Genomic DNA, 288,358 nt, shown 5'->3' with positions numbered 1-288,358 from the left:
TGTGGGATATTTTGTTCAGTCTCACAAAAGAGAACTGTAGCTGAGGTGGAGTAAATGAGCTCTTAAGGTCACATGTGATGCCTGCAATAGGAACAGGAGCTGCACTGAGTTTCTCTGGTAGATCATTAGATGTGAGATTGTCCTTGCCAGAACAGGCCAGCATCCAATGAGGACAGACTATGAGGCTGCTTGTGGTTTAGCATGTGCATGTATTTGAAGACTAGTTTAAAACATAATAATTCAATTCACTTATGGAAACCATTAGTGATTTTCAGAGGACCATAAGAGCATTGGAGAAGACTTAAGTTCTGTGTCCTGTCTTCTGGTCTCAAAATCAGAGGCAATTCTGCAACAAACAGGACTTGGTTTCCACATGATATCTCATTTGAATCTCAAAGATCTTAAAGCAACACATTACATACTCATAGAAGAATAAGTTTTTAACTGAGATATATGCTTAACCTCAATTACAGGTTGAGATGCTGATTTTCTCTTGTCTTTATTTTATAAAATGTCTTCTGTTTCTTGTGACATATGTAAAACATAAACCAGAACACAAATATAATTTAGCATAATGTATTAGAAACCTATACAAACTAGGTAGGTCAGTTGTCACTTCTAAAAGGCCTGGAATTGATTTGTTTGTCAGAATGGTGTAAATATTCCTAGAGTATTCTAAGGATGATTTTAAATGATGAATTCATAAACTAACAGACCTCGTAATGTATGTGCAAAAAAATATACTCCGTATGTAGTGTATTTCTTACTAATTTGCAGAGGCTGTTCTATTTCCTTCTCAGGAAACACAGTTTTGAACTTAGTTGTTAGCTAAAATTTTAGTGCAAATTTAATTGATCTATTCTAATGTCTACTAAATTCTATTTTGTTTATTACTTTTTCTAAATAATTAGTGATCTGATAGTACTCGTGGTCCATTTTAGTCCTGAGACTAATGACATCTTCTGTTATTGGTATCTTAAATGTGCCTCAGGCTATATCAAAGGACAGTACATTTTTCATTTAATGTGAAAATGCAATAGTAACAATCCCAAGGTTTTCGCAGGACTGATCATTATGTTGGTTAAAAAGAAGTATCTTTTTCTTGCATGTTATTTAGTTTCAAGAGATGATAACACAAGAAAATGAAGATTTTTTTTTTCTTACATAGAAGTAAATATCAACCATTTGATGGATCATTGCCACAGGTGTAGCAATTAAATTTCACTCCTCAGTCAGTTTGTTTTGAATAAAAATCTTGCACAGTTCCTTACCAGTGTTTCCTGTATAGCTTTGGCTTTTGTCAGGAATACTGGAGAGCTGGAAATGCAGGTCTGTTTGTTCTCCTGATCCATGAAAGAGGAATTGTACTGTGAGGGAGTTTGGAAAAGAAAGGTAACAGTGCAAGAAAGCCAAATTTGAATCCATGCCCAACTCTATAAACTTCACCTTTATTCTTCATTATCCACCACAAAAGGTGAAGTGTCTTTGTGTTTGTTAAATCATTGGCCTCGGTCTCACAATTACCATTCAGGATCTGCAGCCGTGACATTGCAGCTCTCTGTGAAGCTGAATTCAAAACACCCTCACTCTGGCTTAGAGAGCAAATGAAAGGCTAGGGTCAACTAGTGGCAACATTTGGAACAAGAATTTAACTGGTTGCCTGATGATAAAGGGATTTATATTTGCTTATTGATCCCCTGAGACTCCCAAGCTGGGCCACATCTCATGGTGATGGCTAAACTTTGCTATGGATCTGAAATAATGTAGCTAATGTAGCTGGACCTCGTACCTCTGACCTTTCCTGATCCTCCTTGTCAGACTGGACTGGGTATTCTCTAAACTGCATTTGGGGCTGCCTTTGCCAAAACCCATGAGCCAGTGCTTATTTCGTCAATCCTTTTTAAGTGCCCCTGCTTTAGACTCCTCTGCTTATATTTACAGCCCTGACATTACAAGTGTGAATTCTCAAATAACAAACAGTTTTCTTTCCTTGTAGACTTAGTATGCTGTGGCATCTGTAAATATCTGCTCTCCCCTGTGAGTCTAGGATAACACTGTAACATGTACAGGTTAGCTGAGGGCACAAATCACCAAAACTGCCTACATTAGGAGTTCTCTCCTGTTTTTGTTTTTGTTTTAGTGGAACCTGTATTTTTTTCTAAAGGAATGCCTGCTCCTCACAACTCCTCTAAAAATCTCCCTGAGGTTTTCTGTGTGATAAGTTGTCTCTAAAATAATTTCATGAGTAAAGTTGGTAGAGTGTATCAGATATGTTCCTGCAGAGAGAGTAGGACCATTCCAGGAAGGGGGTTGCCTCGATCTGCTGTCTAATAACGCTTTATCTATGATAGAACTTAGCATAGCTGTGAAAGGATGAATAAATTGTTCTCAGTCACCTACCAGTGGAAATTTTTCTTCACAGCATCACTTTAAAAAGGAAGCAGTTCCCCTAAAATGTTAAATTGATGTTCCAGCTGAGAAAAATAACAGTAACTTTCAGAAGAGAATTTGATTTTTAAACTCTTCTGCTTTACTAGCTGGCAGCCTTAGGTATCTGCAAGTATATCCTGACTACATAATCAGCCTAAGCTGAAACCAGCACAAGTTTTACATCTCTCTTATAAATACAATTCCTACAAAGGGTGCTTGCACTAGAGCAATACACAGAATCACTGCACAAACTTACAAAGTGCTCTTAAACCCTTTAAAGCAAAGTGCTTTTGAGTAAATGACACTCTCCAGTTTTGTAATGTCATGTGGATAAATGCCTCATTTACTGACTGCGAGGGGACCACAAAGATCTGTTGTTGTAAAAGTTTGATTTTCCATTTCTTGGGACTGGAAAGTAGAATAGAGATTTGTCCTAGCCTTGTTGCAGAATTGACAAATCATTAATTCCATTGATTCTCACTGTAGTGCAATTTATCGAACCTAAGTCCATTTGTATTAGCAAAAATTACATGTCATGGTGAGGAAATCCCTCTTCTCAAGCTCTTGCTTTTATACTTTCACCTTCATTTATTTATTCTTTTTAAAGCACTGTTACATACTGTTGTGTTCTTAGAAGCTTCAGACAAAGATTATCAGGGAGACCCTTCTGTTGAGTCATGAGGTGCAGAAAGGACCCCCCTTGCTTTCTGAACTCCTTCTCAGGGAGGAGGCTAGGTGCAGCTGGATCTAATCCTAGTCCTCGTGGTTAACGGTTTATGTCTAATGGATTATATAGGTGTAATTGAGCCTTTGTATGACTTTGTCTTGCAGGATTAAGGATGGCAAACCAATAAAGTATTTAAATTGATGATAATAATGATTAGACTAAAAGACTTTAATCTGAATCAGTTACTACACAATATAGATATTTACAATTACAAGTACAATTACTTCATGATTTTAACAGTGAACTATTTATTAAATCAATAATTTCAAAGCTAGCAAAATAATTAGTAAGTAGAGATTGATGTTACTCTGTTCTAAGGACTGTGACCAAATATCTTTCACTCAGCCTCCAGGTGTAACCTTGAGGTGTGTCCTTACAGGGATGCTAGAAATCCCTGCCATTAAAAAGTGGGACTGTGCTTTTTGTAGTATAAAGTGATCGACTGTCATTCATATGTTTCTAGCCTAGCTGTGTCAGCTCAGCAGCCTTCAGCTCAGCAGCTTTAGATAAGTTATCTGTACTATCTCTTGTTGGTTTCTTTATCAGGAACTTTTTCTGCCACATCCTCACCAGTGACAGTTTCTGTCAGGAAATGTTTTTTCACATTCTCAGTGTTTAACTTGGGGATTGTTGAGTTAGGCTGATCTCAGCACTCTTCAACAACAAAAGCAGTATGACCTCCCTTCTCCATCCATTGATGCAAATAGGGTAAAGTTTGAGCTGTTTCACTCCTACTTAGGCAGAGCAGCCTGCTACACATACCTTGTAAAGAATCTGGAGTACTAGATTATGGAGCCTTCTGCTTGTTCTTGTCCATTGAACTCAATGCACTTTATGTCAAAATTGCAAATACATCAAGTGTTGAATGGACACTTGCCAGTGTTCGTTTGGATTTGGGAGGAGCAAAGGACTGCATGCAGCAGGCAGACTCACTTCACTTCCACCCCCCACCTCCCCCAGCCTGCAAACTGCAGTGATGAAAAGGGCTTTTGAAGGGTGTCTGACAAGGAACAAATTTCCTTTTTTCTTCATTTAAAGAAGAAAACACCCCACCAGGTTTTTGGCCCTGGCTGGTGCATGTCAACACAGCTGCAGCTGGAGTGGTGGTGATGTACACCACTGGTGATGCTGGCAGGGAGATGCTGCTGTGGGGATGTGCTGTGCTTCCACTGGAGCTCAGCCTCTGGATGCCATGGAAGCACATAAAAAGAGGAGGGTTAAGGGAGATCCTGATTAAAGTTCCATTTACTGATGCTCCTCACCAATTTATATCCAAGTGCTACTTTGCTAATTAATGACTGCTCATGAAGTGCCATGTGTCAGCAATGAATCACTTATTTTTGTTGCACTGCAGTAGTATACTGCTAATGAGCAAGGACAACTCATATAATTAAAGTCTAAAATAGCCCTGTCAGTAGGACACAATCAAGTGTTTATATCTTGCTGCAGTGGGTGGACCAGAGTATATCACTTTTCTGCCTTTGCTAGTTTTACAAGAAAAAAAAATGGAGAGTTGAAAAAATTTGGGGTAGTAAATATTTTTTCAACTGTAGTAGTACAAGGAATTGACTTTAATTTTAAAAGAACTAAAATTCTGCCAGTTACCTGTATCTGGCATAATCTTAAAATAAGACTGTCTTAATTATTGCCTCTAATGGGCCTCATCAAGCTCAAAACTAATTAAAAAAAAATAAAAAGGAGAAACAGCCTGGATGAAATGGGGAAGATTAGTGCAAAGTTACAGCAAAATCTGTAGTTTGTTTCTTCACAGCTGCATGTAGGTAGGAAAACTGAGAAATGAGGACAAGCCAGCTGTGAATGTATGTAGGCAGCTGTTCATACTTTAAGCAATACCTTGAAAAACCAGTAAACCAGCAAATAACATTTCTCCTGTTTGACCTGGTCAGTGCTAGCACAGCAGAGGTCTTCTGTTTTCATTCATGAGAGGTAAGATCAAGTCTCTGGAGAACATTTGGTCCATCTATGCACACTGCATCCCTTTCCCCATGGTGTTATACATCACAGTCTGAACCACTGATGTAGTCCACTAGTTTTCCTCACAGGAGGGAAAAAAAATTGTATGTCCAAGATAACAAGTAGAATCTATTAGCCAAAGCCCCCCATGTTAGTAGTGACATGCACAAATGACATAAGGCCATCTAGGTTTCCTAGATGCAGCAGTAGGAAAACTGTATCCCATCTCCTCTGTCAAGGAATAAATCCGTCTCTTGTGGACCCAGTTATTCTGATTAGGAGAGAAGGGGAGGGATATATGTAGCCTATATTGAAAAGATAAGACAAAACAGAGACTTTATGGAAGGCATGGGAAGAAGAATGGACCTTTTATTTTAGTGCTTTGGATACAAAATATTTCAATGTTTAGGATTTTAAGTTTGTAATGAAAAACAATTCTATGAAAAATTGAAACATTCCTTCCCACGACAGCCCCTACGATCTCTCCACCACTCCCTTTTACACACACCTATGTGCGAACTCGAGTTTCTGTGAAGGAACAAAAAGCCTAATCAACAGTTGTGACCACTACTGCTGAAAAAGAGCAATAAAAGTGAACATCCATTTTCCTTGGAACAGGTTCTGAATACTTTCTCAGTATGAGCAGACCTGATCTTGCTGCTCAGCAGTAAGAACAGCTACAGCTCTCCCATTACTGCTAGCATGACAGATCAACATTTGTCCTTGGTGTTGTCTGTAGCAAGCACTGGGTAGACCCTTTGTATTGGCCCCATACAGCTATTTAAAAAAAAAATCCCATGAAACGAGAATCTTTTCTGAAATGACTTCTACAAATTCTCAGAAAGCTTTGTGAGTGCCTGACAAAAGCCCTCACTCTGGGGTATAAAGTACAGTGGGATTGCCAGCTCTGTGTTTTCACAGGCTTGTTTAGGAAAAATACTCAACTTGGGTTGAGTAGGGAAGACCTTAATCTCCTTATTCTTGAGAACACTGCAGCCCTCCCCACCTAAACTTTCTTGAATGTTAAGCTATGAAGGCAGATGTGCTACCTGTATTTTATCCCCTTCACAGTCTCGCTGTGATCTCCAATGACATCCTGACACTGGACAGTTCCCCAGTGATAAATGGGGAACAATTCCTCTTTTCAACATCTGCTCTTCCACTTTTGTTTAGCTCTTCAAAAGCTGTTTGTTTGCATTGACAAGACTGTGGTGAGATCGTGAGAGAAAACTTTGGATAGAATTAATTTAGATATTTCTGATCTCTTGAGTTTGCTTTTGGGTAAGTCAAGGTTCTGTATAACTGCAGAGTGGAGGCAGGGATAAAAGTATGAGACTGTCAGAGCATCTGCAAAATGGGCACTTCATGATTTTAAAAAACATGCATTGTTGTGGAACAGAAGTGTAATATATGCCATTAACATTAGTGTCATTGGACAGCCTCTAAATTGCAGATTGGTGGGAAAATATTGGTATGAAAACAAGAGAAAATGAAAACCGTAATAAGCTCTCTGCATAAGAAGGGTGATCTACAGTTAAATATAAAGGCTAAACTGAAAAAATGTGAAGGATGAGACATATTTCCTATTTTAAGGCTAAGACTGATGCTCTGCCTCTCACCCCCAAAGCTGTGGCAGAAACTTAGTGGTGTGAAGCAGAGACACCACATCAGATTTCACTCTGCATTCCTGGCTCTGGATGATTTATCACTTGCAGCCATTCTGTTTGCTATTAATTAAGTACAAAATTTATTTTGCTTTTGTAAAGTTATTATATACAAAAGTTAGCTTGACTGTCCTCCATCTCCTATTGAGCTTAGTTGAAAGTGAAAACAAAAGGTCTTTATTTCAGCTGCTGTAAATTCAGGTTCCAAATGTATTTCTTTGCATTTGTACACTCATAAAATGAAAACAGGCAGCCTGAATTCTCTGCTGTAGGTGCTCCAACACTTCTTGTAAATGTGGTTATAAAAACTGATTACTTCTTAACAAATAACCTGCATGTATTATGACATAGCCAGGAGAATGGATATGATCTGGATGGTATTATGACAGAATCCCGTCATTTTTTTCCCCCCTGACAGCAGATATATGGGCTTCACTTTACTCTTTGGAGAATGATGAACTATTGACCACCAAATAATGGGAGAGCAATGTTTGATGTTGAGAAAACCATGCTAGAAATGCCCTCTGGGCGACAGTACTCAGCACAAAGGTGGTTCTTGGAGCTGACTGTCAGCCAGGCTCTGTCTGTAGCTCTGATTGCTTTGGAAATGTCAGTAATGTCAGCCAAAATGGGAGGCTTGTGCGAGAGGAAGACAGAACATCTTGCTGAGCTATGGCAATAACAAGTTTGTTGCTAAATGTGAGCTATTACTACCCACAAGCACAGATTTCAGAGAATGCACCCCTAGACACAACTTTCTTGGTGACATGTCTCTGCTTTACTGGGAACTCAGATAGACACATACCGATGGCAAGGAGCCTTTTTTTTTCTCTATCACCTTCTGTTTTATTCCTCTTTTCCTTCTACCCAGAGAATAATAGAGTATTTCCCCATTTTCTTAAAGGCAGGTAGAAAGAACGAAAGATAAACCCCAATAAAGCAGCCCCAGAGTCTCTGGGCAAGTGGATGTCTTTCAGTTCAAAATACAATGAAACACAAAATACAACTGTGATGACTGATGTGGCTTTTTATTCTCCAGTCATGATTAAAAAGGTAAATGCTTCCCTCTTTCAGTGATGTACTTCAGTACAGTGATGGTAAATTGAAGACAAGATCTGTTTGGGTGATGCAGGGGACCAGACACTATTCAAACATAGGATGGAGAGGATTTTGTCCCTCCAGGAGTCTGAAAGTCCCACTTGTTAGAGAGTTCCTGTGTGAGTGGAGATGTGCAGTGTGGGTGAGCTGAGAAGGGATGTCAGTGGCATAAGAGATGGCGGGAGTTAGAAACCACAAGTGGCTGCCAGTCCTTTTGTCTGCGCTGCGAATATGCATCTTGTATCTATTCTTTCCTATGAGAATCTCAAGGGTTCTGCTGCAACACTGCTCCAGCATAGTGATGCTGCACAAAGGAGAAATCTAGTTTTTATTCAGGATAGAGATTTAAGCATTCCTGTCTAATTCCATTCTGAATGGCTGTTTGACAGTTTCTTGTGCTGAACTTCTGCAGAACCAGTCCATACAAGGTGCTTTGACTAACCACTCTGCTCCTGAAGCCATCCCCAAAATTTAAATAACCTGGACCATCCTTCAGCTCCCAGTTCAGCTCATTAAGAAGTGTGGGTCCCTGGGACCAGCAAACACAGCACAGGATACCTTGTATGCAGTGCTATCTTTTGTACGCTGATTTTAACAGCTCTCTGAAAAAGAGGTTCAATTACAGTTTGCCTTGGAAGAGGCTTTCTTATGAGCTGCTGAACCCTCCCAAGCACCATTTACAGGCCTGCCAGATTTTGATGTTTGCTGGAGAAAGTCCAGCCCATGGACAAGTCACCAGCTCCAACTCCTACTGGAGGGGCCAAGCAGCAGACGTGCCATGAGTGCAAAGAAGCACCTGGGGGCTTCAGAAAGATGGCACGCCACCCAGAGAGGTAATCTTAATGCCTAAGAGAGTTTCCCATGGCCAGATTTGCTTGCTTTAATAAAGTAAGGATTTTAGCTGGTTGAAATGAGGATACGTGATGGGAGAAATTTAGTCTTGCTGGAATATTCTTATAAACATTTTATTATTACTTTTTGCACTGAAGTGTTCATTGTGTCTCATGAGAACCATCGTTAGACATTTTGACATACTTTTTATTCAATTCAGAAATTAACAGTGTAGTTTTAATGAAGTTCAAATAAACCCAGTATGAATACTGGAATACAAAACAATTTTTTTGTTCAAAAATCAAGAAGAAAATGAAGCAAAAGCATATCTGAAGATTACAAAGATAATTTAAAAGAAAATAAAAAGATAATGAATGAGCACAGCTATCATTCCCTTGAATATAATGAAATGTGTTTTATGACATTTGGCTGTAATCACAATTAGCAATACTCAGGGCTATTTGCTTGGCTGTGTGTGCAAATCTGAATGTGTGTGTATGAGAAAGTAATAGTGGCTGTACAAATTAATTTCTTGTGAAGGGCTGATTGCTCCACCTGTTATAGTCTGTCTACATCCTATATTCCCATCAAATGTTGCTGATTAGTTCACAGAATGTAATTGAAGAATGAGAATAGAGAGCAAAATGTCTGATTTATAGACTGAAATGGTTATACTCAGTGATTTTTTTTTAATGCTGGTTTAAATATTCTGTTATTAAATTGATTAAATAATTAAATACTGCTATAAACATGTCAGATGGTACTGACATCAATTTTCTACTGCTGAGTGGGACTCTCATTTACTTGCTAATATAGTGAATATTACTAAAGTTGGTGCTAGTGTTGAACGAGATTGCTAAAGAACATTAAGGAAAGAAGGAAGGGATGAAAATACCCTCTGTAAACACTTGTCAGTGAAAAACATAGCATGAACAGATCATGCTATTTGTATATGCTTTATTTGTGTTAAATAAAAGAGTTTTCTTTTTTAGATTGAGCAGAGCTGAAAGGATAACTGGTTCTAAAGGTAAAAGACGATTTCAATGATTCCTTGTTTTCTTTAAAAATACAATCACCAGACCACAAGCTGCATTATTTGTATGTTTATTCAGTTATAGAACTGAATCTATATTTGAGAAAGCATGAAAAGTTAAGACAAGAAATCCCCAGATCGAAACAAAGCCACTTGCTGCAAATCACAATGTTAGTAAAGCAGATAAAGTAAAAACTGTTTTTGGGGAAAATATATAAGCTGCTAAAATCCATGTGGACCTGCTGGAAATTAACATAGCAAACTATTATAAATATTGTCAGCTACAGCAAGAGAAGAGGAGATCCAGCTATCTCACTCCCCAGTCAGAGCTGAGACACTGCAGGTTTGGAGCATCAGAGCTGACTCCCTTTCTTCATATCTGATAGCAGCTGAACTGTATCTGTATTCAACCCTTTATTCATTGTTTGCCCTGAACTTGTTTGAAGTCTATTTAAGCTGTGCTAATGACTGTAGTCTAATTTAATGAATAATCTCCTGGAGATTCACAGTTGTTGTCTGGGTTTACAAATTTTTTAAGGAAGAGAAAAACCTGTACCTGCCTTTTTGATGGTGTTCTGACTTCAACATGTTATTTGGCCCACTCACTATTCTTCACCAATATGCAGAGAAGAAGGGGTATCAATTTGTATATCATGCTGTGCTGTTTTTGTCTGGGGCAGTGTTAGTTTTCTTCAGAGTGGCTAGTATGGGGCTGTGTTTTGGATTTGTGCTGAACACCGTGATGATAGTACAGAGACGTTTGTTATTGCTGAGCAGTGCTTGCACAGAGCCAAGGCCTTTTCTGCTTTCTGTACTGCCACGCTGGCAAGGAAGTTGGGGGTGCGTGGGAAGCTGGGAGGAGACACAGCCAAGACACGTGACCTCAACTGATTCAAGGGATGTTCTATACCATATGACATCATAATTCAGTATATGAAATCGGGGAAAGAAGGAGGAAGGAAGGGACATTTGAAGTGATGGCATTTGTCTTGCCAAGTAACCACTGTGTGTAACGGGGCCCTGCTCTCCTGGAGATGGCTGAATACCTACCTGCTTGCCCGTGGGAAGCAGTGAATTAATTCCTTGTTTTATTTTGCTTGCATGTGTGGTTTTTGCTTTTCCAATGCCTAAGTATTAGTCTATGTATAAAACACGTTAAAAGAAGGTTGAAGTTAAGTTCATTGATACACTGTTGTCAAGAATATAACTATCTTGTCAAAAGAAGTTCCTTTGCTGACATAAGCCCCCTCTCAAGAGGATGTATTTCTTGGAAAGAGATACCATGGTCAACAAATTTTTCAAAGTGAGTTGAGAATTTTTGTTGCTGTCCTTTGCTATGATTCTGGATTTTGTATATCTCAGTTTTTAAGGGCATTCTGGATGCAGCATGTGTATTTTGTCCCTAAGACTTCTTTTTCTCAATATATTCCATTAATTTAAAAGAAAATCTTATAAAAGTAACAGGTCAAATACTGAAAAATAAAATTATTTTTCAGCAGTAAAGAAACTGTAGAAAGCCATTAGATCTCAATGACAAGTCAGTGACGATCACTACGGAAGATATACTTAGAATGGACATTCTCACAATTTAAGTGACTGTCTTTACTCCAAGTTTTAAAAATGATAAGTGTCTATATAGCTGCAATGGTTTGGGAGCTTTTTTTTTGGTAGAAATTGCTGTAACTAAAAGCAGATATGACTGGAATTTGGAAGGCAACATTTGTCATTACTAAACATGTTTGCTTATATTTACAGTTCTAGAAGAAGTAGCCAGCAAGGAAGGTTTCATCTTGAAACAAATCTGCCGTGTTGTTAGAAGACATCATAGTAGGTCCTCTAAGATGCTCTTTTTTTGTCTTATAAATACACTTTGGCAATTTTATGTAGTACACGCAGAGCTAGACGTAAGTGCCTGTACATCTCAGTTCATTCAGCACTATTCGATCTGAGAAGTGTACTTTGGTGTACATTTTATTAAATTCAAAAATGGAAAACAGAGAAAGCTTCTAAGCCCCGTATCAGTGAACCACACGGTAAAAGCGCAATTATAAAACTATAATAAATATTTATGTGCTTAGTACATATGAGATATTCTAAGATTCTATATTGTAAACTGCACATGCATTGAATAACAAAAGACTGAATAGCGAGGCATTTTCTGCTTTGTAAATTACTTTAGGCTACCACAACTCATCTGCTTTGGAAGCAAGATTATTTTCTTTTGCTAAAAGTGAATGTTTTAAGATTCTCGTGTGTATGAAGAATTAAACATTTACTTCTGTCTGACCAGGATATGTATATGACATGGTGTATCCAGGGTCAATTTATTCATGTGGTATATAATTGTCACTTTTTAGCAAATGGAATTTCCAGTCCTTCTATGAACAAAAAATATGTCTCTTTTGTACTGTTTACTAGGCTCACCCTGATTCTTATTCTGTCAAAATAAACTCTGAGATATAAACTCTATTTCTCTGCAGAAAATAAAAAACGTACAACTTTTTTTGTTTGTTTGTTTGTTTTCTTTTTGTTGTGAATGAAAATAAAGAAGGTTGAGAGATAAGTCTGGGAGCTATAATCATAGAAATGTATTAATGAAACTCAAATAATTCCTTTGAAGACACTTTTTAGCATATATTTCAGAAAAGGAGCAATTTGTGTGATGCCAACCAACATTAATTGAAATTTCTGTGCCTCTGCTTTAATAAATTCGCTTCACTTACTTGATCCTTTAAGTGGCTCTCCCATTAAGTGGCTGCACTTGTTAAGGGAATGGTGTGAAGCTTGTGATCTCTGCTGAGTTCTGTTTATGTGCTGGGTCCATTGATAAAAAGAGAAGAGCTGCCCATCCACTTATGGTGCAACTATGCGGCCTCCTTTCTGTGAAAAGTGGGTAGAGAAAGAAGGCTGGAAAGGGTGGCTTGGACATATATTTCTGTAGAGCTTGGTCATGCCATTCTCCTAGTAACCTGATCTCGTTCACGCAAGGACCTGAGCATGTGCATGACTCCCATATGGCTAAACAAGGATTTTAGGGTAAAAATGAGCATTTTAAGTGCAGAATCAAGTCAACAAAGATACACTAACTACGTGGTAAGCAGTGGCTTGGAAGCAGCTGACAACAGCATAAAAATACATCAGGATATGCATCACTGGCAGGAATCTTTCAACTGGATAAGGTTGGATAGGATATTCTGAGGGGATAATCTAGCCCCTTGTCATCACAAACCAGGATGTGTTTCTATCATGTGGGCAGATTGGTGGCCATTCCCCACGTGACAGGGAGATCCCTGAACCTCAGCCGTGTATTCTCCTTACATAAGCTGTGTGTCCAGCTGGATAAGAGGACACCATATAGACCTGGCCATACAGTGCAGCACAGAGCTGGCACCTGCCAGCCAGCCTTGGTGTTTCGGTTATGTGGTGAAGGTGCTTCCTTCTGGCTATGTGAAGACATAGCATGGGGCTATAGGGAAAGAGGGCATCGGGGCTGGTGAAAAAACTCAATATCCCAAGAGAAGGGATGGGATGAGGTCTGACACCCAGGCCCATTGGAGAGGCAGCACTCTGCCGCGTGGCAGCTTCGCTCACCTTTTAGATGTCAGCGTAGTTCCCTAGGCATGCTGTGCCTGCAGAAACACCCAGCCTATGTCCATCATCACAGCTTCTTTCTGTAGGTATCAGTTGAGTGAGGTCTTGGGGCATAATTGCTACAAAGAAAAAAAAAAAAGCAAAGAAAAATGGTAGCAGGGCTGTGGTCTACGCCAACTGTCAAAACAGTGGGGCCTTAGGAGTTACCTCAGCCATAAATTGAAGCTATCTCTATGGATAACTTGAGGGAGTCAGTTCACACTGGGTAGCAGGGCTTTTGATGTGACTCATAGTTGAATGCCTACAGAAAATGATCTCTTTTCCAAATATGTAATACATGTAGAATTTTACACTATATATAAATCCTATAATTGGATGTCACCTTTTTGAATGCAGCAACAGTTAAAACTGTTCCTGAGCATCGTTTTTAATGCTTTCTCTGAAAATCACAACTCCTGTTGCAGTTCTGAGCCCAGTTATGAAACGAGTGCCTACCATTCACAGTAATATATGTCAGAGGGAGGCAAGAAAAGGATTAGTGTTTCATGCCAACCTGATTCAGTAAGTGAACTCAAGTTACCTAAATCACATGAAATCCTAGGGTAGCTCATATGCTTTAAGCCAGGACATCCAAATACCTTGCTGGGCTGATAGGCTTAGGCTTAGAGAATTCCTAAAGGAATCTGAAATAATTTCTGTTTCATATAGTGACTGCTGACATTAATTATTTATATCTTTATCTTATACTGAGAAATAGAAGAGTTTCATTTTTGGATTTGTGATCTGTGTGTTAGAAAAGAACATGACTTAAATAGCAACAGGGAATCTCCCTGAGATAGGGACATATCTCAAGAACAACCACTGGTTGATGAGGCTTCTGTTGTGCAGAAGAAGTGCCAAATTGGCTCCATTAAGAGAAAAAAAATCTACAAAACCTACCAGCATCTTGTCAAAATTAGATAGATTAAGAATTTATTTACTTCAGCTGGATTTTCACATTTAAACTCATTCTGTTTGATTATCTATTAACTGATAAGCAAATGCTTTCCCCCCACAAGTACCTTTCCTTTCCACAGTCTTCCTTCCTGGCTTCTCAGAAAAAAAAAATAAATCACAGCATTTGAACTCCCCAGTGCCAAATTTTAGGTACAGAATTCACTAGGAACATATAAATTATTTGCCAGTAGTGGACATGACTGGTAAAGAGTCAGGTGCCAAGCTGCAAACTTTTTGAGTATCTGGTTACCAGCTCCTGAAGCAAAATACTTAACTCTCCCATACACTGTGCCTCAGAGTGGTAAAGGAAGAGCGCTACACTGAAGTGGAAAAAGAAGCAGAGTTAGTCACAAGAATCAGTTCAGAATTACTCAAGAGGAACCCATGCAAAGCTGCTTTTTCAACATCAGTTTGGAGCTCTGGCGCTGAATTCAAGGTGATAGAAAGGCACCACCATCCTCAGCCAAAATTTTTCTCTCTTGGATAGTCCCTGGAACCCATTTGATTAAAGAAGGGGACTGACAGCTCTTTCCTTGAAATTCGGAATTAAGAAGACACATTTATGTAAAAGAGAAACTCCCAGGGTCAGGAACTAAATTAATGGTGTTGTCTCCCTTCTGAAGGTCCCAAGCACAGAGCTACAGTCCAGGCAGAGCTGCACCATCATAGAGATCCTTGTGACTGCCACGCCCTGCTGTTCTTCCCGTTGGCTCAGAGACACACCTGTGTGGGAAGTGCAGCAGAACACCCACTGATAGCAGCACTTATTCTCCTCTTATTTGAGTGAAAGTGTCTCAGTTTCACTACTTTTTTGTCAACATTCTTGAAAAACTGTTGGTTTGAACTCTTGCAGCAGATGTGGACTCAAGTCCCTTCTGGGTGAGGAGGTCCTAAGTTGATAAGGATTTTGAAGAGGAGGATAATAAGTGGCTTTTTATCTTTCTGTTAGAAATTAATGGCAGGAGAAGCCTTGTTTGACGTTTTATTAACTAGGCGCTGGAGGGTGCCCTCTGTACTTGCGTCCTTCCCTGTGCAGAAATAACTTCATTGGGAATTTTGCAGTCTTAGTTTTCAGGGATAGAGTCTTATTCACCTACTCTTGTACACCTCTGCACTTTTTTCTTCCTTTTTTCTTCTTTTAGACATATAGAGAACATAATTTCAGAGGTTTATTTCTGTCTGTATTTATGTACTGTCCCTTTTGCATAATTTGCATCATTTGAGGCTGTTTAAAAAAAAAGTGCTTGCATTACTTTTGGGAATTGAAGCATGGAAGGAAAGAAAATTACATGTTTATCTTTATTTGATTTCTTAATTTGAGATGCAGGGATAAGTTAATTAATTGACAAAGAGGTTTTAGATTTATCCCATTAGAACTTAGGGCTGGGACGGCTGAGCAGTTAACTGTTTTTGACATGTCAAGAACCTGAGAAGATTGCTTTTTGTTACATATTGGTTTTTTCTCACTTCGGGCTAAGATGCTTTTTTGTTTTAATATTTTGCTAAGTAGTAGGAATGCTAATGGTAGCTAACAGGAAAGGATCTCTGCTTCCAATAGCTTACACTGACTGATTATTTTGCTGAGAAAATACAGCTATGGTTTTATACATAGGTTTATTACATAGCTCTGTTTCCATGCCTTCTCGATGGTGTGGAGATTCAGAGTTCTTGCTAGATTCTGGTACAAGACAGGTAAAGATCAGCTGATAAGAACTAGTAGTAGTATCATAGAATGCTAATATTGCCAATAACTAATAATTAAATTTTTGTCTGGAGATAATTATTCAGAAACTCAATCAACAAGCAATGACTCTGTTGTGCTAAGTTCTGTATCTGAAAATTTCAGTCTAAATATCCAAGTCAGACAGATCAGACATTCGTGCTTAATTCAATGTTCTCTCTGCTCTATATGTTTGGCAGAGACATTTAGTCATAGACAGATCACTAAGTTAAAGCATTTATGAGATGCTCTGAGGTTCCACCATAGCCAAACTCTTGCTCTGGCACAATTCTCCTTGTGTCATTCAATTTCTAATCCCTTTCCAGGCCAGTAGTGCATTAGCTATGTGGTAGAAAAAAATCAAAAGTATTTTCATATTTCATTCAGGTATCAAGTTATTTAATCAAAACCCTAAAGAGTGAAGCCCAGGCTTGGTTTGGCTCTTTATACTTAACATAACCTAATACTAGGGCTTTATTTCCTCCTCAACAATCTGATTGAATGCAGCTGCAAATTATTCTGGTTTTAGCAAAGCATTGTTTCATCTTGGGCTCATGCTTCATATCTTTCAGAATGAAAAAAAAAAGGAAGAATTTTTTCAGCTTATTTTAAAGACTTGCTTAGGTAAGCTTTATGACATACCTGCAAGAGTTGAAACAATACATGTCTTGAGGAGTAAAAAGACATCAGTGACATTTCATATTGACCTAATCACAAAGGGAATATATTGCATAGTCTAATTCCTCTCCAACACATAGAGGATTACAGGGTAATTTGGGCTGGAAGAGGCCTCAGGAGGCTTCTAGCCCAGCCTCATGCTCAAAAGTTCAGAACAGATTGCTCTGGGCTGTACCTGGAGCATGTGCTTCAAAACCTCCAGGGACAGAGGCTGCACATCTCCTCTGGGCAGCCTGGGTCCTCTGCTTGGTTGTCCTCGTGGGAAACATTTCTTCTGTCCAGTTTGAACCTCTAGAGTTTCACTTAATGTTCTTTGTCTCTCAGCCTCCAGACACACACTGCTGGGAGAAGCCTGTCTCCATTTCCTTGACAAGCTCCCTGTAGGTGCTGGGGGCTTCTCTATGGTCCCCTCAGAGACATTTCCTCTCCAGGTGAACAAGGCCTGGTCCCTCACAGCCTGACATCATAGGGCATATGCTCTGTTCTTGATCATCGTGGAATCCCTCCACTGGACTCGCTCCAGTTTATCAATGCCTTTCCCATACTGTGGAGCCCCAAATTAAATGCAGTGCTCTAGATGTGGTCTAACAGCTGCTGAGTACAGGGAATAATCGCTTTCCTTTGTCTGGTGGCTGTGCTCTTGCCAACACAACCCAGGGCACTGTTGGTCTTCATTGCTGCCAAGGCTTACCGTGGGCCTGGGCTGACCCACTGGCACACCTCCTCTGCAGAACTGCTCACCAGACTGCCTTGTTGAAAGGGTTTATTCCTCCCAGGAGAACCACATTGCATTTGTCCTTGCTGAATTTCACAACATTCCTGTTGGGCCATTATTTGAACTTGACTTCAGGCAGGGCTGGAAATATACTGGGAAACAATTGAAAGGATATGATTGAATTCAGAGGTTGCTCTTGAATCATTCAGGACAGAAATTTAAATACATTAAAGGGAGAAAGGATGTGCAAAGGGATTTCAATGAAATTTTGAAATACCTTGAAATACAGTGACTGAGTCTTTTATCAAGCTGTGTAGGGCGTTAGTGTAGTGCAAAACCTGCTGCTGTATAAGCAGAGCCCACAATCCTTTGACCAGGAAAAAATTCATTAGTTGCCACAGCATGGAGTCCTGTATCTAGCAGCAGAGAGATACATGAAGTGTACATCAGGCATTTGAGGCAGTAGGAAATGCTGTGTATGTACTCACAGATATGTACATACACATAGCGTGTTAAGAGTAGGACTGACAAACTGCTGATGGCACAGCCCTGCACATGAGTGGGAGCATATGCCTAGAAAATCCCCTACTTGTCATAGCATTTCATTAAAATGCAAATGGGGGCCTGAATATAATATATTTTAGGTCCTGAATATAAACCAAGTTACACAGGCATAACCTGTGTAACCTCACTGTTCTACTCAATCCCTAAATTAGGCCTTTTTGAGGGTTATTTAGGCTTAAGGAAGGACATGAATTTAAAATGAAATAGCTGTTCTAATTTTTCATGTAAACAAGTTCTTATTTGATTTTTTCTGTAATTATTCAGTAGAATGAAAATTAAAGACTATATTCCCTTTCAAAAACCTGTATTAAATATTTCACCCAAATGACTTGATTATATCATTTTAATGAATATAGAAAAAATTCATCAGCACAAAAAGTCATTAATTATAACATGGCAGAAAACCACTGAAATAGACAACAATGGTTTTTTAACATGTTAAAGAACTCTTTACTCAGACTATCACACAGTCATCTTGTGGGCAATGTATTTACCAGTAATTTATAAAGGCCTCTCAGTGCTTTACATATCCCCCTATGTATTTCAGTAGAAATCAACCCTGCTAAGGCTGATTTGTTCCACAGTAGCCTGTGTATACAAAAGATAGAGGAATTTACTTCAAAAAGTGGTTCTTGGTTTCAGGAGTCATCTCTCTTTTCATAAATGCAACTTGATCAAGACTGAAGACTTTGCGAAAGGAGATATTGCACGCAGAAGAAAGTCAAAGAGATTCTGAAAATGGCTACTGTTTAAAGCCACATTGGTACTACCAGATACTGCAGTCCTTACAACTGAGTTATATGTCTGTGTGGATGATGCATTTTTAGCTCTGCAAAACTTTGGACATGGAGTTTTTTCCTTGAATGCCATCCCTTTCTTGGTCCATTTGTCCAATAAATGGACAGCAATCAACTTCCAAAAGAGAATCTCAAACAATAGGTAATATCAAGTGCCTGAAACCTGAAATGCTCCCAAATACTCAGAGAAGAGAAATCCTGAAGAAAAAAACTGTGACACTGTCTGGAAAAACATCCTGAAGAATGAAGAGTGCATGCTGATTTCTTGCAGAAAATGTGAAAGCAGCATGATTTTTTTGTCTTAATGTCTTAACCAATTGAAACATAGTAGCAAGACTGTGTCATGTCCAAAGAATAAGTAGGTGTGGTTTAGAAGTTAGGAGATGATATCTGTAGTTAAAAATTCCCAAATAGCAGTATCATTTTATTCACCTTTTGATTTCTGGGGGTGTTTGTTGGGGTTTTTTGATTGTTTGGTTTGGGTTTTGAATTTTTATTTGTTTTGGTTTTGGGTTTTGGGTTTTTGAGGTTTTTTTTAGTTTGGTTTCGTTGTGGTTTTTTTTTAAGATTTCTGATACCAATCTTCTTCAAGCAGTTAGGCTATAAACAGAATATTGTTTTTTTCCACATGGATGCTGAGGTTTCCTATCAGTGGTGGCACTGCCTGGAAAGCATCAGATGAAGAGTAAGTCTGAGAGCGGCTGGAATGCTGAGAGTACAGTGGACACCTCTGCACTCGTGTGTGACAGGAAGACCTACTGGAGATTTCCATGAGCTATGTTTTTGGTCTAAAGTAGTTTAATTCTGCAGAAGTCAGTGGAATGGTGTTGATTCACACCATATGGGTATTTGGCTAAATCATTATCTGGCAGAATTACAGAGCTATAGAGGTGGCAGTGCTCTTCCACTGTCACTCTTTGTGGGTTGATTTGATATTTACTGAAAGGAAACAATAATTGAGGCACTGATATTTGCTTGACAGATAATACTCATGGCAACCCTCTCTCAGGCATTTATTGTGTGCACAGCTATTGAGAACACTGATAGTTTTCCTTCACTTGATGACATAATAAAATACTACAATTAGTACAAAACACACTCAACATTCAAAATGTCATCCTTCAGTGATATTTATTGTTCTTGTGACCGACAGATTTTAGTGGAAAAGAATGAATTTAAGTGATATTTGCATATGTTTTTAAATTGTTGCTGATTGATTTTAATTACATAAAGCATTGTGATTTCCAGATTTTTGTTTTCTCACCAGGACCATTTACTTCTTTTTGAAGTTTTCCATTAATCTCTATAATTTATTGAGTAAATTGATATTTATTTCATCATGGATAGGTGCATTTCCTATGACATTTCCTATGATAAGCAAATGCTTGGTGTTTTGTTTCAGCAGTATGTCATTGAAAGGAAACAATTACTTGTCTCTGCATGCTTTGCTGGCCCTAGGGTCATAATAGGAAGTAAGGTCATCCTTCTTGTAGGAGGCTGCACTAGCATGATGACATTCAGGGGAACAAGGTTGCTTTTCTAATTTTGTTATAGTCAAGTGCTGTGATGGTGCAATGGTATCTAACAGAATCAATATTAAGAAGAGGACAGTGGTTTTGCTATGGAGACAGAAATGATAAAAAGAACCCCCAAAGGATTAGTGAGGGAAATAATGACACACAAGACCCTGGTAACTCTGCCCTGTTACTACCTAGCAGAATATTTGGTGAGTTTTGATTGCCTCATTTACTATCAGACACTTGCCATAAAGCATTAAATTATCACATAAGTCTTTTGACAGATAGCTAGCTATAGAACAAATGCATGCAAACCTTTATCAGCATGAACTTGGGATGCTTGCTGAGGCACATCCTCATCAGACATTAAACCCAAGTGAGAACTCAGCTCTAAGCCTTGAAATTTGTATAAATCATTAAAGCTACACAGCATATGCATCACCACCCCTTACCTCAGTGCCCACTGAGGTTGGAGTGCAATAAGTGGTTACATTTACTTCTATATTGAAATAAGATAAAGTCAGTAAGAAACTCCTGTTTGCTGCAGCTAAATCACATCTAATTCTGGAACTGAAGAGTGCGGAGTGAGGAAGGGACTTCTAGAGGTCATCTGGTCCAAGCTCTGGCTTGAAGCAAGTCCACTGAAATCACACTCCTCAGGATCTTGTCCAGTCAAATTTGGAGTATCTCTGTTGATGAAGATGCTACATTATCTCTGATCAGACTAATTGAATGTTTGACTGCCCTGAGGGGCAATTTTTGTCTCCTAATTTCTAATTGAAGTTTCCTACATTGTAACTTGTGTCCCTGTCTCTCATCCTGTCTTTTGGGAGAAGTCTGTTTCTGCCCTGTCTGTACACTTCTATTAGCTGTCTGAAAACAGGAAGAAGATTAATCTATTCTTAAGATTCCATAAACCCAGCTGTCAGCCACCCCTTGTACACCCTGTGCTCCCGACCCCTGCTAAGGTCCAGGAAAAAAAGGGGAAGCACAAGGACTCTTTCTTTCCTTCTCTTCTTTCATTCTTCTGTTCCTAGATGCTCAAAGCAGATATTGGTGCTGATGCTGGAGGTCAGCGGGAACCAGGGAAAGAGGGATTACTCATGCAGGTGTGATCTAAGCAGGCTGCTGGGACTCATGACTGTGAATGCAAGAAATTGAATTGCAAGCCCAGGCTAAATGGGAAGCAACCAGTCAGGGAGAATTACATGCAAGCGTTGTCCTGATATGGGCTTAAGTCTCAGCTCAGAGTCCACAAACTTTTTGAGGAAAGAGCTAGTTCCTTTGGTGTAAGACTTCTCTTCAGCACAGCAGATACTAATAAAAATTTTGACCACATGACACATCATGTGCAGGTGCTGTTTATCTTCAGCACAGGTATTTTTATAATTTAAAGAGAATTTTAAAAGGTGATATCATGGGAGAATACGTGCTTGTATTCTTCTACCTGAATGTCAATACTGAGTGGTACAAAGTATGCACCAAGCAAAGAGGAGTGATGTGCATTGATGGTCCACAGACTCATTCAGTTCACCTCTGACAAGGTTGGATTCAGTGAGGCTGGCTATTTTCGTAGATAAATTAGCTGTGCATGCTCATCTGGCACAGCAAACCTTTCTTCCAGTCACCCCATGACTGCATTGTTAAATACAGAATATCTGATGGTGTAAAATGAGCTTAGCTTCCGAGGGCAGGTTTGATTCTAACAGACTCATTCCCATTCCTTTAACTACCACAAGCTTGAATGGGGCAATGGGGTGGAGAGGAAATGATGCAGTGGCTCAGTTCTTCCCTGCCTCTTCCACCATCCTGCACAGCTGGGTTTGCAGGATGGGAACTGCACACTCTCTTCCTTGAGATTTGTTGGAGATGCTCCATTCCCTTGGAGATCCCACAGCTGAGTATATGCAGATTGCTGGTTGACACTTTTTTGTTGTACTCACAGTAACTGCTCCTGTGCAGTAGTACCCAGCAGCTCTCTGGGGCTCATCTACTTGTAAAAATCCAATGAAATCTGAGGGAACATGGCAATTTCTTGCACCGGTCAAAATCTTATTCTGTTGCCAATGCACAGCATGTCACAGAAGCATTTTCAGTAGTGGGAAATAAAGTCTGGTTAATCTGTATAAAGCCCAGAAATAGTGATTCTTACGCAAGGATAGCAATGTCTACAAATTTAAGGTAGCTGTAGATTCAACAGAATACTGACTGAGATACAGGGGCTTTCATGACACAGTCTAGTGAATCATAAAGATGTGCATGTACAAGCAGTTTTTAAATTTCAGTTTAAAGTTTAAACATCAAATTGCCATGCAACATCCACATAACTTTGTCACAATGTTTAGTGGGAAGCACTTAGAGCAAAATATAACCCTCTCAGCCAAATACTTGTCAAAGAGAAATATTCATGTCTTTCGGTATGGCTATAGAGGCAAACTGCAGTTAAGAAAAATGACAACATTTTTAATAGAAGTCTTTATTTTAGGTTGATTTTTCATGAAATATTTGACAGCCCTGGAGTGCATATATAATTATTTACTGCAGGATTTAATTAAAACACAAAAATTAAAAAAAATACAAATATTTTTGGGGAAGAAAAAATCTGTCCTGAAATACCAGTGCTACAGTATGCAGGCAAAATAAATAGGGCTACACAATTTTGAAGTTCACATTTATTGCATGAATGCTTTGAAGTCCTATTTATGGACCAAATTCAAAAACCAGTAGAGGAGATCCCTGTGGGTGAGGAATTTGTTCTGTAGGGTGGGAGAAGCAAGTAGGATCCACATGTGACTCCTGTATCTCTTAATGCCACCTTCTTCTCTCCCATGAGGGATGGCTGGTTGCTCCACATAGTCATAGAATTTTATCTAAAAACCAGCAATTTTTTTTTAAATTTAAAAACCAGCAACAAAACCTCTCCTGCCTTACCTTATAACTGATTTCACTGCTGCCTAGTTAGTCATCTATATGAAGAGATTGGCAGGGTTTGGCCCAAAACAGTTGTTGCAAAAACCTGCCGATACGTAAGTAGGTAACTTGCACTCCGTTGTGGACAGCTGACTTATTATGGTTCATCGAGCTTTGGGTTGGGATATGAGGTTACTGTGGGTGTATAGAAGATTCCATTTGTGGGAACTGGACCTATTGGTGGATTTGTGTTGTGAGGGAAGGCAGAAGAAGGGAAAGCTGTACACATACTCCCAACACTGGATCTCCTAAACGATAAAACACATATTTCACTGATAAGATAGTGAAATTGGCTGGCATTCGTGGGACATGTGGCTCTCTCAGAGAGCAAACCTGTTCAGCAATAATCTGGCGAAGTTCTCCACTTACATCTTTAAAGGGAACTGCTGAACAGAAATGTTTGTTATGCAGAAAAACCAGGCATGGTAGAAAAGAATATATGCAACTCACAACTTCAAATAAATTTAATGTATCATGTGTGATGTACATCTTCCCTTGAAAATAATCATAGCATCATTTAGACTGGAAAAGGCCTTTAAGATCCTCAAGTCCAACCATCAACTGCCAAATCCTCAAGTGCCACATCTACACGTCTTTTAAATACCTCCAGGGCTGGTGACTCAACCACTCCCCTCGGGAGCCTGTTCCAGTGCTTGATGACCCTTTCTGTCATGAAATTTTTCCTAATATCCAGTCTAACCTCACCTGGTGCAACTTGAGGCTATTTCCACTTGTCCTGTCACCTGTTATCTGGGAGCAGAAACTGATGCCCACCTCACTACAACCTTCTGTCAGACAGTTAAAGAGAGCAATAAGGTCTTCCCTGAGCATCCTTTTCTCCAGGCTAAACAACCCCAGCTCCCTCAGCCACCTCTCATATAACTTGTGCTCCAGACCCTTCACCAGCTCTATTACCCTTTTCTGGACACATTTCTGTAAGTCAATGTCCTTCTTTTAGTGAGGGGCCCAAAACTGGACACAGGACTTGAGGTGTGGCCTCACCAGTGCTGAGTACAAGGGGGCACTGTCACTGCCCTGGTCTTGCTGGCCACACTATTGCTGATACAATCCAGGATGCCATTGGCTTTCTTGGCCGCCTGGGCACCCTGATGGCTCATGTTCAGCTGCCCAGGTTCTTTTCTGCTGGGCTGCTTTCCAGCCATTCTGCCCCAGCCTGTAGTATTGCAAATGCCATGCTGCAGGTGTGCAAAAAGCCAGTGTTTTCAAACTTTCCTGATCAAAGGGCATAGTTGCAGAGGTAGGCTGTATGCATGCATGTGGAAAATGTGCAACGCTCCCATCAGCTACAGGAGAGTCAGGGCTTCCCAGAACTCCTCTCTAAGTGATCTTAATGGATGAATACAACAGATTTTATCCTCTGGTTCTTCCAGGTGCTTTTTTAATAGCACTGCTGGAGACAATAGCTTTCGTTTGCCCAAGTGGCCTCAGTTTCCAGTAAAATCATCCATGCTGACGCCCTGAAGGGGAATCTGAAAGAAGAATTGATTTGTACTCAAGCCCAAGGTATTCTGTCTGTCCTTGGCTTGCACATGTGTTGCTGTCTGATTCAGGTTAAGAGAGTATAAAAATGCTACTGACAACTACCCTTAGGGATTCTTACCATGTGGAATAATTATCAGGGCTCTGGGGAAGCTGGGAGAGAGCTTCCTTTCCCCTTCAGGGACTCTGTTGTTTAAGTCAAGCTCCCTTGGTATTTGCACAGATCTCTCTGTATGATGGACCAGAATTTAAAGCAAACAAACAGGTAGCTATGAACAGACAAAATCAAACAAAAAACCATTTATCCAACAGAGAATCCTGCAGCCAGACCTAGACAAGAAAATGTTGTTAAGGGCACGTGTTCCCAGAGCAGCTGCTGGCATGTTTAGTGGGAATCACTACCTCCTCTGTGTGATGAAAACCAGGTCATTTACTGAGTACCTGAACATGAATTTAATAGCCTCACTGGGGTGGATGTGGTTTTTCTCTGAGGAACTCTTGTCCTTATGTTACATCTTTGGAAAAGGACACACTTCTCCCTGCCGCATCCCTAAAAAGAAAAATAAAAAAAAAACCCAACTGCTGTAAATCAAGGAAAATTCATAACTTGCTTGAGGTATAACAGCTGTTGATTTAAGACTCAACATCTTTGGGACCACATTGCTTCTAGGAAGATAAAAATCTTTCTGACAAAGTTGGGACCATAAAAATCATAAGGCTTTAGTCAACAGTTAGAGAGGATTTGCATCTGCCTTATAATAAATAACAATAATAATAGCTCACATTTACATGGTGCTCCCCAGATTCAAAATGTTTTATATACATCAGGTAATTAATCATATTGAAATACTTTTTCTTGCAATACAGTGATATACAGTCCAAAATGTATCTCATAAAGGGGGCTGATGACTCATAAAATGCAGCATTTTCCTCACTGTGTCACTATCACCGATTTTTAAAATGGCAAATATAAAAATCACACACTTTTATATTTATGCAGCCCATTCTTCAATTATTACATCTGTGCATTGGCCGCTATGGTTAATTTGGGCTGGGAACATGACTGGAATTTGGATCTCCAGTCTGATTCTCTGGTCTCCTCATTCCATTCCCTGGAATTTTTTCACCTTATGGGGGAATTGTGTCAGTTATCATCAGCCTGCTAAAGCCAATGGTCCTGAGCTCCTGCTTAAGGTCTGTGGGCAAAATGGGCTCCATCAGGGGGCAGGTCAGAACAGGCACCAGTCTTTGGGGCAGAATGGGGGTTACTCCCCTCTCTGCAAGGTCTGCAGAGACCATGGAGGGAGAACAGCATTGGCAGCTCTTGTAAATACACCCTGAAGTCCTTTTTACTGTGTTTTGGGAATGTAAAGGAGACCTGAAAGGGATATGTCCCAAATTTTCTCTCCTCTTGTATCCCTCTCCTTGTACATCCCATCTCATGCAATGTCCCTGAAGGAACGAATCAAACCTAGAGTGCAAAGGGGTTTTTTACAGCACAGTTTCTAGCACATATTTCTTGACTGACAGTGTATTTGGTTTGCATGGCAAGATTTTGATTGTGGGGGGTCTGCAGGGTTGGCTTCTGTGAGAAGCTGCCAGAAGCTACCCCCATGTACGACAGAGCCAAATCCAGCTGACTCCAAGACCGACCCGCTGCTGGCCAAGGCTGAGCCCATCAGTGATGGTGGTAATGCCTTTGGGATAACAGATTTCAGAGGGGTGATACAAAGCCCGTGCAACAGCAGTCAGAGAGCAGAGTGAGAAAATATGAGAGCAACAACCGTGAAGACATCATGGTCAGTGGAGAAGGAAGGGGAGAAGGTGCTCCAAGTGCTGGAGCAGAGGTTCCCCTGCAGCCCAGGGTGAAGACCATGATGAGGCAGGCTCTCCCTCTGCAGCCCATGGAGGTCCCCACACTCGAACAGACTGAAGCCTGAAGGAGGCTGGAACACTGGGATAAGCCCATGCTGGAGCAGGGGCGTGGCAGGACCCATGGCCCTGTGGAGAAAGGTGCCCACTGGAGTAGGTTTGCTGGCAGAAGTTGTGACCCTGCGAGGGACTCAGGCTGGAGCAGTTTGTTACTGAGGGACTTCACCCTGTGAGAGAGATCCACACTGGAGCAATTTGTCAAGAGCTGCAGCCTGTGGAGAGGACTCTGGTTGAAGTCTGTGCAGGACTGTCTTTCCATTGAGGGACTCCACACCAGAGCAAGGGAAGAGTGTGAGGGGACCTCCTCCCCCTGAGGAGGAAGGAGCAGTTGAGACTCCACCACTGGAGTGGAGAAGGTAGAGAAGATTGGAAATAAAATTAAGCCTATGAAGAAGGGAGGGGTTGGAGGAAGGTGCTTTAAGATTTGTTTCTATTGTCTCATTATCCTGCTCTGATTTGATTGGTAATAAATTTAATTAATTTCCCCAAGTCAAGACTGTTTTGCCCATGATGGTAACTGGTGAGTGATCTCTCCCTGTCCCTATGTCGACTTGTGAGCCTTTGTTTGTATTTTCTCTCTCTTGTCCAGCTGAGTAGGGGAGGGATAGAGCAGCTTTAGTGGGCACCTGTTGTCCAGCCAGAGTCAGTCTGCCACAGACAGTCAATGTTTTGTGAGACTCCTATGAGTCAAAAAATACTGTTGACTTATTGACGATAATGAGACTTTTCCTGCAGTTTCCTAGCAAAAAAAAAATCCCTGTGTCCCCAGTGCAGAGGACATGGCCTCAAAAGTTGGAAGCACAAAATAGGGTTGTAACTAGGGATTTCTCCTATCATATGCAGTACTTTTATTCAAAAAGATTGGGTAAGTTTATAGCTTTCACCATTGTTTACTGCTTCTTACTTGCAGATGAATGTAGGCAAAAATCCAATAATCTTTAAACTGACTAAAGATGAAGCCAAACTCAAGCTAACCTTTGCACCAGGTGCATATACTAGTGACTTTTCATGCTAATGTATTTTCCTTCTTCTTTGACTTGCTAATTACTGCCACAACTGTGGTGGCATTTTTTCATAGTAAACGGTAAGGTAATTGCATAGCTGTGGAATTATCTTCTTGGATGAGATTGTTGTTAAGTACTTTTCTTTCTCTCTGTAGAAATTTTGAAAGACTGCATTTTAGGTCTTGACTCTTATTTATATGAATGTTACTTTATATCTTATAAGTAATATCAGAATCATTACAGGGAATGAAGAAATAGTTTACTAAGTCTACAAGGCCCTATTAAGCTGACAGAGTGGTACAAAGTGTCATTAAACATTTACGAGAATCAGACTATTGGGGCTTTTGTTTAGCTCAGATCCACGCTCGGTTTAAATCAGTTTGTTGACTGAAAAGGTGTGACAGCAAAGGAACCCAGAACCTGTGGAGTTTTCTCTCCTCTTAGAAGTAGGCCTTTTTGCACAACAAATGAGATGATAGCATCCTAAAAAATTTTCAGCAGCTACCAGTATGTGTCTTTCAGGGCACTCAATTCTGCCAGGGCCAACACATCACAGATCCTGAGGCAGGTCTGGATTCAAAATGTCAGCAGCCCTAAGTGACTTGCTGAGACCTCAGGAGAGGAGCATCCACCTGCAGCCAGGAAAGCCTCTGTAAGTCAGCACTGGGGGAGGAAGGACCTGGATGCATCCAGCCATGGCTGTCAGCTGCTGGCTGGCCTGTAGCCCTAGCCTGCCCCTTTCCTCCATCCCTATTCTCCAGAGTCCTGCCTCCCGTGGTGTAGCTCTGGGCTTTCTAGCTTACTTGAATAAGCATGCTTAGAGGTATTTGAATGCTCTAGTGAGTCTTGAAATGCTTTGCCTCAACTATGAAAGGCCACTTTGAACAAAGGGGATAATTAACCTCCCCTTATGATGGGGATCATGATGACTCCTGACTACTATATCTGCTTGCTGCTTTTTCCTTTTGTTACCACTGATGAGCCACCATTACCATGGAAGCATGAGCCATATAAATCTCTGTTTTGTGCTTTGTCAGAAGGGAAACTGCTTGAGTTCAGGCTGCAGCATCCTTGTCGCTGATGATACATGACTCAGACACATGGAGCCAGTTTTCTGCTTCAAGATCCACTTTGCAGGATTGCCCAATAGCACAACATAACTTTTCTTTGGAACTTCATCAGATTTGAGCTGACAATTGTCAATATGTGAGATGTGAAGGTGCAGCCTTTATGGTAGAAGTTATAAATAGTTTCTTTTTAGGCTAGAAACTGTACTTTCACCTTCAGTGAAAGGTATACCTTGCTTCCACGAAAGTATTTTTTGCATATTATCGTATCACATGAACAATGTTTATATCGTCACTGAAAGAGTACTGTCAAGACCTCATACTTACAGAGTAAACCCTGTGCTTTTTTTGCACATTTGAAAATGATTGTGTTTAGCTATAATTTACATTTAAGACTGAAAATAAATGTTTGAGATATCTGAGCATGAGTTTTTTGCCCTCTTCACATTTTTAAACTCAGCAACATTGTTGGCTGGGTGAGAGGAAGACTAATGAAAGCTTTGCTGGTAAACAGGGATTAGCACTGTTCACCAGTTTTTAATTCATGTAATTCCTAAGGAATTGAAAATAATATATATGTAACCACTTAGTGATAAGTAGAAAACAGGTAAGGATAAAGGTATCATATGTCTTGAAATTGCCATGAAACTAATACATAAAAGTACTCCCACTTTGCAAATGTCTATGTATACAAATGCTCTGGATAGATGCTCAGGCTACTATAAAAAGGATAAATTCTCAGAATCTACAGAAGACCTCATAAGAAACAGGTCAGAATGTGGAGCTAGCTAGTGAGGAACTGTGCAGGAGAGGGAAGTCCAAATGGCACGTCTTACGTCTCACAGTTCTTTCAATGCTTGTTTTTCTTAAAACCAGAAGGACAAAAGTGGATAGAGCCTCCAGCCAAGGTGTGTGAAACAGAGGGCCAACCCTCCTCTCTTTGGAGGTATTGAAAGCCACATGTTCATATGCAGGGAGAGAATATTACCTTATGATTTATTTTGGGAGATATGGATCTGAATCCTTTTTGGGAAAACACATGCGCCAGAGAAGTGTTTAGTATCAAAGTTTTGAGTATAAGCATATAGGCTGCACTTAAATTAGCTCTTTGGTACCCAGGCCAGAGTCCCATGAGCACAGAGATAACAACATTGCTAAGCTGACTGTAGCAGTACTGCAGCAAATCTATGGTTTTGACTGTAGTATAGTTGTCTTACTTCCTCTGACACCTCTTCTGGAAGATCTGTTGAAGAGAAGTAATTTTTGGTATTGTCATATGAGAATAAAACACTCTGTGCAGGAAGAGTTTTGACAGGAAATTGTAATGTCCATCCTCAGCCTTCTCACAACCTCTTCTGTTAATCCATATATTATTAATAGAGTTGTTTTAATACATTTTATACATTTTTCCTTTCAAGACTTTTATATCATTTTGATTGACATTAAGGCAATTACAGAAAAAATTCTAAACCATTTCTTAAACATAAAAGAAAGTTCAGCTCTTTTTAATCATGCCTACATATTTGAAGATAGATGAGCAACCTCTCCATAATCCTGGAAGCCCTGTAAAACATCCCTTTCACTGCATTCTTACAGATCTGTAAGGAATAGTTAGGATAACCCTGTGTAGATTTAAGCCTTTGGAAAGAGATTATTCTCCCCAGACATTACTGTTACTTATTTTTATATTTTTAAATTTCAAAAGCAAAGGACTTGTTATAGTCAAGTATAGTTCTTCCAAGCTAAACCTGACTAACATTTTACATTATACCACAGTGTGGAAAGAACAGAAATAAATAAATCAGCTGGTAAACCATTATCATTCATTTTACATAGTACAAAACAAATACAGCTGCCATTTCCTAACTTTCACTAAAAATAAATTGAAAAAGTGTATCATTCTTTAACCTAGCAAAGAAACAGAGAATTGCCTAATATTCCACAATGCACATTACTTGTGTAATATATATTACAAAGGGGGAAAAAAAGAACAAAAGTGTGAGACAAAGTTGTAAAAGTGGATTATCATATCCCAGAATGATAAAAGACTCATTTGAAAGAGAGAGAGAATAAAGAAGAAGGAAGAAATCAACTAAGAGTATTCAAAATAAATAGCAGTTGTTTCTATCTTCCTACACTACTTTGCAGCTACTGTATCAAGCTGATAACAGGGTAGGTGGGTGTGGGTGTTGCAAAAGTCCAATATGGGAATTGGCTCAAAATCGCAGATTTCTGAAATACTTTATAAAACTGAGGCATTATTTTTCAAGGATGCCGACATAATTATGTAGACTTTTCATCTGGAAAGTAAAAGAAATGTACTATCAATTTTCTTCTAGCTCGGTGGATTGAAGTTACAAAAGTAAAGCAAAGAGTAAGCCCCATGCTCTTTGTCAGTGTGTTCAGGTGCATATGAAGCTTTGGTAGTCCAGGTGAATGAGCAGGGTTGTGCTACATAGAACATCATCCTTTTTCCAAACACCTGACCTGGAAGTCAGTCATGCTGAGGACAGTTTCGATCTTCACTCCTCATTGATCAGACTAAGCACTAAGCCTGGCAGTTTGATGAGTACAACTACATGATTCATGCTTGCCCTCCTACAATCTGATCATGCCAACAAAACTAATTCCAAAAGCAAAGAGACAATGATCAGTTTACAATGTCTCCTCTGACCCACGGAGGTTTGGACCAAGCAGCTATGCAGAAAGACATCTTAATTATTTTCACTTGACCCTTCTACCACTCTGGTTCATCCCAGATTCTCTCACTTTGTGACTCGTTACTACTGAATCTCTAAGAATTGCATAATCACTATTTTGGATTTCAAAACTAGCGCAGTTGAGAAGTTGTCCATCTTAAGGGCTTCAGACAGCCTGTGCCAAAGGATGGTCGATGGCCAGCTGACATGTCCAGGGTGCTGACAGCTAGTGAAACATGCACTAGTGAGAAACCGGATCACAAAGATAAAGGGTATTTTATGCAATTTGCTTATACATTAAAACCACTGTCCAGTTTGCCTTGGAGCAGCTAACGATCACACATTAATTGCCCTTTAGAAAAGACCATTACCAAAGGCTAATAAGGTTTAATGCTGCTGAGGAGAAAACACTTCCTGTAAAATATTTTTTGATAATCAAGATACAATAACTTCCTTTGGAAAAAAAAAATGGCAGATTCTGTATTTAAGGGAAAGTAAAGAGTTGCATAGTGTTCAGGTTCTTCAGAGGACCTCAGGAGACTCAGGACACAGATTATATTCTACTTTGTAGTATCCTAATTGTGTCAGATTACATGGAGAAATAAACAAACATTTTTTCATATTATATACCTGACAAGCATCTATTATAGCATCCTCCAGAAGCAATTTCCAGTGATCTGTGTGTTTGTGCATAGTCATACTAAAAAGTAAAAGAAATTGCAGAGTATATTTGACAGATAAAATTAGAAAATTAATGGACGTGAATAATCCCCTCAGATATTCAGAAAAGGTTTATGAAGAACCAAATACAAAGGCGCAGGAGAGGAAATAATTCAATTTATGAAGAGAAAAGTGAATGGTACTACTGGTTTGCTTTTGTATTCCTTAGCATTATTAACTTACACACATGCATATAGTAGCTCCAAGAAGTCCTAACCAAGACTGGAACAATTTTATCTCAAACCCTTTGTATATACTAAATCTGACACAGTTTGATTCTCCTTTCTTCTCCCTCCTCCCCTAAAATATCTGTTTATACATTGTACTCAGAATTAAAAGCACACAAATTTTAATTGAATGCTAAATACAATTACCATTACAATAATACTGCTTTGTCCATAGATAGCTTTATGGTCACATAATGTGAATATTTTCCTGGTTTGTGAACAAAGGCATAGAATAATTTTGTTTTCACTTTAAACTGTCTGCTATTCCTTGTAGCAGTCTTGGGAAAGTGTATGATATAGTTCATACTTTTCCTCAATTCTTTTTAAATACAAGATTTAAAGCGTGTGTGAGTTGGGTGTATCTGTGCACACTTTAAATATCATTATATGAAGTTATGTGCATGACTGTTCATTTTGGAGCCACTGGCAAAGCTCAAATTGATTTTAAACTTTACATCTGCCATAGGAATGCATTTTAACAGATGATGGAGAAATCTGCAATTTAATTTAGTGGCTACTTTGTAAGTGACAGGTCTTATATCTGCTGGAAATGGTGGTGTTCAGGATTATTGTCAACAGAATCTGTCCAAAAGGATGCATTGTTTTCTTTGTATTTAGCATACTCTACCCAAGAGTATATTTTTTACATAATTTCCTTAATTAATCTTTATCGAACAAGAAGTCATTTGCAAGAAATTATTTTCAATATTTGGCACTGGGTAAAATACTCTTTTAGATGATGATTATTATACTTATCTTCAGTTTGGGGAGGCAGTACAAGAAGACAGCAATAAAATAAACTGCAGTCTGTGATATGCCTTAGATATGGCATTGATTATGCAGCTGTGACTTTTCGATTGTGCCCCTGTTCCTACCACCCAGTCAAGCTCCTGACAATAATGATTCAGGTTCTCATTCTTATTGAGCATCCCTTTCTATTTCCGCAAAAAGCCTTTTGGCTCATCTGGCTTCTAAACAGGTGTAACCCTTTTTTCTGTACCACATTAGGCACCTTGCCAAGGAGAGAAAGGCTGATTCAACTTTCCTGTCAAACCATCTCTTTTAAAGTGGCACCTTTGAAAGTGAGATCCAATATTTTGCTCATGTGGTTGGTCTCAAGTTTGGGAGGCAACAGAGCATTCCTGGTTATCCCAGGAATAAAATTCTTAAGCTTTAGTGCTGACATGGAAACATGGAATTTTTTTTCCTGAATATCTCACTGAAAAATACGTATCGTGTTTCAGATATTTCCAGTAAATTTGACCACAGATGAATAGACCTGTCATGGTTTTCTTAAGGTGGAATTATTTATATGACAGAAGCTCTTCAGAAGATCAATTCTGAGGTTTTTATTTGGGAAACATTTGCTTTGAAGTAAAAGGGACTTCAGCCCATGCAGAAACTGAAAAACCCAGATTCTTCCTGTTGATATGTGTTTATCTTCTGTGTATTTGGGCTGAAGCCCTCCCCAAAACCTGCTGGGAAGTTTCTGCTCTGGGGAGCTACCTCAGTGTCAGTGCCTTTCTGTGCACGCCCCAGTAATGACATCCTGCAGTGCCATTGTCCACAGCCAACAGAGCCCCGTTTTTTTGAGGAACGATGCCTTGTATGTCCTCTATTTTGGTTCTGTCAAGGTGGCTTCCCAGGATGTTTTGGATTCCTTCTGATTCAATCACTTACTGATGGACAAAAGGCCATCTCATTCTATTTTCATTCTTTCCATAATATTTTTGATAGCAGAGGGCCTAGGGACAAATGTTTTGCATTGGAGGTCTGGCCTCTGAACTTGTTGCAAGTTGGTGTGTGTGGATTTTTACACCTGCATAGACCACAGCTAAATATGATGAATGTTAAGACTGGGGCTTGTGGAGCCAGCTACAAGGCTTAGCTGGACCACTTCATGTGGAATGGATAGTGGTTACATGGATCATTCTCTGGTTTTAATCTAACTGATTTTAATTACACAATGTGGGTGCAAGTATGGATGTGCTGAATGGATAGATAATAATAATTAAAAAAAATCACCAGTTTATTCTTGCTTCTTTTTAGTTTGTTAAATCTCTACTGTAGCTGTCATGAGCCAAGACTGCGTGTTCAGTACACCACATAGGATTTCAATAATCACTTCTTAAGCTAAATCTAGGCCTATTTTGCACGTTTGATCATAGTCTCAGCCTACATTTGTGTTCTTGCTTGCCTGTTTTCCACTCAGCCAGCACCTTCACTTTGCTCCTCTCACCCTGGACTCAATCTTCAGTGCTTATGCCGTGAAACTTGCACACCATATGAACGGTGATCAGCTGCCTCCAGCTAAGGCATGGGGGCCTGACTTGCTACCCTATGCTCCAACCATTTGGTGATCAACCCCATGGTTGTAACCAACTGCCCAAGGGTGTCACATCAGGAAGCATCCCGCGGGCTGGCGGGGGTCTTAGCTAGAGGCAGGGGACTGGCGGTGGTCATTCCCTGGCAATGGGGTGAAGATTACCTGGACTCAGCTGTGGGGCCTCCCTGTGTCCAAATCTTAGCTCAGCATCATGATCCAGCTTCCTCAGCTCCCAGCCTCAGCCTGACCAAACAGGCTGTATGGGTACATCCCACTCATCCGAGAGCACATGTGGTTGTGACACCGTAACACCTGTGCCACTACAGCCTCCTCTAGGCTTCTACCATACAAGCTTAAAAATTAATAATTTAAAGAAAACAAAGGGCAAAAAATAATTTAAGGAGCTCTTGATGAGGCCAACTAATGTGTTCAGCTATCCAGAAAGAGAAGATTATATATGCAAGCTACAGAGAATGTTTGCAAACATTGTCGTTAATGTGCACACCTTATCAACATACATTGATTTTATATGCATCCTTTAATTTAAATAGCTTTGATTTTCTGTCTGGAAGACAAAAGAGAACATTAATAGCCATCGTTTACTGAATTTACAGAGCTGTGCATTAGTTCCTCTAAAATGATCTTCTGTTTGTTATGTTTTAACTATTAATATTTAAAAGAATATTACAAATGCTGGAAACCTGAGTCATGTAGACATCATAGAAATAAATTGCGTATTTGATATTAATTTACCCCATTACTTCCTATCATCCTCCATAAAATTGTATACTTCTTGCAAAGCTACCAATAGCAATCTCTGGGTGCCAGTTTATTACCTGTATAGATATCATTATTCCCCTGTGACAGCAAAGTCAAATTCAAGGCATTTTTCATAAACTAGGAAAAATTACCTTTCCAGTGACATGTGACACAACCTTCAACTACTAAATGGATTCAAGAAAAATTCTCCTTTGGAAAAAGACCTTGCACATGATTTGTGAGCCTTAAAAATATTTCTTGAGAAAGTTAATTCTGAGAGACAACTGAGCAGTGTTTTCTGTTTATATTTAAACTGTACTCTGGTATGATGCATTTCAGAATCAAAACTACAGAAAAAAATTCACTTTGCTATATTTTTGCTGCACAAAGACGGTTAGGCCCTTGTGCTGAGATCTGAGATGTCATTGGAAATCTCACATAAAAATTTTATTTGTAAATGTCACGTTACGATTTTCAGCACTGAGGTGTTCCAGGAGATTGATGCTGTGATGAGTCGTCTGAGGAACGGAGACTAAAATTGAGGTGAGATATCTGGACACTGACAGGGGAGTTAAAGTAGGATGAAGTGGTTGAAGCAAAAAGTATCAGATTTGGGGAGGAGAGGAAGACAAAAGGATATTCGTAAAAAGAAGACACTCCTTCCAAAATCTCACCCGGATTTAACCTTCCTTCTGCTGTTGGTAAAGATCTGTCTGTAAAGCCCATTGGCACCTGGATTCCTTCGTACTGGCCCATATGTGGGATGATAACCTACAGATGCTCCTAAACCTCTCAGTTACTGAGATGCAATAAGTACACCATGGCTGCCTGTAGCTTAAGAAAGAGTTAATGAAGGGCTTTATTACCTCCACTAGATGAGATCAAGCTGTGGATCTAAACCAGCTGCTGTAAGAGACAGCTGCTCGGGCATCATGGAGCAGCAAACGGTGAGGCTGCAGTCTGCCCTGGAGAGGCTTCAGAGATACAGGCTGACAGGACTGGTGGGAAAAGCTATGTGGAGAGGAAGACTGCCAAGCAGGGAGCTAGGAAGTTGCAACAGAAGAAGGGATGATCTGCTATTGCTTGCTCTAAAGCTAGCAGGAAAGAACAGTTATGGAAATCCCTGGTCCCACTTGAATGGGCTAGGCTAGTGTCTGAAGTTAGAGTAGGGGCTCATAACTGAGTTTGCAACCCCTTGCATGTAATAGGTGTGGCTTTGAGCTGTTTGTTATCTGTGAGGGATGGTACCGCTATGGTAGGATAAGGTGGCATGGGTTGGGGATGCCTGTCTTCACTGCACGCATGTACAGCAGGCTTCTGCTGCTTAGAGTAGGCTTACGTTGTCTTAGTGACACTGAGCTGTGCAGTACAGCTTGGTGCTCTGCGGAGACCCTGAGGCTACCTCTGATGACAGCACTGTGTGACAACTGTGTGGTGCTTGCTCTTGCACCAGTGATCTTGCTGAAAAACATGTTGGAACAGTCTGAACAGCATGGTGTTTGAAGCAGCTAAACCTGCTTACTCCAGCTGGATCACAGCTCTTCCAGGTGATGCTGTGCTATATAGACATATTAAAAATACTGCAAAGGCAAGGCTCTGGTGTTTGCTGAAGCAGGGTGACACTGCTAGTCTTCTCTATCCTGCAGTCTAGGAAAATTAAGTTTGCCATCTGCATAGCCATATAATGTTACAATTGGAATTTCCTGGGGTCTGGAGAACTTGCATTTCAAATAAAACTGTACAAAATTGTTTATGTACATATCTTCTCAAAAGCAAATTGAGCAGCTTCTTCAGGAAGGGAGGTATATGAGAAAACATCTGTCTGAGGAGTGGGGCAGGCAAGATGGACACATCCCTGAAAACTGGGGTCTGGATTCTGTCACTGTTTGACTCATGGGACCTGGCTAGTTGTGAGCGTAGATGCTGGTGAGATGGTCGGACTGCACCCAACTGGGGCTGAGGGGCATCACACTTGGCGTGTCTCGTAGGAGACTGACCTCGTAGAAGCATAGCTAGTGGTGCATGTATGTTGTTTCTGATGCAGCAGAGGCTAAAAACCCCTCATAGAAAATGGACTGCGGTTCTATTAAGTATTTCCCCAAAATAGTACAAGGACCTTCTGTGTGAACAATGGTTGCAGTCCTGGGTATCCCATTACTTTCTTCTTTAGAGTATTTGTTTTATGCCATAACACTCACTTTCACCATTTAAACTTCACCGATGCTTTTGCAGAATTTCAAGATTCCATGTGTATAAACCCCCCCCCCAAACATATATTCAAATCCCATTTTTAAGCATGTGGCTATTTCTCAGTCCAGCAAGCGCAACTTTCAGAGAGGCAGGTTACCAGTGTATGTTTTCTGGTGCTGGTAACTATGTAGAAGCATCTGGTAACAGATCATAGTCTGGTCTATGTGAAGGTTTGGGAGGGAAAAGAGTGATAAGAGTAACTGATGCATTGTAGAGTCATGCAGAGACAGCTGTCTCTACAGCTGTATCCTCAGCAATTGCTGAGATGTGAGCACAGGGTGCAACCTCTCACTTGTTGTGTGTCATTCTTCACTCAACCTGATTGCAACTCCTTTCCTCCCTTCGTCTTCTCAGTAGAGAAGCATTTGCCCATCAGTGTTGTGCAGTGGGTGGCTTTTCAGCTCACAGCAAATTTTGGAACATGATAGGCTGTCCAAGACATTGCTATCTCAGTGTTTTCATGAGATGTAGCATCCAGACACCATACAGTCATTAACAGCTCTTTTCCTCAAAGGCTTTTGCACTGTCTGGAGGGATGATGTTAGCAAAGGGTACAGGAATACAGGGGTTATGGAAGAAGGCTGTGACTGTACTGGGAAGTCAGTTGCTGAGTTTTCTTCAATCTGGGCTGCCTGTTGGACCATCCTTCCTACTGCTTGAACTGAATTTACTGTGTTTGAACTTATTTAAGACTCAGAGAAATTGCTGGACACCTACCTACTTGTTGGTAGGAGAGTTTATGGGGCTTTTCACCCTTGGAAAATGTCACTGAACCTCAATGCCCTACTGGGCATATGCTCCTGTGCAACTCCTTAGTCTCTTTCCATCTAAGTAATGGCTATATATGATCATGGGAAACTGCATTTTCCACTGTGTTATATTTTCTATCACTTGTTCTGATCCTATATCTTAAGGATGAAATCTGATTTCAGTACAACTCAAGAGCTACTGTAGGAATAGATACATTTCTGGAAGAATTTGTAATGGGAAGTTAGAACTCATTTTGCTGGGAAGGTTTTCTGCCTAAAGTGGTGGCTCTTTCTCAAAGGCAGTTTCAATGCTTTCCCCCTGCCCAGCATTGCAAGAGAAGTTGTCAGCCTTGCTCTCTGGTACGCAGAGGGATAACATGTTTGCAGACATGTACAAAGCCCCCTTGGGCCAGAGACAGTGGGGGAGGAGAGAGAGAAGATACAAAAAAGCCTTGGAGGAGGAGGGGCTTTGCCTTTTACCAGGGCCCGATGCATGCATTATTGTAAAAAAGTGGTCCTTGCATCTGAAAAAACCCTTTTTTTTAATTCTTCAACAGCCTTGGCATTCTTGGGAAGAATACCTGCATATGTTTACCTTACAGCTACTATTTAAAATCACCCCCCTCCTTACCAGCAAGATTATCTGATATATGACTACTTGATCAAATTTAAGAGATTTTCAGGGATGACGTATTTTCCTTTATGAATCTGTGTTTAGTAAGAGAGAATGCAAAGGAGCTGGCTAGCTAAAAACCAGAATTTGTAAGCTTAAAGTGCTTTTAATGTGTATGCAGAATATAATGAAGATGTTTTATTTGGGGGCTTATAACATAGAAAAACTTCTTTCTTGTAGCTTTCAAAGTTGCCAGCATTAAGAAAACCAACAAAATGATTAATAAAAGTAACAAAAAGGGCTCTTTAAAAATTAGATATCACAAACATTCTCTCTGCTCCTTTCAAGAAGACAAACTGACCATAATTCCACTGTCCATAATTCCTTCAAGTAATGAATGAGGATGTGTTTGTGCCATTCTGTAAGGTGAGGGGACAGCTGAGTTATTAGTGCGGTATTAGAAAAAACTTATTGTCACCACAGTGCAGCCAAGTCTTGATCTGAATGTCCTTTGCACTACACATGTCCCCTGACACTTTTAATTTTTAGATATGTTTTTGAATTTCTGTGCTTTATCAGGAGAATCTGAAGCTGGTGTGTGCAAATGCCCCTTGAATTTCACAAGCACATATGGTATGATGCTGTATCTGATCATTTATCTTTTCTGAAAGTAGGATTAGTGGGAGTTTACAATTATCTAGCTTTACTTCTCTTGAAAAGCTGTTGCAAAAATAATGGCAGTAAGATACAGAAGCATTTTTCTTGTGGCAAAATCACACAAGTCAGAGGTTGCCACTTACATTTTCCAAGGTAAGTTTGATGATTATCCTGTAAATGAACATTGATTTTTTTTTTTTGTAGATCCCATTACTTTCAATCCCAGAGAGATTGTCCTGTCTTCTTGCATACCTATTATAAATGAATAGAAACCATTTTCTTCATACATTATTGTTTTTTTTCTTAAAAAAGAGAAACTCTAACTCCTAAACCACAACCACCCCCTTTCCCCATGATGTTCTGAATGCCAGATCCAATTATTTTTAGTGCAGGAGAGATTTTTGTGCTTTCATAACTGGCTGACCCACAAGGTGGCACTAAAGAGAAAAGTGACAACTTGGCTAATAAAAACTGAAAACCAAAGGCAAAATACCATATGCTGAATCAATATTATTTTAATTAGGAGCACGCTTCCTTTATTGTCAGTTAAATTTTATTTTGCGAAAAGCCTTAAAGCAGCAAAGATGGTTCATTGCCCCTGTCCCACATCAAAAGTTAAGTTTTTAAGAGAATGAATGAGATGTAGATCGTCTACTTATCACAGCTCCAGAATCTTAAGGAGGATAATTGTGATCAAAATGTAGTTAATTTTCTTCTCTAAGGAATAAAGGAATTCAAATGAACTAAAAATTGAAAAATTTCTTTTCAGTCATTAGTCATGTTGGTAAGAGATATGAGACAAGGAATTATTTATTGTCTACAATGTGAATGAATTTTCTACTGGAATGTTTTGATTGTTTAATTTTTCTGCCTTTGCTGTTCAGTGCTCTGGTCTTATTTCATAAACAAATTATTTGAAACATAGGGTTCTGTGATAACGAATTTTATACCAACAGGGGTTAAATCTTCCCACTTTGATGATGGGTATGAATTCTCACCAAAAACATCTTAATTGTGAAACTCCTTTTGAGATCCCACTTATACGTGAGTGGTCAGATTAACACTTTTCTAACAAGAAAGTAGCAGCCATGACTGTTCTTGAGACTGATGACCTGAACATAATGAAAAACATTCCATCTGAGTAATCTCTTTATAGCCAAAATAGCTATAATATTTTTAATCCCTCTGAGATGTGTGCCTATAGCATCAGCACCATTAAGGGCGATAGGGGGCAGGAGTTTACTTGCAGAGACAAACTCAGAATAGTACCAATGCATTAAGAACAAAAAACCCTTATAACTATAATGAAATATTTTCTATAAGTTGAGTGGTGTTACAAAATACCTGGTAGTGTGCTCTGAGGCCCATCAAATGATCAGATATATTGGTAATGTATTTTGATGCTTAATGAAATTGCAAATTTACAATGTGGAAATCAAGAGTGACCCACAGGTAGCTTGAAAGAATGGAATCTAGAATTATTACTAAGTAGGATATTTTCATGTATTTCAAACATAGGTTAAAGTTTAAGTGCTGCTGATGCATTTAGATTAGTTTTATCACTGTGAACAGTTACTTGTCTTGTTTTTGGTTTTGTTTTTTAATCAATAACTGGTATTCTACATTCAAAGACCTTGTTCAATTGGTTCACATTATTCATTGTGTAAGGAAATGGAAGTATCCAATCCTTTGGATCTCAGTAAAATCAAACCCGGACGAATTTTGGCCAAGAATTGCACTGAGGCAAATGATCTTCCCCAGTCAGCTGAACTCCTCTTCCCCTCCATAATTTGTCCCCCCCTGTTTATGACTCCCCTTTGGCACTTGTTCCATTTTAAAGGCTAGCCCAAAGAAAGCCATATTTCAGCATGTACCAAAGTGCTTTGTTGTAATCAATTATAAAATCACAGCAACCTTAAACACATGCTGACCTTTTCCTTACAGTCTTTATTCAGAGAAAATTTGGGATCAGTCAGCATTTGGACTAAGGAATCTCACAGTGATTCTGTTTGTAGATGCTTGTGATTGTTTCTACAGATCATTCTTCTTGAAGGATTGTTGTGGACTGTATTTCCCACAGCTGTTAAATTTTGGCCACATTTCTGCAAAAATTGGCTATTTGATGCTTATCCAAGACATTTGGCAAATCACAAATCCCTATGGTATTTTGATTGTGAAGATCAGTGTAGGTGATCAGTGAAGAGTGAAGGTGAAGATCAGTTCTTATCCTTACAATTACTCAGGGAGTCTGTAGCAGGATGCAAATGGTTACGGTGGAGCTGACAAAATACATTCACATATTCATATAATGTCTACTGGACACAAATATGGGCCTGAGGAGGCAATTGTAAAGCACAGGTATGCCTGCATAAGTTGGAGTGCTCTAGCTTAGCTGAATTAGGAGACTTGTGAGGAAACATCCGTATTTTTGCCCTGGGAATGGGATACTGACAGAAACAAAAGAGCACGGGATATTTATAATGCTTTACAAAATGCAATAAACTGTACTGAAATCCTCTATTGAAATCCAGTACCAGAGGTCTGTATTTTAAGGTTAAATGAATGAAGAGATTATCTACAGATGTTTTAAAAAATGTAGTTTAATCTAAATTTTAATGGAAGTAAACACTTGCCTTGCTCACTACCATGGTCCTTGTATTTTTTAATGAAAAAGTGCAGCAGATAAGACACAATCTAGGTATGGAAATGTTGGTTCCTTACATAATCTGGAGTTTCCATAAATAATTCTTCTTCTCCCCCTGAGACTAACTTCTTACTACTAATTGATTCCAATTAGCCAGTTTTAAGTGTAATTATTCAGTGAAAGAAACAAACAGTATTATATCTATGCTATGCATTCCACTACTAACAACATGGCATTATTGAACTTGTGGAATTGAAATGGTTCATGCATGGAAAAAAAATGTCTTCAAAAAGCTGTGTTTAAAAACGCTGAAAAAAATCCTCACGTTGTAAAGATATTGAAATATACTTTAACTAAAACTTGCTAGTGGACAGTGAGGATACTTGCTTTCCTTCTTAAACTACTGCTGAAATGAAGAAAAAGAAATGAAACAAAGAAAAGAAAAATCAGTTGCTGAGGAGATGTGGATAAACATGAAAACAGAACATCTGGGGAAAAGAATATATCTCAGCCACCTAAATTGAAAATTTAAAATGTTTATTTCTCATATGAAAGTAGATATTTTTATCCTAAAACTTGAGAAAGAAAATGCTGAGTTTTGGAGGAAAAAGAGAGTATTATGACTTTGTAGGACAGTACTGAGTAGTTTAAAAGGATTGAAATATAAAGGAAGAAAATTTCACAACAAAGGGTGGTGATGGTATGATATCAAAGCACAAGGTGAATGGGAAGCAGCAGGGGGTCACTGGGGGCCTGGTGGTGCACAAGCAATGCTCTATTGATGCCTCCTCTGATGTTCCTTCCAACTTGAGAGTTGACAGAAAACAAAGAGGTGATGATAAGACAGAAAGGAAGAAGGTGAAGAGAAGGATCCAGATTACTAGGGAGCCTCTCTATCCTGTTGCAGACTTCCAGCTTCTCATTAGATAGGACTTTACTCACAGCACAGACCAGCACCAAGCCCCTTCCTCATATATCTGTTCCTTTAGAAAAAGAAAAACAAAACCTGTCCAAGATAAAGCCTTACCTAGTCATCTGGACATCTCTAATTATAAACTAAACATAAATAGCACTTAATGCCAATGAACTCAAGTAAGAAAGAAGGTCATTTATACAGGTGACATGCGGGTGAAGGAGCAGAAAACAACGGAAGGAATGTTGCTTTTCTTTGTATGTTTAAGCCAGCACAAATCACTGTGTGTCAGCTTGTTTTACAATCCAGTGTTTTCACTTTTAATTAGAAAGTCTTTCCCATAGAATTTTTCTTAGCAGCAATTTTTAAACTAAACAGAAGGTGTATTCCCCAGTGCCATATGTTAAACCTGATATGTTACCAAAAATGTCTTCTGGAAAAAAACCCAAACCAAACGAAAACCAACCCCAAAACCACTAAAAGTCGGACCACTGTCCCAATCCACTTCCTTTGGCCTATTTGTAAGCCTCAAGAAGACTCATCTGTCCTCTGTATGGCAGCGTCACTTCTTTGGGGAATTAGTCATAACTGAAAAGCCAATGATGATGGACTGATAATTTCCTCTTTGCTTTGCTGGTAACCTGTGTGGCTTGGAAGCAGTCAGCCCACACTTGGTCTTTAAGTAATAGCCACATGGATCTGTGTCTGTGAGAAGTGAATAGTTCATAATACTTTCAGAGGTCACCTTATTGATGTTTTTTGACCAATATGTTTGCAGGCTATGAATTGTAATCCACTTTAGGACTTAAACAAGATGGGTTAAGACCTATGGGTAACCTTGACTTTGAAGTATGCAAGGAGAATCCAACTATGACCAGAGAAATTCCTGAATGAGGCTGAAAGGCTCAGTGGAGCACTGACTGATGTGGGCTGATGCAGTATTTTTCCCCTGTAATTCTTCCCAATATAAATTCTTATTGATTTTTGTCTTTGCATAGAGGGACATTTTTTGAGCCCCTTACCATATCTGGGATTTTTTGTTTGTTTGTTTTTGTTTTATGTTTGTTTGTTTGGTTCAGCTTTTTTTGTGAATGGAGTCAGTATGATAAAGTCTGTCTGTAAACCTCTGCTATACCCAGATGAATGAAGGATGGATCACTCGGGTCAAAAAGCAGCAATAGTTGGGTTAACTCAGAAAACTGTAATGTCCTGATCCCCAGTTTGGCTGAGCTGTACCCAGCTGCATGATATATAGTGAGGTTGCTCATTTACAGAGTTTTTCTCCCAAGATTGTAAAGCACCAGTGTGAATACTGAGAGGTGTTGTGTGCAATCTTAACTTAACATAAACTACAGCTTTATGGGGGTCCCTCATCAGCTCTTTACTAGCCATGCTACAAGCTGGTATAGAATTGGAAACTGTGCTGTATGAAGTATATACATGTTTCTTCTGATACTTGTCTAGGGAGTGCCATCTTCACAGCAATTCTGTTAAGGTGAGACATACTCATATTTTGTATGTGAAACCCTAAGCTATAAGCTCATAAAATGAGATTGCATACAACATGTTGATAGCCTACGGGAAATTTTGAACAACAGGGAGTCATCATCAGGATTTTACTGAAAAAATGATCAATGATTCGATGTATTTTCCAACAGTCTTTGCAGAAAGACCAAAGGAGTTGCATTCCACATCTATGTTTGCAACTGTGGACAAATGAAAAAACAAGAATTTTCCCCAGATGTACACATGTTGTTTTTTGGGAGCCCCATGCCTTTGTATTTTCTCAGCAAAAGGCTATATATCAGTCTGTACACAGAACTACATGCAGAGAGTAGCATTTGAGAACAAATTACTAAGTTAATACCTCCCTTGACCTGTATCTGGTCAAGCTATGTTTTAGAAACCTGTCATTACTAATATGAAAAAGAGGTTAATCTAGTAATGTGAAGTTTTAGAATGATGGATGAGTTGAGGGACATGAGCTATTTATTTAACACAGTACCTAGCTGAACCTTCTTATTGTAAGTCTCCAGACTGACAAGAAGCCCAAAGAGAGATGGAGAGGGGTTGGAAACCTCTCACTGCTCCGTTTGAGCAATGACGAAAGTTGGAGGTGAATATAAACAGCCTTAACTCCCATCACTCATGCCTTACGCCAGTATTTTGAGTGCTATTTCAACTTGGCTTAAAAGGAGTCAGCCTCATGGCTTCTTACTAGCATGCACCTTAAACCTTTTACGTACCCTCTCCCAGTACTGGCCCTTCAATTTATAGACCAATATTCTCAAAGCTAAGTTGTGTGACTGACTCCCTTGGCTGAGGTTGTTATTTGTACATCAAGAAGGCCAGAATGATGTTCCCGTGCTGTCACACACACAGTGGTACATCCCCCTTTAAGTGGCAGGGCTGGTTAGCCCAACTGCCTGCCACTCACTGCTTTTCTGAGAAGGCTTCACAAAAACCTTAACTCTGAAAGCTGTAACTATTCAATTGTATTTAATTAAAAATGTGATTAAAAATTAAAAATATTTATAAATGACACATACTGTTCCACTGTATTCTAGGCTACTTCTACTCTTGAATCCCATCTTTGCCTGAATGTCTCCATGCACTGCTGATGGGAACAACATAACTTAAAAATCAAATGCAGAGAGCGATAGAGGGAAACACTGCCTATCTTACTAATGCCTGATACTGACAGCTTGCATACAAAATCTTAAAAGCACTCAGACACTTCCTTTTGTGCCCACTTTTAAAGGGTTTAATGAAACATATAGAAACTGACATTTTAAACCCCTAGGTTTAGATGTTAGTTTGCTGTGTCAGTTTGTTTCTTTTTTTTTTTTTTCCCAAATCACATAGCAATAGTTTTCTACCTTTCTGCCTCAAACTTTAGTCAGTAAGTAATGAAGGCTATTGTCGGATAATAAAACATTTTTGTTCTTTGCCCTGTTGTAATAGGTGGGCAGTCAAATATCACCAGAGGAAATATGTGGGAATGCCAGTTATGGAGCAAAATCTTAGTCCTCCTAGGATGTACAAACACAATTAGCAAGTGTATCACCATACTTAAAATTAAGAATAGTTAAGATCACAAACGTTTTTTAGACTGTGCTCATTTCCTTCCAGGGACAGTGGAGCTAAATACAATCCTTCTATAGGAACATATAAGGAAATATAAGGAGTATATACGGAAGATAGTAAATTCCTTATATTTAAACTAACAATCGTTAGACAAAATTGGTTTGAGTGACGTAACATTTCTAGATGTCATAGATTCAGGGAAAACAGATCAGGCATTTCTTCTTGAAGTGAAATGGCTAATACATGCCATTTCATGAAACTCTGCAGAATTGCTTAGCTTATGAAAGAAGTGTAGGACTTGATTTTTATTTTTTTTCTTTTTTCTTCACTATGGAAAATAAGGCCTTTATCCTGCAAATTGTTATGTATGCATTTAACTTGACGTACAGCATATATTCCTGTAGATTCCACAGGACTGAATGCCGTGGATAGAGACATCTGTAACTACTTACAAGACTGGAGCTAAAGAGCTTCAAAAAAGAAAATGAACAGAGGCAGGTTTTGACGTATGCAAGCAAAATAAGGGGAACAGAGGTGCTTTCAGACATTGATCTACATCCTCGCTGTATATATTAATTCTGTGTTTCTGCAGTCCCTACACGCAAAAGTTTGGGGACAGGTGGAAAAAGTGGGCTGATTCAGTTTTCCAGACCGGGGCTCGCTCCAAGGGCTACTCAAGCGAAGCACTGCTGTATTACCCCAGGCAGCATTTAACATATCCTTAAAATCCCTCCAGCTGAGGAGCGGGGTTCAGCACTGGCAGTCCTGAAGGGTCCGTGGAGGAACGGCAAAGGGATTTCTGAGAGTTCCAGCCAGAGCTTACGGAACGATTTTTTTCTCGGCATATTAATCCTATCGATATAAGTAGGAGTATTTATCCTTTTCTGAGCTCCATCCCCACGTTAGTATGACAGCACTATTGTCGTCCAAACACGTAGTCGGCGGCTTTTTATTAAGTCTCTATAAATACGACACAGTAAGGGCGTTCAATATTTATGTGGCGAGCACACGCATTTGCGTGTAATCCCGAGCAGTCCTGCGGCTCGGAGGCTTTGCAGCCGCCCCGTCCCCGGCGGCTGCCCGGCCCTCGCTCTCCGCCCGCCCCGGCCGGGGCTCCCGCCGCCGCCTCAGCGACCTCCCCCGGAGCCGCCGCGTGTGACACACCGGAGAAAAGCCTCCCTCATCCCCGCGTCGCCCCCGCCTCCCGCCCCCGCCCGCTCCCCCGGGGCGCCGCCGTCACCGCCGGCAGCCGGAGCAGCCGCTGAAGCCGAGGGGCGGCGGGGCTTGCCCGCCTCTCCCCCCTTCCCATCCCTTTCCTTCCTTCGCCTCTCCCCAGTGCCTATATATAGCCGCCTCTGCTCGAGCCAGCCGGGAGACTGCTTTGTACCTGCAGGAGACAGGAAAGAGAAAATAAGGAGCTGCGAGGAGCGACTCTCTGGAGCCCGACCCGCTCGCAGGAAGAGGAGGACGGGCCCGGCTCACGCCGCTGTCCGGTGCCACCGCTCCGGTGCCGGGCGAGCCCCGCGGGGACGGCCCGACCTGCGCGGCGGCGCCCCCGGGGCGCGCATGGCTCGGGTGCTGCTGGGGCCGGGCGAGGAGCCCGACCCCGGCCCCGGCGACTCGGGACGCGGGGAAAAGAGAGCTCCCTGCGGTCGGCGGTGCTAGCGGGGTGGCCGGGGCGGCAGAGCCCTCCCCCTTGGCGCCGAGGTGTGCTCAGCGGCATGTGCTGAAGTGCCCCGCAGAAGCCGCACAAGTTGCCTGCGCGGCGCGGCCCCGGCGGCCGGACGGCGGAGAGCGCCCGCCGCCTCCTGCCCGACCTGACCCGACCTCGTCCCGTCCCCCCGACCGGGAGCCGCTCCCCAGCGGGGCTCCCGGCGGCCAGGGTGATGCGGCTTGTTGGGAAGTGAGGGGCGGTGCGTCCCACCTGGGCTGAGGGCCCCCCTGCCTCGGAGCCTTCCATGCTTTCGGGCCCCCCTCGGGTGGCGGCGGCCTCGTGGGAGGCGGGAGCGGCGCTGCCGTGATGGCCCTAGAGGAGAAGCGGGAGAAGCGCCCGCCCGTCACCCCCATGATGATCGAGGAGGAGGCCGCCCTGCGGAACGGCAGCCGGGGACTGACGCCGGGACCCTGGGCCGAGGCGGCGGGGCCAAGACCCCGCACCACGGAGCGGCATATCGCCGTGCACAAGCGGCTGGTCCTGGGCTTCGCCGTCTCCATCCTAGCGCTGCTGGCGGTGACCATGATCGCCGTGCTGCTCAGCGTCCGCTTCGAGGAGTGCGGCGCCGCCGCCGACGGCCCGCCGCGGGCCAGCGGCAACGGGAGCCTTTCGGGGGCGGCCCGGCAGCCACCCGGTGCGGGGCAGCCCCCCGGCCAGCCAGAGGAGGAGGCGCGGGGCGTGGAAGCGGCGGAGGAAGAGGAGGAGGAGGAGGAGTGGCAGCGGCGGCAGGAGTTGCCGCCTTGGGCCCGGCCGCGGCTGCCGCGGCACCTGCGGCCGCTGCACTACAACCTGATGCTGAGCGCCTTCATGGAGAACTTCACCTTCAGCGGGGAGGTGAACGTGCAGCTAGAGGTGCGCAACGCCAGCCGGTACATCGTGCTGCATGCCCACCGCATGCACATCGAGGCAGTCCGCGTGGCCGAGGACAAGCTGGCCGGCGGCGTGCGGGTGGCCCGCACCTTCTTTTACCCCCAGACACAGGTGTTCGTCGTGGTCCTCAACCGCAGCCTAGAGGTGCAAAGAAGTTACAACCTCAAGATAATCTACAACGCCCTCATCGAGAACGAACTGCTGGGCTTCTTCCGCAGCTCCTACGTTCTCCACGGCGAGCGAAGGTAGCGGAGCGGCCGCGTCGCCAACTCGGTCCGAAGTTGGCAGCCCCAGCGCCGAACTTCGGGCGGGGCGGCGCTAGGACCCGGCGGCCGCGGAGCTGCCAGGCGGGTGATGCCGCGGGCTCCGCGCCGCCCGGCCCCGGCGGTGCCGCCGAGGGGCGCAGGGCTGTGCCGGCCGCTCGGGCAAGGGCTGCGGCGGGGAGGAGCGCCCGCCAAGTCCGATCGGTCGGTCGGTGAGCACAGGCCGGGCCTCGCCTGCCGCTGCCGCCGCTCGCTGGGCATCCCCTTAAGGCTGGCGCTGGCAGGGCGGAGCTGCGGAGGCTCTGGGGGACTGCGAGTCCTTGCCCGCTCCGCGCCACCGGCTGGTATCGGGAGAGCGTCTGGAGGGCGCTGAGGCTCAGGGGCTGCGTGGGAGCGAGGGGGGCGGGCGGAGCTGCCGCGGTCTGCGGGGCGGACCGGGCTGGGCCGTGCGGGAGGCCCGGCCGGGGTTAGCCGGGGCTGCTGGCAGGTGAGCGGAGCGCTCCGCCTGCGCGCCCGCCGGGGCGGGGAAGGCTGCGAGTCAGGAGATACCCCAGCGCAGCTTGGGGACGGGACGGGGATAACGAGCCAACTTCCAGGATGGCAAGAGTGAAGCAGACCATCCGCTCGGTCCCTGTCGGGGCAGGCCCGGAGAGGAGACTCCGGGTCTGTTTAATAAACACTCCGTGTTTGGCTGCCGTGTGCCCTTGTGTGACAGAGCTTTACCAGCAGCGAGACTTCTGTGCTGGTTTGATTTTACGACGTGGTGGGATGTGATTTCACGTAACGTGAATGCGTTTACACCTCTGCAGCTGAGTCGCTGCAGGTTTACACCCTGTGACCGGGCAAACCTGATTAGTTTTCATGCAGAACAAGATTCAGTATTTACTCATGTTGTTATAGCCCCTTGGGTTCCTGTCGAGGCCCTTGTTATGGTGGGCAGGGTCACTGTGGAGGCCCCCGTTTAGGCAGTTACAGAGGCTTTCTTTTTTAAAGTAGTTTTCTAACCACAGTCAGGCTTTGTAATAGAAAAGAAAGACGGGATGGGCTTCATGGTTCTGGCATGGCTTATCATTTTAGAATTAGTTTATTTTTAAGCCATCCTTTCTTGAAACATCTGTATGAAACACCTGCAGTGACAGGTTTTCTCTTCCTAAATCTTACTGTTTTATACTGCAAAGTTAAACAAAGAGTTTATAGTTGGAAGAACTGGGCAAAAATACTTAGTCAAACATGAAAAGCATCCTCACCAACTGAATTAAGTCAAAAGTCCTTTTATTAAAACATATTTTCATTACTATGATTACTGAGAGTTTAAACAGTCTGATGTTAGAACTGCAAGCAGAATTGAAATTAAGTTTTTGCAATTTGTCATCAAAATGAAATAAAATGGAAATTTGAAAAAACATAGTTGTAGGAAAAGATGCGGAAAAAATGCCTGTTATCACGGATGATTGAATGACTAGGACAGTTGGGAGTTCTTACAGACCTGTATGGAAATAGGCAAATCAGAAAACAAAATACTGTTAACAGCAGAAGGTATAATTCACTTTACAAATCCAATAAGTTATTTAAGCAGATATTATTCTTGTGTATTTAGACTTTGTATAGGAGTAATTGAAATGTCGAATAGGTGCGGCAGTGACATTTTTCCAGAGTTACTTGTACTATGCTTCAATGCGGATTCCCTACTTAAGATTTAAAAACCACCACCAACAAAAAAAGGTCCTTTCACTTTTTCAGTCATCAGAGTAATTTAAGACACAGGGTGGAAGGCAATATAAAATGCGTTTCCCAGTATTCTGTGTGTAACTTTTCAGATATGAATTGCTTTGTTTTTAATACACTAAGTATAGTCATACAAGATCTAAGGATAGATACCTTACCTTATGTGAGGTAGCACTGCTATATTGAAATCAATAGCATGTGTTTTCTTTACATCAGTTCATTTATATTTCTTTCTGTAAAATGTTTTTAAAACTGTAATCATTGTGTGGTTATAGTTTCAGGTGTTAAATAGAAGTAGTGTTTTTCAACTGGCACAGGCTTAATGACTCGCTGTAGTATAAAGTGAATAATACGCATTCTAAAGCAGGGAACTTCTTTGATCAGAGCGTGCTTTTACAATGTAACAATTTGCATTTTTATTAATAACCCATTTTTTAATGTAATACATATAACCATTTGTGGTCCTTAAATGTGGACAATTTCTATTATGATAGACAGACAGGCTTCTTGCATGCTCTGGGAGAGTTTGATGTTCCAGCAGGGCTTTAGCTTTTGACATCTGTGTATCTGATTAAAATACAGTAGCTGCATTGCTATAAAAGGGTCCAAACCATCGTTTTTTTCCCTTTTCTTGTACATGTTTTATTTTTCCCTAAACTTAGTTTCTGTGGTCTTCACAGGTGAAAGTCATAAATCAGTCTGAAATGTTGACAGTTGCATAAAAGCAGGTTCTGACTTAAGTCTTTTCTACTGTATTTGAGATGTAAAATGCAAGTGATATGCTACAAATTTGCTTAGTGTTATGTGCCAGAATTTACTGGCACATAATACAGACATATAATACAGAGGTACTGTAGAGTACTGTAAAAATATGCAGACATATTTAAGTGAACATCAAACTGTGGCATAAATGAAAAGGAAAAAAAAATTCTTACGTCACAGAAACAAAACAGACATATTTTTTTGTCTTGTAACAACTCAGATGTCAAAATAGATAGGTTGTTGAGGAAATGTCTTCCTTTAATAGATGAGATGGGATTAAAACAGCTGTGAAGTACAGCTGTGGGTATGCTGAGAAAACAGGCTGCAAGCCTGTTATTCCCTAAAGTAAAACTTTTTATGGTCATATTTTTGGGAATTGGAGATAAAAATGTTGGTGCCCAGAGTAGTGTGTAAAGAGATGGATGAAATACTCGGCTTGCTCTTCAGTTTTATTATGGTATAGAAGTTTGCTTGTTTTACTTGAACGCAGAGAGGAGTAAATAAACAGAGACAATGTTTTGGGTTTAGTTTCTTTGGGTTTTTTAAGTATAAATGTTTAGTTTTTGGGAAGCAGTTTTAACTTTTTGTTTGTTTTGCTTTATGGCACAACAAGCAAATTGATGTTTGATACTAATGCTTGTGTTATAAATATCACCGTTATTGGTAGTTGATGTATTTTTAGTATGAAATATTGACCACCCAGTGTTTGCCCAGTTACATCTATGTGGATATATATCTACCTGTCTGAGAGAATACAGATGATGAAGCATTTACGAGGGTTATCAAGTTACCAGGATTTATTACCTGGTGAAGAGATTGTTTCAATGGCCTAATGAGTATTAAATATAAAAGTATTAAAGAGGGAGGCTGGGGAGGGGGGACAAGGGAAAGATTCCTTATTTGGAGAGTGTCACAGTATAAATGGTGTTCCCTGAGTATACATTTACATGTACGTTGGAGCTCATTAAAATTGTTAATTTCAGAGGAAAGTTCATCATTCTTGCTTTATTAATAACAGGCCAGTACAGTTTTCCATGCTCACTTGAGGCTTCTGTTGATGTCTGTAGCTACTGAGAGTGTGCCTAGAATGCAGAATCAGGTCCACTTGAAATACTTTGTATATAAATTAAGTTGCTTTGCTTCATTTAATTGGCTGATTTGGCTTTGTTGCACTAGTACAAGTCCACTGATGATACGGAATTTTTCTGGATTAACACTAGAATACCTGGCACCAAATTTTAACCTTAGATTTAGCAGCCTTGTGCAGAGTTATGGTTTTAGTAATCCATGTTTTGTAACGAGACAAGAAAAATGTGGTACGATGAATTCCTTCAATAAGTACTAGCCAAAAAAGGTTTTTATTTTAGACTGATCGTAAATGCTTCAGGGGTGGAAAAACTTTTCAAATTTTAAAAAATTATCCTTATTTGAAAGAGATGATAATTCACTGGAAAACATACATCTAGTTCTACCAGGTGCAGATGCACTATAGCAAGAAAAAAGTGTAATGTTTCAATAAATTTATTTCTTCATTTTCTCCAAAATATGTGTAAAACCCAAGAAGTTTTAGAAAAAGTTAATTAGATACTTCACTTTCTGTATGGGCTACCTATTTTCTTCTTCAGTGTTAGAGGGTATCACATTGCAAAGTAATGGTTATAGACTGATTAATAATAGGTGCCACCGTTTTCATTATATCAAAACTGTCCACCCATCCTCTTCCCTCAGAGGAATAACAGATGATTAGTCAGCCTCTAAAATTTTGATAAATGTTTGCCTAGTATCTAAAATTGCGTGGTTATTTCCACTGAGGGAACCTTGGAACGTAAGACATGAATCAATACTACTTAAAAAGCCTATGTGTGTGCTACCTTTACAGTTACATAGTTGGCTTATGGTAATTTTTTCATTCTGCATGCCTCTAGAAAATACTTTTATCAAACCCCATAATTCAACCTTTGAAGCGTAACTTCTTGTTTCTGCAAAAAGATCGTTGCACATGGGTTTTCTCTTTATGTATAAGTTTCTACCCAGAAACTCTCCTTTTCTATATCTGGGTTAAAATCTCTTTAGTTCCAAAGTACACAGTTACAGATTTTATTGTCAAGCTAAAGTCTTCCCATTCTCTACAATGGCATAATAAATACCTTTTCCTCCTTTAGAGATCTTTTAATAATTTGACTCTTTAACTGAAAATATTTATTTCTTCTCTATAAAATACTCCAGAAAAGAAAACCACATGTAGAAGAGCAGTGAAATAGTCTGTGCTTGTTTAATCATTTACTTACATTTGTAATTCGGCAAAGCTCACAGAATTGTTTTTGGACATGCACAGACACAGCAGTGCTGTATAGCACTGTGTCCCAGGCCTATGTGCAGCCGATACAGAAGTAATCAGCAGTGGAAAACAATGACCCTCCTGCGTGCACTGTGTGACCGTAAGTTCTCATGCCCAAAGAAAGGCAAAGTGCCCTGTCAGTCTCTCAGGGCAGAGTGAACTCCCCAAAGGCTGTTAAATCCTGGTTTGAACTGAGGACTGTGCTTGTTTTATATTGTATAACCACTAGTGGCTCACTTTTTTCCCCACATATTGATGAAAAATACTGCTAGAATCTGAAGTTTGATAAAAGACAAGGAGTTATTTATTTAACGTCATTGTGGTGTCTGCAAATTTGTATGACATTTGTAGACTGTTACTTTATATCAATTGCATTACAGTAGAGGTAGCAAGAAAGTGATAAAGCAGTGTTCAAACAGTTGTTTGAACTGTTTTCACCAGTTATACAGTTGTACTTTTTCCCCCCTCTAAACCACAATAGTGAAGCAATGTCTTATTTGGTATGTTTATGAATCGAGTGCTGGGCACAGTTAATAATTACTTTTTGTTTTTGTTTGCTGCTTTTCTAGGTTTCTTGCTGTTACGCAGTTCTCTCCTACTCACGCCAGAAAAGCCTTTCCTTGCTTTGATGAGCCCATCTACAAGGCCACTTTCAAAATCAGTATCAGACATCAAGCAACCTTCTTGTCTTTGTCCAACATGCCAGTTGAAACTTCTGTTTTTGAAGAAGATGGATGGGTTACAGATCACTTTTCACAGACCCCTCTTATGTCCACGTATTACCTAGCTTGGGCAGTGTGCAATTTTACATACCGGGAAACTGTCACCAAGAGTGGAGTAGTTGTAAGTATTTCTCATATATCAAACACATTTCACTACTTTGAAAACCCTCACTTTTTATGGGGGATCATACCATCAAGTACTTAAAGTATTTTCTTGATTAGCATTTCTAAAATTTGCTAGTCTATTTAATGATGGTGTGTATTGTTTGTGACCTTTTCTGGAGGTTTGTCTAAAGTTTTTGGTTTGTCTTGGGCTTTTTGTAACTGCTTAACTTAGTAGGTGTGGTTGTCTGAGGAAATTTTAAGCTTTTAAATATGCCATTTCACTTCACTTTGGTTTTCTTGGGAAGTTTTGTCTTGTTTTTCCTGTAGCCTTTTCAATACCAGTGTTCATGAGACTATTTATTAAAAGAAAGCAGTAGTACTGAGTTAAGAAAGTAGTAGGGTTTCCAGTCTCCTTCCTTCAGTACTGACATGTTCTATGGTTTACTCTGTGCTAGCTCAGGAGGCTGATAGAGTAATCTCTATCTTAGATCTCTTGCTCAGAAGCAGGACTTTGCAACCTACCTGCTTCCTGAGGTTGATGGAAGCACTAATTTTCTGAAGCCATTGTTTCCTAATATGGCATGGTTCCGGGAGTTATACTATGACCTTTATTTATGTCAGTTTTGGTTTTGTGCACAAATATCAAGCTCAAAACTGTATAACAAGCCAAAACATACCTGAGAAATGCTGTCAGCTTAATAGAATATTTCACAGAGCTGTCATCTTGATTTTTCAGGTGAACATACAGAGAAATTCCTCCTTCTTAGTTACTGTGAATAACAAAACAGAGCTAGTTCTGGAAGCAGAGGACTAGACAGCAGTTTGATCTGTGCACCTGAGCAAAGGGATGTTCACCTTATACTTTTGCAAATGCTGTATGACTTTGTCCTGTAGCGTGGGGGCATGAGGAAGGCCTGCAGGCTGATCATATTGGGAAACAAATCCTTAAACACTTTGAGCCAGCCTAAGCATTGTGCTGCTGTGGAGGGAGCTGATCCCATCTCTGAACCAAAGGTATTCTTTACCTTCCTTGTACCAGCCTTCGCCTCTGTACAGCCATATGATCTGGCTGAAAACTGACCTGAAAAATAAATGAAAATGTGGTCAGTTTTCAACCAAAACACATCTCTAATCCAGTTTTTTTTATGCAAATGCCAGAGCCCTGGCATGGATTTAAGGTTGTGCTGGTGGAAGGTGGACCCAGGAAACCCCTCTGCATTGGCATCTCTCGTTTAGGCCATACTGAAGGGGTCAGCAAATAAGTCTTGTTTTTGTCACTGAAACAGCTGGATAGGACACTGGGGGTCTTTCACTCCTGTTCAGCCTTTTCATACCATGACTGGCAGACTATGACACTACTCTCTGGCCCCACAAAAGGAGGAAGTATGACTAGGAAGTGGTTCTTTGAGGTGCTTTAACCTATGAATACAAGGATATGGGAACTGCCAAGGCCATGCTTGCAGTCCTCATGTTACCTTTGATGGCTGAAAGGCCTAGAGTTTGTGGTTTGGATTTTTGGTGGGGTTTTGGGGTTATTTATTGTGTTAACCCATGACATGTATTTATTTATTTATTTTTCTGGGTTGTTTCTCTTGTCAGTACAGTGGGTTAATTTAGAAAAGGAACTCAAAAGTGCCAAGGTAAAGAAATAAGGAAGGAGAAGTGGATGCCTGGTTCTTAGTCTTGCTTCCGGCAGATTAAATATTTGTACAATTTCTATTGCTCTTGGGATGAGAAACTGGTTGCCTCTGACTTTGTAATACTCATAGAATCATAGAATGGTTTGGGTTGGAAGGGACCACAAAGACCATCTAGTTCCAGCCCCCACTACCATGGGCAGCGACAATTTCCACTAGATCAGGTTGCTCAAAAGCCCCATCCAACTTGTCCTTGAGCACATCCACAGATGGGGTATTCACAGCTTTTGTGGGCAACCCATTCAAGTGTCTCACCACCCTTACAGTAAAGAATTTCTTCGTAATATCTAATCATACCCTCTTTCAGTTTGAAACTGTTACTCCTCGTCCTATCACTACACTCACTGATAAGGAGGAGTGTTCACTGGCCTGGCAGAACAGGGTAGAGGTATCAGGCTGTTTCTCACTTGTTTTCAACTGGTATGGGAACAGGCTTCAATTCAGGTAGGATTTGATAATTTTCATTGTAATGTACTTCACCTGGTGAAGGATTTAGCCTGAAGCTAAGAATGCCTGCTAGTTTTCAACTTTAGAAAACACTGAGGGCTCTAATACGGAAGTTGTTTGATGTATATACTCTGGTAGGTAGGTCTCGTGTTCCTTCGGCTCTAATATAGAGCAATGCTTACAAGTTTTTGCTACATAATGCTACCTTGTTATCTCACTCTCAAGTGTCCTGGGCCTATCAGAGAACCAGCTGCAAGCACTTTGGCTTTCAACATTAGTGTCAGCAACTGTATGAAACGTGGGGGATGAACCTTAGGACCATCATCAGTTTGAAACATAAAACCTACTTTCTCTTTAACTAATTTTCTTATAGTGTTGTTCAGAGCTCATATCCTGCAGACTTTTGCTGCTTGAATATGTTTGGTAACCTGAAGACAAAGGCACATCCGTGCCTTATAGATACCAGTTGATAACTTTCTGCCGCTCTTGTGTTTGGCAAAACTAGTCTCATGACTTCAGGTTTAACACAGATCTGAAGAGAAAATCCAAGTATTTATTTGTTAGGAATTTGTGGCTGCTAGAGCTTGATGGTTATGCTTGACTCTCTTGATTCAGCGCATGTAGGACATACGTATACTCCACCAACTTGATAGTATCACTTTACAGAATTATGTCAACAATTATGCAAATTAGTACGTTAATCTTTGCAAGGACTTGAAGACCAAAAGCCTACGTAGATTGAGATAGTTTGAGGTTGTTTGGTTAGTCTAGAGTTTTAGCTCTTGTTTTTCATAATATACCTCTGTGACAGGGACATTACTGCCCAGGAATACCAGAATAGTTCACGCTGGGTTATCGGTTAAATATATCCTGCTATTTTTCAGTCCATTTGGGATCTGATCATCTTTAATCATGGTTCAGTTTTGTTGGAAGAGTATTTTTTAAGGTATGAACTCACAACGAGCACTTTAGTTCAGAACTGTGTCCTTTCAGATGAATTGCTGAGGTAATCCATCTCTTTGAGTCTCTTATGTTGCAGTACCAGGAGTTCATGGACACTACTGGCTGAATTTGAAAATAGCTGAATCCTTGCACATGCAATTTTCAACTTCTTGGTTTCGTTCAAAGCTGCTTTTTCATTAAAATACAGTTACTCCCATGGCAGTTAATATAAATGTATAATAAAAGTAAGTTTGCTTCTGAAAATGAATGGATTTTCAGGAAAATTAAAAAACCTTCAATTGAAGCATCATGATAAGCAATTTCTTGCATTGGTGAATCTTTCTTCAATTCAATTAAGGCAATATATATTTATTTTCTAGACATATTGTAGACATCTAAAAGGCTTCTCACTGCATATACTTTTGCTTTTCTTTTGGCACGTCCCTAAACCTGGTTTTGATTCACAAAACATTTTGGGGGCAGGGGGCTGTCCTTTCAAATTTTGACAGCTTGCTAATGATTAAAATCTCACCTCTTTTCCAGCTGACCAGTATTAATAAAATGCTGTGGTTAAGAGTGTATAAACTCTGAGAGGAACAGAATTAACTGTGAGATTAAAAGCAGATTTGTTCCTCAAAACTGCTTAACTGTTAGCTGTTCAGTTTTTCAAAGACCTCAAAATTAGTTTAAACCTGAGTGTGACATTCAGTACAAGTCAAGTTATAAATAGAAACTGACTTTTGGAAAGCTTAGGTAGCCAATCAAAACAGTAGTTTTTCCATATCCTGTATAATTCTTGGAGACATGAAGACGTTCTATATTTCATACACTAAAATTAATTTAGAATTAAGACAAACAGTTATTTTCTAGGAGCACAGCTCAGTGGATGTAAATCATTAGCATAACTCTTTAGTCCATATGGATCTGATCAGAATCCCATCCAGAGTAGGTAATTTAAAAGCAGAACTGCCTTTTCTGTATGCATTACAGATATATAATATGTTTTTTAGATTACTCTGGGATTACAGGAAATCACTGCAACTGCTTTTGTCTTTGGGCAGGGGCTTTGTTTATGTGGAAAGGGTTGTGGTGCAGTCATCTATGTTGCTGTGGTCGAGGGAGCAGTATAGTTCTACCAGGGTAGTGCCTGAGGTACTGTGGTATTGAGGGAGGAGGGATGCCCTTACAAGCAAGCTTAGCTGATATTGTATGGCTCTAGCAGGTGTGAGCTGTAGTTGGTGAAAATCATGGGATCTGTGTCATCTTTGCACAGTATGATAATCCAGAAAACTCCACTTACCTCCATATATTTGCTTGGTTCTACTCTTACGTTGCATTTCCTAATCATACCTCTTATATATATTCTTTCTCAATAATTCTTGAAAGAAAAACATTGCTGGCTGAATTGTATTGTATGTTACATCATCTCTGTGTCTCTTTCTTTCATCGTTGTCTTTATCTGTGGTTTCAATTCACCAGGCCTTTTCCTACTACTGTTGCTTTATTTTTTCCCCTGTTTGGATTAATTTTTACGGTACTTCATGTTTAGCTGTGCTTCTGTTCTTCAAAGCCTCTGTTTCTCATTCCTTTGTCAGGTGAACATGGAAACTCACTATATCCTGCATGGCTTTTCACTGTCTCGTAAGTTATTTTAATTCCTTTTTTTCCCTGCTAATTCTTTCTCTTTTCAGTTAGTGGAAGGAGTGGGCACTCAGGGACAAAGAACAGTGTATCAATTGAGATGAACATAGTGCTGGAAAGAGATGTTTTGGGGTGATTCCCATTCTACCATTCTTTTTTGCTGTGGATGGGATGTGGAGATAGGTATGGAAATAAAATGCCAACTGGCAGCTCTAAAGTGTTTCTCTTGTCAGGGGGAGTATCTGCTAAAAAAAAAGTGCGTGGAAAGGAGTGGAATCAGGAGGAATTCTGGGTGCAGGGGTTTAAAGAGACAAGTGCAGACAGTGCCAGAGCAGATGGGAATGAGCAGCTGTGAAAGAAAGTGGCTATCTGACTGGGTGGTGGTGAGTGGGAGGAGGAATGTGGATGGAACACAGTGCCTTAAGAAGAATTCTGTGTGATTTCACGTTTCCCACTCCTGCTTCTATTCCAAAATGGTTGCAGCATGTGCTGCAGGGCTGCCTGACAGCAGCTGGGTCAGCTGCTCAGGGCAGGACCTCCACTGTCTGACTGAGCCCCTGTGCATTCCGTTTTGAAGAGACCACTACAAGCTGGTATGTCTTGCTTTCAGCTGTATTAAACATTACTGTAGAGTCATCACTGCTGAGTAATTTGCCATAATACAGAAAAAGACCTTGAGGCTAAGGAAGTTCTTATGATAAGAATCATACCACAATAAGGCCAACCTTTATTGCACTGCTTTTATTTTGTTATTACTTTATCTAAGATGTAATTAGAGATCACAAGCTCCTGATTAAAGATCTTACTTCAATACTTTGCAGTACATTTAAGTCTTATGCTGGCCAATCAGGAGGAGCTCTTATAATTTGGCTAAAGGAAAATAAGATAATTACTGTTTCCATAGTGCTCTCTGGCTTAAAGAGAGCCTGCGTAAATGTCCTGGCACTGAATTACCTCAAGCATGTGCTTGGGGGCTCACTCACTTTGGCTCAGTATCACACAAAAAGGTATAGTGGTCTCAAAAATGGGATCCGTGCAGTAATAGTTGCTTGATTCTGCACAAGTGAAAAATAATTTTTATCCAGGAAGGGCTAGTGAACAGAGTCAAATAAGCAGACTTAGATCAGAATTGGTGCATGTCCAACAGCTCATGTTGGTTTAGTTTCAGCAGCATGGGAGACCATGGTTTTATCCATGTCCATAAGACAGGATGACTGGAAGTGGTATAGTGTTTCTAGCAATCCATGAGAGGCTGGGCAGCTGTGCTGGGCATTCCCTCATCTGCAGTGTGGGGGTCAGTCTGAGGAGACTAACAAGCTGACTTTTATAAATAGTCTAAAAAAAAGAAAAAAACCCAGGTTGAACACCAAAATACCTTTTTTCCCAGCGAGTTTTGTCCTTTGTTAGTTCCTAGAAACTGATATTTTCATTTTTTTCTGTCTAAAATAATAACCATGTTTTGTGCAGTTCAGCCTGTAGGTTTTAGAAAATTATTTGAAAAATGTATTAATATTTTTATTTAATAGGAATGACCTCAAAACCAGGCAATTTCTCTCAGCTAATGACAACCTGGATTAAAGGCCTAAGGCTCTTCCTTAGGCCCTCTGTTCAGCTGCTGGTTAGTGACTGCCAGCAAAGTCTCTTCATCAGTTATTATTTATTAATCAGTATTGAAGCAATTATACATGAGATAATTCTTTGTGGGTGAGCATATTGGTTACAGCAGAATGATTTAGCTATCAAAAGTAGGATTAGTCCTCAATTAAAATTAAGTTTTCTTCCTCCGCAACCTGAATTTAGTACAGCTCCAGAGTTGTGCTCTACTTTCAAAGCCCAGCAAAGTAACTTTTGTTAGCCCATCACTTACCACTGGGAGGCCACACATGTATCTGATAGACAGGTAACAGCTAACACAAGAAACACCACGTGTATTTCTGAAACCTAGTCCGATGCAGACTTGAAATGTTTAATCTTTATGTGTTCTCAAATGTCACAGTGATATGATGATGCCCATTCATTTTTGGTCTTTATTACAAATGTCCCAGTCTTGCCTTCCCCAGAATAGTTTTCATCAAACAGTTAAAAAAAAAAATGCATGTTACAAAGAATGTGTTGGGAAGTACGTGATTATGTTGAGCTAGAAAAGCACACACACACATATGAATGTGGATAGGTGTGTTTGTGCTTTCTTTTACTTGTATGAAATTTTCTTTGTAGTAACAACAAAGGCTGGTTCTACAAGTATCTTTTACTCAGTTCAGTACTTACTATTGTGAATTATTTTAGTTATGTGGGAAACTGTAATACAATAATAATCCAAAGAAATCGTAGCCTTTTCAGATTGACCACATCAGTATTTGTTTATCCATTCTGCTTCAGGTTTATATATTGAAAATGACTTCTAGTTTATTAATTTTTAAATACTATAGCTACAAAATGTGCTACAAACAACCAAAACCCTATGTGATCAGCATCCATGCTAAACTGAATATGCCGGGGAATCTGTTAAAAACATAAATTGCAAACTTGCAATCCATTGTTATTGATTTCTGGTTGAATTTGCAAGTCGAATACGCTAGGAAAACACTGAACATGCATTGTGCTTACTACTTTAAAAAAATTCTCTCCGTCAGCACTTGTAGTACATGCTGTATTTAAATGTGATATTTGTTTTATTAACATAAGTGCCCAGCTCCAGTCTGCAAATAATTGAATTGAAAGACTTGAGTTTGGGAACATTGTTTTGTTTTGGTTTTGGCTAGGAAGATCACCTGTAAGTATCTGGGGGCAGTGGTGTACTTCGTATGTAGTAGCAAGAAGACTGTCAAAAAGCAAAATCAGTTTCTTAATTTGTGGCTATTTTGTAGGTTTATAGCTTGCCTGCAGTAACAGTGAGGAGAATGAGAGAGGCAGCACATGTGATTCTTGGCCTGATGGTTGTCAGAACAGCATCCTAATCGTAATTCTGTACATTCAGGAGCAGTTCAGCCTGTAGTTGCTTCATCTGAGGTCTCTGCTGGCTCATGAAAAGAAAGAAAGGTCTGAGAGTCTTAGTACTTTCCACTCCTTCCCAGCTATTTTCCCAGAGTAAAGTAGTGTGAAGTGTCTGCAGTTCCTCCCGTTTTCAACATTACAAGTAGGGGAAGGAGTGAGATGTAAAGGAGAGACTATCTTTCCTTTTCCTTTCGTGTGCTAATGAGCATATGCTTAGTAGTATGTACTGTGACAATACAACTCACAGTAAAGACTGAACACCCGAGCTGTGCTCTGCTGTTTGTACTATGTTGTTTCATGTCTCCTTATGCCTCTTATATTCTGCTGTCATATTTGACTTCATTAACTTATTTGTTATGGTCTCTGTCCTTGTCATCAACATGAATTCTGCTTTCTGGCTATTAACACGTTTCCATAAGAGTCATGCTCTTGCTATAAAAGCAAAAACAAGTGCCACATAATCTGTAGGAGGTATCTTACTCCAGAACAGTGTAAAGGTTAACACTTTCCTGCACCAGCCTGAACATCTGTCAGTCAAAGCAGTGTTATCCTGTATACCTACTGTAGTAACTGCACTATGTGCAGTGAAAATGGATTACTGAGGCAGGTGACTTAGTTGACATCCAGTTGAGTGACAGATAACACTATTCTTGAGGGAGGAGAATGATGTGTACTTTTATTTGTTTATAGACTTTTGTCTCCTCCAGGGTTTAGCTAAGTTTTAATCATATTTTTCATACAGGAACAAGAAACTTAGCCTGTTTTTATAGCCGGTGGTAGGAAAGTTACCACTATTTTCAGAGATTCATACCTGTTGGGAGCCCAATCCCTCCTTTTCCGACAGTCAGGTGTCTGTAATGTTCACCCTTTAGACTTGCCTTTACTTTTTAGTTTTATTGTTGGAAAACCTGCACAAATGCCATCTTATTTTTGCCTTTGTCCCAGTACTTTTTGCTGCCTGGAGGTTTATGGTGTTTACCCCTGTTTTTACAAGTAGAGAACCTAGTCAATTTGATTTTCTACTAAGGTGTCTGTAGGGTTGACAAAGCTCTTTTGTTCTTCCGATGGGGTTCTTTCACATTTCAGGTACCTCTTCTGAAGATTTTTCTAATCATGTGGCAGAATGGAATGAGAGGCTGGAAAGCAGTGCCTTGGAAAGGGAGCTGGAGGTCCTGGTCAACAGGAAGTTGAATATGATTCAGCAATGCCCTGGCAGCCAGGAGGGCCAACCATGTCCTGGGGGCATCAGGCAAAGCATCGCCAGCTGGTCAAGGCAGGTGATTGTCCCACTCTGCTCTGCTGTTGGGTGCCACAATATAAAACAGACATTAAGCTCTTAGAAAATGTCCAAAGGAGGGCCATGAGGATGGTGAAGGGTTTGGAGGGGAAGCCTTATGAAGAGTAGCTGAGGTTGCTTGGTTTGTTCAGTCTGGAGAAGAGGAGACTGAGGGGAAACCTCATTGCAGTCTTCAGCATCCTCACTGGGGGGAAGCAGAGGGGCAGGCACTGATCTCTTCACTCTTGTGACCAGTGACAGGACTTGAGGAAATGGCATGAAGCTGAGTCAGGAGAGGTTTAGGTTACATATCAGGAGAAAGTTTTTCACCCTGAGTGTGCTTGAGCACTGGGACAGGCTTCTCGGGAAAGTGGTCACAGCACCAAGTCTGTCTGAGTTCAAGAAGCATTTGGACGCTCTCAGACACATCCTATGATTCTTGGAGTGTCTTGCCTAAGACCAGGAATTGGACTCTTTGATCCTAATGGGTCCCTTTCAATTCAGCATGTTCTATGATTCTATAAATGTGCTTTCCAGGGTCTAGCCTGGCTTCACACATCTTTCCCTGCTACTCTGCAAGGGTGTTGTTTGCACAGGGCAATAGCCAGGGTGACTGACCGCCTTGCAGGCAATGCTCTCATTCTTTAAGTTTATTCCATCTCGTAGCGGTTGCTGTGGCTGTCCAACTGCTCAAGCTCAGCTCGTGACCCCATCCCCTGGCACTCCTCTCATGCAATGAGGTGAGGGAAGGTGGCAGAGAACCAACTTTGTTGGCCTGCTTCCACTGAATGGTACCCCTAGGAGATCCTTTGCTGCTCCTGCCTGGGAGCTTTCTGGCTGCTGCATGCTGTTGAGACATAGCAAGAGCAGTCAGAAATGAGAACTGAGCCTGTTATCTTTGTATTTGGAACAGCATAATTTGAAAGCAGATTATGTTTTTCTTTGAAGAGTAAATGACCTAAAGTATGTTAAAAAAAGTTATCCCACAGTGGATTATCATGAAAAATATTTAGCCATGCATTTTTTTTCACAGCATGCAGTGGTACTGTGGGGCAATGTGGGACAAAATGAGAAGATTAATATTTTATTTATTTGAAATTGCTGGGGGGGGATGGGATAAGAAGCAAAGGGTGTTTATTAGCATTTACCTCTGGGAGTATCCCCACTTTCTTCCCTCCTGAGAGCAGTGATAGTTTGGTAGTCACAGCAGCTTGGAACCTCAATTAAGAGTTTGTATCCTCAGGACAGCAAGTGGTACCTTAGTTAATAAAGATAAAAGAAGAGGAGAATAAAAGGTGGAAGAAATAAAAAGTGGAGAAGGAAAAAGAGAAGTGAATTCCTATGGAAGAATTTTGAAGAAAGAAGTATACCTACTGAATCATTTGCATACCACGTTTTCTAATCCCCTGGCTAAATAAATTGCACTCCATGATTGAACAACAGTACATCATGCTGTGTTTTGTTTTACTGAAAAGCGTTCCTATATGTTTAAAATTTGATAATGTTGTTGTAAGTTTATTGTTGCCCTTGAAGTACCAGGGGAAAAAAGGGAAACTGATTTATACCTGGTGTAAAAGTTTGATAGTTTTTTGTCTGATAGATATATGTCTGTTTTTTAGATAGGAGCCCAAATGGGAATGCCAATGAGTGATAACATGTACTGCTTCATTTAAAGTCACATGTATGAATGCATATGCGTTCATAAAATAAATACGTGGAATATATGTATTATATAAATATATATATTTATTTATACATATAAATAAATACTTATAAAATAATATATTTTTTGCCACTGCTGCATCAGAGAAGACGTGTTTTTGGTTTTTTTTTCCCCCCAGACTAAAGGAATAATTCTCTACGTGTTACTGAACTTCTGCTAACTGGGTTTGGAGGATGGAAAGGGATTGAATCCCAAACTTGGTTTTCTTCTCATCATTAACTTTTGGTTTTGATTCCTTAGCAATCCATATATTTTAAATGTTAAATATGCAGTTCTAGGGTAAGAGAACATAGTGGTCACAGGGAATATATAATTTATTTCAGTCCACAGTACTTTCACTATATCACCTTTCTGTGATAAGCACCACCAAAGGTAGTGGTAACATTCTGCCCTTCTTTGGAAGCCTGTTATCATCCTGTGCTCTGGTTGTATTTGATCTTTATTGTGAGTTGCTGTTTTACCTGTGAAATGTGGAGTGGTGGTTTGTACTTGTTTTCTATTTAACTGTCTTTAGAGCTTTTTAACGTTTATTCTTGAGCCAAAACCATTAGGTTTGAACTGGAAATTTAGACAGTTAATATGAGCAGTTCTAAGACTGTATTAAGGTTTCTACTAAAAAATATTACATCTGTTGTTAAGTTAATAGGCTCCAAGAGAGCAGAAAGATGAATTCATAGAATCATAGAATCGATTGGGTTGGAAAAGACCTCCGAGATCATTGAGTCCAACCCTTGGTCCAAATCCAGTCCATTTACTAGATCATGGCACTCAGTGCCACGTCCAATCTGCGTTTAAAAATCTCCAGGGATGGTGAATCTACCACCTCTCTGGGCAACCCATTCCTTGGGAATATGATATCTTGATGTAGAAAAAAGAAGTTTGAAACTTTTCCTTGTGTTTTCCTCTGTATTGCTTGGCTTGTGATGATCCACAAAGGACCTGTCATTCAGAGTTGCTGTGTGAAGTGTCATAAGGTTTGTCTGCCGAGTAACAGTACATACAAGTAACTTACATTAACTTCTGGCCACAGGAAACACGTGAGGCATACAGAGGAGATAGGGTGGTAGCTTAGAGTTAACCAAGTGTGAACCTTTTCAAAACAGTGATGTGTAAAGCATGAAGAGGCTTGACAAAGTGAAACGGGATGAAGAAAACTTGGGATTCCTTGCTATGAAACAACTTTGAAATGCCTAACTAGCTTGGTATGTGAGAGCTGCTTGAGCAGCAGAAAAAGTTCAGTGAAAGCATAATTTAGGTATGGAAATGAAGATATGTGATTTGCATGGTTACAATAGGGCATATTATAACGTTTGTCTTTACTACAAAATACTTTGATGAATCACACATGACTAGGAATGATTATACTATCATGAAGTACTGTGAGGATAAAAAGGATCCATGAATCATAGTGCAGCTGGTAGTGTAGACTTGCATGGTTTCACAGTTCTGTTATTCAGGGGTTGATGGCTAAGAAGAAATATTCTGAGTACTGTTTTTATGTACATTTTTGCTTTAGCAGCATTTGAAGTGTTTAAATATGTATAATTATACAGTCTGTTCCCTAACTGAACTCACCAGTACAATGATACCTTGCAATACCTACATGAGTAAGTCCAGAAACGAACAAAACTGATTTCCCTTGCAGAAGCTATCTGTTCTGAAAGATGCTTCCTCTCAACTGCAGATGGGATTTACTGATGCTGGGATGTTTTCATTAAGCTGAACCATTGTAGTAATTACAATTAACATTTACAAGTTGAAGTGGTTTTCCATATTTATTGAGCTCTGTCACCTGAACTTGGACAAGCTCCCCTCTATCTGACAACCTTTAACCACAGATTTTCATGTCCTTTCTTCTTTGTTGTCTGCTTTGTGACATCTAGTTACTTCAGACTCACTGCCTTTTAGGTCTAAGGACTTGTATGTTTTTTATTCAGCAGACCAAGTTCAAATAGGACTACTGTACCATAGGTTGCATTTTAACATTGTGGGTAAAGCAGTGTAGCTGAAAGCTGCTACTGAACAGATTTGTGTCATCCTTCCCCCTCCCTTGCCTGCACACTTTTGCTGTATTGTTTCTGTCAAATCTAGTGATCTATGGCTGGACAGTAAGCCTGTTCACTGCAATAATCCAAATGGAAACTAACAAAAAAATTTAATAACCTTTTGACTGAACCATCTCATCCAGTGTGTGGATAGTCCATGGATCTAATTTGAGAGGAGGAGGGAATGTGTGACTGTCCTTTTTAGTGATATGCCATCATAACTGTAGAGTAAGAACAATATAAAATTCTCTATGAGTTTTTTACCACTCTTGATGACTTGTGGAGGTGTCACTCTTTCACATCCAAGCTGCTGTCGTTATTACTCAGGTGAAGAAGTTAATGCCAGTGCTTGGTATGTGTGAATTACAAATGAGATCCTTCAGGGGAGTGAGGTGATGTTACCGTTTCTCTATATCAACCTCACCTTCCTGATTATTAAGAATCCATTATCAGTTATTTCCCGGAATCTGGCTGTGTTGGTCACTATAGTTGGAGGAAAAAGTCATCTGTTATCCACAAGGAAGAGGCACTGTTCAAGGGACCCAGAGCCAGAGCTGGCCTTCAAATCATGTTAATTTACTGACAACATACCTAATATAAGAACAGCCACAGAGGAAAATATTTTACTGTATCCTGTATGGAGAGCAGTTTAGAGATGACAACCAGTGGATTATTACTCCTAGACTCCTGTTGTCAGTGACCCTGACCTGGAGTTATACATGGATCAATAGTTTAGTATCTACCAAAGGACCTGTGAATGTACGTTATCCATGTTGGAAGCTGTTGCATTTTGTGCTCTCTGACAATTGGTGGCAACAAGATCTGTATTTTACTTACATGTTTTGTTTGCTTAAATGCATTTATTCCACATTTTCATTGGCTGCTTTCTTCTTTTTCTGTAATGATCAGTGACTGGTAGTTCTTCATTTGCTTTTGTGTACCAGTCCTGATTCTATAGATGGTTTAGCTGTCCTTTTTCAGAACTCAAAAGTACTTAATCTCTCCTTGTATGGGATTCACTTCCCATCTCTTCTTATTTTTATCACCTTTCTCTGTGCCTTTTAAGTTCTCCAATGCTTGTTTGAAACACTGAGCAAAAGAGAGGGGTGGTGCCACAACTGCCTAGAGTGCTCAAAGTTTATATGCTTGAGCTTGTTCTGTGGCATAATAATGTTTTGGGTTTTATTCTTTCCTTAAACAGTTGTAACTTTGTGTTTGCCTATTGAATATCTGCTGAACACTGAGTTGACATTTTCAGAGAACTGTCCACAGTGACTCCAAGAGTTCTTCCCTGACCTATAGATAATTTAGACTATTACTGTGTCTGCATAGTTAAGGTTATTTTTTCCTGTTTACCTTTCTTTGCACTTACTGATGTTGAATTTCTTCTGCTGTTTTACCAACCAGCTACTTGGTGATGTGAGATTCACCAGCAGCATTTTGTACATGTGACTATTCTGAATAATTCTGTGCAGACTGCACAGTTTTCTGCTTATTTGTCCTTGTCAGTTCTGGACGCATTCCTTACTGCTTGTCCCTGCTGGTGTGGCAGAAGTGTTCATGACTAACAAGAAAATGGCAGTTGCATGTTCTGTTTTGTGGCAGGGAACTTTGATGGAACTCTACCAAAAAGTTTTACTGAAAAAGATTCTTATAGTGTGACCATATATATGCCTAAACAGGTGAACAGAGAATATGAAGGCTATTGCTGGAAGTCATGGGTGTAATTATGGTTCAGGTCACTGCTGTGAGAGAAATCTAGTAACATTAGCAATTGCTGTGGTGAGATTGACCATCATCTTTAGCTCTTCTGAGTGCATTTTAGTCAGTCTATCTGTTTTGGAATATTACGAATCCCTCTTGAGGTTCTATTAACACTGTTGAACAGACTACCATTCCCTCACAGTGGAGGTACAGATACTCTTTGGTATACAATCATGCACAACGTAGAGACCCGTAGAACCTGAAATGCAACTAAAGTGTCTGCTTTATGAAGCATCACTCTAACCATAAGCTATAATGTTTGGACTGTAATTCTGTTACATTTGTTTTCTGAATAAATCTTTGGAAATTTAATATTCCACTTTATTTCAAGAGGAATGTATTGTCCCTGATGACATTAAGTACTTCGGTTTTGTTTTGGTCAGAAACAGGATTAAGGCAACCTTGATTCAATACTAGCAAACTAAGAATGGCAAGTTCAGCTGGTGAATTGATAAAAAAGTCAGTTATATGCACATCCCTGGTGAGATGCTAACACATTTAAAGGCTAAATACCATAACACTGGGAAGATTTGTTTCTTCTTTATGTTTCTATTTTTCCTTATTTTTATGGAATGCTAGTAATCTACAAATAAAACAAGGTGAATGCAAAAAAAAATGTAAAAATTATAGATCTGATATGTGGAAAACTGCTTTTCCATTGTTTGCTCTATTTTTTATCTAAACATCCAAGGCTGCAGTGACAGGAAGATAATTTCTCAATGGGAAGCATATTAGAACAATGAATGAAACATCATATCATTGTTTGAAAGCCTGTCTACTCTAGAGGAGGACAGCTAGTGATGTATTTAACTGATCTTTATATAGCTGGACAATGCCAAATATACAACTTCTTTGGGAACTCCAAAATGGAAAATGTTGGACTTTCCATACCTGAACTTTTAATTTGAAAGAGACTGTCTGTGGTATTGTACCATTTTCTGCTCATCAGCATTCAGCTACACTGCAGGATAGAGTAAAAATACAGAAGCATAAGAAAAAGATAAAAGGAGACTGTGAGCAGAAAAGATAAATGACTTTGCTGTCAGTGCCATATAATGAAAATCAAATCAGTGCTTGGCAACGCACAATTGCCCAGTATGGTTAACCCCAGACAGTGTTTTAAATAAAACACATTGTTTTTTTATTTTATTCTTTTATTTATATAAAGATAAATTACTTTGTTATTAGTTGGTTGGAGGGGAAGTAGATGTCCTGGTTCTGTGAAATCATGAGTATGATTTACATGGTTAGTGCCCTCTCAGTCATTGGCTTTTCCAATAATGGAATTTTGTTGTTGCCAAAGTAAGGACTGTAAAAACCCCTGTTAGATCGTTTGGGCTGGGTATCAAAACGATTCTGCACATAGGGTATGTTCACCTTAGTGTGAAGCAATTATTTGTTTGATAATGCACACAAAAGATACCTAGGAGTTAATGAGCTGCTGGGCTCAGTGTTAGTGTGCTCACCATTGCTCACAGTCTTTGCTAGCCTGGCAGGCATTGGCTGGGGAGGATTGTCCTGTGTGGCTCCTTTCAGTAGATGCTGTGTTGCTGAGCTGCCATCTTCCACCAGCTCTGACAATACTGTCGATGGTGATGACTGGAGGTGGCGATTCCCAGTGGGGCCTGCTAACCACTCTCTGTGGTTTTATACCTTTGTGTTGGTGTTTGCTTCTTGAACTCCTGAGCTAGTTATGATGTTTTGACAATCTTAAGCTCTGTCATTTTCTTGGTTTTATCTGCCTCCAGACTTTCTTGTAGCTCTTTTTCAGTAGTTATACAGCTAGGCAGTACCAGAGCTGGACCTTGACATGCAGGCCACTGAACCTCAGGGTAGTGAAAAAAGAGTTACCACTGACAGTTATAGACTATAGTGGGGGTATCTACATGATCAGGTTTCATGGTAATTGAAAGTAGTAGCGGTAAAAAAAATAGTTTTGGCAAACTTATAATTTTCATTTTATCAAAAGAAATAATAAAAGTATCATTTCTGTTTTATTTTCAAACAATATTAATGTTTCAAGAATTTTCTGAAATGGAATTCATTTTAGAATATGCCTATACTGGAATCAAAACGCAAAAAGGAATCCACAACAACTTTGAAAGACTTTTGCAAACTTGCATTTTGTTCCCGATTGGATGTGACAATGTATTTTTAATGAAATCTTGAACATCTGCAAACTGTTTGCAAGCCGGAATTTTCTTTTTGAATAGCTGACTGTGGAATCACAGACTGTATAATCATGGATGCTGTGTATTTATATTACTATATTGCATGTATTTGCAATAGAGTAATATAATAATCACAATAATAGCAATTATGAAATCCCTTCTCTCTGAGTTAAAATTCAACATTCTGGATAGCATTTCATACTAGTATAGTGTCCTATTCGCTGTTTTTCATGACTGAAAATGACTGCAAATGACCTGCAGACATCTCGTAGAGCTAAAAATACACTTGCTTTCTGAGTTGTTTCTCTCCAGCTTCTTCATTTCAGTAAATGAATCTTGGAATCCACAAGTGTACAGGAAACTTCTGAACCAGAGCTCTTTTTTCTTTACAGATTAGGTTACAATATACAAACCTATTGGGAGCTCTGCTTTTGTGTGCACAGCAGAAATGACAGTAAAAATTAACATTCAAATATGAGTAATTTCTTAGGATCTTGAATGTGCTTTGAAGAGTGTGCAAATGCATCAGTGAAACTTGGGTCAGAGAAGCTCATTGGAGCAGCCTTTGCTGCTGCTTCAGGGTCTGTGTTTTGGTGTCCAGATACAGAAAATAATGGGGAAGAATGTGGAGAACAATAGCTGTTCAGCTGACTTACAGCTATTACACAGCTCATATTTGACCCCATTCCTTTGTTAGTGTAAAACGAATGAAGCACATCTGTTCTTTTTAGGGAGAGGTGAGTAATTCTCAGTGGAGTACAGTGCAAGTACAGCATGAGGATCCCTTAATGGGATCTGGAATGGAGAGTGGGATAGCAATATCAGCAGAGCATCGTGTCCCAGGTCATTTGCTGTGTTGTAAGTCAAGGTTTATTAGGTCAGACACAACTCTGCCTCTGCCATACACATGTCTCTGAGCAATGCTGGACTGTAAAGCCCAGCAATGCTGGTGTGCCTGCTAGCTCTTCTATGTTACGCTCTGCTACCAAGAGGAGCTCTCCTCACAAGCATGATCCAGACTGCTGATGAAGTTGCTCACATCTCCGTGTGTCTTCTTCAAAAGCTTACTGTTTTCTGAGCTCACCACCTACAGGCCTGCAATGATCTTCTTGTTAGTTCGGGTTTCTTTTTTGCGAGTAATGAGGCCCTTTCATTTTGTTAGGAAAAACCCCAGAGGTGAAATTCTGTCATGATTGTTTAACATCATCTCTGTCTTTTGAACTTCCTTATTTTTTTTCATGAGCAAGCTGGGCAATGGTCAAATGCAGCTGTAAAAGTCAGAAAACCTGTTTGGGTGTGTAAGTGCAATGCATGGAGGTGCTTGAGAACAGCATCTGGCTGGGTAGTGTTTGGGAGTCCCTGAAGTACAGCAGCTGAAGGCTGGCTGTCTTGTAGCCTTAATCCCTTGGGGTGCTGTCAATGAGATTGATTGGTCCTTGAGCGAGGGAACATTTTAAGCTTTGGCCTTCCATTTAAGGAGTCAATCAGCACTGTGAGCATGCAATCTGGCAACAGTGCTTCTCCCTGGGATTTCTTTCTTCTTTCCTCATCTTTTTTTTTTTTCCTCCCTTTGCTCTACCTAATAGAAAATAACATTTTTGAAGATCCTCATGGGAAAAGTGTAGTAGATATTTTAGAGGCAGTAGCCTCTACTTGAGAGCTTTAGGTGAAACTGGCAGCAGAATATTAGTCATTGATATTTAAACAAATGTTTTTCTGAGAAACTTCAGGTAGTGTTTTCCTTCACAGGCTGATCTGAAGACCATCTACTTTTATTTATTTTCATTTTCTTAGCCTAGCTCCTTCAGTCCCCTTCCAGATCCTCTTGACATTAGTGACAGTTTGCCTTTTAGGGAAATAAGTTTTCAAGCTCAGGGATTCTATTGTCCTGCCAACAACACCCAAGCACCAGAAACTTTGGAAAAAAGGATATTCAAGGTCCTGTTCTGATACGCTAAACCTAGAGAAACCTTCCTTGCAAAGTTCTTTTTTATCCGTTATGGTGTTTATATCCTGTGGAAGCTTCCAAAAGATTTGCATTTTCTTGTGTTAGTACATGCTAAAGTGCACAAATGCTCTTGCTGCCCATGCACTGTTGATATTGCCATAGTAATTGTTCTTAATGCTTGTTAATATGAAGAACCTTCAGTTGTAGACACAGTTTATGCTGTGGGTAGAGATATGGTGAGAGCAAATAAAGGCTTCCATTTTAAAAGTTTACCTTGCTGTGCAGTCAGGGCATGTCTCATGAGAGGGAATGCTATCTTAGACTCTAAGAAGTGCTAAAAAGAGAGAGACTAATGAAGCTGTTATATTGATGTGAATGTCAGCTGGAAGTTAAGCGGGGGAATAGCTTTCTTCATCAGCTAGGAAAAGGGAAGGAAGGACTGTTCAAAAAACGGTGATCTGCTCCCCTGTCAGCAAAGGACCATACCTGTGCAGTCTGTTTTATTATGCTAGGAACTGAAGTAATGATTGTGGTAAAAATGTTTCTGTCTTCGTATTTCCGTAATTAACATGCTATTTAGGACTTAAACCTTTAATGGGAGTTCTGTTTTGCCTGCATTATTACCACTGTGCTTGATACCCACGTTTCAGAAAATTTTCTCTTCTTTCCATCTTTCCATAATCCATTGGACCCTGTTATTGCTTTGTCCTAGTGAGCTTCCTGGGGAAGGAATTGCCTTGACTTTTTTTTGTAAGCAGGGGTTTTAACTCTCTTTATTCTTGGAAATGATCCTGTCCTAAACATGCTCTTTTAATCTAATGCTAACCAGCGCATTGATATGAATGAAGAAATCAGCTTTCACCAAATTGTTTTGCTTTAGGAAACTTGTGTGATATTCATCTAGATCTAGTTTAATCTCAGCTGTTTAGCTGACTGGCTGGCTGTTAAGATGTAAACCAGATGCTGTGTTTGAACTGTGACTGATGAGAAAGCGTTGTTAGCAAATTGACCTTTTCCATAGGCAGCCAGAGGATATCACAGATTAACTCGCATGTTCCTGATAGGAACTATGTCCTGAGTAGTGGAAGTTTTAAGATGAGGAAAGTAATTTGAGTGACAAAATGTGCAAAGATATTTTTTCATAATCATAAACATCTAAGCATTGCATATATTGGAAGGGATTTGATTAATAACCCTGCAGTTAAAAATTTCATAGTATTTTATTTAATTGAAACAATTCACATATTAATGTGTGTTCTGTGGATTAAAACCAGCATGCTTCAGAGTCTTCTTATCCCATTTGTATATGTCAGAGTACTTGAATTTTGCAGCTTCTTCTGTCTTAAGGTGCAAAACCCTCTGTTTGGCAGTTCAGATTTTTTGTGTATATATAATCTACCGCTTCTCATCTGTATCTCTGCTGGCTAATGCTTAGGTGGTTAATCACAGTGATTCCTTGTTGCGGCCTTGATCTTTCTCAGATGGGAGTCTTGAAATAGGATTAATATTCTGATTAATTCAGCCCTTCTATTTTGCGTTCTCTATAATTGTAGTTTGCCTTTGAATTTTTTTTTCTCTTTTATTTCTCATGTTTTACACTGAGACTGGTGTTCTCAGAAGGGGGCTGGAATCCTTCCAGTTGAAGATATTAATGATAGATGGCAGCCTCTTTCCTAATATGTCTTCTTTGGCTGAAGTGCTCATTCTGTCCATGGTTTTGTCAGGGGCTAGTTGAGCAAAAGCGTTTGAATATTATTAGCACATTTAGCTTTTTTTTCCTTTTTTCTATTGTTCTGTCAGTTTGGAGGTTTTTAAAAACATTTGAAATATTAGTTGAGAGTCAGACTCAGAGCTTTTAATGAAGCTTTTTAGTGGATTTTAGTGTGTCCATACAAAAAATTTGATTTCTTGTTTACTTATTTCATGGTTTATGGTTTTTGTTTTCACTGGCCTAATTGTTTGTCTCTTTCCTCAGACAAGGTTTTAGCCTGAAGGAGCTCTCACTGTTAATATGGTTGTTACTCTTATTGCTGTAACCTGTTTTTGGTTGTGATATGAATTTTATGCCAGTCAGAGCACAAAATTTCCCGCGGGCATATTTTTCTCCCTCCTGAGGGCTAAGTACTAAGTTTTTCACAAAGTATTGTGGGCTCAATCCAGCACAATGCAGACTTGTCTACAAAGTGCTCAGTTTCCTCAATGCCAACAAGGTTTAAAGGGTACTTTAAAACTCAGAACCTTACAGCACTAATCTGTTTGCCTTGTGAACAGTTTTGCTATTAAGTTTACATGTAGCTCACAAGATACTTTTTTGTGTTCCTCCTGCTGATTGCTGCTATTGTAAGCTGTGCTTTGAGTGAATGTGTTTGAGCTCACAGGTGAGCTGTGCTTCTGCTTTGCTCTTTTTGGTTCTCTTTATTTACCACAGATTTATTTTTTTTCTTAATACTGTAAACATGATAAGTATGATGAAATGTATACCTACCAGACTATGGTTTCCACTATGGTTGTGCTGAATTTATGTGAAACTTGAAAGTACTGACATGCCCTTGCAGTCATCCTTGAATTGTCATGTGCAGTCTGTCTCTACTATCTCCCCACAACTTTGTTATGGTCTAGACAAGTACATCACTTTACTTATTAGCTATTTTTTAGGGGACCACTTTGTTGACATGCCTTAAAATAATTACTTTTAAGTGAATAATAAAAAAAAACAATGCCTTTAAGCAAAGCTAAATAGTCTCAGCATGGTTGCTACTTTACAAAAGGTGTTATTATGGGAGTGTGATGGTTACTCTTACACGAGTCAATGTGGGGAACCTCAGTTTTCAGAATGTCTTCTAAGTTAAGGAATTTCAGGGGTACAAGTCTATAGTGTGGAATAAAGTTTGGGTCTGGTTTTTGAAAAACATGTGACTGAGGAACCTGAAAACAGGATTTTTCTTTTCCTTTTTTTTTTTTTTTTCTATTTGTAATGGAAAAGGTGCTGTTTTCCAGAAAATGTGTTTTAGGAATAGTAATTTGATGATTTATTATGAAAAGATGACTTATCAGTTTGGCACAGTGAGGATATTCAAGTTCTATTTCTGGCTCTTTTTCAGATTTCCTTCCTGATATTAAGCCCATCTTTCTGCATCTTTCATTTATAAAATGAAGATGATAACAGTTCATTTTCCTCATGTTTTACCTTTTACTCTTTAGACAGGAAGATTGAGAATAACAAACATCTCTTGCGCCTATTTGTGTAGTCAGCTAAGCACAGAGGAACTTTGTTGTCATATTGAGTCTCTAGACGCTGCCAAAATATAAATCAGCAGTTACAATGTTTTCATATTATCATTTCAAATGGAATCACTGGAAGGTAACATCTGTGCGCTTGTGACAGAGCAGTCTCTAGCTAGGTAAAATCAGGCATGCTGTAAAGCTGCTGAACATTGTAGGTCACTTGTTAGCACTTTCTTTAAACTTGTGTACTTCTATAACTTTTTTAAAGTCCAAAAGTAGGGAAATATCATTTATGAATGATGTGTGGTGTGAATGCTTTGCCTATAAAATAGCCAGTAAATAGTACTTGGAATAAGAGAACTCAATCCAATCCCAATCCAATCAAAGGAAGTCAAAATTGGTGTTAACCCTGGGAATACATCTGCTGCAGATTTTTTTTCTGGAGGAAAAAAACATTCTCACATCATCTTACCTCTGGGGTTGCGATACAGAGTTTGTATGTGTAATAGGTAAATAATGTAAATCTTTGTGCTTTGTTTCTTAAAGCTATGCTGATTTTTCACCTTCTACAAAGAACTGGCAGGAGCTTTAACCACTGGGAATTTCAACAGTTTAGGCACTGAATTACCTACAATAGCACTTCAGAAGAACTTGAACCTTCCTCCTAGGCTGAATTTCTGTAATAACTGAAATTTATCTGTAACCAGTCTGTCATGGTCCTCTCTTCTCTCCACAAATGTTTTTTCTTACTATCTGGCACTGAACTGATGGGTGTCCAGATGAGGAAGCTGGGTTGCCTAGACACTACCCATCTGGTTGGCATAGTTAGCTGACTCATCTGGCTGACAGGTTGCTGTGAGAAGAGATGAACTCTAGTGCTGGTGTAATAGGAGAGTCAAGGCTGAATGACTGAGTATATGGCGGTGAGATCGTGGCAGTCTTGGCTGGCTGAACTGGCTATGAAATGGTGTCTGTAATTACATTTGCTCTACATTAGTTGTTAACATGTTCACTTTTTGTCTCTGAGCCATTTCAACAAGATGATACAGATTCTAAGTGCTCTAAATTAATCTTAATGGCACTGTGGTCAGTGACATAGTCAGTATTTTATTGTATGCTAGTTGAGCACTGGTTGGATTTATATGTAAGTGCAGCTCATTAACTTTCCAAAGTATTTTATGATCTCAAGTTAAAAATTGTAGCATGTCTGCATGACAGTTTTTCCTCCTGGTAGAATACATTGTTGCACCTTTGACTGGAGCAGTCACATTTGTTTTGGTTCAGATGAGAAATTGATGAGGCAACTAGATGCTTGTCCCATGTGGTCACGTTTATTTAGAAAGGGGCTGCACAAAGCTCTTCCCCCGTTCTCACAAGTCTGAAAATACCTGACAAATCTTTTTGCTTTATATCCTGCATTTGTCCACTGTCACCCTCTAAGTTTCTCTCACTTCTTTCTCCTTGAGGGTCATGCTGCAAGGTTTTATCTAGGAACATCTGGACATCTGGGAGGAGACAGTTAGCGACCTGCAGAGCCACTTGGATTCTCACAAGTCTGTGGGACCATATGAGATCCATCCAAGGGTGATGGGGGAGCTGGCAGAAGAGCTCGCCAAGCCACTCTCCATCATTTACCGACAGTCCTGGCGCACTGGGGAGGTTGGAAGTTGGTGAATGTCACACTGATCCACAAAAAGGGCTGCAAGGAGAACCCGGGAAACTACAGGCCTGTCAGCCTGACCTCAGTGCCTGGCAGGGTTATGGAGCAGATCATCCTCAGTGCAATCACACAGCACCTACAGGATGGACAAGAGATCAGACCCAGCCAGCACGGGTTTAGGAGGGGCAGGTCCTGTGTGACCAACCCGGTCTCCTTTTATGATCAGGTGACCTGCCTGCTGGATGAGGGGAAGGGTGTGGATGTGGTCTGCCTGGACTTCAGCAAAGCCTTTGACACCGTCTCCCACAGCATACTCCTGAAAAAGCTGGCAGCCCACAGCTTGGACAGGGGCACTCTGTGCTGGGTTAGGAACTGGCTGGAGGGCCGGGCCCAGAGAGTGGTGGGGAACGGTGCTGCATCCAGTTGGCGGCCGGTCACTGGTGGTGTCCCCCAGGGATCAGTATTGGGCCCAGTTCTACTTAATATTTTTATTGATGATCTGGAAGTGGGGGAATTGAGTGTACCATTGGCAAATTTGCAGATGACACCAAGTTGAGGGGGAGTGTTGATCTGCTGGAAGGCAGGAGGGCTCTGCAGAGGAACCTTTAGAGGGACAAGCAGGAGAGACAGTCTGATTCCAACGGGATGAGGTTCAACAAGGCCAAGTGCCGGGTCCTGCACTTTGGCCTCAACAACCCCATGCAGCACTACAGGCTGGGCACAGAGTGGCTGGAGAGCAGCCAGGCGGAAAGGGACCTGGGAGTTTGGATTGACAAGAAGCTGAACATGAGCCAGCAGTGTGCCCAGGTGGCCAAGAAGGCCAATGGCATCCTGGCCTGGATCAGGAACAGTGTGGCCAGCAGGACCAGGGAAGTGATTCTGCCCCTGTACTCAGTGCTGGTGAGGCCACACCTCGAGTACTGTGTCCAACTCTGGGCCCCTCAGTTCAGGAAGGATAATGAGGAGCAGGTCCAGAGAAGAGCAACGAGGCTGGTGAAGGGACTCGAGCACAAGTCCTCTGAGGAGAGGCTGAGGGAGCTGGGCTTGTTTAGTCTGGAGAAGAGGAGGCTCAGGGGAGACCTCATCACTCTCTACAACTGCCTGAAAGGAGGTTGTAGCCAGGTGGGGGTTGGTCTCTTCCTCCAGGCAACCAGCAATAGGACAAGAGGGCATGGTCTTAAGCTGTGCCAGGAGAGGTTTAGGTTGGATATTAGGAAGAAATATTTTACAGAGAGAGTAATCAGACACTGGGCTGCCCAGGCAGGTGGTGGATTCTCTGTCCCTGGAGGTTTTTAAGCTGAGACTGGATGTGGCAATTAGTGCCATGGTCTAGTAACCATGGCAGTATTGGATCAAGGATTGGACTTGATGATCTCGGAGGTCTTTTCCAACCCAGTTGATTCTATGATTCTATGATCTACTATATCTGTTCAAAGCCTCTTTCCCCTTGCTCTGCAACAGTGTTCAGGTACCGCAATGCTTGTGTTTAGTTTCCTGAGACATCTCTCTATTCCCTCAGTGACCATTTCTATCATATAAACTTTTTTTTATTGACGGCTTTTCTTATTTTAACTAGTTTGTTAAAACAGTCTTGAATGAGTATTCAAAGACAGTGTTTGTTTACTTTAAAAAAATTCCATCCAATCTCTAGCAAAGCTGTTTCCTTAGTAAGTATCAGGTCATTGAATGCTCATTGGTTTCAGCTACCTTTAAAAAAAATTCCCAAATTTATTAAAATATTTAGGGCTCGGTGCAGTGCTGTATGTGACTGCTCAGTTTAGAGTAATCTCTTTATAAAAATGAGCTGTCCCTTCGGTATTCAGTAAGCACATTTCAGTACCATGCAGTCTTTTTTGAGTATTGTCCATGATGAATAATGAATAGGAGATTGAAACAAGACATTCTTCTGTAATTTCTTCCTATTATCACATTTAACTATGTTCACTACAGCAGAATTGATATTTCACTACAACTACCTCTCTCTTTCTCTCCTTCACTCGTCACTGTTGTAAAATTTATTGCATTTGAGCACACACAAAATGTGTGGAGTTATGCGCACATGTGAAACAATCCATGCACGTTCTTAGTGGAATCTGGCCTGTAGCTTGTTTGCGTATGTAGTGAAGCGTTATTTATTTTGAATTTATCACATTTAAAAACCCATTTGAGATGCAGTGCCTTGTTTGCAGAAGTGATGCAGGGAGTTTTCAGCCAAGACTGTTGGATCCAGGCATCTGTCTGCTATATTGAATGCGTAATGTGACCCTATCTTTATCTCTGTAACAATAATAAAAGCAATACCTGTGCCTAAAATAGTGAGCAAAATAATGATAAAAGAGATCTCAGATTATCAAGTAAATTGAAGCTTTTAGGAACAGAGGCAATGCATGTGTTTTTTATCTGAGGGTGTCACTTGCTGCTGAAGTATTACAGATCTTGAAATAAAGAGCAGAAGACTGTTTTGTCCCCCTTTAAAAAGTTTGTAAGTGGCTGCTCTGTTGAAATGTTAGGGTCTTCTGTAACTATAACATGTAAAGGCATGTTTGAGGTTAAACACGTATTTAAAATTGAATTTATGCATAAGCCCTTTCTGAACTGAGATTTTTAAATCATTGTGGGATCCCAGATGCACCAGCACTGGGCTGAGCCCATGGGTATAGTCACATAGAGGACTGGAGCTAGTTTGGAGGGGCATCCCAAGAACAGTGCTTACTGCTGGCTTTGAGAAAGGGATTAAAGGACAGACGTTATTCCCAGAATGGCTTTGCTGACACCAGTTGATGTGCAGAAACATCTGTTTCATAATGGGAAAGCACTCTAAGCTGCTTTATAACACCTGACAGTAATTCTCTGTGAAGTAGGTGGGAAGGGTAACTATCATTAATTGTGAAGTGAATTCCTGTGTTGATTCCCATACTTGCCTGAGAAAACAAGATCTAAGGTTATTGGCAGACTTTTGCTCCATTTCCATACCCCCATTTGCTCCCAGTCTGTTCAGACTTAAGTACATGCAGCAAAATGGAACAAAGACAGAAGAAAAGTCGAGGGGACATTGAGACATTAGGAAAATAGATATATGCCATGCTTGGAACATTAGCCATGTTTGCTTGGAGAGATACTGCAATAGTGACGAGGTAAATGAGAGAGAGGTTCAGATCTCTTTTGGTTCCACAGGCATATGTGATGTGACAGCATTCAGGGCTGGGGAAAGGCTCTCCATGGATGTGGGTGCCTTTAGGAGTGGTTTTGTGTAGTGATGTGGGTGGCAACGTCTGGGGTATTAGATGATGTGAAGCAAGGGTTAGGATTATATATGCATCATCTCCCCTTGTCCTGACCTTGCACCTGATGTACCTTTTACTTTAGAACTATATATGCACTTAAACATTTGAAGCCTACTCTTGAAGACATTATTCTCTATGCTGTACAAAGCTGGCCTTGTACCTGATGCAGCAAATGGTTACTGCTGTGTATATTCTGCATCCGGCTGTTTTCAAGATTCAGAGAGCTATTCTCCTTATACTACATGAGATAGAAACATACAGTCCAGTCTTACCTCTCGTGATTTGAACTATTAGTGGCCATGACCAAAGTACAACCATTTAAAGGACTGGGTTTTTTTTGCTTTTTTTTCCCCTGTGCAACTGCATAACAAGGACTGTTCAAGCAGTGATCTAAAAACATGGACTGTAGACATGGTGGATGCTGTTGGTGAAGGTTGCCTTGGCAGAAGTGTCCCTAGCCCAGCGGCAGGACCAGTTGTGTCTCTTGCCCCCGTAGTTAACAAGAGTCATTCACTTGAAATCAATGGGTATTGTTTTAGGCCGTGTGAGCCCAATGAACCATCTGCTTTCACAAGTCTTTTCTTGCTAAAACAGAGGTGCACTTCATTTCCTTGGAGGAGTATTTCGCATCCAGTGAGCTGTGATTCCCCTGGGGCATAGAGGATGGCAGTTGGAGTGGTCTTAAAACATGGAAAAGATGGCTAAACATTTAAAGGAAAGTTGCCTTGCAGAATGAATGCAGACTATTATATGGGATTATTGTGATCAGCAAACTGTACCGTAACAATAAATAAAAGAATAAAAATGTCTTTAGGTGACACTAAAAAGATAACACCATTCTAAGAACGTTTCAAAGAGAATGCACACATGAACTAGAAGGTGGCATAGAGAATAATGTCTTAAAGAGTAGACTTCAAATGTATAAGTGCATAAAAATTCTAAAGTAGGTGGTGGGCTCTGGTTCTGCAGGCCTGCAAACTTCTTGCTGTAACATCTTGATTTCTGCCAGATTATCAACTTCCTTGATTCCCTGGGAAAGTAGGTTGGCAGGCTTATGGCACTTCTCACAAAGGTTTTTAGTGCTCCCTTCTAGTGCCAGAGGGAGAGCATACTATGGTTCTCTCTGGTCTTCCTTTATCTTTAGTGAATTCCTCTAGGGTAGATGGTGGGGACAACAGTCTCTTTGCAATTAGGCATGTCTAAGTAATGAGTTTTTATTTCCATGATCAAAATGTTGAATGTATTCCATGTTCCTCCTACCTGCATTGCAGAACCCTTTGGTTTGACCTGAAGTATTTCGCATAATGTGAAAAAATGACTGCACGTTTTTCCTTACCATTTGTATTGGATCTGGCTGGGATGGAGTTAATTTCCCAGCAGTCCTCACAGTGCTGTGCTTTGCACTGGTAGCTAGAAAGGTGTTGATAATGCACCAGTGTTTTGGCTGTTGCTGAGCACAGCATCAGTGCTGTAACATTCTTCCCACCCAAATCGAGGGCAAGATCCTGGGAGGGGACACAAGTAGGCCAGCTGACCCAAACTGAGCAAAGGGATATTCAATACCATATGACATCAGCTCAGGTATAAAAGCTACGGAAAGGAGGAGGAAGGGGGGGGACATTCATTGTTTACAATGTTTCCTGCTGAGAAACCACTACATATGCTGAAGCCCTGCTCCCTGGGAAGTGGCCAGACATCATTTGCTAATGGGAAGTAGAGAATAAACCTGGTTATTTTCCTCTTTGCTTGTGCATGCACAAAACTTTCACTTTTACTTTAGTAAACTGCCTTATCTCAACCTATGAGTCATTTTCCATCTTGTTCTCTCTCCCCTGTCCGACTGGGAAGAAGAGTGATACGGTGGGTTGGTGGCCCTGGCATCCAGGCAAGGTCAACCCACTACACCATTCTTCATCCCTTTCATTCTATACTCTTTTTCACACACTTAAATTTTAATGCCAAAAAAAAGGTAAAGAAAAAAGTAGTGATTTTAACATGTCAAAACAGAAGAGTTTTACTTCTTTTGAACCCATTCCTCTGTTTATTATGTGCTGAAATTATCACTAGTCTTTGGTACAGTAGAAACATTTTTAGTGAATATACTATTCTCCGGAAATAAAGATGTTTGTTGCTATCTACAATTGTACTTGTCAGAATTTTACCCATTATATCTTGTATATAGTTACTAATTCATATTTTTTTTGAAGCATTCTGAAGTAATAAGACAAGGAAAGCACTTTTCTTTTTAAGTGCTAACTTTCTTTTTGATGGATAATTTTTACCTGCTGTAGACGGGAAGGTTTTTCTCATGCACTGTAGTTATTAACCTGACTTCAGTTAGGTTTTACATATGTTGCACATTTCTTAGCATATATCGCTACTGTCCCTCACTTCGGGAAACAGTTTTCATTTTACAATCACGTTCATCTCTTCTGGCAACCTAGTGTTACAAATATTTTTAAAATTTCTTTGACTTATGTAACAAATGCTGAAATATTAAAGAAGACTACAGAAAATGTGGTAAAATGTACAAATTGTTTGTAAAAGTACACTGTTTTATACAGCAAATACTTTTGACTAACTATAGAGAAGTAGGCTATTGATCACTTATAAAATACGTGGAATTTAGCATACAAATTTCAGGAATGTTTTAGTATTTTTTCTGATAATGGTGCCAAAATAATTCCAAGAACTTGAATTAGGTTGCTAATATTTTTTAAGTAATCTTTCAGGATGATTTTTTTTGAGATATTATCTGAGTGTGGTTGAGTATTGTCTTTATTTAAAGTTCTTGTGAAACTGCTTGAGGGCTTCTGGAAGGCAAACAAGAGGAAACAACTCATATTTTTGCCCACTTCAGGAAAGAATGAGAAAATATACATTGCAGTGATTTCATTTGGGATCTCTAGTAACTTCTAGAGTTATTAACAGCTGTGTCTTGTAACAGGGAGATCTGAGTTGTAGGGCTGAAGGTACAAACCTACTTGCTCAAATTTGTGGTCGGAAGGAGATGGTCAGCCTGGTTCCATTTGACAGAGAAACAAAAGAACCTGTATTTCTTTTTCTTAGTAATCAGAACTTCTGTTGAGAAATTGGTAGTGGTTGCAAATGTAGGTATAAAGGAGCTAAGAAAAACCTCCAGAATTTAGGTTAATTGTGTGAACTTAGTTATATTCTTAGGTTTTGTGACAGTGTCATTATGAAAATGATTCCTCATAATATTTTTCTGATATTTTTGTCATTGAGGCACACAGGGAATTATGCTGCATCAGAATACCACCAGTATGCTGTGAATATGCGTGTTGTCTGAAGAGTCCCTACCTTATTAATTCCCAAATACGGAGGGTGCATGGTGCAGGTTGTAAGGTGGCAGTGAGGCTGAATGCCTGCTTTGAATTCCCTCTCTGCCACTGCCAACTGAGTTGCTATGGAATGCCAAGTAAATCACGTAAACTGACACAGTCTCATTTAGTCATTAATCATGTGTTACTTATTTTCTTAATGCCCAAACTATGGCACTTGTGGCCAGACTCAAAGCTGTATAAAGTGTTCACCACTGCAGTAAGATATAATTGGAACAGTGCTTTAAGTATGTGGAACAAAACTGTTAAGTATACTTGACACTGAGAGGTGTCCAGAATGGCACCCAGAATTAGTATTAGTCTCTCTTTGTTTACTTTCTTATGTGAAAATTATAGTCTAACCTAATCTTGCAAAGATTATGAAAAAGAGCATCACTGATATTTGCAGGGTACTAGGTGCCATTGCAGTGAGTGATGAATTGTGCACCTAAGCAAGAAAGCTATTTATCTTTTGTAGGAGAACATGCAGTGCTTTTATTTATTATATTTAGGCCTGACCCTGCAGAAGATTTTGTTTTTTCTCTTATTTAAATTATTGTAAAATAGAATTCTTAGTATAGTGATCAATCAGCCTGTGGGAAAGTATATAATAATTAGGCATTATTGTTCAGTCCAACACAGTTTTAAAGCAACACAACCTACCTGCCTTTTGAAATGAAAATACTAAACCAGCAAGCAATTTATTCTAAACAAATCTCATATCTTAATCTTCATTCTGTTTTATTTACTTAAGCTCCTCTTTGGAGCAGTATATGAAGACTTTACAGTCTTTATTACTTTACACTCAGAATCTTATAAGCTAAGGAAATAATATAGTCCCTATTTGATGGATTTGGCAGTAAGATATCTTATGGTCAAAGTAAGCCCATACACATTAAAAGACATCAGTGTGTGAAAGTTAGTGGACTTCAATTTCGAGCTTATAGGTGCCAGACTTTAGACTCTGGACCGAGCTCCTTGTGTTGTGAATGATACCTCAGAAAGTGTCATCCAGAACAGCTAACTGGGCAGGCAGAGTGTCCAGATTGTCCCCTGTGGTAGCCCTCTGTCCCTGCCCTCTGCTAACCAACAGGGAATTTTCTGAGGCCAGGGATAGGCCTGTGATGGTGTGTCTAAGGTTCCTCCATATGTTTCATGTTCAGTGGTTGTTGGGTGAAAAGCAGAAGCAGACCCAACATTTGAAGATATCTGGCTGCTTTGGCAATACCTGTTGCCTCAAAATCCCTGAGAGACCTGGACAAAGGCACAGGTAATTTCTGAAGTGTATTCCAGCTTGGGGGTGACCTTGGTGTGAACCATGGGGCCCTGGCAGTCCAGAGCTGTTCTGGGCAGGCAGAGAGACAGAGGGAAACTTTATGGGCAAAATAAAACTGTATTTAGTGTTAGGCAGGAGACAAATGAAAGTTTGCAGCATTGTGGTTTTTGAGCTTTGGTACCTTGGCTCTATCTCAGACACTATTAAATACCTTTTCTGCATTTGCCAAAAGACACACATTGTAATGCAATAAATTGAACCTTGATTTTTCTTGTATCTACCTATTATTTTCTTCTCTTCAGTTGTCATATTTATTATTATGGATGCATTTGGCCACTGTCAAATTGAATGATTTTTTGCATACTTGGTTGGCTGACTTTTTTTTCCTAGTTTGCTGGTACAGTCAGCTGTGCCAGTAAAGCAATTATGCAAAATTGTGTATAAAGGTTTAATGATACAAAACAGTGTTCATCACAAATCTAATTGTGATTCTTAACATCCTTCAACAAACTAAAGGTTTTGAGACATTTGGATTAGCATCTCTGTGGTTAATATCTGTTTTGTTAAAAAATATATTTAATTTAGCAGATAAGGGAACATTTAATGTACATGCTACTGTTAACTTTGAAAGGAAGCAATGAACAAAAATAGTGACTTGGAGGGATTCAGATAATGGTTTATATTCTTTCAGGTGGCGATTATAGGAAGTCTGCTTTATTACATATCTCATTAGGTTACATCGTTACCTGTTTTACATTACAAGTGATAACTATGTATGGTTGATGGTGCACTGAGTCTAATACAACACAAAGATTAAAGATGGGCACTGTAATGAAGCAAATAATGTGTCTGCATACTGAAAACAAAGAGATAGCGGGTTACAACAGAATTGATAGGTACAATATTTGATATCTGGTTTCCACTTGGATAACTGAACTGGTTACTTTCAGTAGTAAAGCAATACTTGGTAATGCTTTCACTGAAGCAAAAAATTGCATTGGCTTTTCTTGGTCCATAATAGTGTTTAGAAACATTCCAAAGCTGACATTTCTCCCTCATGTTTGCATTGCTATTTTCTGATTTCTGCCCTACTGCTTTCCTCAGAACCCTGGCTGGGATTTAATCCTACCACAGAAAGTGTTAGGACTGACATTTAGTAGAGTCTCATTTGTGTCAAGTCGTTATGTACTGCAGGGAGAGACCTTCTGCCAGTTATTAGAGACAAAGCACACACTACTTTCATCAGGTGAATGAGGAGGGAGAGTGAAAAGTGACTCTCCTTTCTGTCCCTTTCTTGGTTAACAGTTCTTGGCTGTATGTTGTGTTTGCACTAAGGAAGCATTAAGGTCTGTAAGGACAGGGAAGAGGGAAAAAACAAGAAGTGCTTTCTGCTACCTTCTTAATCAGGGTCAGACTTGAATGCAGAATTATGAAGGTGAGTTCTTTTCAGTTAGTTCACTCCAGGTAGTCAAATATGTGAGCTGTTTTATACTGAACAGAGCAGTCTGTAGCGTGTATAAACAGCTTTGATTTACTGCTTTCTGAAAACAGAGACCTGAAGCAGTCAAGGAGGTTTCAGGAATGTTAATTATTTGTGTACATGAATGAGCTTATAAATGGTTGTTTTTGCAATCTTCCCAAAGCTCATCGAGGGTAACTGTGTCATTGCCAGAGAAAAGAGAATGATTATTTTCTTTTCTTCACAGTCTACTAATATTTTCAGGGCTTGATATAATGTGCCTTTAACAAACCATGAACTTTTCTCCTACTGAGTCACTGCATTCTGCCTACATTCAGTGTAGGCAGAGAACCATTATACTAATCCACTCTCCCATCATATCTCTAGCAAACACATGTTTTCTTCAAATATTTATTTTGATGCAAGGAGTGTTAAGTTTTTTATTTGGCAACACAAGCAATTAGGAGGAGGTTGTGACTTCTAAACTTTGTAACTTTAATTGTGGTAGTCCTGGTTTTCAGCTATGACATGTTTTGAGAAATGTATGACAGTCATATTTGGCTTTAAGGTAATAATCCTGCCACGTCACAGCAACCTTAGGATAATTCATTTCTGCAGATATGATAGATTTAAAAGGCAGATGCTGAAATGATTGGTCTTTTGCTTTGTTTTTTAACAGGTACGGTTATATGCCAGGCCTGATGCAATCAGAAGAGGATCGGGGGACTATGCTCTAAATATTACAAGGAGTCTCATTGAGTTTTATGAAGATTATTTTAAAGTGCCCTATTCCCTGCCAAAATTAGGTAAGATTTTCTTCAGAATGTGAAGTTTGTCCAGAAATGAGAGATTAAGTCAGCTATTTTAAAGCAATTTTAAGACTGTAATGTATTACATTTCAAGGTAAGAAATATTTGGGTTAATTTAGAAGAATCAATAAGGAATTTTTCCTTGCAGAGGAATGGAAGCCAAATTTTTCCTTCTCCATCCTGGAACTGAAAAGATCACGAAACAGACAATACTTGAGACCTTTCACTGTTATGTGGGTTGGTGGGGATTTTTGTTTGTTTTTTTTTTTGATAGTGTCTATTTTGGTCCTTACTTCCATTAGATAGCCACTGGGAGATATTTGTTCTGCAATATATGTATCTTGGTGCCTCAGCCTTAGATGGGGAACAGAAGAGAAAATATTTGTGGAGACTGGGAACGTGTAACAGTGCAAGACTGGGGTTTTTTGTTGGTTTTTTTATGGCTTTTGTGGTTTATTAATGATGATTAGTAGACAAGCTTAATTGTCTTGTTGATTATTGAAAGAATTGCTGTGAACTTGTTTTGCTGTGACCCCAGAAATTTCTATTACATTTTAAAAATAATTTCTTCTCATCTTCCCTTTTCCCACAATCAGTTTTTCTCCTACACACTTAAATACCTTACACCATATTATTACACCCTCCCTCCTTTGGAGTATGTTTGATCAAGATCCAGAAAAATCTATTGCTCAGCAGCAGAAAGAGAGCTTCTATTTGATCAGAAGTGTTAGAGTTGGAACCACAGGTTCCTCCCAGGAACTTGGGGTTTATTTCATTAAATCTCTTGCCTGCTGAGTAGCTTTTATTAGACTTTCAGCTAATGGTGTAGGAGATGGATAAAGTAACTGATGTTGTTAGATGAGGGTATTGCATGCACAAACTTTCTGTGTATGCTTTCATACATGACTTCAGGTATGTAATGATGATTTGTAAAGGAAGTTATAGGCTTACAGGGGCCAAAAGTTTAGCAGGGAAAAATAATCAGGAACTTGATTATAATATAAAAGATGAATATAAAAGATGAAACAGAAAGGGTTGGAAGGGACCTTAAATATCATCTAGTTCCATCAAAACATCATTACTTCAGGTAGTTTATTGAGGATGCCAGCTAGCAGCAGACAGTAGTGACTATATCTGCTTCAGAGTATCTTTCAAAATTGCAACATATGGTCTTTAAACTCAGCATGCTGTATTCATTGTCATTATGCTGTGACATTATCTTTTAAAAATATTTGATTGAAAATGAGTGTGTTCCAGTTTAGATCTTTTTGGAAAAAAACAGAAGGCACAGTCACAAGTAAAATTGTGTTTTTTCATGAAGTATTTGTAGTGAAATTGTTAATAGGAAATACTGCTTGAAAACTTTAGCTATTCTGTAGTGATACTATAGAGAATCATTTCAAAAGTTTTGTGTACGACAATAAGGTTAAATTTATTTATTGTAAATATAGGAAGAAAGGTTTCAAAACTCTCTCAGTGATGTAAATATTTTTGAAATTTTTTTTTGCATATGAATACAGGTATATTTGTTCCCAGTTTGTCCAATCACTGATTGTTATATTTAAGCATGTGCTGTTGTCTTTAACCTGAAAGAGTACTGAATTTTTATTTTTTTTAAATGGGAAAATGGAAGGGTAGAAAAAATAGTCTGATGGGTGAATAGAAGGACTAAAAATGGCGACACTGTAGTCTATTATGATAGGGATTTTGCAGCAGTATTAAAGAATTTTCTAAATGAAAAGTCAAAACAACATTAGCGACAGCAGTGGAAAAACCATGTGCATAGGAAGATATGTTGATACTGAAAATGCACCTGGGCTCGTCAGGCTTAAGACACTCACCTGATTCACTGCTGTCACTTCTGCAAAGGATTGAATAGTTTATTGAGGTTTTAAGAAAAATGATAATGTTTTTGTGGGACATTTTAGGAGTTTTTCATTTCACTTCCAAATGTGAAAGTGGGAGTGAAAAATGAAGAAAGTACTTCAGAAAGCTTTTTAATGTCAGCATCAGTTTTGTAGAAAATATTCCATTTCAAACATAGATGTTTTAAAAAAAATTGTTTCATATATTGTTCAGCTCTAGCAAAACTGAACTTAAGCAAATATAATAATTTTGTTTGAAAGCACAATTTATGTTTACAAAATAATTCTGTTGTTGAAATACTGGCCAGTTCACTATGCAGGTGCTGTACTAACTACTGAGCGTCACACTGTTAGTGTCAGTGGTGTAATGCTGCGGGATGTGAGTGTTAGAGTTGCAACCACAGGTGATCCTCCCTGGAAAAGGGACCTACAAGCCTTGGCAAAGCACTTGGTCATCTATGTGGTACATTTGAACTCTGCGGTAGGAGTATCTGAGGACATTTAGGCTCCTCAGATGTATTGCTATATCAGAGAGGTCTATGTTAATTTGTTCCCTTCTTATTCATTGAGGTCCATTTCCAAGGATCCTTGGCACTTGAAACTAGTGCTCCTCATCTGATTTTGTAATAAATTGGCTAGTGTTCTCTACAAGAACCACTTTCTCCTGACACTCTTGACTCCTGACTGTTTTTGACTAGACTTTCGTACTGTGCTTACATGCAGTCAGATGGCTGTGGCCAAGATTTTTTAGATCTTATATGGCCTGTACTGGCTTCTGAATGTCCTGGAACAATAGATGTGCTTACCAATTGATGTGAAGTCTGCTAATGAATGTGAATTGGGAATTGAATCACCGATTTCCACAGTTAAAAGTTCTGCTTAGCTTGTAGGTCTGTGCTTTTTTTCCCCCACATCATACTCTGAACTGGAAGGTGCTTGTGTAGGGTTTCAAACTGATAATTTTTATATGAATTTAATGTCTAAAAAATGTGTCAGATCTTATAAAAAACCTAGATTTTTCCCAAGACTATAATATCATTATAAACACTAGTTAAAATGATGGGTAGATAAAGTATTGGGTTTTATTTAATCTAAAAAGATATGCAGAAGGGTTTTTAATTGTGTTCCTATGGCTGGTGAATATAAAATATTTCTGTATTTATATCACATAATTATTTTTAATCCAGTTTGCAATACACAAAAAATGGTTTGTATGCATAGAGCTTTTTCTTATGAGGATCTTCAAGGCTGGAGTTTTTCCCTCTGGAGTCCTGACCAGTTGCTCTTTTGAAGTGCACACAGCTTAAAAATTTAAAAGGAAAAAAGAAAACCAGGCCAAAAACCCACATCAAAATGGAGTCTTCAAAGGTCAGAGTAAAACTCACATGAGGGGGAATGATAAGGTAATCAAGCACTCTTTACATGTGGACAGTTGTGACTCTTCAGTTGTGAATGATTTGAAGTGTGAGGGCTGACTGCCTTTTCCAATCAAGACTGGAGGGTAACCCAGTGTCGTTAGCAGGTGGCAGGTACAAAGAACACAAAAAGATCACTGTTAGTGGAGCAGGTGGTAGATTTGTGCAACTCCTTATCAAAAGAGATGGTAGGTGCAAAAAGATTATAAAAGTCCAGAGAGACATGGACAAGTACTTGGAAAGGTGCTCCATGGGAGAAAAATCCCATGGCTTGAAAACAGAAGCTAGGAAATACTCAAGTGAGTGCTATTTGTACTTCCCTGGTCTTATTCTTTCCTGAACATCTGTTTTTGGCTGCTGTTGGAGAGAATACTGAGCAAAGCAGTCTTTTTGTCTGAGCTGGCAAGGGTATCCAATACGTTCATAATCTTCCCGTTTCCCTTCCAGAGTTTTTATTAAAGGGCCACAAAATCTCTTTTCCAGAATGCTTTATGTACTGGAACTGGGGAACTTTATAAGGCTCTAATTATGAAAGGCTACAAAAGCTTCATGTACGGTACATAAATGAGCCATTTGTATGAAGATTTTTGGGTTTCTGGGCCTCGGTTTGCCTCCTCTTAACAGCATTGCAATATCATTGTGTTAGTGGGATGTGTTTGCTATTTCTCTGAAAACTGGTTTTACAACTCATTTTATTCTGAGTACTGTATTTAAATATCCATGCAATTAGCATAACCAGTGTGGACAATGTGAAGGAACTCAGATGTCTCAAGGGTTGGACATAAAGTACCTGACCCAAAGATGCTTTGCTTGGATTCATTTAAGTTTAGGTACTCAACTGGCATGTCTAACTTAGCAAGCTGATTGCCCTAGCTTCCTTATTCATCAATAGAGGAGATATTCCTTTGGATGGTTTGAATCTTATATGGGCAAAGTCTCCTTTTTGAGCTGCCTAAGTAAGAGGAAAAATGTTTTATTAACCCCTGAGCTTAGTTTGTCATCTACGCCCTTAAACCTTCACGATGCGCAGACTTGAGAAGGAGACATTTAGTGGTGGAGAGCTGTGAATAGGATTGGTAAGAACTTGGATTTCTCAGACAGCTTTTCATTCCCCGTAGAGAATGAACAACTGAAGAATCTACCTTAGGGCATGACTGCATATGTTACAGAAAGACTGGATGAAAATCCCCTAGCTGTTTTGTCTTGAGGTCAGTGAATATGAATCAATACGTAATTTATAATTACTGTAATTTGTGAGAGGACTATTAAAAGCACTGTTAAAATATCATAGAATGGCCTGGATTGGAAGGGACCCTTAAGATCATATAGTTCGAAGACATCTGCCATAGGCAGGGACACGTTCCACTAGACCAGGTTGCTCAAAGCTCCATCCAGCCTGACCTTAAACACTTTCAGGCATGGGGCACCCACAACTTTTCTGGGCAACCTATTCCAGTGCCTCACCACCCTCATAGTAAAGAATTTTTTCCTCATATCTGATTGAAACCCACTCTCCTTCAGTTTAAGCCATTCCCTGTTGTTCTGTCACTACATGCCTTTGTAAACTCTCCGTCTTCCATGTAGGCTCCCTTCAGATGTTGGAAGGCCACAATAAGGTCACCCCAAAGCCTTCTCTTTTCCAGGCTGAACAATCCCAATTAGGCCTTCTTTCATAGGAGAGGTGCTCTGTCCCACTAATCGTTTTGATGGGCCTCCTTGCTCCAACAGGTTGATGTTCTTGTGTTGGGGGCCCCAGAACTGGATGGAGCACTCCAGGTGGGGTCACATGAGAGCAGAGTAGAGGAGCAGAATCACCTCCCTTGACCTGCTGGCCACACTGCTTTTGATGCAGCTCAGGATACAATTGGCTTTCTGGGCTGTGAGTGCACATTGCTGGCTCATGTCCAGCCTCTCATCCACCAGCACCCCAAAGAGAAATACATTCCCAGACTTCTTAAACTCTTTTTCTGTAGATTTGCTGTACAGTAAACTTTGGAATTTAATCTGATATATTTTATGTGGATTTTTTTTTGTCTGGTTTGGTTTTTTTCCCTTATAGGTATGTTTCAGGTACTAATTACCTGGTTCATGCAAAAATTATATGGTCTTGTTTTCATTATGCTGCTTAAAATGCTTTGAGGTTGTGAATGCAAAGTCTCAGAAAACAATTTTCCAAGGGGTTTAGTGAACATGCTGCACAGTGGAAGACAAGATTGCATCATTAACATTTGCTCTTGGAGTACTTTGGGAGAACAGGATTTGGTTTTTAAAGTGTGTCACTGAAGAATTTAAACTCTCGCTTATGATGTAAAATATAGCTCAGCCATTAGAAAGAAGAAGTTTAACAAGGGACTGTTCTGATTTCTAAATGAAAATCATGGACCTGTGCTCCATTCCCTGATTGTTGACAGTTAATATTTTGGTGAGAGAGACTGCTGCTGCCAGTGCCATGTGAGTCATTGCAGGCCCAGAATAAGTGTTAGGATGCTGTTGTATGTTGGCCAGGTGACTTGCCGTGTGTGAGGACTAGTGTTAATTTTGATTTAAGTGCTGTTAAGTGCCATGGGGTATCCTGAGAACTCTAAGCTGGTGCTTCTGCTGGCTTCCAGATGAGATTCTGTTGGGCCCTGGCTGGCTCATACTTGACAGTTTCACATGCCTTTTTTTTTTCTTTAAATAACTTTGAGCATCTCAATTTGGGTTGTCACCCATGTTTAGGCAGGAGAATTGAAGCCTACTATTTTCTTTGACCAACTACTTGAAAGAAGCATAATGCTTCTGCACATAGAGGACTATTTGTTGATACAGGTCATTCCTATGCAGAGTGAACTATGTCACTTCTACCTGGGCCTTTATAAAGATTCCGTTTTGAGATTTGGGTTGTGGTGTATTTTTTCTTTTCTTTTTTTTTTTTTTTTTTAATTTCTAAGCTATGAGTACACCGAAACAGCAACTGATCAGGACACCGGGGAGAGGGGGGAAATTCCAGCTCTAGCCATAGGGAAAAGCAATGTATTCTCTCATAACAATGCTTTGAAATATGAGAAGGAACTGTGAGTTACTAGACTGAAACAAACCGCATAGAAAATCAATCTACAGTAAGATATTAAGAAAGAAGGGAAAAAATAGCCATCACTTAGGACTTACTGTATTGCTCTAAACTAATTTTAGTGGTAAACCAATTATTTCCATTAATGAGTTTAATACAGCTCACAGTAGGCATTGTATCAGGTTTTGGAAGTTTGTTAAGGGACTTGATCTCTCTCTGTTGCCTTGGCATGGCAAGTCTGATATTGTTTGCAGGAGATGGGATATGTGTGGGAATAAAGCAGCTTTGTATAGAATAAAGATGAATGGGCCCTGATGGAAATAATCCTCTTCTGAATGAAACGTTTTCCTTTCATTATTTAGTTATTCTCCTCTCCTCTTAATTGTGGCATGTATAGAAGCCGTACCTCTCAAACAAGGAAAGTGTTCAGATGGGAGCACTATTGCCAGTAGCAGTTCAGTCAGGCCATAGTAAAAAGAGGATGACCGAATCTGACACTGTCCCCACTGGCTACTCAGTTAAATCAGCTTTGCTTTTAAATGAGTAATTAAAAAAAAAGCAAAAAAAAAGCGGGTGATGCTGTTATGAGAGGGTAACAGGATGTCGAAGATTCCCTGGAAATGTCAGGGCTTTTTTTGAGCCAAGAGAATCCTTCATCTGAATGTAAATAGATTTTTCCTAAGCTGCTCTTCAGTATGTCATTTGAGCAGTTAGTACCAATGTAGAAGTGGGTGCGCTGAATTTCTGCAGTATCTATTCTTAGTTCTCTACCTTGTGAGAAACTAGATGCCTTCAGAAAAGGCATTTATCATGAGTTGGGAGGAAAAGATCTTCAATGCAGAGGTACCAGTAAAGGTATCTCTGTTGACTACAGAGAGAGGAAACTAATCTGGCTAGTTTAAATTTGATCTCTGATTCATAAATAGCTAAAAGATGAGGTGAATCCTTCTGTAGGATTTATAAAATGAAGTTAAGATCTCTGGCAGACAGAAACTCCACAGAAGTTATGGGAATCACCAGAAAACTGTGTGAACTTCTATTGGTATGAGACAGTTAAATGCCTAAAAGCACATGAATCCAAAATAGTTTCTAGATAGCTGTGGGTGAAGTAGTTTTCATTATAGCTCCTTTCACTCTGCTTGAGCAGAGCTCTCATCCCTGATTGTCTTCTTCAGGGCTGCTAGTGATTGTCTTTTTGTTAGCTTAATCATACTGTTCTTGACCAGAAACATTCACTTATGAATAAGGGTAGTACTGATTTCTCCTGCAAAATAGTATTGTGGGGATCAGGATCCTCTTGTCCATGTTCAGCTTTTGAACTCCCTTTATTTTTAAGAGAGTTTGAAGAACATTTTTGATCACTTGTTAGATATGACAGTCGACAGGGTTCATCAGAGACTTTGACCAGCAGCTGAAACCTTTTACACCAGCAGCTCTAGCTTTGTCTTAAAGGAGTGTATGTAGAAAAAAGCTTAGGCCTTGTGTCCACAATGAACTTCATGTTTGTATAGGCAATGGGAACAGTGGTCTTTATTATAGGATAGGATCTGTATGTCAGGATACTGGGAGAGTTGCTTTCTGTGCATGGTATGGCACTATGAAAGTTAACATGCAGACAGAGCTCAGAGCTGCATGGTGGAAAAACAAACATAGAAGGGTTTGGAAAAAAGATGAATTATATCATTGAGGATACTGTGTTAGATTTAGATGATGCTTAAGAAGAGGGGTGTGTGAATCCTGACACAGTGTGTAGGAAGATTGGATTGTAGAAGAATGGGCTAAACCAGGATTTTTTTTTTCATTTGAAAATTGTACTATAGCATTTAGTTTGAACGAAGTAGGTAATGTGGTTGGTCTATATCAATTAGAGTAGTGAGGAGAAAGTAGTGGCCTTTTCTCTCAGAACTGAGGTAGAAACCCAATACCCTCCACATCTGAAACAGTACAGAAAGGTTACACGATCTGCTCAGGTTTATTGTCTTTTGGTGGAAAAGACTGTTATTGACCTAATGAAACATATAATCATATACAGTGAGTGTTGTTTAAACAGCACCTTCAAGAGAACTGCACATTCCCAAACAAAGTTGATGAAATAATAGTGACGTCTTCATAAAGACACCATTTGAGTAAATATAAAAGTTTACTGAGGACTTACTGAACTTTCTGTAATTTTGGTTCATAGTCATATGACAAACTGTAAATAAAGATAATTTCAGTTTAGTTCATGAAGGTTCCAGTTTTCATTTAACTCTGCAGTTTCAAGTGGAAGGCAGGGAGGAACAGGGATACTATGGTGACTTGTGTTTTTTCTGTCTTACATGTGAAGTAGAGGCTTTCCTGAAGAGTGAAGCTCGGTAATATCAAGGTGTTGTGCTGGTGAGGAAAAAAAAAGTGGCAGATTAGGGTACTGTCCACATCAAACACAAACATAGTTCACTCAAACTTTTTTTTAACATGTGTGGTTTGAGTACAGGACAATTCTCTTATTCTTTAAGAATTTTTGGTGTGAATTGAGACAGGTAGTTTTACATACTTCAACAGCAGCAATTTCCTTCAGTAGTATTTTCTCATTCAGCATTGTGGTTTTTGGCCTCCCCCATTTGATTTTAAGAATGAAGAAGGCTCAGTTTCAGGCCGGACTCAGAAACAAGTTCAAATGAGTCTAATGGGAACTATAAATCAATACAATGGAATCTGTTTTCCAGTTCTGTCTAAAAACATGTCTTCTGTACCAGTTTTCACCCTGCCTAGTGTTATGCTTGTTGGACCCTATAGTTGCTGTGTTGGCTTGCCAGAGCCATGGAGGAGCTAATGTCATGACAAAGTCTGTTCAGACTCATCTTTCAGAAGCACAATTTTAGTTAGCCTGAAAGTCACAGGGCAACACCAGTATAGCCTATTTCCTTGGTCAAGGCAGGCAAGAAAGCCTTAAAAGACATTTCTCCTGCATCTTTCCCTCATTCAAGGCACTTAGAGCTGTTAGGGTTTGCCTAGCTCCTTGCCCTCCGTATTCAAAGCCTCTGAATGGCTGGAATGACAGCTTCCATGAAAAAAAGACCAAAAGGAGATTTCAACAATAGTTGCATTGTGTTGCTCCTTTTGCAGAGATAGCTATTGTTTTCACAGCGATTTCAAAAACACTGCCATCAGTTTAATGCTGATTATTTGGACTTCAAAGAATATGTGATTTTATTAATTTTTTCATATCAGTATCATATGCTGATATTTTCATGAGAATGAAAACAAGTGGGTTCTGGTTTTTGTTTGTTTGTTTGTATTGTTTTTTTTCCCTGCAGCACTGGAGAAACATTCCTGTTAATTCTCCATGTTTTCAGTTTTAGAAGGATTGTGCTCCTTTGGGGTAGTTTGTTATGCTCTCCAGATGGTATTGTGACAAAGTTTGTTTTCCATTAGATACTGATTTGAGGGCAGCAAATATATTACTTTGAGAAACAGAAGTTTTGCTAGGCCCAACTCATGAGAAAGCACTTTGCCCACTACCTCACTTAAACTGATTTGCATTTGCTTTTGTTTATTTTTGTATGTTTGTCTTGAGGTATGCATATATGTATTTTTTTAAAATGTTACTTTATTCCCACCCAGTGTAACACCAAGATCATGACACCTCCATAATTGTCCCTACTAAGGACTTTCTCCTTCACTATGGACCTCATGCCATGAAGAAAACAGATAAGGGAAGTATACACACACACAGACACACATAATCTATACAGCTCATATTCTTCCTAGTAAATGTAAGAGGTATGCATTGCTGCTGCAGTGAGAGTTACAAAAAAGTTACTGCCTACTGAAAATGTCCTGAATATTAGAAATAGTTAAAAGTCTCTATGTAGATGTGTAAAAATGAGCTTTCACATCTTTCTTCTGTACTGTAAAAAACCCCTATAGATACAGACGTAAAGAAGATACATTTTCATATATCAGTGAAGAGCATGGGGAGTTTCTTTCAAGAGATTATGACAAGGTCTTGAAAAAGATCATAACGCATTAAAGTGGGACTTAAGTAGGCCAGAGATTTCTGTTCATACAAAAGATGTGAAAAAATGTATGACTACAGAGCTGAATAAACCTATTTCTTCTGCCTAAATTCTGCTGGGTTAGTTATAAACCTTCCACCTGTAGTAGTTAGTTTCTGTAAGCTACTGAAATTCAAAAGAATGTATGTGCTCACCTTTTACTGCTTTTGCTTTTTTGTAACTGAAAAGATATCCTAACACAATGAATTATGCTACGTTTGCAGCTCCATGCCTGAAGCAACTTCATTTTTGCATTAAGGAAACCAATGATTTTCATTGTAAAGATGAAAATTTTAAGATGGCTGAACAACTTTCATTTGAACAAGGGAATTATCACTGTACTTTTTCCACCCCCTCCTCCCTGCCCTCCCCCCTGCTCCCCTTCCCCCCCCAGTCTCTGCTTCCTGCTTGCTGGCAAGCATCTTAAAATGGTAAATGGACATTGAAAGAATGACTTAATAAAAATGCTGTGGAGATCTCTGCAGGTACTGCGAAACTTGCTTTCTGTGTTCTCTCTTGCTGTGTATGAATTCTCCTTTTCTTCTAATTTATTTAAATGCCATCTGCTTGTGTATTTAAACCATAACATTTCCTGATTCAGGATCAGGTCTGTGAAGACTGCTATTTCCTTCACTCTCTCTGATTCTCTTCGGTAACACTTCTAACAGAGCTGTCCTCGTGAAGATGTGTATTTGTCATCGTGATAGCACACTTCAGAAAGTGTATTAAGCTCAAACAACTCCCACTGTTCAACTAAAAAATATGTTCTTTGTCATATGCTACTCTTCACTGAAATTAAACTCGGGCAGTGTTTTAGTCTAGAAAAATCAAGTCTTTCTTGTTTTTCTCCTGGTGTGTTCAGCTTTGGCGAAGCTGAGCATAGTTCTGCTGTTGTATGTTATTGGGCAATTGAACCTTGGAGTGGGTGGGAGTGGGAGGCAAGGGGCCAGATGCACAAAAGAACTTAGAAATATATTCTGGAGACCCTTGTCATCAGTTTCTGCAGCTGTTGCTGTGTCTCTGGGGGCCTCAGATAAGTCCTTAGAAATTGTTTCCAAATAGTCCTGGAGTTTGTGTCCTTGTAACTGATCCCTGAGCTCTGCAACAATAGAGGAGCAGTGGAGTGGAGTGGATCATGCGAAAAGAATTCCTTATGTATTTTATTCAGTAGGGGGTTTGCTGTATCATGAACGCTATGACACTAGATTTCCTTTGAAAGTCATGATGTAAAAGCACAGGTAATTTGACAGAACTTTAATTACACATGGCTGTGTTTATGATGTGACTCCCAAGCAGTAGCAGAAGTCAGTGGTTGAATTCCTCATGTGAAAACACGTGAGATGTTTCCATTGTGGTTGTAGCACCTAAGCATATTGTAATCACTACTGTGTCTTCACACATAATGCATTTTGGAAATGGAGAAGCAGCATAGTTCTGTTGTCCTATATAGAGGCACAGCCAAAAGCCAAAGAGTGTTGAGAGGTGAAGGCAGGGACATGTTTTGCTGATCAGACCTGTATAAAATACAGGCTTGTCAGATAGAATTTGGGTATGCATTGAAACAGAAGGCAGCTGGAACTTGCATCCTTTTATAATTAAAGTATTGAAGATTAAGATTGATGTGAGGGACATACAAGTGGATGCAATATTTCTTGCTTTAAAACTAGTCTGAGTTGTTCTCCCTATGGTGCTAATTCTCAGGTGTGGAAATATATAAAGCTTCAGAAAACTGTCAGCCTTAGATAACTATGTAACTTAGATACATAGAAAAGTGTATTATATGTCTTTTCACTGCTAATGTAAAAATGATTTCCTAAGCATCTCTTCTCCATATTCTTGAAATGTTTTAAGCTTTACTTCTGTCGTATGGTAATGACAGACAGTTGAATTTTATGAAGAAGCAGGCTGTTACTCAGTAACAAACGCGTTAGAAATGCAGTTTTACGCTTCATGCCATCTCTCCAAGTTTTTCTGTAGAAACTGTACAACAGTTTCCAAGTGATTAAAAGGATGTGAGCTGTACAAGTTATGATTGATAACAAAATGATCTAATGTAGCTCTTAATAAAACCTTCCAAAGCCAAGAATGTTGTCAGGTGATATCAAAGGATATTCAAAATTGCTCTAAGTCTGTCAGAGCAACAACGAACAGACAGCTTTCTGTAATGCTTATATTGTATTTGGGGACAGCCGAATGGAAGTCCAGCCCCAGAAGAATTCTCTGTTTTATCTTTGCCAGTCTATTTCTTAAAAAAATCCCAAAACAAAAGAGGAAAAAATTGCTTGCTCTTTGCAATCAAAATACAATTGCTGTGATAACTCTTATATGGAGTAAAAAATGGTCAAATCCAAGTACACAGCTGAAGAATAATCTAATGTAGCAATAGTGAAATGGAGAAAAATAACACTACAAGTGAATATAATGTAATTTTAAATTATAAAAGCATATCTTCCTACAAGTAGTTCTGGCCTCTCAAAATTGTACAAATACTTGTCTGTGAGTGTTTCTTTTAATATTAATCTATCTTTCCAACCATACATATGTACACATAGATGCATGCAAGCTTATGTATATATTTTCCTGACTGTATTTTATGATGGTAATCCTATAGTTAAGGTTGTAAGAACATGTATCTATAGATAAAATTCCAGTTAGCAGGTGCCAGACTTCTATGGAGGCTCTCTCAAGCTATAGTTCCCACCTTTCTGCTACCCTGAGTAAAGGGTCTAAGTCTGAACATGGAACCAAGAAGTGTGCGCCATGGGATAGGGAGTCTGGGAACAGGGAATCTTACTTACAGTCATGAGATGAGTTTGCGCATGTGGATAACTAGAAGCTTGGGTGTGCTGGGTTTTGCTGGTGTAGAGGTTATTTTCTTCATGGTGGCTAGTATGGGGCTGTGTTCATAACACAGGCATGTTTTTGTTATTGCTGAGCATGCTTACACAGAGCCAGGGCCTTTTCTGTTTTTTTTACTGACATGCTGGCAAGGAGACTGGGGGTGCATGGGAGACTGGGAGGAGACACAGCCAGGACAGGTGACTCAAACTGATCAAAGGAATATTCCAGACCATATGACATCATGCTCAGCATATAAAGTAGGGGAAAGGAGGGAGGGGGGGAATGTTCGAAGTGATGGCATTTGTCTTCCCAAGTAACTGTTGTGTGATGGAGCCCTGTTGTCCTGGACGTGAACTGGCTGAACACCTGCCTGCCCTAGGGAAGTAGTGAATTAATTCCTTGTTTTGCTTAGCTTGTGTGCATGGCTTTTGTTTTCCCTACCAAACTGTCTTTATCTCAGCTCACGGATTTCAAGCTTTTACTTTTCTAATTCTCTCCCCAGTCCCTCTGATGGGTGTGAGTGAGGGGCTGCATCGTGTTTGGCTGCTGGCTGGGGTTAAACCATGACATTGGGGCAGTGACATTGAGTGTGCTAGTTTCAGGCTTTTATCTGAGGATCCCATGGTGAAGATGGGTCCTGTTCACTGGCTGTGGGTTAGCTGTCCCGCATTTCAGAAGTCTTCTGACCTTTTTCTAGCTGCCTTCTCCACTTAGAGATCATCACTGCAGTACTTTCTCATCAGGCAAGCAGACTCTGTCCTACATGCAGTTTCATAAGACATTAACTTCAGTGGTGTAAAGTCATTTTCTTCCCTTTGATTTTTTTGGGGTTATTTTTAACCAGCTCTTTCCAGAGAGCTGTTTTTCAGGCTGGTCCCACAGTTTAGTTGCACTGCTGAGAAGCTGCTAGTGCTGGCCTATGGGTGCATGCCAGTATGCATGAAAATATAACCCTGGGAAGATTATAGTCACAGATGGTACAGCAATGTAAAGTTAAGCGTAAGTCCAAAGTAACTCCTAAAGTTTTAATGTGTGTTGTATCTGTGTTATCTAAATCAGGGACCTCAGCATCAGAAAGGCTCTGGTTGCCGTCTCTTAGCAAAATAGAGGTGGAAGAGTCAACTCACCTGGACAGAAAGAAGTGTCTTGTACTCTACCACCAGTGGCTTGTTTCCATTATTCAAGTAGTCTATAAGTAAAAGTTGACAGATATAGAAGCTGTAAAATTAGTTCTCTTTCAATATTCATATTTGGGAAGAGGACTCCTACAGAGAGGTAACAGGACTAGAGATAATATAAATGTCTCCATATCAAAACTTTTGACTTGACAAGCAAGCTGTTTTATATTTTGGAAGGTAATTCCATGCAGAACTAGTCTTTTGACAGGATGTTCTTTGATCTGTAAGACTGGTGAGCTTCACTGAAACTCATTTTAACACTCCTAGCTAGAAATTTGCCTTCACATCCAGGGCCAGGGCATTTTGACCTAAGGATTATGAACAAGTCCAGCATAGTGTTACTCTTTCTTTGTGTGAAGATGGAAAATTCCTGGTAATGTTGGTATTGGTTCATGGTATTAAAATATAGAACTGCTCATGTATATTTAAAAACTTTTTTTAATGTCTTTATCCATCTATCATCACCTATATGGGATAATGCCTTTCTTCAAGTTTCTAAAACCTCGCCTCTGATGTAGGCCTTTTCTCATGATTGACACTTTTTTAGAGGTGTGTGTGGAGTACCCTAATAAAGAAAAGGTGTCTTCGTCATCCTCTCACAAATCGGTCATGGGGGATGCATTCTCAAATGCATAGAGTATGCTGCATTCTTTCAGCGTGAATGGGTTGCATTTGTGGTATAATTTATATCACAAAGGTGCCCCTGCAAAGATTCCTTCTTTCTTGTTGTAGCAGAGTTAGTGAAAAATGAAACAGCAGATGCACACATTAGATTTTATAATAAGGAAATATTAGATCCTTGGCTTACACTTTTCTTTATGCAGATCACTGAGTTTTACTTCTAAATCTAATCATAATATTTTCTCCTTTTTGCTGTGCTGGGGAGGATTGACTTTGTAGACTGGTTGCCGAGTGTCATAATTATAGGGCTGACTGCCTCTGTCATCTTCTTCTGGTCTTTCTGGGATGGCAATGGCCTCTGAGTCAGGGTGTTTTCTCATTTGTACGTAATACTTTTCTATGGTGTACTATGGTTTTCAGACTCAGTTAACAGGAAGCTGAAGCTGAATCCTGTACCTGAGTGTTTAAAACTATCATCTGAGATTTACTTCAGATTTAAAAGTTCTATGTACTCAAAATGCAATAAAGTTTTAATGGGTTTTAGCAGCATACTGAGATACATATCCTTTAAAAAGAATTTTTCTCTAGCAGTTAAAATAGAGATGAAAAAGGATTTCCCCCCCTTCCTTTATTTATCTCACCTGGAGTCCCACTTTATGACATTTGGGATTATGGATTTATTCGGACTTTATCTTGGGTGTTTGGATTGCCAGATAGACTGAACTGTTGAATCTGGGGATACTAGCTTCTCTACACTACTATGTTAAGTTCTGCATCCCTGCCAACATGATTGTGAAGGAGGTGTAGTTGTAGCACACAACAGCATATAAATAACCTTTTGTTTGCCTTCTCTGCTCTCAACAATATTTTTATATCCACTGGAGCTGTTCTAACATTGAACCTATCTCTCCATCTTTAAACCTGAATGTGCAGCTTTTCTCTATTACAGCAATCTTTGCTTAACATCTTCCTTTCATGTTTTTATACATTGTGATGAGCATTGAAATGGGGAATCCCAAGTGCTGTTAGACTAGAAATTCAGTTCGTGGTTGGAGAGCTGCCAGGAGCTGGGATGAGTTGCAGATTTGAGAATCAATATGAACTGCCTGACTTTACATGTGAACTACCACCTGGTTGTCCTTGGTACTCAGTATGCATACTCGATTTATGTTTTAAATGGGGTTGCACCTAAACGTATACTTTAAAAAGATGATTTCAGACATGAAGATAATATTCTGTCTGCTTGATCTTAAAAAGATGTCTCATTTAAGCCTTGAAATTAGCATAAATCTGTTTTAGAATGTTTTTAGTTAAGATATTTTATTCAATTGAATCAGACTTCATTGTCTTCCTTTATGTTTCTTTTAGATCTTGATGTAATTAACAAAAGTTAATTTCTTTTCTTTTCCAGTTTGCTGTCCAAAGCAAAAATATTACACAATTTTAGAAGACGAGATTGGGACGTTTTCCTATTCTGTATTTCTGTAGACAAAAGGTTTTTTAAAACAAGAGTTCTGAATGTACAATTAAGGTATAGTGTATGATCAGTGCATATGGGTTTTTGCTTAAATTTTCCATTACTTGTGGTCAAAAACTAAGTAAAACATACTGGGATCAGATTCTAGATTTTTTTACACTCATCACTATTGATTAATGTACCATGCTACTAATAGCACATTTGTGTGTTGTGGGCTGCCTCAACTAGGCTGTAATCCCATCAGCTATCATCAATCAAACGTGTCTAGGCACAACCAGAATTTGTATGGAGGCTGTCTTGTTGGTAAAACCATCTTTTAATTCAGTTCTTGATGTTCTGCTTCTGACCAACTCAATTCTTCTTTTGCAATATGATGAAATAAACCCAAAGAAGTCCTTCACCATGTCATGCCTTTAAATAGTTGCCTGTCTGGGGAGGCATAAGTCTGAACTTATATTTGGTGAAATTTCACTAATAGTGTAAATCAATGAATCTCCAACATCTAAAACCCCACTAAGCCAAAATTGCTTCAGAATAATAAGTGATTAAGTCAACACTGAAGTGCTATAAAATCTATCATTACTCACTCTTATCCAACCTATATTCTATAGTTCAAATAAAATACTATTTGTAGTCTCATTTTTTCTTAAATGAAATGATACTGTCAGATGCCCAGAATTTCTGTATATTGTCTATTGAATATATATAGTATAGAATATGAAATGAAAGTCTTATGTTGTACCATAAATGGCAGAATAGATTACATCCCATATATATTTTCATATCGTGATGGGTAAGGCTGGAAGAATATCTTTGTGACCAGAAATATTTGACATTATGGAGGACAATGGATATGAGGTTTTAGGTTTTATAAGAGCTTGCAAATTTGATTTATAAAAAGATTATCAGTGTTGCTAAAGGGATTTTCTGGAATAGGCAACATTAGAGTGTAGAGTGATATCCAAATATGTTAAAAACATTCCCACTGAATAACAATTGGAAAAACATTCTTGTATTTTGTGATTAAAAACAATACTATTGATTTTTGTTTTTCAAATAGCAGTAGACATTTTTGGAAGAAAGGTAGTTTTAAAATGTATCCAGTGGGGTTTTTTTAGCCTGTTAACTGGCACACCCTCAATGGACATAGAAAATAGCTATTTTTTCAGAAGGAACGTAATAGAAGAGGAAGAGTTGTGCAACTCTATACATTCAAACGAATAATTTGCCAGTGGAGATTTCAATTCAGGAACAATTTCAACAAGTCATGAATTTAAGTACGTGGTTATTTTTTACTGACTCAAAACTTATATAAGTACCTTTTTGCCCTGAAGTTTTAAATACATAGCTGGGAGATGCCAACAGGTGATTTCTGTCTGCAGTGGTATTAAATGTATGGAATGTTTGGTAACTAACAGATGTCAATACCAATGTGCTTACAGAAGAAATGTTTAAAATTCATGTAATAAAATATAAATGAAGAAAAAGTTGAAATAGATGCATTTTTTTTTTTACTTGCAAGAGACTTCCCTTTTGAACAAACGTGTAAGCTGACCTTTTTTTGTATTGATTGTGCTGAGGTTTATAATTCAAAAGAATGGAAAAAACTTGGAGGGTAGTGGTTTGCAATTGACTACAGTAAGCATTCATTGCAAAAATATGAGCAGTACATATGACAAATTTCAGTCACCTCTTTCCTGATACCTGGTTGCAGAAGAAATATTTTTTTTAGATTTCCTTCAATAGGAAATAAGAATTTTGTAAAATAATTCATTTAATGTAAGGTGCTTCAGACAGAGTTTACTTTCACTTGTGTTTGATGGAATTTTTGATATGGATTTTCAGTCCTAGATTTTCAGTTGTAAGTAGTCTTTTCCTCTCAAATTGTTAGCTGAATTCCTGGTTTATGTGTTGCTGCCTGCATGACAAGTAAACTGCAAATTATATTGAAGTGCATGTGCAATTCATAAAAAGGTGATCTGCTAATTGATGTGTTATACTGTTAGAGATCTATGAGTAGTAATGTTCGTGTTGGTGAATGGTGCAACTGCTTGGGGTCACCTTCTCAACTGATACCTGCCTGAGGAATCTCTGGCTCTTTTGGAGAGCACTTCAGTGTAGTACGGCTCTGTACAACAGGATTTTCCCATCCTGGAAATACAAATATCAGTAGCAAGAATAACAGACCAGTAAGCCTTTTCATCGTCACTAGGGTTTCCTTGAAATTACTGCTCTGAGGACTAAATCTTGGGTTATTCAAACTAAAGAAAAAATAAGTTTGCTTTCCAGACTGAAAAGAACTCTTCACATGTGCTCTTGAATCCGTGGTCTCTTTTTGAGTCCACAAATCTGGGAAATCTTCCCTGTTGGGTCCTCTCAGACTTCGTTTTGGGGTGTGATTATACCACACATTGACAGCTTCAGGAAAAGTCTGGATTATGAAGCAGCTCTGCCTATTTCTGCTTATTCCCATTCTCCCCACACATGGGCCATTAAAATGGTTATTAGATACTGCTGTAAACAGCTTGTTGAAATGACGCAGGTTAAAATAAGGTGCTGGGAAAGATTCTTGTGGACCGTCGGATCTTTTTAAAAGATAGACATTAAATTTTTAAAAGATACATGAAGGGAAGAAAACACCTTTTATCAAATAAATACCCTCCCCCCCAATACCTTGCATATTAATATGAGGGAATATCTCATGAAAGAGTGTCCAGAATCATTTATTCAGAATACAAAAGCAATGGACTGAAGTCAGCATTTCTCTAAACCAGATTTAGAATCATTGTGTGGTTCTTTGTCAGATCATTTTCTAAGAGTAAGATTTTTCCTGTGATTGTGTTTTTTTGTTTGTTTTGTTTTGTTTTCTACCAATAAACTGGTATTTTATTAGCTTTCAAATGTTTTTCTGTGTGTGCTTGCCATTTCTGTGCAAAAGCATATGTAGTTTAAGTAGTTAAAAATTTGTTTGCCTTTTTAAGTAAGCCTGAAATGAGTCACCACTTTTCAATGTTAAGGTATTTGGAGATATTTTATTGTTGCTAGCAAGTTGTTAATCAGATGAGAAATGTTCTTCCTCTGTTTTTTTTCCCCCTCTTTCTCTGAGATCTTTCATCAAGCTGATGTTGACAAGACAGCAGTGAAAAAGGTTGTTGAGAAGGATATGGCTGTAGTCACTTGAAGGACTAGTATAGGAGCCTCTGTACACTGACACCCAAAGATATAAACCAAGTAAATTATGTAAAAAGAGATAGAATCATTTGCCATTGACTTTTTACTGGCTGAGAAAGTAAATTGTCTTTTCTATCACGTTGTGGAGAATTTACGTTATTTTGTTAAATGATTTCTAGGATAGAATAAAAATATCTGGAAGAAATAATCACAGAGGAAGGCCCAAGGGATAATCTTAAGATACAGCAAAATAATTGAAACTTTAGCTATATAGGTTGTTTGAAGCATGATTCCATGCCCAGAGGAGTCAATGTAAAAACCCGAAATGGTTTCCATAGACATTGATTCAAAACTTTGAGCTGGCAGAAACAGCAAGCCAATTTTTTGCAACTGTTCTCTGCATAAAGAGCTATACTCTGCTTTTATCAAGCAATTTTATAAATTCAGAATTTCTTCACAAGCTCTAATCTATTTCTTAATGCTAGGCTTAGGACCGAAGAATGTTGTCTGACCTTTGTTGCTTTCTTCTGTGGCTAGAAACAATCTTTATTGGAGGGAAACAATCCCTAGAAAGAAGTTGTCTCTTTATATATAGTAACTGATTGTTTCTTCCTGTGTCAAACTGGGGAGCGAGATTCTCCAGACAGCAGAGTCTCTGTGCAATAGCTGAATGAATTCATGTCCTTCTCTGAAAGTAGGTCCTCACTCTCGTAGGAGGCTCTGGTAGATGAGCTTCCTAAACTGGTCATGTTGTTCATGTGAAGTAGGTTTATTGTGCTTTGTGTTTTAGTTGGGGTTGTGACATTGCAAAAATGAGGTGCCTGGTGGGCTACTGGGAGAGAGACTAATATTTTGCTTCTAAATGTTGTTAAAGGCAGAATTGTGAAATTTGGTGAGACCATATGGCACATGGCAAAAACCCCTTCAAATTTCACCAAATCCCTGTTCACTTTGTAGTGATCAAAGTATCTGACTCCAGGTTTAAATTAGTGGATGGTAGCTGTGAATTTGTATTTCTTTCTGCATTGGAGAAGCAACTTAAGGATTTCTGCATAGCCTAGGAAGTAAATAAATAGAAATCTGTCTGCAGTATAGATATTTGTTGATCAGGTGCTGCTGTCAAGTTGTTGTGTGCAAACAGGCAAGAGTCTCCTCGTTGCTTCAAGGGAAGGGGGCTGAACTTCACATCTGGGTTTCTGTAGGAGGTAGTCAACAAGGCTTCTTCTGGTTTCAGGTAGATAGGTTTTGCTACTTTTTCTTTCACAGCATTACCCACATGTTTTGGCTGCTGACTGATCTGAAGAAATGAGGACAGGAATGACATTACTCTACAGCAGCATGATTGTTTGATAGCCTTTTGTGTCCCTTGAATTGGGGGGACAATTCCAGTTTCATGTATAGATCACTGCTGCAGTTGCTCAGTTATCCCACTCATTAGTGAATCAGCATTTCTAGAAGTAGATTCTTTGATCAAAAGTTGTGTCATCTGGGGAAGTGCCGAGTAAGTTCTTCCTCCCAGCTGCCACTTCACTCTGAACAGCAAGGAACATGTTCCCTTCATTGCAGTGTCCTTTTGGAAGACAATAAAGAAACAGATTGAAAAAAGACAAAAGTAGAGTTACTTCAGCTATTGATATTTCACTTCTTTAGTGCTTGCAAAGCCATCCCAAACTCTCTCTCAAGGATGGGGGACTTTTTTCCCTCCATGTTCATTGTGGGAAATGTCAAGTGATGGAAAGATGTTTTAGTTGTATTTCTGCGTGCTTTTCATGTGTGCTTCTATAGCATGCACGTGGCCTATTTGTGCTGGTTGATTTTTGAATCAGACTCTTCAGAATCAAAGCTGTTACTTTTTGTACCGTATGTTAAAGGAAACAGGCAGAACAGTTCTTTTGGTGTCAGGCTTCTGAAAGGACTAAGAATGTCTTCAGTTAACTCTACTTGGCACACATGTGGTATTGACATCCTTCAAACAAGTGACCAAGAAACAAGCACAGGCAAACAGAAATAGTATATCTCTGAATACCACTGGTTGTTTTTTTCTTTCCCCAATCTGAGATTTTTTCTAAAATGCTGTTAGACAACAGCCCCAGAATGATAATTTAGGAGAAAATGCAGGGTTTGTTAGAGCCAAGTTGAGAGAATGCATCATGTAACTGGGAACACAGCCTGGAAAGGTACAGCAGTTCTACTGCCATGTTTGACAACAAGCTATATAAGCAACTCATCAAACTCCAGTTTAAATATGTCTAGGGTCTTCTGCTTTTGATATTCCTACCAGAAAATGTTCTGGATTCAGAATTTCTTGACAGAGGCGAATCTTGTGAAGTCTGAATTCTAGTCATGGTGACCGATAGAATCATAGAATCATAGAATCGATTGGGTTGGAGAAGACCTCCGAGATCATCGAGTCCAACCCTTGGTCCAAATCCAGTCCATTTACTAGATCATGGCACTCAGTGCCACGTCCAATCTGCGTTTAAAACCTCCAGGGATGGTGAATCCACCACGTCTCTGGGCAGCCCATTCCAATGCCTGATCACTCTCTCTGTAAAGAATTTTCTCCTGATATCCAACTTAAATTTCCCGTGGCAGAGCTTAAGCCCGTGCCCCCTTGTCTTATTGCTGAGTGCCTGAGAGAGAGAGTGCCTGGCTAGAACTTCCCTTCAGGTAGTTATAGACAGTGATGAGGTCACCTCTGAGCCTCCTCTTCTCCAGGCTAAACAACCCCAGCTCCCTCAGCCTCTCCCCATAGGACTTATGCTCCAGTCCCTTCACCAGCCTTGTTGCTCTTCTCTGGACCCGCTCCAGCACCTCAATATCCTTTCTGAACTGAGGGGCCCAGAACTGAACACAATACTCAAGGTGTGGCCTCACCAACGCAGAGTACAGGGGAAGGATCACTTCCCTGCTCCTGCTGGCCACACTATTTTTGATACAGGACAAGATCCCATTGGCCTTCTTGGCCACCTGGGCACACTGTTGGCTCATGTTGAGCTTCCTGTCAATTAGTACCCCCAGGTCCCTTTCTGCCTGTCTGCTCTCCAGCCACTCTGTGCCCAGCCTGTAGCGCTGCATGGGGTTGTTGTGGCCAAAATGCAGGATTCTTCATGTCTAGCTTCTGAAAGTTCATTGTGGCCATGAGTGCTTCATTTTACACCACTTTTCAGAAGAAAATGAAAACATTAATTTTAAAGCATACCATATAGAATGTTGTATGTACAATTTTGTTGTTTTTTCCACAGTAAATGTATCCTTACTTGGTAAAAGAATGAGCTGTCTTTGAACAATAGGTGTTTACTTCTTGGACTCAATAGCTTTCATTGGTCTGTAAGGAGTGGGCAGGAAGGAAAATGTGCAAGTAGAAAAGACTGAACCTAGACTTTATGTGTAGTTCATTGCTTTGAAGGAGTACCTTTTGACTTAGTACCATACCTGAGACCTGGAGCAGAAAGGAGAAACATGTCAGAGAAAAAGGGCTCTTTGTAATCAAGGGAAAGTCTGACAATTTAGGCATGACATGGTAACTTATTTCCTCTTAGGACCACTAGCTACTTAAAAAATATGAAAGACAGAAAATACGAATGCCCTGGTTTCAGCATTTACATTAGATGTCACTACCGAGGTGCAGAAGTAACACTAATTGTATCAGTTATGTTGCATCTATTTTATGAAATACTAGCATACTGATTCAAGTGTATATTCTTTAGGTACTGTATTATTTCTCTTTTTCAGGCTGTGTCAGTTCCACATCTTTCCCAAATCCACTTGGTTTCTTTCTACTTCATGTACTGATAGGGGCCATGTCCAGCTTTACTACAAGCAGTTCTTTCCCAGAGCTGGGTCTTAGAAAATCCACGCTGTTGCTAGGGAGGCAGATTAATTTGTAAAACCGGGTGCTTTCAGTTCTCATCAAGGCCAGAACCTTGCAGGTCTTGTAAAAGGTAAGAGTCAGATGAATAAAAGCATCCATTTACAGTAGATTATTTGAGACTTTGTAAGATATGCAAACCCTCTTGCTCCAGCACATAGTATACCTGCTGATTGACAGGGATGAAAGGGCAGAAGGGAGAGAGAGGCTAACAAATGAAAAAAGGGATAAGCTTGTGCTGTAGGTTTTTTACAGCTGTTCATTCCCAGTGGTGCTGCTCACTGAAGCATTTGGGTAAAGTAAGATGCAAGAATTATATGGTCACCAGAGGGGATGAGGATTGCATTTTCTGATTCTGGGTGCAAAGTGAGCTTCAGATATTTGTTAGGGTATCAGTGTAACCTTCCAGACAGGATTAAGATCAGTTAATCTCAAACTCATTATCCTCCCAAAGAGACTTGTTACCACCATAGCTGCTCTCTGTCAAAACACTGTGTTGCCTTTTGTGTGGGTCACACATGTCCTCTATGTACCTCTCTATAAAATGAGACTAATGTGTTTCAGTCAGTGTCAGGCTATCACTATGGAATGGTTCAGGCTACAGTGGAGGAAGTCTTATGCCTTGCAGAAAATAACTTGTTAAGGGTTCACTCATTGCCAGTCCAGGCAGCTAGCACTGTTTGGGTATCCTCTGTCACATTAGTGCTACCAAAAGGAGGATATGGCAAGAAGATGGATGGATGTACTAGATTTCTTCCTGCCTGGATTGATGTATACAAATAAGAGGTTTTCTGGCAGAAGATGGGTAGGTGAGAGAGACTGAAGAGTGAAGAATTTTAATGATAGATCTGTGTTATAGGAGAAGGATCTATCTTGTTATTTGGACTCATTTCTGGTGAAGGGTTGGAAAAGGCTACACGAGGAGAGAGGGCACATATGAAAATAACAGTTCTCAGTCAGAAAAACTACTGGCTTACTAATTAAACCATACAGTGTGGGAGAAAGTTCTAAAGCTGGTTGAAGGGCAAAGTACTTCTTTCTTCTCTTCAAATCATCATTATACTTTTTTTTAACTGCAAACTGCTGTTTGGGTTTAGAAAAAGAATATGTTTGTTTCAGTTTAACTCGATTTAGGGCTGATTTAAAAATAACTAGTTAACTTCAATGTGCTCCCTGTTGCTGGTAATGCTCCTGAAAAGTGGAGTACTGGAGTACCATATCAGTTCAATACTCTAAGCCCCAAATTCAAGGGCGTTAAAAAAGCTGCTTCTCTCTTTAAGTGGCATTGAATAGTTTTTGACTAATTAATCTGGAGAAGTGTCTTCCAGTGATAACAAGAGAAAATCTTTGCTATGTGGTTGGTAATGTGTATTTTAAGTGAATATCTGCACACCAGAGCATACACAGTCATTCTTTGTGATTTCTGTGAGGTACATACAAGCATAAGTGAAATAGAGTAGAATTGTGTATGTGTAGGAGAGTGGGACAGAGAAAGATAGATCTACAGTGCTGGAACAGAAGCAGAACTCTACATTGCAGAACGCCCTAGGGACCCAATTGCATCAATTTACATTTCCTAGGCCTGTTTTGCAGAGAAAACAACTATTTTCTATTTTTTTAACTGTAAATGGAAGTCTTTTTTCTTTGGCTTATGGATTAGCATTGTTGACAAAGTACTCATGAGTTGCCTCCAGGTTGTTGCTGTAAGTTGAAAGCCACTGGCAATTTTGTTTGTTAGAGGATGAAACTGTTTAAGAGAAAAGAAAGAAAGAACGGGAGAGGGGAAAAAATGTAGGGCTTCCTAGGGGGTTGTTTTAGAGTGCTGTCTCCTTGCTTTGCACCTGCTGAGAAATGAGGATTTTAACTTGCCTCAGTTCCCTATGGCTACTTGCTGTCAGTGCCTGTTTTGGCAACCTCTGAGCAACCAGCGTGGAACAGCTTTGATTCTCTTTCTTCTTCCCTCCTTCCCATCTGTTGCTTCACTCTGGATCATGGGGTGTGCCAGCCTTCTTGTGCTGGAAGTGAGATCAAGCAGAGGCTTCTCTGTAGAGGCTGCCACTGTCTGTGGCCCCTATAATTGGCATTATCTGCAGTGTCCTGAATAGCAGCCAAGTATCAATGCAAACAGAGCACAGAGTGACATGCAAAGCCTTTGTGCTGGTGGGAGTGGGTTTCTGAGAAAAGAAGCCTGGTCTTGCAATCTCCTTGTTAGGCAGTAAGATAATTAGTGTTTTTTGAGGCTGGTACCCTCTCAGAAATCAGTTTTAGGGTTAAAGTTATGCAGCCAACGCTATATAATTTTTTCCAGCATATACCACTCTAGGATTTATGAAGACAAAAATTTATAGAAAAGGTTGGTACATGTACACTTCAAACCGAAGGTGGAGAAAATATTTTATCTTTCACTTCTTATTAACTAACCTATTTTCTTGCAAAGCTGAGGCAGAACAGGTGTGGGCCAATTCAAGGATTCTTTCTTTCCTAGGAACAGTGCCATATATGAGTGACTTGAGAGAATGAGAGATGTGACACTTCCTCATTCACTGCATACTCATGATTTTAAAGTGTACTTATGAAATTCTTCTTGTAACACTTTAATTTAAAGGTTTTATTTCATTCTGACTGTCATTTTTGCAGAAGTGAAGGATCCTGTCCTGGTTATAGGAGTTGAGAAAGCTAACTGATATGCTAACTATTAAAAGTTTATAAAACTATGTTACATAAACAGAGCTTTCCAAATTTGGCTGTACCTTTCAGTAGTGAAGACTGATTTCCCCCCCCCCCCGACTGCGTTGTAAAATTTCATCCTGAATGTTCTTTGTCAAGTGGGAAAAAACAGTAACATCCTTTCTTATATTTCCTTGTTTTCAAGAGAAAAGGAGGCTAACAACAAAGAGAAGTGTATTTCACAACATTGAAATGGTTCAGATGAGAATTATTCTGAGAGATGGAATTTAAAATTAAAAATTATTTTCTCTCTCCCTTCTTTCTAGACTCCCCTATTTTTATCCAAAAGTCTTTGACTTTGAAAGCACAAAATATATTATTAAGGGGGTTCTTCAGAGAGAGTTTGTTAAAGGGAAAGATAAAAATGTAAATGAATTCATGCAGAACTATGGTTCATCAAATCCTACAAGGGACACTACTACCTCTGATGCACATTGAAAGTGGTAGGAGATTGTTTTGAAATAGATAGAAGAAATTCCTTTTTTGCAGAGTCTCTAGTGAAGTACAGAAGAGATTTTTGATTAATTTGCTCCAATGAGAGATCAGATGGAAGTTGCCACCTTTTTATCAGTTTTTGAAGCTGATACTGTTGTTACTAAAAATTTAATTTTTAATATTTTCAGGGTACACTAGTATCTTCTAACACTGGCTTTGCTGCTTCCTGGATGTTCAAATGGCACTTTGTATGCGTTTGTTTATCTCTGACTGTAACTCTGTTGGATATACTTGTGAAATAAAAAGGAAATGAACAGCTCTTGTAGTTTCCAAAACTGTCATGCTAAAATAAATCTTGGGAAACTTGTCAGACTGTAATTAGGATTAGTTTTATTGAAGACTGTGTTGTGGTGGTTACTAAGCAAAAGATAGAACATAATTAATGACAGCCACTTCAAGTCACCTTGTATTATATGCCTTTTAACTGTTGATTTACTGATGCAAAATTACAATGAGGTGGCAACACGTGCCAGTTCAGCATAATTGGGTGAGCCATTCAATCACCTCCAACATATTTCCTCTGTGGGCTGGCAGACACAGCTCTGCATCAAGTAGCTTCTATGCCAAGGAAAGACAGATGTAGCCTGGAACTGTGCGTAAGAATGCTGCTTCAGGTATGTTTTAAGTTGGTGTTTTTCCTGAGCACGCTGCTGCTTCTTCAGCACTAGCTTAGTTCATATACCTATACAGAACCTTGACATAGTCAAGAAAAAGCATATTACAGCAGGTTTGCTCTTCTAGAGACATTCTGATGGAAGCAAGAGGAAAGATCAGTGGTCCTGCTTTAGCCAAAGTAAGAATCAAACTCCTACAAATTCAGTAGGCTGCTGAAAAAAATACTTAACAGAATACGAAGTAGCAGATTTTATGTCAATGTCAGGGTGTTACCTTCAACTTCAGTTCTGATCACAGAGATATATATGTACAGTTTTCTGTTATCCTGTGCTGGAGGAAGAAGGAGGGATAGAAAATTATCAGACCTGCAAGAAAGCAGCTGAAGAAATTAATCTGGTCACCTGCAGTTGCAGATGACTACTTAATAGTCCTTTAGAAACCACAAAATACTTGCCAAGTGCTTGCAGGATACTTAAAACCATTAGAACAAAAGGTAAAAGGCTCAAAAGTTGCAAAGAAAGCAGAGGAGACGAAGAGGTCTAAATTTTCACTGTACCTGGATATATGTTAAACAGAATTTCCCATATGAGCCAGGTAAGCTGATCACGTCATTGAATAGACTAGACCAGAAAAAATAGTCTAGACCTGTGCCACTGTGACCTAGGGGAAAGTTCTTGACATGTCAGTATGATGCATTAACAGGGTGGCAAAAAGATGCAATTGCTGATACTGCATAAGAAGGGCTGATAAGCGTTTCCTTTGGGTCTTTGATTACATGCACCCGAAGGAGTTTTGAGAATTGATGACACAACTACTTTTCTTTCTTGAGAGTCACATGAGATTGAGTTCTCTCTTCAGTTTTCTCAAAACACAGAAAATTGCAAATATACCTAAGGATGTGAAAGGCAATAGTCTGATATAGGCAAAAATGGAATAAAGAGTTTTGATATAGAGGGAGGGAGGCGTCACTAAAGGAAGTTAACAAATAACACTGAGCGGAAAGAGTTATACTGGATTGACAATGAGAGTTATGGGGAAGCCGGAATGTCTGGAGAAACTTGGATTTTCAGCAGGCCAAATCATTACAGGGATTAGTGTACCTGGAGATATGTGCTCTCTTAACTGTAATTTCAGCAGTACTATTGTGATAAGATTGCATCCTGATACAAGTCAAGATACTCCTCTGACTGTGGAAAAACATTTCAAGAATGACACTTTGCTGCTATCAAGAAGGACTGATACTCTATAAACTAAATAGCAAAATCCTGTGATAACTTTTGTTATAAGTGTTCCTTGCCTTTATTCACCAGTTGCTAGAGTATATTTCTATAATCTATGCATTTCTGTGTATTATAGATTGAATACAATTAATTCACTGTGTTTGTACATTAAATTTTCAATTGAAGCTCACCCATAAATTTATTACAAAAATAGTTAATATAAAATTATGAGAGAATGCCTGTGGAAAAAGGTGGGTATCTAGGATGTTAAATGCCAAATGGAAGAATGTGCTCTTCTAGATCTTAAAGTGGTGGTTGGGGTTTTTCATCTTTTATCTGGTGCTTCTAAAGTTTTGCACTGGTTACTTCAAGTGCTGAGGTTTTACAGGGCGGGTAATAATCTAGTACTTCATGACTTTGTCAAGCATATTACTCCATTGGCTAAAATTTGTGCCATCACTGCAACTCTGAGTCTTCACTTGTAAATGAAATAGCAGTTCCTTGTGCAGCATATAGCTGTGGCAAGAGACAAAAGTACCTTTTAATAAGTATGTGTTTCATTTTTTCTTGCTGTCAGGATAGCTGGTATTCTTGAAGCCCCTAGTAACTTGTCTCTGCAGATGACTGTCTTTGGTCATCACTGTCATACCTTCAAGCTGACATCAAGCTGAACCCCCAGGCAGCACAGACTGCTGTAGGAATGTACTGAGATCATGCAAAGTGTGGGAACATTCCTGTAATCTTTAAAACAGGATGTATTTCACTTCTTTTAAACAACTATTGAAGCTTTAAAGAAGAAGAAATTGGGATTTTAATATCCATAAAGAAGTCACAGCTGTGGATTTTTATTTCAGATAGCCGGAGGAGGTTCAGCACCTTTGAAGGTATTAAACAAAACCACCCTTGCTTGTTTTATTTCTATTTAAAATGCAGACGGGTAGAAAAAAATCAATGTTTACGAAATGAGAGAGAACAAAACTGGCTTAAAGAGTAAAATATCTTCTTGAGGAGTATGAATATAATAGCATGAAAAAAACAAACCTAATTGACCTCTTACAAAAATACCATAATGTGCCTTTCATCAAGTAAAGCCATGAGATAAGGAGAGGATTCCTCCACTGATACAATTGTCATTGTTTAGTTTAAACCAGTAGATTTTTAATGCTTGCACCAAGAAAGAATCTCCCAGTTCTCCTTGGTTTTTCTTCATCCTCTTCTACATCTCTCATTTGCATTCTCAGATGTCAATGAAGCGCTAGACTTTGATCTCCCACATACTTAATCATTTGCTGTAAGCAAGTCCTAGTCCTTTTGATTCTGATTTACATTTGAACTAGCAACCTGATTTATGTTGTTCCAGCACTGAAAAGGGAGCAGGAACCACATGAAAACTCTGTTTCATTTAGACTGTTTTATTATCTGTCTTTTAGGAGGAGATTACGTCTTCAGTGCAAAGGAGAACTTGGTTCAAAGACTTCAGTGTGAATCTTGCAGATGATTTGATGACTTGGCATCCTGGCTTACTAAGTTCACTATAGGACTGCAATGGTCCTCTGCATGGTATTATTAAGATTTTTAAGAATGTTTCCATGGTGCACATTGAATTAGCTGTATACTCTCAACTATATTGATAGGAGTCAAAACAAAAAGACTTCCTAGATTCAGGGACTATTAGATCCTGATCCCATACCAGTTGTTCTTTCGTGTCTTTCATTATACTGAAGATCTAGCAGATTATTCTTTCTTCTAAGAGACATTACAATGCTTGTTTCGTGCAAGTTATTCTTATATTTTCTGAAAATAAAAGCCTGTATACTAAGTCATAGTCTTCATCAAACATTACCAATCCAGCAAAATATTTAATTGGCTTTTTAATTTTAAGTGGAATGATCAGAAATTGTTTTTTCTGTAAATATTAGTGAAACAAGATGGTATGGAAAAATTATGATTCTAACAGAAAAGTCATAATAACAGAAACACTTTAAAATAAAACCTACATTATTTTAATATAAATTAGTCATTGGTTATGAAGTTTTGATGAGATTTGTGAACCCAACTTTGTTATAGTTCTTTAATATAACTTTAATGTTTAAACCTATGATGCATAGAATGGAATTCTACTCAGGAGAACCATTCTGATTTCTGTGTAATTGGAAAAGTTTATGTATTCAGTGGGCTAGTAGTACTGAGAACAGACATCTGTTATCTCCATGACTTTGTAATGCCACGCTGTAACATGGGACATAAACAAGATTGTACTTGGACAAATAGTGCTATTTTAGAAAAATGTGCTACGTCTGTTTTGGTATCTTTCTTTTTGCCAGGGACTGATCAGGAAAATTCTCAGCTTCTGTAGGTGGCAGATGCAATTGGTCATACTGAGTTTCTGTCTGCTTTATGTTCACTTTACTCAAATTTCTTCTTATGGCTTCTTTACCTTGTTCAGCTTAACTACTGTTTTTCCTTCAACATCTTTGATACTCAAGTGTTTTATCAGGTTTTGGTTGTGTTGTTGGAAGAATAATGTTTTATGTATGTTGATTTATTCTGTTTGGTTTAGTTCCATGACTTGTTCACCATGAGGTTGAAAAACCAGAAAACCTGATTAATCTTTCTTTTCAATTTATGTGGAAGAACTAAATTTGAGAGTTTGAGATTTAATAGTTAAGAAGTCAAAAAGGATGCACATTAGAAAATGGTCTAATCCATACCCTATAGATAGATATTCTTTTTTCTTGTTGGTATAGACAGTGTCTAGCTCTTCACTTGTTTGCTAGTGACTGTTCATCCTGGAGAACAGAAGGCTCAGGGGGAATTTTGTCAATGTGCATGAATACCTGAAGGAAGGATGCAAAGAAGATGATACCAAGCTCTTTTCAGTGGTGTGCAGGGACAGGACAAGAGGCAATGGGTATGAACTGAAACACGGGAGGCTCCCTCTGAACATCGGGTAACTTTTTTTCAGTGATGATGACTGAGCACTGTCACAGAGTTGCTCAGAGATTGTGGTGTCTCAATTCTTAGAGATATTCAAAAGCCATCTGGATATAGTCTTGCACAACTGGCTTTTGATGGCCCTGCTTGAGCAGGGGAGTTGGACAAGATGACTTTTAGAAGTCCCTTCCAGTCCCAACCATTGTGTGACACTGTTAGAGGACTGACCTGATGCCATGTTAAAGGTACTTCAAGAATTTAGTTTTATGTTTTCTGTCATACTGTTTCTGAATTGGCTGTGGGATTACAGGGAGATCTCTTCATCTTTTTCAGTTCTTGTTGCCTTTTCGTGGATTACTCTGATGTCTGTAAACAGGATTTCTCAGCAGTGGTTACAGTAGTTGTTGATTTAAAAAAACCACCCTACATTTGGCACAACTTCGATGATATAATCCATTGTTCCAAGGAATCTCAGTATAATTTCAATTGACTGGACATGATGATAACACCACCTTCATACTTTGCCTGGTCTCTGTAGTTCCATTACAGTACTTCCAATATATGTCCTTTATGCTTTTTTTTGTGTGTGTGTGTATTTCTAGCTTGGCATTTTTTAGTCTTTTCAAAGTTGTCCAAAGCCTCTTGCCACTCTCTCTTCCTGGTTTTTCCCATATGAGTTGTTACTCAGTCAAATTTGATATGCTGTCTGGGCCATCACAAGATGAATGCATAACCTTTTCAAATGGCATCTGCCTGAATTTTGCATATTCATCTAACACAGAAGTACTTGATATCAATGACTTCTCAAAATATCTCCTCTTGTAGGCAATGAAAAAAAGTTTCAGTTTTACATGAGTTCTTTTGTGTGCAAAAGCAAGACATACTTTTTTAATGTTGTATCTCTTGCAGATGAATTCTTAGACCAGAACTTCTGAATAATATTTTGATGATTGGGAAAACATGAAACATAAGATATGCACAAGGACCTGAGCTGTGATTACCCACTTGGCAGTACCAGCTCAATATGGATGTAATTATGGGTCAATGTAACGACATTAAACATACATTTTTCTATTTAGTGGTAACTTTTGTAAGCATTCAGCAGCTTTGTCAGTTTTGAAAGTTACTGATAAAATGTATGACTGAATGAAAATACCTGAATTTGGCTTAAACGTGATTTAAGGAAACTAATAAGGCATATTTTATACAAAAATATAGCAATACAAAGCCCATTTGTGTATCATAAAAGTACCCAGGAAATACTAGTAGGAGTTAGTGTTGCTGTTATCATCTCCTTTGTCAGTATGGTCCCTCCATTGGTGAAGAGATTTAGTCCATCAGCTTTTCAGTATTTCTTCTCCCGCACTGACAAGGACTGTCACTTGTCCAGGCTGTCACTGCGTGTGCAGCTCCACATGTTCTCTGAGCTCTGGATGATTGTCTATCTTGGGTTTATTTTCTGGTGGGATATTGGATTATCAATCTTGCTCACTATGTCAGAGATCTGACTGATGTCTATAAACTTTGTTCTGGACTAGATGACGCCTGTCGTTTGTCAGGCTCTGCTTTTTTTCTGAGTCTCTCAATAGTCTATTCTATTCTTGAAATACTTGTCTGAGGTCTGTCCCAACTTCTTATGTTCTCAGATCTGGTTAGCTCCTTGCCAAACTTAAGTAGCACGATTCACTTTGTATTGGTCACCAGCCTCTCTTAAATGTGTCACAAATATTTCATTCTAGAAATTTATTTTTGCATAGTTTGCAGTATTCCATTTTTGTAATAGATTTTCATGTTTGGGTTCTACTCTTTGAGTTAATTGAAACTGTTAAATACTTCAAGTATGTCTGAAACCACAATTTTCAGAAATAAGGCTATTTTCTAATTATTGTCTTTCTCTTCACTAGTATAAGTCTGTTCCAGGTGCAGAATGAAGCACCATTTCTGTCTCTTCCCATTGTTTTCCATGCTAAGAGGGATTTTCAGCTCTGGTGAAGGTTTCAGCTATTCTGCTTTTCCATCCTGGTAATTTCTTTTAATGACTTTTCTTTTTTTTTCCCCCTACTGATAACCATTTGGCGTTGAGGAGTAACTTAAAAAGGACCCTCTTTATTCAGACACATTATTACTGCCTGCCTTTGCATAACAGAATGTGGGCTGAACGGAGCCCACTGCTCAGCCCTCCTGCATTGGGGAAGTGAAGCTTCTTCGAGATTCAGGTCTTGGTGCTGTGTTTTACTGTGGAAAATATGGATTAACTATGTAGAGAGGGATGATTTTTTTGTGTTATGATCTTGCACACCTGCTTTTTAACTGTGATTTTTCATCTCTTATGAGTAGCTGCACAGCACATGGCTGGCAGCCTGTGACCGTGCTGATTCATAATAGAACGAAGTAGTAAATTCACTTACTTAAATCTCTGTAGGATATCTAGATGCACCAAGAAGTTCACCTTTGACTTTTGTATTTTGACCCATCAGGGTGTACTTTGAGCTGCTTGTGAGTATGGAGTCTGTGACAAGACTTAGTTTAAGCGGTTACATCCTTGGGCATGAGCAGGGAGGAGAGAGTTTGAACTTGCATGAGGACAAAATGAATCCTCTGTTATTTGTGTTTCTCTAGAATTCATGATGATGGGCCTTTTGTGCTATGTCACAGAAAGTTATTGTTTCTTTTATTAAAATTGTGTATTAAATAAACTAATAGATTGCTATTTTTACTATTAACATAGTAAAATTTTATCCCGATCTTATATTATCTAAAGAATTAACATAAGAATGTAAAATATGCTTTATTCTAGGGCTTAGGATAAACAGCAAGACCTAAAAACGGTATATCAGGAGCTCTCCAGGACAGACCATTTGTATTTCTTCATCTTACTCTGGAGGAGAAGATAAATAGATACAGTTCCCACAATAACATGGCCTTCAGATGTAGTGAATATGATTATCTGTATTTTGTAATTTTATCTCCAGGTGGAATATCATGATACATATTTTTAAGATGCTGGTAATGAGAAATACCTACCTGTCTTCCCAAAATTCCTGTTTCTACTTTCACTAGTAAACTGTGCCCATCACCTGTGAATGCGATCTCACTTTAAAACAAACATAAAAGAGGTAAATCTTGGTATATAGAGTATTGTACTTATGAAAACATTCATGTCTTTGTTACTGTGATGAAAATAATTTTTATATATGCCAGATGAGAAAATTTATTTTACCTCTTTACTACTCTTAAGTAGAATTTCTGGAGTTTTCCGTGTACCTGCACCTTGGTTTTGCAGCAAAGAGAAGGAATATGGCAGTGGCACTTGATCATTTTCTTTGCAGCAGCATTCATACTGAAAATGCTCAGTAATCAGTGGCATGTTGTTTTCAACCATAGAATCCTCATGCTCTATTAACTCTGGTGGTAGGAAAATGGCTGTTGGCAATTTTCCATCATGTCAGTCCTCTTAGTATTTACGTTAGATACAGTATTTATAAAGGCAACAGATGTATTTCTTGCTTTTTCCTCTCTCCCGATATTTCAGTGTTGAGAGTTGGAATGTGTTTTCTCTGTTCATCTGTTGTATACATACGGTAGGGGATGCATTTACAGTACTACCACTGTATCTTGGAGTAACAGAAACCTGAGCTGATTTCAGTTTCTGTCTCAGTTTGATCTGTACAATTCCTTGTGTGTCTGAGTTTTGAATTCCCACATTAAACTGAAGACTGGCAAAAAAAGTTTATATTTAAAAAGAAACTTAAAGAAAGATTTTTTTCCTCATTTGATGTTGTACAGGAATTCATAGTGATTTATCCAGGTATTATTTTAAAAGAAAGGCATTGTTCGTGTGGAGATCAATACAACCAAGATGACGTGGAGTTCATCCTCAATGGGCGATTGCATTCATTTTTTATTTTAATGAATCATTTGATATACTTTGAAATAACATGATCTATAGATCTATAGATTGGGGGTATCAAAATTGAAAGTTTGCATATTTAATAATATGCATATCAAATAAAATCAACAGATTTCTATTTTATTTTCTTAAACTGTAAACTAACCATCTCCCAGTGTCAAGGCTCAGTTACTTGAAAAAATAGCAAAATTTTTACTTTCTGAATTTCTGCTTGTTATCTCTCCTTACCCTCCCCAGCTTTCTCTCACAATTTTTTTTCCCGCTTGGATTGCATTAAACATCTGCTATTTGTATCAAACACTCTGTGAATCCATCCATTGTTTATGTCAGTTAATGTTAAGTAATACTTTGTACAGCAATAAGAAGCAATAAAAACCCCAGCAATAAACTGCTGTGTGTCAGTGATTTCTCCTCAGGGTCTGCCACAAGCCATCTGATTTGACTGAAATAATGGCAAACAGTTTTAGACCTTTGCATTAACTCTGCAGGCTAATGTCCATGGGGGTTGGTAAGTGTCGTGCTTACAGAAGGATATTGGTGGTGTAGTTCCAGAGATAAAAACTGATGGGTGCCAGAGTAAGCATTGGGTAAACAGAAACAGTTGAACACTTCCCATGGGGGTGCTATCCAGGTTATGTGCAACTTTTGTGTGTTTGAATACTTTGCATGTACTGAGATGAGGCAGAGGAATACTATTAAGTTTAAAGACAGCTAATTTAGGATAACTAGGTTCTAACTGCCAGAAGTGAAATACTAAATTGGTTTAGTTTTCAGGAAACATGCACTTAATATTTTCTAAAAATCAGATGTCTCAAAGTGTCTCAAGGTGAATGTTGGCTTCAGAGAGCTCTCACCAACCCTGGGATATTTGGGCTTTTTGATGTGTCATCCCGTTATGTTGCTTCCTGATCCACACCCCCCCCAATATTTTTTAAGGAGATGAAAGAATATAGAAGAATAACAACTTGGTTTTCCAGAACAAACACCTCTGCCATATACTAACAAAACGATGCAGAAAATAAAGTAGCCAATTTAGATGTTTCTTGTAAGTCCTTATATCAGTAGTTCTTTATCAGTAGAAAATTCGGATATTCCTTACAATAACTACTGTTTGACTTCATGTTTTTTAACCACAGCTGTCACTTTTTGTAGTTGGCTTGTTCCTTAAAATTTGCATAAATCATTAAGTGGTATTGTGCTATAGAAAAGCATCTTCTACTTAGTAAAAGAAATGAAACAACATTCATTTAAGAAATTGCACCAGACCTTTAGAGAGATTTAATAAACCTATTCATTACATTATGTAGCATTAGAAAAGGGCAACCCTCCTACTTATGGTATGAATAAAAGAAGGTGATATTAGCCTATGCTTCCTCTTAATTTTTTGAAATTTTTGTCAAAAAAAAGGAAATTCTGGGAGCATGATATCTGCACCTGATATCTTGAAGAAAGCCTCTCTGAAGAAATGAACGAAAAAAGTGTCGTGAGGGTCATGTAGGTAAATTCAAGTTATTTTTGTATTGTCATTTTTGTAATAAAAATGGGGATTATAAGGGAAAAACATGGAGTTCATGCAGTGAACAGTTTATCTCTGTGCCTCCTGGGTTTATTAAGGAAAATATGTGTATAAAGATGCTTGACAGAAAATTCTTGTTTGCCACTGTATGTTCTCATTTACAAATTGCAGTGTTTCAGGGGTCTCATATTTATCTGGGAGACATGTGTGCTAACTGAAGATTTGCAGAAATCGTTTGCACATCTAGTTATTTTTTTGCCTTAGTGGTTGCTTTATAACAGCTACCTTGAGTATTAGAAATTCAATACTGTCATATGTTCTGCAGTATCTAGTCCTTGGTTGCATTACAACCAACAGCTAAATCAAATAAGATTGCAGTACATGATGTTAGTAAATGTAGATGTGGATGTCTCTCTGTCCGTGTCATATTTATATGTATATTAAGGATGTGTGTCTGTTAAACCAGTATCCTTGTCCAACTTCAAGTGGAGGTGGTTAAATATAGTGGAATCACAGTGGTGGAAAAGATGCTTTGATGTTTGAAAAAGAGTAGGATAATAAAGGAGGAGAAAAGGACCCTCAAATTCAGGGTACCCTCCATGAGAGAGTTGGATCTTGTTTTACATTTAATCCTATTCAGTTCTACCTCTGCTCTCATATAAACCAAGAGTGATGTTCCTGGTTGTGTGGTTGGGGAATTTAAGCATTTTTAACTGCCTAGAAAATATCATAGGTGAGTGGAAAAAAAGAAAAAACAGTATCATCTGTGCAAATTGCACAGATACTAAGTTCAGAGATAAAAAAACTATCAAATGTGTATTCGCTTTGTGACCAACTTAGGTGTTGGTCACAAAGTCGCTAATTTCCATTTTGCACTATGATGATAACTTACTAATAATGTCAGAGGATTATATTTTGATGTCAACTCACATAGTTATGATGTCTTAATTAAATGTTTGGAAACAAAAGCAGCTGTTGAGCTATGTACAGTTTTTGTAACTTGATTTTTTTTTCCATGAGATTCACACAGAAATAGATTTTTAGAAGTCCAAAGGCTATCCTTGTATTCAAATAATTGTACCAGTATAGCATGTTAGTGTGAAGTTCCAACACATTTTTGTCTGGTGATTTTATTTTAGCCATATAGTTTTTACTTCTTAGTCATGAATTTAGTCTCTGTGAAGGCCAGGAGGTGGAAACCCTCTATTATTCCAGCACTACACAGGACTCTGCGCTACTGTATCAGGAAATCTCAAGTAACAGTTTTATGATGCATGAGGATATTGTTTTCTGCAAGCAATAACATACATTTCTATTTCTCCAGCAATATCCACATAATCAAACATTCGCAAGTGCTTTACAAAGAATTTAATTAAATAGTGTACAGAGTGACTGGATGCAGCACATACACAGTTATATATTTAGTAGTTCCCATTTTGCAGTCAGCGCAGAACACTTTTGCACAGTGATATGTGTGAGTGATATTTCCATCAAAATGTGCATCACCCCTCCTTTTCTACCTTATTCCTTTAAAATGACACCGAAACCTTAACAGATGTCACCTCCAGGAGCACAGGATACCTTCCTCAGGGCTCTAATGGTGTGATAAAGAGAGGGAAATACAAATTCTCATGTTGAGACTTGAACATCAAACATTGTTCCTCTGAAATCAAACATTTATTCCTCCCCAGAGAAAGATATAGATTATTGTGTCTTTTACCACAAAACCAAACGCGTTTGGAATTTTATTTAAAGGTAGTAGAAGTTTTTGGAGCAATCAAAGACCAACCAATGAAAAACTAACATCAAGACTTGCATACTCAGGTTAGATGTGGACAGTCAGAAGTGAAAGATTTTATGACAATGACTATGTTCAGGGTCCATTCTGTCAGTCACTGGATATTAAGTCTCTTCTTTGGCATTAAAGTGCAGTGTATCAGTCCCTGCGCTAGGAAAAGGTAGTGTGCTCATATTCATTCAACATTATTGGTATGGTCATGTCACCTGCAGGGCTTAACATTCTGGAAACTGACTGGGTTATCTGTTTTGTTTACTTTGTTCAGAAAAGCCCTTTAAGCATTAGCCAATGCGTGAGAGGAGTTTTCAGGCTTGCAGAGCAGTGAGGCTGTGTTGGATGAAAGTGATTTAGAATATCCCTCTGTGGTTGCCTACCTGCAAGGCAGTTATCTGTCCGTCAAATTGGAAGGTTTTATTGGTATGTCAGTGCTATAAAGTATCAGTCTAAACCAGCAGACCAATACCAATGACACAAATGGTGAAAGACAGTCTATAATTAGCCGTAAAGGTTTAGTGTGAGACCTCACCCTTGTTTCCCAGTTCCAGAGAGTTATTCCAGTTTATAACTGTCTGACACTGACAAAATCAGTGTCAGATACATTATGACTGGCAAGAAAGACCAAAAACTACAAATGGACCCAAAGGAGAGAAAATAAAAGGATCAGTAAAAAGTAGGAAACTGGTTTTACTTTTGTGCTAGTTTTTGTTCTGTGTCTCTTTGCTAATTTGAGGGGAATTGCTGAAAACTTAATTGGGGTAAATAAGAACAGAGTCTCTCTGTATTCATCTTCTGAAGACACCTTTTGAAGGGTGGTTTAATTGCTGTAGGAGAAATTATGGAGATATGGCTTTCTTTACAGAGTTGAGAATGGGAGAGATTCCTGTTTAATGTCAATGAAGATTTGCTGTTAACTTCAGTGATTTCACCCAGTAGCCTTTGTGTCCCTTTTTTCCCCCATCTTTATACCTTCAGACATGAGTTTTTCATTTTGCATGTCATTTATAACGAATTGCAGTTACTCTAAAAAATTAGTACAGTTCGAGCTTCAACTGAAAAAGAAGAGGAAAGCATGTCATTTTGAATTTGCTTGCATATCTAATCTTGAACAGCATGTTTTGGATTTTTGCTTTAATTTCTTTAATTATACTTTTGTTCTAGTGCCTGCTTTTCTATAAAATACTTATTCTTTAGCATTTGTAGTATGTCTCTGTGATTTGGATATTTTTACTTTGCTTGTATTTGGAAGTATCTGCTAGACTCTCTCTTTGCTTGTGCTAGGAGGCTGGTATTTTTGTGCTTCTTGCATCAGGCCCTTTTTGGGAATGCCAGAATACACCCAAATTCTCCATTCCTGATATTTTAATTGCAACTTCCTGTGAATCCTGGAGTAGAGCTCCTGCAGTCTGTTCTCCAAGCCAATTCTACCACACTTCAGCAAGCCAAAACAGACAACCTTAGGAGATATGTCAGTGCTGTGATATAATTTAGAGTATTATTTAGAATAAGTAGGTCAGAATTTTTCTTGTTCTGGTTAGGAAGTCAGCCCAGAGATCTTTCATCCCACCCAGTGAACTACCACCTACATGTATACTACATGTGATAACTGCCAATGAACTGGGTTTGGAACCAGAAGTAATAGAACCAAATGAGAGAGGAGTGTGGCAGCCAGGCTAATTAATTAAGAAGTCAGGCTAATTAGTTTGACTAGAGGGAGCACTATGCTGATGTGACACTGTAGATTCCAAAATTCTGTCTGATTTGTACATGGGTTGCACGGGTCTTCTTACAGACGTACAAGTTGTTTCTGGACTCTTTCAGATGTTTTTTGTCATGAAGCAACATTGTGTATTGGTTTATTCCCTAGAAAAATTTACTGTAATTTTGGATTTCTTTCTATACTGATAGTCAATTTATTTCCTTCTCAATCTTCTGCAGTAAGATTTTTTTAACACATGTATTTTAATTCAACTTTATGCCGCTGAGATTCCTTGTTGCTTTTTTTTTTTACCTGACGAAGGACCTTCCCATTTTCTTCCTAATATTTTGTCACTTACTGAATACAAAACTGAAGTAATGCTCCTGAAGTTGTGTATGGTCCCATTTCCAACCTGTGGGGCTGAGAAGAGGCTGCCAGCAGTCTTGTTCCCAGAGGATGTGTGTTAGCAATAGTGCACACTGAAAGATGCCTTGTTTTGTAAGAACTGATGATCCTGAACAATTTGCCATTTTTCTTGTTATGAAACAGTATTTCTTCAGTGCATTCCTTAATGTCAGGTTACATACAGTTTTGTGTGTAAGATTTTCACAAAGAAGTTGCTTTAATGAAAAGATAAAAAATACTTGCTGTAAAAGTCTATGTTACCGCATTGATATGGTATAGTAAACATGAGAAGCAGTATCAAATCCAGCAATAAATCAATAAGGTGTTGTAAATAAGCTGAATTCTGTATATAAAGCTTCAATTAGAAGTACTAATATTGTATTACATCAATAACATAGTGCTCATGTGTGAGCAGATATTGGCATAAAATAAAAAAAATGAATATTTTATTAATGTTTCCTAAGTAACGTAGCTAGAAAGCTGAAATTAAGGGGTTTTTTTAATGTGTGTTATTTATAATGCTTTTAGTGATGACTTATGGTCTTACTTATAATAGTTCTTCAGCATAGTAGCTCCCACAAGGAGTTAACATATATTTTTTCTATTTCTAGATCTGTTAGCTGTGCCTAAGCATCCATATGCTGCTATGGAGAACTGGGGACTGAGTGTTTTTGTGGAGCAAAGGATACTGCTAGATCCAAGCATTTCTTCTATATTATACCTACTGGATGTCACCATGGTCATTGTACATGAGCTATGTCATCAGGTATTAAAGGTGTTCACATATTTGATCTTAATGTCAGAAACCATGCATTCCTTTTTAAAACCGAAAATGAATTTATACTGTACGTATGGACAGTTGCAACTTCCATTGTACTGAAATCCAAATAACACAGAGGTCTGTAAGACACATCCCTACAATACAGAAACTGTGAAGACTCAAAATGGGCATAGAGGAGAAAATTAGTAGCAATGAACAACTTCCCTGTCTTCTGTATGATTATATTCTGTATGTTTGTGTCTCTGTGTTTGTTGCTGGTGTGTAGAATAAACATGTTGATAGGTGTAGAAAGTTATTCATTGTAGAACTACAGCAGGTTCATCCTGAATTTCATGTTCATGTCAAAAAAATCTTTTGGCTCAATTTGGTAATCAGCTTCTTCTTCCATCATATATACACATACTTCCATTCTTTTCTTTTTTTAACCCACTCTGTGTTCACTGTTGGTGGATAATCAAGTCTTTATGTGTACAGAAACTGTGTCAATAAGAAAACTTAAAATAATAAACCCATATTACAATTTATTTTGTGTTTTCCCCATCTTCTTATCTCAAACCGAACACATTACAAGTATTCAGTAATATTGAGTTGAATGCAGATATTATTGAAGAAATTTGCTACAGGGGCAGGCAACGCTTTCTTACACTCATAAGAGGCATAATCATAGCCTTCAGGTTAAAATGAATGAAATCCTACTGTGTAATCACCATGGCTTACATCTGTGACTTTACACAGTGTTCTTTAAAGGCAATGCAAATTCTTAACACTTTCTGCAAATAAGAAGTCCCATGTAAAAGGGAGCCATTGTAATGGAGTTCTGGCAGATGAACCTGGAAATAATATTGTTTGGTTCATGTTCATATTAATGTTTCACATTAAATCTTTCAATGAATATGAAGTCCCTAACTACAACATGAATTTTTTTTTTAATGTTATTGCTGGTTTGATCTTGATATGATCATCTGATTTTATTATAAGCTCTTTATTGTGCATTACAATAGGGTAGCACACTGTTCAGCTAGAAAAATTACAGTGCCTTAGGAATCAGGCGAGGAAAACACACATTAGATCATGAAATCCCAGCTCTTGCTAGTATTAGATTCTTCTGTGTGGTGTATTTGTAAAGCCAGGCTCAGTGCTCCTGATTACAGGGTTATGTGACTTCCCTTAAAACCTTTTGATTAAATCTGATGGTCAATACCTTTTTCTAAGTTCAGCTTTAAATCTTAGTTTTTGTGAAGTAATTTCATTACTTCCAGTTATTCTTTGCACTGCTTTGATAATTTCCTCTGCTTCCAGAGCAATTTGTACTTCAGATGTGGGCAATTATCACATCAGTAACATTCCAAGTTTGTTTATTTGATTCTCATTGAAACTGAAGCCTTTTCACATTCTTCTGGGAATGTCAGAGGACCATGAATTTATTTTAGGGTAGAAATGTGGTCATAAAGTGCTTTTAAGTGACCTTAAAATAGCAAATGAGGAGGTTTACTTGGTGTCCATGTGGATATTACTTCCAGTGCTGTTTGCTTAATTAAATGTAGCTTCCTCTATTCCTGTTGCTGCTGTTTCTGTTTCAGCATCTTGCAGATCAGCTCTTTGCTTAACTGCTTCACTGGATAACTACACAAGATAGAAAATATTCAGGTGAAAGAAACATTTCTACTTTTTAGATGCAGAATTGAGTCACAGAGAGTATGATTGTTCATCTGCAAATAAATTTTTGAGGGAAAAACCCTCAAAAAATATAAGCTGCAAAATACTGTCTAGCACCTCCATCACAGTATTGTTTTTATTTAGTAATTTTGTCTGCTTTTATCTTACTCATACTCCCTCAAGGAAACTTTAGAGCAGGAACTCTAAACAATACTATCTTAATTGAAAATGTCCTGAACTGAGACCTGGTTGGGTCGGGGGTTTCTTGCCTCTGCTGTTTAATTGTTAATTATTCACTGCATTTTTCATTGTCTTTTGCTGTGAAGCATCTCACTTGCTAACCTGTGGTGATACATGAATATTCCTCCCCTTCACTCAATTTTACACATAGAGTAACAGCGTTTAACCAACATCACTTCTGGTGCAGCCAGAAGTAGAATCCACATTTCCAGTTTTGCTTTTTTATTTATTGATTTTTTTTTAAAATTTCACTTAAGAGGAAATGGAACTCTCATAAGAAAACATTCTTTTTTCTTTTTCTTCTTTTTTTTTTTTTTTTTTAAAGAATTTTGTCATTGTCCGTTTTCCCTGACTTTAAACCCATGACTTTAAAACTTATGGAACATATCTGAGCATATAGTAAACTGATTTGTATGAGACCCCTGTTACTTCAAGTAGCACAGCAATTGCTTTGCTAATGTTGTTTCCAAGACTGAAAAAACCAGATGAATATTAAAAAATGAGAGTATTGCCTTTAGATTTGCCTGTTTAAAATTGTAATTCCCAAACCTGCTGGGTATTAATGCTTGAGTACAGTTTTCAGGACAGATAGAAGATGAGACAGCATTGCAAAAAGACAAATTCTGTGGTTGTGAAAATACAGGTGAAAAGTGTGTAAGAAAGAATTTTGTGTCCAGTTTCTTCACAGTTGACTTTGTCATGTTTGACCAGGTATTTATTTTAGGCTCATGTTTTAGGAGAGACGCATTACAGTTAAGTAGGTAGCTTTGGTTTTGTCATTACGTAGGTTGTATTTTTTGATATTTCAGCTTGAGTGTTCTTTTAGAACATTTTATTAATTAAAAAAATTAATAAGTGAAAGAATGAGTGTTTTGGCATAAAACCTTCTCTTCCAAGCCCCAAACCGTAAGAGGGATATTGGTCAAAACACACATATTTCTAGCAGCTTAATTTGATAGCTCAAAATAATTACCATAATTTATTAAAATAATTCTAATTATGGTAGTAATCAGTTTTATGGGCATATCACAGATCAGTCCCACCTACAGTCTTTGAAGGAAAATTCGTTTGAATTTATGCACCATCATTTTTGCGATAGTTTTCCCACCTGAGAACAGAACTTGATGTGACAGATTGAGTTAAAGAGGCATGAAAGCTGAAATTTAAAAGTTCTACATCAACATGTTTTTAATAATCTGTAAAGGAAGCATATAGGAAAGAGTGTCCTCTCAGTGTATCTGTAAAATAAGTACCTTCTGCATATCAGATTGAACCTAATACTTGAGGGGGATGAGAAATTTATGTAATCAATAAATTTTAAAATAAAAATGAAGTAATGATCTTCATTCCAGGCAGATAGTGTTTATAGTCAAATACACAAATAAATACTTAAAGAAATTAAATGCTTTACTTACACTTTTCCTTTCAGATATGTAACACCTGGGAAGATAATAGCACCTTTCTGCTGGAAAATCTGGCTTTCTTACTTGCGTTCTCTGGCACTGCTCTGTCTCTGACATCCATAACTCTCTCTGATACTGTTCAAGATTAGTTAAGCAAATTCCCTGCATTTTCATATGGATATGCTGGTTTAATGACTGTAAAACATTTCTTCCTTTAGGTGCATAATTAAACAAATTGTTTTAATTGTATGAGTAGTTGTATCAGTAATAAATAAACCCAGAAAACCCACAAAGGAATATAACAAATTCTCTTTTATGACGTCATAAACTAATCTTATTAATTCAAGTTACAGGTATTATGAATTTTACAACCTTTATTTTTTTTAATCTCTCTCTGAATAGTCATAGTACAAAATGACTATTACTTGTTTCATGTTTGTTCAGCAGTCCTCTTGCAATTCAAGAAATAAACTCTATGCTATTGTGTTTAGTCTGTCGTCGCAAATCATTTAATCAACCTATTCTGGTATGAATATAACTGTCATACTCCTCAATGTATGAAAGTTACATTCATTTCAACATTTTAAATTCTGAAAATGCATTAGCTACATTAATATATTTGCAATATTTCTTTGTCTTTTCAGTTGAATGTTCTTAAGAACAGGATCTATCTTTGGCAGCCCTACAGAGAGTTAATTTATTGGTAGCCTTCAACTACATTATGCTCACTGAGTGTGCATTAATTTTAGCTTCACTTAGTGTATGAATTCTTAAGTTGGTTGTTAGTGACATTTAGAGTCACATTTTGCTTCATTTTTTCATTCAAATCCTATTTATTGAACCTTGTGTGGCAATCTGGTAATCTTTCTGGTAGTGTTGTTCTTTGAAGCACTAGTGTTTACTTCGCTGTGGATCCTCATTGCAGCATTGATCCTTCCTTGGCACTATTCTCACTCCACAAAGACATGACAGAAGCAAGACCTTTCATTCAGGTCCCAGACAAAGCCTTCAAACAAGCCAGATGTCATGAAAGCGAACTGCTTATTGGCCAACTCCACTTTCATTCATTCTCCACTCTCATTACAGTTCAGCAGCAGCTCTTCTGCTCTAACCTGAGTCTCTGCCTGTGGAATACTTAATTTCTGCTCCCTTTCAGTGTATTTTCAGAGCTTGCAAACACATGAAAGCTCAAAATTATTTCTGTTGATTATTAATTATTCTCATTTTTATTCATATTATGAGAAAACTGACATAATTTTACTGAAACAAAGTTTTGGTATTTGTTGGGCATAAAAGGTGCTACAGAGAGTATGAAATAATGTATATGTTTCTACTCCTACCACTGGTGTTACGGTGATTGAGGTTGCATAGGGCCATTACAGTCATTTAAACGGGATCATCCATGAGCAGAAGAATTTATGACATCTGATTTCCTTTGAATTCTTGTCCTCGTTTGTCTTCCAGTGATCATCTTAGCTCTGTGTAAAATCCCTCCGACACCCGCATGCCCTGTGCCGTGTCTGTTGATGGCTTACTAAGCAGAGTATCTAATGGATGTGTTCTTGCCTCACCCTCAGATCCAGCTCTTCTCCTCTTTTCAGATGATGATCTTTATGTACTTTCATAGGAGTTTAATTATCCTTGAGATTTCTGTCCTTCTTGCTAAATTAGATTGAAGTCAGTAGGGCAAATTGAGGGGTGACCTGGGGGAATGGGAAAGGCAGTCAACCCTCGAGTAGGCTTCCTTTGCGTATACATTGGTGGCCTATGCCTTTTCAGATACCTCTGCTTCTGGTTGCTGTTTGGGAAGGCTGCAATTCTCCTGTAAGTCCTCTATGAAGTTTTCTAGGCCTGGGTGGGTATCTCAGATACCCTAGGATGTTCTCTAAGTGGCATCAACTACCTGCTTTTAGGCATCTGAGTCCTACTCACGGAAAGATGGCATTATTACATAGAACTGCTTTCCTTAGAAGACCTTCTGAGAGGAGCATCGCTAGTATTGTAAATCTTAGTGGGCAGACATTGTGGAGAAAGAAGTGCTAAAATTTAGGTCTGAGGTAGGGAATGTTTTCCCAATTTTTCAATTTTCATACTATGCATAGTGACGTTTCCAGGTGATGGATCAGATTATTCAAGTTAGAAGCCTTTTTCTGTCCAGTGCATATGTTAGTCCCTTAAACCTAGGTGAGCATCTACTTCAGATAACTAAAGTTGACATTGTGAGTACTGTCCTCAATGCTTCTTTTCCCCACTTCTTCTTTTCTAATGTTTTACTTCATTAACTTATGCATCCTGTAAAGGCTGAATTAATTAGTACATGAAAAAAACAGTTGAGTTTCAGTGGGCGGTGTATACTACTGTTTTTATTAAAACTTTTGGAGAATGTGTTCTTTATAAATGAAATATATGCAAACATGGTTTCCTAAAGGTCGTGCATTTGAACTTTTCTTTGCAGTGGTTTGGTGACCTTGTGACTCCAGTTTGGTGGGAGGATGTGTGGTTGAAAGAAGGTTTTGCTCACTATTTTGAATTTGTTGGGACAGACTACCTCTACCCAGGGTGGAACATGGTAAGTCAGTTCTATCTTGTTAATGTGAAAACTCCACAGAAAAGTTGCTTTGCTGTTATACTCGTGCTTCTGTTAAAGAAAAGGACTGCTGAAAAATACCAAATGATGCATGCAAGTATCAGATGTTGAATGAAACAAAATCACTAGGTGTGAAATAATTTGACAGCATTCCAAAAGTGTTCAATTTATTGCAAAGGAAATAATGTCATGTCTGTCGTAACCCAGAATTAAAATAGCTACTGTCTCTCTGCTCAGAAATATTTTGGATTAAAGCAGTTATGATTTAACTTGGACCATTTTTTAAAACATTGATATGGTTGAATTTCATCTACAAGATAAATTGGAAAGAAATGTTTCACAAAACATTTTATAAAATGGAGCATATTTTTTCTGACAGTATTCTGTTCTCTCCCTAAGTTTATTCTTTTTATCTTCCTTCTATTGTTTGGCTATCTAGCAGCATAAATTAACATGGAGTATATGAGTTGAGAATCTAGCTTTCAGTATGATTTCTGGCTGTATGTGGTTGAACATGCTTTGTCAACTGGTGTGCAAATAAAGGAGCTCTCTGAGGGCAGACTGGAAATTCTGTGCTGGTACATTATTTTGAAGTCCTTCTGTTGAATCACATTGTACCTAGTAAGGTCTAGTTTATATGAATTGCTGTAATCTGGCTGTATTATATTTATAAGAAAAACAGGAGATATGAGACCTCAGTACAAGGAAATTTTGTATGAACCCTATTGAAGGTTTCTATAGAGATTTTGTTGTCCATTGGAGACATGTTTTTGTTTGCTAACCTTTTATGTTTACGGGTATTTAATTAAGTGGCAAAATATTTATTATAAATCTCGATTGTCTGATGGAGATTTGTTGGAGCTTGGATGTTTTGCTTAGACTCTTGCAAACTAACTTCTGAAATTTTCTTTTTCTGATTTCTGGGTGATTTATTGAGTATTCTTATGCCATTAATTTTTGTATGCCATGAAATGAAGATGCTATAATTGTGAGTTAAAGCTAATTTTTGAAAATAGTTGTATACAGATACTCTTGCTTTGTGTCTGCTTCTTGTGAAGTTTGAATTTTTTGTAGTATGTTAATTTTTTCTTTAAGGTGTCAATTTTGGTCTATAATTGCATTATGAAGAGGGAAACAAATCTTTATCTGTACTGACATCTATCTTGCATATGTAGGCTTGTTGGATTTACGTGGCTTTGGGTATATTAAAACTCATTCTGTTCATCTTTATGAATAACACAACCTGAATTACAATGTAATGATTCTAATTATAACTGCAATGAAATCTGGCAAGCCTTTATGATTCTAGCATAGTGAAGTGTCATAGATGACAACATTTATACACTGAATTTTATCTTCAAATCATCAGTCAATTGTTCTTCACATTATCAGTCTAACAAATTCAGAATAACTTTGCTTTAGAAAATATTTGGAATATAGTATATTTGCTCGAAATTTTTGTGGAATTAATGTAATCTTCACTGTTATGCAAATGACATGCCCATCACATGAAATCTTGGCATCTTAGCAGAATACATGCAAAGTGAATGGCTTGAACAAGGTATGGCAGTTAAACTGGGAAATCAGAAATGTGCTGCATAAATTAGAATTAACTACAGAAATACTGCTGTGCCTGAAAAAATATTAATCTGTCAAGCTTTTCCTTAAATTAAAAAGAAGGTAGACATAAACTGTTCATAAGGCTTTGAGTAGCTGTGGCCTTTGATAGAAAAATGACCATATTGACATATTTAAATAATTAGAAAATGAGAAGATTTTCTTAATGAGTTAAACATTTAAACATGCTGCATGCTTTTGCAGACTAGAGAAGGAGTCAATACTGTTGTGTTTCAGCCTCATTACAGAGATTGTAGGAAGAGGAAGCAAAAGTTACAGTTACTGAAATTAGGCTTGCTGGTGTTTGTTATTGGTATAAAATGTATTTGCTGTTTAGATCACACTGACTGACATTTATAAACTTGAAAAAATTAAAGTGAGCATGTAGAAAAAAAAGAAAAAGGATGCGGTACAAGCTTCATGAATCAGTTGCAAAAACAAGAACTACAAGATTGATTTTCTGTAATGATGGCTAAACAGTGCAATATTCCAGCATTCCAGATAGTGTTTTCTGAGCAGTATGTCATACCCGTGAAATAAAAATAAAACAAAACATCATGGTGTATGTTACCACAGGTTTTTGCATCAGGAAAATGCTGATATTCCAAAATCCTCTTTATTTCTAAAGAATTGGGAAAGTTATATAGTTAACTTCTTTCTCTTTTAGTTCTGAAATGTTAACCTTGAAAGGTTCCTCAAGAAGCCCATGGACTAAAATGTCGAATTCAGCTTCTTTTCAGTTTACTAAAGGCTTCTTTTCACATTTTCTTCTGAATAAGTGTAGAGCAGAAGACTGGTAGTCCACTGCAGAAAAAGGACTTTTGTTTGGAAATGCAACTTGGGCAGTATGGATACATCTGAAAAAAATGAATCTATCCACAGCTTCCTACCTAAGTTGTTCAATATTTATAGGCTACAGACACATAAACTTCCATCATTAAGGCTCATAAGCCTCTAAAGTTTTGTTACTAGTTGTCTGAAGATGCTTCTCTTTTAGCACAGCTGAGTGTTTTTCAGTGTCCATCTTATTTGACATTTGTAGTCTTGGTATGGCTGAAGCTGAGAGTCTGGAGGAGAGTTATCTGTAAGGCATGTTCACACCATTATAGCACACCATTTTAACCTAAACCAACAGCACTGAGTTCTGCACAAAGCAGAGATCCATGTTTTTTTCCCTGAAACACGTTTCGTGGCTTCTCCTTCTTCTCTAGGTTCTTTAGCTTGCTTAAATATTTCTTTTCCTACTGAGGTTCTTCCTTTATATCTGTTTTTCTTCAGTTGTTTTATAGACTCTTTTGCAGCAGGAGAGACTAATGAGTAACAGGGACTGAACCTGCCATGGAGCTGTAACACTTTACTGAGCATTCCAGCAGGTCTAAAATTTCTTGTTTTGTCCAGAAGGCATTTACATACTTCATCAGGCTTGCATTATCTTAATGAGAAAGGAAATCCAGTCCTTATTAAACACTTACCATCATTATGTACTGGATCCTCCTATTAAAATTTTGGGTGAAGAACAGAATGAAGAGGCATTCTGATGGAGGTGTCTATTATCCATTGCAGTAAATGCAAGATACATCAGAACTCTTCCAAGGAAGTGAATGAAGTTTTGCAGGGTTTAAAAGAGAAAGATGAGTTTTCTGTGCTGAGAAGCTTCGTGACCACTGGTCTTAATATCCTTTTTCAAATTTAAGTTACTTCAAATGAAAGCTAAAAATTCTCATTTCCTTCCTTCAGCTGAAAAATAAGTCTCTGCATGTTACTTTTTACCAGATGAAGCTATGTTTGATTTTGCAGGAAATCTGTCTCTGCTATACAGTTGTTAGACATTTTCCATGGAAAGGATTTCACCATTCTTCCCATTTCATCCTCTTGCCCTGTCTGTCCCTCAAATTAAGAGTTTTTTTAAATTCTTATTCCAAAATGCCTCAAATTCTTAGTCTTAGATCTCATTCTTAAAGTCTTGGAAGTTTAATCAATTGTTTCTGTGTTGTCAGGATAATTTTTGAAAGAAAGCTGTCTCTGCTAAGTGTTCCTCCCAGAGATCAGAGAATTTCGCTTCATCATGTGTGCTCAGAGTAGTCATCTCCATGTGAATTCCCTGGCTGTTGCTACTTCATAACTTAGAAAGAGATGAGATTTCTGTATTAAAGTCTTAAGATGTAACTGTTTAGTTGTCTCTCTATGCCATCAAAAAGCAACCACAGCTGAATGTAACTTATGACCAATTCAAGGTAATCTCACCTCTGTGGAAGGGGCCTCTGCTAGTTTTAGGATCAGAGAAAAGAAAAAATTGCAGCAGAAAACTACATTCTGGTAATTTCTACTTCATAGCTCTATCTATCTACCCTGATCACCTTCCTTTCAGAGGCCTGTTTCCAGCTATATATTCCATCTTCCTCTTGGACTGTTTCTGTTGTTATCTTGAAATCTTTTGCATGTGGCTTTGTAAAGGAAGGAATTGAGCTGAGGCTTGCAGATACAGGAATTTATTGACTGGTCTTTTGCCTTCTTATTTTCTGGTAGAAGGAACCATCATGTTTGTCCTTGAATGTCTGTGGCATTGGGGTAGGTTTTGAGTACTGTGACAGCAGGAATTACTGGCATGTAATTTGCCCTTACATCCATCAAACGAGCATCAAATACTTTAGCAGTCAGTACCTGGCTTGATGCTGAGAAAGCATTTCACAGACTCCAGCTGCGTTCTCCCTTTTCTTTATTATATAGAAGTTTGCTTTGCTGACAACTTTATTGACAGGGTCAAGGTGTAGTACATCAGCAAAACTTTGAATCCTACGTCTTCTTGATCCATTGATGCTCTGGGATCTCCCACTTTCTGGGATCTCCCACTACTACTTTTATAGGTAAGGATGGTCATATTTGTCAGAATTTTTCTTAGTATTAAATTAAAAACTTTGTGTCTACACAGAAGGACATCTTTCCTGTTTGTTAAAGTGAATCATGTTTCCTTTACATTATTAGGTTCCACAGTATGGACAATCCTGCCATTACTACAGGCAGTTGAAAATAATAATGAGGTTGCATAACAACATTTCTGTTTCAAAATAAGTAAAAAATTGATAAATTATCTTAATTGCCTATCTTTCTCATTGACTTGGTTGAAATAATAAAAGCAAATGCAGCCATTAGACACATGTATATCTTTAATGTACTTTAACTCACATTGCCTCCTAAAGTGTTTGCCTCCATCTGTAAAGATTTCTAAGGCATTGTTTGACTTATAGAAACCCCAGAAAATAATATAAGTTTTGAGGTAGACTTAAGACATGGGCCTTTTTGATTTATTTCATTATTATTTTGGCATTTCACACCTGAGCTGTAGCCTGCTTGATCCTTCTGAATCCAACATAAATATCATGCTGGCTCAGCATTGAGTGAGATTCAGCCTCTCGTTTTTTAAAACTACTTTCGCGTTTTCTTTTTTGGTTAAAGGCTCCCCATGCTGGTGTAAAGTAAGCCTTTAATTAATACCACATGGAATGTTTTTCCTCCAGTAACTACGCAGTGAAGTCAGTCCTTATATGATTTTCTGTTTTAACTCAACGATGGGGGAAGCTTTCAATGTAAAATTAACTAGAATCTCATGTATAATTGACTTTGGCAGGAAAAAAGAGATTGTAAATGTAAGGTCCAAGATCTTCTGTTTGCTAATTACTAGCCCTTTTTATGTATACCAGTTAAGAAGTCCTTATACTAAATTTTGCTTATAACTAAGAAAATGGATTTCCATTTCCACGTGACCTTCCTGAACACAGGTGGGTTTTTTTAATGCTCTAGCAAGGTAGATTAATATATGGAATTCTTAAATTTGAGCAGTTAACTTAACAGTAAGACATAAGTGAATATCAGCATTTAGAAGAAACATTTATTCAAGAGATTAAGTACAGGTTTGGAGAATGTCACTGTCTCTTCTTTCTTTGTGTCATTTTCTGCACATCTTGAGATAGCAGTTTAAATGACATTATGATGAGAGCTTTAGGGTCATGTGAGTTCAAATCTTCTGAGTTCAGATGGTTTAGTTTCAGAAAAAAACTTAAGTCACCTGGCTGAATTTCACATAATTTTGAATTAGTAACCCCTTGTCTTCGGTAAAATGAGATAAAAGCTTTACAGCAACTTTTGCCTCAAGGCAAGGACGCACTGCAGGATTGCCCTTCTGAAACAAGAATGTGCAGTTATCGGGAAACATAGTTGATATGGGAAGTTCAGTGGCCCAGTTTAGTTGTATATTTGAGGGCATTCTTAACTGAAAGACTGTTTCCCAAATTTTCAGCAGTTCTGAGTGTGCTACCACTGTTTATTTTAAAATTGTGGCAGTATACAGTAACTTGGAGCACAAACTGATAATTGATAAGTAATTTTTGGAGTGCCTGTAAAACATCTGTGGTTTCTTCACAGCTTAGCTCACTGAATCTTGTCACTTTCAGGTTGCAACAGAGTCTAGGTGTGAAATACCTCATTGCTGGTGACCTCTGGCAATTGTTGCTGGCAGTTGACTCAGTATACCAACCACATCTTGAAGCCACTTTTCATTTCAGTATTATTTAGTATTTCTTGAATTGAGATGATTTTCCTCTACAAATTTCTTCTCTGGAGTTTGAATTAGAGGATAAGCTTCATACTTTGTAATGCATCTGGTGTACAACCAAATAAAAGCTATATCTGATAAACAAAGTAGAGAGAGGAAACAGAAGTTGAAGTAGCTGGTGAAATTGCTTAAAAACTCCAAATTGATTACCCTTCTGCTTGGCAACGTAAGCAGGTGGTCATGAGTATCTGATTTGGCACTTTATTGCAAAGAAAATACATATCCAGTTCTCCTTGCTGATACTCAGAGCTATTGGTCTTCCTTAACTATGACTTCCTAGAACATCTACCTTGTTTTATAACAACAAAAATTGTCAGTCAGTGTGAAAATTTTTCAAGTACGGGGACAGAAATTTTGCAAGGTCTTTGACTGAAAATGCAGAAAAGAGGGTTATGAAGGTAGACATGGAACTGTGACATGTTCACAGCTGATAAATATAGAATCTGTTTCAGATCTCCTTCAACAAACTGTACACATAATTAAAGCACACATGCAGAGATGTAAATTTTAAAAAAAAGCAGTCTGTAAGCTGCTCAAGGTATTTACAGAAAGTTACTGTTGTGAAGAGAGAAAGAAACATTGCTTTCCTTCGCAAGTACTTGAGAGACTGTGTTATGACAACTTAGGATTTATAAGCACATAGACAGAAAGAACTTGCTTTTGGCCCTCAGTGGATCTTATCTGGCCTTAATGTATTTTACTGAACCCTAGGTTTCCTCATAGATGATATTCCTCTGGTTTGTTCAGCTTCACCCTGAAATATATTTTATTAGAACTCAACTGCTTGTGGTGTATATATTGGTGTTCTCTGATAGCTTTCAAAATTTGCCTCTATTTCTTTTTCCTTAGGGGGCACTTTTTCTATAAACCAAGGCTTGTGTCTTGCAAATGCTTGTTTTCTCAGGCATTAAAGATCACTTAACTCCTTTGTATTCTTGATGGCTAGTAAAGCTCTAAATTTTGAAGAAGATGTTTTCAGAAAATTTGTCAGGAAAATCATTTGCACATTTGCACACTGATGTTAAGCTTTATTCATATAGATTTCTCAGTCTATAATGTGTTCAAATGGCTGTCCCAGAACAAAGGCGATGCTTTTAATATTGAGGCCTTTGATCTCTTCTGCATGCTAATTATCAGTTTTGGCTTTCATTATGGTGTTCCTTTTATTTCGCTAGTGGATGTTTTCCTTTTTTTTTTTTTCCATTTTAGTTCTTTTACCTGGTATTTCATATTAATTTTTAGAAAAGATTTTTATGTGACTTAAGTATTACATTATTGTCATGCTAACTTGTACTCTTACATTATGCCTCGATATGATATTGTAAAATCAGCAGCAATAACCCCTCTCCATTACATCATTGTTATCCTATTATGCACAATAAATTTTTAATGTCTCTTGAAGGTACAGTCTTTTCTGCCAAAAACATTATTTCACAATTGCTTTCTCTCCATTTAGAGTTGAATGGTGGGCACCTTATTGGAAATGAATACACAGAGTGACCACTGCCTTTCTGTAAACCTTTCTCCCTAGAACAAGGTGAATTGAAATGTTGGCTAAGGAGGAGAGAGCACAGAGAAAGGATAAGCCTTTCAGGAAAACCCTGTACAAAGCAGAGGAGGTCTTATTGGCAAGCATTGGAAGAAGTCATTCCTATGAAGTTATAAATACTTGAATCTAGTGACCACAGATGTTTGAAAAATAGTCAGAAAATGTAAATATTTGAAAGACATGTTCATCTGATAACAACACTTCAGTGTCTGCACCTGGAAGCATTCTACAGAGAAAGATGGAAAGCAACTGGAAATAATTGTCTTGTCTTTTCTTCTGAACACAGGTCTGGTGTCCCAGACACTGACTGTACACAGTTCAAGGAAACCTCTGAGGAGAGGTGATGAAGAGTTGGGACTGAAAGTGTGCAGTAGGAAGATAGGGAGCAGAGGTGCTTCCTCTTTGCCTTTAAATGAAGGCTCAAATTTGTGTGGAAGCAGGTCTGTCCTTATTTCAAACTTGGCTTCTGTGCTGCAATACCAACTCCTGCTCAGACCCCTTGGCCCTCTGTTAACATTGCATAACATTGCACTTACGTGCAGCTACCAACACTCTCCAAGCCTGGCTGCAAGACTCACCTGAAGCCTCTTTTCCTTATGGGTGGATCACAGTCTTTGGCTTTTCTCTTGCAGTTGAACTCCCTCAAAGGACAGTTATCTTGAACAACATTCTGTCATTATTTCATGTGTAGCTGCAGACCTGTCACCTATCATCTTGACATCTTGCTGGGCTCATTAAACACATTCCAAGATTGATTTCCTTTACAATTTCTATGCTAGGGGTTTGTTTACTCCTGTAGATATTAGTTAAAAGAGATCAATTCCACTGTACTGCATAGGGTAAGATAACTAGGGAATAGAAAGACCCTCTTCTATCAGTATAAGCAGTTTGGTCACATGTGTTAGCCTTTTCCCCTTAATATGATGCCAGGACTTCAACAGCTGAGGTAGTGTTTCTGCAATAAAATTAAGGCAGTTTTAGTTTCTTTCTACATTTCTGCCTCCTGTTGCCTCTTCAAGCTGCAGGCCCCTTGTTAACCAGCAAACTATCTCTGCGCCCCCTGGAAGTATATTTGAGTGTCATTTTCAAATTTGTTCTCAAAGGCTTTGTACTAAAGAGAAAAGGTGGGAATGTTTTGGAAATCCTTTTAGTTCAATAAATTTAACTTTAAAGGTCGAAAGACTTCTTAATTCTCACTAAACTGTAGGGTTGCATTTTTGGAGGCACACTAACTATTCTGTTTGTATCCCAGTTTGATGGTCTGCCATAAATTTCAGGAAAGACTTTTCAGCTGTTGTAACTTGAATGAACAATCACGAGTCTAAAATGCTTGTTTTCAGTTCTGCAGGACATAACCAAAGAAACAAACAGAAAATGAAAATGTAGCCTGTCCTTTCTGTATGTTTTGTATTTTATTTCTTAAATCTTCACTTTATGTTTCTCATGTGCTCATTTTGTGATTCCAGGCTCTCTATTTAGGTATTAATTTGTGATTATCCAGCGTCCTTTTAATGAGTTAATTCCGAACAGTAACAATCCATTCACGCAACTGTTTGTCAATTGTGATATCCAAACTTGAATTTGGAGACAGGTCCATACCTCTGCATGCTTACACCTGTGTGGGTAACATATAGGTATGCAGGTATTCGGTGTGCCCTGGCAGCCAGGAGGGTCAACTGTGTCCTGGGGGCATCAGGCAAAACATTGCCAGCTGGTTGAGGGAGGGGATTGTCCCGCTCTGCTCTGCACTGGGGCAGCCTCACCTTGAATATTGTGTGCAGTTTTGGGCAGCACAATATAAGAAAGATATGAAGCTATTAGAGAGTGTCCAAAGGAAGGCAGTGAAGATGGTGAAGGGCCTTGAGGGGAAGCATGTGAGGAGTGGCTGAGGTCACTTGATCTGTTCAGCCTGGACGAGACTTATGGGAGACCTCACAGCAGTCTACAAGTTCCTTGTGAGGGGAAGAGGAGGGGTGGGCACTGATCTCTTCTCTGTGGTGACAAGTGACAGGACTTGAGGGAATGGCCTGAAGTTGTGTCAGGGGAGGTTTAGGTTGGATATTAGAAAGAGATTCTTCACCCTTTGGTTGGGTACTGTAACAGGCTTCTGAGGGCAGTGGTCACAGCACCAAGGCTGACAGAGTTCAAGAAGCATTTGGATGATACTCTCAGGCACATGGTGTGACTCGTGGGGATGATGCTGTGCAGGGCTAAGAGTTGGACTCAATGATCCTTGTGGGTCCCTTCCAAATCAGCACATTCTGTGATTCTATGATATCATACATCTGATGAAACTGGGACTTTGTTATTGACTAATGGAGAATGAGAGTGAAGTGTAACCAAACTGTCTACAATCCTTTACAGCTCTGCAGTTTTCCGCTGAGTAGGACTGTCATAATAATTGTTTCCCTACATTTTTTTTTCCCATTAAAAAAGGGCAATTACTATCTGCATATGCCTGAGAAAATTTGGAAATTAACAGTAATATGAACAAGACATTGCTTTTCCCTTCACAAACCTTACCTCATGCAGCCAGCTGAGAACACTGAGAGTGTGTTAGGTAATTGGCTTTCCTGCATCCTGTGTTTTTAATTGCCTGAATATATAGTCATACAAGGTACATTTCTTGTGTTCTAATGTACATTTCTTGTGCTCTAATGAATTTTAACATAAAGGTTTATTTCCAGATGGATCAGCACTGGAAGAGCTTTTTGACTGTCTTACAAAAATAATTTAAATTAACACATTGATACCAAAACCTTACCACACAAGAAATTAAACATAGAATTTATTATGTAATTGCGTGGTTATTTTATCCTGAGGACATCAAGGTGGCTTTTGAAAAAAAATGCAGCATTCCTTAGAGTTTCTTTGTATTATGGCACTAGGTTGACGTTAATTTGGGAGCTGTTAAAATTTAGATAAGGTTTGAGATACATCATTTCAGGGTGAAAAAAATCTCATTTAAACTTTCCATAGTTTTTCATTAACTCTTTGCATTTATTTGTGACTTGAAAAAGAAAGTAAATGAAGCTCTTCTTGACACAGTGTTTTGGATTACGAACATCTACATGAATGCAATATGAGGAGTTTTTAAGCTGTGTCATTTCTCAGCTGAAAAAGCCCCATCTACTTGTGCTGTAATAATGAGTGCAACACAGTTCATAGAGTATACAGGAATGTTTCATTAATGTTGCTGCCAGAGTGAATAGGCGCAGTTTTGACATACAATCTTCAATCAGTATTTATAGAAGATATAGAAACAAATTCGTATGTTGGATGTTTTCTGGGTTTGCACCTGCCTCTGATGTGACCTTGACTATGTCATTTAACTTGTACATGCAGCTGTTTTTCCACTTGTAAAGAGAGATAATAATGGTTTCCTTCAAGTGGAAGTTACAAAGTTTGTATAGGACTCAAGCTCTTGAGGAGAAAGGATTTCTATACCAGAATTATGAAAGACAGTGCAGGCATCTGCTGTGACACTGCTGTGAGCTCTGTTCCTTGTCCTGTCCCTGCAATGTGAACTTGGCACTAAGAGCCAAGTAACTTAAACTTGGCTAAATAAAGCAGTAGTAATTGTATTTACCTACCTCTGTCAAAAATTTTCGTACCTGCCTATGCAATGAGCTCAATGACTTGTAACATCCAGCTCTTTTTGTGATTGAAGACTGTGCCATTTTGCCTCTTTCCCCACCCTTTTAAACTGTGAATGAAAAGTCATATTCAACATTGCATTCTGCACCTCCAGATATATTTTGATTTGTTTAATTTCAGTCAAGTTTCATTGCAGCAAAATATCTTGTCTGAACCTATTCTGTATACTTATTCTATTTGTAGGAGGTCATGGTGGTTTTACGTTCAAACCAGAAGGTCTGATTTTAGTCAGCTGTCTCTGATAACTGTGCGTCATTTTGGTATTGCTGTAAATGTGTATTTGTCTGTGATACTACTGCATATGCTGTATTTCAGGAAAAGCAGAGATTTCTGACAGATGTCCTACACGAAGTGATGTTGCTGGATGGGTTGGCCAGTTCACATCCAGTATCCCAGGAGGTGCAGCAAGCCACAGACATTGACAGGGTGTTTGACTGGATTGCCTATAAAAAGGTGAGACTAACTAAACTTATCTATCTTTTTATAATATAGATATGTAGCTATCAGAAGATCATATTCCATCTGTAAAACAAATACCGTTGTAAAACTACATACACTACAGTGGCTACTACTTGGAAAACCAATTTATGTGGAACATATTTGGAATATATTGTAGTGATTTTAGCCATTCAACATACCAAGTGTTATTAAATGTTATAAATAAACTTGAGAGGCTGTCAGAATCCAGCAAGAAGATTTAGTGCTTCTTATTACTATTTATTTTGTGACACTGTCTGAATTGTGCTAGATACTTTAAAAAGCATAAGGACGTCTTTATCCTATTGAAACTCTCTAGAAAACTTGTCAAGGGCTAAAGCTAAATTTTTTTTCTCGTTTTTCTATGCACAAGAATTTTTCTGTCAGCTTGTGAAAACTCAAGGCATTGCTGAACAGTGAGAATGGAGAAACTGCCTCCTGGGTTGGCAAAGGAATATGTATTAGATTCAGGCAATTTCCAATTTTATTTCAGTGAATAGAAAGTCTTTTGGCCAGTTTTTGGACTGAACAGCTTCTGTGCAGAAGTGAGAGGGCTGCACGCTTTCCCCTCCTCTATCACATGACTGGGCTTGCTGTTATCCTGTGGCCTGAAAGCTGGTGGTTTCCATTATACTACATGCTTATTCTCTGCTACTGCCTAGAGCCTTCCCATAGGGAGCTCTCCAATGACAAGAGTCATTTGACTATCACCTTTGCATCTGATAATCTTTTCTTCTGCATCATTAGCTGCCTAACAACAGACTGTAGCAAGACAGCAGCAGCAGAGCACTGACATGGTGACTGAACCTCCGGTTTGTCCAGTGCTCATTCTAGACTAAAAAAGAGGTATATCCTCTCTTATAGTCATCAGTTATTCCTAGACAGCAATAACTTCACCTTGATCCTCTGGATAAGGATCTTATGCCTTTTAGAATGGGCAAGAGTGTATGTGTGTACATGACCATGTAATAGGTCTACAATGTAATATACAAACCAAAAATACTTAGGGAAAGGTTTTAAAAGATTGGAGTCGCTCAAGAGCCCAAGTAACATTTTCAAAATCCCTTGGCTAGCTTTGAAAACATCGTTCTTGGTCAATTAAGCTATAATAGCCAGCAGCTCTTAACCTAGTGAATGTTCTCATTGTTTAAATGTTTCAATTATATGTTTGCTGGTGAACCTGGGTAGGTTCAGAGGCTTATCTCACATCAATATCTTAATATTTCAAGCTAATTATTTTTCTAATTAATATGATAATAGTAATATCACACAGTTAACAGTAATACTTAACACTTCATCTTATGAACACTTTGCAAATGTTAAGTAATTTTAATTTACATTGAAATGACAAAATAGGACAGTAGGACAGATCTGTGTACTGTTAGCTATTTCATGCAGGCTAATAAGTCTGTTTTCTGTGCAGATTACAGAACAATTTCTGTCTTGTGTCCTTGTTCCTTTTCCAGTGTAACAGGGGCCATGCCCAGTGGATAGAGCAGCATCCCCACTCAGCTTCTCTGATGGCCACCTCCCAGACCACCTTAGGTGACACTGAATGTATTCATAGAAAGGCATGATCCTGTAAATTTTGAACCCAGTTACCAGATCTGGCAAACCACCTTGGGGAATGGCAATGGAAGAATTTACTTATATACTTGCATAGGCGAAGAGGTTAAAATACCCACTCTTTCACTCATTTTCCTGTCTAATGGTTTGTCTTTCTGCTAGTTTCTGCAGCCATTCATCCTTTTGGTTTAGACACAAGCAAAATCTAATAGGAAGAAACTTTCCTGACTTGACTTTGTAGCTGCTCTTTTCACTGTTTCTGTACCTTCCTCCAAACACCTGACACTGTTTCTGTCTGAGGATAAATTAGACCAAATATAAGGTATTTTACATCTTCCATTGTTTCACTGCTATGTAACCTGGTATGCATGCATGCGTTGCTTACATTTCAACTATGGAAATTAAACTCATTTATTAGGTATCTACAATATTTGCCTATTCTTCTAGCTCTCTAGTGTCTGCCAATATAAAATCCAAACTGTAAAATTATACTGAAGGTTTTCACCTGGTCAGGTATGTGCTTAAGTATTTTCAGGTGCCTCAAAGTCCTTCTTACACAATGAGCCCTGCTGGAAGGGATGGTACTACTGGTGTTTCTGGAATGACTTTTTGGTTGTCTGTTGACTGATCTTTTAAATGACTGTAAAGTATTAAGTTCTTGGAAATTTTTTTCTGGTGACTCTAGTAAACTTTGAATCAGGACCATCAGTGAGGACTTTTCAACTGCCTTAAATCAAATGTCTTTTAGCAGTGTACCACTGTTGTGCAGTATCTTTCCCCTACATTTTTGAATTTTGTTTTTCATTCTCTTTAATTTTTTTTTAAATGTCCATCTTGTGCTCCCCAAGACTTTGGATTGTCCATATGATCTCTTTTCTCTTTTCACAGTTTTCTACATGATATTGAAATGATGAAACTTTCCCCACCTAATTTTTGTTCAGTGAAATGACAGTCATAGAGTGTCATTATCATTTCATTGTCTGTACTGTCATCAAGATGGCATAAATCAGTTAGACACCATTAAAGTGCCCATCTCTTTTAGACACTCAACTGTCATTTTAAAGATATGCCTCTTTTTCTTTCTATACACTAAAGAAATGACCATTGCAAATGTGCTAATTAAATGCTTCAGAGCTGAATATATTTTTCATTTCCACTTTCTTGTCCTCGGTGATTGCACGTGACACAAACACCTGAAGAATGGCATTCAGGTAATCCCATAAGCAGAGTGCAGCCTGGCAGCACATAATGTTTTTCTGCTAAAGCTGTTGAGGGTAATACTTGCCTCTTTTAAAAGCATCATACTAATTGTTGTTCAGATAGGAGCACGTATCCTCCATTAGGGTCACAAATATGTAGAGAAAAATGTGAAGTCGCTGTAGTTCATTAATAAACAGTACTGGTAGATGATTCAAGGCTCTCAAGTTACATCAGAGAGTGGATATGTCTTCCTAGTGCAGCTGGAAGTGAGATAGTGTCCTCCCACAATGATGGGAAAAGTGTTTATATCCCAAGAGCAGTAGAAAATATAGCCTGTTGAACATGAGTGGATCTGAGGATTGTTAAATCAAAGCAAAAAGCGTGACAGCCTTTTCACACTAGAAATAACTGACAGCAGGAATCATAGCCCTGGAGAGCTGCAGCATCAGAGGAGGGAGTGCAGCAAGAAAAACATGAGGAGCAACAATCAGTGAGGAACAACCAGCTGTAATAAAATGGAGAAACAAGGCAGCTGCATCTCAAAGGGAGCAGCCAGACCCAGAGCAGCGTGTGGGAGAGAGATCCCAGACACAACTAAAGGAGTCATAGCGCTAGATGAGCAGCCACAGCCAGATAAGGGAAGGGATGAAAGGACTTGTAGAGAGCCAGATATCTGAAGTTGTTTCTATCAGCCTGCTGGATGCTTTGAAGGGTGTTGGTTGAAGATTCTGGCAGCAATTAGAGCAGGCAGGACCAATACAATGGAGTGCAACTGTAAAAGTACCCCCAGTAGAATATGTCTTGGCAAGTGACAAACAATAATCAAAACAAGGAAGAAGATGACTGGAATAGGGAAGAATATTAATTTTTTTTCCTTCCTGTAAGCAAAGTGAATCTCAGCAGTGAGATCAGTTACTGGCTCTGACTTTATAATGCAAACAATTAATTATTTCCTAAACCTCTCTCTCTCTCTAATTTCCTTTTCCCACTTAACTCTATACCACTTCTTTAAAAATGCTTTTTCGTACTTTCTATGTCAAGTGATAGAAGGAAGATATACTTCTGATAGTAATAGAGGGAGACCATGCTCCCTGCCTCCCCTCTAAAGCAACACTCTGCATTAGAAAATCTGTTCAACTAAAAGCTACACAGAGAAAAATGCTTGACTTCCTGTATATTGCAATAACAATATAGAGTTCTGGCAAAGGAGAATTTAAGAAATTGAAAGCAGTGGCTTGCTCACCCTTTTGAGTGTAATTCTCTCTGAAAATTTACAGCATAGCATGTTCTGCAAGAATGTGGAACAACAGTAGGGCTAATGCAGTCACTAGAAGGGCTCTCCAAAAACTTCATTCTTTTTACTTCTATTCCTCAGGCACTAGGAAAGATATTGGCACTGTAATAAAAAAGTAAAACAAAAAGAACTCCCATTCCAAATATTTATTCTGTTCAGTAAAACCAGAAATATTAGTTTGTAAGAAAACCCATTCATGAGTGCAATGAAATTGTGATGATGTGCATCTATGAAGTGACTACAGAAAAGTGAGAGTAGCTCATTAACAGTGAAAAAAATACTAGATAAATGCATATAAATAGCAAAATAGGTTCTATTTTTAGCTTTTCACTTAATTAAATCAATAACATAAGATAGTATCCATTTAGTTAAAAGTCTTAAAATACAACACAGATGACTTTAGAACCCACTCTCTTACTGCAGTATAAAGGGAGAGCTTTTTGTTCTCCTTAATTTAGCTGTGATGTTGTCTGTGAATGCCATTAACTTCTGGGTGCACATTCACCTGATGCTGATTTCTCTTCCATGACTTGTGAGTGCAACAGGTCAGTGCCCAGATTGCAGAAGGTGCTTTCAGGAGCCATTTGTTCCTAATGCATTGTAACAGAGTAGGTATCTTGTAATGAAAATAATGTCTTTCTGTTTAGATAAAAGGCTGCAGGTTGTTACTGCTTCCAATATGAAAGTCATCGAAACTCAGTCAGTGAAACCTATAGGTTCAAGTTCAGAGCAGCCCCAAGAGTACCTGATTTGAAGTATACAGGCCGTCCCAGTCCAGCCAGTGGGTGCCAGTACATAAAGCTAGGCAGGTGCTTCAAGATACTTAAAATACCTCTCTTCAGCCATCTGCACACCTTCCTGACTCAAGCAGGAAAAACTGCCATTAACCCTTTACACTGTTTAGTATATGCTGAGATATTATTTTCTGAAGAAGAAACATAGAAACCACTGTGTGTGAGATATAAGCAACCACACGTGGACAAGTGCTTCAGGAGTGTTATGTTCCCCACAGCAGGGACAATTATATATGGGTTTGATTGGAAATAATAAAGATAGAGCACAAATGATAATAGAAGCATTTTATTTAAAGAAGAGCTCATTAGACTAGATCACTTAGGGTAGAGTGATCGGGAAGACATGACCTATTGTGGTACAAGTCTTCTGCCTATTCCCCATGGAAAGGCAGTGGCAGAAGGGCTGGAGAATGTGATGAGAGCAGAAATGGCAACAGTAGGTATAAACACTACCCTACCATCCTTCTTTTCCCAACAGGGAGTAGAAGGAACAAAATAGTGTACCTGTGTCTCAAATATTTCTGTGGCTCAGCATAAAGTGTACATGGAGGTACACCAGCCTATGCAACAGGGTTCCTGAAATGCAGTTGCCTTTTCTGCTTCTCTGTTTCTACTTTTTAATGGTTGTTTTACTTTAGTGCCTGGTAAAGTTCTGGAGAAGATTATTCTGGGAAGTATTGAAAAACACCTGAAAGACAATGCTGTCATAGGTCACAGCCAGCATGACTTCATGAGAGAGAAGTCCTGCTTATCAAACCCAATTTTCCTCTATGACAAGGTAGCCCACCTAGTTGATCAAGGGAAGCCAGGTGATGTAATCTTTTTGGATTTCAGTAAAGCTTTCAATACTATCTCTCACAGGATCCTTCTGGACAAAATGTCCAGCACACAGCTGGATAAACACATCATGTGTGAGTGAACAATTGCCTCATGAGTGGAGCACAGAGGGTAGTAGTGAGTGGGCTAACATCAGACTGGTGACCTGTCACTAGTGGGGTTCCACAAGGTTCCATCTTGGGCCCTGTGCTCTTCAACATCTTCATAAATGACTTGGACACAGGACTGGAAGGGATACTAAGCAAGTCTGCAGATGACACAAATCTGTGAGGAGCTGTTGACTCCCTCAAAGGCCCTGCAGAGAGACCTTGACAAATCAGAGGACTGGGCAATCACCAACCATAGGAAGTTCAACAAGTGGAAGTGCCAGATTCTGCACCTGGGATTGGGCAACCCTGGATGTTTGTCCCCCAGACTGGGGAATGAGGTGCTGGACAGCAGTGCCACGGAAAGGACCCTGGCGGTCCTGATCGATGGCAAGTTGAATATGAGTCAGCAGTGCCCTGGCAGCCAGGAGGGTCAACTGTGTCCTGGGGGCATCAGGCAAAATATTGCCAGCTGGTTGAGGGATGAGATTGTCCCGCTCTGCTCTGCACTGGGGCAGCCTCACCTTGAATATTGTGTGCAGTTTTGGGCAGCACAATATAAGAAAGATATGAAGCTATTAGAGAGTGTCCAAAGGAAGGCAGTGAAGATGGTGAAGGGCCTTGAGGGGAGGCATGTGAGGAGTGGCTGAGGTCACTTGATCTGTTCAGCCTGGACGAGACTTATGGGAGACCTCACAGCAGTCTACAAGTTCCTTGTGAGGGGAAGAGGAGGGGTGGGCACTGATCTCTTCTCTGTGGTGACAAGTGACAGGACTTGAGGGAATGGCCTGAAGTTGTGTCAGGGGAGGTTTAGGTTGGATATTAGAAAGAGATTCTTCACCCTTTGGTTGGTTACTGTAACAGGCTTCTGAGGGCAGTGGTCACAGCACCAAGGCTGACAGAGTTCAAGAAGCATTTGGATGATACTCTCAGGCACATGGTGTGACTTGTGGGGATGATGCTGTGCAGGGCTAAGAGTTGGACTCAATGATCCTTGTGGGTCCCTTCCAACTCAGCATATTCTGTGATTTTCAGGAAAGGGCAAAGCAGAAAGTTTCAGGTAGCATCTGTTTTTTTTTTTCCCCTGAAGGAGTCCAAAAAACAATGCCTGTGTAAAGGCAAGGACTGATTTTGCTGATACACATCCTAGTTTAGATCGGTAAAAGAAGAGCAACAATTACACGTGTTAAAGTAACTTGGAGGAAATTGTAAGAATTAGAAATAGAAAATGAAGTGGAGATAATGAGATAGAGTAAAAGGAACAAAAAACTTGCTGTAAGAATATGGTCAATATTTTGATCAAAATATGATCCTGCAGGACTTCTATTCAGGAGGGAACTCTCTGGCACAACCTCTGGCACACTGTTTTGTTGTTGTTGCTGCTGTTGGTTTTTAAACATATGTTTAAGTACCAGATAATTTATGAAGCTTAAAGGAGGCATTAAAAGAGAGAAAGTAGAATTACAGGTTTAGTTATAGTCAGTTGAAAATCAGTCTTAGGCAAATGGATTGAGATTCTTATGTGGGATTTAGCAAACTAAAAAAAATATTTTTTTTCTTCAAGATTTCCATATAAAAGCAGTTAATGAAAAAGTATGATGTGCCTTTGTCCTTGTCATTGGTGTCAGAACATGTAAGAGAGATTCTGGTGGTGGGAAATAAAACTCCTGTTGTAAATTGAGTCCTGATAGCATTTTGTCTGGATGACGGCTAACATTTTATTATTCAAGGAAAATGATGTGACAATATCCACCTGAAGAGCATGATTAGTTATGGTCATTTACCCCTGAATTTTATTCTTTGTGTCATGTTCCTAAAATTTGCAGCAGAATTTATGTCTAAGACAAGCATTTCACCAAAGCCATCGTACCATCTGACCATTTTGGTATTATCCAGCCTTAGAGCAGCTGTGTTTGTCAGAATAGAAAATTATTATGATTTCCAAGTGAAAAGCTCTCCTTGAATATAATGTTGCTTTTTCAGTGGTGTTTTGGCATCAGATAAATGGCCTTTTATTCTATAAAACCAACATAAAATCCCTTTATACATCTTTGAGGATTTAGCACAGTATATTGCAAGTTTGTAGGTGTATTTGCTGATTTTAAAGATTCTGGCTTACCCATGCTGTTAAAAAAGTTTTAAAAATAGTGTAAGCTTACTTTCTTTGTTAAAGTATATCTTGTTTTTATTGCTGAGTATCAGCAGCACGTTAATTTGTAAGTGTGCGCTGCTTGATAAGCAAATATCAATTGCTTTAAAAAATAAAGAAGATGAATTAAATGACTGATTTTTTTTTTCTGGTCTGTATTGTTAAAAGCAGTTAGGGATGGTTTTGTTTAGGCTCCTTTTAACAAATTATTACAAAGTGCAGGGAAACTGATCAGACCCACATTGAACTAAGTACATAGTTATTTGTTCAATTTTATGTGTGTAGGCTGTGGAATTTCAGTTTGATTGTTTGCTTGCTTAAGGTACTTCAGTGTGTCACTAAACAATGGCCTGGACTAAGACCCTCAGGATAGTCTCATATTGTGACATTTTGTACTTGTATGCTGCATAACCTGCATCTACCTATCTCCTTCCTTACTTCTTATGGCTTTTATGTGGGCTTTCCAAAGGGAAAGCCTCTAGGAATTTATTTAAACGTTTTACATTTCTCCCACAGGAAGGAAATCATAGGCATGTGTTTACTCATTTAAACAAATATGTTCTGTTATCCTAATCAAATAAAGAGCATTCACACTTATCAAATTCACATTCATTAAGCTTCATTTTTTTCTTGTAATATTTGGAGATGCCATTGGAGAATACAGAAAAGAGCTATGCTGTTGTATTACAGTGTTAGGTTTCTGAAAATGAAAGAGGAATTTAGTGTGATGACTCATGATACAATCTAATTAATTCCCCGAAAATAATTTCTTATTGAGTACTTATGCAGTTCTCAGAGATGAGATATTTTTGATAGAGACAGCTGAAGAATTCCAGAGAAGCCTTTGCAATTATCTCTGCTCTTACAACTCCATAGAAGTACTTTAGCAAAGGTCTCTCTGGAGCCTACCACAGTATCATGTTTTAACTGATGTCATGAAGAGGACACTCTTATTCCACAACCATCAGAGTAAGGCCATGTACCATGAAAGACTGTTTAGATGACAAAGGTAGGAAAATAAAATACATTTCAGTATAAACTTCTGAATGGGAGCTGAGGAATGACTGGACTTCTCCCTTTGAGGGAAAAAGAGAAAAGCAAGAATGTATGATGAATATGTTTGCTTAAGGAAATGCAGCTAAAGTGTAACACCTGAATTTGAAAGTGGTTACCCAGTTTTCAGTTGTTCATACAGGAGAACTAGGGAATGCGTGTTGGTTTGCTTAAGGTCAGACCAGCCGCTCAACGGACATTGCAGTCAGACTTCTCACATCTCTTTATCCTCTTCTTTGTCATGCTGAGGGTAACAATTCAGTTAACTCAGTGCACTGCATGTAGTGTAACACAGCAGATCAGTTGACCAAGTTTTTAAATAATTCACTTACATATATATATATACGCTATTCTGTGTCTACGCATGAGCCAATTCTGCAGATGCAACTTAGTCAAAACATATTTTTTTCTGTTAAGTATCTCCAAGATTCAACTGATTTCATTTTGGTGGGGTTTTTAATTTTATGTACAAGTTCTTTTTAAAATGTCACATTTTTGCTACATGTTTGATGTACATTATTCTCTGACTTTTATTTCATGCTGTGTTTTTGTCAATAAGCTAAATTTCGTGGAGCATCCAGCTGTGGTTGCTTAGTACCAACAAAGAATGATTATTTTGAAAAACGTGACTTGGATATTACTTGTTGGCTAGTATTCGCGTTACAAAATTGAAGTACAAATGTGCATTCTTTGTATGAATGCTTGTTTATATGATCTAATATTTGAAATGAGCTTAGACTCACAGAATTATCTGCAATTTTGAGAAATAAAGAATAATGTATGAATTCAGGAATTTTGAACTGAAATGAAGTGATACTCATTTGCTTGAGAACCTGTTTGATTGTGAATATCCTTAGGCTTCTATTTGACAGAGAACTGTAAAAATATATTTAGCATTTTAAAGAAAAAACTCAACTTATATGCTGCAAAGAGAGATTCTGTCTTAGTAATCAGGTAGAGTTCTTGAGGTGGAGTCAGTAGATACTAGTTTGAAAAGATGTCTTTGACAAGGCACCTCACCTATAGCTCAGGGTAAATAGTTTAAGCGGAGAACTGTTTAACGTGTGTGTACTGTGACTGATTCATTAAAAACCCCCTAATACTATTATATATCAGGTATATACTAGTAGCCGTGAAAAATTGTATTTCATCTCATCTTGTATTTGTATCTCATCTTAAATCAGGAGGTCTTTATGAAAGAATGATACCTTTGCGAGTGCCTGTATGTGGACTCAGTTTTGTTCTAATCAATGAGGATGAAGATGATTATAAGAACTTACTGTTGGTAATAATAGTTCTAACAATACAAATAGCATTTAGTGTAATTGAGACAGAGGATAGAGTAATTCACATTTCCTTGAGCTAGAGAGAAAGTAACCTTATCTTTAACTGCAAGTATATCAGCACACAGAAAAATAACAGTATTTGTGTCCCACTGTATTTGAAAAACAAGCGGTGCTCTTACATATTAATCAAGACTGATTTTGAACTGACTGCTGCACAATAGAAAAAAGTTAATAAATCACCTGTATTCAATGTTGGTTTTGGTTTTGTTTTTTTAATGAGAGAAGAAAAAGCAAACTGGATGTGTGAAGGTTTTGTGGAAAATTGACATATTAAATTTCTTTTTTAGAATTTCAGTTATGTAATTTTTGTTGATAGTCCAGTGCTCCTCTCCTCAGCATCTCACTCCCTTCTTACACCTTGGATGCCACGGATATTTTCATACCAGGATATTTCCTGATTTTAGTTTTTGTGTCACAAAAAGGATCATTCTGAACTAAATTAAACAGCTTTAATTCTTAAAGAAGGATGGACATTCAGTGAAGAAGAAATAAATTGATGTCTGTATAATCGGTACGATTGATATTTGATGTTATATGAGATAAATTGATAGGTAAGCCTGCAAGATGGTGTCTCAGACTTTGCAAGGAGGTGTTTTTCCACTATTTACTCTTCCATGTTTTCTAATGTTGCTTTGTAAGTTACAGGATGAAATATCTTCAGAGAGATTCATATCACCTCACTTGAGATATTCATTGTGTAGACTCCTGCAACTGAGTAGTCCTCTCACCTTCCTTTATCATCAGTGATGTGCCAAACAGGCACCTTTAGGGTGAAATTCATCAGTCCTGTTTTAGATGCATGTCTTTGGATGAGATGAATCAGGGAGAACGGAAGTGCTTGCTCCTGTCTTCATTGCCTTTAAAGGGGGTCTAGGCAGCTGGCTCAGCTGTCTGCAACTGAGTAAATATCAGTTAACTGCAATGTATGCGATTGCACTCAGATGAATCTCAATCATATGGTTAAAACAAAAACAACAAAAGCACAACCAAAAAGAAAAAGAAGTTGATGTTACAGGAAAAAAATGAAAAGTTTTGGTGGGAAGGAGGATGAAAGAGCTATGCTTTTTCTGATCTCTTTTTTATGAACTCTTTTCCTTCCCCCAGTCTAACGCATTTACAAAATAATCAGTTACTTCGCCCTTACAAGAGTGACCTGTAGTTCATGCTTTCTGTTTTGTTGCTGGTATTTTTCTCTCTTGAGAGCTTTTTAGAATACTGACATAATTTTTGGTTCTTCAAAGAATAATGATGAATGAGTTCCCACCTTATTCGTATCTCTTCACATGAGGCCCCTTGTCTGTGCCTGCTACCTTCTGCATAACCTTATGTGCTGTTTTGCTTATTTTTATCTTATTCCATTCACTGCAACTTCTTCACCAATTCTTTATTTCAAGTGCTTTTCTTTGCTGTCTGCTCGGTGTAGAGCATCCACTTTCAGCTAGCAAGCACTTTGCCCTCTCTTCAGGGCCTTTTGTTGAATACCTACCTTTGTTGGTCTTCTTATGTAAAAGTATGGCATGTAGAATAAAGCAAAATATATGTTATTTGACTGTATATATACAAAAGGATGGTGTCACACCAGTTTTGTACCTTCACAATTCAGAAATTCTCTTCCCTGCACAGAGTGGGGAACCAGTCTCTGTATGGTCTTTTTGGACAGTGCACTTTAGATGTCTGCAGTGCAGATGTGTACATATGAGGTAGTCACTTGTGCTGGTTTAAAGGTAAACCAAGCAGGGGAAATGAACTCAACTCAAAGGGGAGATTATAAGTCAGAATAACAATTTAATAAAATAATACAATGAATATGATTATACAGACAAACAATTGGTTTTAACCCACAAAACCCAAATGTATAACCCAGCACCCTGGGGCATGAACAGAGTGGTGTTCATTGGGCCCCCTGAGTCCAAGGTAAAAGGAGAGGGGAAAACCTGTTGGTGAGAGTGCTGTTGCAGTCTGGTCAAGAGTGGTGGTTGCAGTCTGGTCAAGAGTGGTGGTTGCAGTCCAGTTGAGAGTGGTGGTTGCAGTCTTCCTCTGGATCCCACAAGTGGTTAAAAAAGTCCCAAGACTCCAAGATTATATATCCTCCGGTTCAGGCAGGAGTGCCCAGTACCTCCCTCAGGGTGAGGAATTCCACAATGGGTGTGAGGACAGGAGCATCCTCCTGTCTCGCAGGCCTCTTAACACCCAGTTTATAGCCTGAGGAGTCAGGCTGCTCTGGGCAGATTGTGTAAATGGTCTATTGGTAACAATTTCTGGGAAATGACATGGAAGGCTATAGAATACACAGTTTTGGGTTACACCCATCCAGTGATGAACTGGTCCCAGCTGTTCTAACTAGGACATCACTCAAGGCTACTTTTGGTGTGAATTACAAGAGATGGGTGCTTTTTCTGATCTGAGGTCTACTTTAAGATTAGATGAAGTGCAACCCATTGACTGTAAGAGAAGTCTAAAGGACTAAAGTAACAGTAGTCACAGGTACAGTAATTGTGATCTGTAGTGATGCCAGAGGAGGAGTGGGTCTTTAAAAATTAGTTACAACTAATCTGAGGTCAAGTTTAAATCACATTATTTTATGATGGCATGGAGAAAATTAAACTGAATACCTTAACTGTGTCTGGATTGTGTAGATTTCAAAGACATGTTCAGCTTACATATAAAGCAATTTTACCCCTAATTTTTGTTATGCATTGTGTTTACCATGGTGTGAGCGTCATGTTTCTTCAGGGAAAGAAAGAGCATAAACTTCCATCCCTTCAGACACTGTTGGCTCATTGCCCAGGAGCATGCCTTTTCCAAAGAGCACTATGCAAAAAAGGGCTCTACGAGCACTTAATTTCCCTGTGGTAGCCAATATGTTCTACCTTCCTTTGCTATAGCAGTGGAGGCACAGTGCTGAGTCTGAGGAAGCTTCAGCTGTGTCATAGGTTATGCAAGGAGCATGCTGGATGATCTTTGGCAAATGATTTCACTATGGTGTGCCACAGTTTCCCTTTAATTAGCAGAATACTGAGATCTGCTAATAAACAGTGCTTCACCAGAGCCAGGTAGTGCCATTAATCACTGAATTAATAACTAGTGTATTTGCCTGAGTAGACATATTAAGATATGGTACAATGGCTTAAGGTGAGTTAGATTTTACACTGGCAGGAACAGAGGTATTTTTTTTTTGAATAGGAAAGAATTGCTTTTCACCAGACCTCTTAAACCAATATGCTTTACCTCTTGACAAGGTACTGACTCATCCACTACCTGGAGGAAAGCACTTAAATCATCAATAAATAGCCATTCTGCCCCATAGGAGAGGCAAGTTCGTTTCTCAAGACTCCATACATTGTTCCTCAGTTGGACAAATGTTGGCAGAGCAGAAGTGGCCTTGGAAGTGAAGTGGAGGACAGACTGCTTGCATGCCATGGTGTTCAGAGAGTGATGCTGCCAGGTTCCAAAGGGCATCCTCTGCAGCAGGAGAGATTTGTTGTGATTTTTCTGAAGGTATGGCAACATAGGTCCTCTGGACTCCATCTAGTTCACTGCTTGGCGGGCAGATAGGCAGTGAAAATGTGAGCACTCTGGGCAATTCAGATGACCCCAAGGTGTTGGGTTGTTATAGCCATTGTGCCTATAACTGAACTTACTGCACATACCTTCTTTACCTCCCATAACCCTCTGGTGAGGGTCATCTTCCAAACTCCTCCTTTTAGTAAGCTCCTTTATACCTTTATATTTCTTGCTTTTTATCCTTCTACCTGCAAACCTATTTCTCTTCCTCTCCAGTCAGAGTGCCAGTGTTTGCTGCCGTATCCTTCCCTTCCCAGAGCTCTGAATGTATTGATTGCTTCTGCTTTTCTTACAAATGTATCATTGTTCTCTGTTCTGCCTGCTCTCAAAAGTGCAAGAAAGGTGAAATGAGTGGTTTCCTCCCATTTCTTTTCCCTCCACACCAAGGGCTGTTGCTCCTGTTTGCTCCTGTTTCTCTTCCTTTCTCTCCCAGATGCTTTTTCCCTCTTGAGGGTCTCTGTTTTTTTGTTTTCCCATTTTTCTTTAGAATCCCTTCCCTTCCTTAAATAAGTGAAGAAAACTTTTGCTTTCGCTGAGTGGGGAAGATGGCAGAACTGGGACAAGCATATTGTTCTGGAAGCTATAAGTATGGTTTCTGGTTTCCTGAAGGTAATTAATTGGTAGAAAGTACTTCTAAAGAAGCTGTGAAAAGAGGTCTATCTTGAGAGAATAGTCCTGCCTCTGTGCATTGACTCTGCTATTCAGTCTTTGCTTGCTTTTTCATTTTGTTTTCTGTGTGAAGGCCAGCCACAGTCCTTCCAATGTGTGTCTATATGTTACCTATGAGACTAATTCTATGATTTCTTTACATGTTATAGTTCGTGGTGTCTGGATATAAAAATAGACTCAGTGGGCAAGATTAAATGGGGGTATTTACTTGCTTACTTTTCACAGAAGTCAGTAGAGTTAAGTTGCCTGTATAAATATATGTCTTTGCTACTGTGTGAAATTTAAACTGTGAGAAAGAAACAAGGGTGTCCTGGAATACTAACAAGTGAGTAGGAAAAGGGATGTGTGATGAATGGAAAAATATCTTCTTGTTAAGGATTTTGCTTGATCCCTTTTATATTTTATGGTTTGTTTTTTTTTTCATTCTGCTACAGACGTTTTGGGCTGCCCTGCCCGTTACTTACAGGATAAATAGGATTTATCTATTTATTAGATATTTTTAATCTTCTGTTTGTCTGCTTAAACAGAGTTATCTGCTGTTTATCTGCTTAAATGTCTCTGAGAACTTTACTCATTCTGTTCCTCTAGTAAAATAAGGGCAATAATGCTTCCTGACCTGTGGTCTTGTATGTTCAGATAATAATCTATTTGGACAGGAATTATTTTCTATTCTGCTATGTGTTCCAGACATGACTGGTCTTCCAGTAAGATTATATACCACCGCAAGATTATATACCACTGCACACATCTCCTCAATTTTTTTTTGCTTCCATTACTTTGCTAACTATATAGCATTCGTTGTTGTTGCCTGTATGAAGAACCTGTATTTTCTTAAAATTTACTATTAATTTACAAATATTTTTGATTTATGTCATTATTTCAAATGTTTTTTTATTACAGATGATCCCTTCAATACTTAAAAGATAGTCACTATATAAAAAATGCATGGAACATGTATAAAATGGTCTGAAAATTGGACAACTATTAAATCCCCCAAATACCCTGAACTTTAATCTAGCAGGAAAAGACATAAATTCCTGTTTTGAAAGCTGAGGCTAGATATATTCAAATTAGTGAAGCTAGATAAATTCAAATTAGTAAAAAGGTACGTATTTTCACTGTGAGAGTAAATATTAGTTGTGATACATTATGTAATACTATGAAACATTTTCCTGTTCTTGAATCTTCCTAAAATAGATGCTGTTGTGTAAAGAGAAGCCATAGGGTTTTTGCCTAAATTACTGTTTGACCTCTATTAATGCAGAAATGAGATTACATTGTTGTAATAGTCCTTTTGGCTTTAGAATCTGTGAATTTTTGAGTCTATGAAATGTTTCTCTCTTTTGTTAATTATTATTTTCTAATTGAGTGTTAAGCTAATTCCTGAACGTTCATCTCCTGCTGAGGTTGTAGAGTTCTATTGTCATGTTTTCTTACAGCCTTTGATTCACTGACTTGAAATCACAAGCGTCCTCCCTCTCACACAGTGATCAGTACTAAGTATAACATTTGATTAATGGGATTAGAGGACTGGTTGTCTTGAAATTAGATTGCAGAGTGGGATATTACAGCTAAATTGTCAAATCAGATCTGCAAAGGTATTTCTGCTTGAAAGAGAGCACTTATGCAGGGAGAAAATATACAGCAATTGTGTTTCTGAAAGAGAGTGAGAAAATACAAAAAAGACACCTTAAAAAAAGCTACTCTGGCAAGTATCTGTCTGTTTCTTGCAGTAAGTACTGAGAATTAGAATCACCTGTCTTTTAGATCCCTGTGCTTTGCCTGAAGGGGCAAAGGGATAAGAACTGGTATAAGCAGAGCAGGAGTGCTATACAAGTACTTACCTCTTTGCATGACAGTCTGGAAAATAAGCTGACTATTAATAAGTCAAATATATATATCCACATATTATAAAACTCTTATGGAAATGATTCACTTCCAGTCATCAGATCTTGAAGGCTTTACAAAGGACAGTAGTATCACTAAATCCTGATGTACAATGGTGTAATGGAGATTAAAATATTATGAATAATCACTGAAGTAGAGTTTGGCATGGACATTATTTTTTTGCTCTCATTTAAAACTGGGCATTTCTGCAGGTGCGTAGAAGGGCTGGGGTCAACCAGCTGTGGACCTGACACATCCATGCTCAAGCAGGGGAGAAAGTGTGTTTTGTCACCTGTGCTTTATTCAGTATATGGGACAGGATATTAACAATATCAGTTTGCTTCCTCACTTTTCCTTGTAACTATTTGCATTATCTTCTCTCTCTCTTTTTCATTCCAGCACAAATAAAGATTATATTAGTCACAGGTTTCCAGGATGATACTGTTGGATGGAAATGCCTAATTCAGATTGTTATTATTGTATTATATTGACATTCAAAACTGGTAACTTCTTTGTTTTTCCATTATTTCCCACAGGGTGCAGCTCTAATTAGAATGTTGGCTAACTTTATGGGTCACTCTGTGTTTCAAATGGGCTTACAAGTAAGTAAAGGCATTTCTGTCTTTTCTCTTGCTCTCTCTTTTTTCTTTTGAAGCTATACTTGTATCTGTTTGTGGAAATGTTTCTTTACTTCGGGACCATCTGAGGCACCACCATGTCCCTGAATTGAATTTGATGGAAGATGCTGAGTAGTGTAACACACGTTGCAGTGCCACCTGTTTCACCTGTGTTTCTAGATGTATGAAGTGATTGCACTCTAATTGGCACATGGCTTTGTGTCTGTTTTGTATACATAGCCATGTAGAAGCCATTTTATCCGTGTGACAACTGTGTAAAGGACTAGCTGAGGAAGTAGCTACTCTTCGCCTACATTTGACTGCTGGTCTAACAAATAATAACAACATCAAGCTAACTAGAAAATACACAGCCCTAAAACCAATAATGCTTTTCAGATAAATATTTTTGCCATCCCTTCCTCCATAGCAAAATACTTGAGCTTTATTTTTACCTTTGATGAGCATGGAGTGCTCTCTGCCTTGATGATGTTTTGAAAACTCACTCTGCCTTTTAAAAGAAATTTAAAGAGGTAACATTTCTATACAAAGAGAAAGAAATTCAACATGCTGATTACCAAGGATGAAATCTTTTCAGCAATAATTCAGCACAAATGAGCATTTCGTAAACTATTTAAAAGCAAACAAGCCAAAGCATAAAAAACAATGTGACTCCCTCTATTGCATTGAAATCTGCTTGAGTAAATCATGTTAAAGGCAGCTGTGATTGATGAATTATGTATGATGCAGCCTGCTACTTAGAAGTGTCCTTTAAAGTAAATTGATGTTCACCTGAAATACAATTATGCTAAGTTGAAAAGAGCAATCAATCTTATCTGTTCTTAGTAAGCTTTTCATTTTGAAATTTAAATAAACTACGTCTAGGATCAGGTCATTTTTTAACAGAAAAATTCTACCTCTAACCAAAATAAATTGGAAGATAAAATATAAAACAAAAATTAAATGAATGCATTGGTCATGTCAGAGAGGTGTGTTCCATGAAAAAGCAATGAAAGGAAATTTGCTGGGGAAGTACAGCTTTTTGGAGAGTTTACAGCACATCCAGGGTTTGCAGCATAACTTACTCACAGGACCCAGTTGGATCATTTTCTTAGTTGTAACACCAGGTCAGATGAGTTAGATAAGTTTCTCATCCAGATAAGAAGTCTTTAAATCAGAAGTATCCTTCCTAAAATCTTGTGTATGTTAAGGGTAAAACTCTCATCTCATTTAAGCCAGTAAGGCTTCTGTCCTTAGTCCAGCAAACTCCATATTCCAGCCAGAAACTTTTAAGTGCGCAGATCCATTCAGAGAGAAATTCAGTAGCACTTTTTCCCAATGAAGTGTGTCGCTCAAGGAAAAAAAGTTTTAGTGCGTACATCTCAAATCCTGTTTTCCTGTTTTCTTCTATGTTTACCTGAGAAATAACAGTGTGCAAGTTTTCCTGAAATAAACTGAGAAAAAAAGTTCAGATCGAAGAGTAGCTATGCAGAGATTAATCATAATTACCATAAAGTTGTAATGGAGCTCTGTTTTTTGATTTGAATGGTTTCCTATTATTTCTATTTTCACTGGTTCTGCTCTAGTTAGAAACTCTTCTGTTTGCTAATAAAAGTCTGTGAAAAATCTAACTCTTAAAATCTGACTAGTGAAAGTCTTGGCATCAGTTCAGTAGGAAGATGAGGATTTTAGCTAAAAATGGTTTGAAATCCAAATAGAGATTTTCCATGTGCATGTCTGCAAGTTGAACAAAATAAAACATAAAGTTCATAAGCTTTTTCATAAGCTAAAAATTGTACAATTGGAAATATCTGTCAATCATTTAATTATTTATATTTTGTCAACCTAACAAAATAGTGTTCCTGCACTGTACAGTTGGGAGGCTATAGCTTTACCAATGATAAGGGAAACTGGAGGACTAGTTTACCCTTTCTGTCATGCTCTGGTTTAGGCATTTTAGCTCTTTAGCTTGATACCATCACTTGGGATCTAGCATTATGCTACCTTGAATCCTGTTTTAGCATGGAATTCTAGTGTTCAACTAAATGACCGTTCTTGAGGATAGCTGCAAAATCAAGTATTACTACTATTTATAAATCTCTTCAAATAACAAATACTGTGAAAGTGCACTTGGTGGTTCCTTTTTCCTATATTATTTTAATGGCTTGTTGAGTAACTGAGTTCTGAAAGACCTCTGCAGCCAGTTTTCCCAGAGAGAATGCTGTGGGAAATGGTATCAAAGACTTTACTAAAGTCCAGGTAGAAAAAATGTACAGCCTTTCCCTCCACAAAGTATGTCACCTTGTCATAGAAGATCAGGTTGGTCAAACAGGACCTGCCTTTCATACACACGTGCTGGGGAGGCCTGATCCTATGATTGTCCTGCACATGCTGTGTGATAGCCCTCAAGATGAGCTGCCCCATGACCTTCTCTATCACTGAGGTCAGACTGACAGGCCTGTAATTCCCCGAATTCTTCTTCCACTCCTTCTCGTAGATGGGTGTCACATTTGCTAACTTCCAGTTGCCTGGGACCTCCCTGATTAGCCAGAACTACTGGTAAGTGATAGAAAGTGGCTTGGTAAGCACTTCTGCCAGCTCCCTCAGTACCTTTGGGTGTATCTAAGTGGTGTAGCAGATAACTGACCATTTTCCCTTAGATAACTGATGCTTCAGTTCTGCTCTCTCTCCCCATCTTCTAGCCTGGGGGGCTAGGTACCCAAAGAACAATTGGTCTTACTATGAAAGACCGAGGAAAAGAAGGCATTAAGTACCTCAGCCTTTTCCTTATTCTTCGTCTCTATGTTTTTCCCCATATCCAGCAAAGCATGGAGATTGTCTTTAGCTCTCCTTTTGTTCTATATTTATATAAACATTTTTTATTGTATTTTACAGAAGTGGCTAGGTTAAGTTCTACTTGGGCTTTGGTCCTTCTGATTTTCTGCCTGCATAACTTCACAACATCCTTGTAGCCCTCCTGAGTTGCTTGCCCCTTTTTCCAAAGGTCATAAACTCTCTTTTTTCATCCAAGCTCCAGACAAAGCTCTCTGTGCATCCAGGCTGGTGGTGTTCCCTGCTGACTCATCTTTCACACATGGGGGTGGACTACTCTGACACCTTGAAGATTTCTTTCTTTCCTGGACTCTTTTACATTTCAGGACTGCCTGCCAAGGGGGTCTCTTAACCAGTGTCGTAAATAGGCCAAGGTGAAAGTTTTAGTGACCCATCTCCTTACTTCTCCAAGAATTGAAAACTCTATCATTTCATAATCACTGTGCCCAAGATGTTCTCCAGTTATCGTATCACCTGCCAGTCTTTCTCTGTTCACAAACAAGAGATCCATCAGGGGACCTTTTCCAGTTGGCTTGCTCACAAGTTCTATCAGGAAGTTATCTTCCACACGCTCTAGGAACCTCCTATACTGTTAGCTCTCCACTGTAATATATTTCCAGTCACTATTAATATTGTTTCAGTTCTTTTTAGTGTATTAGCTATGTCCTTAAGTGTTTAACAGGTGATAAAAAACAATAATCTTGTAGTTTTATTAAACTAGCATAAACCAAAATGAGTAGCCCTTTATTTGTCTTTGCATTGTTTGTGGTTTCATCAAAATCAAGGTATGATTCAGCATCTTATTAAGACCTACAGAATTAGGGCTTTTATATAAGGGAAACTTCAACAGATGTGGTAATCTTTGGGTTAAGGAGAGGAAAAGATAAGGTTTAGAGCAAAAAGTAAATAGGATTGCTACCGTTTTTGTCTGCTTCCTCTTTTATTCTTAATCTAGTCACATGCCGTCACCTGGTAGGTGGACTTTTTGAAGAGCAGATCGAGATAGCTTGGGGGTGAAAAATCCCTTATAGCACAAAAAACAATCGTGTTAAAAAGAAAAGCTGACAAAGGAGAATGGGGCTCTTTGGTGAATATTCTTTAACATATGATCTGAAGCAAAAGTATGAATGTGCACATGATTTGTAACAGTTCAGCAAACTGTTCTGTTGAGAAGTCTGCAAGAAAGTAAAATTGTGGTAGAGGTGCTCAGTTTTACAGATAGATGTCTTTAGAGACATTTATATCTGTCAAGAATAACTTGCCTGTTCCTATAATGGTAAATATACTGTGGAAAGCCTTTTGATTATAATTTTGGAATTTCCACAGTAAAGCTGCAGCCAAGAGACTCTAGTGAAGGTTGATTTTCAGGAAGCCCTTCAAAGACATGGTGTCTTGAATCATATGACATTTTGAAACAGAAGATTTAGTAAGAAGCAGACGGAACATTCTCACTGTTTTTCTAATAGCACTCCATAGACAGAACCAAAGGAGAACATTAGCTGTAATGAATAATTGAATAATGACAGTAATAGCCATAGCTGATAACACCTGCACACAAGAAAGTCACAGCTATTATTTTTGTAGAAAATATCTAATAAATTTCCTTTTCACAGTAGGTGTTTTCTGTATTTTTAAAAGTTCTAGCATCTTTCATGATGTGCAGTTTCTTATGCTCCAGAAAAATTCAAGAAGTGCACATCACAATGCTGGTACTCTTCTTACAAAATAGCGTTGCTTTTCAGTCAAAAAGCCGTTTATCAGGTGAGACAGTGCTTAGAGTATGAAGAGGCTTGGTCAGCACCACTTGCTTTGATTATGTTTCTGAGCTGCACAGATTGATAGAGGAAGAAGCCATAGATTGGCCTTATCATTCAATCATGACTCAGGGTGGTAATGTGCAATATGATACTAGATTTGTGTGAGATTTTCTTCTGTATTCTGTTATTACAATTCTATGTGCTTGAAATAGATGGTTGCTTACATGACTGGTGTCACTGTATCACACTTTTGGGAAGGTTTTACTGCTTTGTTTTATGCACTTCTTCAAATGGTTTTTTTCATATTAAATCTAGAGAAAAGAACCAGTGATTTGAAGGTCTGGTGGTTAGATGTGTTTAAAGAGGCACCTCTGGTTCTGTAATGAGACATTTCTGCACTAGTTTATTCAAATGTTCTTATATTTGATTTGATTATTTTGGAGACTCACCTCTATTACTATGTTTGTCAACACTGCATTTCATTTGCTATGTGGCAGCTCATTGATCACATAGATCTGTATCCTTTTGAACTTCACTTGCTGCTATGTATGTGTTCATCACTCACTCTGATTTAGTGCATCATCAGCAGTTTGAATTAGTTACTGTAGGAATCTCTGCTTCTGTGATAAATTAACTGCTTTTTTACTTCAGGCTCCACATTGTACATTTGGAAGAAGAATTTCCGTATGGTGCTTTGGATATATGCTGTCTTTTTTGGTGCTGTAGAGGGGCCACTGTATTGAAACAAATTGGTCAGCCTTTCGCAGGAGCTGTCTGGGGAAGTGTGACATGCAGGCTGTTAAATACAGGAAGGTTCAGATTCCGATCACTTTTCGTTATCATGTTGTTGGCTATTTAGACTTTCTTTCATCCACACTGCTTAGTATTTCCTGTGTTTTAGACACCTACAATGTGCATATCTGTTTTCTGTTTGAATTGTGAATTTGAATAGTCCATATGAAACCCTATCAGAAACTTTTGAGGTGTAAAAGAAAGCTCTAATATGCTATTTTTCATATTGTTTGCTGCTTCTGTCCAAGAATCTAGTGGTACATAAATTATATTCATCTATTTCCACAGTATTATTTAAGAATCTATTTTTTACATATTATATTAAACAGTGTACGCATTTTATCATACCTGTTTATTATATCTTTATTGCCAATTCACAATAGTTAGCTGTGTGCTGTTTCTAAGAGACATCATTAGAGATGTCTTTCATGAGTTTTCTGTAAAAACATAAAAGATCTGTAAAAACTAACGAACAAAAAATCAGGCACCTTAGGATCACAGTCAGTGAAGCAATGAGCTGTGATGCTGTCCTCAGATCAACAGCACACATGGAACTACCTGAAGTCTTCCTTTTCTCAGTGGGAGGATGTAACTTTTCCCACCAGGCAGGAGTATCTTTACAGCTAGAGTACCTCTGGTGTCGCAGCTGGTGCATTTACTAGATGTTGAATAAAGTACTTTTCAGTTGATTCTGCACCCATCTCCTCTTGTTTAGAAGAGCACAGAGTGCTCAGTGAACATCAGAGTATCACCATGATGGACGTTCTGGTTATTAACTGTCCTTAAGTTAGTTGCTACTAATCCCTTTATATTTTAAACTGTCTCACTTCTACGAACAGTTGTTGAGAACTTGAGCACGTTAAAAGCAGGACATAACAAGTCATAGGAAATCTCATAGGAGCCAACATCACTGTTTTCTAAACTGCATGCCATAGAAGATTGTTAACATCTTTTGCCTTTTCTGGCCCCTCAGCATTTCTTATGTTTCTAATTTACATCACTCTTGATTTTAGTTAACATTTGTTAAAGGAATTCACTGTTATGGACTGAATTCCTGTAGCTTTTTCCACCTTGACTTACATAGGTCACTAAAAGACAGTAGGTCAGTCTCTTGTGTAAGAAATTTTTATGAGTTGCAGTGTGACAATATTTTTTTCTTTTAAAAGTATTAAAGATGTCTAGCATACTAAGGGCCAGACTTGGATATCACTCCAAAAATGGAAATTCTTCCTCTAGCTCTGAGAGTATTTGAGTATACTGTGTGTATAGCAAAATACTACTGCTTAAACGAAAAATATGATTGAAGGTGCATAATTTAAATGTACAGTTATTGAGAAATGCTAAAGTTAATTTTATCTTTCCATTCTTTTCTTTTCTGTGTGCACCTTAGCCAGGATTTTTAGTTATGCAAGTGCCTAGTGTTTTCTACACAGGAGAGTGTCTAATTCAGTTCACAAGGTAGATCATCCTAACTGAATTGTCCTTCTGTTCAATAGTTTTGTAACCCCAGTTCTTAACTGCTACATACAATTTTCTTAAATGTCATCCAGTGTGGTATCAGAGTGCATCACCAATAGTTAATGAACAGAAGACATAAACCTCATAGGGAGGGAAGGCGTGGTCCAAGCCTCATTTTATAAATGGAGATCTACGCACACAGAAATGTAAGTTAAAATTTATACATTTGTGGAGTATGCAATACTCCCACGTGTCTTAGTACTTCTAGATCATAAGAGTTTATGTGTTCAAAGCACAGCTTCCACTGGCTTCATTGTCAACTGTGAGCACACAGCGTGGCTGCAGCTCAGCCTGCAGAGGCACCAAGGTGGGCCTCCAGAAAATGTTGATAATTCAATTAATGTTGCTTTAAACAAATCAATGACAATAGAGTGCCTGTACATTTGAGGGGAAATGAGACAAATGTGAGTAAAAGAAAAAGATCCATGAAATTTGGATATCTATTTCGAAACACAAGAAGATGTTCTGTTAAAGTATTTAGCATTATAAACCATTTCAGGTATTCAGAACAGACCTCACATCAGGTTCAGTCACAGAGTCCAGCTCTGCTAGAAATCAGACCACAGTGTTTTCCTGAAATGTATTTTTTTACCTGGTGTGCAAGAAGCCAATCCACAGACAAGAGTTGAGGTATTTGATTTATCTACAGTTCTACAGTTTATCTGTTATCTAACTGGAAGTCTGACAGGGCTGAATCTAACAGGGCTGAATGTAATGCACTCACAATTAGAGCAGCCATCATGAGTGGTGGTGGTTTTTGCCCTATATAACATAGCTGCTGTGCAAAGGCAGCTTTTCTCTAAAATGGTGCATTAGCAGAATATTCCTGTTTGGTTACATTAACTCCTTTCCATTCTTTCTGCTCTGCTTTGTGTTTGGAGCAGGCAATTTTCTTCCCCAACTGTCAGGGATTGCCAAAAGAAGGGAGACATGGGCTCTTTGCTTTCTGCTTCAGGGCCAGGATCTCTCTCTGAGTTTAAGCATGTTTGAGCTGTTGATGCAGAGAGAGAAGGACTGTGTAGCTGCTGAATTACCTAAAATTGATCAGTGCTATGAAAAATCATGTTCCTGAAGCAAGATCACTTTCCTTCTGACCTTTAGAGCTGTGCTCCAGTGAATGGGGACAGCAGGGCTTTTCAAAGGAAACAGTGACAAAAAAGGGTAAAATGTAATATTTTTCAGTCCTGCCTGGTATTGGCTGAAATTTTGGAGAAGAATTCAATCTGAGGTGGACTATTTGAAAGTAGGATTTCAGGTCAAATTGCACTTAAGCCATATTGGAGGTCCCAACAGGGAGAGTTATAAAGAGTGGTAATGGTAGGTGCTGCTGAACCTCAAAGCTAGTGGTGTCCCCAGTGCCCACGTTCAGAGTGAGGTTACAGATGGCGTTGCCTTCATTAGGAGGAAGTCATGATGTTCTTCAGCTAGGATAAAATTATTGTGTTGCTAGAGCTTCTTACAGAAAGAAAAACAATTAGTATACACGCTACATATAAACAAAGTTTGTTTTCTCAGAACAGGATTGCCCTTTATGGCAATGTTAGAATCAGTCATATTACAGATACTATATAGGTATTCACTTGGTGTGCCTCCAGTGAGCTTCTATTTTGTTGCATGTGAAATTCATTTACGACTATTTTCTCCTTCATTTTTATTATAGGAATTATTAAGTATAAGAATGATAGGTATGAATCTTCAGATGTCAGCAGGCTGAGCAGGTATTAAAGAAAATGTTTTCTTTTGGAATAAAATTATACTGTTTTCTTGATAGGAGCTCAGTGCCAACCTTGCCACTGTTGCTATGAGCTCAGTGGACTTCATAGGTCACTGGAAGTAACACATTTTGTGTGCAATACTGCCACTCTTATGCAATCAAAATTTCCATTAGCTCTTCAGAAGTCAGTGGGTATTTTCAGCACAAGTATTGCAGGATTGAACTCCCAGTTAACACATAATACACATCTAAAATGAAATAAACCTACTTCAGTTTAGCCTAGTGGAGGACATTCAGAAAAAAAGCTGAATCCCTGCTGGACAAAACATGTTGTTGTGAAAACTTCCTCCTCCTCCTTTTTCTTCTCTTTCCCTTCCTCCTCCCTTCTCCTCTTCCCCTTCCCCTTCCTCTTCCTTTTCCTTTCTCTATATACATTTAAAGCTCTGTTAATGTAGCTAGGTAGACACAGTAGCATATAGCAAGATGTAAGGGCTAATGATTTTTAAGGTGTCTTCATTTTGCAAAATGGAAAAAAAAAAGTGCAGCTCTAGGGACTGTATTGTATGAAGGTGTTTGCACCATGAGAAACATTCGCTCACTTGATACCAACAACAAATAACTTATAAGCAAAATCAGAGCTTTTCCACTTCTCTATTTGTTATTCACTGTTACTGTACAATGTTGCAAGTCAACACAGTGACATGCAAATCATATTACAAAAAGTTTTCTCAGTGGATTTATGGTGACCTTCTAATAGTAAGTAGCATTAATTTCTTTCCAAGACTGGGGCTTCTATAGAGAAAAATATTACAGAAGAGTGCAACAGAGATTTTTTGCCTGGTTAGCAATACCTGGGCATAGTTCAAGTTAATGCAGAGAAATGAGCAGCCAAACTATCACAATTAGCAGGTGCCATCCAAATGTCTCTGGAAAACATTCCATCATTTTTTGGTGTGCACTAAGACTATATTTATTGAGCAATGTATGGTTTTAGGTTGAAGTGTATTATACAACCAAACAAGGCAGAACTAAAATGAATTTACAAATTCAGTCAAATATATGCAGTTTAATTTCAGAGAGTGCTTTATTTCTGTAAGATTTGTCCTTAGCTCAGTAGTTTAGTACTATTACCAAATAATACAACAAATACATTTTTCTTTAAAGCCAAGCTTAACATACTAGCAGGTGTCTCACTGCACAGCAGATACCATCAGACTCTGCTATGCACTGACTCTTCAGTCCTTCTAATTGTTCTCTTTAGACTTCACTTGCGAACTGCTTTGCCACCAGACTTCAACTGCTGTTACTATGTTTCAAAATCCTCCCTCTTCATGTTAGTAGCTGTAAGGTGAAGCTGAATTATACAAGGGAAATAAACCTCTCAATTTAATATGTCTGATATTTTAATAAGGATTCTCAACAAAGCAGGATATATTTTAGAGTAGCTGGAAATTTGCCTGAATGCAAATTTTGAATCTGTTTTAGATATCCTATTCAGATTGGTTTCACTGATTTGCTCTGCAGAAGATTATTAATTGCAAAATTGAGTTCCTTACAGTCATTTGAAGTTTTCTTTTCTTGGAATTAAAATGACAGAGCCATGTTGATTTAGTTGGCTTACTTCTGATTTACAGTACTGGTCTCTTATCAACAAGAAGTGGGTAGAGCAAAGAAAACAATCCCGTTGATTTAACGATGGCTCTTGCCTCCTTTCTCTTACTAGTTTCTCACTGTGGATGGAACAGATCTTCTCTGGATCCTCTAAATGAATACTATACTTCCAATACCATGGATGAGATACTCTCAACATTTCCCTATTTCTTCTCCCAATGAAATCAATGTTAAAAATCTCATTCACCCATATAATGCCAGAAATTTTAGTTCTACTGATCTTATTATTTTTATAGCAAATGAAAGTATCATGAATTACAAAGGAAAAAGGACAAAGTAAAATACTATAATTATGTGGCCCATTCAGCATCATTGGCTCCAGAGAAAATGAAGATTTATTTCCATGTGCGGTTCCAGGTTCACTCTTCCTGATTAGTAGTTTTAGACTGCTGTTTGGATATAATGATTTAATTGCAGATATGACATGTTGACAGTGGATATTTTCCAATTGCTGCTGATTGTGAGCATTATATCACTGTTGTGTGTGAAAAAAGTCTAAATATACTTTTTGAAAATGAAGGGCTGGAATTTCAGCTGGTGCGCAGTGATGGGATTCCACTGAATTCCTTCCCTAGGATTTTGAGTGTTGACTGAGATAGTAGCCCCAAGAGAAGGCAAAACACAGATGAAGTGAACTCTTGCATGACAACTCTGAAGTATGTTTTACGCCTCTCAGGCTTTTTTTAAGTTCTTTTTACCTATTTGTGCGTTTGAACTAGAAGTTAGCTAAGAAGTTCCTGATAGGGGACATTTTAAACAGGGTTACACAAAAGTTCATTCAAAGCAGAAGAAGGTAGGAATTGTAATTGGATTAGTTAAACATCATTGTAGCCCCATGTGGGTACTTTCAAAACAGAAGTTAAATGTAATTTCTCTGTCTTTGATTCATGATAGTGTTTCATTGTGACTTGAAGTTTCTGAGTTTAGTATACTTCAATTCTGAATGCAGAATCCACACGAGTTTTAATGAAAGTTAACGAATTCATTGTGAAAATTAGCTTATTGATGAGAAACAACACCATTAACCATTACTTAAACATTTGAAAAGAACATTTGTGCATCACTTTTAGAAAAATGCACTTCGAAATAAAATTTTTGTTTCCCTTAAATGTGATACATTGACATCTTTCTCTTAGCTGTCTTCTGAAATCACCACTGTGTATGTTTCTGTCTAGTCTCTCCATAATACTTGGCCCATACTTGGACTGGACACTGGCTTAGGAAAACACCATTCTGTTTTCCTCAGTGCTGCTTCCAGCTGCTTGTTCTCATCCATGCATGGCCACCCAGCACCGCTTCATTTATACCAGTGGAAGAGTTTGTACTCCTCCTTGGTAAAGGAAGGAAAAGTGTCCTGAGTGCAGAATGTTAACTTTACTTCCTATACAGGCCATTTCAGAGATCTAGTTTGCAAAGTAGCATCGCAAACAGGGGGATAGGGCCAAGGAGCATCAGAGGTTGTGGAAAGTACTTTGTCTGGCTGTACCACTGAAATATCATCGAACTGTAGCTCTAGGAAGATACAGGAGTGTATTTGATGCTGTGTCTGTATAGAAAACAGATGTGATAATTTTAGTACTAGGTAAGGACTATCTGCATAATCGTGCTTACTATCTGCAGGTGTGACTTCATACTCCTTGTGTACTTGCTGTTTCAATATCATTTTGATGCTGTTTTTTGTTATTGTAGGTTGAAATGCTTTTCTAGTTAGTTAAATTCTTAGCTTCTGAATAACAATTTTTTGTAGTAGGAACACATTTCAATGCAATAGTAGAAGTATAGGAAGAATATTAACATTTTTGATACTCTGGTAGAACTCTGGCAGAAGTATATTCTATGACTCTAGTGTATTCTGTAGGTGGGCAGTTTTTACAAGACTGCCTGGAAGCAGTTTTGAGCACTTTTACTAAAACTATGTAGAAAGTGAAGCACTTGTTTGCTTACTTGACCTGGAAAAATCTGTTTCCAAGGTTTTTCTTAGCTGGCATTGCAGCAGTGCTTTGATAAGTGGTCTGATCACAAGTGTTTTTTTCAGTTTGGAGGTAGCTCCGCAGCTTGACTCACTGGTACAAATTAATTCTTGACACAAATAGAGTTAACCCCCATCTAATTTGCCTTACACAATGTTTGCCATGACCAATAAGGTGAATTTACCTACTCTTTATTTATATTACCTACTCTGCTGCTTGCCTGACTGCCCAGCCAGGAAGGTGATCACTTCTCTTCCTTAAGGCAGTTTCTCAAGGGTTAGTCTGTTGTACAGCTGAAAAATACTGTTAAACCTAGTTGACTATTTTAGCTTTTCTATTCAGTAGTCTTCCTCTCTTATGGGAATATTCACTGCTTTGTAGCTTGCTGGTAGCTCTTTACCATTGATTCTCACTCTTCCTTGTTTGTCACTCACCTTTGCAAACATATGCAGTATCTTCCTCCCTCTGACCCTTGCCCAAACTTTTTTATTTGAATGTTAGGCAATGTCAAGGTAGTATGCAATAGCAGCTTTGATGTTAGTAGTGTGAAGGAAGGGAGGAAAAAGGTGGCATGTTATAGTCAGTGAGTCAGCATCTGTCAGTGTGTGGTGGCTTAGGTATACAAATTTCTAGAAAAACAAACATAGTGGATTTGATACCAGGAGCCTTAGAGCCTGGTTTCCAGCTGAACTAAATGTTTTTATTTGTAGCTTTAAATCTTCGGTGATATACAGCAGTCATGTATAAAACCATTCAACAAGAACATATTGTAGGCTGAAGGGAGGAAGATGTGTACCGAGGAGTAGAAATGAAACATACAAAAGGGAGGTAGAGGCAAGTCTGCTGTTTCCTGAGTCCTGAGAAAGGATGAACACAGCCACAAGAATTTGAGGCCAAAATAGTTTGCTACTTTTTCCTCACTTATATAGATAGTGGAATTTCCCAGTTACCTTTAGGAGAAAAATTAAGTTATTCAATGCCCATCTGTTGCAGATCTCAGCACCACTCATGAAAGTCAGGACAGGAGCTGTTCCTTTGGCCAACCAATCAACTTTATGCAGATTATCTGAGAAAGGAGTTTGGTCCTAGAGTTGATATTTCAGTTCCTGGTTATAGACCTAAATTCTCCTCTGAAAGTAAGATGCATGTTTGGAGACTTGTTCCCCCTTTACAGCTGTTTAACCTCTTGGCATTTATCAGTCACTACCTTTTATTAGTTGTGAGCATTATCATATTTGGATGGTGGGGAGGTTCAGTTTTTTGAAACGAAGAGGCTCAGTTCCTAGCTAATATTGCAAATTAATATTGCAAACATATGAAAGACTTTTTAATCTCCTTTTCTTAAAAAAACTAATACAATAAAAGGCCTGCAAGCTTAATCAATACAGCATTACTTAAAACATCTTTCAAAATTCTTTAGCACTTTTGACTATATTTGTATGACTGTTCAAGCTATCTGCTTCAGATTTCAAGTAATAATTTCAAAAGCATTAAGCCTTTTAAATTTTTTGTGGGGGTATTAAGATTATTCTTTGACGACATATTATACTACAATCTAAATCTTTTCAGATTTCTTAAAAGAACTTATATTTTGGTTGTGTAGTAAATGGACTTTGTTTTCATGGTGTGACAGATTCAGGATATTTATTTATTTGCTTGTTTGTTTGATGCTAGAAATTGCTAAAACACGTCAGAAAACCGCATTGTCTGATTAAATTTTTTTATTGATAGAGGTGAATGGATCATATTCCAGTACTTGTTTTGGCAAAGAGTGGCTTCATATTTTAATGCCAGGAAGTTAGGAAGAATATTACAAGTGGATGCTTACTGAAAATGTAAACCCAAATGATCATTTTCGTGTGTGTGTTTGATTAATTTTCATGTTGAGTGGTGCTGCACTAGGGTCTTTCTACTTTCCCCATGACAAAAAAGAAATTTAGGGGCAGCATTACAGTGAAGGAGAAAGGAAGAGTTGTAGAAGAGCACTCTTGAATCTTGAATTGTTAAGATTTTCATGCCATCTTTTGTGCTTACACATACTGTAGGGTTATAGCTGAAAGGAAGGTGGCTAATGTGTATCTTCATGCTCCAGCATACTCCAGTTGATGGAATAGCTTTTGTAGGTGATAGACTTACATGTTTATGATGGGAAGCAGCCTTGCAGCCAGATGGTTTTGGGCATATGTGTTTATAAATAAGTAGCTTTAAGTCACTTTGCCTCCTTTGGAGCTGTGCTGAGCACAGCTGAGATTCAGACAGCTGTGTTTTCAATGTCATCCCCCTTTTCTGTTCTGTGGCTTGCATCTCTCTTCTGTTTGCTTTGGTTTTTCTATTGAATGTACGGGCAAAGGGGTGGTTAATACTCCTGCCCTGGAGAATTACTGTGAATGAGAGTGTATATTCTGCCTCTTTGCAAGCTACTTAAGACTTAGATACGGGTCTCCAGGAGGAAAAATGCATTATATTCCTGCTTGTTCTATCCGTAGAACAGTCAAGCTGGGTGTGTACACATCTTTGGCTCCTTTTTTTTACTGCTTCCTGACATGTATTGGATGCTGATACATGTAAGCCTTTTATCTTCTTTTTTAAGTTGAGTGCTGTCCATGGAAGATACTTCAAGAGAGGTTGATAATCTGGTAATGAAAATTCAGGCTGGATCATAGAGACCCTAGCTATCTTTGGAGTCAGCAGCTGGGGAGGTGGTAACAAAGTGGAACTTTGCAGCAGAGCTGGAGGTGGTTGGATCTGGCAGCGTTCGGTATAAAACCAAGCTCTCTGAGGGAGATACATTCAGTACAGATCTGTAAAAGCATGGATGGCTTATGTTGAGTGAAGTAGGGAACAGTAGTGCACTATGTCTTTTAGTGCCAGAACTAGGAAGCAGCAGATAAAACCAGCAGACGGGCAGGTGTTTGAAAGAGGAACCTTGACACAACAGATCACCAAAGTGGGAAATGCTTTTTCATAAGATGTTGCAAATGCTAAACACTTATATAGGTTCAGAAGGCAACCAGCCAAATTCACAGACGATAACTATTAAATACAAGGATACTAATCTGCTCAGGACTTCTTGTGTCATGAAGTGCTGGATGATGGAAGAGCATTCCGCTGTATGCTTTTCCAGTTTTATACCCTTTCCAGGTGCCTGCTACGGTTATTGTTGAAAACAGGATATATGAGGATATTTCATGGGCCCTGCTTCAGAAACCTTTTGCTCTTGTGCCTGTAGAAAGTGCACTAAGATTTGAGATTGCATTGTAGATTTACTACTGAAAGCCTGTGTCACTTAGGACTGGTTTTTCTGTAGTATGCTTTTGATAGCAGTCCTAGTTTGATGCTATATTTAAGGTCTTGATGAAATTTTCATAAAATAATGAAAAAATTGGTGATTACCTGTATGGTACCAGGACTGTACTTGGATGTTGTGTTTCTCATTGTATTTTCTTATTTCATTGTAAAGGTTAGGATTCCTTTTGTTTTCCTTTGTGAGATAAACTTGTTAGATTGGAGGATAATAAATTTTTAACTGACTGACAAGCCACATTTAAACCTCCCAGTCTGTGTATTGGGAGGAAAAAACCCCATCTAAACAAAACCCAAAAGAAAAGGACGGAAGTATTTAGTTTCTTTGCAGTCTTCCTGAAAGCAAAATGCAAAAATCAAATAAAATGTCCAATGGTAGATCGGTAAACATGGAGTCCTCAAGTGTTCCACCCATTTTATTTTGCTCTGCAACAATTCTGAAAGCATCTCTCAGATGGAACAATATATGCAGCATTTTCTTGTACTGCTTAGAATGAGGATTGTATATTTGTTGTTATTTATTTACCTTGTCCCACTTTTGTTTATTCCTATTTTAGCTTTCTAATTTGCAATTCAACTTCTTTAGCTTTGGAAGTTATTAAATATTTCACTGTGCCTTAAGTGATTCTGTATTTTTAGACAAAATGGAAGCACCGAGAGCTATAGATGCAGACTATATAATACTGTCTTTTTTCCGAGTTAGTCTCATGACATTGTTAAGGCTCAGTGCTGCATTTACAGAGCCAGTGTTCTCATTTAGCCTTCCTAGTTTGTGATTAAATGGGAGTTGCTGCTTGTCTTACTATGAGTTGGCTGACAAAAGCTAAATCTGTCACAGGTGCTACAATTTGTGTATCAGAAAATTTGTTTTCCAAATACTAATTATTCCCAAAATATCTTACTTCACACAAAGCACAGATAACACAGTCAGCAGATTTGTCCCAGTTTTATCATTGTGCTTTAAATTAGGGTTTGTCTTCTAGGGCTTGTAAAGCGAAGATGGTAGAAATTCAAATGCAGGAGAACCAATTGATTTACAACCTCTGATGTGTTTCTGCACTTAATTCTTCCAATCAAAATGCTTGAAATGTATGTTATTCAAATAATCACTGCTAAATTTCACTACTGTAACTAAATGAACTGTTGTCTAGGGACATAGGATAGTGGGAAAAAACAGTGTTGTCTCTTGAGAAGTCATTTAATATAGGAAGTGTTTTATGTCTGAAAGACCTAGACCTAAGCTGGTCATATGCTTAAACTATTAATTTGGGAAGTTACTTTAATATGATGGAAGCTTATCAGGAATTATCTTTCTGGTTGTTATGGGAGAAGAATGGACCCTCAGTTATTGAAACTGAGTGGAAGCGTTCAGTTTATACCCTCCTCAGATTCTGTCATGTATGGAGTGAAAACACACATGTAGGTACCTGTGCTCAACACTGAGTTGGGTTCCTGTCACCTGTCCTTCACTGCTCCTTGTCATGGTGAGTCTTTGTGATAACCCGTTACAGCCCCAGTTGCCAGTATGGTGTATTTTGACATTGAAGGGCCAGGATCTCCCTAGATAGGAGTTTGTAGTTCAGATAGATAGGCTGTTTTCAGTTAAATCTTTTGTAATGAATCCAACAGTTATCTGGGTGAGTAAATTTTTGACACTAGATGCAGAATGACCTGCTAAAATGGCAATTGGAACTGGGTTTCAGCAGCTTTTCCTTTCATTGCTGAGAATTACCTAGGAATCCCTTCTAAGATTAGACATCTATCTTAAATATATATTCAAAATATTTAGTTTATAGATTGACCTACACAGAAAAGAACATTGAATATTGTAAATGAAATTTTTAGCAACAATTTTTGCATTGCAAACTAGCTTAAGAAACTGTTTATTTATTCCCTTAGGATGAACATATTGTATATTTCTAGATTTCTAACAAATGCAAACATTGATGGGATTTAACTTCTAATAGCAGTGATTCACAGCTCTAGCTGTTTGGCTTGTGTATAGTAATACTGCTTTGTATTTTATTTTATTTCTGTAGGACTATTTAACCATTCACAAGTATGGCAATGCAGCCAGAAATGATCTCTGGAACACATTGTCAAAGGTAAAATGCTTTAATCTATTGCACTAAGGGATAAGCAGGAATTTACTGTGCTACTGTTCTTGGTGAGATTAGAAGTGAATAGTGCATGTTGAGATCTTCAAACCCCAGAATAAATACAAAAATTGATGCCAAGAAATTCCATTTGAGTTAGCCTAGTAGCAATGTCAAAATATGGGTTTTTTTCAGCATTTCTATTCTTTGTTATGTTAGAATATATTTTTTGCATGTGCTATGTCGCTGATGTGTAGCGAAAGATACTTTATAGAATCTGCTGTCATTGACTTCAGTGGCAGCATGCTAAGGCCCATACGCTGTAAAAGACTTGGCTTGTGTTTCTAGAACCTGGTCTGGGGATTTATAAGGAGAGAGTATAAGTTTCATAAAGTGAGCCAAGCATGCCTGAATTTCTTCCCTACATGGCTAATCTGAGCTGGTACAGTCAGAGAGTTTTGGCGTAGGTACCAGCCCAAGCCATACAGAACATGGCAATCTAATTGTAACTATTGACATCAAAGTTAGATTTCAGCTGGAGGTCAAGACATCTGCATTTATCTAGACAAGCAGGTATGTACATGTCAGCTAGGTGTCCAAGCTCCAGTTGTTCTGAGTGAGTCTTAAGTTGCCCATTCATAGACTTCTAATAGTGTTTACCTTAGTTTATCCTGCCTGACTTCCAGCTGCCACATGATATAAGCATGTCCATTATAGGTTACACCAGTTCTGAAAGAATGTGTTGAGTATTTTAGGACATGTCGTTTGATACTTGGTGAATAGGAACAACTGGAGTCCCAGAAATCTAGTCAATATAGTCAGCACAGCATAGAGAGCAATTCAGTTGGCTAGCCATTATATGATTATTTTATAAAGAGCCTGAACTTCTGACTGTTGACTAGGGACTTGAGATAGTTGCTCAAATATAGGCAGCTAGGGCCAGAATAGGCGCAGTAGGATGTTCAAGACGTTAAGGTGTGTCTAATAGATTTAACATAATTGTTAAATTATGTTATATGATATATGGAGAAATCTGTGCTCTTCTGAAGTGGCAGGTAAAGGTCAAATGACATTAACGACATACATGTGGGCAACTGAACCAAGTCCTATGTCTGTACTGAGTGCTAATGAATTGAGGCATGTAATATACAGTCAGGCTTTTAAATCTGTGTCTTAATCTGAAGCTGAATGCCACTGCAAAAGTCTTTCTTGCTTCTCACCTGGTCCTTTTCTCTGTTAAAGCCTTTGGGGCAGTTCTGGGTGATGGAAGGTCAGAGGGACGAATGTAGTCTTGAGAGAACCGCAGAACACACAGCTAATAAAGTAGAACAAAAATGAGACCGTATTTTGGTCCGTAACCACTATGGCTATACTGCATGCTCATATCTATTGTTACAGCTAATTCTGTTTGCCTCAGCTGTAAATCCATTTGTTGTCAACCACTTTGTTCCAATTGCAGCTTCAGTTCTGAAGACATCTTTTGCTTGTATTCATCAGAGGTTGCTCGGTCTGTGATCTCGGACTGTGTTTGACAGCTAGGAACATTTCCGTCACTGAAGAACAAATGATGCCTGTCATTCTCCTCATGCCAAGTCTCATCTCCCATGAGACTTGACAGTATCTCTTTCTATTTCAGCTGAAACAACATTTTTATTGACATATGGAATCAAATATGAACACATTAATCCTCCATGTGTTTATGACAGGTGCAGTTTATGAAGCAGCAGGGGTTATCTTGGAATACATAGCCTCACTTTGGACATAAGGGACAATATTTTCAAATAACTAGTCATTTGATTTTCAGAGCAGAGGAGCTCTGTTAATTTAGAGCCCTTCAAATGTGCCTTGTTGGAGGTGCCCTAGATCAACTAACACTTTTTTAACCTTAGCTGGTCAAGAATATATTTTGGAGACAGCCACCCAGTATTTCTGTGACTGTTGTTAAAATCCTGTAAAGCAGGTGCCTGAGTGATGTGGGAAACATGATTTTCTGACTGTCACTCTCCTCTCTGTTAAGATTACTCAACATTTATCTTTAAGAAGTACAGAGGCTTTTGGTTCAGTTATGTAGCATGTGTATTGGGTGTAAACGTGCATGTGTGTCTTGCACACACATGTGATGGTTATTTCAACCTCCCAAACTAGTTATGATCTCCAGGACCAAAAAAAAAAATAAAAATTTTATGTGTTGGGTGATGATACTGCTTCAATGTATTGAAACTTTTCTTTTTCCTTCAAGGCTTTAAAAAGGGTTGGAAAATCGGTAAATATCCAAGAAGTAATGGATCAATGGACACTACAGATGGGTTATCCTGTTATCACTATCTTGGGAAATGAAACTACAGACAACATCATAGTCATCTCCCAAGAGCGTTTTGTTTATGATAGTGATGCTAAACCCAAGGATCCTTCTCGTGGAGACAACAGGTACTTATATTTCTCAATATCTTTCAAGAAGCTGTACTAGTTTAAGTAAGTGCTTTATGTGAAGATGGCCCTTTAGAAATCTGAGCTTTGCTTGGTGTCAATAGCATGTGGTGACCCTTCTGTTTGAACTGTAAAGTTGAGGCTAGTTAAAAGAATTGAAAAAAATTTCCCGTTTGCACCCTGACAGTTCTCTGTGACAGCGTCTTTCATGACACATCTGTTTCCTCTCCTTTTCTTTTGATTTTGTCACACTCCATGAAGTAATTTGGAATGTGGTTGTAAGGTCTGATACTTCTTTTTAAGAAATTGTTTGGAGTGGACCTCTCCATGCTAGTACATTGATTAGGCAGATGTAAATGGATGTCAGATACATACTCTGCTTGACTTGGGAAACAGTCAGGAGCTGAACTGGACCTCTGTGCAAGGCAGGGGGTTCTAGTGGTTTCATTTTTGAAACCAGCTGAACTGGTCCTATGGGAACTGTAACATTGGCTGAAATTGGCATCTCTGCCTCTACCCTTTTTCCACTTATATTGGTTTTTTCCTGCTCCCAGCTGACTCCACACACTTCCTTCATTCCAGAGACAAGCTGACATTCCTGGCTCTTCCTGGAGAATCCTCATTGTTTAAAGCAGTTTTGGCATCGTATTTTAAGGCCAAGAATATAGAGCTTATGATAGAGAATTGCAAGATAGCCTTTGAAGTTTCTGTGTTGACCTGTTCATGTTGGTGGGAAAGAGGACACACTGTCGACCTGAAATACTCTGTTTGTCCAGTAGATTTAAATTATTAAAATTTAATATGAAATTTTGTTTGACGTGTCTGGACGTGTCTTGTAGAATATTCCTGTTGAGGAAGGCCTAAAAGTATAGTTACATTTATTGGAAAGTGTTTAGAAGTTAATTATCCTTTTCTAGAACATGAATATTATGGAACTCAAACATGACACAGAATAAACGGTTGTTTTTCTGGCTGTATTGGAGCAAACTAAGAGGGTATTAAACATCTGTTTAAGTTCTGGGCTGAAATGATTTCCTTTTTGAAAAAGAGATAAAACAACTGAAGGTAGAGTGTTGGAAGTGTTCATGACACTGTTCAGTGCAGCAGGAGAGAGATTCTCCCTTATTCACCCGAGAATTTCTTTTGTCCAAGTGTATATATGCGTAATGTAATGTGAGTGAATTTTACTACTCAGAATAACAAAGATTATTAGTTTTTTGATTGACTAAAACAGATATGTTAAGCCTTTTAAGTATTGCAGAGACTTTCTTAAATAGATTTTCTAGGTATTCAGTATTGATTGAAATAACTTCTGCTGTATTTCATGTGTAAAGACTACTGGGTGTGTAAATGATATCAGGAGTGATGTGGTGGGTTGACCTGGCTGGATGCCAAGTGCCCACCAAAGCCGCTCTATCACTCCCCTTCTCAGCTGAGCTGAGAAAGACTCATGGATCGAGATAAGCACAAGGAGAGATCACTCACCAGTTATTGTTACAGGCAAAACAGACTTGACTTGGGGGAAAAAAAAGTAAAATTATTGCCAATCAAATCAGAGAAGGGTACCATATAAATACAATGAAATCTTAAAATACCTTCCCCCCAACCCTTCCTCTTTCCAGGCTTAACTTCACTTCTGATTTTCTCTACCTCCTTACCCCTGAAGTGCAGGGTAATGGGAATGGGGCCTGCAGTCAGTTCATCACTCATTGTCTCTGCTGCTCCTTCCTCCTCAAGTGGAGGGCTTGTGACACTCTTCCCCTGCTTCAGCATGGGGTCCCTCTCACGGGAGACAGTCCTCCATGAACTTCTCCAATATGAAGCATTCCCATGAGCTGCAGTTCTTCACAAACTGATCCAGCATGGATTCCTCTCACAGGATGCAGTCCTTCAGGATCACACTACTGCAACATGGATCCCCTGTGGAGTCACAAGTCCTGTCAGCAAACCTGGTCTAGTGTGGGGTCCTTTCTCCAGGGGGGCCACAGGTCCTGCCAGGAGCCTACTCCATCCTGAGCTTCCCATGAGGTCACAATCTCCTTTGGGCACCCACCTGCTCCAGTATGGGGTCCCCTACAGGATGCAGGTGGATCTGTGCTCCACTGTGGACCTCCATGGGTTCCAGGGGCACAACTGTCTCACCATGGTCTGCACCATGGACTGCAGGGGAACCTCTGCTCTGGCACCTGGAGCACCTCCTCCCACTCCTTCTCCACTGACCTCAATGTCTGCAGGGCTGTTCCTCTCACATATTCTCTTTTCTTCAACTACTCTTTCCCAGCAGTATTTTCCCCATGTTACCCCAGAAGCACTACCACTGTCACTTATGTGCTTGACCTTGGCCAGCACTGGGTTGATCTTGGAGCTGGCTGGCACTGGCTCTGTTGAACATGGGGGAAGCTTCTGGCAACTTCTCACAGAAGCCACCCCTGTAACACTCCTGCTACCAAAACCTTGCCATGCTAACTCAGTACAAGTGAGAATTAAATTTAGTTTTATTTTCATACGTGACATTAATTCATAATTTAAACTGTGTCTTGTGATATGTGGAACAGTATTATTCTACACCAGCAGGACCAGTTCTGCTGGGTTTCTTAGGAGATTTTGTCCACAGATTTTATCACAATTATTATTTCTAAATATTGGAAATAAGATTTAGTGCTATAGAAAGCACGAAGAAAGATACCAACATGAGCCCTGCCAGGAATTTAGTGTCCTAACAGGCAGTACAGTACATATGTGTATCTCCTTTGGCAAGTCTTTGCCCTTCTTTTCCTTCTTTGGATTTGTTTTTGTTCTGTGCTTCCATGTCCTTTTAACCACAAATGAGAAGGCCCTTGCCCAAGGAAAGCTCTACAGATGAATTGTCTACTCCAGCCAGTTAGAAGACAAAGTTAATTTGCCGCTTCCCAGTTGAAGTTATTTGAAAGTCATATTATGTAAGTATAAATACAAAAGAACAGGAACCATATGCATTTAGCAAAAGGTGAAACTTACCTATGCCATTCACCTTTCAAAAAACATCCATCAACTTACAATAAAGTCTTATGACTTAGTTATAAATCGGTGCCTGGAGTGTTATAAAACTGACCATGCAATTTGTTCGTGCACTGTACACAGGAACATGTGGTTAGATATGTGCAATGGCTCTGTGTCATTAATGTCCTTTCATATCGACATATTAAGTAAAAAGCAAGACTGACATACTGAAAATAAACTTAATCTTTTAGCCAGCAGTGACCTAGATATTTTTCAGGGTTTTTTTTGTGTGATATGTTTTTTTTTCCCCCCACTGGAGAAGTCACTATTACTTCAGTTAGTGTGAAAGCAGTAGACAGGGAAAATCACATTACTGTGTGGCCATTTGATAATTCATGATGCGTTACTCTACCTTGGTTTTTAACATCAAAAGAGCTGAGCTTTGTATGACATGATACAGCTTTTCTACAGGTACACCAAGAGGAGTGATAACTGGAATGGAAAGAGCACATTGAGGGACATTAAGCACTAGGGGGTTTGCTGATGTTTGATGATGAGATATATCTATCTATCTGTATATCTATATATCTATATATCTCATCAACATGCAGTCTTTGGAGGTGTTACGTATCAGTGGCCTCATTCACAGTCCAATAAAGTTGGTACTTATTTCCCCTGAATGACCTATGAATTTAGGTGTTATACATGTGGCTTCCTGGGGAGCCATAGTAGGCACTATAAATAATGGGGAGCAAATATTGTTTATGCCACATTTGAGGTCACGGTCTTGCAGGGCAGGCAACATTGGCTTCCTTAGGGTAGTTTAACTGTGGATAAATTTTGATGATCATTTTAAACACCATAAAGAGTAGAGCTGCACAAAACACAGGAAAATGTACAGGTCCAGGCTTTTCCAGGAGTTTATCATCTAAACAGACAATACGGTTTGCACTGGAAGGCTCCAGGGAAGGCTCTTAAAGCATCCATCTGCCATATAGTCTTTAGTTATCCAGAGGTGGGGCTGTAGTTTGGTATGGCACAGCAATAAATGTCAATTCTATTGCCTTCAAAATGATGAGGAGTTTAAATTTCTGGTTCAGATGCTCTCTAGGCAAATTTAACTTTGCCTTACTGTAGAAAGAGTCACTTTAGAGTAGGTCTTTCAGATGTATCTGCTGCTTAAGAAATGTAAATAGTCAACCAAATGTCTGTGCTTTTCTTTATGCTGTGTATTTATGCAGCAATTAACTGTTAAAAATGAAAGTGAAACTGCATATGTAATTTTTCTCTCTGAAACCATATAGAGGAATACAGAAACGGCAAGCAGATTTTTTAAGTGATAAATGGTAAAAGTTGTTGATACCTTTGGCAGTGGTTGATGCCTAGTCTATTATTGTAAGTATCTTTAATTCTTCTACAGAAGAGAATGATTACATATAGTTGATTTTCCAATCTCATGTATATTTGGGCTCCATGTCTTTATACCCGCAAAAAAATGTGTTTCAACAGCCATACATATATAAACTGTGATTTAACTCTGTACATAGAATCGACTGTAGGGCATGCTAAACTCTAATATTTGACCTGAAATTATAGAAGGTATACAATTTCACTTCTTTGCAAACTGAACACAGATTTTGCTTGACACTTACATGGTCACATCCATAGTTCTCATTTTATGAGAAAATAAAACTAACAGTGACAGACACTGTTTCTAGAAATGTCATTCCTTAGAATGGCCAAAATCACCGGCCTTGATTTGAATGTCAAAGCGTATGGTTGGTACAATGCTTCAGTAGAAATTTCAACTTATCCAAGCAAAACTTTAAAACTCCTATAATAACTGTATAATTCATATTCTACCCCCATATAAAAATCCTTTATTTAAGTGTAGGTTTGGTCCTGGACTCCTGTATACCTCTGTGAGAATGGATTATGCTCTTACATTATAAGGCTACAGGGGAGAAGGTGATATTACATCTGACAGGGTTCACTGGGTTTCCCTGCTGACAGAAAATGATGATTTTGAGGCACTAGTCTCATCCATCATTACAAGAATGGCTCACAGATATGACAAGAAATTTTATGAAAAATAATCTGTGGTCTAGGCAATAAACTAACCAGTTTTGATGAAATCCATAAACCTTTTATATACTCAATTGAAGAGCAGACTAAAGCTTTCTGCTTGTGGGTATGTTTTGCCTTTTAAAAATATATAGAGTTTGTATCTTCAAAAGTGGAGAAATAACCTTTTTAATGTTATCAAAATAATTAAGTTCATGTTGCTGGGATAATATTCATTTATACAGTCTTCTTATCATGCATGCAGTTTCCATAGCTAATCTTTGCTTGTTCATGATAATATCCTAAAGGGAAATGTCTTGCCGGGTGTTGAACACAGCTAGCTGTGAGGAAAGAGAAAAAAGGAAGATATACAAATTGGGATATGAACAGGATATTCATGTGTGCTGTGATGTAGTAATCCTCTGTGCCTTTCTCCATGTACTGGAACCAGGGAAAATTCAGTTGAATGGTGCAAGCCAGGAACATGACCATCAAAATCAGAGCTGTACAGGCTCATGGGCCTAACACTGCGTAGTAATTATGACAGCTGAAAGACTTTACAATGGATGGCAGAGCTGCTCAGCAGTCACTCCAGCAGTCATTCAAGATGAATGATTAACTTCAGAATTTATTTCCATTCAGGTCTCTTCTGAATTCCCACACAAAGTTCATTTATTTATTCAGGCTTTGCAGAAAAAGGGCTGTGCTTGTCCCCTTTACTGATAATTATTTGCATAGTAAAAGCATAGCTGTGTTTGGATATCACCATGTGTCTTCTTATTCAGTTGTAGGATGTTGTCACTTGAGCAGTGATGGGGAACTTACTCTGTCCACTTATCAGCTAAGGAGCTGGTTAAATACAAAACAAAATGTTAGGAGCACAAGGGGAATGCTGATTAGTATCTATGAGATGTTCTTAGAGCAATTGTGGATTAATGTAGCATATGTAGTATTAATTATGTAATAAAAAAGGACCATAATATGGACAAATATTATTCCATAAACTGAGGAAAGAGGGCAAACAAAATATAAATAGAAAAAGAAGTGCTCATTTACCTCCCTATCTCTGGGAAGTATCCTCTAATCTTCCATTTTCTCATGTCCTCTAAGTGTTTTCTTTCATCTTTGCTATACCTGAAACATTATGCTTGTGTCAGCATTTGTACCAGAAACAACTTTTGTGTTGCTACCTAGGGAGTAGATGTGGTACCCTAGTTCATTTGGATTGACCTCAGTGCCTCTATATCAGCTGTAATAATGATGAAGGGAACAGGCTCCAGCAAAGGAAGGTACGGTGTATTAGACACAGGGGAAATGGAATTAACAGAAATCAGATGAAAAAATCAAGAGTCCGTAGTGGATCACAGAACTGTGTGTGAACACTGCCAGATACTGATTTAACCATTTTTTTAGCTAGTCAAACGGGGACTTGAAAATACTTTTTCTTGCAGAAGAAAAGCGTGGGGCTCTCCTTCTCTTTACACATGCACTGGAGCAGAGGCCAGGTCTGTGACACCAATTGATCTTGTCCTTTGATGGGTATTGGGACAGTCCTTAACCCCAGCAGCCTGAGAGAGGACAGTGCTGTGCAGAGTGCTACTCCTCCAAAGGAGTGGGCACAAAGGCTGCCTCTGTGAGTGACCTGGAGGAAGCCTGCCTGCCTCAGCACGTGCCAGAAGAGTGCCTTTGCTGTTGGGTGCTGGTGTTTGCCAGCCCAGCCCTTGTACTGTGCTCTGCTTGTTGAAATATGATTTTTTTAATGTAAAAGCCACTGGAAAGTACTATTTTTTGTGTTGCCTTTTCATTTTCTAGAGGCTTTTCTGATTGTTGCATATTTTTTTAAATCAGAATAGGAAGTGCTTTTAAAATCTGTTCCTGTACATATCTGTGCTGGTGTCTCCAGCAAGATTATGATTTTGCTGCTTGCACAGATCTCAGAAATGCCAATTCTAATTTAGCGCTTTATTTCCAAAACTATGTCACAGCTTCTATTTGCAAGAAACTTCTCTCACTGGGAAACTTCCAGGATGCTCTGGCATGTAGTATGTGGGCAACTTTTAGTGTTAGAATTTGCAGAATTCTAAAGAAGACAAAATTGGTGTATTGTGTCATTGCTTCCTGTGCAGTGGCAGCACTGGTATCCTGACGGAAGCTAGGCTGACAGGGAAAAGCTGCTACTGCATTTTATTATCACTCCAAAATGTGTCACTTTTCTCATCTTATTTGCTAATACTAACTCTCAGGAATTCCTAGATACCCAAACTAGTTAATTAACTCACAGTAATTAAATCAATTCCATGCTGAGAGAAGAAGCATGTACTTGAGGGCAGAACTATGTTATAATGTAGAGTGAAGTGGGGAGATGAAGAGGAGAATAAGGGCAGCAGTGCTGGTGGGGAGCTGCTTAACAAGCAGGGGGTAAGAGAGGGAATGCTGCATGGCAGGATGCAGACATGAGCTGGAATTTGGAGCATTAAAGTTGTATAGCTGGAACAGGCAAATATGGAGTATGAGGGAAATGATGTTTAAGGTGGGGGCTTTAGTGAGGTAAGGAGCAGTTTGGGGAAAGCCCAGACAGCATTTGGCAGAGCCAAGTTTTATAGGAGGGATGAGGGTGGATAAATGGCCTTTTAGAAGTCAGAGATGTGAGTTCCCCATTGTTGATCAGAGGATAAAGCTTCTAACATGCTCTGGTTTTTATGTTTTCTTCCTTCTGCTTTTTTAAGTTGCTGATAATGGGTTTCTTTTCCTTGTGTCTTTGTGTGAGCCTTCAAACTCAATAGTAGAATTTTAGATTTTATGGAGGAGATACTTCGGTGGGGGACTCTTAGGGAAGTTTACTGAGGAAAGAGAAACAATCATAGGAATTGTGTTTTGATTTTGCTTAAAACTACATTATTCAGAGGAAAAATCAGAACTGAACGTTGGAATATGCTGAAAAATGGTTAGTACAAAGTCTCTGAGAACATATTGGAGGATTGTAAGCATAGCTAAAATGCTACTCTTATTCCTGCTAGGGCAGTCCCTTCTCAGCCGATAACGCATCCTTCTGTTCCATTCAGAGAAATCTCACACCTGCACTCTAGTCAAGGGGCTATGCTCATGGGTGAAGGACAACACAGAGATGGGGTTTGCATGATCAGCACCACGTGTGCAATTCTGCAAGGATGTTTTGCACTGGTGCAAGATGGAACAGAGGATGCTGGAGAGATTAAGAGCTGTTACTGCAGAGTAAAGAGGCAGCTGTTGGTATAGACAGTTAAAACTGCTTAAACCCAGCTTCTTTGTATCCATCTTTGATTCAGCACCGAAGGTTGCTTGTCAATTTCGAAAAATGAAGTGGTTTGTGTTTTGCTGTAAAAAAGGTAGTGTTAGGCAGGAAGGAGACAGCATGTACTGACAAAGAATTTGTAGTATTTGTTCTTTGCCCACAACATTTTTCTAGATTTAGTAAGGTACACAGCTAGCACTGGCATTGAAATGAGTCAGTTTTAGAAAGCATCATGATATTTATAACCACCTCCTTTATAATTTATTTTTGGATGAAATATTACACAGAACTTTATAGAAAGTTTGGTAATCAGATAATTATAATTATATTATATTATCAGACAATACATTTTTTTCTTTTCAAACTGGATAATTTAATTTAAATTTACTCATTTAAATTACTTTGTGTCTACCATTAAAAAGGCAGCCAGACCAAAGTTAGATAGGATGCCAAAGACATACAGCTGTTTTCTAACAGACTGTGTAGGCTGTCATCTTGAGGCAGACTCACAGTGCAGAGCCACACTTGAGCTCTTTCATGCTAGGACTGCTGTTACAGCGCTGAATCCTTTTCTTATGTTTAGGAATTTGTGTTGTCATTACATTGGTAAAGGCATTATATTTGGCATAAGACTCTTGGAGAATGTAATTTCCCCCCCTTTTTCCTTTTGTCAGCTCTAGGATTTGCTTATTGTCAAAAATTATTCCAAAGATTCTTGTAAAGAAGGAATTAGGACTATGTCAGAGTAAAGGAAAACCAAAAAATCTGCATCTTTAATACATTGCTGTTAACCATGTTATGACCACAAAGGAATTGTGCCTCTAAAATATATTTCACCATGCTGACATTGAAAATACTTTTCCCTCTGTACCTTTGTATTTATATTCTTATACAGGAGAAAACCTAAAGGATCCTAGACGTTGTTCTTAGAAGCAGCTATCAGCCCTTCATTTAGAGTATACCAGTATGATTGCCTTTTTTAATATGAGTTTCTAAATGAAAGCATACATAATAGACAAATACATAAAATTAGCAGCTATATTGAGGCAGAACTCACTCTCAAGACTAAAATATGTTTCCTAGTCATTCTTATGCAATGTTAAATATTTCTCCAAACTATAAAGATTATCCATAGTTTCATCCATGTGTGCAGCTAAGTATAATTTGTATTTAAAATATAATAGTCTCACAATTCCAAATACCTCTCAAAACCCAGAGTTTTGCTTCCCTCTGAAATGTATATTAGCTGTATTCAACTGCACATCCAATCAGAGCCTTTGAAAATCTCCAAGTAGTTAAGAGGCAAGACTGCTCTGTAAATTGATTTCTGTTCATCCGTGAGACAGACATCTGTTAAGTTCACTTCTATTAAAAACTTGAAGTATTCTTAAAAAACTGACACCTCAGATGTGGAGCCCGTTCAGATCTATCAGATGGTGAAGCCATTCTCTGCCTGGCAGCACCTATCAAGATCTGGCCCCATTGGGTTGTTTTGGTTGGTAGATTGGTCTGACTAAAAAATTGAATTCCTCCATAGGTGAGGCATTAGTGAGAAAGAAGAGCAGAACTGATACAAAAAGCTTAGTTAGGTTTTGGCAGTATTTGGTATAGAAGGTAACATGAAGACTGCTAATTTTTAAGTAACATGTTCCTCATTTGGATTTTTGTCATCTGCTTACACAATACTGTGTATTACGTTGCACACTAAGTTAATTATGTCTGGACCCCTGGATGAAAAAAATTACAGTCTATATTACAGGCAGATACAGTTTCTTAAAGATTATACTGGAACACTGTCCTTAATTCACAGACCCCATCAAAGTCCACTAAAGTTTTGTAAAGGGGCAAGAAACTTCTCTGCCCAGCACAGTGCAGAATGATCTCAGAGTAAGCACTTCCACAACCTTTTTCTTACCATCTTTTTCTGGTTGGTCATGTAGTCAGTGTTGTTAACTTCTCTGTCCCTTTTTTTTTTGCCTTAGCTTACCTTTTTATTGTTGACCCATCTGTTAGTCTTAGGACTCCTATCTGTTAGTCTTGGGTGAGGACAGTACCATTGTAGCCCCAGGATCCCAATGTTAGCACTATTTCCTTTCCTCATTTTGCTTAAGTCCAGCAAACCTTTGATATGCATCCTCCAATTAATGTGCTGTGTGTCACACTTACTGTGCCCCACTGTTTCGTTTCTGCACGGCATACAATGCTGCAGTCAGAAATTCTCTGTCTGCAGGACTCATGAAAGTCCTGTCTGATTCAGACACCAGCAGGCCTTTTCCAGTTACTACGTACTGTCCTTTCTGAATTCAAGTTGGCTAACTGTGATATGTAACTTGATGAAAAAGTCTGGTGTTGTGTGCTCTTTCATCCCCCTTGTAGGGAATCCAACTTAATCAGTTACCTTACCAGTGTTATTCACCTGTTTCTCATTGTTGTTTGTACTAAACTTCTTGTTCTTACTCTGAACACAGGAATTAAGATCACACTGGGCATATGCAGATGACCAGTGAATACCTCAAGCTGTGCTTAGTGGATCTCAGTTACTTGATGTTCTTCCTGATCCATTTTTCATCTTGTATTTGTCTTAGCTACAAAGTTAATGAAATCTCCCCTTCCTATGTGCCATCTTCTATGCTGACAGAGTACAAGGAATCCCTTGACACCCTGTCTCAGTGTAGGAGGTGTAATACTTATGAGAGAGGGAATAACATCATATTCTGTTGTGTTATGCCTCTGGGCAAAGCCTACAATCGCTTTACTGGCACGTATTAAATCTAATGAAATCTCTGTGTTCTTCAGTCTTGTGAGAATGATATTCACAATATGAATATATTGTCAGCTTCTTATCCATTAAACAGAACTAACAATCTGTAGAATCACACTTAATAAAAGTATGTGATTTCCTGTAATATTCACATGAGCTTCCCCGAAACCTGAATTACTTCTTACTGAATGATGTACTATACTATATAATAACCTGGGAAAATCTCTGGGATGCTTTTAAATTATCTTTCTCAACACAATCTCTCTAGAAAGTGTAGCTTACAAAATTGTATCCTGCTGAGTTCTGCTTCATATATAATCTCTTTCTGTAGTAGGAAGCTTGAAAGCTGTTCTGCTGTTCAACAACTTTCACTTGTTTCCCTTGACCACCTTATCTCAGCCTAGGAATAAATGCTTCCAGATATCACTGCAACAAAGCTCATAATTTTGTACATTAGTTGAATACACTTTCAAGTTTTCTGTTAATAATAAATTATCTTTGAAACTTCACTATGTTAACATTCAAAATTCACTGAAAACAAAGGCTTTCTTTTGACTTATATTGTGGTTCAGCCCCAGCCAGCAACTAAGCCCCATGCAACCACTTGCTCACTTCCCCCATTGGAATGGGGGAAGAGAACTGAAAGAGTAAAAGTGAGAAAACTCATGGCTTGAGATAAAGACTGCTTAATAGAGAAAGCAAAACCTGTGTGCACAAGCAAAGCAAAACAGGGAATTTACTCACCACTTTCCATGGGTAGGCAGTTATTCAGCCATCCCCAGGAAAGCCAGGCTCCATCTTGCATCACAGTTACTTGGGAAGACAAATGCGGTCACTCCAAATGTCCCCAATTCCTCCTTCTTCCCCCAGCTTTACATACTGAGCATGATATCATATAGTATGGAATATTTCTTGGGTCTGTTAGGGTCAGTTGTCCCAGCTGTGCCCCTTCCCAACTTCTTGTGCACCCCAAGACTCCTTGCTGGTAGGGTGGGATGAGAGGCAGAAATGGCCTTGATGCTGTGTAGGCACTGCTCAGCAATAGCTAAAATTTCCCTGTGTTACCAACACTGTTTTCAGCACAAGTCCAAAAAATAGCCCCATACTGGCTACTATGAAGCAGTAGCCCAAACCTTCCAAACCTTGCTGACAGAAGTTGCACTTGTCTTGGTAAGAAGTAATGAGAGATCTCTACTCTCATCCTTCTATATTTATTTGATGTCCTAATGTCACACAATCCTTTACTTAGTTCATATTATCAACTTTGTGTGCCTTTTAATTTATGATAAGCATTAAGATTATTAGCCAGAAACTTTTGCAGTCATGCAGCTAAATGCATCTTTTACTAACCACTATTTGTATATGTCTCTGGAGATCAACCAAGTATTCAACCAAAGGAAAAGTACAAATCTTCAAATTTTAATTTTTGTTCTATAAGATTTACTTGCTTTCCGAAAGGTCAGATTTTCTCGTTACTTTGCTTTTGTGTTCTTTTGTCCCTGAAATCCAAACAACATAAGTTCTTGCAGATGGCTCATAGCAAAATATTCCCTTAATAAGAAATGCTTATCAGCATCCTAACTTATTCAGGGAATCACCAATGTTTGCAAGGGCCACACTGGGAAAGCGTCCCCTCCTCAGACTCAGTGCTGCTCACCTAAGATATGTGTGTGTACATGAGATTTCAGCATTTCCATCTGGAGAGAACTGAGAACAGGAAACTAATGCCAAGGAGTTCTTGCTCTCTGTTTCTCATCTTCACCCACTCTGGACATACCAGACTGTTATCTTTAACTGAAGAGTCTGAGTTGGTATTTTGGTTATTAAGTTCTAGTGGCAAAAAAAGGGGGTAGGTGTTTTAACCAGTCAGTTTTACTCTTGGATTCTTGTTTTATACTTTTTACTCTTGAACTATTTTTATGCCTCACTTTGAGTTCAATAGCTTTAATCATATCTCTCAGTGATATAAGGTCTTAGATTGTTATGTTCTCAAAATACTTTACAAAGATTAGTAAGTGTTACTGATGAACAAGTAATGGATTCCCATCCCACAGAAATTTTCAACACATCAAAACATTTCCCTCTATTGAATCAGGACAAAAATCAAAGCAAAAATTGGGGAATAATTAGTTTAAAACATTCATTTCAGTTCTGTAATTTCACTACCTTACATTTCAGTTTCAGTCATTTTAACTTCTCCCTGCATTTTTTTGAATCAGTGAACTGAAAGTTCTTATTTAAAACAGTAGTTATAAAATGTTGCAGCAGTGCCTGTTTTAAATACTGTATTTGAAAATCTGTGCTGAAGCCTTCTTTTTCTTACAAGCAGCTTGGTTTTGAAAAGTTTCCTTGGGAAACTCAGGTTTAATTATGAGAGGTCAACATCAAGTGGAGGGAGAGACCCATTTAGTTGCTTGCACAGATGACTGGTGCCATTCAAGGTGTTCTAAGGTGTCTTACTTTGCCTTGTGCTGCCATTAGAAGGGTGGGAGCATCCTTAGGTGCTCTGTCATATCTAACAGCCCATGGCAGATGTCTCAAGTACCCTGTGACAGCTCAGTTGACATCACCTTGCACAATTGAATTAATGCCAGAGAAACTGAGTCACAGAAGATGATGGTTGGGATTTCACCAGTGCCAGCTAATGCCTACATGAAGCTTGGCACATTATGGTTACTGGGAAGATGAATCTTGAAAATGTATGGGTTTACATCTCAGCAAAAACATTCATTAACGTGAAAAAGTAGTTGAAGAGGTGTGCAAAATCTGAAATGCCAGGAACCTTTCCTTTTCTTTTTTAATGACAAATACATACTGAGAGCACACTGGTGGTGCTCCCAAAATATAAATAATAGGCCTACACTACTCACAGACAAAGCAGGAAAACAGGTGAGTGGGCTCCCTTTTTCCTCTTTTCTCTGTAAAGCAGAATACTGTGATAGAAAAGTGCAAACAAAGTTTGACTCTTCCCAGTCACACCTGGAGAACAAAGTCTGTACAGATCACTCAGTGAGTGGAAGCTGTCTTCTTGAAAAGTGAGCCAGATACGTCTCCCTCACATAGATAGAAAAAGTTGGCCACAGCTGCTTCTGCAACAGCAGCAGAAGTTTCTCTGAGAATGAAGAGAAATGGAATGAGAAAACAGATAAAGAGAGAGAACAGCAGCAATAAAGTAGGAAAAATATGTTTCTGGAGATGCCTATTAAAAGGAAACCCGTGGTTCACCTGGGAAACTAATAGTCAAGAGAGTGAGATTTGGAGGTTCTGGAGAGCACCAAGAACATCAGGAGGTCTCTCATATTGGGGAGATAAAAGTTAAATTTGCCAGTACTAGTCTCCCTAACTAAATCCACACATATTTTCTGAGGAGGAGTAGCTTTTGTGACAGCTGGATCACCTTTCAGAGAAGGATCTGTCCTTATTTCAGTGGGATTTATCTTAATTGGAGGCAAAATAATGTCAAGTAATATAAAATTCTTCTCTGTATAGATACTTCAATATGCAAAATACATTTCTATGAAATTCCTTCTGAAAATAACAGGTGTCCATGTGTATGTTCATACATGAATATTTGTGAATGTGTATATATGTGCTTAAATCATCTACATAGGCAGCTCTCAGTATCTTTTATTTTGCAGTTTAACTTTTTCAGTAGGAGCTGAAAGGTCATAAAAATTCCATGCAAATGCAGTTTTTATTTTTTTTCATATGCCAGTGTTCCTGTTCTTTCAAATAATGTAAAAGCTTTATGCAAATTTTGCCTCATTTTTCTCAATCACAGTTTTCCAGCATCTTTTTCATTCTGGAGAACCAAGATAGAACTGGATATGTTTTTAAAGGTGATATATTTCCAAGGAGGTTTTTTGGACAGACACTAGTGAATGTCTAGTAAGGTATAAGGTAGTTAAGAGAGTAGTGAATATAATCTGGTGCATCACTTTGCAGCATTCCCTGAGTGCCCTCACCTGTTGAACCCAGAAATTACTGACAATGTAGCAGAAGCAGCAGGACACAAAACACACTTTCATCTCATTGCTCCAGTTCACAGTCCAGAATATTGATTAAGCCTACAAGGAGGGTAACTTTGTGTGAGGACCCCAGATAGAGAACTGCAGAAGCTTGTGCACCTAGTGGACATTCTTTTCTGCTGGCCATGCTATGGAGTGTGTCAATGTTCAGCACAAGGAATGGGCAGACTGATAAAGCCATAAGCACCTTCAAATGCCACAGCTCAATTATCCAAAAAATGTCTGCCAGGGCATGTACTCATGTGGAGCTTATCTTCAGTGCAGGAGTAGATCTGAGTTTTCCCAGTCATGATACCAACACTCAGAGAACCTAAAATCACATGGAACCGTTTTCTTCTCCCACTTGGCAATAAATGCCATGTTTCCTTTCTACTATCATTCATAGCTCTTTCAGCTGTATGGTTGCCCAAATATCTCCCCCTCTGCTGAATCGCTGCTGTATGATCAAGTATTTCCCAGCACACATGATTCTGTTCTAAGTAATACAAATCCCTGTGTGTGCTGAGGGCTCTTTGCAAACGTGTGGGGAGCCGGGAGCAAAGTGTGGAGGCAGAGCAGGGGTCTCTCTCTCTTCCCCAGACTCCAAGTCAGGCCAGCAAATGCCACCCTTGCAAGCCAGCCCATGTTGACTGCAGTTGTGGAACATCTGGGTGGTGTTTGTAATTTTTGTAATTCAGTGCATCAGGCTTCTGGATAAGTGGAAAGGAGCAAAACCAATTGTTTTTTTTAGCACCATGGGCTAGTTTTGCAATGCTGCGTACTAGCAGGAGAGAAGCTGATGCTGACATCAAGAACCGGCCCACACTCACACTATTTTAATGCAATCAGTCAAAAATTATGTACCTGGTATCAAAGTGGTATTATACAGTGATATCTGAGTTGAGGCCATTCTCTTGCCATGGTGCCTTGCTTAACTGCATTAGTACTCCCCCTAGACCACCTACTCAAAGACCAGCAAAGGTACCACCTGTATCATTACTGAGTGCTTCCTCTTGACTGTTTTACAAAATGATGTTGCAGGCCTGTCAGGGAAATGTCCACTCTTTCGCTGACTGGTGAAATGGTACTTTTGAGAGTTCAGGAATAAAGGTCATGAAGACATGCAGGAATTCATCCTTTCTGTCCTCGCCCCCAAAATTGATTTCATACAGTCAATTTCTGCTTATTAAGAAAAAGATGTTATATAAAAATTTTAGGTAAATTATAACATTTACTCCAAATGAGAAACAATTTTTAATACCCTATAAGGAATTTGGGGTCTGATTACACCAGTATATCACCAAACCACATGCAGCAAGTTTTGTCAGGTTTGCATATGCACAGGTGATAATAAATGGTGCAAAGAAGTGGAGATCCATCCCATTCATTTTGTTTTTATAAACCAGCAGCAAGAAAAGCCAATTGTAGCTTTTTCAGAAGTTACTAGAAGAGTATGTTATTTTTAAACTGGTAGTCTTTTTCTACGTAAATACAAAAAAGTGTTCTTCTTTATATGAAAAATCATTATTTCCTCTTTTGCGAATAATTTTGTAAAATTAGGAAAAGCCTTGCAAAAAAGTCCTCATATAATTATAGTGTGTGAAAAATGTAAAATATAATTTAGGAGGTTTTTTTAAATGAATGACTTTTTCATTGTTTTATTGCTAATAGCAAATGCATTTCAAAATCAGAGTAACTTCTTAGAATCCACAGATCTTTACAGTGCTACTAAAATTGTGTTTTGATGTCTTTGACATGATCCCTGATTGCTGTGAGAAGAATCAGTTCAGTATTTTTGTTCTTAGATTCCCCCTCCTTTGTCTTGCAGCTACTTGTGGCAGATTCCATTAACAATTGCAGTAGGAAATACGAGCCACATCTCATCAGAGGCAATTATATGGGTGTCTAACAAATCAGGTAAAAATAAACTTTCCTCCCAGTGGAATCTCATAAAGCATACTTGTGTTTTCCTCAACTGTTTCTTTGGAATTGATCCTAGATAATTGTTTAGTTGCTCTGCACCCAGGTTTAACTACTTAAAATGAATTACAAAAAAAAGGAGAGCTGGGAAGGGAGGGAGGAGGAATGAAAGATGAGCAACAAGCTAGATTTATAATTATTGCAGAATTTAGACAGTATGATGTAAAGCTTTTATGTAGAAATATGTAACTAAATGCTAAGTATTTTATATTTGGCAACACATATCAAATCATTGATGAATGCAATTCATTTATTGATTGGTGAAAGTGAAATGTATTATTTTATAGCAAAGCATCTGATGAGTATGATTTAGTAAATTTAGAATTCTATAATTTTTGACTCTGATCCGTGGTCTGAACCAGGGCTAAGAAATGTTTGCTGTAACTAAAATTTTCCTTATTGATCTATCAAAAGTATTTGTTCTCTCTATTAGATAACCATATGCTGGACCTCAAAAGTGCATTATTTTGCTTATTACTTTTTTTCTTCCTCCTCAGTTCCCACATGATCGTAACAGTAATAGTTATTGTCCTGAGGACAGTGAGTGCTAGATACCAGTGGTTTTTTATCACCTAAAAAAAAAATCCCGCCATAGCAATGTCCTGAAATATTTATTTCCCTAGCACTTCATGTTACATTGTCTGACAATTTTGGACTGGAATTGAAGAGAGTGAGGGAAGACATATGGAGACTTGAATAGAAGGATTATATGGAAGGGAAACGAAGGATCCACGCATCCCCTTGACACATCGGCTGTACAGGGAGAACTGATCCCTTCCTGTAAAATTAGAAGGGTATAGAGATTTCCCTCTGATAGAAATTTATTGGGAGAGATGAGGGTGTCAAACCTGTGTGAGACTTCTTTTCCTCTTTTATAAGTTACTATAATATATTAGTGACATAGAGCTCAATACCCAGTAGGAATGGAGATGTATGGTGCGTGATCAGTAGAAATCTGAGTACCCCAAATTTCTAGTGGTATAGGGTGTATTTCTTTACCCTGATCATTTGCAGCCTATGAGAAAGCAACATGTTTTATACCGCTCCCATGATATAATGATCTAGAAATGTGCCTGTGATCAGGGCACTTTTTGTACCTGGGAAACATACTCTAGTAAGAGCATACAGATGCTGCTTCACTTCTCAGAAACTTACTACATTGGCCATACTTTTTAATATGAACATCTCTGAAATACTTCAAAACCTGTTTGCACTTTCACAGCCTGCGTTAATGACCTGCTCTACTTTTGTCCTTTAGGGCTTGACTGAACTCTCATTGAAGTTATCAGAAAGATTCCCACTGACTTCAGAGAGAGTTGATCACCCCATCTCATCTCATTAGGTTGCACATGCATGCCTCCTTCCCTTCGCTCCTGCCTTCAAAGTTCATTATATCACTGTTATCTACACAGATGGTTCCTCATTGCTTTTTGCATGCAGAGTGCTGTGGAGGAACAAGTCCATAAAACTGCTACCCAGTCTTTTAAGATCTACTGTTCCTATTGGAATGCCTTCAAGAAATCAACAAATTAATGATGGCCAGTGTAAGCAATTGTTTTGGGGTGGCTACTATATAGAAATTAAAGAGGAACCTTTCCGAGTCATCTGTCTCCTGTATAGCAAATCAATGGCACTGTGATCTATTGCCATTATCCTTGTTCATCCTCATTACTTTCACTCACTCATTCACTTACTGTGCCTCATTGAAAATGAGGCTGTAAACTTATGACTACATCAAGCATGTCCTCTTGCTTCTACTTATTGTTATCTAGCTCAGCTGGAGAATTCCTCAACATAAAAAGTCAGTAAGAACATCCCTGAATGTACTCAATGTATGATTCATTGTACATGCTGTTATGTATTGAGGCTGGTATAGAGGATTTTGTGTTACTCCTGGAGTTTTTCTGCAGCTGGTATGTTTGCTTTGTGGGGATGTGGGAGGGATTCTGAGACTCCCAAGGACAGTTCCCAGGATTGATTTTTGTGGACCGGAAGAATCATGAAGACATTCTGTTGTACAGAGGATACAATTTCAGTGTTGTCCCAGTGAGTAGTCTGGGAACAACTCTGCAAGTTGGAGGTGAAACAAACTACTCCAAAGGATATTTGGAAGATTGGGAGTGGTCACATTGTTCTTCAAGTGAGTATAATTGAATGAGATACTCAAATCAAGTTTGGAATCAATGCTGTTCATGAGGATGGTTTCTGTGCCCTTTGAGGAAAGAGTAGGCAATTCCTTCTTTTTAACCAAACTGTCATACTGGAAGAGCTTCCAGTGTAACCTGAGGAGTGGATAGGAGGTAATGAACAGCTCTCTTTTGTTTGCCATGTATTAGTGATTACAGACCTCATTTCTGCTGCCAATAGTGAAGAGGGTTCAAATTAATGACTACCATTATGATATCTTGGCATATCACTTAAATTTTTCAATAAAATTAACCTTGTCTGTGGGTTATCTGAGAGAAACAAAACCATGGCAATTTTGAAATAGCTACATATATTGCCATCAAGAAATATTCCTTTTTTCTGGTATTTCAAATAATATCTCAGGGGAGTAAATCCCCTACCTTGGACTAGAGTTCACCTAGGATGGTTATTTGCTGATGGAAGAGTCTTTTCCTTCATGTACATCCAGAGAAGCAAGAGAGAGAACTGCTGATTTTTGCATCCTTTTTGAGTCTGTGACCTCATCAAGGTATTGTAGGATGCCAATTGGCATTTTCATGAACAAGGGATAAGAGGTTGCTATCCAGTTTTGTGAGAGCCACATGAATGTAGGGTGATTGAGTTGCTGCTCTCTACTCATCCTGTCAGTGTCTGGCTCTATACCAGAGATAGTGAGCATGCAGATAAGTGATTGTTCAATATGCTGAGCAGGAGTAGTTCAGATAACTGCAGATCATCCCAGCTGCTGGCAACAGTGCTAATTCTGTCCACTCTTCAGTAAAGGCCCGCTCTGGAAATTACAGCTATGCAGTGTCTTTTTTGAGATGTAATTCATTATCCTTTGCAGCAAATCCTGTAGGGAAGACAATGCCAGACGTTGGCAACTGTCTGATGAAGTTCATTGTCTCCAAGATGTTTCATTTTCAATATATCTCTTCCCACCTGTTTGTGGAAGGTACATAGTTATAGTTTTGGAAGCTTTTAATTTTCAAAGTGCTTCTGCCAGTCTCTCTTCTGAGTGAGCCCAGTGAGCCGTGGCATTTTTGTAACCATGTTTGTACTCATCATTTCATATACCTGCCACCAGATGATGACCATTTTACTCGCTGAGTTTGTCTGGTGTGTGAAATGGACCTGTCTTGTTTGCTCTCAGAGTTCTGCACAGATAGGTCACCACCACTTTTTCCCTCTTCACTCCCTATAGCCATGGATGAGGGTGTTCTGCTTCAAGTGAGTGTAAACCAGTCACAAAGGAGACATCTTATGATTAACCTTCCTATCCATGCTGAGGTCAGAGATATCACACTAAGGTGGCTGCAATGCTCTTTGTGCCTTAGTCTTGCAGATCTGCTGAATGATAAATTTCACTGCCACTGGGGAAATCATTGGTATTACAAACTTCTGCTTTGTCATAAATCTAGGGCTTGTTTCTGTTTTGCCTAGATAAATTGCCTCTTTTGTGGTTGCTGTAATAATCTATAACCATGTATCCACAGCGTTTTGGGATCCCCCCAAAAGTAGTGGATAAAAAGTCAAGGACTGGCTTTGAACCCATTACAGCCTCACAAGATGACTGCTTAGCTGGGCTTGTGGGAAGGTGTTGGCAATTGCTGCTGAAGGCATACTAAGTGTGGAAGCACAGGCTCACCTGTCATGTTTTGGCAAATGCAGAAGAACTGACCATGACCTGAAGTGAGGAGGTTTAGGTAGCATCCATTTTCAACAGGCGAGCAGGGCTTTTGATAAAGGCAGACTTGCTGTTCCCTGGGCATCATTGTTCTGGTGCTCAGTCTCCAAGTAGGAAACATCTCCATGCAACTCAGCAAGTGTTGCTGAACTGACTGACACAGCTTTACAATCTGTCCTTTCCATCCCCACCTCCTGTTTGTTGACTGGTTTCTTATATTCTGGGGAAATATTCCTCTGATGAACTTCTCTGCCTCTGATAAAATGATTGCTATTCAGACTGCTGTAAGTATCTCCTCAGGATTGCCATAAGATGGGGGAAAGGAAGTTCAACATGGAAATTGACTTCCAACAAGTCCCAATTTACTATGCCACCTCCTATTAGCTAGATCTCTACTTTAGCTGTAAGCCACTTGACCGTCACATTCTCCTCCATGAAGTGTTTTGTAGGAGACAGATGCTTCTGAGCTGGGGTTTGCTAGCTGCCCACCGGGAAAGAGAGCATTAGTTGTAGCTTTAGAAAAATACCTTTTTTTTTTCCTTTCGGAGACTCAGCTGCTGAGCTTTATCTGTGTTGCTTCCAGACTCTACTCTTGTATCTTTCAAAAGCAGGAGGAAGAGACAGAAGACTGCTGCTTACACTGTATATCACCTTAGACTTTAGCAGTTCCATCATATAGGAATGTTAATGGATGGAAGGGTAGTCTGAGGAAAGATTATGTGAGATAGAACTTGATCATTTTGATCATACTTCCTGATGACCTTCATTTATTGTGTTATTCCCTATACCAAAACATTTTCTTTCCTCATGGAGCTATGGCTACATGGCAAGTGAGATAGAACTTTTTTTTCTGGTTTCCTTCTCCCCATATGAAAAGTTCATGCAAGAAGATTTGTAGAATTTAGTTAGTCAGTATCTTTTCACAAAATATTGTGATTATGATGAATTTCCTCATGGAACGTTTTTATTTGCCAGAAAAATTTCACTTTCTGTTCTTGACATAGAATTTTGCTACACTTGTGCAGTTATTTTTGCAGCAAAACGGAGTGAGTTCTCCCAGCATAAGCCAATTTCTTAGTATGCTAGGGGTTGTATAAAATGAAGAGTTAAAATAACAACTGTGTCTGAACATTTGAAATGGTAGTGGAACTGTGTTTAGCTATGCTCTTTGCAGCACTGACATAGTCTTCCAGAGGAGTGCCCTTCTCCCAGACCTGCCTCACATGGTGCTCGAGTTACCGTGTGGAGGAGCAGACTTCCATCATTTTTGCTGGTTTTGAAGGAGTTGAAGTTGCTCGAGAGCTGGGAGAGCACAGAACTTCAAGCCACGTGCAGGTAGCACCAGCTGGAGGACTGTCTCACACTTTGAGAGCAGAGAAACTGGGAATAAAACCCTAGCTGATTTTCTTCCTTCAAAACAAGTGTCATAAAACTTAAACATTTCCTTGTAAATATTTCCTATATGTATGTGGCAAAACTGGAAGTTTCAGAGCAGCATTGTTTTCTGAGGCATCCAGAGAAAACACGACCATGGAAAAGCACTTTCTGATGAAAGAAGATTAAAAAAAATTCCCTTTAATCTCAAATACAACTGGATATATATTTTAGATTGAATTTTAAGAGGTGAACTAAAACTGTCAAAGATAGATTTCATTTCAAATTAAGTCTTTGTTGTTTAGAAAGTCATGAGTGTTCTAATACAGAATTTAACACTGAATTACTACCTTTTCCCTAACTATAATACTTTTAACAGGAGACTAATAAATGTGTTTTTAGTAAGTGGAGACATTACCCAGGTGTATAGACATTTTTAGTGCTATAATCACCAAAAAAAAGAATTTCTTTTATAGGAAAATGTGAGAATTGACAAACAGAAATATCAAATTCTACTAAATAATATAGAACTGTGTGAAGCACATGCATCAGGCAGCTCCTTGAAATAACCTTTTATATTAGCTGAGAAGGTGTGAAAGATTCCTGTTCCATATTTCAGGAGAAAGTCAACACATGAGCAGTCTTACCAGAAAATAATAGCAAGTGGTTATGGTTGTATTTAAACTAACCAAAACAGCAATAATGCTATCAAGCTTCTGAAAGATATTCTCCTTTAATGCCATGTGTGTTGAGCATGTTGCATAGCTGTTACTTATGAAATAGGTTATTTAGAACTTGTCATGTTTGACTGGCAAGTACCATTCAATACTCTATTAAAGCAGAAGTAATTTCCTCAAATACTCAATACAAAGGGTATGTATTTTTTTGTTACATCTGATTTTGAAAATTTCCATTTAATGAATTTATTTACCCAGATAATGCTTAAGAAAGGCTTACAGCCCATTTGGTATGCTTTTAGGTAGTATCATAGAGGTGTGGGGATTAAGCAGTCACAAGTAGCTGCTTTCAGGAATGGTGGTATTTAGAGGTTAGTTTGCAACTGAAGAACATGGGCAGAAGGCTGTACTGCATTAAGGTGATAGGATTTTCTGCCTAGAGTGAGCAGCTCACTCCTGACCCTACCATGGCAGTATGCCCCTAAAAACCCAGAGAAACTCTTAAAGTCATCCTTTCTCTCAGCAGTGTCTCCTAGATACAGAAGTGTGTACTTTTTTCTGTTTCTTTAAGAAACCCACTATGTTGGTAAAGAATATAGCTGATGTTTAGGGGTGACAGGCTGTATTCAAAGCACCACACTGGGAAAAATAAATAGGATGGAGTAGATCCGGATTGAAATTTCTTCTCTCCCTTTTTTTACAGGAGATATTTGATCCAAATCTGTTCTAAGAAAATGCCTTTATCACTATGGTGTAAATTGTTACAATCTCATATAACTTTTCTATAGTAATGTTTTTATAAGGTTACACAGGAAACAGGATTCAAGTCGTCTCTAAGTAGCATGGTGCAGTGGGGTGGTTCTGACGTTGGGTCCAGTGAAAAAAGGATTTAAACAGAAGAGCAGTTTCAGTATAGCAGTTTAAGAGAGTTTGCTAAGGACTGAGCTGCACAGCCCAGTGTTTATTAGACCCCTGTGGAAGAAGGGACACACAGTGTTACAACCTTGTCCCAAATCAGACTGTGTGGCAAAAGCAGCTTAGGTGGTTTGACAGTATGAATGCTTGGGAAGTCCACAGAGTTGTAGGACTTCATTCTGATTTTCTCAGTCCAATTTCTGCAGGACATCTTGGCTCCTAAAGAATATGTCCACTTGGTGCTTTATCACAGATTATTTTCACTAAACCCAGGGGTCTGTATTTTTTTTTCTCATTTGTTTATATAGAGTAATTAAATTGAGCTGGTAAGAGTCTGTTAGACAAACCCTAAAGGAGCAATAACAGTTGAATTGAGTAGGCAACAACTGAGTTATTCTAGGCTTAATATTTCTAAGAAGTGTATTTTTAAGATGTTTTAATGATTTCAGAACTCCCTAGGAGAGATGAGGACTTTATTTTCTAATCCTGCAGCTTTTTGTCTAAATTCATGTGCATGATGCAGCTCCATGAATTTGCACATATAATTATGTGTCTTTAAGATTGGAATCTTGCTGATCTTTGTATTTATTGCACCTTAAAATAATAGTTATTTATGGGTTTGCTTAGTTGAGGGAGAAGCATAACTTTTATCTGTAGTCCTAGTCATCTATTATTTACTCAGAAATTACTTTTTTTATAAGAAAGACTGAAACAAATCACTTTCTTTAGTAAATCTGTGTACTAGATAACATGTGAATTGTAAAGACCACATTGTTAACTTTTTTTCCTGATCATTACTTTCAGGGAATTCAAGCATACTAAGCAATTCCCTGATGAAATTACATTTATAACAAATTTTATGTATTTCTTTTTTATTTTTAAAATGCCTGAGAAAACTGTTCCTTCAACAATGTACAAACTAATTTTATTATAGTAAAAAAAAAGTTTTGGAATTTTTAGTGAGTTCTGGTTCATGATTAGTTTTGTCAGAATAATTTACTAGATTGAAGACTTCTTCAAGAAACACGGAAGCCTGAGGCTTCATCCTGTGGTAATTCTTTCCATAGTGAAACAAAAGTGTGTGTTGTGAGTTCAGCGTGTTTTTGTTGTTGAAATCCCTAGTCCTGCAAATAGTTGTGGAATACTTGACTGTAGAAATACTGTAATAAATTTAGACTTTCTGCCCCGAAGTGATTACTTAAAATGAGGGGAAAGATGAAGAACAGGTTAGTTGATATAAGGTTCTAGCTCTAGAGAGAAGCCTCTCAGTGGTTAGTAGCTAGAAGCTGTACAACTGGAAATACTTTAATTTAGAATCCAATGTAAAAGCTTCATCAAATACGTGCAGAAACACTTAGGAATTTATTTTTTTAATCACAGGTTTAGTCTTCTCTCTATAACATATCCGTTGAATTATTTGAGTTACAGTTGTAGAAAGCTGTTTTAGCATCACCAGAATCAGGGTACCAAACTTAAGATGTGTACTTCTCATGTAAATAATATTTTCCAGGGGACAAAAAAGCATACTTGGAGTTCTGTGTGGGTAAAAGGTCCCCATGGGAATGTCAGCTGGCATCTCTCTACATCAGAACAGATAAAGGAGATTATTGTTAATCAAGCACAATGTTTTTGTTAGTCTTTCACTTAATTTTACTGCCTTCGTGTATACTTAAAGAAGGAGAAAATTTAACTGATATGTCTTTATAATTTTTAAATTTAAAACCAAAACCCCTTCCCTTCTTGTTCTTTGTTTTCAGAACACCACAGAATTCCTGCTTTCGAAGAGGCAGGTTGGTTGCTGGGGAACATCAACCAGACTGGCTACTTTAGAGTTAATTATGATATTAGGAATTGGAGGCTGCTAATTAATCAGCTAACAAGGAACCATGAGGTAAGCTCCTATTCTCATCCCTAAAATCTGCTTTCATAGGTGAACCTTCACTGTTCCATCACCCTAAATGGTTCAATTTTTGTGCTTGGCCCTCACAGGTTATCTCTGTCAGTAATCGAGCAGGCTTAATCGATGATGCATTCAATCTAGCCAGGTATGTTTTCCTGAAGATCGTCTATCCTCATACACATTGCTGCAATAGCTCATGCAACTGTTAACTCAGCAGTTGAGTGTGCTTCAAACTTAAATATGTCTTAAACATACGGAAGTTCTTTTGCGTCCCCTCTCCTCCTTTTTTTTTGTGGCACAGAAACCTGGTCTGTGGCACGTTCACTCCTCTTGATCAATAATTGCCATAGGGTATTTCCGAGTCTGAAGATATCTGATCAATTTTGCAGCAAGTTCAATTTTACACTTTGAAGATAAATAATCTCTTTCCTCTTTCTCTAATGAATGAAGGTTTTTTCTTCTGTTTCTCTCTAATGCCCTGCCTTTCCTTTTTTTTTTTTTTTTTTTATAACTGACCCTTGTGGTGTGTTTAATTTGCTATGGAAGGCACCTTTAAGCTTTAGTAATTTTTTTTTGCCCTGATTTGTTGTAGTGGGTTGACTCTGGCCAGATGCCCAGTACCCACTAAAGCCACTCTCTCACTCTCTCTCTGCAACTGGACAGAGGAGAGAGAAAAAAACAGCTAAGGATTCATGAGTTAAGAGCTGGGAGAGGTCAGTTACTGATTACCTTCATGGGCAAAACAGACTCAAAGTGGGGATAGGACTTAAATTTATTACTAACAGGATAAGAGCCAAAGAGTGAGAAATAAAACAGTTTTAGAAACATCTTCCCCCAACACCTCCTTCTTTCCATGTTCTCCCTTCTGCCCCACAGCACAGGAGGACAGGGAATGGGGGTTACGGTCAGTTGTTGTTTCTGCCCCTGCTCAGGGAGAGGAGTCCTTCCCTTGCTCCCATGGGGTCCCTCCCACGGGAAACAGTCCCTGATGGACCTCTCCAGCATGAGTCCATCCCTTGGGCAGCAGTTCTTCTCAAACTGCTGTCCTGTGGATCAGTCCTCCATGGGGTGCAGTCCTTCATGAATGAGCTGTACCGAAGTGACCCCCCAGGGGCCACAAGTCCTACCCGGAAAAACCTGCTCCAGCGTGGGCTTCCCTCTCCATGGGCTTCAGGTCTCGAGCAAGACCCTGCTTCATCTTGGGCCTCCCACGGGGTCACAGCCTCCTTCATGCATCTACCTGCTCCAACATGGGCTCCTCCATGGGCTGCAGGGGGGTCTCTGCACCCCAGTGGTCCTCCATGGGCTGCAGGGGCACAGCTGCTCCACCGTGGTCTGCACCATGGTCCACAGGGGCCACAGCTCCGGCAACTGGATCACCTCCTCCCCCTCCTTCTGCACTGACCTTGGTGTTTACCTTGTTGTTCCCATGTTTTTGCTCTGCTCTTCCCTGGGTGGAATTCCTTCTGCGCCACAACCTTCTGTTCTTAAATATGTTATCACAGAGGCATTACTATCATTCCTGATGGCTTGGCCTTGGCCAGTAGCAGGAAGTCCATCCTGGAGCCGGCTGGCATTGGCTCCATGGGACAGGAGAAGCTTCTAGCAGCTTCTAACAGAAGCCACCTCAGTAGCCCACCCCCCGCTACCAAAACCCAGCCACAGAAACCCACTACACTTGTATTGTTATATCATTTTCCCAATATCTTTCTTTTCTTGTAATCTGCTGGAACAGACTCTTTTTTTCTGTGTGGTGCTTTTCACACAGAATGGAAAAGCAGTTCCATTAAGCATTTCTGGAATTTGTACAGCATTTATACAGCATTTTGAATTTTACTATAATCAGAGTGCTGTTAGCTAGTGCCTCCCTTGACTGCAAGGCACAGTGCAGAAAGTTACCTCACTTTCTTTTGGAACAGTACTATGGTTTGGATATTACCTGCCTTGTGGATGCGGTGCTGATACTCGTCTGCATTGCACAATGTGCGTTTCCCCCTGCCCATATGACATTACGTGATGGGGAGATTAAATGCATACGCTTGTCTTTGACTGTGACATGAGGAAAGGTGAGTAACCCTATTGACCAGGCATAGAGGCAGTAATTGGTAGTTCAGACCTGACTTCTGAGAAGACCAGCTGTTTTTAACAGTAATTCAGCCCTCAGTTTTGGTTCCCAGTTGCAACGATGTGTTATCTTCTTGTCTACAACTATAAATATACATATTTTGAGAGACAGAACTGTGGAATGCACACTTTAATCCCTAGCTATTATTTTCAGTGATGAAATAATTCCAAAATTAAAACATAACTACTTAAATTCATGCTGATCCTTTTAAAAATAATTTCTAATATAAACAGTTCTTTTTACTGTACTGAAGAGACTGTATTTCTTAGAAACTTCTACAGTACTCTCTAATGTGTCGTTGAACTTGATACAGATAACACCAAAAGGATTTAACTCAATTTTTTCACTATCCTAATATGGTAGGTCCTAATATGATTATTTCTATGTAGTTTTACTGCTATTTGATTTTGTTTATGGAACAAGTACTGGTCCTCTCTTTAATAGAATTTAATAATATTTAGATCTCGAGAAATATGAAGAAAATTGCTCATATAAATTATTTTGGAGCACCACATTTTATTTTTTAAAGGTGTTTTTGATTTCATTCCTTCAAAAGGTTTATTATCCTTTTACTGTCCAGCATAATGATTTCTCAAAAATAAAAAACATAAATGAATTGTTACTACCAAGGAATATTTTAAGCTTTATAGCTTTAATTTCATAATTTTTTGCCCATTTTACATGGAAATACATTCCTTCTTGGTGTAATTTGGTTAACATAACACATCAAGGAGAGTTAAGTGGAATAATAACCACAAAAGAAAGTTACAACCTGCTTGTTTTCCAGATTTTTAAGCATAATTCTGTTCTCAGTGGTAGTGCATGCATGCACACACCCTTAAGGTCTGGAAAGCTGTAGTCTTGGCAGTAACGTAGCTTAGGGAAATTTATGCCCCGCATTCTTGAGCAGGAATAACACTCTTCCCTTCTTCTTGAAGATCCTTTATCTTTCGCTTTGTATGAAGTTTCAGTACAGTTTGAAAATATGTTGATTCTAGTAAATGTACTAGTAAATGTTGACTAAGAAAGCCAAGAAGCTGAGAGAAGACAAATAGAACTGTGGTTCTCTTCTAAGCTTAAACAAAGCAGAGGTCATTTCAGATAGCTCCAATAAGCAATGTCACAATAAATAACAAAGATCCCACTGTTTTAAGCATGAGTAATGCCGTCAACTTCTCCTGTCTTTCTCTTTCCTTAGTATAAGTGATCAGTTAGTGAGTATGTGAGGTGGGATGCCTCCCATTTTACTTTAGACATCCCAAAGGTAGACCTGTAAATCTGACATTCTCACCTTGTACTGCACTGACAGTTAATGGAGAGAAACATGCACCTGACCTCTCAAAACTACTTAACCATATAGGATAAGATAAATCACTCAATGTTAAGAGTGTTGTGTCCCTCCTGGTTCTTCCTTGATGGGCTCTAAATCTTCGTAAAAGATTTCCCTCATTAAACTGGTTGACTTAATCCAATATTATGTGAAAGAAATAGGTCTGGTTTGTATTTAATGTTAATCAGTGTTGGACCAGATGTGACTGGGAATATCTATTTTACTGTCACCTAAAATAGTTATTGTTGTTTCCAGTTCTTGAAGCACTGAATGAGAAAGCATGAAGCTGTGTTGTTAAATAATTGTTCTTACACTCCAAGGATGGATGACTGTGTTGGAGTGCTGTCAATTTCCTTGCACAGATTAGGGGGAGAGTGAGCTATAGCCTCTTTAGATGTAGCTTGCCCCTGTAGACTTGACAAATATAGAGAGCTGTGTCAGAAATGAAAAACAACAAAAATATACCTTCAAAATTATCTGTGAACTAAGTTCATCATGTTGTAGATGGCCTTCATAAGTGTTCCTCTCAGAATTTCATACACTAGACCAAAACTAGGATCCTTGTGTGAATAGATATATGATGAGTTATGATGATTGTTTTCCTGCTGTTAATCAATTCTTTTTGCCTTGCTTCGTTCCAAACTGTGAGTTCCGCTGACTCTAGAAAACCAAAGTCTGAGGGCAAGGGAAAAGGCAGTGCCAACCTACTTTTCAATATATAAATCCAAATTATCCCCCTTGACACAAATTTATCTTTAACAGCTGGTGCATTTGACTCCAAGGTTGATTCCAGAAGTAAAATACCAAAGTAAGCTAATGCTGACTCCTTATAATTTTCTCAACAACTTGTAAAGGCAAATTAATTTAAAAAGTGAGTCTTAGTTAATCAAGTATAGCCTTTTGGATCTGGAAAATCACATCTTTAGGACCCCTTATTTTATGTTTCTTTAAAAAAAAAAAAGAAAAAAAAGGGGGAAAACAAATCAAAGCCAACCCTCTCCCTGTTCCTTAAGTTAATTCCTAGATATGGAGTCTTGACATGTAAGCAAAAACATTTTATCCATTCAACTAACTACCTGAGGCAGCACCACCCCACTTAATGATTAGCTGATCTTATTTCTGGAAACTGAGAGTTACCTTGTAACCAAGCCTGTAATTCATACACTTCCATATAAAAGCCAGAATTATTACCACTAAATTAGAGGAATGTTTTATTGAAATTTCTGGTCGAAATACGTGCATAACAAAACTATACTATGGAGTTGAAGTGATCTTCATTGTTATTTTCCTTCCTTAGAGATTAAGATTTTATTTATTGTATCATTTGAAGTATTTCAGCATATGTGAGCTAACTGCTTCCATGTTACAGTTGTTTTGTATTACTTCAAGTCCTGTTCAGTGTAATGTCAGGAGAAGTCAAGGCATTTAATTGCTGGGGCTGGATAATAAATAGATGACAAAGATAGAGGTTCTCATCTAGCCCAATTAATGTACTTCAAAATGTTTCAATATCTCAACAGCCATATTCAGGGTTGTTGACCTTGTTTTGTTGGGTTATTCATAAACAATTATATAGGGTCCATTTAAATGAGTAAACTGGAGTTTAACTCCAGCCTTCATCTTTACTCCTGATTGCATTTTCTGATAGTTCAACACAGAGACAAACAACAGATAGGCTATGCAGGTCCTTTAATTAGTGCCTCTGAGTACCAGCTAAGGGACCGAGTATTAGATCAATAATTTGTATTGCACTTGATTAATAGTGGTATAGATTTACTATTTTAATAAATGAGGCCTCATCCAAATTATTTCAGCAAATGCGACAGTAACTCCCATTCACTGTCAGGCAAATTTTGGTGATGGTTCACTAGCAATTGATTTAGGTGTGGCTTCCTACGGGAGTGGTTTGGTTTCCTCTGACATAAATATCTCTCAGTGGGCCTGAGCAGCTGTGCCTTTTTTTAGAGAAAATAGAAAGCTACAATTATTTTAAAGTAGCCGTCATTCATTACATATGCTGCGTGTCAATCCATATGTTCTCTGACATATCACAGCCTTGATATCTGCTTGGAGATAACATTTGCATATGTTCATACAAGAAGAATCAAAGCAGTTCCTGAGACTAAGCACACTAAAAGTCAATTCTGCTTTTGTAGTATGTATCATTTGTATATCTGATCCTCTTACATAGCTAAAAGCAGTAAAACAATTTTTACAGCACATTCCAGGGAAGTGCTGGTGCTGTGAGAGCATCCTGGAAAATAGAAATACTTGCTGAAAGCCAGGGAAGAAGTTGGAGAAGACTCTTCAGCACATACTAAAAACCAGCCCTATAGATCTGGCTGCAGATAGAATCATAGAATCATAGAATCAGACGGGTTGGAAAGGACCTCTGAGATCATCAAGTCCAACCCTTGATCCACTACCACCACAGTTGCTAGACCATGGCACTAAGTGCCACGTCCAGCCTCATCTTAAAAACCTCCAGGGATGGAGATGTTTACTGCATGAGTAGGTCTTGGTCTTGTCACATCCCTGCAACATTTGCCTATGCTTCAATTACTTCTATTACTTCTGAGCTATTATAGCACTAATTGTTTTATTCTGTAAACTACATTAACTCTATTCTTGGTCAAATCCAAAATAAACTATCAGGAAAACTTGACTCCAGTTTCAAGGGAGTAAAAGAATTATTTTTAGCTAATGGTTGTTAACTCATTGTTACAGTTCAAGTCAAGCTGGTCTCTGAAGTCAGCTTGGTATGGATCTATCCATGTTGCAGTGCCAGAGACTGCTATGTAATGACAGAGGTGGGGAACAGTTTATGAAACTTGTTTTGGAAACGTTAATTAAACTGTGTCTGAATTATGCTTCAAGAGAGCACTTAACTTGAGTTTGAGGTTAAACAAGGAGTGTCATGTGTGGAGCTTGCTGAAGGCTTCTTAGCAACTTTAAGTGTTGAAAACGAGCTAAGAAGTGCAAATATGACTTCAGGAATCTCTGTGTTGGTGGGGCAGGGGGAAGTCTTTTTACAGCCTCACAACCTGTGCCATTCTGTGGGGGCTCTATCCTCTCACACCTGGCAGACACCCATTCCTTGTGCCTTTGTCTCATCTACAGACCCCCTTTTCTTCCCCACAGCTGCCTGATCAGCCCTTTCTTTACCTCCCTCACCTGTCCTCTCAAAATAAGCACCTTTTTTGACTCCTTGACTCCTTACCCTTATCCCAGAACCCTATTACTTTTCTTTCTGAGGGTCTGACAGGACTAGTATAAAGGACAAAAAGACCTTTCTGCTAACTTGGTCAAGGTAGCAAATATAAGCCACCCTGAAAAGCTGGAAGTACGGCTCTTAAATACCCTGTCCTTTCCCAGTATCAACAAAAGATATATGAATAAAAGGCATGAACCAACTTTTCTAAATAGAATAGACAATACAGATGCCTCATCAGCATAAACAAAATAGTCTGCGACCATAGACTATTCACTTCTTTGCCTACTGCTTTCACCTGAGTGCACCGTTGCTTCTCAGCAATGATCCTACTTTTTGTGCTTATCCAGTTGCTGTTGGCCAGAATTGTTGTCTAGGGGAGGTCTGGTCTTTGTCTTTGTATGCTCTATCTGCTCGAATGTTACAATAGATTAGCTCCTTCCTCCTCAGCTAGAAGTGTGCTTACGCAGAAATCAAGCAATAAATGACAGGAAGGACTGTGTTATGACTAAGGCACTGCACAGAGACTAGAAAAACCTGAGATGGTATTTCTGCTGTAGCCTTCCTAGGTGATCCTGGTAAAATCACTTAAATTGTTTGTCTCTGCTTTCTCGCAAAATGGAAATGAGAGAGTAGGTGAGGGTTTATGAGAATTTCAGAGAATATTTCATGATAAATATTTTTATAGGGAATTGCCTTCAGAGAAAGAATGTCCAATTCTGTAGATATTCTGGCAAAGAAAATTTGGATTGTATGTATATTTTCAAGATCAGGCTTCTGTGCTTTCCATATGAAGTTTCTAGCTTTCAAACAAATATTTCACTTGGCTGACTGATATGCAAATTATGAACATTAGACCAGGAAAAAAGAGAGTGATGAAAAAGTATTGTGCATAATAATAAACTAACTCAATTTTGGTTTTGCTCAAACATACTCTCATAGATACCATCACCCGTTGACAACTAAATGAATAGAAGAGCTGTTTCATTCTACCCTTTCCAACAAAATCATCAAGAAAGAAAATAAATAACACTTATAATAATTGAATCATCTGAAATTGATGTCTATTAGCCCCTGAAATACATTCAAATTTCTTTAGTTAATTTAACTGTGTGAATTACATACTTCTCAAAAATCATGGTTTCATAATGATGAAAAACCTAACATACCTGACTGAATAGCCTTAATTTTTAGCAGTAAGTTTATTTCTTTTTCATCTTGCACTACTCTTTTTCTAATCATTTTTTTTCATATGGGGAAGAAGAGGAAAGAAGAGATTCTGAACTACAGTTTGAAGGAATTTTTTTTGCATTTTTACAAAAGAGGGGGCTTGAATTTTTTTTTTTTCTGTTTTCAAGAAAGGTGAGTAGTTCAAATTAACATGCTTATGTGTCAACTCATTTTTAAATTATGCAAGATAATTTAAGCCACATTATACTCTGATAATTACATTGAATCTGAACTATTCTTTGTAGAATGCTTCAAATGCTCTTGTGTGGAGTTGAATGTCACTTGAAGAGTCCTCAAATATTTTGCATGTAAGAAAACATAATAATAAGCAGGCTTCACTTAAAACTGTCATACTCTCTGAATCCTTTAAAATTGGAGAGATTGAATGCTAATTAAATGTACTTCTTAAAATGAGCTTGTAAGTCAAATGTTGCTGTTGTATTTTTCAAAGAACAGATGTGCATTCCTGTCCTGTTTATGTGGAAGTCCATAGCTATTACAGATCATAATACCTCCATTAAGTCACTTTGCTTGTCTTAGAAAAGCAGAGTCCTTTACATGGTCCTAAATCAGCCCAATCCTGGTTGGGGAGGATGAAGTAAATTATTCTTTGATACTGGAGATCACAGGGCCTTTTTTACAGATTACCCATTAGTTTTCTATGAGAAGACATTCTTTCTCTAACTTCTGTGGTTGAACATGGATGTCAGTCATTGTAAGTTTTTAATCTTTGGCATCCCAGTCTTGCAGAAGTGGAAGGTGAAATCTGTGACTACAGGAGTTAGTTTCTCTGTTGTATGGGTCACCTTGCTCAAAGCTTCTTTTACATGTCAGGGTTCAACATACTTGTTCTTACTCAGCTGTCAAGGAACTGCTGTTAAAGCACTGTAGGAAAGAATATGCTGAATACATCAATAGGGACAGCAATCCTTGATAGGTCCAGAAGAAGTTAAAAAGCTTTATACAGTTAAATGTGAATGTTCATTGGCACCAAGTTTCTCCGGGAGTTATTCTGATCTACACACTTGACTGTTAAACAATTAATAAGAATCCTAACTTACTTTAAACTGTTCCTTTAGGAGTTAATGAGTAGAGTCTAATTATTCATATATTGCACATGCACAGAAACAGAACTGATGTTAATCTCAGTTGCACATCTGTGTTCTGAAGAGCTGCTTTTTACCCCTTCAAAATTACCCAGGAAAAAAGCTAGTCATGTTTTACATATTCCATGAGAAACAGACAAGGCAGTGGGAGTTTTAAACCAGCAGCAAGTAAATCACCTCATTTCCATTGTTTCAACAATGCAGACCAGTTTGCTGCCAGCTTGGATTTTCTAATTTTGATTTAAACACATGACTTAAAATGACTTTGTTGGGTGGTGGGACCAAAGGATTTATGATGCCCTTGTGTGTGGGACTCTCATCACTGTACAGCAACCCTGTCGTTTTTTTAACAGAGTCTGTTTGACTGGTGCTGGATTTATGATAGAAATAATTCAGAACAGAGTAATAATTTTCCCTTGGCAATTACGCTACCATTTGGTACTTGGTCCCTAAGGGGAAAATGAATGTGCTGGGATCTGTCCATAAGTTCAGCGGCTCAGTGTAAAGAACAAATCAAGGTCAGAATGCAGTTGAATACACACTGATGTTTCATAATATAATCTAGATCTTCTGCTTTTATCTGACTCATTAAAGGCTCATGTAATTTAAAGATTATTTTTGATTGCTATGAGATTTTTAACAGGAATTCTTTGTGAGGGATATTTCATTGCCACGTTCAGTAGTTTCTTGTTCTGTTCATTGCCTCTTTTCTCTGCAGCAATGGCCACCCTACCAACTTCTACGGTGTAAGCAGGATAGTACCTTGCTAAGAGTTGGTGCTTATGATATTATAAGATCTCATAAGCCACTTAATATATATATATAACTTTTGAAAGGTCTTTTTCCACCTCTGTCCTTGTCATAAAAATGAGATATCACCTTTTCACTACAGTTCATCAGCAGCCTCCTTAGGCATGAAAAACCTGCTGAACCAGGATGTTTGTCTAGGGCTAATGTTCCTAATAACTAAACCAGATCTTTTTGCCAGTCTGTGTTCCTGTTCTCCTGTTCTCCTCTTTAGCTCGGCAGGCAACTGTGAAATTAGGAACACAGATAATAAGAAAAACCTCATGTGGTGCTGTGTTTCTAACACATGCTCTTGTGTAGGAATGGCTACAGATTGATTGACATGCTGATAAACTTATAGGTAAGGACAATTATATAAAATGGATAAAGCAATGAAGTGTCTCAAATTTGATCTTTTTGGTTAAATTTTGCTTTTGTAGTCATGTGTTTTAAATGACTCAGTATGGAGAAAGCTGGCTTTGAGATGGCTTGTAGAGGCTCTTTTTGAAGTCTAGGCTGCTTTTTCTATGATCCATGATGTCAATCAAAATGCTCTTATCTAAAATACAAAAAAGAGGGATGTCCGCTTTATGTGGTTTATAATGAAGCTACATGAACAACAGTTCATTTTAGAATATCAAGTGGATCTGTTGGTACTCTTCTGTGAATATTTACAGGGGAAAAGACCAGAGGTATGCTATTCTTAATCATGCCTCTTGGCAGAGGAGTACTGAAATTGTAGTGTTCCTAGGATATCCATCACTAGAGACCTATATAAACAAAACTAGACCAATTTCTGTCAGGAATGGCACTGGTATGAGTCTGTTTTGGGTAGGGAGAGACTAGATGAGCTCTTAAGGTTCTTTTAATTTCAGACACTATAAGGGAAGTTTTGTAAACTCCTTAACCTTGCCCTTGAGAAATGTTTTACCTGAACATCAGTATGCATTCAACCACTGTTTATGCATCAATACTGTTTTATTTGACTTTTTTATCTGTTAAGATACTTGCCAAAACTGTACCAGATTCCCCTGCAGAATGTTTTTGGTTGTAGGTACATGCTTGCTAAGATACTCGGGTGGCTACTGGAGACATACCTAGAAAAACAGTGTGACTGTTTTAGACCAGACATAAGATTTGACATCATGGTATTTCTGTGGTGTTTGTTTGTTTCCTGGTTCCAGTATAGCCCATAATCAGCTATTCTCCAAGTGACAGACAATATTTCAATTTTTCTCCAAGATGGCTAAGCTAGAAAAGAACCTTGTCTCTTAGCCCTAACTCTCATGCATTTGGTCTTTGACAGGCAATATCTGATAGTAATTTTGCTGGACTTAAGGATGGCAATATGATTGATGGCTAAAAAGACACAAGAAAAATAAGGATTTCTGTCACTGACCTTCCAGTGACTTTGTTGGAAGAGAGAGTAATAAATCAAGATGCTTGTGTATAGTATGTTCTAAACTTATCTTATACTCTGTAGTACCTTTGAGTGAATATTTCCAGGCAATTATATGACAGGGAAATTATTTTACATTTTTACCTTTGATGGGAAGGTTCTTATTATAATAACTTTTATATATAGCTTTTCTTATTATAAGTGTTAAACATTTCTGTTTAACATTTCTACAGGTCTTTGTTTTTCCAGCAAAGTTTACAGATATACTCAGAACAGATTCATCCTCTGTTCTGCCTTCTTCCCTCATTTTGGTTATTATCCTGCTTCATAAATGTTTTTGCTGACCAGATCCTGTGTAACCATCCTTGAACCTAGTTCTTCCAGGCTAGTGAGGAGGATCCTACCAATGGCTGGTTTGCTGTTGATGAAGTGAGCCAGTGCACCTTGCTGAATGCAGTATTCCCTGGGAAAGAGGAGTCTTGATGTCACTCTTAGCACTGGACAAACTTTCAGTGTAAAGTAAAAGAATATGATTATACTAAAATACACAGCTTAAGAAACCAGCTGCTGTGCTTTGTGAAGGTGCAGAATACTAGAGCATAGCTCACCACACAGTCACTGTGATTGGTTTAGATTCTGTCTTCTACTGACCTGCTTGCCATGGTAGTCATGTTACCTCCCGGCACACTTCACACAAGTCCTAAAACTTTTTATGTGTTTTATCATTCATTATTTATCTCTTTTATGCTCTAGTGTGAGAATTTCTCCTTATATTCTATTTTCTCAACTACGAATGCCAAAAATTAGTATTTGGCCTTACCCTTATACACTTACTAAACTCTTTCCTTGGTTTTGGTGTGATTTTTTTTTGGGGGGGGGAAGAAAATACTCCTCAAGCTTTTAAAACTATAATATACAGTTAATAATTTGTAGCATATGCCACTTTTTACACAAAACAGTGAAACAATGCATGTACTTATCATTACCTCTTGACAGAAGCTATTTAATGCCAAATAGTCTGGTAGCGCAGTATATTTGGAATAAGAAGTTCATAAACATGGCTTAGTGGCTGAGGGTAAAAGAATAGGGCTGTCTTGGTTTTCTGTAGGCATCTGTACAATAAAGGACATTAAGGCAAAGTAAAGTTCCTGAAGCACTTTTGTTTTCTCCAGTGCTCCTGTCTTAACTGCCACTGTAAGAAGATTTTAGATTTGCCTCTGCTCAAGTTCTCTCAGAGGTCCAGCCTAGCATCTGTACTGCCCAGCTTGCCCTGACAGAGAGTTTAACATTGACTGTAGCAGCCATAACCACTTTTCCTCAAAATCATGGTCTGAAGTGACAAATTTGTTGTCATTTATATAATAATGTCATCCCCAAAAATCTCCCCTCGTCCCCATCCATTCTCTTGGGACTGGTTTGTTGATGTGTGTGTAGCGGTGTGATTTTCATGATACTGTGCGTAAGCTCTTCAGGGGTCGTTCCCATAAAGAGAAGGAGGGTCAGGAGTAAACAGAAAAAAACTCAGACTTTGCCCTGATCTGTTTTTGTAAGTTGCACTCTACTCTTAGGGGGAAACAATAGGAAAAGTGGGGGGTCAGGGGGTGAGACAGGCAGAATTGAATGGGCTGATAAATTTGGAAGTTAGAAGCAGTGAGTGATGAGAGTAACAGCTTCTGTTATGAACAGGATGAGTACCATCAGCCAAGAATCACGATTTTGAAACTCATTAGGAACCTCTGAAGAACTCAGGATAAGAGATCAATTTCTCTGAGTTCACTTCTTATGTGTCTTTATGGAGAAGTTAAGCTTAAAAAGAAATAATCTGTTTTTCAGTGGTGATTTTTTTTTTTGCGGTTAGTATTGATAGATTTAATTTCAGAACATGAACGTAAATGTCCATTAGTGCAGCTATAATAAGCATTAATCTGTTTATTCCTTAAGCAACATATTTCCTAGAGCTATTCCTCTTGTTTCTTACGCTACACTTTCTAATGTCAATCAAATTATCAGTAAAAATAATCACAAATCCCATTAGGAACTGATTATATATATACCAACTTCAAGCTAGTTTACCTCTTTGCTAACATTATCTCCAAGATTTTTAACTGCAGTCAGTCCAGCGTGCTTCTGTCTCCATTAATTATGTTTACAAATCTCTACAAAGTATTATGACCTAGAACTCATCTTACTGATATTCTGTTGCTTCAGAAATAAGAGAGACCTATAAAATGGAGTAACCTGTCTTCAGATGTAATGAACTTTGTCCACCACCTACTCTAAAAGCTCCACCACTGTCATTTCATATCTGCTCAGTTCCTCAGTTGACACAGTGACCTCCCCAAGTGATCTTGTTTTGCTTGCTTGAGTATGTGCTGTAACAGGAGTTGAAAACAGAGCTGACAAAATGTGGACAAAGATGACATGAAACAGACTGGAGGGTGGGTCATCATAATGACATGGGATAGTTACTTTTGAAAACTGTCACATGAACTCCTTTGCTGAGAACATGAAGGGAACAAAGTGTAATTGTTCCAATAGAGAGTGTGAAAAAGAAAGGCCTGCAAGATGCAGTGCATGTTGCAAGAAAACAATCTATTTCAAGTATTTCAGCAAGGTAGTTTTTATATACGGTTACAACTGAGATAATTTATATTAACTCGTATGTATGGGTCAATTTCTGAAATAATGTGTCTAGCTTTATTTGTTTGCTGTAAGCATGCATTTCTTCCCCAGACACTGATGGAAATTAAAGGAATATTTACAACCAAGGAGAAAAACTAGTCTATGAAGCTATATAATAGTTTAGCCTATGTTATATTGAAGTTTCTGGAATCCACCTTGCTGATTTTAAGTGTTTAATGAAAACAGAATCATTATCTCCTCCCTAGGCAGATAGATGACTCCTTTTGGATTTAAACACGTGCATCAGGCAAAGAGTAGCCCATGTGTTTCTGGAAAGTTCACGCCTACAGGGTTGTACTTTGTTTTTGCAATCTGGATAGTTAAGAAAAAATACCGTTCTGAAAAAGAAAATGAGAGCAAAACCTAAAGCTTGATGTTTTCTGTACTTGGTTTTTAAAAGTAGCTTTCAAATGCTTGTGTCTGTACTGCATTTTACTTGCAATGCTATTAATTAAACCTTTCTGACTCCTTCCTAAACTCTTTCCCCTTCAGGGAGAGGTCTTTTGTGACTGTAAAATAATGGGGCAGAATTCTAGCTAGTTGGTTTATAAACATCTGGAAAAAAACATAGTTTTTTCCACAAATTGTGGAAAGTGCTGAAACATCCTTAACCACAGTGGTGCCACTGGATAAATCATTCCAAAGTGACTGAAGGTGGTAGAAGACAAGGCAGCTCTAAAGGAGAAAGAAATGAGTCAGAATAATTAAAACTAAAGCTGCTTCTTCACCACTAGTTCTTTCCAATTGTCCACAGCCAGTAAAAATGTTCTCTGAAGCAAAGTGCCTTGGATTGTTGATTTTATGCAGACAACTTTCTGTCTTACAAATCAGAAAAGCAGCACCTTCTGTTTGTTTTGATTTGTGGTTTTTTTTTTTTTTTTCTTGAAGTTAGTTACTTTTTTTTCATGTCTTATAGCACAAGTATCCCTTCAAGGTAGGGATAGCTTGTCTAGTTTTCTTTCATGTGTGTTCATGCCTTGCTTCATCAATCCAATATGCTTGCATGTGTTGGGAGAGACTGCAAGTTGCTGATTTTCATAAGGTTGACTTCTGTATCATTGAAGTGTGATGAGTTTATCATGTTTTTATGCATTTTAATTTCATTTGGGAAAAAAATAAATAATTTTTGCCTCATTGTGTATCTTCTGAAAACCAATTTAATACTAACTTCTTTTATTGTGCAGAGCTGGTTATTTGCCTCAGAATATTCCTTTGGAGATTATCAGATACCTTTCAGAGGAAAAAGATTTTCTGCCTTGGCACGCTGCCAGCCGAGCTCTTTATCCTCTAGATAAATTGCTGGACCGCACAGAAAACTACAACATCTTCAATGTAAGATATACAGTCTTCCTCTCTTTCTTCCTCTAGTTATTTCTTTCTTTCTTTCCCTCCCTCTCTTTTTCAGTCTGTTCTTTCTTCCTTTTTTTACTTTTCTTCCTTTCTCCTCTTACTCTCTCCTTTTATTGCCAAGACTTGAACTGTTCCCCATTCAGATACTGTAAATGACCTAGGGATATTAACTTTCTTTCTAATTATTCTTTATTTAAACATAGCAATTATCAAGCTTTGGTGCATTTGCATTTGAACAGTGATGACTGTTGTTTGAGGCATGTATGATTAGTAGAGGGAAAGGTAATTATCCTTCCTGTAAAATGTTATGACAAAGTATTTCACTTAAAAAAGCCAAAGTATTCTATTTCCAGATTTTCTCTTTTGAGGAGCCCCACGGTGATATTTAGGTTGATGCACAGGCTCAGCAACACCAAATGCAGGCACAACAGAACAGAACACATGCAACTGAAGCAAAGATTTGTAGGCATTATTTCATCCAAAAATCCATAGTGAATTGAATGCAGTTCCCTTAATTAACAAGAATTAGATCACCATTGAGTCAAAGCCCATTCATAATTGCGTCCGAAGGGACATCAGTAACAGTTCACAGTAGATAATTAAGATAGACATGACAAATATTTTAACATGTTATCTGAAATAGTAAAAAAAATCATAGCTACACTGAAGCATCGTTTATGAAGTACATGAGATTTGACCGCAGCCAGTAACTATTATGAAGTCTTGGGATTTTTATTCACTGTGAAGTTTATGTAGTCTACATATTTTCAATGGTCAACATATGGTAACTTTATGTAATGTTGTAAAGACTTCAAATGGAGGAACTTTTTAAAGCCTGAAATGCTTAAGGATGCTTCTTGTTAAATATATATTTGTGTGTGTGTGTGTGTGACCATACACACCATGCTCAGAGAGCAGGAAGTTAGAAGTAGCTGGATTTATGCATGTATGTAGAAGTACATACATATATATCAGAGAATCACAGAATATGTTGAGTTGGAAGGGACCCACAAGGATCATCAAGTACACACACACACACACACATATACAAATATACACCTGATGACATGGAAAATTATTTTTGTAGAACATATACTACAGATTAATAAGGACGCATGGAAATTTTTATGAACCTACAGTGTAGGTCTACATGCAAACCGGAGCCATAATGTAAAATGATGTTGAAATGATATGCATATTTAGTCTGTTGTTAACTGCACAGAAAAACTCTTAGGAGCCTGTTTCACTTTTAAACTTGGTTGTGTAAAGAAAATACGATTTTAATAAATAAAACCAGTAAAATTCACAGCTAGGTTATGTTTTATCACTACAGATAGGAGTTTTGAAAGCAGAGGTGATAGCAGAAGAAATAAAAAGTCTTTTTAGTCACAGAATAACGTATCTGCTAGAAAAAACTGCACTATGAATTTTCTTATGTGTTGTCATCTATACATGCCTATGCATCTGCAATGATAAAATAGATGCTCTCATATGCAGTTCTGTATATCTCAGTTCTCTTTTTCAAATTGTTGAATTCCACTGGCAAAAGATTACGCTGAATACAATGACAGTGGTTTTCTTTAAAACTGGTCAGAATACGTAAGTATGTCTCTTGCATAAAAAGTAGAATTCACTAAAATAGATCTTGGGCTTATTTTGTTCTTTAAGCACACTGGGAACCTAAACTTATAGCATAGTATCATTAAGTGTACAAAGCTTATTTGCAGCCACATTGTTATGTATTCCAAAGGCAATTGACTGTACCCAGATAATGTTTTTGCTATGGCTATGGCTATTAAAACAATATTCTTTTAAAAGTGAACATTCAAGATGTAGTCCAGATTGGCCATAGAGTAAAAATTAAGCTATTGACACTCTTGCAATTTTTCAGCTGTGTATTGTGACTGCAAAATAGCATGTAATAAACTTTTGAAAGTGATGGATTTTTTAGCAATAAATTGTCTTATACTAGGCATCTAATCAAATAGCTGTTCTGCAGATTGATTCTTACTCTGGTGGTGAAGGGGGATTATAAGTGGACAAGTTGCTTTGCTAAATGCAAATCAAAGTCTTTGGAGTTGGACATTATTTTTTGAGGGTGAAAGGGTTAAACCTCAATAGTCAGTAGTATTTCAGTTTCAAGTAAAATAACCCATGATGGTTAACATTAAATATATTTTTCTTTTTCCTCTCAGGAGTATATTTTAAGACAAGTTGCATCAATGTATCTGAAGCTTGGATGGCCAATGAACAATTTAAACAAATCACTTGTTCAAGCATCCTACCAACATGAGTACTGTTATATTTCTTTTTTTTTGTTGTTTATTTGTGGAATATAATTGAAATAATGCACTATCCTAAAGTTTAGTGTCATCTTCAGCATGTCATAATCCCCTAGCTCTGTTGCCCCTCTGTTTTTCCTTTCTGGGTTAGAAGGAGAGCAGAAAGATGCTGTGAGATGAATTCTTCTTTCCTAAATTGGGAGAACACGGTTTCCTAAGCCCTAACTTAATATCTGACTGCACTGGATATTTGAGAACTTGAACTGAAATGACCATGGAGGTTAGGGAAAGTGTCTAAGTGTAAATGGGGGCTGGTTTTGATCCACAACCTTTCTTTAATTGTTGCAGCAGCTGAAGGCATAAAGTTGAAACTGAGATTTGTAAAGCAGATTGTCTTTGATATGTTGCCCGACTGCCGGTTGCTGTCACTGTTATAAGAAATAGCTTTTTATAAACATTCAAACACATTCGTTAATGCAACTTTATTGCTTTCTTTAATTTGGACAGAGAGTTGCGTCGGGAAGTCATCATGTTGGCCTGCAGCTTTGGTAACAAACACTGTCACCAGCAGGCTGCAACATTAATCTCAGATTGGATTTCTAGCAATAGGAACCGGTAAGTGGAACTGAAATGTGTATCTTACATTTCTTCTACTGAGAGGCAATACAGCTGGCATGCTCTTCCTCTCCTGCCTGCCCCTGTCTGCGGTGCCCTGTTTTGCAGAATGGTACGAGAGGAAGCAGAGGTTGCTGGCTGTCATTTAAAAATGTCTGTGGGGTTTCAGAATGAATTATTTGACTTTGCATGTATGAGTGGGTGGAGGGGACACCCACATAGCCTCTGCTCGCTCCTGATAAATTATTGTCAGATAATTCTATGCTAGAAGGTCAGAAGATGGGTTTTAAGGAGGGGTTTAAAGAGAGATAGATGAGTGACAGCACATTAGCAGACAAACATGAAACCTGTGTCAGGGCAAGAGAAGAGAAGGTGCTAAGTTATTAAAGAAGTGAGAGAGGTTAGAGGCAGAAGGACTGAGAAGGAAGGAAGGAGATGTAACAATGTGTATGAAGGAAATGTTATGCAGTATTTAAGGATGAAGACTTGGAAATTAATGTGATTCAGGAATACATGGAGAAGCTCATGTAAGGTTTCAGAGAGCAGATAATATGATAGGTGATGCCCTGAGCGTTAATATGTAAGACTGTCCAGACACAGGTTTATTCAGCTGAGGCAAGACAACATGGGCCATGGATAGCGTATGAAGTTTATCTTTTAAAGGCAAGCATCTAAGAAATATTAAATTACTGAAAATACAAATATTTAGGTATGTAGTTATCTATGGACAATGAGATAAGTGCAAAGTATAGGTTAAGACCACAACTTCTTGAGAAAGAATAATGAATTTTCTGATTATGTGGAATGTGGGTGTGGAAGTATTTGCACTGTATCCATTTTTACATTGCATGATACTTTGGTTTAAAGAAGAATATTTTACTTTCAAATAAGAAAAGAAAATAAAAAAAAAGGTCTCTCATTGTTAGTCCCAGTCTTGTATTAGCTCTGCAAAAGGATCAGATCTCTATAGCCATATAAGCATGCAGGATTTTTTAAAGACATCTTGAGCTAATCATAGTGTTTGTTTGCAATTAAAATATCTCTGTCTGTCTTTGTAATCTTTAAAAATCCTTCAGAGGCATACCCAGTTACATAAGTATCTGACTGACTTTTAAAACCAGCTGTGAATTGAGCGTGAAGGGAAATTGCATTCCTATAAGGCTTTGAAAATTCTGGGAAAAAAGTGAGCTTGAAACTATGACTATGTACCTTTAAGTAAGATGTGTCTGAGGAGAAGGATTTTCTTGTGTGTGGTGATACCAGATATATTTACTAAGAAATATATACCCAAGGGTTTTATATGAATCCTTAGCAGCAGCAGCAACAATCAGTATGAAGCTATTCAAAGAGGCGATTAAAGAGAAAGAATCATTGGAAACAGTCTGCAAAAGTAATTTACTTAGATATTCATTTGCAAAATTAGTTAATCAAACCTATTCAGTGTTAAAAAGCTGTCACCCTGCAAAGCTACCTACCCTGGTCTTCATCATTTCCAATAGGATTGAGAAAGGAGGCATCGGGAAAAAAAAAAGAACAACAAAACACAAGCTTATGGCTTTACTAGCAACAGCAAGATAGGAAAGGAATAAATTTAAGGAGCCATCTGAAGATTCATCTTAGCCTTTCAATGGGGCCATTCTTGGTAGCAGAAGATTGTGGTTGCCAGCATATGACGAGTATTATGATAAAAGCATCACAGCAGTGCAGAGAAGGAGAATAGCAACTAAGTTAAAACAATGTGTTTCTCTAAAAGAACTGCAGAGTTTTGAAAAATAGCTGCAACAAGTAATGTAATTACACAATAGAGGTTGACAGTGAGTTGATAAATGGGGGCACAACTTGCAAAGAAGAGATGTGATTTTTTTTTTTTTTAAGATTGCAGGATTTGTTCAGTCCCCCACTCCAGAATTTACCAGTTGCTAGTCTCTGAGCATTCTTACATCCTGAATGTTACTAATATATGAGCAAGACTCTTTTCCTATCTGCTTACATTGAAATAACATTACAAAGACTACTAGTAATAGCAGCTCAGGAGACATGAAATCAGCTTGTGTTTCACAGTAACAACATTTGTAGGGGTATGTCAATTTTCTCTCAGGAACATTCAGATCCCTGCTGAATCACAGGTACCTCATAGCACCTTTACTCAGTTTAAACCAATTGAGGCTGAAACCTGAAAGTAAAGCAATGGCTGTTTTCCCTGCTTTTCTACCAAGAAAACGATGGTGATTCTACAATTGGAATTTAATTAGCATGGTGTCTGAGTCATACTTCTGCCTCTTACAGCATTTCAGAGACAAAAACTATCTCAAGTGCAAAGGGCAAGCAGATAAGTACGAGATTCATGCAGAAAGCACATCCAACAGGTGCCATTTTGTATTCTTTCTCATTGATCAAATGTTTTGCTCAGTTTGATGCCCTTAACAGCTGTTTGTGAATTTGCTGCAAATGGCCACCTCAGAACCTGTAAGAATCCCTCAGAGCTTGTTTTCTCACAAGGAAGGGGAAATTCATGCTGCTCATCTTTCTGCAGACTTCTCTGACAACTGGTGAGAAAAGTTGGTGACAAGTACAGAAACTATATGTAACTTTACCTGTTCCCCTCCACATCAGCAATGACTCTGTAAGTTCTTGGTTTTGCCCTTCCCTTTTCTGAAACAGAATCAAGTGATTGACTGATGTATTGCAGAAACCCTGGTCTTGCATAGCCAGAGCACAAAAAAAAAGTGTTCCAAAGAGATCAGAGATATTTCAATATACAGATATAATTTGAGTTTGACTATGAGAATAAAAATAAAGGATAATTTGCAACTTTTCCACCCATCCCCTCCCAGAAACCTTATTCCAAAAGATCAGATGTTTCGTACAATGAGCTAATTCACAAGCAGTGCATGTTGGAAGGAACACAAATTCTTCAAAGCAGTAGAGACTATGGAATTAGGCTTGTGTTCCAAGATTTTAATCAATAGAAAATTAGGGTAATATTAAATTAAAATGTGGTATTAAATACTGCATAAATGCACAGGCGGTAAATCATGTAAAGAAGGTTTTTGATTCCCTAGCAGTTACTGCAGTTAGTTCAAATAAGTATAACACAGAGTATACAATTAATAGTACTGAAGAAATGCTAAAGTTCATAACTTTTTTTGACCACATATTTAATTGATGACTTTTTAGAAGTTCTTTTGAAATGTTTTTTCTGTTCTACTTGTAGCATTTAATTATGAATAAAGTGTCAGGTAGTAAATACAGTAGCATCTAACTATTTTACCAGCATATGCCTACGGTTGCTGTAGGTCCAGAAATTAATTGCCATGTACTCTTCACTGTAAGGAAGTGAAATAATCACAGTAATCAAATAGTGTTTATATTTCATAATATATTCTTTACTGTGCAAATAATTTTCCACTGTTCACCAAGTAAAATAATGGTAATTCATAACACAAAGTGAGAGGTCCTCTTTGTGTTTCCAGCACAATTTGAAAAAGCCATTAGATTTCCAACTATGGCACTGCAGATTTTCTAATGGAATTACTGAAAAAAAACGACTTACATATGATCTGCAACATTAGCCTCTATGCATGAAAGTCAGAGGCTCTGGAGATTTGAATTTCTAAAGTGACTTAGGTGTTGCAGTGCTTCATTTTTTGATGCCTGGCTCACAGGGCAGAATCAGATGCTTGGAGTTATGCTTCCTAAAAGGGAATTTGGGAACCTCTAAAAATGAAGTTGGTGGCAGCCACCACTGAAGAGCATTTCAGCACGAGATTGTGAAGCACAAAGGTCCCTCTTAGGGTCCAGCACTACAGGTAGAATGATACCTGTATCAAATGAATACATTAATGGCAATCTCTCTATGAGTATGGGGTCCTTGCAAAAGATGCCTTTCAAAAGTGTCACTAAAGCAGGAAAAGGACTACTTGTTTTCAAACACAGCTGGTAGAGAAGCTGCTCTTCAACCCTGCTTTAAACAGTAGTACTGAGATTCCAACAGTTTACTGTGCTTCAGTTTAGTACCTTAGCCCTGTATCTGCCACATGCAGAAGGCAAGCCTGATGACCTGTCTGTGAGGTGTTTGGGACAGTTTTAAGACGCTACAACACACTTTCCTCCTCTAGTTGAAGTTCTGCCTCCAGCATTTATTTCATTAGCAAGAGAAAGAATACAGCTCTCCAGTCTAAAGATGAGAGCGTTCATATGAGGGAGAGAGGCTTTAGCACCTGAAATAGCAGAACTCCTTAGTATGCAAAGGACTTTAGGTGGTATTGCTCACTACCACTTTTTCAGGGCAAAACACAACATAAAAACAGGGAACGTAACTGAAACAGAAATTTGACTCTACAAGGAGGAAACCAAACACATAGCATCAGAGCTAGAAGAGGCTAAAGAGACATCAGGTTTTACTGGTTTAGGAATCGATATATTTTATTCCTTGCAATTGTTAAAAAAGAAGCGATTATTTCTTTCCACTGGAAATCTGAGATTAGACCTCAAGGTATGTCTTACACTGATTCATTTAATCAATTAATTTGAGTAATTTTATTTTTTTCAAATGTCTAATGGGTCCAGCATATTTTGCTTGAAAGTTGGTATTTACTTCTGACTTGCTAGTTAAAATTAAGGCAAACATTTTCACTCTCTTAAATTGGGATATATGCTGCTTCTGTACTGGAGCAATGGAAACCCTTGAAACTTTCATGTTGATGTCCAGAAAATACAGAGCAGAAAACGTATAACCATGTTGAAATTTCCTTTGTAGTTTGAGAATGTAGTTTGGTATGCAGCAAACAACAGAATGCTGTACAAGAGAAGCTACTGTTGGCTGAAAATTAAGATGTTTGCTTCTATCTTCATTTAACCAAACTCATCTCTGTGAAGCTTTCATGTGTGAAGAAATACATTATTCACACTCCTTAGATATAACAGCATTGTGGTTCAGCCTAAAAAATTAACAGAATTACCATTCAATGCCTGCCTGAGCTTAATAATCAGCCTTGTTAACCCCTTTAACCTTCACTGCATCTATTCTGACAGAAAAACATGTTTCTAAGAGGATTAGCACTTTCAGACTTCCTGCCTTGGCTAGGCTGAGCAAATGTGTGTTTCTGAGGTTCAAGAAAAAATGTATGGAGAGCTGCAATTGGTGAACTCCTGACAGAAGATAACATAACAGCATGTAACATGCAAATACAGACTATGATGACTCGAAGCATAACCTATCCATAGACATGAGCATGTTTTTGCAAACATCTCTGTGGGTGCAGGCATGAGTATCTTCCAGCTACTGTTACCATCCATCAGCTATAGGTTGCCACGTACACGTTTCTGCTGGCAAAGTCGACTGTGGATGTATGCTTGCTTGAGGCAAAGTTAAACAGGATGATGTAAACATGTGAGTATGTGAGAGAACTACTTTGAACTGAGTCGGCTGATTTTGCCTTCAGCAGAAAAAGAAGTACTTGTATTCTGATTCTATTAGTAGAGCTGTGGTAATGCTATTCTTCTGCTAACATGGAACAGTGAGATGAGAGTATTATATCAGACACAGTTATGTGGCAATGTTTCTGTAAGATGTTACTGTACCTATGGGAAGGCCCCAGCTAGTCATAGCCTCTTCAGTTTGCTCTTATTTTCATCTTTAGAAGTTTAACCATTGCTATTTATTGGTTGCTGTCTTTTAAATGGAAACAAAATACCTTAGCTAATTACCTCAATACCCCTAGAAAACTTAGAGTAAATGCATTTGGTTGATCTTGGCTTCATATGACTTTGAAGTGATTTTAGCTTTCATGCAGTTTTTACTATTTCTACTATTAATCTTCCATCACAAGCACTCTGGTCAGGTTTAATGAAGTTTGCAGTGGAGTGCAGGCTGCTGCACTGAATAAGACTAAGGTCAGGATCAATTCTGTAGCCCATGGGTTAATGAAGTTTGCATTTGTCCATCTTCATGCATGAAGAGAAGTAGAGACTGACGGACAATCCTGAATGCAAATACAGATATTTTAAATCTGTGCTGGTCTCTAATTATCCAGATTGTTCTGAGAAGTGCTGAGGTAGTGCTAGAGATCACTGAAAAGAGAATAAACCATGAATTTTCCTGTTTGGTCTGTGGGTTTAAAGTCAGAACACATCTTTATGTCATTTTAAAGGGTATTAATGTGAATTCTGTTTGCCATGACAAAGATTTGTACATTGCTGTGATGGTTAGGAACACTAATCAATTCTTCATCAGTCTTAAGAAAGGTGTAAGTAATGTCTTCCATCATGTAATTTGAAAGATAGAGATAACCAACGAGCCTAATTTGCAAGTCCTGAACCTCCCTACTTGTTCATTCAGGTTTTGTGTTTCCTTTACGGAATAATGGATTCATGTCCATCCACTGGCCTGAATTGGCAGTGTGCTTACTTGGTGACACCTTTAAATACTCAGTGGAAATGCCACTAGAAAAACAATTGCAGAAGTGTATAGGAGACTGTAACATGTCTATAAATGAAACTCTCCATAGATCTGAGGGAGTAGTAGATAACAAATTACTAGTCATTAGTTGATGTAATTTCAATGAAGTCTGGCTTAGGTGATAGAAAGTCAAGTGTTTTTCCAAACGAGTGTTTTCCTCTTCCCTTATTTCTCTAATTACTTGAGATAGGTAATTTTATTGCTGTGCTTCACGGACACAGTAGTGCTACAGTCTTGCAACAATTTGTAAATGTACTTAAGTTTAACCACCTACCTAAGTATTTGTGAGAACATGGCCAACAGGTTAATTATTTTTGTCAGTTTTTTGGAAGGCACTAGGTTTTTTCAAGGGCTTGATGCCCACCAGCTATATTTGGAAATCATTAGCAGCAAACAGGAAAAAATGAGAGTTATTTTCATTTTTTTCACACATGAGTGCCTGATAAATGTAAAACAATAAAATGAATCCCTTCTTCTGCCTTCTCACCCCTAGAAGTTTTAATTACTGAAAAAAAATCAGCCGTAGCTATTCATGCATTTTGAAATGTTACTGGAGCTTTGCCAGCTAATGTGAGCCAATGTTGCTGAAGTGATTTAATAATTAATAGATTGTTACAACATTTGAGTAGAATCTTGCACTTAAGTCAATAAAACTGTTTAAGGAGGAAGAAAACACTCTTGAGTGAACAAGTTAATCAAGAACTTAGTGCTCTGAAAGACCATTTGGGGTATATGTCTAAATAGGAAGAGGATGTCATCTCTCAAAAGGCAAAACTGGGCTTTATGGGGCAGCTAGTTCAGGTAGTGTTTCTACTTTCTGACTTCTGTGTGTCATCACAGTAAAATGAGCCTGTATGTAGTGATTATGTATTAGCAGTAATTAATTTGCAATCCTTGGAATTTAGATAGATTAGTCTCCAATCATTTGGGAATGATCTCTCCACAACTTTGCAAATCAGTTGATTAGAAAGGACTGTATTTTTATTGCAAAAACTGTCCAGAATGGATAAAACAAGGCATATTTACTCAGAGATTAGTCTCACAAAGAAGTGCTTAACTCATCACTCAGTCATTAAAATCAGTGTTGGAGAGCTTGAGTGTGCTAGTTGCACATTCACTTACAGGGTATCTGTGATAGGAACAGAAAGGAGCAATAGAAGTAACCATCACTTGAGGGATGATGTATTCTCTGCCTGCCTCTGTCAGACCTATATGATACCTGAAGCTTTGAAGCATGGGACAGGGACCATGCATAGCTTTGCCCTAGACACCCTCAGTAGCCTCATCCTCAGTTATGTCCCCCAAATTCGATATATGACAGGCACCTGAATGTCAAGCCCATCACAGCTCCATGCCTCAATTTTCAAGGGGAAATTCTGCCCTTTCTTTTTAGACTGGGCATGTACTGTGGCAGAGGATCATCCCATCTCTCTGCACAGTGGTGCCAGCAGCATGACTCCTGGAGTTTGTAATAGAGAATGAGGGTGTAAGATTTGGGACTGATGTGTTAAAAAATAAACTTTGTGTGGTGCTCTTCCTTATAATAGAATCTGTATTAAAGATCTGCCAACAAAGTACTAATGCTTTGTTCTCATTTCTTATCTGAGCCTTGTAACCTATTAAACAAGACTATAAATATAGTCATCAAGAAAAATAAGCTTAAGTTAAATGTTAAATTGTTGCAAAAATAATGTTTCTGATTAATTGTCTTTGTCAAATACTACCATAAATGGTGTTGAAATTTGTTACTTAATCAAAGAACTGTCTAAACTGTGTGCATTTACATTTTAAAAAATTAGAACGCAATTTGCCCAGAAGATAAACAATTATGGTCCAATTTTATAAGTGTATCTTCAATTGTTAGAACATACTTTAAATAGGAGCAAGTATGTACCAATTAATTATAACTTAGAAGATTATTCTTAGCTCATTGTAGAGCTGTATAATTCAATCCTGAAAAAAAAAATGCCTGTAAAGGCACAGCACGATTTTAATTAATTTTTTTCTAACTGTTTAATTTTTAACTTTTTTCCCAAAGTGTTTAATTTTTAAACAAGCTCTGCTAGCTACATATTTCATTCTCACCATCATATCTCTTAAGCAAGAAAAATAAAGTTAAATAAATTGGATCAGTATTCAAATAAAAGCCATTTAAAGTGATGCTCTCAGGCATCTATTTTTATTCTTCTGAAGTATCCATCAATCATATTAGCTCTTTAAAAAAGAGACCAGCCTTGAAGGCCCAGACAAAGTTTAATATAACAAGGGGAACTGCAATTTTAGAACAACATTTTCCATGAAGTTATAATACTAAAAAATCTGTAGACTGGGGAGATTTCAGATATTTAGATAATGATGAAATACACTACTATAGTGACTGGAAGAGGTAGAAAGCAAAAATCCCCACAAATGGAGAAAATGGGATTAGAGGACTCTCTTTTGGGGCAATGAGAAATTGTTTTGGGGATATTCTTATTTTCATAAACAATTTTCATTTTCACAAGAAGAATCCCCTGTCTACAGTCCTGATTACAAGCCTCTCACAAGAATAGTTTGTCATGTTTTGTCGCTGTACATTTTGTGGTTTCTGAAGGTAAGCCTTCTAAAATCAGTATTTGTTTTGATGTCTTGGTTTGTAGGGGGCTGATTTTTTTTACGTTGCCCTAATGACATCGCTTATAGATAGAGACCTAAAACCTTCCCTGGAGCAATTGATTGGATGATATTGAGTAGATCTGCTGCAGCACTGCCAATATGCTATTACCGATTTCATGGCAGTAGAGTTTTCTTAGCAAGGATCATGGTGACATCTAGACTATGGTCATGGGCTCAGTGCCATCACTCGTCCTAAGTCCTCCTTCCTTTCCAGAGATGCAAATGATCCTGTGCTTACTGACTGCACTGTTGTTAAAATTGCTGGTGATGGCCCTTGAATTTATATGTTTTACTGTAAATTTGAAAAATATAAACCTCACAAGTGAGGAATGCTGACCATTCTGGGGTTAGACATCCACTTCTAGGTACCTCTGCTGCTGTGACTGTACTTGGCAAACATAGAGTGACAGTCCTTCCAGCCTAGAGTTCCTACCTTAATGGGACAATTAATGGGACAATTAACCAAAAAAGTATTATCTTTTCCAGGTGCTTTATAGTTCCTTAGAGTACCTGTTTGCTGAATTGCATCTCTTGCAGTAAACCAAAAATAATATTTCTGCTATCAAATCTCAGAAAGAACTACATGTGCTTCTAAAAAGATGATTTAGTGTTTGTGTCAAGATATTAAGTTCTTTCTTCATTGAAATAAGGCTTGACTGGGTTCAGTTGTTCTTCCTATTCAGGTATCAAATGACAAGACAGATTTGGGGTAATGGGTTGTTTGGTTCCCTAGTCAGGATAGCACCCCTCAGTCCTTTTGATTTAGTGTATGTTCTTATGGCTGCTGTCAGTGTATTAAATCCCCTATTAAAAAGAAAAAAAAGACATAAACTAGTAAGAAAATTGTGTTTTAAGAACAAATAACTTAGTGATTAGAAAATCAGGATAACATGACAATATAATTTCATCTTCTAGGTAGTGTATATGTATATGGCTGCATATTTATGTTACTGTAATTGCTCACCCAAAGTTTTGAGGCTTGCAGATATTAGAAAACTTTAAGCCTCATCCTGAGTTAATATAATTCAACACAAAGGCAGCAGCTAAATATCTGCTCCTTTAATGTTGGTATGTCTTGAGTTCTTGTATTTAAATACGTATTCTTAATTTTATGTAATAGAGTCAGTTATATCTTTTGCCTTTACATGCACTTTTTGAAAGAAAGGTTAAATGGGAGAAAAATAAACTGTTGATATTCATTAATGTTTGAAATATCACTACAAGCACTTAATGATAAGACTTCCAAGTAAGAAGTACAAGTTCCATTACAGTGAAATGGAAATTCAACACTTAGCATACATGGATAATTCTGTAAATGTCAACTGAACTCACATTTTACTAATGTTAACTCAGTGTTTTGAAAATCAAAACTCAGTATATGGAAAGGCTGATTAAAGTGGTAACTTTTTTCCTTTGCTGCCCCTGTATGTTTAAACCCTATTTCTTTTAATGGATCTGCTCAACTTTAAGGATTTTCTTGTTTCCTTGCTCTTGACATATCACTTCTATAGGAACCACAGAAGCAATTGTATAGACCACACATGAGTAAAATTCTAGTCATCCTGGGTAAATCTGAGGAGCATTAATAACTTTTTTCAATGTCAGGCTTTTTAGGTCATCTGAACATTGAGACAAAAAAAAATCTTAGAAGGTAATAGGAAGAATCAAGGGGGAGGAACTGTGGAAACTGAATTTTTTCACATGTAGGAATTGTGTGAGCTATGTGGTCATAACTATAGCAATGCTGATTGCCTGGCTGTGCCTGGAACAGGCACACAGCAATTTGATGGTCAGAGAAGAACCAGTAAGACCTCAAACCATGCCAGGATCTGCACTGTAGTACCAGTCTGCCCTGTGTAGATGAAAGCAGTTCATGGTAGAGATGAGACATTGCACCTCTGATTTTGCTTTAGAAGGCAATATTGCTGGTGTGTCCTGCGCATGGTTAAAAGTTTCATATTCCTAGTAGCTTTAAAATGGATTACATTTCTCTTGTCCATCCTTTCAGTTTTGCTTGGGAGAGTTTACACCTGAATAAATATCTGTTTGTATCCATCAAATGCAAAATACCTCAGTGGTAGTCAAGGCAGCCCTTTGTGGCTCTGTTAGCAAGGAACTCTGCTAAAATTCTCCAGGAAAGCAGCACTATCCTGGGCTATGTCAGCTCAGCAGAAGCAAAATTCATATGACCATCTGCATCTGAACTTGCAGGTACACCCTCTGAGCTGATGACTGTGCTTGCCTCAACATCAAGACTTCTTATCGCTCAGAAAAAGCATAACAAAAGAGCAGGAGGCATTAGTTCCCCAAAGTTTTTCAGCCCATAGTAGTAGAAGTGCACTTCTTTCCCCCTAGTTTTGCCTCAGTTTAGCTAAATATTCTTTTTATTCTTTTTCTTAAGAATCCATCATAGTTGTTGGGACCAGTTAACCCAGAGAGGAAGCAACAGTTTGTAACCCTTCACGATCATCAATATATGGTTTCTTACCTTGTCTGCTTCCTTCTGAAGTACTGAAGAGGAACCAAAACTTTGAAATGCCAAAAAACCACACTGATTTCATTTTCCAGGGACTCAAACATGGCCAAAGAGATCAGCTTAAGTTTTTAATAAAGGCATTCATCACAGAGTGAAAGAAAAGTCTTTTTCCATTTCAATATAAGAATTTTTTGCTGGAGAATTAATAGTTGGGCGTAGAAGAACCTCTTTGTTCTTGACTGGGATTAGTGCAGTCTGTGGTATAAGACTTCAGTGAAATCCTCTTGTAATTAAAGTACTGATGTAACCTTTTTTTTCTCCTCTGTTGTATATTCTGATGTCAAGTTTTATAGCAGTCATTTCATTTTTTGTTCCACTATATTACTACACAGACATTAACAGCAACTGTATGTACTTCTAGATTCTCTAAAGAGGTCTTGCATATGAAGTTCCAGAGGTGGTTCAGCCCAGCCATTATTAACTAGAGAACTGTGTTTTGGTATAATTTTTACCGTCAAAAAGAGGGCTTTTTTTTTCCTGAAAATCAGAAACATATTCCTCTGAGAAATGTCTAGCTTTACTTGTAGGAATACCCTTTAGCTCACAGAACTTTCAGCTTCTATGCTTGTATAGGAAACATAAGCAGGATAGGATATTGAATGCTCAGCATATGCACATACTGTACTAGGTCTGAATCTGGCTTCAGGAAGCTGTCATTTAACTGTGGTCTGAGTTGATATTAATCGAGCAGTATTCACAGTTCACAACCATCCTGTGGCATAGCTGGTTTTGTACTGGTATTAATACGCTGAAAAAAAGCGAACAGATCTTTCTATTTTCTTCACTCCTGACAATACCTTGTTTAACTAGCATTGTCGCAGAACATCCTTCCTTACTTGTATGCTACTGTATGAAGATGGAGCACTTTTCAGCACAAGCAAGGAGGAGTTTCTGGCTGATCAGCTCCTGTTCTAAAACAGTATTAAGGACAAGAAGAGCAGATTTGGCATAGAGCCCAGCAAGAGAATGATAAGATCCTGTACTAATTTGGAGAGCTTGTGCTACCTGTAGGTTATGTGGCACATTATGTGTTGATGAACTACATGACCATATTTTCTAGTCTCCTCACAACATGACAGCATTATGAAAAGAATGGCAAGCATGTGTTACCCATTAGAAAGTCCATTATGATGGCCTGGAAGATATTGGTGGCAGTAAAGAGATGCAAGTGTAATTTTCAGAAAAAAGATTACTGTTGCACATTAATTTTGAAGTCTCATAAATGTTCCTCCTTAGTTTCCAATATCAGGAGGCTGATTATTTACCACAATGCTATGACTGATTTCTTTTGTAGAATCCCACTCAATGTGAGAGACATTGTCTACTGTACAGGAGTTTCACTGATGGATGAAGATGTATGGGAGTTCATTTGGATGAAATTTCATTCCACCACAGCAGTGTCTGAGAAGAAAATATTATTAGAAGCCTTAACTTGCAGTGATGACAGAAACTTGCTCAACAGGTACAAAAGTATATCTGAATCTGTTACCATAATCACTTCAAAATTTATGGATCATCACTTGAGGTTTGGTCTGAATGAAAGAACTTTGCTTTTCAAGCACACACTATCTGTTGAAACCTTCTTATGCTTTTGCATTAATACATATAAAAATTGACACATATTATAGCTTTTCACTTCCAGATTTTCCTATGTTCATTGGAAATGTTTGAAATCCTGTAATTGCTGATATTTTTTGTTAGCATATCATTTAAGTGTCTTGACCAGTCTGATCTTAGAGATTTCGTAAAAATGCATACATAAGGCTCCACTTAACTTGTACTGACATCCTTTTACATCAAGATTTTTCTGATTCATAAACACGTCCAGTCTTTGGAATCATAGAAATAAACCACTGAACTCACTTGGAGACTTAAACAAACCATTTGGCAGTGATTTTTTTTTTTTTTCTGAGAGTTTTCTGATGTGCTGATATTAGACTGTGTGTTGGTGAAACTAAGTAGAATTTTTTTTCTTGTTTCCCCCACTAGACTTTTGAATTTGTCTCTCAACTCAGAAGTTGTCCTGGATCAGGATGCAATTGATGTGATAATCCACGTAGCTCGAAATCCACATGGAAGGGATCTTGCTTGGAAATTTTTCAGAGAAAAATGGAAAATATTGAATGCTAGGTAAAGATAAAAAATCTAAATTTATTTTCATTTTCTTATCTTGATATAATTCGTGTGTATTCATGTAAGTTCCTGAATGTAGTCCATTCTCTTTTAATTCATAAATAGAGATGTCTCTAAATATGAAATACATACATATAGGTCATAAATGCATTTATTCATGGATTATCACACACATGCATAGAGACATTTGTCTCTTAGCAATCATCTGTATATATATTGCTTTATTGTGTCTGCGCTTATGATCATGAATTCTACCTATATATCAAGTGCTGCAGTTCTACTTTTATAGAGATAAAAAGCAGAAGTTCCCAAAGTAGTTTTTCTGATTTTAAGTCTGATAGAAAAAATTATCTTTTTAAGAATGTTATTTCAACTGTGGAAAAAAAAAAACAAACCCTTTTTCAAACATTTCCATTTTCAAAAGGATGCTAATGTAGTGTCATCCCTTTTCTTTCCACTCTGTGTTTCAGGTGAGTTTCAAGTAATAAAGGACCAACATTTGAAATTAAAAATAGATGAACAGAAAGGAGACAGGGTTGCTCCTTACACCTGCTTCTCTTTCTCTTTGAACAAGTGCTACATGCTCGTACTCAGAAGCCCAGTCAACATTTTAAAATGCTTTTTGGTGAAGATTTTTATATTAATTCAATGAATGACTAATTTCTTTAGTTCTTTAGGGACAGCCTGAGGGCCTGAAAGGTTGCACAACAGCTCATCTGATACTGACAGATTAGAAGGGACCACAACTCAAATGAAGCTTGGGTTCTTAAAGGCAGGTGTCCAAGAATTTCAGATATTCCACACCAGGCACTCCTGTGGTGTTGGCAGGAAAAGTATTGGAGATATGTTCCATTCTGGACTTGTGAGGAGCCAACTGGTGTACCACAGAATATTTGAAATGGTATATTTAAGATGCTGTATTTAAGGAACTAAATCCCAGTGCCTGATAAATACAGGTACAAACTTTCTAGAGGTTTCACAGCATCAAGAGTCAAGGAAACTCAGATGCTGAGCAACTTTCCTAAAAGTTCAGAAAGCTGTTAATGCCGGTTTGGATAATATTTTATAGTATAGTGGTATTTTAGAAGAAGTTCAGCTGGGAAAATAGGTTTGAGCTGGAATTGGTTTTGGAAGTTTATATTGCAGGAGCATCCTTTTTGACAGCCATTTCCAAAAAGCTTTAAGAGTGCTGAAGAGTTTAAAAATTAAGAATTCTCTGCTCCTGGTGTGATTATTCCAGGAATTGGACTTCTACATGAAAACTGAATGGCAGACACATTACTATTATGCAACCCAGTGCAGATGCCAAATAATTGTTCAGGTTCCTCCAGGGATTTATACAGAGTTTAGGCATAAAGCTATCACAATCTGTATTGCTGTAAACACATATGCAGTAGTCGTGTTTTGCCTTAGCAAGCCCGTTCATCTGACAACATAGCTAACACCTGTGATTTTAGATGTGGACAAGGTTAAGCAGTGTAGACAAGTAGAAAATATTTAGAAAACTATGCCACATGCCAAATCTTTTTTGTGTTTCAATTTTAAATAGCTTAACTTCACCTAGAATTTGAATTGTATTTATTTCGCTTGTGTGGAATGCATCTCTGTGTAATCTGAATTCTTAACAATCAGCAAGATCTCATGAAAAACCTGTTATTGTCCTTTTTTTAAAATGAGAAAATAACAGTCTGTTTCTTTGCCCCACACTGTCTTTGTGTTGTCTTCATTCAGTTTGATCTCCAAACACAAGTCAGAGCCACCAAGAAGATTGTAGCAGTTGATTTTTCTGAAAGTGACATCCAGTTGAGTTTTTATTGATCACTGAAAGATTCAGTGCAGTGGAATGAAACAGTTAGTGCAAGCTGTACATATGTGATGTAAATTGAAAATAACATTGTTTTGTAATCACAGATTAGAACCTTTTAAATGAGACTTCGAGAGGGTGAAATTAGTCTAATACTTTGCCCTTTAATGTTCAGTGAAACAGTGACATGGTAGAATGCGAGGTCCTACATCTGGGTCATGCAATCCAAGGCACACCTACAGGTTGGGCAGAGAAGGGATTGAGAACAGCCCTGCAGAGAAAGACTTAGGCATGATGGTTGATGAAAAACTCCACGTGATTCGGCAGTGTGTGCTCGCAGCTGAGAAAGCCAATCAAATCCTGGGCTGCATCAAAAGAAACATGGCCAGCAGGTCAAGGAAGGTGGTTCTCCCCCTCTACTCTGCTCTTGTGAGACCCCACCTGGAGTACTGCATACAGTTCTGGTGTCCCCAACATAAGAATGACATGGAACTGTTGGAGCAAGTCCAGAGAAGAGCCACAAAGCCAATAAGAGGGTTAAAGAACCTCACCTGCAAAGACAGACTGAGAGAATTGGGGCTGTTTAGCCTGGAGAAGAGGTTGCATGGAGACCTCATAGCAGCTTTCCGGTATCTGAGGGGTACCTACAGAAAGTCAGAGAGGGACTCTTTGTCAGAAACTATACTGATAGGACAAGGAGTAAAGGGTACAAATAGAAAGAGGGGAAATTTAGGTTAGATATTAAGAAGAAATTTTTTACTGTGAGGATGGTTAGGCACTGGAACATCTTACCCAGGGAGGTTATGGATAACCCAACCCTGGCAGTGTTCAAAGTCAGGTTGAGCAGCCTGTTATGGTGAGAGGTGTCCCTGCACGTGGCAACAGTGGTTGGGACTAGATGATCTTTAAGGTCCATTCCAATCCCTTAATGTTCTACGATTCTATGATTAGGGTTCTGATTTAAGCTCACCACACTAGGACATTTTTAAAATACATGCTTTGTTGTGGAATTATAGTTCAAAAAGGACACGGATCTCTTGGAGAGAGTGCCACAGACGGCCACAAAGATGATCTAAGGGCTGGAGTATGTCTTCTATGAAGACATACTGAGATAGTTGGGAATGTTCAGCCTGGGGAAGAGAAAGGCTCTGGGGAGACCTTGTTGTTCCAGTACTTGAAAGGGCCCTACAGGAAAGCTGGAGAAGGACTTTTTAGTGATAGAACAAGGGGTAATGTCTTCAAACTGAAAGAGGGGAGGTTTAGATTGGATAATATGAAGAAATTCTTTACTGTGAGGGTGGTGAGGTACTGTTGGATGGGGCTTGGAGCAACCTGGTCTAGTGAAAGGTGTTCCTGCCCGTGGCAGGGGAATTGGAACTGGGTGACCTTTAAGGTCTCTTCCAACCCTAACCATTCTATAGTTGAAGTGATGGAAGTATACTCTGTCCCAAGGCATCCTTTTTCTACAATTATAATTTAGTATTTAATCTGATTTAAAATTAAAACACATTGTACAAAAAATTAATTTAATAAGGTCATATCTCAGTGGTATTTCCCATTTAATTTATTATAAAAGGTGTTGATGTTTCAGGTAGTAATATGAAATAGCTGAGGGGGATTGAATTATAATGCTATTGTCTCCTATTTTTAAACACAGCATGTCAAGGAGTTAGAATTATCACAAAATCTTGTTAACCTTTCATATTTTTATAGTATGCTTGTATTCATGTTGTCCAGAACATACTGATAATGTATAAAGTCTTCAAAATCACCCATATAATTTATAAAGATGACTTAAAACTTGAGTTACCTAACAGGTCTTTAGTAAGAAATCTGTGGGACTGCTACAGTTTTAAAAAAGAGAATTGAAAATACTATGCTTGAGTTCTTGTGACCTGAGCATGCACTACCTCTTAAAGCATTTTCATCCTGTGTGCACATGTGTGTCTGTGTGTGAAAATTTAATCCATCAGCTACCTATCAGAATTCCTTCATTCTGAAGTGCTGAATCATTTGTCAGCATTTGAAAATTTGACACTATATGGGAAAGCATTTACATCTGTGCAAAGTAAATGGACTTTGCTGCCTCTTGAGTTTGCACAAGTGCAAAGCCTGTACAAATGTGGAGAACTGGAGTTTTACATCCACAGAAGGAAAGGTGCAGGTGGAGAGCCAGTGTCTCCAGAGTGTTTCCAGGGAGTTCAGGCATGTCATGTCCTAGTTCTGTAGTGTTGTTGTCTTTCCTGTTAAGGGTGAGAAGACTGACACTTGTAAGACCAAATGCTTTTCCTATTTATTTTTCTGTATCACACCTGCAAAACACTGTTTTGAAAGTGACTTTTCTAGAATTTTTGCCAGCAGAGCTTGTATAGAAATTGCTGTTAATGGCTGACTTTTTACCAAGTATGCCTAATGGGCAGTAATCAGCACAGGTATGCATGAAGGTATCATTTTCAGTGGAAGAAATTCTGTTACTTCTTGTTTGCACTGTGGCTACGGTAGGCTGCAAGAAAAATAAAACCCCTGCAGCTCTTTTTATGAGGTCACTTTTCTAAAGTGGATTGGTAACCTCGTCAAAAGACCCCATCAAGAGGAGCTTCCAGTGTTCCAAACAGTCAATTATGTCTAAGCTGAGACTGTAATAATAAAGGGCTTTGTTAGAAAGCCTAAACATGCTTAAGGACCATGAAATCCATACTTCCCATCGGAGATGTTTGCCTCTGGATGTCTGTATATGCCAGTGTGACCGAGGTTTTGGGAAAAGAGATGTACTTGCTGAAATATCCGTGAATGATTCAGGTATTAGTGGTCAGGGAGTAGGATTTTTGATACCTCTGTGTTTCTCCTCACACAAGCTCAAGATAGCAAGCAACATGGTGTAAACCTTCCCTAAAAGAGAATCTTATCAAAGAGAACCTAGTTATCTTCCCTCTTCGTCTTTATATCCTTCTCACTTTGGCTATCTCTCTCCTTCTCTTTCTTTCTCCCTTTTGAAAGAACTGTAGCTTAGAATACCTAAGCATTGAAGGGTAATTAATTTGGGATTACTAGAAGCAAAACAGAAAGTCATGCCTGCACTAGTTCATTTCATTTGGAATTTTGAATTCCTTCTATAAATCAGTTTGTAAAAGTGGAGGATGAACTGAATTGTTTCCCCAGATAAACTTGATTGCAGTGAAGTCTATCAGTAATACTTACACGTCTTACAGGAGAGCTGGATTCTCTATCTTAAAAACAGTCATGTTCAGATTAGCTAGATATTGCTTTGGACGTGTATGGAGATGCAGATAAGGATGACTATTTGTCAAGTGTTTTTACGATGCTGAATGACATCTAACTTGAGCAAAAGACTTGCTTTGGTTTTCCAATGGAATTATATTTTTCATGCTAAAGACTAAAAGAAAAAAACCACATCAACAAACCTCACAAACTATTTTAATGTGAAACGTAAGACTTAAGAAGTAGTCTGGTCAGGAGTCATGTAGATGCTTCATTTGGAGAATTGAAAAAAACTTTTGGAAAAGCAAGTGAACAGGAGGATTTGATTGGCCAATTTCAAAGCAACTGTCTGCTGAAGGTTGTTGCTGGTGGCTGCTGAATATCCTTTAAATATTCCTTGCCCAAGCTTTGAAATTTTCATTCCAGGTTGGTTCTTTGAAGATGCTATATCATGGCCCAGGGGATTATTTTAGCAGTATTATTCTCTATCAGTATTATTTATTTTAATTATCAGGTACTGGAACAATAAAATTTGATTCAGTTCACTTATTGAGAGGCAATTTGTAATGTAGATGAGGTGAATGAATAAAAAATGCAGAGAAGGCTGCAGCATTTCAAAAAGTCTGTTTTAATGGTACAGCTAGAAGGGTTCCTCAGAATACTTCTCATAGTTGTTGCTCTGCTCCTTCATTGACATCTGTATTTTGGTGTCATTATGTGGAAAACTGTTCTGTTAAGCATGGTTTGGTCCTTCCCTCCTCAGAAGCGCTCATTTGTGTCTGTAGTAAAGCCCATTCTACTTAAGAGCATCTGACTCAAAATAACTACAAATATTTCAGTCTACAAGAGCATCTCAGTCTAGGGTTCTATCATGAAACACTGAAATATCAGTGTCCAGTTCCAGTACTATTTCCTTGATTCCCCAGAATCAGTCCCATGCCTTTTCACTTACCTACAGATGATTACTTTCTAATTTTCTATGCATCTTCTTTTTGCCCTTGCAGGTATGGAGAAGCATTATTTATGAATTCAAAGCTTGTCAGTGGGGTCACAGAATTCCTCAATACTGAAGGAGAACTAAGAGAGGTAATTTTTAAATTACTTTCGGCATGTGAGGCTGTATTTGTCATAGACAGAGGGTCAGGCAGGAACAGTAATAAGGTTGTCCAGAAACTCTGGTTGCTCAGCTGCAGTTGAAGGCCCAGCTGTCCATGCAGTTGGGCAGCACAAGGATGAGGAGCAGATTGCAAAATCACACGAGTGTGTAGAGGTGGTGTCAGGAGGGGGATTGTGCAGACACCTCTTTGTGCTTGGCTGGATGTGAAGGTTTGTTTTTTTCTCTTCACTATTGGTTGAGAAACTAAAGATGAGATGTTTCTATCCACATTAATTTATGCTGCAGAGACCAGCCCTTGAAAACAGCAGTGTTGAAAGTAGAAGCATATTCTCTCTTTTTCTCTTGCTTACAGTATTTTCCATGTGAGAAAAGCTGTTAACTTGAATATGCTGACCAAAATAATTTGTTCTAAGTGCAAAGTACTTATTATTTAGATTGCAAAGATTTCTCATTTTAACTTAACATCTGTCCTGACTGAGGTAGTTGTGCAGTTTTGCTGAGCCCTGCTTAGCAGCTGCTCAACCTTGCTCCAAATGGATCCAATGGTTCATATTGCAGCACAGTCACCATTACTTGAACTCTGATTGCATTATGATATTTTGCATCCAACCACTTGTCTGCACTCAAGTCTAGTGGCCTCAGGAACTTAGGGAAGAGCTGCAGCTGGTTTTCTCAAAATTACCCAGGTGGGAATGATAGTGCTGGCCAGATTTGAACATCTGCCCTGCTCAAGGAAGCCTTTTGTACTGTTAGTTTCAACGTCCGCGACAGCATTGGCAAGCTGTGTGTTTGTACTTCCCTTAAAGAAACTGGCCTTTCTTTTAAACCTTTGTAAATACTTTGGTATAAAAAGTACAGAGATCAAGTAAAGTCTGATTTTGATAGTTTCCAGGTCCTTTCCATGCTTTTAACTGTGATGGGAAACAGACAGTTGCAGAATCAGCCTTTACAGCTTTGAGCCCACGCACAAAGAGCAGTTGGAATTTAATAATCAAGGTGAATTTGGTGTCACCAGCAAACAGAAATTCACTAGTTATTTGCAAGAGTTGCTAACGCCACCTAATTTTATACAAGTCAATGTAACATGGGATCTACTATGCAGATCAGCCTTGCAATTCTCACTTAGAAAGAACAGTAATTCAAAGCACACCACCATTAGCTGTAATGATGCAGGTGATGGTGCTATAATTTGAGTATAGACAAGAACACAGCAGGGGTGTTTTCAGTCTGCAGAAAAAAGATCAAAGTTTTCTCATAAGGGAAGGGGTATGTTTCAGGCATTCAAACATTGTTAAATGAGTGCCCACTTGCTATTTTGCCATTCTCTTCACACTGTAACCATCCCTTCCTTTTTTCAACAACAGACCTGTATTTTATCATCAAAAGGGATCTGCAAATGAAAGTAAAATAAATATATTGTGAAGCTTGATAAAACCAAAAGACATCAGGGCTACCTTCTGATATTTGCAAATAAACCTTAATTAGAAGCAGTTCCAGTGCTCACGGCTTGGTTTCTTAGGTAGAAATAAATTTTAGAGCAGCCATCTACGCAGTGCAGCAGCTGAGCTGTAGGAGGGAAGGAGGTAACGATATTAATGTGATCCAGCGCTGACATGTCAATATCTTCCAGTGCAACGTGAAACAATTGCATCACATCTAACTGACAGTGTGCTGTCTTATTACATTTCCTACTAAATCTTTCTACCCGATACTGCATTTACTTCTGCAGTGATCATCGAGGTTTGTCCTAAATGCCTGGCTTGTTTGTGTGCAGTGGAAATATTTGCTTTCTTTAGTTGCTGCAAATTTAACCTGTTAACTTGTATTTCCAGCTAAAGAACTTTATAAAGAGTTATGAAGGGGGAGCTGCTGTCTCTTTCTCTCGCGCCGTGGAAACAGTAGAAGCCAATGTGCGGTGGCAAAGGCTTTATAAGGAAGAACTATTCCACTGGCTAAGAAAATCCTTGACACACTAATCTGTCTTTTCAGCCGACCATTTAACATGACACACTGCAAGAAGAAGAGGAGACATTTTAGAAGTGTTCAACATGAAAATCAGCAAGACAAGATCAGATTGCAGGGATAAGGGATTTTTTCTTTTTTCATTGTGGTTTTTATTTTTACACTGAGCTCTTGTGAAATTGTCAAGAAGATTTTCAGCAGACAAGATCATGAATGTTTGTGAAATCTAGTCCTCAATGTACAGAACCAAACATGATATTAAGTGATGCATGTAAATGTTGAAGAAAAACAAACAAAAAAATCCTTCATAGACTATTTTGTGCATGCTTGTACTGTCTCTGCCTGTATTTTAGCATGCTTATGTAAACAGCCACATTTTATATGTGAGTTCCAGTTACATCAAAGTTGGGCATTATACAAAGCACAAAGACTCTACGACAATCAGTATTTCAATGAACAAAGGGAAAGCAAGGAAAAGGAAATGCAGAAGGCTTCCAGCTTGGGGCAGTATGAGATGTAAAGTCAACTTTCCTGCTCTCTGCCAACTCATCTACCACTCAGATTGTCTCTTAATGATTACAAGGATGCCAGCTCATTTTTTGAGTTGCCAGTTGTTCCTGCAGTCGCCATATTCCTGTATTTAAATAAGCAAAATAGTGAGAGAGAGGAGAAAGAGAAAGGGTCGAGGAGGGGCATTAGAGAGAGAAAATGAGGACATCATCCTTGCATTATAATAATGTATATTTGTTCACTGCTGATCAGTGAAACAGTGTAGTTTTAGCTGTGACTGTGTGCAGTGTTGGACAGGAACTTCGCATTTATTTCACAGAATCCACGAACCACCTCTTCTCAGCTATTTTACAAGGCAGTGATACTCACAATGGGTCACCCATGTTACCCAACCTGTGTAGTAGTATGTTTTGTAGCTGATAGTGCACAAGTATTATAAATAAAGATAAGATTCAAAAGGAAATTAGCGAAAAAGGGAGAATATCTTGCATGCAAAGACTTAAAATTACCCAAGAGGGCTGTCTTGCATGTGGTAGACCAGCCTCTGTAGTGATTTATTACGATAGACAGGTCAGATTCTCTATGTGGGCAATACTTCTGCAAATATGGAATGTACCATTTATGCCATCATAGAAAAGTGAAATATGGAGAAAGTGAGGGGTGTGTATGTGTGTTTATTTGTATTGAGTAATATTGAGAACATGGTTTTCTTTCTCTTCCCTTATATTCCACATAGACTGTTGTAGATGGGTGATGGTTTTCTTAATCACGTTTGTTTCTTCTTAATCCTTAATCTGACAGATCAGTAACCCAGTGGAGTTGTACAATGGCTATCTACACCACTGAACCTAAACGTTGAGGATAAAAGTGATGGGGGCCAAAATCTCTCTCATGTCTACATTGTGGAGGAAAAAACCACAAAGTTACAGAGTTTTCAGGAGGCAGATTACAGCAGCTTCAGAGGTAGAATGTAAATGTGCAACAGTGTTTCTTTATCCCATTCCTGCCAACACCAACCATCTGAGCACATCCTGGCCCTGTACATTGGGAACATGTGGCCAACCAAAGTAGAGAGCAGCCATTTTATCTGGTTGTTTCCTTCACAAAGCATGGAAGTTAGCAACACACTTTACAGTTGCAGTTGCTTATCCCCAGAAAGTTGTTATTTGAAACATTACTGCCAAAAGAACTAAACTCAAGCATCTTCAGATATTTTCAGAATTATGTGGAGACAGTATTGTTTTCTGGGCTCTCATTCCTGTTGTAGTCTGCTCCTCAAGAACTAGTAGACCCATTCCATAACTAAGCTGTCATACCCATCTTGTGCCTGTCATTGTGTATCTTTTACTGTGCAGAGGGTGTTGTTTGTGGATTGGGTGGTGTATGAAATCCTTACGTGGGCTTTTTTTCAGCTGTTCAGTGCTGTGTAGTACGTTAGGTTGGCTCACATAACCAAAAGAAGAGGGAATCCTGTGCTCTTGTACTGGTAACTCTTTGCCTTATAGTAAGCCCTAAACCTTTGTGCTATGTTCCAGTGCTAGTGAACCTAATACCCAGAGACATTGTCTCAAAACTGAGTGAAATCTTCCTCCTCCTATGTATTTTACCTACCTCACAGGGCTGTTGTGAGGCTTGACTAATGTTAGCAAAGCACTTGAATATCCTCTGATAAAAGGCATTTAAAAGTGCAAAGTATTATTTTATATGGTTGACCAAACTCAACCTCAACGCCAGTATGTAGCATCACATTTTTAATTTCTACTAAGACAAATCACATGCAGATTTTTTTGTAATAAAAAAGCAAGCCAAATACTATTTAATATAACCTCTACCCTATAATGAAGGCCAAAACGATGATATCCAAAGAGTATTCAGAAAACCAAGACCTCAAACATGAATGGCTTTGAGGATTTCAGTGAACAGAAGTGTGAAATGGTCTGTCCCTTTACAATTTTATTCCATATTGTCTCTGATGACTTTTTCAGAACCACAGATTAAACCACATATCTTCAGGATGTGCATAAAAGTTTCTGATCTTCCCACTGATAAAGGACAGCTAACAATATATTCCAAAGTCAAAATACACAGCCTGTGTATTTTGCACAGTGCACAGAAATTTCCACTGTTGATCATTTGAATTGAAGTTCTTGCACACTTAGCTGGTGTTGGATGTACATTAATGTTTTAGTGGCCTTGAGCAACTGGTCTGCCACAGATATCAAGCCCTAAATGAATATATTATATGTACCTATTCATGTGTTGCTTATAATTGTTGTATTCTAGGAATGTTGGTATTATTTCTCTAACTAAGGTTCAGCTGACTTTTCCATTATCATTCTCTATTATTTTATTTTTTATATTCTGTATTTTGCTGTTTCACATTGAATCAGGATTAAATTTAAATGGATTAAATCCAGCAAAATTAAAACTGTTTTCTACGATATTCAAACCCTGCATTTGTTTATATGCCTTTAGAGACTTTTCTTTTAATAACAAGTTCCACACAGCTGTGTATTAAAGAACAGTTGATTCCTCATGGAAAACTCTAATACAGTCTACCTAGAAAATCTATTTATTTTATTGATTTTTCTTTCTCCTTTACCAGTCCTTTTCTTCCTTTGTCCTCATCTAAAGATGGTCCTAATTTTTATGATTTGGATTGTGATTAGGAAGCCAAATATTCCAAACATTTCAGCATTTTCTAATCCAGGATTTTACGTTATCCTTTCCAATGAGAGGAGATCTTGCAAAATGTGAATGCAGTGTGGACATGACCTCACCTAGGCCCTGAGTTCATTTTATAGAGATTTGATGAGGCTTGAATCTATAATCAGCCTTCGTATGACTCAGGATCCTTTGCAGTTATTAATTGATATGTCATCCTAAATCATATAGGAAGACATATGAATAGACATGATTCTATGCCAGCATAACAAAATGTCTATTGTATTTTTATAAAATTGTCAACTACAAATATCTCGGCCTATTATTTTGTAGCTGGTAGAATAATTCATGTATCCATTGCTAATAGCTGTTAAAATGTTAGTAGCTACTAATTGTGACTAGGGCAGAACAATGTGAAAACATTCTTCTGAAATGAAATGTCACTTCTGCTATTACTGGGAGTACTTGGACATTTATTATGATAAAAAAACTTTGTGTCTTCTCCAGTACATCCAAATCTGTGACCTTTGATGATCTTTTCAGTGAATATAGCAAGAATTCCAGTACTATGTTAGGAACTGAAGATGAATTTCGTGTAGCTTTTGGTCTGTTGTGGATATTTCACTGAGATTTAGAGTGCCAAAGGAAACATATCTAATGATGCAGAAGGTTACTTGCACAGCAAAGATCCTGAACCATACAATTAAATCCTTAGTGGTAAAGTATAAAAAAATGAAAATTATATGTATTATGTGTGTATGTTAGTGTGTGAATGTGAAAAATCCTCCATAGAGATATTTTTCCCATAACAATTTAATTATTTGGGTAGAATTAAGTGAAACCAGTAATTGCAGGTGAGGGTGCCTTTGTTTAGAAACCTGCATCATAAGGTTTGGTTTTCCACATGATCATAGCTGATACTGAAAATAGACTTTGAGTCAAATGTGCAACTTTTCCTTTGAGGAAAATGGCTGTGGCTTTGAGAATGGTTTATGTATATAATCCACTTAACACCACTCCTGTTACAAATACTCACCATATCAGGCTGCCTGCCTTAATCAGGGTATATAGGCACAGTTTCAGTATGAGCATGAAAGAGTAAAAGGACCATCCAGCTGTGGAGCAGCCTGAAGAGAGTCTGTTTGCCCAGCTGTGGATGAAGCAGTCAGAAAAGTGCTGGATGTGTTACCTGCCACTGCCACGAGACCACCTGGGTTAGGAAACCATCTGGGAACCAGAGAGGTTCCATCGAGCTCTCTTTCAGCTGTTTGGGAGGGACAGAAGGTCCCTTTGCGGGGTACAGGTTGTGGATGATCTTCAGAGATGAATATGATTGCCCTGTGCTAGCAGAAAGCAAAGGTTCAGCTAGTGAACCTGCGTTGCCCAGAAAAAACATAAGCCCTGAGCTCTGGCTACCCCACCTGAAAAGAGTTGACCAAAAATATATGTAAAAGTCTGCAATATTTTAGTGTCTGTTCTTCAGAAGTAATTTCAAACAGTCAAAAATTAATTTTCAGATATAAATAGGAACATAGACACTCTTGTCCTTTCCATGGTGATATGAGTAATTTTGTTTTCAGTGGGAAGGAGGGGGAAGAAGGATTTTTCACCAAAGGCCACATGCCCTAATTGGAGCAGAATTTTAAAATCAAGTATATTTCGAAAAATCTGGTTCCACTTAGTTCTATCTTGTGTCTATGCTGACAGTGAGGATTCTGAACTTGACCTCAGAATATAGTAATACAGCTGAGGTTGGAATTTATAAAAGGCATATGGAGCTATTGAGGTATGTTTAAGGAGAATCACCCAATGAGCAAGTGCTGTGGATCAGACCAAATGTGCTTTTTCAGAAGAAAAGGCACTTAAATTTGACTGATTTGTAACTAGCAAAGTAAGTCTGACCTTGCCAAATAGTATTTCAGAATGCTTTGCTTATTTTGTGTGCACCATTTCCTAAGAATATCAGTGTTGTCAGTAAAGAACACGGAGGAGAGCAGCTTTGTGAGAGCAGAGGGGCTGTACTGCAGCAGACAGTCATGAGCCAGGAGACTTCTGCTAGAGTGCCCCAACATTTTCTGGGTAGCATCACTTAAATCTGCCTGATAAGGATAGCTTTGATACAATGGATCATGCCAAGAGCCAAAATGTAGTCTTATGTTATGTTTCACTCCACTTAATATGTTCATTTATGTAATTTCAAAGTAATCTGTAGCCAAACTGACAGCACGTGTGTGGCTGCAGATCCTCTGTTGGTGCAGTGAGGTAGATCCCTTGAAGTGACTAATGTGAATTAAAGCTGAGGATCTAACCCACTGGTCTCAAAACAGCCCCCCGAGGTGATGGCTCGGCTGGTGTACAGGATCTTTTGTGTATTTGTATCTAGCTTTCAGTAGCACATATTGGATGACAAATGTTTTTTGTTTTCCTTTGGTTTTCATTAGAATAATACTTTGTGATTGGTTCCAATGTGATAAAGTTTTATAATATTTTTGGACAACTGTAAAATACTGTACTGTGAAGAGTGTGGCTACTACCCTCTCTTTTTCCTGCAAACAATAGATTTCAGCAGAGATGGACTTCCCTGGACTTAGACACTCTGCAAAAAAAAAAAAAAAAAAAAATTCTGACAGTTTCTGATGGAAAAATCATTGTAATTACTGTATAACTACCCTGTACAAAGACAGCTTTATTATATGTGTAAATGTAATTTTGCTATGTTGCTGTTATGTTCGCAAGACAACAGGCTTCAGTGTGGGTGAGACACAGAGCCTTATAAAAACAGAGATTGTAGCTTCTTGTCTGATGTTTTGTTGAAAGGTGTCTAGTTACTCTATTTTTGCAGAAGATAAACATAAATCAGTTCTCTGAAAACTAATGATCTATTCCACTACACACATGTCCATGACATAAATGGATCATACTATTGAAAATAAAGGTTTGGTGATAAATTTCCTTCTTTTCCCAAGACACTCCACATGTAAGATCTTTTGACACTTTAAGAAGAAAGAAGTCATCCTGCAGCTGTTAATGCTGGTTATAATGGATGAGTCTTCTGTTAATTCTGTCTCAACCTTAGATTAGTTCTAAATACTCTAATTAGAAGAACATATTTTTCCATCACTTCTCAAATCTGTATTCTTTGGAATTCAGTTCTTTGTCAAGTAAGAGGTGGAATTGGTTCAGTTTAGATACAGTTCACAAATGGTTTCACACAAATGTCTGTTTGCCAGATCAGAATGTTGCTTTCATATAAAGAAAATATAGATGATTGTGTAATATCACATTTTTCTCTCTATGTACCATATATATGTGCATGTATAGCTTCTAGTTCTGGATATTTTGCTTTGACAAAGCATTCATTGATTATTTGTATTTATAGATCTTACTCAAAAAGTTTCAACTCAGCAAAACAGTTGGATGTAAGGCAGGATGTGAGGCTGCGTTGACCAAGACTCAACCAAATATGTAGGCATTTAGGCAGGACCACTGATGTCTGTGGGATTAATCATGTGCTTCAGATTAATGGATACTCATTGCAACCTCATGCATATGGCTGAACTAGTCTTTCTGGAAAGTGATTTAAGTGGAAACCTGTTTCTGCACAGGTTTCAGGTGCAGGATATGGTGATGTTGTTTTGCTGAATTTAAAATCACAACTTCATATAGAGCCAACTGCTCTCCTCTCTATTTTTTTTTTAATGGAAAACCATATTTTTCATATAGAGGGGAGATGTTTACTGATTCTCAGTATATCTAAAATGCCAGATTCAACAAAAATTTTCATTTGTTTGGAGCATCCTAGGATTTTGAAATAAAAGCAGAATTATTTTTACAATGTTAATTAATGAATATAGCACTAATCATAATGAATATAGAACTAATCCACAAATGAAACCATTAGCCAAATAAAATATATGAATTTCTGTTTCAGTTTAGCAGAACAGTGTTTTCTGTTATATGCCTTTAAAATGACTACATAAATATGGGACCACTATATGTTCAACATAAAATTTTTATTCCACTCTAAGGACTGACTAAATGGAATTTTTTAAAGAGGAATGTTATCTTCTGTATTTTAAGCAGAAAAAATTTGAATTTTTTCTCTGATAATAAAATTTTGTATAGTAATGTGTAATTCATCACTGTCTTAATTTTCTGATTTGGAGAAATAACTAAGATAAATAATGCTGAGCCTTTTGATTGTGTTCCCATTTCAGTTGAGATAACAGTTTCATAATGCTGAGTAGATAAACTGAGGTTTTACAATGAAAAAGATGCAAGAGAAAGTATTTTTTGGCATGAGGAATTTTTCAAAACATATTAAAATGCTGGGACTAGTAGAAAGCAGAGAACCACAGAAAAATACAAAATTTGGGCTTGGAGGTACTCTTAAGCACTTCAAGACTAGCAGGACTAAGACTGGAATAGAGAGCAAAGTCTGTCTTTTGTGCTTTTCTAATTATGTAAATTTTGAATAAGCAAAAAGATCTTTTCATTGGTAAAAGTGATTTCAACTAGAATGCAGTTCAAATGACTTTTTAATAGAGTACTTGAATCCAGGCTATTATTTTCCTTTTTTTAAGAGCAGTTTTCAGTAACAATGAGATGTGAAATATGTGCAATTATTTAACCATTGGATACAATCATGTTCACACTGAAGTCAATTGGAGCTTTGACATTGACATCACTGGGAGTAAAAGCCAATCCTGTATTTTTCCAAATACAGCTTTCAAAGACAGAATGTCTTTTTTCTTTTTTTTTTTTTCTTTTTTTTTTTTCTTTTTTTTGTTAACAATAAAGATGCTTTCTTCTGTACTGCACATCTTAGTCTGCTGAAAAGCTGGAGGGAATTTTTAAGGTCCTGATTTTGCAAAGCACAACAGACAGCTTTGATGCTTTGAGCCCAGGTAGGCAGAGCTGAGGTCTAAATGACTATGTTTATAGTATCCTGCCTTTAAACACTTCACTGTATTATACTGGGGCTAGAATCCAGTATGCGGTATCAGCAGAATATGGAGACATACCCTTCATACCTCATTTTCCTGAGTTCAGTTCTGGATCAGGTTCAGGGGACCTGAGGAGGAGGCTTGTGGGCCAATAGAGAGCTTTCACATTAAGAGTGGATAGTGGAGTGTAAGATAAACTATAAAAGGCTAGGATGTACTGCTCCTAGAAGGGACCTTTCCTTCTCTTTTCTGCTACATGTACCTCCCCATGAGTGTTGAATGAGTTGAGACAAAGTGCATGACCACCTTGGAAGCATCCCTGGGAGAATGTGAGGAGTGAGAAATGGCAGTTCCCTCTGAAATCCCACAGGCAGCACATCTCAGAATCAAACATCAGAAAGAACATGCTTGTTTCTTCCCCAGTGTGGCCACTGCAATGAGCAGCATTTTGTTCAGTGGCTGAGCTGCTTTCAAGTTGAACATTTTCATACAAGACCAAATGAAGAGCTGTTTATTTACTCTCAGCTCAGTGTCTTCAGTAAAACCAGAACTTCAAAGTCACCCATTTGCTTTGAAAGCTCCTCAGCTGAGCTGGAGAGTGTAGGAGGAAAAGAAGCTAGAGCCTTTGGCTTGTAAATTGACTTAGGAGTATTTGTTATCTTAATAACAGAAAATCAGCTTTTGCTGACTAATTTCCTGCTTCCTCCTATTCATAGCAAAAATATATCTAGTTTGTTTAAACTGCACCTTCAGCATGGAAGGCACCACACAGAGTCCCACTGCTATCAGAGTCAAGAGAGTGAAAAGAAACAGTTCAGTGAGCTGTTGACAATCCTGGCTTTTCTGAGAATCGAGCACGTAAACCCCACATTAGGCAAACAATATTGAGAATGACGTGACTGAGGCTGTCTTACGGATGAGATGGGAAAATGAGCACAAAGAGATTTTTCAGAAAGTATAATGAAGGTAAGGCTGAAATTATGTGAAATAATAGAGATATGCTTGGGAAATTAAAGCCTCATTATGTTGAAACTTAGTCTTTGAGTTAGCAGCTACATCTACTCTGGCCAAAAGGTAATTAAAGTAAACAGAAATTGCTGAATGATTAAAAGGAGGCACCCTACACCTACCAGTAGTTGTTTTTTGCTTCATGGGGCTGATGTCAAACTACAGAAATTCTGTACTGAATCTAGCCCATACTGTCCCCTATGTTTCTGTCAATTTGTCTGAAGTCAACCCATAAGAATCTGAACTAATGGTGCAAGACTCAATGAGAACTGCATCAACAGGGTCATGGTGAGACTGCATCCTCCGGCACTCTTTCCATGGGTCACCTCCTCCCCTGTCTGCTTCTCTGGGCACAGCAACTGTAGGAACAGCAGGTAAAGCCTGGGTGTATTTTTAAGGTTTTGCCTTGCCTCAGCAGTAATAAGAGGGCTGCAGTGAAGAAACTAGGGCAGAAGGATCTTAGGAGCCTTAGTCTTCCATGGTGCTAACCATCATGCCCCTGATCCACCAAAGTGCCCCACTTTCTGCTACACTGCTAGGGCTGAACAGCAGCATTAGGGCTCAAGGCCCTAGTATGGCACTTTCATTATGTAGTGTACTGAGCATAGTGTTAATTACTCATTGTACTGCTACAGCATTATTTTTAGCAGGCATCATTTTGCTTCTTGAACTTTTTCAGGAATCATTTTGTCTGTTCTACTTGCCATCATTTTTGACCTGCTCATTGCAGAAGGTTAGGAAAAAGAGGAGGAAGTGGGGGAGGATAATAAGATGCTATTACATGACATGTCTATTACAGTAATTCATTTCATGTGGCACAGAACTGTTGCCAGTGATAAATGCATGTTCCTGGTACAATTATGAGATGTACCTTGAGTTTTTCAACAATAAAACTGTCAAAAGGTTGCAATAGGCACAAGCACAAATGTGAATCCAGCCCTTAAAAAGATGAAATAGCTCACAAATATGGTTTTAAATAAATGGTATTATTTTCAGAGATACACTTTTATATCCATTAAAAGTATATATTGTTTCTGCTCTACAATCACGGATGTAACACATTTTTCTCATTGCACTCATCTGCTTGGCTAATTGATATGTTTTGAATACATTTCTGTGGAGGTTAGAGTAATGATGTAATAATAGAAGTCTTAGCACAAAATCAGCATGTATTTCCAGATATGTAGGTGGAAGTCAGAGCAGTTATGTCCTTTCAAAAAGCCTGTAATGTTTTGTGTGGTTAAAAGCAGGTTAACCCAAGCAGGTAAGTAACCGTAAAGGCAGGTAAGTTGCTCCAAAGGACAGCACATCAGCTTGGAAAGTGGAGGCACTTTGGGGAGGGGTTCTTTCTTGATTGTATTCTGAAGATTTTTGCAGCTATAAAAGACAAGCAGTGGAAGATCTCAGCCAAAAAAGATAAAACAAATGAGAAAGAAAAAAAACAAACAAACAAGACACAAGCAAGAATTGGGATTGTGGCTCTGAGAAAAGCTTACACAGAAGGCACTTTGAGCTAAATGCTGAATTAAAAGACTGAAAAAAATTATCTACAGAGGATTATTTCACATCAACAGGCCTAGTTTAATGATAAGCAGTTAACAATAATCTCCAGTGGAACCGGCACAATAGAAGAGAGCTCAATACTTTATGTTAAAAACATTGTCACTGGCCAAGATTAATGAAACATGCACTTTAAAATATTCCTCCCATAGTTACCACCAAGTGTAAGATGTTATTTCTGCTGAAGATAAACACTGGTTGATGGTTACAGCTAAATGTGAAGAGTTTGAGAAACAGTAAAAGGTCAAGGCTTCCTTACTGCCTTATTGTGACTGGTTTAGGCTGGCAGGCCAAGAGCCTTGGTTAGGGTTTCACCCAGTGTGCTCTGCAGCTGCAGATTTTTCACTTTAGTTTTAAAACCAATTAAGGCATAAACTGTACCATGTATCCAGAGTACTTGTACCATATTAAAATATATGAACTGCTTAGGGGAGCTCTTGCTTGAACTAAGATTAGCTCACAGAATTCAGTAGCAGATAAATGGTTGACTCAGGAAGTTTTTTGTTCTTTTTAAATCTCTTTATTGTTGAGAGTATGTTTCAGTAACTTATAGTTCAGCCTGGGAAAAATAGTCAGATGAATAAAAAACTGAAGACAAAATATCAGGATCATGGTTCATAAAAGCTCTCTCTGCGTCTGTCTTTACATAATTCATTCTTCTGTGACCTTGCTTAATACAAAAATTTCAAACGCATGGATGTGGTTTGCATTTTACTGGTTTTTGTGTGTACAATAAATGAAAATGGGCAAATATTTAATTGATATAGCTGCATGGAATTTCTGTGGAGGCTAAATAATCAAAAATATGCATATAATAAATGGGAAAATGGTCATGTTTTTAAAATTAGATATGCAATTCCAATTGCAATTTTAAAAGCATTTCACTTGTGTTCAGCAATTCTACTTTGTAATCAAGTATAAAATGATGCTACACATTTTAAGTGATTTTTTTAAAGTTATAAAAGGGTAGAATTCTACTACTGGCTTCCTACACATGTTAAACTTGCAGCTCCTGATGTAGAAACTACATTCGAAAAATTAAAGTAAAGCAATGAGATTTGCTAAAACCAAGAGATTAAAGGAAATGCATAATGAGAATTGGCTCTACATACTTAAGCAAGTTAAGTGCAGGCATGTATAGACAAGTGAATAAACTCAAATAAACAGAGCTGACTCACTTTCAGTTGGGCAAGATTGAGTTTGTCTTGCTGGTAAGTAAGTCTGTTCACTTACTCTAGGTTGTGCCGGCAACTTCTAATTTGTATCAGAGTTGGTGGCAGAAGAATTGTATCCACTGGTCTGAAAGCACAGCAGGACTGGGACTTCCGTATGTCCTCACAGTAATGATTCAATTAATGTACTATCCAGTCCCATTTTAGCCAAGCCAGAGAGATTTAAACAACTGAGACAAAGCACTGTAATGCGCTACTTCAAAAGAGCCTGGTTCTTACAATGTGTGTCAGACTTGCTAAGTTTAGTTGTCTGCTAGATAGATGCCTGCGTCTGTGTTAGTTGTAGAGGATCCTTTAGTTAACATGGTGAAAAAACCCAACAAACCACATCATAAAAAATGCAACTAATGCAGTAAGGTGGATAGAAACAATGAATATAATTAATTTCAGAAGTAGGATATTATACATAGGAAATGTTAAGGCATAACCTGAAGTGAAAGATGAACTTATGGGAAAAAACTGACTCCATTTACTGTAAATTAAATTAGTAATTGAAGCCCAGCTCAGGGAGTTGGTCGGAACCTGAATGCAAAAAAGCAACCATCAAACTAAGGGAGGACTTCTGTTTTTTTTTTTTCAAAAATCTTTGTCACTTGTGTTAGATGGGAAGCAATATATCCCAATATATGTTTGAAGATAGACACTGTCTGTTCTCACAGATGACAATCATTTGGTAGCAGATAATTGCTGCAAAGTTCATAAATTGATTCTTCCCTTTAGCCTGATTTAAACCCAGAGTCTTTTTGCCACACCATTATGTGAGATACTCACTTAATTAGTACGTATTTAGGGTTTGACCTTTTCCTGATGACATTACTCAGGAACAGACATGGAGCAGTGCTTTTGGCTAAAACTAGTGTAACTCCTAGAGTATTCTGAGTGTAGAGAGCAGATGCAGTCTTTGAGCAAGGCTCCGGTTTACTTTATTTATGAGTAATATAATTTCTTCATGACTCTGATGCCCTGGCAAGGAAGATGTTGTCTGGTACAGAAAATCCTTTACATTGTCCAGTTTGTAATCTCTTACATCATAAAAACAGTAGTAGTATTTAAGCACTACGTAGTGGCAAACATAAGGTGGTGCAATGATTTCTTTACAGTGAAGTGAAGTGGCAATAAGTTATGAACAAGGTAGCTGTAGGGAAAAAAAAAGAAGAAAGAAAATATTGTAGGAATGTAAAAAAATAACAAAAGTGCTCATGATTTTAAATAAAGGAATTGGACTGAATTAGATTAACATGCAACTTTAATTTGGTACAGGAAAAGGGTACCAAACTGCTGAGTACTTAGTGAAGAAAGATATTGAGAGAGAAGCATGGAAGTGGAACAGTGCAGTGTCAATAATCTGGAAATAATTGACACTGTAGAAAGACAAACTATTGTTGTAGAAAGACAAACTATTGCCTTTGACCAAACAAAAAGCAGCTTTAGACTGCACAGCCTTTACACATACTTCAAACCATTATTAGAAACATGGTAGACAAGTGGCAGAGTAGAAATGGAACAATTATTACGCACTACTGGGCTTCAGAATATTGGATGTGACAACATACAACGGTTTTGTATACTTGACAGCCATAGTGTTGCCCTTTAATAAGGGGCAATAATTTTAATAAATCTAACTTTGATCATTAGGTTGCTGAAGAAAAAGTGTTGGGGAAAAGAAGGCATTTCTGGAGTTCTGGAAGATAATGAAAGCAACAGTATTAAGTAATGTGAATTTACCAAGTACAGAGCTTGCAAGATAAACTGGATGATTGCTTTTTTGATAAAATTGGAAGACTATTGGATGAATTCAGACCAGTAGCTATCATTTATTTGGATTTTAATAAAGCATTTGACAGCAGCTTTCCAAATTAATTCGAATTGGCCGGGGAACAAACATGTTCACATAAAGTGAAGTTGTCTGAAGAACTGTTAACTAAATATAATGAGAAGTGGGAATCTGTAAGACCTGGTTGAGATATCTAGTGAATATCCGGGTTTGCTCAAGTTTTATTATCTTCATTAATGATTTCTCAGAAAGGAAGGAAAAAGCAGCCTCTTAATGAAATGTACAGCGTGACAGACTTGTTAACAACAGTAACAACAGGGAAAATTTATGAGACCCTACCCAAAGAATTTTATTAAGGATAGCAATAAGATTCACCACTAAATGCAGGCGAATTCTTCTGGGAAAAATCATTCAAGATGTCAGTTACTCCACAGAATGAGGAAATCTCAATAGTATCAGTGCAAAATAGTCTAGAGGAACTGACAGAGCAAAGCAAGTACAGGTTTGCAATGAGTTATAGTACCAAAATGAGCAAGTACTACTATTGGATCACACTGTAAAGCATAATGTCATTGAGCAAAGAATCTTTGTCTACCAATTTTGGTTTGACTACAATTGGATATAGTTTTTCATTCTCAGAAAGAATTTAAGAAATAGGAATGAATTCAAGATGAGAAAAAACCCAGGGTTTAAAGGGATGGTAATTGATTGCTCTGATTAGATGTCTCAACTTGTTAATGAAATTCAGTCCTTGGTGAAGAGATTATGAAAATAAAAAGTGTCTATTTACACTGAATAGGTATAAGAAAACCAAGAAAAATCTTAAATGAAAGAGCAATCACTAAACCAGTCTATGAGTAATATGAAGGGCAAGGAAGAAGTGCCCATAGCTTAGCTATCCCGAATTTCCTAGAATGAACAGGGTGAATCCTCCAGTAAGAATAATGGGACGAAGTTAAAAAAAGGAAAGCCAGACCCAGGTGAGTGCTCTGCAAATACCCTCTCAGTGCTTCCATTGCCTTTTCAGTCTAGAAAACATTACAAAGAGTGAATCGAAATCAATAGTGGGCCAGATTTACTGCCCAGTTGCATCATTAAATTTCTCCAGCTGCTGTCAGTTTGTGTCTTTAAAAGGTGTTTGAAGAACATCAAACACCTTCACTTGTTAGCTAAAAGGTGTGTAGATTGACATCTGCCACTATACATGGATTGTACCTACTTGCCAATAGCAGAGTTGTAAAGGACTATGCTGTCCTTACTGGGAACTGCAAGAAGCAGGGGTAATGGGAAGGTCTGGACTTACTGTCCCTGCTACCAGAGCCTGAAATCACCCCATGGTAAATCTTAGTCTAGTGATTGCCAGAAGGGATAGCTTTGGGGTAAGTAAGTATCAATAAAAATATATAAAGCTTATAATTTAAATCTAATTTATTCTTATCTTTGCATTTTTCTTTGTGTGTGATTGTGGCTATACCTTGAAACACTCTTACATGACTCTGATTTCTAACCCTCAGACCCTCCCAGGAACAAATTACAGCAGTGCTCAGAAACTCAGCCTATTGGTAATTGAAAGCACTTTGAGCATCTTAAAAATGAGATCTTGATGCATAGATAAATCTGGTGACACATTACAATATTGCCCTATGAAAGTGTGCAAAATATTCCTGGCTTGCTGCGTGTTACATAACATAGCCATTAAATGCAGATTATCTTTCAAAGCAGAGGCAGAGATTAATGAGTCAAACAAAAATGATGAATTAAATGAGCCTGATCAGACACACTTGCAAAATTAGCTAGCAAACAGTTCTGTAGAAACAAGAAATATTAGACCTAGATTGCTCAAACACAATTTTAAGAAGACTGGCAATGCATATAAACATACATTATAACATTTTAGTATTCTTATTATATTCTTTTAATTTTCCTGTCAAATGCATAATGCAAAGACATTGCAGGCATTACTCTGCAAACAGTACCTTAGGCAAGAAAAAGAGTGACTACCTTCTCCTAGATCGAGTACTGAGACTCTGGTGGATTCTGACCCTGCGCTGGCTCTTTCTCCAGTGGGGCTGGAGACTTCAGTGGGACTCTGTGTGAATCCAGAAAAGTCTTCCCTTGCAGTCAGGCCAGATCAGAGCTATAAATCAAAGCCACTGATTTGTTCTGTGTCTTTAGGCAAATCATTTATCCCTAGCAGAATGCAAGTCATTTAGTCTTTGCATAATAGTACTTTTCCCCCAAGGGATATTGGGAGGTTTGAGTATTGTAAAGTGGGAAAAAGTTTGGAGAGCCTTTGGTAGAAGTTGTTTTGTGAATTCAAATTTGTCTTGTTTTAACATGCTGTGATGGGCAGGAAGATGGTGACTTGCTATGTACCACTTGTAATGCTAGTTTCCTTCTCATATCTGCCAAGATTTCTTTGTGTGTTGGCAAGGCTGTCGCTGATGCAGTTGTTATCCAGCTGTCACTAATACTAACATTGAAACAGAAGGTTAACACTTCCCCAACCTCTTCATGTTCATGCAAAGTGTTCTACAAAAGGACACACTGCAACAGGAACACAACTGACCTTTGAAGCATTTCATATGATCCCCAGGCTTCTGGGGCACATTTGCTGGCACAGTGTAGTACTGTGGTCCCTCCAGTCCATCTCACAGCCTGAAGCGAAAGCAGCTGCCTTTTTTTTTTTACCTCCCCTCTGTAATTGGCTTGTCAGCTCAAGGGCTGCACTCCTCAAAGATGGCCGAGGGCTCCCTTGTTTACCTCAGGTACAAACAGCTCTGTTGTCCCAGTCTTACTGATTAACACATCTTAAGTTAAGCAGCAATTTGAATTTATCTGTAGTTGTTCTGTTTGGAAACTAAAGAAGGGCTGTTTTGCCTGAAGTCTTAGGGATCTTCTCCAAATCTATCAGTAGGTTGAATAAAAATCAGAGTTCTGCCTACCAGCTTTGTGGACAATCCTGGCTGCAATAACAGTACCTCTGCAAAAATTTACAAAGTGTATTTTCAGTGGAGACTGCCAAGATGCCTTGCTGACACTACTTTAATTACCATATCATCTGATAAATGACTGCATAGCTTAGAGAGATTCCTTTGGTGAGGGAGATCAAGACACTGACTCCACCAGACTGAATACAACCTCTTTACCTAATTTATGTAAATCTCTGAAATTAGTCATATCCCCAGCATATGTTTCTGAAACTCCATCCATCACCACCATGATGTCTTTATCAGATGATATTAATACTGCTATTTCTAATTTGAAAGTTAAAAGAAGATGTGAAAATTGAGGGGTAGAAGAATAGCTGCTACCCTGGAGATTTCTTATCTCCAGATGGAGTGGAGTCTGACAGGTATTCAACAACATCCTGATTGTGTTTGTAATTACCTACTCCATATTTTTTTGTAATATTTCCATATTTAACATTAATGTTTCAAAATATTGTTATAACAGAACTGTGATTTAAACCACAATCCAGAGCTTGAATCAGGAGTAATATATTTTCTGAAAATGGTCAATAGAAATCACTGGAGAAAATTAAAATAATTCAGATACTTGATCACTGGCAGAGGCATTGGCCTTGGAGCATGTAAGTCTAGCAAAATAGGAATGTGTAAGATCTACGTGTGGCTGTGCTGACTGAGGCACTGTTAATTAACTTGAATAGTTGACCTTCTCAGATACCTTCTAATGTGAGAGATTTTCATCATGCTTTACAAAGAAGATGGAAAGGATGCTGAGCAATGTCTCTGGGAAAGTCAAAACAGACTAGGCATGGGAAAGGTGCTGCCACTGAAATTTACTTCTGCTGGCAGAGGCCTAGAAAGGGAGGTTTTACCTGTAGACAGTCTGCATTGAGGGGGAGCTTATGCCCAGTATTCTCAGAGAGGCACAGGGCACCAACCAGGCTGTGACTGAAGATGAAATCGAAAGCAGCTGCTTTAGGACTGCCCTCCCTGAGGCCTCTGCTGCCTCTCTACTCCCAGCAGTTCTTGCCATCAGTTTGTGCCGGTGACCAATGAGCCATTGTCTGGGTGTGCAACAGACAAGCTGATGTCTTTCAGTGACATAGGGTGCTGTGGGGAGGTGGGCTCACAGACAGTTCTGTGGTCTTGCTTCCCGGCCTCAGGGCTGGACACCCCTAGAATTTGCCAAATATGTCAATGAAAAAGGTGGCTGAGGTCTATTTCTGTTGTGGAAGCACCAGTTAACTTTGTTTTTCTGATTCAACTTAGCTACTAGTAACTTTTTGACAATTTCATCTGTTACTCACACAGTTTTTGGCACTGTTGATTCCCAGTCAATTGGTCCCCACAGCAACCTGAGAGAGACACCAGTATCATTGAGGGAAATACTACCACATTTTTGCGCGTTTTCCCTTGAGAAAAATAGAAACAAAGAAATCCAGTGGCAGAGCACCTCTTCCAGGGTCGGGGTGGTCTGTTTCAAGCCCGAGTGTTTTGACAAAGCAGCAATAATTTCAGTGGTTAGAGATCTCACAGGAAGAGCAGTACTGCTGATCAGAGAAACACTTCAAAGCACTATCAGAATTATGATAATTCCTTCATTTAAAAACTCTTTCTGGCTTCCTATCAAAGTGTATGCTTGCACTGTAGCCACACAACTGTTATTATAGATGGCTTTAAGCTAACTATGTTGCTTTCATAACAGGACAAATAAGCAGCTACTTTTCTGCATTCTACCTCAGAACCAAGGATCTTCAGACTGCTCACAGGCAGTTCTCACCTGATGTCTACAATTATTTAGCTCATATTTCTAGCCTAATCTAGTCAACAGCAAGTTGAATATGAGTCAACAGTGCCTTGGCAGCCAGGAGGGCCAATCGTGTCCTGGGAGGTGAGGTCGAGTGGTCAAGGGAGGGAATTGTCCCACTCTGCTCTGCACTGGTGCAGTCTTACCTTGAATATTGTGTGCAGTTCTGGCACCACAATATAAGAAAGATATGAAGCTATTAGAGAGTGTCCAAAAGAGGGCAATGAAGACAGTGAAGGGCCTTGAGGGGAAGCTGTGTGAGGAGCAGCTGACGTCACTTGGTCTGTTCAGCCTGGAGGAGACTGAAGGGAGACCTCATTGTAGTTACAACTTCCTTGGGAGGGGAAGAGGAGGGGTAGGCACTGATCTCTTCTTTCTGGTGACCAGTGACAGAAGCTGAGGGAATGGCCTGAAGTTATGTTGGGGAGATTTAAGTTGGATATTAGAAACAGGTTCTTCACCAAGGGGGTGATTGGGCCCTGGAATAGGCTCTCCAGGGAAGTGGTCACAGCACCAAGGGTGACAGAGTTCAAAAAGCATCTGGATGATACCCTCAGGCACATGGTGTGACTCCTGTGGATGTTCCTGCGCAGGGCCAGGAGTTGGATTTGATGACCTTTGTGGGTGGCTTCCAGCTCGATATATTCTGTGATTCTGTGAACTTCATACTATAGTAATTTTCAAGTTCTTAATTGAATCTTTCTTGTTCCAGAGTCTCTGTGGAAGACTTGTGGTTAGAAATTGTTGCTAATAATGCCAAGGTTGTGGATTCAATCCCTGTATGGGCCATTCACTTAAGAGCTGGACTTGAAGGTCCTCATGAGTCCCTTCCAACTCAGAATATTCTGTGATTCTGAAATTACTCTCCTTGAGGACTCACATGCTAATATTATCATTTCAATGAATTCCACTTCTGTTTAAGGCCAAATTCAAAGATATGTTCGTCTTGGGGCTAATCTTCAAGGACACTTTTTCACATTTTGTGAAGGGCAGAAAAACCCTAGTTCGCATTTTCCTTTTGAAAGACCAACTGAGCCCATTGGATGTTTATAGCCTACATTAACTAACACCTGGTGAAGGCTGTGGGTTCAAGTCCAACCTACCCAAAGGACAGTAGATGTCATCATCATGGATGGTGACTTATTGCATCTTGAAATAACAGTGATATTGTGACTGCAGTCATTAAAATGTTCTCAGTGACTGGCATTACCAGACAGAACCAATTTACCAAAAGAATGTTGTCTGCCTCCAAGAGTAATACTTTAGAATATTTGATCATGAGCAACATAGACAGCAATTGTCTTCTACACCAAGATGGCAAAGTAAAAGTTAATACAGTAATTTTTCTTACATTGTAAGCAGGCACATTTAGCAAAGGAAGACTGCCATTTTCTATCAAATAACTTTGATCAAGAATAATGACTTTCCTTCAAACTCCCATTTTTCTTTGGATCTCCACACTTTTTGTAAAAACAAAGGTTTTAATTATATTCTTTTTCCCTAGAGAAGGACTTCTATGAAAAGAAATCTCGAGCCCTGCAGCACTTCGGCTTTATACTTTTACTTCCTGTTATTAGTGTAATTAAACAAGTTGATTTCACAGAGCCTATGGACACGTTTTTATTATACATTTCAGGCACTCCAAGAGTAGATCTTGCAGAGTTCTTTCCACAGGATCCTCAATGTATTCTTTCTTCTTTCTTTGTCCATATAATTCTGGGACTCTAAGAGAACAGTTTTCAAAGGGATTTCTCTCTGCTTGCATTTGTTGGGCAAAACAGTCATGATATTCAAAAGAACTTGTTAGGCATTGTCCTACTTCTTTTCCCATGAAATTAATTGCAAATTTCTCTTTATTCCTTGGAAGGAGAGTTACACAAAACTACTACCATCTAACTTCATGAATTCTGAGCACCTTGCTCAATAGATATTTAAACGATCAGTCCTAACAACGAATTGTAGTCAAAATAAGTGGTAGGCTTAAAATACAACATTTTTGGTTACTAGAGATTTAATCAGTTAAAGAAAACAATCAGGCAAAATAACGAGTGGTTGAAATACTGCACAAGAATCTTCTTAATAGTCTAATTAAGCTAAAAGTAATAACAGCCTTTGTCAAGCTTGTCTGCAACAAAATGCTACCATGCTGAAACTCACAAATGAAATTCCACACTCTTCATGACATGGTGCAGAAGAAACCAAATGAGATAAATTACAACCTGAAGTGCCAAAGGAAGGCATTTGGGGAATGATTTTACCTATATATTGTCAAAATACAGCGCTGCACATTTTTTCCATTGCATTAACAATGGATGGCATCAGAGAGAAGGGTGTAAGCTGGTAGAATCAGATTTTAAGGATCAACTACTTTAAGGAGCAATCTCCATGATTGATACTTCCCTGGATGATGGCACAGAGGAAGCGAGATCCTGACTGCCTTTGGAGCTTTCTCAGTAAAGGATTCAGAAGAAAATAAATGATATCAGGGTCCAAAGTAACTTTTCCATGATTGCTATTCATGTTACCAAAGATCTTACCTCTGAGGGTGGTAAGTCAGTTTCTGAAGCTACTGGTATTTGAGGGCCTTGCAGAAAATCCACACCTTTCTTCTGTGGTTGTCTTAAAATTCCTTTGTGGGAGATAACTCCATTGACAGTTCAGTCTGGTTTCCAAGAAACCTTCACATCTTGGATAATGGAGTATAGACATCTTCTACCTCTAGGCTGCATCCACACTGCTAAAAGCATTTGCTGCAGGGAATTGTGCCTAGCTCCCAGGACAAATCATACCTACTTTTATATTCATTCTCATTGCTCTACAGACTGGGTTCATGTCTCCTCTGGGCTCTGGGTAGCATGATTATGGTTCCAGGAAATAACTGCTTGCTTTCTTTGTTAATTTTCTTTTGTTCAAGGAAAATATCTGGAATAATGCAAGGTTTTGTTCTGGACTGCCAGGCTACTCTCATTTTCTCTTCTGTGGTTAGTGTTCTATGGGCCCTAGGGCATGGCAGGGAGATGCAGGATGGAGTTGGAGAGGTGCAAGGCCTTTAGGGCTAGTTTTTTAGGGCTGAGATAGCCAAAGCTGGCTGATTGTGCTTATGAACTACGGGCTATACTCCAACCTGGCTCCTGTTCCCAAGTTGCTTCACTTCAAAAGAGAGCTGAAGAATGACCTAAGGCACAGAGTTACAATTTGTGTAAGATCAGGAGAGCTGAGCCTGGGAAGGAGCTAAATTGTCTGATAGCTCTGTAATTTTTGGCAAGAACTAAAATGCATAAAAAGGCTGATAATTATTATAACAATTAAAGTGGATGGTTCAGAAGGACAACAGACAGCTAGAGATGTAATGACAAATGATATCATCAGAGTAAGATAAATGGGATGAATTTTTGCTTTGATTTTGAGCAGGATGGCACAGTGAGGAGGTATGGTCTTTTCCATAGCATTAGGATTAAGCAAAATTATTTTATAAAGAGTCCATCTACTTATTTGGGAAAAGACTGACGTACTGCAGAAAATATGCTACAGGTTTTGGCAAGAGGTGCTTTTTGGTTGGTTTTTTGTTTGTTTGTTTGTTTTAAATACAATCTAATAATTGTATGCATTCTAGGAATACGGGATGTAATTGTACCATTAAACATGACAAAGCCCACTGATGTATTTGTCCAGTTATAGTGCACATATTGCCTAGGGTTGGGAGATAACTACTGGTTTTTTTCTATATGATGCAACTAAATTTTCTTTTCCGTCCAGTGCAAGTCACAACAGCTTGCCAGTCCTCACTGGAGACTTTGGGAAAGTACTAGAATGTCAATATTTACTTCTTTTCTACCAATATGTAGCAAAGCTAAAATCTCCTTGTCTATGTGCATGTGTATGTCAAGCAAGTACTCTACAGTGTATAACGGCCTATCAACTATAGAGTTCAAATTTAATATAATTTTCTAAGAGAGAAAACACTGTAAATAAAATGTTTATGCAGAAGATGAACTCAATCTCATCTTAAATAAAAAAAAAAACACTGGATATAAAAATAAATAGATTAAAACAGTGACTTTCCCAAAGGATATGTGAAAGGGAAAGAAAGCAATACAAATTAGCCAATGTTTGTAATGAAATACATACCAGTATGAGCATGTATTTCTTTGTGTGTTAATGAGAGGGTAAAAAGGATGGTCTTTGAGATATGTTCATGTTTCCTCTGTAGAATGAGAAATTATGACCACAGCTCTTTAATTTGATACCTTTGGGAGATGTGAGTTTTAGCGCTCTCACATCAGAAAACCTTAGTGTGAGTGTTTCGGCACTGGCAGTGGCAAAGAGGAGAAGGTGAGGCAATGAGAGGAGGGCTATGTGCCTAATTTTAAATGAACCATATGTGTTGCAATAGACAAGGTAGATGGGAAAGAACAATGTAATTTTTAAAGGATTTCCAAATGTTTCTGACACAGACTTTAGCATTTAATGAAAATATTCTGCATGCTACAGGGTTCTATTCTATGGATTCAGTATACATTTAGATGGGGTAGCATTCTCGATTAAAATTTTTGATGTTAAAAAGAGTGCAGACAACCTCCTTGTTTCTATCCTATCATTTGCCCTTTTTTTTTTTGAGAAAAGTGTGTGCTTAAACATAACTCTTTTTCATATTTTCACTGCCTAGTCTTCAAACAGTATAATGGATATCTTCAGCAATTTCTTCATAAATATATCTTTTAAAAAGTCTTTGTATTTATTGCCTGTTCCAGACCTCACTAAAATAATTGCCAAGAGTTCCACTTATTTTGCTGGACTTTAGATTCTGAATGATCTGGAAAGAGTGATGTGGTGTGAATGCCTCAAGACATATACTGTACAACTTATCTAGCCTGCAGACATATAGCAGGATCACACAGACATACCATGGCAAGTGTGTGAGGAACAGTGGATTAGAGCAGAATAACCAATAAATCAATGTGAAATTATCAGCTGAATGGTACATGTTTTCCTGAGTGAGCAGAAACTTTAAAAGGACGTGTTAAAACAGTGACTTTTTAAAAATACTATGGAGTGTGTGTATATGTATATGTGTATATATGACTCATGACATGTGATTTGTGCTTACATAACTCCCAAGCCTGCACAAATCCTCTGCATATCAGACTGGGAGGTTCCTATAATTTTTAGACAAATTCTTTTTTTCTGATAAAACTACATTTTACTAAAACAACATATTTTGATAGTGTCTGGCTACTTTGCTATGGAATCTGTGATACAAGCAGGTAGAGGGTAATATTTTATAGTCACACCTTTTAAAATAATGAAAGAGTTCTAAAAGAAGAAGCTTGAACCCTAAAATGGTAATGGATCTGATAATCACTTTGCTTTGGGCATAAAAGTACTGTACATTACATAGCTACTGCACAGCAACTCCTTCGGTAGGTTCTCCTAAACTCCCCTGTCCATATGATAAAGTTTGCCCTCTTCCATGCTCCCCTTTGGCTGACAACATCCATTCAGGAAATTCTTACCAAGTAATCAGTATGTTCTGAGTTAATACCTTTCCTGTCCACAATTATGTGTAGCTTTATTGGCCTGCAGTGTGTCTACAAAGAGGAGAGCTATCTGAAGGGTTACTACAGTAGCCTTGCAATTCTGGTAGGCATGCTAGCTCTCTCCTTCCCCCTGGACTAGCTCCATTGCCCTAATCTTTGACAGCACAAGCTCTGGTGGGCAGAAACCAGGCAGCCAGAGAGCCATGAGTGCTATTTTGCCCTTCCTTAGCCAAGTGAAAAGCCAGTGGTCCTGAATGGCTCCGTGTTTGACTAGAGCTGACAGTGATGCAGTCCCTTTGCCAAGTTGCTCTTGCCTGAAGCACTAGCTGACTTGCCAAACCCCATCTGGACTCTTTTCTGGATGCTACCTTTTTTCTGCAGCAAACCTTTTGGTGGGGATGACAACAGAATCAGAAATTGTAGTCCCCATGGTTAAGTAATAATACAGAGGGGAGAGAAGGTGAGAGAGAATGTATCTGCAGATGACAGACAGCTCAGCTATTTCCATCTTTAGATTAGACATCATTTATGTCTCATGCTTGAGCATTTTTCCAGACTGATCAAACAGGAGGATGAAGTCTGAAGAATAAGGATGGGGACATGCAGCACAAGATGTGGCCAGGATTTTGCTCTGGCAACACATTGCCAAAATGACTGTAAACGCAGCTCTTCGGTGGTCACTGTGATATATAGATTGAGAGAAAGTAGAAAAGAGAGGGAATTAATTCATCGTACAGTGGAGCAGAAAACTCACATCTGTCCTTTATACAAGCCAGTACACCCCATTTATTAATGCTGTTCTCCGCACTGACGGGTCTAGGCAATTAACTTCCCCTGACTGGCTTCCCTAGTGTGAGCAAGGAGACAGTATGTTTATCTTGGGAACATATTGATTTCTTTTTTAAAATTCTCAAGTAAATTGCATCATTTTCAATATGTTAGAGACTGGAAGATAAATGCCTGGTCACTTGCAATAATTAAGGGACGAACTTAATCCTCTAAATTCTGGGCTGAAACTCCCCTTAAAATGGAAACAAGTGAAAGACAACTCTGGGCAAATTGAGATTTGGTTTTTTTAGTCTGCAAATTAAGGTCTAATTTCAAAACTCCAGGCACTTCTCTACCCCAGAAAAATGCATAAAAATTAGCCTTTCACATGTGCAAGCATTAGGAGCGTCAGATTTTCTGGGGTAAGACAACCCTTGTGCAGTACACATCTGAGATTAAAATCCACTAGCCCTAAGGCACCTATTTGTAAAAAAGATATTTAGGTTATTTCAGTGCCCATTCCTTGTGTTTTGATGTGGAAAAATATGTAACACTAGCTTTTATGTAAAGCTCATGCCTTCAACTTGTTAACTCTCCTTCCCCCCTCCTCAAGTCTCTCAGTCATGTTCACATCTGCTGTAGTCTAAGCTGAAAAGGAACAAAGGCTTCAAAATTATGGACTGACTAAACCTTCAAAGCAAATGGCTCTGATCAATAAAAGAAAACTGGATGATTAAGATGTGTTATCACCTCCAACATTTTAGAAAGATTTGACCTGTTTACCGTGAGCCTCCTTACCAAATTTTATTTACCCTGATGTTTTTCACTTCGAACAGATGGTGAATCAACCTTCCGGGTGTGAGGCTGGCTGGGGTTTTTGAAAAGGATTTAAAATAAAAATAAAAGGATAGATAAAGTGCATCCTCATAGAGAGGCTGTATGACAAAACACAGGGCACAGTTAAGATTAAATGTAGAGAAGTGGAAGCTGCATCTGTCAGGAGCAAGGTAAAACAGTGCATGTTCTTGTGTACAGCAGGCCATACTCTGCCAACCATCCTGACCCTGCATGGTGTCTAATCCTGCAGTTTGCCACTGGAGGTGGGAGTCAGAGGCTTGCCAGCAGTGCTAAAATGGCATGGCACTTCTGCGAATCTTGGGGAGCAAGAATGGCTTTGCCCAGCTGATTCATGTAGGAACAGACAAATTGCAGCATGCTTGTCCAACCCTTTTGGTTTTAATCAGATTCGGGTGGCCTTTTTTTTCTCAAGAACTACTCTTGCAACTTCAAGCTCAGGAAATCTAAATTCCAAATGCCACTTGAATGATCCTCACATGAAAGAAGTAATTTAGGATCAAAGTCAGGAGGAAGTACTGCTCTAGAGGCTGAAATCAGCAGCCCAGAGAGTAAGCTCAGGCTGATGGAAATGGCAATAACAGTAAAAAAAATGCAGGCAATAACAGAGAAATCATAACACAAGTGGTGACTCATGAAACAAATATTCGGCCAACAAATGAGAATGCCTGACTATAAAACATCAGGAAGAAATGACCTCTGAGGAAAATGTCATGAAGATTTGAAATAAAACAGAGGAAAATTAGCAGGAACAAGAAGCTGCTAAACCAAATGCAGAACAGAAGCTGAAAACTCAGGCATGGAAATTACCATATCTAGAAAGAGAAAAAAATGCAATCAGTGGGAGAGAGCTAAAACTAGGTGTAAATTTAAGAAGCTCATTAGTGGTGGGTGGAAGCCCCAGCAGTTCCTGTCACCAAAGAGCCCCTGCAGGGTCTGGCTCTCTGGTGCTACCAGCCACGGTCCTTGCTGCACCCAGGAGCCGTGCTGACCCTAAACACTGTGCACTTTCCAGGCAGTTCCTTCTGGCTAAGCTCTGTGGAGTCTGGCTGGAGTTTAAAGCCAGAGTGCTGTTAGCAATGCACTGTGGTGGATGTTTCCACTGGCGGAGAATCACTGGCAATGAATCAGAGAGTCAGTGAATGAAAAAATAAATACAGCCAGACATTTGATAACAAAAATATTGTCATAGAAAATCTCCAGCTCATTTAGAGCTGTCTGTTGTTGTGCTCAAGGTGTCTGTATGCTTTGGGAGCTGGGCAGAAAGCAGAAAACAAGACACACTGCTTCAGTGAAGTGTAAACACACCACGGATTTTTATCTGTTTCAACAAACTGCTTTTTCTGGGAATATTTTCAATAATCCCCAGGAAGTGCTAGTCAAAACAAGAACCAGCTCCTGACAAACATAGGACGTTTCTCTGAGCAAGCAAGGGAAGTACTTATCACTCTGGAATTATATCACTCTGGAAGTGATATAATTTGGGACTGTCCTTTCTCAGATGGATGGCAGTACCATCGGGTTGAAAATTAACACTCAGGTGGAAAATTTCTGGTGGATTCAGCTCTGCCAGTTTAGAAAGCTGCTGCCTACAGTTGCCTGTTCTCTCTCTCTGCCAAAGGCTGCTGGTATTAAGACATCAAGCTATGAACTCCAGTGGCCAAAGTATGGGTTCAGTTTAATCAAGTCTGATTTGTAATCCCCGATGAAGTGTTGAGTTAAGCAGTGATTAAGATGGTCTTAAACCACCTCAGCTATTAGCTTCATTGCTAGTGAAGCAGAGCTTTCACATAGCTCTTGACTCAGTGCATATTTTAAATAATTTAAATCCATATAAAATGGAATAGCACCAAGAGAAGATATTGAATAATCTTTGCAAATAATCACCCTGAAAGAGATTCACATAAGGATCTCATAGTATGTGAACTATACTTATAGGGCACTCACATAAATATATGACACCCTTGTACAAATCTCTGCACAAAACCAGTAGAACCAAGAATGCCAACCCCCAAATTTTCACACCTGCACTGTAACTTAGTGGTTATTGCCTGTATCAGTATTATTAGCAATTTACAAAAATAATTAAAATAAAAAAGATTTTTCAGTTTATTCCTGATTCAGGGCAGAAGAAAATGTAAATGCATGAATGTTTCAGGACTGGGCTAGTACCTTACCAGAGATAGCTATCCTACTGATAAGCCAGCTGGTTTTGTAGTGCATCAGGTTTGCCCTTCATTCTTAAAGACAGATATTGCAGAAAACCTTTCCTTGTTCTGGTTGCTACTTTCCCTCCTTTGTTTTTTGTGCTTTGCTTCTATTTATTTCAAGTTTCCTTTTTCCCCCCATCAGTCGCTTCCTTCTCTCCAGTCATTTTTCTTCCTTCTGTTCTCCTTTCAGCAACACTTCTTTCTTCTTTGCAGTGATTCCCTTTTCATCACAAGAGAAATCCAGAAGAAAAATAGTCCAGGAGTATTTCCTCTGCCTCACCAGAGGAAACTCGCTGACATACTGGGCCATCTCTCAAAGGGACAGAATTGGGCTTCTGAGTTGCACACGCTTGACTACGGCAATTCTGTTTTTCTTTTGCTGTTATATGCTGTCACATTATATGCTTTTTCCAGGCAGCCTTGATGTTAAGATTCATCTTTCCCTTTCCTGCATATCTTCTATAACATCTTCATAATCAGTTTAAAATGTCTGTCCTTCAGTTTGTCCCTCTACATCACTTTTTGGATTATCTTACAGATACAATGTGAGGGCCACCTCCAGCCAGGAGCTATTACTTCTAGTCTTTTATCTGATGGTACAGATGAACAGAGAAGACAGCTGATAGAATAACTGCTCAATTCAAGCAACATGTACTATTTCATCTGAGAGTAGATTCTTTAAATGAACAAAAAATAAACCAAACATTTATAACATCAGAGCAAATCCAAATAAAAATACAGAAGTCCAGAATATGGAAGTGGAATGCAAAAGGAAGAGAAATGCCTTCACTATGTCTCAGAGAATAAATGGCAAATAATAGCCTTCTTGTACTTGTCCACATAGAGGTATCTAAGCAAGAGGAAAAGGTTGCTGTAAAGACCTAAAATTGGTTGAAGCATTACAGAATATTGTTTGTGAGATTTCCCGAGACAAATGACTTCTAAGGGATCGTTTTGTGTTGGGGTTTTCTTTTCCTTTTTCTTCTAAATCTATTTAATTTTTTTTTCTATTAATAGCAAGTGAAGAGAAAAAGAAAATATTGCCATGGCAAAAGTATAGAAGCTTTAGGACCACTATATTTTTATTTCTTTTTCTGGCTGTAAATATTTCAGTGATAATCCAACATGTATGCAGTACTGTAGCTGCCTGTAGCAGCTACATGTTCTTGCAAACACAGGACTGCGAAACATAGATCAATATCATGGGGGGCTATAATCAACATGCAGATTAACGAACAGAATTGTATCCACAGGGGAACAACAGAAGAAAGACTAGTTGTGCAATTTAATTGCTGAGTTGCTACTAAATCTCCACTTTCTATCAATCTCTCTCCATTATAGCTATTGATGCATGGGAGATATTAAGAATAAAACTATAACATAGCTATTCAGAGCTGCTGGGGTTCGAGTGAATTGGGAACCTTAATGAAAAAAAGGGTGGATTATTTTCTACCTCTTAGCCTGTGACAAGATTCAAGAGATTGTTCCCATCTTTTTTCTTTGAGTAGAATCTTTTATTAATCCTTTTGCTCGGTAGTACTAGTAAAGCAAATTAATAGTTAAGCAGCAGCTACCTGGAACAATTTTAAGTCTATCTGTTTCAATGAGCTTTTGAATGAAAGTTTCAACTTTTCATTAATTCGATTAAGTGAAGAGCTAGAGAAAATTAGTGTAGTATAGTGGTGGAAATGACCTCTAGTTATGTATTATTTAGCTTAGCTACCTGTAATGAAAGCTTGTTAGCTCCATCAGACTGTCTTTTTAATGCTTTCTTTGGAGCTTTTTATGGTTCAGCAGTTGCTGAAGAGGCTGTTCTTCACTTTCACAGGCTCCACTATGGGGACACTTTTTCACAACACTCATCCTTAAATTTCCTGCTGCTTCATGTAATTTATGCTCTTCCCCACCTTTTTTCATATTCTTAAGTGTTTTTAATCTTGTTCCTTTGTAGTTATGCCCATTCATGTGCATACCTTATTAAAAACTGTCCCTCTCTTTTTTTTCTTTTTTTTTTTAAATTGTTTTTTTGACAAAACTTAGTACCTTGCTTTCTCCTATTGGCATTGCGGCCTTATTAGTTGATTCCTTTCCATCCTTGTACTATTTTTTCTCTTCAGCTAATGCCTATAGAAGCACAAATGTTAATTATACCTTCTAAATTCTGTCCTAGCACATAGAGGAAAGTGAAAACCCCAGGACGTGATCCTTTAGCTTATTCAACAGAAAATTGCACTGACTTTCTGACGGCCATTATTGCTTACTACAAACTCATCTCTAGTTGCCTGTTTACATAACAATTTCTCAGCTTCACACGGTTTGTTTTTTTTTTTTAAATCGTTGTTTTTCAATCTTTTCTGTTTTCCCAATATCTTTTGTGTTGACTCTCAGTATTTGTATTAATCGTGATCAGATAAAAACAATCTAAAAAGACTCTTGCTGGCCCAATTTAACTGAATTTTGGCACGTGTAAGGCAGCTGAATGTAAGAAATATATTCAGGGTGACTACGATTTTACTGTTTTCCTCACCATTATTCCTTAAGTTCTGTATGACCCAACATTAGAAAACCAAATATGGAATTTCTGTTAACTCATTTTATCTGCTCTTTTCTTTCAAATTCATGGACAGCCAATCAAATACACACAGCTTTTGCTCATTGTTCATTATATCATGTTGCAAAGCATCCCCATCTCATTTTTATAAAATTTATGCTGAAAGTACAGGTCAATATTAAACTTCCATTGAATCTTTAAAAAGAGTCATCTCCCATCTTTTCTTCTTTACTATTGGGTATTTTAAGTCCTGTTTAAAGATGTAAGAGAACATGTTTTCCTCCTCCTGTAGGGATTCTGAGTGGCTTTCTTCCTGGCACTATTTCTGCATCCATAAATGGACACTTATCAATACGTCTGTTCATTTGCTAACAGGCGGAAGATTAACCTAGAGAGGATTTCCTGAGAAGACCTAGTTTTTAGATTCCCTTTCAAGGGCACTTGGGTTACCTGAGAATCTCTCCTACCTCCAGTCACAGGTTTGCATATGAGTCAAAATTCCCCAGTACCCTTCAGACCATTTTTTGACCTTCTCGTCAAGCTCCTGTCCTGGCACCCGCAAGGCAACAGGCCATCCTGCTCCCTCTAACTGGGTCACAGATGGCTCAAGTCACATTCTTCACTTACTCACTGAAGGAACATCCACGAGATAAATTAGAACAGATGTACAGCAACTTCTTCTTTTGGCATTTACACCACCCTCTGGTCTAATTAATCCTGACACTGTAACCATCGTAATATGAACTGCATGAAAGGAATGAAATAGCAGATTGTCCTCTTGATGGTAAATATGCTTATTTTCCCTTCCAGTGAGGCATGATTTTATGTTCCCTTTTCTGTGAGACAAGTTCTTATTTTCTCCTGCTATAGCTAAACTTATAACGAGACAATACACCATGAAGTCCTTACACTGATGTTTGTTTAAATTCCCATGAACAGAAAGCAGATACATTTAAGAAAAAAACTGTCTACTTTCACCTATCTCTTCTGATGCAGCATTCCATACCAGAATTCTGATTTGTTTTTCTGGTAATAAGGTACTGTGCTAACAATTTTGGGTACCTGTTAATAATATATGTGGCAGTTATACATATTTTATACTAAAGGCTGTCTTAAAAGCTACATCCTTGTAGGTAATAACCTGCTTAGAAAAACACTTTCTTGAATTATTTATACTTATTTGGAACAAAAAAATCAACTATGTTTTTATAAGGTCAGGCAAACAAGAACCATTAATAATATAGTAACATACCTTGGGACTAAGGTGGCTTAATATTTATTTTTTAATCATAGGTAAGAGAGCTTGCTGCAATATAACTAACCAAGCAAGACCTGTCTATAAAGCATTCTAATGTGACTGTGTAGGTTAATAGAAAATTTATTAAAAGGATAATGTCTGAGAATGCTTTCACATACAGAGATAAGGGGAAAGATTTTTTGCAAAAACTCTTTCTGTGAAAACTTTAAAAATAAATAGCAGTAATACAAAAATGTTATTTTGAAAAATTTACAAAAATCCATTAACATTTTAGGTTAATGGTGCTAAAGAACGTCATCAGTCCGGAAAAAAGTTCAGAAACCTGTCACAAACCAAGCCCTATACTGAGACTCGCATAGTCAGAAGTCATGTCTAAATGGACATTATGAAATCTAATAACCCTGATTCTTCATTGTCTTAGATTATTTGCCATTGCCTGTAAAGACAGTATAAATTTCTATTGGGAAATTATGGGATTTTCACACACTCTGTGTGTGAAATTGACTTGACTGCTGTTCATACCATCCCACAAGAAGAGGTCTTCAAGGTCATATCTGGAACAGACAGTACAACAAATTGCATCACTGGAAAAGTTCCATGGGAACCACATAGTAGCAGCTTTATATGACTTCAGTCCTGTCCTTTCTTTACCTACCTTAGCTCTGCCTTTTGAAGAACTGTGGAGACAGGAGCAGCCACAAAGACAGCTGGCAATTTCTGTGTGTAAGAGAGAAAGAAGCACTGAAGAGAACACTGACATTTAGCATCTTCTGTCAATAATGTTTTTGTAATACTACCGTAATCCAAGAATAGGATCTGTCAGTGAGGTCTTTTGTTACCTCACCGAGTGATTCCCAAATCCACAAATAGATTTCAATATCAATTCATAAATGCCTCCTGAGACAATGCTCCCATGAAAACACATAGAAAGAAATTCTCCATTGGCTTCCAATTCAGTGTCAAAGCTATGTGCCTTCTAGCATAAATTTAGAGCTACTTCATTTGTGCCGCTGGAGATAATGTACAAGGATAATAAAAAATTATGAAAGTGATATTAGAGAATTTATTTATATTTTGAAAATAAAACTCACAGTATCTTAATTTCCCTACCTGAGTGTTTTCTTTCTCCTTTTCATTTTCTGTAAGTGTGTCGTACATTTATGTCTCAGAAAGCTGCAAGACCTGATGCACATTGCCGTGTACTAGGACTCTCATTTCTTTGAAAATTTTTGTAACCAAAGCTTCTTCCATGTGCATTGCTTTGGGAGGGTCATAAACGTCTGTGAAGCCAGTGTTCAAGAGAAGGGTGACAAGAAGAAGGTTAAATGCATTTTTGAGCATACTCTTCTCCATATTACTACCCATCCATGTACATGAGATACTGCCAGTTCTCAAACAGTTGTGTTCGCATTTGTGCACTGTGTTTTTCCAGGACATAGGAGTGAACAAACTAGGCTGAATGCATGCTTGGATAGCCAATACTATATTTCTTCCATAACCACTTGGTTTGTATTAGGTTGAACTGATAGCAAGAAAAAATTGCTTCTGCTGTTCTTCATTGTTATTATAAAAAAAAATAGAGAGGAATATTCACACAGATGGATCTTCAGTGTTATTTCCTTTTCTGTTTGATTTTTCTCTTGGCTGGGGTGGGTTCAACCTTTTAAGCAGAGACAGATATTAATGGAACTGCTGTTGCAAAGAAATCAGTAGTCTGTGAAACAAACTGCTGCCCCCCAATCAGAGGAGGAAGAAAGCCCCAAACACTCTGGTCTTTTGGCTGCAATCTTGCTACAAATCTGTATGGAAATAGATTGTTGCTGTCATTCATATAAGAGCTGTGACAAAACTTTGAGATAGGACTTTGATTACACCATAAAGGCAAGCTGGACCTGATCTAACCCTTACTGACACTTATCTGATCTTTCCAACCAGTTGCTGCTGAGTGCTGCACAATAGTTTCTGATCTCTATTCAGTCAATAATTTAAAGCTTTGCCAAGAATCCTCTGGCTGCTGTTAGTGACTGTAGTCATCAGTAGTTTTTGCTGGACATCATTAGGAACACTGAAGAGAAAGTACTGACATTCTAATATCAGCTGATCCTTTTGAAAAATTCATTGTGGTGAGCCAAGTGGGTTAATTTGGGCAATTATCTGGGAAAAAGTAACACTTGGGGGAAAAAAGAGGCAGCTAACTAAGACCTTTAGTTTTCTCTTTTGTTTCTTCTTTGTATAGTTATTTTTCAATTTTAATGGCAATCTCCATAAAGTTTTGTTAAAATAATGCCCCTTATATCTTAACTGGCTAAATGTGCCCTAAAACGTGTTCAGGCAACTCTCCCATTAGATGGAATCACTTTTGCTTGATGGCACTACTAATGTCCCGGACCAGCAACATACAATAATCCACGCTTGTAATCTACTTCCTGTTTCTTTGTTTTTTTCTGCTGTGCTTCCTTTCAAGCTCTCCTGATGCATAAAATGAATATTCTGTTTGTTCTCTTCGTACATTTCAAGATGTGTGGAAAACTCAGAACTAGTATCTGGTAGCCTAATGGTTTGTGAGAGAAGCTTGTTAAAATACTATTTTGGCAAAGGAAAATGACCACACAGTAGGGCTAAATAGTCTCTACTTCAAATCAGAAAACATTTTAGGCTTAAAATGTCAATTTCTTCATAGCAACACAGATTTTTTACTTCAGTATTTTACAGTTCTCCAATAGCAAGGTTCCCTAGGTATTTGTCAGTGAATGACCTGTGAAACTGGAAGAGAACAATGTTGAAAGATAAACAAAGGGGGCTGCAAAGCAAACATTAGTCTTCAAGGTTAACATGTATGAAATCTCATTGCTATTGTTACAAGTGAGTGTTTGGAATGAAGTCTATTAACCACTTAAGACATTTTGGATAAATTCACCTAACCGTTCATTCTAATAACAATAAGTAAGGGATCTTTATAAAATCTAGGACTATGATGATGCTGAGTTCACTCTGAGAAAATTGTAAGTTTGGTTGGTAGACTTAAACAATTGATCAATTATAATTCTTAATTTTCTCCAGAGTTTAATCATTCTAATTTTTAGCTGTTTTAGTTCTGCAAGTAGAAATGACATCTTGTGTTCCTATGGATTTTTAACTCTAATTCAGATTCTTCAGTGTCTAGTAGCATATAAGCTGTAATGTAAGCTTTTCCTTATAGTTAGAGCATGGATAGCAACTCTTCCAGTAGGCATTTGTTAGTGTCTGATGGGAGCTGAGTGAGTGTCTTTCCCTCCTTGGGGAGAATCTACACAGTCTTTCTGTTCTAGTTGCTTATTTTCTGGCATCTTGCAGAGACTTAGTAATTTCTAAGACAGGACTTCTGAGATAATGAATCTACTTCTGTGCCAAGTGTGGGGGCAATTTATCAAGAGACTCAAGCACAAACAGATAGACAGACAGATAAGACAGATACAATACAATTCCTTTCTTTTGGAAGGTGAATTAAAAAATATAGGCTGGATTTTTAGATGTTAATTTGCTTAACTTCAGCCCAAAACTGCTGTTTGTTGGTGTACTTTTTTTGCAGATTATAAAGGTGTTTGTACTTATTTTCTTCCTGTCAAAGCAGTTCCATGCTATAATCATGTTCCAGTTCCTGTTTCTTCTGACAGACTCAACAAATTGTATGCTCTAAATCTGTCAGTGCAAGGTATTTTTATTCCAGACCTGAGTTCAACCCTATAGTTTTTTGTAAGCATTTTCTCCCATCTTTTTCCACATCTTTTAGTATCTTTTACCTAAAACACTTACCAGACACATATACACTATTCTAATATCAGCCTTCCCTTGTTTTGTAGATATATATTCAGCTTTGACCAGGAATAAAGTCTGTAAAAAGAAAAAAAAAAGAAAAAGGAATCTGAATATTTAGTAGCTTTTGCAAAATTTTGCAGGTTTCTAGCATAGCCATACTTCCGATATATTTGTTACGATTGCTGGTTTTAGCAGCCACTGGAGGTTTCAAGTGCCTGATGCCTCATAGAGCACTGTTTGTTGTGAATTGTTTAAAATGAACGAAATGTAATAATTTCATAGACAGTTAAAAAAACCCTTGCATTTAGAAGAATGGAATAAGTGTTCTGCTCCCCACTTTATAAGACAACAACTCAACCCTCCTATTATATTAAATGAGATGACAAATCTGAGCTTTAGAAATGGAACAACATGTTGTAAGCTTATTAAATGACTTATTAAATGTGGTGTGTCAATGCCTCCCAGCTGCTGAATGACCCTGTTGTATACTACTTTTTTTGCAGAAATACCTTTCTGAGTCCTAGAAATACTGCACCATATCTTTGGACATATCTTTCATGACACTTTAGAAGGATATCATCATTACACTATAGTTCACACCTTGTACATGTGCATTTTATAGCTGTTTATAAACTCTTTATCTAACTCTGGGGATTAACTCTGTAACTTTCCTCATCAGTTCTTCTGCTTGTTGTAGGGGTTTTTTATTGCAACCTGTCAGATTTCAGACTTATTTTAGATTTGTCTTTTTTCCTCTTGTTGACGAGTTATGTAAGCCTAAACAAAGTTGGCCCTTTGAGCAACTGTCAAGGCCAACTGACCTCCAAATATCCATTCAAACCTGTGATTCTTTTTAGAAGAAAGGAAAACAAAACCTATCCTGAAACACTCCAGAAAATTTAAAACATTGAAAATCTCAATATTTTTTTAGTCCAGTTTTTCTTTAGAAAACAAAATAAATATTGTGGACCATTATCAATAAAGGTAAGTTTGTGTTGTTCTTGTTGCTTCAGGAGACTCATTTTGATCTTTACCTGAGCAGTCTGACAAACTGAGAATCATAGAATCATAGAATCAGCTGGGTTGGAAAGGACCTCTGAGATCATCAAGTCCACCCCTGTGGTTACTAGACCATGGCACTCAGTGCCACATCCAGTCTCATCTTCAAAACCTCCAGGGACAGACAATCTACCGCTTCCCTGGGCAGCCCATTCCAATGCCTGATTACCCTCTTTGTAAAGAATTTCTTCCTAATATCTAACTTAAACCTCCCCTGGCACAACTTAAGACCATGCCCTCTTGTTTTACGGATAGCTGCCTGGGAGAAGAGACCAACCCCCACCTGGCTACAACCTCCTTTCAGGGAGTTGTAGAGAGTGATGAGGTCCCCCCTAAGCCTCCTCTTCTCCAGGTTGAACAACCCCAGCTCCCTCAGCCTCTCCTCAGAGGACTTGTGCTTGAGTCCCTTCACCAGCCTAGTTGCTCTTCTCTGGACCTACTCCAGCTCCTCAATATCCTTCCTGAAGAAGAAACCATTCTTCCTTTCCTCTGAAAAGCATGTTTACATAGCTGTGAATCATGATTTTTTACAGAAGGAAATGATGTACTATTAGAACTCTGATACTAGAGCATAGTGTCATGTGTCTCTTCACAGTTATTTCTACCGACATTGACTTTTATGGTTCTGATCTAAGGCAGTACTTTCATCACCAATTCTTTAATTTGATCTTTGGCTAGAACTTATGTAATTAAAAAAAGTAAGTACATTATTTAAAAGAGAAGATTTATTTTAGACTGATCTGTTTTATTTATTCACACATAATTATTATGCATTTATTGCATTTATAGTTTCCTTTCTTTGAATGACTCCCACACTGATCTTGGAAGGACACTTTCTCCCACTTCACAGTACAAACCAGTAC

General features: G+C 38.4%; 1 protein-coding gene and 1 long non-coding RNA gene across 4 annotated transcripts; both read left to right on the top strand.

Moving 5' to 3' along the window:
- Positions 1-395: 395 nt before the first annotated feature.
- On the top strand, positions 396-12,261 carry LOC135414647 (uncharacterized). Its single transcript, XR_010430765.1, has 2 exons — positions 396-11,060; positions 11,513-12,261. It is a non-coding gene; the product is annotated as an uncharacterized LOC135414647 (long non-coding RNA).
- Positions 12,262-48,472: 36,211 nt separating this feature from the next.
- On the top strand, positions 48,473-258,301 carry TRHDE (thyrotropin releasing hormone degrading enzyme). Of its 3 annotated transcripts, XM_064655635.1 has the most exons (19): positions 48,473-49,281; positions 54,694-54,967; positions 88,524-88,650; positions 130,106-130,260; positions 136,030-136,143; positions 147,909-148,046; positions 165,052-165,117; positions 182,726-182,791; positions 185,022-185,209; positions 202,120-202,208; positions 210,848-210,981; positions 211,080-211,135; positions 226,044-226,191; positions 228,405-228,502; positions 228,999-229,106; positions 242,052-242,219; positions 242,747-242,887; positions 248,918-248,999; positions 250,863-258,301. In XM_064655635.1, exons 1-19 carry the CDS (start codon positions 48,473-48,475, stop codon positions 251,004-251,006), a joined length of 3,105 nt encoding a protein of 1,034 aa, XP_064511705.1. In that variant the 3' UTR covers positions 251,007-258,301. The 3 variants fall into 3 exon arrangements, with proteins under 3 accessions (XP_064511705.1, XP_064511707.1, XP_064511706.1); XM_064655637.1 differs by lacking the exon at positions 147,909-148,046; XM_064655636.1 differs by lacking the exon at positions 182,726-182,791.
- The last annotated feature ends 30,057 nt before the right edge of the window (positions 258,302-288,358 follow it).

Source organism: Pseudopipra pipra, chromosome 5 (genome assembly GCF_036250125.1).
Source record: "Pseudopipra pipra isolate bDixPip1 chromosome 5, bDixPip1.hap1, whole genome shotgun sequence".
Classification (NCBI taxonomy): Eukaryota; Metazoa; Chordata; class Aves; order Passeriformes; family Pipridae; genus Pseudopipra; species Pseudopipra pipra.
This window is presented reverse-complemented; position numbering and strand designations above follow the sequence as displayed.

Coding starts and splice junctions, on each gene's coding strand:
- TRHDE (XM_064655635.1), top strand. CDS start 48,473: ATGGCCCTAGAGGAGAAGCGGGAGAAGCGCCCGCCCGTCACCCCCATG. Junction 242,888..248,917: donor TGGAAAATATTGAATGCTAG/GTAAAGATAAAA, acceptor TTGCCCTTGCAG/GTATGGAGAAGCATTATTTA. Junction 249,000..250,862: donor CTGAAGGAGAACTAAGAGAG/GTAATTTTTAAA, acceptor TTGTATTTCCAG/CTAAAGAACTTTATAAAGAG.